The sequence below is a fragment of the Limanda limanda genome, chromosome 11 (genome assembly GCF_963576545.1).
Source record: "Limanda limanda chromosome 11, fLimLim1.1, whole genome shotgun sequence".
NCBI classification, from domain to species: domain Eukaryota; kingdom Metazoa; phylum Chordata; class Actinopteri; order Pleuronectiformes; family Pleuronectidae; genus Limanda; species Limanda limanda.
The window spans coordinates 26,051,550-26,273,277 of NC_083646.1; the positions used below are offsets into that span (position 1 = coordinate 26,051,550).

General features: G+C 41.2%; 7 protein-coding genes and 28 non-coding genes across 36 annotated transcripts; 29 read left to right on the forward strand and 6 right to left on the reverse strand.

The window, feature by feature from the left end:
* Nucleotides 1-5,339: 5,339 nt before the first annotated feature.
* tent5aa (terminal nucleotidyltransferase 5Aa) lies at nucleotides 5,340-10,293 on the reverse strand. The gene is made up of 2 exons (XM_061081190.1): nucleotides 9,146-10,293; nucleotides 5,340-8,616 (listed from the first exon to the last, which is right to left on the reverse strand). Exons 1-2 carry the CDS (start codon nucleotides 9,569-9,571, stop codon nucleotides 7,837-7,839), a joined length of 1,206 nt encoding a protein of 401 aa, XP_060937173.1. The 5' UTR covers nucleotides 9,572-10,293; the 3' UTR covers nucleotides 5,340-7,836.
* A 10,134-nt stretch (nucleotides 10,294-20,427) lies between these two features.
* Nucleotides 20,428-42,375, reverse strand: ibtk (inhibitor of Bruton agammaglobulinemia tyrosine kinase). 2 transcript variants are annotated; one of them, XM_061080673.1, is made up of 29 exons: nucleotides 42,247-42,375; nucleotides 40,698-41,555; nucleotides 40,333-40,429; nucleotides 39,822-39,946; nucleotides 38,247-38,357; nucleotides 36,952-37,122; nucleotides 36,594-36,711; nucleotides 35,717-35,897; nucleotides 34,761-34,884; nucleotides 34,307-34,484; nucleotides 33,903-34,056; nucleotides 33,243-33,627; nucleotides 32,817-33,073; nucleotides 32,650-32,736; nucleotides 32,478-32,560; nucleotides 32,086-32,123; nucleotides 31,404-31,500; nucleotides 31,165-31,266; nucleotides 30,547-30,664; nucleotides 29,571-29,631; nucleotides 28,860-28,987; nucleotides 27,862-27,974; nucleotides 27,591-27,736; nucleotides 27,251-27,369; nucleotides 26,665-26,763; nucleotides 26,333-26,488; nucleotides 25,391-25,588; nucleotides 21,947-22,079; nucleotides 20,428-21,609 (listed from the first exon to the last, which is right to left on the reverse strand). In XM_061080673.1, exons 2-29 carry the CDS (start codon nucleotides 41,019-41,021, stop codon nucleotides 21,484-21,486), a joined length of 4,029 nt encoding a protein of 1,342 aa, XP_060936656.1. In that variant the 5' UTR covers nucleotides 41,022-41,555; nucleotides 42,247-42,375; the 3' UTR covers nucleotides 20,428-21,483. The 2 variants fall into 2 exon arrangements, with proteins under 2 accessions (XP_060936656.1, XP_060936657.1); XM_061080674.1 differs by lacking the exon at nucleotides 32,650-32,736.
* Nucleotides 42,376-45,357: 2,982 nt separating this feature from the next.
* Nucleotides 45,358-46,628, forward strand: tpbgb (trophoblast glycoprotein b). The gene has a single exon (XM_061081981.1). It carries the CDS (start codon nucleotides 45,479-45,481, stop codon nucleotides 46,601-46,603), a length of 1,125 nt encoding a protein of 374 aa, XP_060937964.1. The 5' UTR covers nucleotides 45,358-45,478; the 3' UTR covers nucleotides 46,604-46,628.
* Nucleotides 46,629-68,802: 22,174 nt separating this feature from the next.
* ube3d (ubiquitin protein ligase E3D) lies at nucleotides 68,803-97,819 on the reverse strand. Its single transcript, XM_061081351.1, has 10 exons — nucleotides 97,580-97,819; nucleotides 94,911-95,122; nucleotides 94,284-94,374; nucleotides 92,205-92,427; nucleotides 86,165-86,237; nucleotides 86,005-86,083; nucleotides 85,349-85,457; nucleotides 81,210-81,352; nucleotides 76,491-76,629; nucleotides 68,803-69,350 (listed from the first exon to the last, which is right to left on the reverse strand). The coding sequence occupies exons 1-10, from the start codon at nucleotides 97,669-97,671 to the stop codon at nucleotides 69,330-69,332; spliced, it is 1,182 nt and encodes a 393-aa protein (XP_060937334.1). The 5' UTR covers nucleotides 97,672-97,819; the 3' UTR covers nucleotides 68,803-69,329.
* A 1,486-nt stretch (nucleotides 97,820-99,305) lies between these two features.
* Nucleotides 99,306-128,710, forward strand: dop1a (DOP1 leucine zipper like protein A). Its single transcript, XM_061081447.1, has 37 exons — nucleotides 99,306-99,589; nucleotides 101,602-101,797; nucleotides 102,693-102,874; nucleotides 102,990-103,160; nucleotides 104,168-104,357; nucleotides 104,824-104,922; nucleotides 105,125-105,224; nucleotides 106,635-106,744; nucleotides 107,503-107,617; nucleotides 107,769-107,889; nucleotides 108,407-108,526; nucleotides 108,866-108,983; nucleotides 110,791-111,060; nucleotides 113,244-113,769; nucleotides 113,953-114,236; nucleotides 114,824-114,976; nucleotides 115,056-115,156; nucleotides 115,288-115,547; nucleotides 115,634-117,764; nucleotides 118,029-118,140; nucleotides 118,322-118,504; nucleotides 119,009-119,134; nucleotides 120,041-120,175; nucleotides 120,383-120,438; nucleotides 120,596-120,700; nucleotides 120,871-120,937; nucleotides 121,281-121,425; nucleotides 122,361-122,440; nucleotides 123,008-123,117; nucleotides 123,330-123,479; nucleotides 125,158-125,219; nucleotides 125,393-125,545; nucleotides 126,325-126,461; nucleotides 126,552-126,607; nucleotides 126,703-126,867; nucleotides 127,156-127,285; nucleotides 128,084-128,710. Exons 2-37 carry the CDS (start codon nucleotides 101,660-101,662, stop codon nucleotides 128,390-128,392), a joined length of 7,470 nt encoding a protein of 2,489 aa, XP_060937430.1. The 5' UTR covers nucleotides 99,306-99,589; nucleotides 101,602-101,659; the 3' UTR covers nucleotides 128,393-128,710.
* Nucleotides 128,711-131,936: 3,226 nt separating this feature from the next.
* trnag-gcc (transfer RNA glycine (anticodon GCC)) lies at nucleotides 131,937-132,007 on the reverse strand. The gene has a single exon. It is a non-coding gene; the product is annotated as a tRNA-Gly (tRNA).
* A 476-nt stretch (nucleotides 132,008-132,483) lies between these two features.
* On the reverse strand, nucleotides 132,484-132,556 carry trnam-cau (transfer RNA methionine (anticodon CAU)). The gene has a single exon. It is a non-coding gene; the product is annotated as a tRNA-Met (tRNA).
* Nucleotides 132,557-136,384: 3,828 nt separating this feature from the next.
* snap91a (synaptosome associated protein 91a) lies at nucleotides 136,385-197,360 on the forward strand. Its single transcript, XM_061081595.1, has 28 exons — nucleotides 136,385-136,514; nucleotides 171,570-171,712; nucleotides 173,600-173,675; nucleotides 174,831-174,933; nucleotides 175,707-175,800; nucleotides 176,221-176,332; nucleotides 177,302-177,408; nucleotides 177,502-177,543; nucleotides 181,772-181,833; nucleotides 182,673-182,685; nucleotides 182,959-183,146; nucleotides 183,272-183,366; nucleotides 184,119-184,133; nucleotides 184,437-184,643; nucleotides 186,546-186,623; nucleotides 188,380-188,628; nucleotides 189,805-189,888; nucleotides 190,186-190,254; nucleotides 190,603-190,719; nucleotides 192,118-192,189; nucleotides 193,568-193,774; nucleotides 193,805-193,879; nucleotides 195,768-195,965; nucleotides 196,056-196,074; nucleotides 196,251-196,338; nucleotides 196,719-196,814; nucleotides 196,963-197,097; nucleotides 197,280-197,360. Exons 1-28 carry the CDS (start codon nucleotides 136,385-136,387, stop codon nucleotides 197,358-197,360), a joined length of 2,955 nt encoding a protein of 984 aa, XP_060937578.1.
* trnam-cau (transfer RNA methionine (anticodon CAU)) lies at nucleotides 149,736-149,808 on the forward strand. The gene has a single exon. It is a non-coding gene; the product is annotated as a tRNA-Met (tRNA).
* On the forward strand, nucleotides 150,286-150,356 carry trnag-gcc (transfer RNA glycine (anticodon GCC)). Its single transcript has one exon. It is a non-coding gene; the product is annotated as a tRNA-Gly (tRNA).
* trnam-cau (transfer RNA methionine (anticodon CAU)) lies at nucleotides 151,216-151,288 on the forward strand. The gene has a single exon. It is a non-coding gene; the product is annotated as a tRNA-Met (tRNA).
* Nucleotides 151,765-151,835, forward strand: trnag-gcc (transfer RNA glycine (anticodon GCC)). Its single transcript has one exon. It is a non-coding gene; the product is annotated as a tRNA-Gly (tRNA).
* trnam-cau (transfer RNA methionine (anticodon CAU)) lies at nucleotides 152,694-152,766 on the forward strand. The gene has a single exon. It is a non-coding gene; the product is annotated as a tRNA-Met (tRNA).
* trnag-gcc (transfer RNA glycine (anticodon GCC)) lies at nucleotides 153,244-153,314 on the forward strand. Its single transcript has one exon. It is a non-coding gene; the product is annotated as a tRNA-Gly (tRNA).
* trnam-cau (transfer RNA methionine (anticodon CAU)) lies at nucleotides 154,370-154,442 on the forward strand. Its single transcript has one exon. It is a non-coding gene; the product is annotated as a tRNA-Met (tRNA).
* On the forward strand, nucleotides 154,920-154,990 carry trnag-gcc (transfer RNA glycine (anticodon GCC)). The gene has a single exon. It is a non-coding gene; the product is annotated as a tRNA-Gly (tRNA).
* Nucleotides 156,046-156,118, forward strand: trnam-cau (transfer RNA methionine (anticodon CAU)). Its single transcript has one exon. It is a non-coding gene; the product is annotated as a tRNA-Met (tRNA).
* On the forward strand, nucleotides 156,596-156,666 carry trnag-gcc (transfer RNA glycine (anticodon GCC)). Its single transcript has one exon. It is a non-coding gene; the product is annotated as a tRNA-Gly (tRNA).
* Nucleotides 157,331-157,403, forward strand: trnam-cau (transfer RNA methionine (anticodon CAU)). The gene has a single exon. It is a non-coding gene; the product is annotated as a tRNA-Met (tRNA).
* trnag-gcc (transfer RNA glycine (anticodon GCC)) lies at nucleotides 157,881-157,951 on the forward strand. Its single transcript has one exon. It is a non-coding gene; the product is annotated as a tRNA-Gly (tRNA).
* Nucleotides 158,616-158,688, forward strand: trnam-cau (transfer RNA methionine (anticodon CAU)). Its single transcript has one exon. It is a non-coding gene; the product is annotated as a tRNA-Met (tRNA).
* On the forward strand, nucleotides 159,166-159,236 carry trnag-gcc (transfer RNA glycine (anticodon GCC)). The gene has a single exon. It is a non-coding gene; the product is annotated as a tRNA-Gly (tRNA).
* trnam-cau (transfer RNA methionine (anticodon CAU)) lies at nucleotides 159,901-159,973 on the forward strand. Its single transcript has one exon. It is a non-coding gene; the product is annotated as a tRNA-Met (tRNA).
* Nucleotides 160,452-160,522, forward strand: trnag-gcc (transfer RNA glycine (anticodon GCC)). The gene has a single exon. It is a non-coding gene; the product is annotated as a tRNA-Gly (tRNA).
* trnam-cau (transfer RNA methionine (anticodon CAU)) lies at nucleotides 161,201-161,273 on the forward strand. Its single transcript has one exon. It is a non-coding gene; the product is annotated as a tRNA-Met (tRNA).
* On the forward strand, nucleotides 161,750-161,820 carry trnag-gcc (transfer RNA glycine (anticodon GCC)). The gene has a single exon. It is a non-coding gene; the product is annotated as a tRNA-Gly (tRNA).
* Nucleotides 162,680-162,752, forward strand: trnam-cau (transfer RNA methionine (anticodon CAU)). The gene has a single exon. It is a non-coding gene; the product is annotated as a tRNA-Met (tRNA).
* On the forward strand, nucleotides 163,230-163,300 carry trnag-gcc (transfer RNA glycine (anticodon GCC)). The gene has a single exon. It is a non-coding gene; the product is annotated as a tRNA-Gly (tRNA).
* trnam-cau (transfer RNA methionine (anticodon CAU)) lies at nucleotides 164,160-164,232 on the forward strand. The gene has a single exon. It is a non-coding gene; the product is annotated as a tRNA-Met (tRNA).
* Nucleotides 164,710-164,780, forward strand: trnag-gcc (transfer RNA glycine (anticodon GCC)). The gene has a single exon. It is a non-coding gene; the product is annotated as a tRNA-Gly (tRNA).
* trnam-cau (transfer RNA methionine (anticodon CAU)) lies at nucleotides 165,236-165,308 on the forward strand. The gene has a single exon. It is a non-coding gene; the product is annotated as a tRNA-Met (tRNA).
* trnag-gcc (transfer RNA glycine (anticodon GCC)) lies at nucleotides 165,786-165,856 on the forward strand. The gene has a single exon. It is a non-coding gene; the product is annotated as a tRNA-Gly (tRNA).
* On the forward strand, nucleotides 166,861-166,931 carry trnar-ucu (transfer RNA arginine (anticodon UCU)). The gene has a single exon. It is a non-coding gene; the product is annotated as a tRNA-Arg (tRNA).
* Nucleotides 167,791-167,863, forward strand: trnam-cau (transfer RNA methionine (anticodon CAU)). The gene has a single exon. It is a non-coding gene; the product is annotated as a tRNA-Met (tRNA).
* A 4,732-nt stretch (nucleotides 197,361-202,092) lies between the features above and the next one.
* On the reverse strand, nucleotides 202,093-206,837 carry prss35 (serine protease 35). Its single transcript, XM_061081879.1, has 2 exons — nucleotides 206,733-206,837; nucleotides 202,093-203,527 (listed from the first exon to the last, which is right to left on the reverse strand). Exon 2 carries the CDS (start codon nucleotides 203,506-203,508, stop codon nucleotides 202,237-202,239), a length of 1,272 nt encoding a protein of 423 aa, XP_060937862.1. The 5' UTR covers nucleotides 203,509-203,527; nucleotides 206,733-206,837; the 3' UTR covers nucleotides 202,093-202,236.
* Nucleotides 206,838-221,728: the final 14,891 nt, after the last annotated feature.

Sequence of the window (221,728 nt, forward strand, 5' to 3'; positions counted from 1 at the left end):
ATAATAATTATCATATCTTTCCCTGTTTGATCAGATTCTCAGTTTCACCAATGAATACATGACATCATCAGATCCAATTTACATATTACAAAAATGCAAAGGTGCAAAAAATGATATTAACAACACATGTCTGTCTGCCTGTCTCTCTGTCTCTGTCCCAGTTACTGACAGACACTCATCTGTCCTGCAGGTTCTGAGACTTATATAAGATAAACCAGCTAACCTCAATGACACTAATCTCTGAGACGGAGAGGATCACCTTCCCTGCCTGCACTCCCTCACACACACACACACACCTCTCGTGTGACCAGCTTCTCTTTGTGTCTATACTTGCTCCAATTTGTTTCCTATTCCATCTCATTGCTGCTCCATTACTCCCGCCCAACCAATAACCTCATCTAGGATCAACGGATCACTTTGTATTTCCTCCTGTTGATACTGACATCTGAGTCGACAAGTCTCCAAACATTAACAACAACAGCCATCGGTCACTGCGGACTTCTGGGTCTGTTCTCTCCCAGTGTCTGGTTTCTTTTGTGTTTTCCTGTAAGTGGTTGATACAGGTCAAGCGTGACACTCTGTAACACTCCGGCAGAGTTGTCTTGCATTACCTTTTGTTTGAGACACCTTTAGCTCCAAACAGTTCCCAGCTCGGCTCAAATTTGCTCCAAATCTTCTGATAAACATCATGTTGTCACTACAACAAAGTGGGAAACTGATATCATACCTGACATTGTTGCTCAATGTTGCTAGGTACTCTTTTCGAAAAGCAATTTTTCAATTCCTCTCGTAATTGTAATCAAGTTTTTTCTGTTTATGGCCTGCTATTGAATATTGCAAATGTCTGTTAATGCTCTAATCAGTCTTTCATTTAAAAAATTTCTAATTTTCATTTTCAAACCATTGTTTGCTTTAACCACGTAAGGACAATTAAACAAAGTTTAATTAAAACTTAAATGGATTCTGATTCAATTTTATAGCTGATCAAAAGGGACAAGAAATTTTGCTCTGGTTAAATTAAGCAGCTTTTTGCAAATGTGCTTTTCTGGATGATAACATATATAATACACTAGTTATATAACTCTTTTCTTACAACATGCTTTAAGGAAGTGAAATAGAACAATAAAATAGATACAATCATACTTATTGTAAGAGCCAATTACATTTGTAAAAGCTTTGACCCTGAAGGAAAACTTAATAAAATCCAGAGAACTGGCTAAAGACTTTATACGCAATTAGCCTTTCACACATGTACATCACAGTAGAAGGTTCTCTGCACAGACGGGTTCACAACATCAACAAATCCTCCACAGTATTCTGGCGAGCGGTGGAACAGACAGGTGCAGCAAACAGAATGGGAATAGAACTTTATCCACCTGGCCTCATTGTATAAAGTCCGTAGAAACTGTGGAGCGTCTCACAACATTTGCATTCACACATGCACCTCCTCCGGAGAGAGTGGGGAGGATCAGTGGAGTCCAGTGCTGGTCTGAAAGCGACTATAGTCCAGCAATGTCTGCTTAGTAAATCCCATATATCAGGTCTTACTAGGGTGTTAAACTTTAAAATGTTAAATGTGCTGCATTTATATAGAGCTTTTCTCATCTTGTCTTATCTTATGATTACAAGTTTATGATTATTATTCATTCGCACATACATTCATACAGAGCTTCAATACAAAGCACTTTTTCTGTCACATATCATCCACAAACTGACAGAGCAGCCGGCAGGGGCAGTTTGGGGGTCTTACTCAAAGGATCGAACCATCGAACTTCTATTCAGTGGACGACCCACTCTATCCGAGTCTTAAATGTCCAGTTTGTAGGATTGAGGTGAACGGGATCTATTGTCATAAATTGAATATAATATAATCATTGTGATGTTTTCACCAGTGTGTAATCACCTAAACTGTATGAATAGTTTTTTTCTTTACCCTAGAATGAGCTTTTTATATTTTAAATCAGGAGCGGGTCTTCTCTATGGAGGCCGCCATGTTTTTTACAGTAGCTGAGACTTGACAAACGAAACTCTTTTTGAGTTTGTATGATAACTGAAGGCTACCACAGGCTCTCCTTAATGCTTGGAAGTAGAGGGTATGAGGGGTATTCAGCTCCAACATGCAACTTCCCCACTAGATGTCACTAAATCCCACACACTGAACCTTTAAAAGCCTGACGTGTCTGCTGAGGTGAGAGGTGTGTGAGGCAGGTTGCTGGTTCGAGGTGTGGTGTGACTAAGGGCCCCAATCTCTTCAGATGATGCTGTTTTATTAAAAGCAGTAGTGCGCTGTTGATGCAGCTGTCTGTGACCTGCAGCTGACTTTCACTCCGTCTTTTGAAAGAGTTTTCTCTTGACATAGTGAAAGTCCCCCATGGCTGTTAACTTGCATGATGAATGGTTCCTTACAGCTTGAACAAACTCACTCCTCTGGAATTTGTTTACAAGCCTGGGGGTTCTGCTCTCTCGCTGTCTGCTCAGTGTTATCCCACACTACTTCAATATGGTAAAAAAAGATAATGTTAATATGTTCTTATTCTGTGGATTTCTGAGACTAAGCCGCACAGTTAAATGAAACAACACGTTAGGCTTGGCTGCAGTCGCATTCCCCACCAGTCTGGACTGGTGTCGTAACCGGGCCGACTCGGCAGCCAGTTCGGTCAAGCCCTCCAAATGGTTCTGGCTTATTCCATAAAAACCTTCATTTGGAAAAAAGGTCTTTACTACAACAAGGAAGAAAAAAGGACAGAATCCCAAGAAGCCGGCCAATCTCCAATAGTTGCAGTGGAAAAGCCATCAGAGAGCATCTGAGAGCTCAGACGAGCAGGAGGGACGAGGAGCTAGGGGATGAATGACAAGCGTCTAAGCTCATATTCAAAGGTAAACAGGTAATTATGAAGACATTCACTGGCTCCAACTGTGTGAATTCCCTCTGCGGTTGGCTTTAGCTATCACCCTCTGCCAGCTCACTACTGGGAGTCTTTCACAAGTGAAAGCTCCCTCAAATTAAGAAGGCTGTTTGGTTTGATGCTGCATCTCAAATTAAGGAGCAAAGATTTAGGTCCCTCTGCGCTGTTGTTACATCAATCTGACTTCTTAAGAGCAAACCCCCAAATGAGAGGGTTCTTAGGGAGAGATAAAGTAAAGCCATGCTTGAAATTAAGAGTGAGACTAGCAGCGTGTCATACACTCAGACAAATTCAAAGATGTGGTTGAAAAAAGATGAAACACGGCAAACAAAAAATGCAACATCAGGTGATAATTTACTTTGGGTTCATCATTCGAGTGACACATTAAAAAATGTGTTGTAAAAATGTAAATAAGTTGTTTTAATTTCTATTATTTAGAATCAAATGTTAGTTTAGATTTAAGGTATAAAGTTGTGTCAGATCGTTAAAATTATGAACCCAACGAGGTTGAAGAAAACCAGGACTGATGGAGTAAGTGTTACTTTCATAAAGCTGAACGCAGTTCACACAAAATCCAATGAGACGTCTTTCAAATGACATCAAATCAAATATTATTTGTATAGCCCTTATACACAAATTACAATTTGCCTCATGAGACATAACAAGGTGTGACATCAACTGTCCATTTCCCTTGACTAGAGTGAGGAAAAATGACCACCCCCCCAAAAAAACCTTAAACAGGAGAAAAAAAAACTTAAAACCCTTTGGAAGAGCCTCAAGTCAGGGATCCCTCTCTCAGAAAAGACAGAATGTAGATGACGCACTTGAAGGCTTGACAGCAGCATTCTGCTCAGTCCACTGAGGGATGGAAACTATATCACAATGACACAGACAGTAAATCTGGTCCTATGTGGATATTTCATCCCATTTAAATCATTGTAATATAATAAAAAAGCTACTTTAGTTTCACAAACCTGTATTAGGGCTGTGTTGTGGTAATAATATGAAGATTTTAAAGGTTGGATTCCATTCTTTCTTAAAACAGTTCTCCATGTCCATATCATAAATGTTGCCTATGTTGGGTTTCTCTATAATATTGTAAGGTCTCCACTTGACTATGTAAAGTTCCTTGAGAAAATGGATGTTGTGATTTGGTGCTGTAGAAATAAAACTGAATTGACTAGCAAGTGCTACAGGTTGCAGCAGTTGCTCCTCCTGTTCCACGGATGAATCCCTTCCAAATGTGATTTCAGTGCAAGTCAAGGGGGACCAAATCCCCAGTTCTGCTTCTGTGCAAGAATCATATTCAATTCAATTATGGATTATTTACACAAAGCCAGATCACAACATGCACTATCTCAAGGCCCTTTCCACAGTAAGGTCGGGACCTTACGATATTTTAGTAGGAAACTCATCAGCTCTGACCATGAGCAAGTGCTTGGCAGCAAGGCAGAGGAACGCCCGTTTCACAGGGACCTCAGGGAGCGCTGCAGATTAGATCAAATCAAGTGGCTGTCCTCCAAAGTTTGTGTTTTCAATATTAAATTCACACTTTTTGTCCATAAGGGGGAGGCTCATATTATCTTAAGGCAGACTTGGAAAAAAATGGTAAACTAACCCTTTCATTTTGATATCAGGGATAAAAAGGGCCCATTAAAGTGTTGAATATAGAATGTATACAGCAAGTATTGTGTCTGTACTTCTCTGTGCATGCATCACTGCTCAGCCTCCACCTGTCAATCATACCTTTCATGGCTCAGATTAATGCGCTTATGTGAAAGTGTTAATGTCCTTATCATGTGTGCCATATATAGCTCTGTGTCATACAGTACAGCAAGTCTCTTACTCATTCTGTGTTTTCTTCTCCACACCCTTCTGTATCTAGGACAAGTTTGTCATGTGACCTGTGTGACACTCTGTTGTGGTGAGTTTCGTTTCAGCCCTGACGGCCAACAGTTGCACTGTGGGCTCGGCAGGCCTCAGCACTGATTATCTGCATGGCTGTGTGTGTGTTTGGGGATTCTGTTAACAGAGAGAATTTGATGAGTAGGCAAAGATATTCACTGTACAAAAGCGTTAAAGTCTCTTTTTCGGACTGGATGCAAATCCCCTCACATCCCCCACAGCTCTCTCTGGCAGCATGCGGGCCAGTTCTGGACGGGTTCCTGGCTGTTGGGTCTGTCGGGCCCAGCAGGCCACGGCAGGGGTTTTCCTCTCCGAGCGAGTGAGCAGGGGAAGCTGTGTGAAAGCCACAGAATGGCTTGTATCAGTGTAAAGAGAATCCTCTTTGGAAAAAAGAAAATGTAATCTAAAAGTCAAAATGAGAAGTTCTTCTTTCTGGAACAATCCAGTGCAGTAAACATGATTCAAACTCAGGTGAACAATAAGAGACATAGAAATCTGGTTTTCAGATATTTTATTGATGAAAGCATCTTTAACCTTTTGACCCATTGGACACATGACAAAATATAGCAAAACAGCTATAGAGAACATATCCCCTGAAGCCTGATCACTGATTCCAAAGCACTGCCACATCTGCAGTGTCTGATACATTTATAAAAATAACAATCATAAAAAATATACATACAAGACAAAAATCTTTTTCTTTTTTTTCAAAGGGTGATTTGTAAAAGACAGCATGGACAGAAATGGGTAACTGAGACAACATGTACAAGACGAAGCAGTAATCCACAATCTCTAACCAAGAGGCACAATCACTATTTGACAGAGCTATAGCTAGCTAGTCGGCTTTTCACCGAGTATCAAATGACAACACATTGCCTGCGCAATCCGGAGGTTACCGTCGACGTGGACAGTCACTGATAGGAGGAAACAACTGGACAGAGCAGATATGGATTACCTGAATTATGCGAGACAGAGGACAAGAAAATACACGCTTTTTTTCTTCAGTGAGAGAATTTATCTTTTTGTCGCAGGACTGGGTCGATCCTGGTTTTAGGGCCTAGCCTTCGTCTTTATGCTTAAAAATCCCCTTTGGGGAAGGCTGCAGTAAAGTTTGCAAAAGATTAAGTGTGTCGGCAAAGCTGTGGCATGTAATCATATACATATATATACGGTTCTTTAAAATGGGTTTGGATTGAAGCATAAAAACCATTAATAGGCATCATCAAAGCAACATTAGAAATGGAATATAAGTTGCAACTTAAAGTATGTTGAACCTGGTGTGAACGCAGTTTTATTCACTCTTTTTAAACAACAGGTGATCAAAACAGAAAGCAAATGCTGAAACGGTTGTTTTGGTGCCCCCTGGAAAAAGGGGCGAGCTGCAGCACTGTGCATTAACTTGCAACCTGACCTGAACAGAGACTGTTTGTACAGTAAAGCATGGTAGCCCTCAAGAGATAGACCCCATCACCAGCTGCACCCATCTCTCCAGGCATACTCACTCTGCCTCCTGCCTTTCAACGACTGCATGTCCCCTTCTCTCTATTTGTCTTTTTCCTCGTCTTCTCTAAAGATGTTTGGCACGACATTTCATTGTCTGAACCCTGAACGGAGCGACTGCAGGCTCCGAATCTACAGCTAAGTTCAAGCTCTTCAGCAGAAGCTGAGGAATTCCCTGCCAGGGTGCTACAGCAAATAGTGTCTCATCGTCATCTGAGGTGTCTCAGCAAATATCCTTCAGCTGCAGGAGGAAGCGTAGGAACACACACACAGCAGCTCTCTGTCTGACTCTGACTGGAGCCTGTGCTCTCACTCTGTCTCTTATCTATCAACCTGTGAACTTTTTTCCCTTCTCCGATGAGAAAGGGAGAAGCACCGCTGTACAAAATACACAGAAAATAGTGGGTGTGTGTGAGCGTGAATCTTTTGCTGATGGTCTATAAGCAGCTGAACAACGCCTGTATTTGTTAATTGGGTCATTTTATCTTCACTCAGAGGAGATAAAATCTGGATTTTCCACATTGACCATGACTCTACTGGAAACACCATGCTGATGCATGGCTGCTTATCTGCATCGAAACGTACACAAACAGTGACTGTGCATGATCTCACGTATACATTCACAAGCCTCTGAGCTGCTGATGTCTGTGTGCCTGACTTCGAAATAGAGTGGGACTAATTCAAAAAAGTCATATGGCAAATAGGCACTTATAAACACACACATATATATATATATTCACATATACAAATAGACATAGATTTATTTTTTATCTTTTATTTTTTTACCCCATCAAAATCGGGTTTTAAGGTTAGAGACAATCAAAAAGAAAAATCTTTGGTCTGTAAACAACCATAATTATATCCAGATGCAAGTTGGAGATGCCGGTTTGTTATCCAAACTAATTTAGCAGCATCCCAGTTCATCTCTAGAGTATCCTGGGTGTTGGGCTGTAGCCCTCAAGATGCCTGTGATGGCATCACATTGTGTGTAGGTGTGTGTGTGGGATTGTATGTGTTTGTGTGTTTGTGTGTGTGAGTGTGTGTGTGTTGGGGACTGAGAAACAAACCCCTGAATGCTGGGCTGCAGTAGCTGTCATCTTCAGGACACTGCTGCAGCCGTTTGCCCTGATGCTGGAATGTGCTGGCTAATCCATTCTTGACAGATTTGATCAGTCTTGTTGATGATCGCGTTTAAGAGACTGTCACATATTTGCATTCAGCCTTTACCTCCAAGCTCTACCCAAATGAAGCCTTCCCCAAACCTTTAGTTGGCCTGTGCAGGATCAGGAGACGTTGAGGAGATGTTCTCATCGGAATAGTATTGGAATTGAAAGCCAACTGGATTGGATTCAGCATTCATCCTCAGCTTATAAACAAAAACACAAGCTTGAAGCTTTGACATTAAAAAGAAGACTCCTTTTTCTGTCGGCTGTCAAACACTGGGCAGGTGTAAGGCGGCAACTCTGCCGCTTGATCCTGTTTAAACAAATTACACTCTCTCCATCCTCCTCCCCTCGGGGCGGTCTCAGTTACAGGGAAGCCAGGTGGAGTACGCAGGATGCTGGCAAGCAAACACTGGCTGAACCTGTGCTATGTAGTAGTTACTGAAGTTGCCATCTGCCACATAAGGAGCAGGTTGATAGTAACATGTGACATTGGCCACGTTGGGAATGACGTTCTGCTCGGCAAGCACTCGCACCGCCAGCATGGCTATCAGCCCTAGAGTCTGCCGCCTCTCGTGTCCCATCAGACACACCGTGCTCTCGTTGACCACTCCGTGCAGGGTCATCAGGTAGTCGTACTTGCGGTCCTCCAGGCCCACAAAGTGGTTCTGAAGGTATGACTCCAGCTTTCGCTGCTGTTCACCAATGTCAGGGAAGTCAATGAAGAACCGTGAGCACATGTAGCGCTGCAGGGATTTCATCTCTGACTCGGAGTCAGCTATAAAGTCCCTCACCAGCAGGTGACAGTACTTCAGCAGACCCCCGCCTCGGATCTCCTCCGGGTTGCGGGTGCAGATGACCTTGTGACGTAGGTGGTCCAGGGCCTCGACAAAGTCCCCATATACGCTCTCTCCCATGATGGTGGGGTGGAAGGTCTCAGCCATGGGGTTTTCTGAGCACTCGTAGAACAGCAGCAGGGAGTCCAGCTTGATCTGAAATGAGTCCACACTGAACTCAAACTGCCGCCGGAGAGAGTCCACAAACTTCAGCTCCACATTCTTCCCCCGGTTGTTGGAGAGCGAGATGAGACTCCAACGGTCTGAGTCGTTACACACCTTCACCATCTTCTGCACATAGGCTTCCTGTGATTGTGTGAGAGAGTGTGTGTGTGTGTGTGTGTGTGTGTGTGTGTGTGTGTGTGTGTGTGTGTGTGGCATAAATATATGAAGAGAAGGGAGAGAGAAAACATACACATTAAGTAGATAGCCTTAAAGAAACAATAATTAAGTCACTTACAACCCCATTTTTACCTAATTTTGTATTGTGCTACTACATTTATATATAACAATCTTTTCTATATCCATACATTTTATAATTAAGTTTGTGTTATGATTTTGTGTTATTATTCCAATTGACCCTGATATTACAGACCATAGAATGTACTTGGATATGGGATCTAGCTGGCTGGCTCAGGATCCTTTCCAAATTGGATTACCTCAATCCTCTTAACTACAGAAAACCAAAGTTTTACTATCACTTAACTAATCTAATTGCACATTAAGCAGCGCGTAATGGTCGTTAAGCCGAATTGTCACAAATGCAATCAAATCTTATCACTTATCTAAAAGTAAACAAGTATAGTATAGGGGTAAAATCTGCGGGTGCGTGTACCTTTAACGTTAACGGCGATATTTTCTCTTTATTCACACAGTCTGGCAGAAAGTCCAGGAGACAGTCCAGCACTATGTCCTTCACGGTCTGGAAGTCGCTTTCTCCTTTCATGTCTGCGCAGAAGATGAGGTCCAGGTCCTTGTAGCCCAGTCCGCTGTCCTCGTGCAGCACGTGACTGGCCGCGGACCCGTTCAGCCTCACGTCCCGCACGTGGATGTGCTTCTCCTCCATCCGCCTGCGTACCACCTTCACGATCTGCCGCGGCTGCATCGCCAGGGTCGGGAAGTTCCCGCGGCCGTGGATCGGGATGGTCTCCGTCAGGATGGAGTCCAGCCGCCGCACTTGCTCCCAGCTCAGCACGCTGACGCTGCTCCCCTCGGGGTCGGACCTGCAGCTCACCGTGGAGCTGCTGTCGTCCTCGGACATGGCGCGGCGAGAAAAGTCCAAATAAAAATAAGAATAAAAACCTTTTCGTCAAAACGGGAACGAATCGGCGGTGGCGTCTTTACGCGCAGACTCTGGCGTAGCTCGGCTGTAAGTTCATCCGCATCGGTGTTCCCGGGAATTGAAACGACTGTGACACATAAAATAAACAAAAGTACAAATAAAAAAAATAAAATAAGAAACAAAAAATAATTAAAGAGCCAGGGCGGATAGGGATAGTTGTGGCCGTGCGTAACGGTTGGCACAAGGCGCTGGCTGCGGGTGGAGGTCCAGTGGCGCAGCGGTCCGTGGTGCTGGTGGTTCTGGGAGAGGAGGACGAGGTGCAGCCAGTCAGCAGGAGGAGGAAAGACAGACGAGCCCTTACTTTCTCCTGTGCGTCTCTGAGCTCTTCTAGTAGTCGCCCCGGTGCCGCCGTCAGTGCGTCCGAGCTCAGCGCATCACAGTCTGTGAAGCTCACTGAGCGTCCAGGAGGGGGTTTGTTTTTCCGGCCGTGACTCCATCGTCCAAAGGCACGCCTATGATTTCATGAATTTGCATGAATAAGCTGCTCCTCTAGTCGCACTTTTTGGTACAATCCTCCTTTCCCGACGATCAACCACCCCCCTCACAAGAAAGCTTGAGGACTTTATACGCGCGCAGCTCCCATCAAGCTGCTGCGGAAGGATCCCGGTTCATGAAGTGAATCCAGCTGCCTTCCCCCTAGAAGTCTGCTTCAGTTCAACATGTGTGGAAGTTAGTGTGGAAGTCACTTGCCCACTTGACCTGCGCCAGCCTTATGAGAGAGTCTGGAGTCTGAAGCTGTGCGTCACCCCCCTCCCCCCCTCTGTCTGCTGCTCTCTGAAACCCTGATCAGCACACTGACCCATGTACCAGCCCCGCTATATATATATATCCTTTACATCTATTCTCTATAGTTCATCTTTCGTGGTGCTTTATAAATATATACACATAAAATATTTCTCTTTGAAGTCATTTCCAATCAAAACCTTTTCACTTGCACACAAATTTACAGTGCCTACATGTCCCCTTTGATTATGATCTATAACCAAATTAAAATGAGAAAATATACACAAAATAATAAGATTAAATACAAACGTATTTTCTAATCACTACAGCTGTACGGATCTGATGGGCTCCTCCGCTCACTTCACGTTGGCATGTCGCCCTCTGTGGGCCGATTCAGGTCTTAGAAGTCCACGCACTGTAGATGTGTCGCATTGGAGCACCATCATAATAAACATTAAACTTGCCCAGCTCAGTTAAAGAGGAGGAGATGGCAGATTTTTGCTCTTTAAAACAGACAGAAAATATTTTCTCTCTAATCTCATAAGCCTGTTAGACCACTGACCACTGCAGATCAGGGTCTACAGCCTCCTTCTGATGACAGTTCCCTTCTAAAACTGAAAAAACACTTGTTGCACACACTTTAAGAAACTTTGATTCACTTGTTGTTCAACGTGAACTGCTATAGCTTTGGGGGTTTAAGTTTTTTTATTCTATTCAGAAAGATCAAATCAGCAACTTGTTCTTTCTAATGGGTCAGGGGGTCAGACGAAAGCTGTGGTGAGGCCCAGGTCGGAGGGACTGGAGAGGTCAGGGACCCCGGGAGGGTGGGGCAGGTGTCACTGACGCCCCATTAGGCAGCGTAAAGCCTTGCGTCACTACAGCCACCCAGATCTGTAAGCCCTGTTTATCCCATTTACTCCATTGCACTTGCAGTCTTAATCCAGATAGACCCACACAAGAGCTCGGCCTCGGCACGTCGTCACTTCCTTCTGCAGGGACCAGACATGGACAGGTTTAGCAGTGGTTCACATAGTCGGGGTCAGGACCCTATGGGCTGTGTTACTCCTCCAGAGCTACTTCAGAAGGATTCCTTGTCAAACTGTTCTACAATATACTGTCACTTTCTATTGTTTGTGTGCAGAGCTTTTTATTTTTTATAAACACTCTATGCAGAGTGGCCTTAGAAAACGTTGTGTTCATCCCACCTGTTTCATCTGGAATGAAGATTTTTTTATAGTCAATGTTTTGACTGAATTTGCTTTATTACTGTTCATTTGTGTGGTTCATATGAAAGTTTGAATGATTTAGTTATATGCTGTTATTTTTTCATACATCACATGTCGGCTGTTGCAGAGGTTCGTTAAGAAAACGACACAATCTTTAGACCCAAGTTCACAACTTTGGAAAAGTGAAGCTCTGTAATTCTGCTCAGTAGCCTATAAAGCATTGCGGCAACAAAACTGACATTGTGCTTTTAATATGAAAACAACTTGCCAAAGAGGAAGTGATTCTATGAGTGTAATTGCAATGATCAGCACCTGTGCTGTGTCAGTGTGACATGCGGAAATAAAAATAGTCAAATCATCGAAACGAACAGGAAGCAATTTTGACGTGTGGTTTAGCCCAGTTGATTACAACTGATATAGTTTATCTATATCCCCGATCCCCACTGACTGCAAGAGAGCAGTCTATACAATTGAAGAAAGATTAAAGAAAACTGAAAATGTTTTCATGAAAGAAATTGCGAATAGTTTTGAAGAATGGACCTTCAGTCCCTTTATAAATAGCCTATAACTTTTGTTTGGATACTTTTCTTTGGGGTGTGTCAGACTGTATCCCCTGGCCAGTGGGAAACCTGAGATTAACATGAAATTGACTCCCCTCTTTGATCTGTGAAATTGAATTCCACATCTGGAAATGTACATGGAACTCTCTGTCAGTTACAATGAGCCGAGAGCAGCCTCGCCTCTATGTGTTTTCCAGGTGTGGACTGAGTCCCTCAGCTGCTGCGACCACACGGTCCATAACTGAAACCGAGCTGCTGACAGAGACCGACCACAGCTTCACACACACTGCGATGCCTCAACACATCAGAACCCTGCTGATGAGTTGTTTGTTGTAAATACTTGGCACTTCAGTTAATCACCAGTAGAGTGGATGGCTCATTGGATCAGATACTGAAGGACATGAATGGTGTCATGTCAGAAAATTCCATAGAAGCAAGATTTCTGGAAAACATTCACACTCTGGTGACATTATTGTCTCTTTCAATCCAATAAGTGTGATTAGTTCAGTTTAAAAATGAAAAAGTGTCTTTTCTCTAAGGGTTCTAATGTATATAAAATATACGTTTTCTTCTTCTATTCCTCATAAATTGTTTACAGTCACACAGAGCTCACCCCTCGGGTCTATGAAACATTTTCTGAACAGTTCAACCCAATAAAAAGTAAAGAGAAAAAGAGAGACCTGTTTTGTTTTCCTGTGCCATTTTCACCACTGCATGATTTGAGTTTATCGACCATGGAGGCAAGGGCAATATTACTGATGCCTTTGCTGATTTTTCAGTTCACTTTAGGACTATATGCTGCTTTAAATCATCTTAAAAATATGTTGTCTTAATTGTTTTTTCCCAGTGACAGAATATTTGGATAGATATGAAATATCAAACTAAAAGTGGTGTTTTTACTGGACAACTGGACAATATTGAATGTTTAAACACCAAACTTGACCTTTAAGACATTCAATGACACAAGGGATTTTTATTTTATTTTGTATCACAAACTTCTTGAACGTGTAATTTTGAGCAACAAGTTTAATAGAAGGAATGAGCTGCTGAAGTGAGACTGTAAAATATCATTAATGTGGGAATCAGGTCATCACTATGAGCAGGGAGAAAAGCAAGTATATCAGTTGATATAAAAGTAATTCTGAAACAATACGTGAAAATATGAAACCTTTGTTATGAAAACTCAACAGAAAGCTTAATAGAGCTTTATAGTGAGTTTCACATCATTGTTCAGCTACAGCTTTGATATTCTCAATGCATTGATTTTCTCATGAGTCGAAAATCCACAAATGCAGGAAAATGTCTTTCTTTAACATCGTCTAACATTTTCTTTGATTTCTCTGAATTCAAGTATCTTGATTAAAAAAACAGGATTTCTTAAAGGACTGATATTTATGAGTGTGCGTAATTTGGTGCAGCTCCCTTTCAAGAAAAGACATGTATCTAGTGTTTGGCCGGGCGGAGGTATGTGCTCTACTGAGTGTCACTGTGGTTTCATCATGAGACTTTTCATGACGCTGGAGTTGTCCCCACTTACTGTCTCCCCACTGTTTAACACATGACTTAGAGCAACAACCACAATGCTGAAGTAACTCTTAAATAGCCTACTAGAGGCTAATGATGATTTATTATGCTATGACATCATTTGTTTGTGTATTTTACATGTATTTTTTTAATGTTTTTCCCCGATTAAAATAATGTTTGACAAGCCAGAGTCTCAGTCGCCTCCTCCTTTACAACAATCGCATTTCTGAGGAGTCACTTCACTCTTGCAACATCTAAAGTATCATTGACTACAGTTTACATCATAAGGATTAGCTTCTGTTAAAAAAACATCAAGTCTGGGCCATTTGGATGTTCCACATATCGTCCTGTTAAAGCACTTTTTAAGGGACAAGTTGGAATTTAGCTTTTTTCTCTCAGGATCAGCCAGAACAGACCATGAGCTTCAAGTTTCTGCAATTATTAATATTTCTGTCAAAATGGTAAAACAAAATGGAAGAAGCCATTAATCAGCGATGAGTGATTAAACAGTACACATCAGAAAAAGGATTGGTTCACTTGGTGTGTGTGGGTGCAGTCTGCTGTGGTGACAGAGAGGATTTCCAACGCAGCATCAAACAGACGTTTCATTTTAAACTGTCGACAGAAGGGGAAGTCTCTCTTTTTGTTGCTGTGAGTAAAGAAGATGAAATAACTGGGGTCAGATTTGATCAGCAGCACTCACATCTGGACGAGCAGTTTCTAAGGCAACCGGGGGGGGGGGGCAATGACGTGACTACAAACAAAACAAAGACCCTCTCATAGGCAGCCCATCTGTGTCTCCTCTCTCCTCCCTCACCCTCATCCTCACTTCACAGAGATAACTGGATTTCCAGGATGGTCACATTAGTGTCGGAGAGATATTCCCCTGGCTGATGATGGAGTTAGTTTTGGTTGTGGATCAAAGGCGAACAGACAGAAATGGGATTTCCAGTCTTTTTCAGTCCAACTGCCTCTGACCCCCAGTGACAAAAAGCTGGAGAATCATTCAGTTGACAAGAAAGTGTAGCGTGGGGTTAAACGGGGTCTGTGGCGTGCAGAGGCAGCAGCAGTCACTTCCGCACTGAGGATCAATTTTTTTCAGCCCTGTTTTGGTTCCAAATTTGTGGCGTGTGTGTGTTTGTGTGTGTGTGTGTTTGTGCGTGTGAGTGTGTGTGTGTGTGTGTGTGTGTGTGTGTGTGTGTGCTTTACAGGCAGAAAGAGAGGCACATCTCACCTAATCTTCCTCATAGGGTCTCTGTGAGACAGCGACAGTAAAAGAGGTCAATGTTGCTGCCAAAGCACTTGAGAGACTAATAGATGCTACAGACGTGCTGTGATCTCAGTACTGTACATACTGTTTTTGGCTAACTTGCGTTCACCTTCACAGTTTGAAGGCCTCTCCCCTCAACCGGGATGTCCAAACCACTCTGAAGATGTGCTGGAAAACATCCATATCAAACAGCCACACCTTCCACTCATCAAGGCCTTGATTTTCCCTTCTGCTGCGCTGTTATTGCTTCTTTAATTGTTTAATTGCACGAGTGCATCTTTTGCAAGTGCGTCCAATCAGAGACAATGGGCCTCTGTGGTCGTTCGAAACAGAGTGATGAAAATAAAGGAGGATCAGTGACATTTCATCCGAGCAAACGTAAATTGCCATTTTGGCGATTACGGTAATTTCCCTTCTTAGTTAGGAACATGAAAAGATTGATATTTCCAGTCTGAAAGAGCTTAGATATGATGGGCAACTGTCCCAGTCTCTGTGCTGATCATTCAAGAGAGTACAGGTTTCAGTCCATTTTTATATAAAGTCTATGAGAAAGACCCAGGTTGACTATTTCCCATCTTCATGCTAAGCTAAACTAGCCAGTTTCTGGTGGTAGCTTTTTACTTTAAAACATAACAGCGGTATCAGACTTCTAATGTAACTCATTGAGAACAATTTCCTAAAATCTTAAATTGTGACTCTTGGTAGAGATGAAGAAGGAGAAAGAGAAGAAGAGAAGGGTAAGACAAAAAGAGAAATGGACCATGGACCATTTGAGATCTGCATTCCTGACAATGATAAATGATCCATGAACCCCAAACAATCACGTGTGCAAATGTATTTTTTATGGAATAAAGGTTATTACGTGGAGTTGCAGTTAGTGTCAGGGCGGCTGTGGCTGAGGGGTAGAGTGGTCGTCCTCCAACCTGAAGGTCGGTGGTTCGATCCCCAGTCTGAACCATCTGCATGCCGAAGTGTCCTTGGGCAAGATGCTGAACCCTGAATGGCCCCCCATAGAATAACTAAGTGCTGCAAATAGATGCACTGTATGAATGTGTGTATGAATGGGTGAATGTGAAACTGTACTGTAAAGCGCTTTGAGTGGTCTTCATCAGACTAGAAAAGCGCTATATAAATACAAATCCATTTACCATAAGTCTTCCATTTGTCTTATATAAAAATGAATAGTGCAGACAGGAGAAAAGACACTATAATAATTACAGTGGACGTGTCAGCAAAAATGACTTGGAGATCGTTCACATTCCTTCACATTCAGAACAACTGTCATCACGGCTGCTGGCTTGGCACCTGCTCTGTTACAAAGCTCTGCAGACGTCACAGGACCATGCTCTCTGCCAGCAGACACGTGGCCACGAGGCTGTCAGCAAAGTCCAAGTGGACGTCACCTGAACGCCAAGAGACAGCAGGAGGGCCATCACGTTCTGGCCACACTCTCAGAGTAAGACACTTCCTGAAGCCCTGATGATCTTTGTCAAGCTGCCAGCAGAATGACGGCGGCGGAGAGGTCAGGTAATCCAGGGCTAACTGGCTCCATGTCCACTAAATAGGATTGAAAGGGCCAGTCAACCCAATGCGACTGAGGCTATGAAGGGAAACTAAGCAGCCGGAAGACTCTTTGAGCTACAGGTCAGCATTCAAGCTCAAGCAGAGTATGAATAACTCTTAAGTAACTCTTAAGGTATTATGGATGACGGGTCCTGCATTTGCCATCACTGCTGCTGAATGACCTACTACCCAAACTCTGCTCCGTCTGAGTCTTCTTATAAACGTTAGCTAAACACATCTTTAAAAAGTATTATTACATTTGAAAAATATGAATTCATTATCATGCTTATTATTGCTAAAACAAAATAATGCATCTCATAATAAACATGTATCAAATAATTTCCAGTGATAGTTGTTTTCCAGAAGCCCTTTATGGGGCTGTTAGCTGCTGGTCACTTGGGGAGGTCACCTTATCAAGTATGTAAATACATGTTCCAGACTAAACTACAGCACTTCCAGTACCTTCTGCCAATATTAGCACACCCTACACCCAGCCGTGACCCGTCAGTAACCAAGAGGTTAGGTTTATTCCAAATTGAATGGAGAGTCCAGAATTTCCAGAGATACCAAATACTGCATGTGTGGGGGAATGTTGCATAAGAGAGACATGTAAAATATTCCTATTTGCTGCAGCTCTTACAGTCAGTTAAACATCATAAAGCTGAAATGAACATAATACACAATACACTGCATATGTACAGTGTGATGTGTGGAGTTTAGGAGTGTCATGGGGAATTAACAAACTAATTTCATTCCACAATTCATATTTGTGAAAACATTTTAAATGCATAAATTATTAATTAGGAAATATTAATTTCTGACCAAATATAATCAAATCTGCACATTCATTTGTATTTTCCCCTTCAAAGACATCCATGGCTGTCCAGAATAAAATAAAGGGGAAATGATCCATCTTCCAGTGTTTTGTCATTTAACTACTGTGAAATGTACTTAAAACTTAGTTGAATTTTGAAACGGAAAAGTCATAGAAACTGTACATGTCGACAAATGTAATTCAATGTCCAGATCATACTCAGACATGATTCTATTTGATCTATTACCAAATTAAAAATAATTGTATCTTATGAGAGTATATTAGGAGAGGACATTTGTTTGCCATAATTAACTTTCACCAAAAACTGAATTCTAATTGCATTCAGATACTTACACTCAGGGTTACTGTAAGAACTAAAGGTCAGCAAAAGTAACACTTTCTTTTTGTCCCTCGTGTCCTATTTGTTAACTTCCTCACAATTTATATCTTGATTTGACTCAAACTTTCTCTTCCTATAAAGGAGGTTACAACATGAACTAAAATGACTTTAACTTTGAATCAGCAGGTTTCAGGGTGCTAGTTCCCATTTTTGGAAACTAAATAACCCACAGAGATGCTGTGTATTTACCACACAGTATATAAAGAAATAAAAAATCTTTTTGCAGTTCTTAAGTTGCTCTCAAAGTGCAGTGTTTCCATCCTGATGTTTCCAGACATACTGGATCGGTCCAGCGTATACAAGGTTGGAGTTTCGACTCCTTTACAGTCATTAGATCCTAACAGAAGAAACTGACAAGCCGCATGATGAGTGATGACATCAGACTGCATAACTGTTGGTTCGACCTTGCTCATCGTGATTTGGCACTCTCCAGTTGGAGCAGATTGGGAATGTAGGAGGTATTCCAGGGAGCGTAGAAGCAGAGCCCCTTTTCTCCATAAACAAATGAATCCTGAAGTGATCCTTGCCGGTCGGCTGGACGACGGCCCTATGACTTTCCCATCTGCCTGGCAGGAAGGCTCGACGGCCAGGGCCCTGTCCTCCACCATCTCTCCACAGGAAGAGTGCACCTTCCTTAAGTATTCCTTCACTGCTTTACAGTGTCACAACCATCTCTGCAAAACTATGTAAGGGAGGGATTTCCAACCACAGGCATATATATTTTTGCATTTTCGAGAAGATTGTGGAGCAGATCAGTTTAAAAAAAGATTGAAAATTATTCAATTTTCAACAATATTTAGTTTTATTTGTATAGCACCTAAACAAAGCTTATATTACCTCAAGGCACCAGTTAAAATAGTTAGGCTGAGATCTTACAATATTATAGAGAAACCCAACAGTTCCCACCATAAGACCACAAAAAACAGGAAGAAACATTAAGGATAACCAGAGTCAGAGTCAGAGACAATCTTCCCCCGACTGATTAGGATGAGATGATAGGAATGACGGAAAAGGCACGGGAGAGAAGATAATGACAAAAAGATGGAGAGACAAGACAACCATTATATTATTACTGGCGCCCCATACCGAGGCTTCAAGCCTGTCTGCAGCGGCCTGGGTGTTGATTCCAGCTGTGCTGCTTGTCAATCCCCGATGTCTCCTTGTCCCCCTTTCAGACTTAGCTCTCTGTCCAAAATTAATACCAGTTATAGGATGATAATAATGGTGATGATAATGATAATAGTAAAGTTGCAGTTAGTGTCAGATCTGGATCCTACAGCTCTGAAGTCAGCGACACCTGCAGAATAAGAACCAACAACAGAGACAAGACTCAAAGTTGATGACGTGTTGTATAAAAACATGAAGGAAGAGAAGGAGGGACAGAGAGAAGGGCTCAGGGCATCATGGGAGTTGCCCCAGAAGCCTTAGCCTATAGTAAAAAATCCAAGAGGATTCTCCCTACCCTGTCTAGTGCCCCTGAGCAAGGCACCTTACTCCCCCAACATCTGCTCCCCGGGCGCTGTACACGGCTGCCCACTGCTCTGTGTGTTTCTGGCACCAGATGGATTAAAAGCAGAGGTTAAATTTCCCCTTGCATGAGTGTGCCTGTGCATGTCTGTGCATGTGTGTGGGATAAATAAATGTATCTTATCTAGTAGCATGATGGTTAAGGGCTCGTCTGGGTCAGCCGATTATATACGCTTTATCAAAGTAGAACATTTTAAGACTGACCATGGTGTTAGTTATTTAAAACTAATGTATAAATGCTTGAAATAGATAATAAAGAGATACATTATCAAAAGAGGTCAAAATATTGGTTATGGGTAGATGGTCAATGGTGCACACAAGCTAAAAGTTGGAGAAGAAAATATTCAAAAATTCTTACAATACATAGCTCAAGTGATCAATAGATTCTGCTCTAAGTCATAATAAATAGTATTGTATCGGCTCCATCTCCCCAATGGCCCTCAAAGGATAAGCGTTGCAGATGATGGATGGACATTTGGAACATGACAGTTCCTCTGACAGGTCTGTGGGTAATGTCTGGGAACCTCTGCTCGCCAGCCATCACTTAGATGTATATGAACATGGCATATTCAGTAGTGCATTATGGAGGCTGCTTTTTCTTGCTTCAAAGTCTTATTCTAAAACATGTCATGTGTCACTGCACTCCCCACAAAACCACTACATTGTCATTCAGGGCACAGTCGCTCAGGTTGAGCAGTCCTTCTCAAGTGGTCCACACTGGTTTCGAGGCTCGTGGTGTGACGTAAAGAGGGATCTTTTTTTTTATTCATGTGTCGTCTCTGCTCCAGCTAATGGAGCCTAATCGCTAATTAATATTTCCCCCACGAGCCATCTCTCCTTGACTTCCGATGTGATGCTCTACCTGTAATTACATCCAATAAAATCTCTAAATCGCCACACTCTCTGTTAAGTTCGGGGTCATCATAGTTAATCAGAGGCCGAGACTCGATAATGGTCATTTGCTCATGCCGGGCAGATGAAGTGTTAGGAGACGGGGAGATTAAATGCTATCTTTATTAGATGTGGCGAGAGCCACCTTTTCTGTAAAGGACTGAGTTTCTGTTCTAAAAACACAGGGGTGAAAAAAACAATATAATTGAGAATTATATGTGCCTCTTTTCATTCCACCCACTGCAATCGAAACTGAAACACAGACAGGAGACCGTGGTCATTTGACATGTTAGACATTTTAATGCATGCCTTTTTCGCTTCACATCCGTGTCTCACCCACACATACAAACAAATGGCAAGTCAAGACAACATAACATGGTCAAGAACCAAGTGACCTACTCAGCTTACACCGGCTCCAGGCCAAAAAAAACAACAACCAGGAGACTAGAACAACTAATGAAGGAAAGAAAAGGTTGAACAAAATGTTATATTCTATAGCTGCTGTATCTGTGTTGTCATCATTTAAGGCAGACCACCTCCTTTAAAACACTCTTGTAGTAACTTTAAAGGCTAGACAGACAGTTCCACAAAATAAACCCTACTGAGCATTGACAATGGTGCACTGCAACTGCATCACTTAGCATATATTAAATATGCATTTTAAACATCAGTTTACATTACATTTCAATGTCACTGCAAATCAGCATATGCAAAAAAAACAATGTATAAGAAAGGCAAAAGGACCATGAAAAGAAACTGAAGGTACAGCCTTAGTAAACACTTCACTTTACTTAAGCACAGCTGATCTGCTCTGCCAAGGTTGATCATTGGCACTGTTATTTCCTTAATTAGCATTGAGAGCTTTCACTGATTTAAAACAAAAATGCTCAAAGGGATGTAGTTTGGACCCATTTTGGGGCTTCAACATTCCTACTACTTTTTCTTTGGCAGCCTCATCTTCATATAACTAGCAATGTTTTTGGTGAAATGTGTTTTTAACATAATTTAACTCTTAACTTAAAAATGTGCATAAGTAATCCCTGGCTCAAAAACAACTCTTCAGGACCACATTCAGTCATGAACAACACTCACTCTGTCGTGCGCAAACAAACACAAAATGTTGAGCAGCAATAAAACAGAAGTTAAAGTAACACTGCACAAAGAAGCAAAGATTTGCCTCAGTCTCATATCTCCAACTGGACTTAACACAGACTGATGGATCTGATGATATGTGAGGGTTGGATGAAGCTGCAGCAGGAACCCTGCCAACATTACAATGACAACTCCAAGGGATGTTTTCACTTTGATGGTATGTGGTCTGTGCTGTTATATATCAGTGTTTGTTCCAGGTTGGGGCTGCAATGGGACCCCTGGAAGACCTCTCCACCACTATCAGCTCATCAGGGTTGTCACGAGCCTTATAATGGAGCAGGAGGTCTTGGATGGCGCACTCTTCAATCTACAAGGACACAAAAATACAGGGAAAAAGAGATTGAGTCTGAGATACAGAGGGAACTAAAGCCACCCTTCAATGAGGGAAAAAAGACAAAATGCTGACACAGAGTGAATAATGATAATAAGAGCGTTTTACATAATGGCAAAAGAAGCCGCAAGAAAATAAGTATGTTCTGTGAAGCTGCTGACAGAAGCCTGGCAACAGCTGGAGCAGAGGAAAACACAGAATGTGATGTCTGCCACATAGGATAAAGAGGAGCCATGTATTACTATACATTCAGTCATGTAGGAGTGTGCATGTGAAGGTGCGAGCACTAACGCACACAGACAAGACGCCTTACCTGGATTAGTGCCAGCGGCTTCTCTCGGCTGCGGATCAGAGCGGCTTCCTGTTCCTTCTCCTCCTCTACGATGGAGGCAAAGGCCACCTGGGAGTAGACAGGAGGGCTGCCCGCTGCACCAAGCACCCAGGGCCTGGGGGATGAAACAGGTGACACGCAGAGAGAGACGGTGTGAGGATGGGTATCAGTGACTCTGCTGTGATAGTGAAAGCAACAAGACCCTGAAGTGCGTGGACAAAGGTTGAATCAACGACTACTGACAAGGTTCTGTGTCCGTGAGCAGGCCGCCTATCCCTCATATGGCTGTGTAACTGGACTGAAGTAAAAATTCATCTCTAGTATACTGTCTGGATTCTATAAGAATCACAGAACTGAGACTGCTGTTTAACTTTCAAAAGATCTTCACAAATGCTTATACAGTGGATGACAAATTATTATCAGTGTCTATGAATAGGACTGAGGAGACCAATCCCGATGTGGTCGAAAAATAATAGGGTGAGGAAAAACTATGAAATGAAAAAAATATTTTAGGAAGGGGCAAAACATTTTTAGAATCTCAAAAAAAAACACAGACAAAGATGTCAAAGGTTTGTGGTGACAAGAGCCGGCGCTGTTTTCGATGTGCTGTAAACAAAAACAGATGAATTCAGCAGCAGAAATGTTTGCCTTAAATCCTGTCTCTGTCTGTTGCACCACCACTTGCCTGAAACCTCAGGAGAATTTGTTGTTGTTGTAAACGTGTCTGAGTGGAGTATCAGGCTGGTCATGTGTGAAAGGAAACCTCTGGAGGAAGTCCGGACCCAATTCTCCAGAGTTCCTCCAGATCTAATGTCTGAAAACGACTAGGGAGAGTCCCAAGTGAGGGATCCCTCTCCCAGGACAGACAGTGCGATAGATGTCAGAGAGTCCAGCGGTGATGAAGAGCTGCCTCAGGATGAGAAAGAGCAGCCGAGAAGAGGAGCTGCCTCAGACCGAGGAAGAGTGCAGTTGAGAGGTGTAAGAGTTAGAAACGATGAGAAATGTAGAAGTGGAAGACGAGACAGAGGGCAGTGAACACAAACCTTTGAACAAGAAAAGAAATAAGAAGAAGAAGAAGCAGAAGAAGTAGAGTCGAAAAAGAAGGCGTCATGGTTTCTACTTAAACCTCGTGCCTGAAGGCCAGGTGGAAAGTCAGCAGAAACTGCAGTAGCTTTCATTGGACGTTTGCATTCACACATACACCTCCTCCGGGGGAAATACGTAAGATCTTTGGACTTCAGTGCACGCACTGTACATGTCTTTCTAAATATGGATAAAGGATTCATGGCTCTGATCAATACTACATTACAGTATTGGTTTCCAAATATATCACTTTTTTTCCACAATTAATGTTAACATAGAAATGTGAAACACAGTTTCCCTGATCTCAGCTGCTCAGTGATCAGCGCCGCTGCGTCATGATCAGAGCAGAAGCTGGTTTGTACCGAGCTAGAGTTTCTGTGTCCTCCTCCAGTCTGCTCTCACTTGATAAACACTCATCACTAGTTATCAGGACCTGATCACTACATGAAGTAACTCAGTGTATGTTTGATCCGCTCCAGAGTTTTTGAGGCTGCATTTAAACATCATGAAAATGACTCGTCAACATGTTGTGCTCAGTACAACACGAGACGAGGACTCAGTGTCAAAGTGAGCAGAGCAACACGCAAACATGATCCGACACCATTGATTCATAACCAAACACATGAGCCTAAATAACATCATCCTATATTTGCTCAGAGGCATAGCAAAGATACAGCCACATTGAATTATGGTGCTGTATGTTTTAGATGGATTCTATTCTATTTTCAATCTTAAAAAATCTTTTAGAAAAATTTGTACAATTAAAGCTAATGTTAAATGTATATATCTGCCTTCTGTCAGTTATCTTTCCGTTCCCACAACAATATACAGAGAAAATGGGGATTTTTCCAGGCATTTAGAAATGGTGATTAATCGTGATCAACGACAGCTAGACTGTGATTAATCTGATTAAAAAATGTTACCGTTTGACAGCACTACTTTTTAGTTTTCAAACCTATATATTGAAGTCTGTTTCCCTAATACCATGCAGCCCTATTATTTATGTAATAATATTAATAATAAGTATTACTATAAATTTTGTCATTACAACAAGTCTTTTTTTCCCTGTTCCATGAGATCCTTACCATCTATTCAATATGACACATGCAAAATATGTCGTGTCACATTGAAGAGGTCCCCACAGTCTGATTTGCGCACGCTTAGATTGATTTCTCAGTTAATAGTTGCTACGTGCGAGTTGGCGACGAAAACATTTCTAATCAATCACAATGACGCTTGTTAAAGTCATAGAAATAAGACTCTGTACATGTGCATGTTAATCTGGCCAAGAGATACCTCTGGAAATGATTGAGGGAGACTAAAAAAGAAGGAAAAAAAAGTCTGGAGCTCAATCAAAGTGCTTAGATTAGAAAGGTATTGCTATTAAACCTGACTTAAATCTCTGGAAACAGTGTCTCCGAAGCCTGACATGAGCATGGACGAGGCTGCTGCAGCTTCCTATGCCTTGAACTCGTCAATCTTATCCAAATATCAGGAGGAACCTGAAACCTGCTCTGTTCTGAATAATTCGTTTTGACATGAGGTCTGCCCTTATCAATTCTGATTACCATCACCGCTTTCACTATAGTGACTCACACAGTTTAATATTTAGAAGTCTGCTCGGAAGATTGCAGGATGAAGCTTGGAGCAAACAAAACAGAGAAAATAGGATATCAGGCATAAAAAAGAGATGTACTTAACATGCAAGACCTGAAATGACAATTCAAGTATTTGATTTCTTTTCGTCTAAATAGACATCACATAAATATCCAAGCTATTACTACAGCTGGGAATATACTGTATTTTTATGGACTAGAGTAACTGTGTGTGTGTGTGTGTGTACTGTTTGTCCAGCTGGGGTCGTTGTAAAGGTCAGTTTGACCTCGTGTTTGCGTCAGGTCGGCTCAGCTGTACTGGGTCATTTAGAGCTGTTCACCTCAGTCTGACCAGGGACTCATGACTCTGAATCAGAGCATCAGTGTGACATAAGCACTTGTTGTTGCTCCCATTTTCATGTTTATTGCCATTTTTAATCTCCAAATTTATGTTTAATTTTGTATCTAATGAGAAATAAATAAAAAAGGACATACATGAAGCGTTTTAAATCAAGGCCTAGATCAGGTTAGAACGGAGGTCATACACTTAATGGGTTTTCATGGAATATAAAGTGTGTGTGTGTGTTTTTGCTTTGCTGATATTAAACGACATTAGAACAGCTTCATGAAGACACCTCAACAGTGTCACCAAGTGGTAAGCAACAGTATTGGACAGTCAGTTTTGGCAGTGACCTCCATCGTGTGCGTTTATGCTGCACAGTGTATTGTGCGTCGGTGATACACTCACCCAGGGGCTCGCTCTGACTCGTTGCTTTCAGATTTAAACGTGACCCTCCTGGCAGCAGGTGTAGGGGTGACAGGTGACACCGGAACGCCTTGAGCCCGCTGTATTCCAGTTTGTCCCACTTTGATTAGACGGTTCTCCTCCTCCTCCAGCAGAGCCCGAAATGAGCATGAGGAGGGAGGGGACTGAGGTGCTGTAGCCCTACAGACAGAAACGTATGACTCAAAGAGGGAAAAATATATATGACAAATAATTTTGCAGCAAAAGAGTGTTGCTCTTTTGCTGCCACTTCTTCTGAAGTCAAGTCAAAGTTGATCTATATCACACATTTAAAAAAAACACCACTGAACAAAGCACTGAAAAGGCTTTCAATATTAAATTTTAATATTGGTATTGGTATTCCAATATTGGTATAAAAAAACTGAGGATAAAATACAAAAGCAATAAAACATTAAACATCATAAATAATTGCAAGTTAAAATATTGCTCAGTAACTCAGGCCTCAAACTCCACTCGAATTGAAAGTCAGTGAGAACAAGTGGGTCTTAAGGAATGACTGAAATGTGTCTAGGGTCTGAGCGCCTCTGGTATGAAAAGGTAAGATGTTTCTAGAGATTAGCAGAAGCCACTTCAAAAGATTCAACCACCTCTGCTCTTGAGCATAGATCTCGGGACATCTCTAAGCATCAGGTTGGTCGACCTCAGTGAAGTAGCGCAGAGGTAATCACAAAGAGCAGGACGAGCCAGAACAACATCTCGTCCCTGTTTTTTTTTCTTGTCAACATAGAAAATTGCTATACAATTATTATTATCGTCATCATCATCTTATTTTCTCTATGTTTATTTGGAGCTGTTCAGCCAGTGAGTGAGAGACTGTAAATCCATCCACAGACTCCAGGAAGTGATTTTACGACAACAGTAGTCTTCCTATTTGGCCTCACTCACCAGGCCTTCCCACTGCTTTTGGATGGGGTAACTGTGGGGGTTGGTTTGGAAGCTGTGGACTCCACACTGGCCTCCTTGTTGGCCATGGCCAGCATCTTCCTCTGCTTCTGGGACAGTTTAGTTGGAACGGGGGACAGCTTCATGATGGTGCTGACACTGCAGGCGGGAGGGAAAATTATGCTCAGTTAGCCAAAGTGAACAAAGAAAATAAATAATTCATATGCAACAGTACAGCTTTCCATCTTTCTTCTGATTATATGGCCTCATACCAACTAGTCTAACTGGTTACTGTAAACAGCAGTTAGTTGGTAAATGATGCAAACCTCCCATACCTTCCAGGACTTTTAGGAGTTGCTCCAAGTGTCGGCAGAGAGTTGGCTTCCATGTCCATGATGGTTCTCAGATCCAAGACTGGAGGTGGATGAGCAGGGCTGCATGTCGTAACACAGTCACACATACTAAGTAAGCTAGTATACATATTGCACAACTTTCAATAGTTATTGATAATCTAGGCATAAAAATGTCCCTTCTCTCTGCAAAAGTGGGAAGAAAGAAGATCTGTTGTTAAATTTACTTGTATCTAGTGTCAAATCTCAAAGCTTTTTTTCTTGGGCCGCTATTGCTCAGAGGGTTGACCTCTAACCAGAGAGTCGGTTCAATCCCAGTCTTCCCCATTCTCATAGAAAAATCAGGTGCTACCTATAGATGCACTGAATGCTTATGTGCATGGGTGAATGCCAAAAATCTGTACTGTAAAGTGCTTTGAGTGGTCATCAAGACGAGAAAAGTGTTATAAAATTACAGACAATTTACCAAAGCATGTCAAATAACTCATCTTTGCATTGTGGACTTTCTGTCAATGGCTTTTTTGGAGAAACAGAAGAAAAGAAAAAAGATGCCTGATCAATTCCATCTTACCTGGGACGGACCTTGGGGATGAGTTGTGATGCAGAGTTGGGGGAAGTTGAGAGGCCATTTCTCAGTGACGTTGGGGTGCTGGGTGGAGTCTTCAGCTTTTGACTGAGAGCCTTCTCGTCCTGCACACGATAAATAACTTATGATCTGTTATATATTTGAGTATCATATCCACCAGTCTATGTTGTTTAGCCACTTTTCTATTACTCTAACTTGGTCATACAATGGAAAAAGGATAACTTTATCAAAAGTGTCTGTATGAAATTGTTTACACTTTGCACACTGCATATAAGATGAAACTGATTCGACTGTGCTTATATGGCTGTAGTGGTCAGATATTAACCTCAGCTCTGTCATGGAAGACAGGTGACTGCACGTCCCTGGGACTGCCTAGCCCCATGTAGCTGCCCTCAGAATCTGATGTGAGCAGCTCCTGCAGAGACTCAGTGGAGTTTGCCTTGCCTGTCTTCACCAGGCTCTGGGGGACCACTGAGGAGAAAACAGTGTTTGAAGGTAAGATATAAAAATCTAACATACAATCAACATGTTTCCTTTAAAGAGGTGAGCTGATGACAGTAAGGTGGTTTGTAATGAGGTGTGAATATGTGTTATACCTGCAACAGGTGGGCTTTGGATGATATGAGAGAGAGTGTAGCCCCCTGAGCTGTCAGACCGACGCCTTGGTTTCTTTTTAGCCTTCATCTTTGCCTTCTTTAACAGGATATCCCTGGGGGTCAATGATGTACAATCAGGAGCAGATTTTGAGGTACCACCTTTTAAATATTTAAAGGTAATGCAAGATCTTTCCAGTTAAGATAATTTCAGACATGCGCTGAAGTCTTTCAGTTAATCTCCTGAAATTATTTTTGAGGGACCGTATCTGAGTCAGAGGGACCAGACATTCTTTGGAGTTTTTCCTGCCAGCTCCCTAGTAAAAACTCTGGATAATGTCCAAGTGAGCAAATGTGAGGAAACAGCGGGAGAATATATGTTGACATTTCTAAGATGTGGCAGACACAGTTCTGAGTAATGAAAAACCGAATACAAATAAATCAGGATTTAAAAAAAGCTGTCATTCATGTAGAAGAAGAAGGAGAAGAAGATGTCAAATTGGAAAGACAACATTTTAGAGCTTTGCTGATACGGGACAATGCCAGAGTTGTTTTTCAAAACACAGCAGTGGCATTTTTACGTTATGTCCTGTTTCATGAGTGCTGTGCCATGCCTCAAATGAACACTCAGGAGATATTTCTGTTGTTGTGAATGGGTCTGATCGGAGAATCTCCTTCTGCATTATTCAATGTAAAACGCAAAAATCTAGACAATGAGGACACGATTCTCCGGACATATTCTGGAGTTTGTGTCTGAAAACAACTTAAGTTCCTGCCTGTCTCATATTTAGGTTTATAAACTAAAGACTTCGTGCTCTTAACCCACATGAAAAGAGTAATATTGTGTTTTACAAAAGTTAGGCTTGATAGACAAAATGCTAAATAAATTTGTATATATTGAAATGGAGTATTACGCCATTAATGACAATATGAAACTCAACACAGCAGCCCAATTAAAATAACAATTAACAAAGATATAACAAACAGTTCTGCCTGCATACCTGGTGGAGTGATCAAGTTCTTCCTCTGGTTTATGGCTTAAGGCTGAGTCCAAATTTTCATCTCCATACACACTGAGGTCTGGAGCTCCACTGAACGGAGTGATCACTCTCCTTTGCATGGCTGGAATCTGGAAAAAACAAACAAACAAATAATTAAGAAGTCTTAACAGACGGCATAACTGCTCCCAGTCAGTGACGCATTTCCAGTAATAGATATTTGTCATTAATATTGTGATCCTGAACACCTTTATCTAAAGATATGATAACCATCCAACAATAAGTTGCAGCAATACCTTTTGCAGCAGTACCTTATGCAGTATATTAAAAAACATTGCACCCCTGTTGGTCTTTTGATTTGCTTTTATGGAGCTCATGTACTTCTGTATAAATCTCAGAAGACCAATAGTGTGGGTCAGAAGTTTCTTCATTCTGCTCCAAGTTATATAAGAAAGAAAAACATCAGTAACACTATTCCCCTGCTGCAGTTTACTAAATCAGCTTCTGCTGGAAAGCTGGATCAGTGGAGTCTAGAGGCTCTTACTCTTTACGACTGAGAACACAATCTGACAGTTACTGTTCCAGTGTTAGACTCTGTTGAACTTCCAAGAAGCTGTTGTACATAAATAAATAAATAAAATCCAAGTAACAAACAATGAGCAAATACCAAAGTCATGGGAAGAATCATGCAGATCAGGATAGGGAGTGACTCACCATCTGAATGTAAGCTGCAGAGAGATCCACAAGCACCTCATCACTAAGAATATCCAGAGCTCTGAGGGCAACACAAAAACAATTGTAGGAGACAGATGAAAAAGCATGTTTTTATATCTCTCCTAGTTGCACATGTATTTCTCCTGCTGCATTGATTGGATTTCCCATGTCCTCAAATATAATTATAACAGATTATTGTTGTTCTGCTATTGCAAATGTGGCTTACTGTGTTCAAATTGATTTCCCTGTATAATAACACCACCCAGTGGTCGTCTAGGTTCATGGTTGATTATTAATTTCCTGTGTTTGTCAGATGCTACTAACCAGATGAGAAGAGGTAAACTCCGGTGATACCCAAGGTTAGTAGTAACCAGTTTCAATGCTGTCGTTCATTTTCCTGCCAGTTAAAGCAACGTCTGTATATTCATCTGGTAACATGTATACATTTAAATAACCAGCAGATTATTTTGTATCCCTATGAAAGTCAGAACAATCTAGTTGTTCAATCTGATCAGACTATACTTTATTATTATACGAAGAAGAAGAAGAAGAATTAATGATTTAGGGTACTGATATTAATCAGTGTGTCTAATTTTGGTGCAAAATAAAATCCAGACATTGTGAATTTAAATGTTGTTTCATAAGAGGACTTTTGGGCTTTGTGGAGGTATATACACTGAGTGCCCATAAAAGTTGTTTGTTATTTAGCTGGATTACGGAAAAGCTATTCATCAGGGGACTAATATGAATTTAGTGTGAATCTAAATAAAAATATTTTTCAAAAATTAAATGTATAAAATAATTGAAATTGCTGATTTTCCACGTAACACTTCAGGGAGCTTAATGAAAAATATGGCCATGTTAAGGGGACAGATTTCTGCAATCTGGTTTAGCTGGATTGAATTTAAGTGGACTATTGGGCTTTGGCTGAGGTATGCCCTGCGAGTACTGTTCAAAATCCACACTTGATTCTCACTTTGACTCGAGCAGGGCGGCCATGTTGAGCACAATGAACTGGAGACAGGAGAGTTTGAGCTGCTCTGCGTTGTACACGGCGGCAAACTCCAGCAGCTCTGCAGCGTTCTTCAGAGTCACTGAGGAGAGGAAAGTACGCAGCTTAATTAACAACTCAGGGCAATTTAACCAAAATAATGTAATTGTGTCAACAATGTATTTTCCAAAGTTGTAATTTGTGAAGTCAAACTGGATTTATATCATGTGATGAAAACTATCTTAGTCACAAACAAAATAAAAAAAACAAAACAGTATATGGAAAGATTTGCTGCGTTACAGCTCAATCCATTCATCATTTTGAGCCAAGATAGTTTATATTCATATGAACAACAAACCTATTTGTTACACTATCAGCAAAATATTTTTTTTACCCTCCCTTATTTCTACCTCTTTATTCATTCACATCGAGTACAAATCGGCTTTGTAATGATCGCATTCAGCCTGTGCTTATAACCTTCAAAACAATCACAACTATTGTTTCTACCAGTGCAGCATTTTGTCCAAATGAATAGAGCTAGTGAGAGATAAGATTACAGGAAAAGACGGTGGGTGAACGGGCAGGGGTCGAAATAGAACATACATTTCTCAGTGATGACGACCTCGCACATTTCCTTCAGTCGTGTGATGAGCAGCTGGTCGGCCACAACCAGTACGCTGCAGACAAACTCTACATTCAGACACTCTGTCGGGCAAAGCAAGAAAACAACAAGCACTGGTTTACTTTCCCCTTTTACGATTCTTGTATATTTAGTAAGAAATTGACATTTTAACCAGTGCACGATCATAAAAACTTTCAGTCCACAAAACTTGAGGATCTACCTTTGATGGTGGGAGACTCATCTGTATAAATATACTCGAGAATGACCTGCAGGGTCTCTGAGCTGATCGGCATCTCCAGTGCATTACAGGATGTGGCCTGAGGGGGTGCAAGACTTCTGTTATTAACAGCCCTGAAAATAACTATATTGACAAAAGTATTGGGAAACAACTTTTAAATCATCCAATTCAGGTGTTTTATATAATCCCATTGGCATTGGTTGGACTAGGCCCCTTAGTTCAAGTGAAAGGAAATCTTAATGCTTCAGTTTACCAGGACATTTTGGGCAATCCTATGCTTCAAACTTTGTAGAAACAGTTTGGGGAAGGCAAGAGCCGGATCTCAACTCCAAAAAAACACCTTTGGGATGAATTAGAATGGAGATTGCGACCCAGGCCTTCTCTTCCAACATCAGTGTCTGACCTCACAAATGCTCTCCTGGATGAATGGGCAAAAATGTTCACTAACACAGTACAACATCTTGTAGAAAGCCTTCCCAGAAGAGTGCAAGCTGTTATAGCGGCAACTCCATATTAATGCCAATGGATTTAGAATGGGATGTCATAAAAGCTCCTGAAGGTGTAATGTGTTGGGTGTTCCAATACCTTTGTACATACAGTGCAGTTCTACATGGAAATTACACAGGTTTGTACCAGTTAGTCATAAGTGAAAAACATTCCATACCTCAATCCAGGGGTTTCCAAGCATACTGTTGAAATATTCTGTTGAAAAATACAGAACATCATTACTCGTTCATTTTCTTAAACTTAAAACATCCAGCATCTAATTTGTGATGGCAACAAAACACAAGCAGCTAATAATTCCACAAACTGAAAATGTCCTGCGAACTAACAGGCGTACAGAATCAGATAAAATAAAAGTATTAAAATAATGATGCAAAAGGCAACAGGTTTTGTTTAACAAGCAAGAGTTCAGCACAACACTTTTTGTAATTGTCTGCACATATGCTAATTTGTTTCATTAGATTATGCAAAATAATAATCTGCAGTTATATTTCATTTGAATGTGAATGATTATATAAATCTATGGATGCATTTCGTCATTTATCATCTTACCCAGTCTTGCACAGAGGATACTTTTGTGACAAGGAAATTCTTTGCCGTCTTCAGATTTAAGAGTAACATCACAGAGGTAGGAGCTGCGCAGAACCAAAATGATAGAAATGTATCAGATAATCTACATTATTTATCAATTGCTTTTATTATAATTAAGTGCTGGTGTACACACCATTTCCTCTGGTAGAATTTGGATTTGTTGCAAGTTTTCTTGTGATTGACAACAATTTTTCCATTTTCATATTTGACTCCATCCAGTCTGTCAAGAAAACACGATTAATGAGAAATTACATAAAATCTGATTTGGCCTCATAGTCAAAGCACACGTGGGTCACTCACCGTGCAGACAGGCTGCCCAGGCCGAGCTTCTTTGCAACGCCCTGCAAGGTTTTAACAGGGTTGGCCCCTCCTTCATTGGCTCTCGCCTTGTCACCTCTGCCTCCTTTCGCCTTCTTGCCAGACTTGGAGCCCTTGCTCTTGGCCTTGTTGCCATCTTCTTTGGTAGCAGGGGGAAGGGAGCGGTACACCTCCAGGGCTGAACCGCCTCTCAGGCCCAGGTCCTGCAGGCTGCTGATAAGCCTCTCCTGCTCTGAATCCTGGCCAAGGCAATAGAGACAGTGGGGCACACTGTTCAGACATAACACCTCTCTTTCACCGCTAAAGCAATATTTTTTTATAGTGACACCAAATATATCAGACTTCTGTTGCTGAGGCTGTGTTACATAAATATTAAACATTAACACCTCACAATCCCCTCCCGCTAACCTGATTTTGCCCAATCAGGGCAGCTGAGACCCTTGGCCGGGCTCCTTGCACCAGCAGCTCACAGGAGTCTGTGTAGATGAAGTGGAGGGCGTATTCGAGCATGTCTGGTGGGATTTTTTCCAAAATGAGTAAGTCGCAGCCCACAGCATCTTCGCTCTTCCTCACTTCCTGATCGAGATCATCACCAACTTCACTGTGCTCGGATATGAACAGCTTCCGGAAGAACTCGGACCTCATTGACAAGATGTACTTGTGAGCAGGGAAGGTGCGATTGCCGGCCTGAAGAGTCACGTCGTGGATGCTGTCCATTTCATCTGCCTCATCCAGAAGGCTCCGGAAGTGTTGGGAGAGGGAGGATGGAGAAATGCTGGGAATCTCATACAGGCTAGATCAAAGACAAAGTGGATGTTGAACGATTATCAAAATGATCAAAGAGGACTTCTACATCAATATCAGATAGAAAACCCATATAATCTGTGAGTGCTGAGTAATAACTGGACAAAAACAATCTGTCTTTCAGAGATCAGGTGCACAATGAAAAATTTAGTTCAACTGCTCCGAAAGCACCTTTTTAGGCTTTAAGTCTATTTTATACAGACTAAATAAACAAAATAAATAATTGTGAACAACTTTTTCTATGCTTTAGGAATGATCTCCCACCTTGTTTTGGGGTCTGCCTGAAGCACTCCAAAATTTCGACCTTTTGAGTCCATGGTGATGGTGACAGCTCTGTGGACATATGGGAGTTTCTCCAAGCGGATTCGCTCATACAGTGTCCCAGCATCTGAATGGCCACAAACCTCCACACTGACTTCTGGATGAACACAAGTACATCAGATAAGGCAATATTATAAATCAATTCTGAAAACCTGCATTTTAAAACTGCTTTAACGATGCCTTTTTATTTTGTTTGCCATCACTATTTCCATCTCTTTTGAATTATGCTGCCAAGTATATTATGAGATTAATAAAAGGCATCATTAAAATCATTTTCAAATCATCAACTAACTTTTGCAAAGTAATAGAAAACTTTATGATAACTTAACCCTATTGAAATTCCTCACCTTTCTTCTCACCATACTTCTTATATTCTCCAGCCCACACGCCACTGAAACCCTCCCCGTCCTGAGTCACAAACATCATGCTGTTCTTGCTGAGCGCTATGTCCGACATGAAAACCTGACGTCCGTACGCCCACCGGCACTGTCTCACCGAGCTGCCGGAAGAACGCCAGCAGAACACCTGACAGAGAGGGGAACAACACAGAAAGGAGGATATTTAAGTCTTAGTCACCGACTCCATATAGGTCCAACTCTGCTTTGTGTAACTGTGTGAACCATAGGTTAGATAACAGTACAGAAAGTTAAGACACTTTCTATATCGAAGAGGTATTCTCTAACTGTGTCAACGTTTTATAACTGAAGTAAAACTCAAATTACCTACAGTTTTATTGTTTCACAGTTGCGTTAACAATTATAAGAAAAAGCATTCTCTCTTCTACCTGATGAACAAACTTACCCTCCCAGCTTCATCTAATGCCAAGATGACCACCTTTTCCCCTCCTCCCTCATTCAGCAGCTGTGGATCGACACGGTGGTCCAGACTGCCGCCACTGACAAGAACCTTCTTAATGTTGAGTTGCCTGAACAGGACAAAGCACAAATAATAATTAGAAAGAAATAATGTCAGGGTCATGTCAAACTTACTATTATAATAAATCACATAATCACATCTGTCATTTAATTATCACTTTTGATAACTCGACTGTTCAGTTATTGGTAATTAGCAGGCAGACATGCATTAAGCTCGTCTTCCCTTTCAAGCCAACGAATGCTCAGAGAACTGCACTATGCAAAGCAGAGAAAACTATAACCCAACCGTTTCCAGTTAAGTGACTGGTTTACAATCGGCTGTCATTCAAATGAGACCTGATTCGAATAATGGATGTGATGCAGAGTGGTCAGTGCCTCTGCTGGATCTCTGTGTGACATCACAAGATGCAGTCTTTTGTTTATTATGAATGCAGACAGTACTGCAAAAGGAGATGTGGCCTCAATTACTGTGATGGGAAGCAGGATTTTGGAAAAAAATTATAATAATGGAAAATAATGTAGTATGTGTTTTTTTAATGTGTGTGGTAATATGAGTCAATTTGCTCAATCAATTGCTGTAAGACATTTGCGATAGGTTGATCTTTTGATTTCCCCCTTACAAAAAGAAACAGCCTAACATTTGTGACTTTTCTCTCCTAATATCAAGTATTTTTCCTAATAATATTTCCACTTTTTTCTTGAAATCTGCGATTCTTTTCTATTTCAACATGTCCTTTATACTCTTATCATATAAAACAGAGTAGGAGTGACTGTAAATTATTTTAATGAGATGGAAGAAGAGGGGTTCTTTCCCCTTTTTGCAGTACAAGGAGCGATGGTTAAAGTCCAAGTGTTTTATTTTGTTTTGTTTTATTTATTCACCTTGATGCAATTTTCTTGCACTGGTAGTCGGCCAACAGGTAGACATCCCCCTTCTCAGTAACGACTACTGTTGCTCCCTGACTCGCTGCTGCCATGGCTATGGTAACATCTTTATGGTGCAAGGCTGATACCTGCCGGGGGGCTGTCACACACTTCTCTCCATTAGGATCCAGGAGGTAACCTAGAGATAAAATCGCTCTACATGAACATACCAAGTACTTCACACTCACACACAGTGTGTTAAAGAAAAGTGCTAATCTCAGGTCTGAATGGACCCAAATAGACCCTGAGAGTAAAGGATTCAGGCAATATTCTGCAGTGGTCTGGAACACATGTGGCTTCTTTTGAGTGAACACATAACTACTCTAACCGCCTACTAAGCTGACTTCCTCTGACCATTTACAGTTTAGATAGATTTCTACACTTCTCGGTGTCCATACATCGATTTGTTTGTTGCCACCAATACAATATCAAACACGTTATTTGTGTAGCCTATATTCACACAGCAAAATGTGTTTGATAGGGGTTAACAAGGTGTTACAACCTCTGCCTTTAACCCTCAGTATTGACTGTTAACACACTTAAATTCATGACTGCGCTGACACAAAGACATACACAAGCACTGCAATCAGACCCATCTGTAAACTCACTAATATAGAGCAGGGAAGTGAGATCCAATCACAAGTTGTCACAGGTGACACAATCAGGATGCATTTTAATGCCAGGTGTGAACTGGCAAACTGAGCGCTGTCCACTTGAGATCAATTTCTCAGGACGGATGTTAATAGCATGTCTGAACAGGCCTTAAGTGTCTTAAAAGCAGTACAATCATCTCTCCTAACACGGGCTTTGCTGACATTTCAGCGTTGACACTTACCCAACTGGCCTCCATTTAGTCCCATTGTATAGACAGCCTCCCTGGTCCACAGCACTGTATGGAATCTCCCTGCTGCAACTCCAATCACTGTCCTCCCTCTAAGCGTCTTGGAGAACACCTACACAAGAGATTAAAGGGACATTAATAATATAAAATATACACTGACGGATTGTACTTTCCGAAGTACACTAGTAGATGTTAAAGAGATATTAATTTATTAAACAGATAGTTCAATTAATATCTCTTAACAGTATTATGTATAATAATGTGTATAATGTACTTTTTGGCACAAATACATCCAAATCAAATTAAGAATACAAACACTGCTTGATACATTCACAGTCATGCTACCTCCTACCTGTTTAGGGACGTGCGCTGAGGTGGGAGGTGGAGCTAGGCCAAGCTGGTGAAAGGTGTTGAGGCCAAAAGTGTAAACGTATCCCTCCTCTGTAAGAACCACCGTGTGGTCTTTCGCTGCTGCCACCTGGGAGCAGTGGTGGGACATCAGACCCTCCACCATCCGAGGAACCTGAGGCGGGCAAAGAGAAGATGGTTATAAATATTTTTTTTAGACCTTGCATGCACAGTATCAAGATTATTCCCTAATTGCACATAGTCACAGTGACAGCATTGACACAGCCCTGTTGATTTATGCTCACTTATGCAACCAGGTTATTGTAAGTTTTTTATTTTTCCGCCTAAAAGATTTTAGCTTGTTTTTCAATTGAATTGTCCACGTTATAGGTCACATTAAAGGTGGAAAAAGTTTGGACAGGATTTATCTTTGTCTCATTTGTTAACATCACACACAAAGTCTAGGGGTGTGTAGACTTTTTATATCCACTGTATATGGGCGCCGACTTTGTCTGTGACCTATATTAAAGGAGATATGATGTAAACGCATTAAATTTTGCTTCCACTCGTTTCTCATATGAATGCCAAATTGCATTAAGATCTGTGATGGTGCAGCCCATTAGTGTGATGATTACAGGGAATGACCCACCTATTTATCAAAGAGTAAAAACTTAAGAGAAATTTAATACATAGTCCTATCTTTAGAAACACCACTTCTTCATCTGACAAAATACGTTTCCAGTGTCAGTGTCATAAAATATTTCCAATCTGAAATGTGTGCTTATGTAGCTGTCGTCAGGGAGGAGCCAGCGTCTTTATCAGTTCACAACATGAGTGCCTGAAAATGTATCATTCATATTTACTTATAGTTATTTTAAGACATGATAAGAGATAAATACAGCCGAACCATAATTCCATTTTAGTCCAATAGACTGACATGAAAAACATTCTGGAAACAGAGCGTCTGTTTATACATAGTTTAGAAAGAGGCAGAAGTATCAATTAATGAAAAAGCAGGTATATCGTGTATGAATCAGTCCCTTTATCTGATAATAGACAGAATAATTACATAATTACATAATTTCATCTAATTATCCAAAAATTGACACCAAAACCTCCAATCCTGTTTTACATCACTTTCATTTCTAGTTTATTTGGCAATTTATGCCCCTCTGGAGGATCTCCTGCTGTATACTCTAATGTTCTAGATTCCAGAGACTCGAAGTTCAGTGCATGTCTGTGAGCAACTTTACTGTAATACAAGGTTGTACCAAAATAATGCCCAATGACAAGTCTCACCAGATAAGTCTGTTCATCTCCATGGCCAAGTCGTCCTCCTTGTCCATGGCCACAGGTGAACACCTGGCCTTTCTGAGACAGGAACACAGAGTGGAATTTACACAGAACCACCTGAAAAGGGAGGAGAGGAGATTAAACATGAACACCATTTTTTTGTTGTGACAATGCATTTTAAATAATATAAGTCGTATTTTTGGGGAAGAAACCATCCAAGGTATTGGTTTGTGCAGATTAGGCTCTTGTCATCATAATTTTGACCTCATAGCAGAGGCTGTGATGCATCTCTTTCCATGACCTTCAGCCAAACCCTCTTGTAGTGATAGTAAAACACTATGCCAATAAAGGACTGGGCACAAGTGGAAAAGCAAACATCATTACTTATACATTGGTCCCCTCAAGTCTTCAATAGAGCACAGGGATGTTTCCCAAAGTATCACATTGATGTGGACATTCACACACATGCACACACATCAGTGTAGCTTCATTTAATTAAAAACATGTCATTGTGGAATGAATATTTAACCTCTTGCACCTGCTGGATTAGACTGGGAGGACAAAGACTATACACTGTACCACTGGGTCATTGTGTGGTCATGAAATCTGATCCACCTGTCCCCCACTAGGCTTTATGAAATTACTCTGCATGACAACTTTTGCAAGTCAGAAAACACCTGAAACACGGAGTCTGTTCTGTAAACAGCGATAATAAAACATCACAAAGACTCAGATTAATTATTTCTTACCAAATAGCAAACCTGCTTGAATGCCAACAGTCAAGATGGATTAAAATGACAATTTATCTAACACAATCACACTGCATTACTTAATCAACTATAACCAGCACCTGATGTGTACCCACACAGCTGTGTGGCTGCACTGATGCCAGCAGCTATATTAATCACACTAAGAGCATCTAAATGACAAACCCATGAAATTGTAGCCTCGCTGGCGTAGTCTGACCACGCTTACACTGGCTCAAGCGTGTCACAAATTGACTTTACAGGAGAAGGCAAAACTGATTGCTCCCTACCTGAAACACCAATTATGACCTCTATTTGACTCAGTCAATATTACTGCTAGTTTCTTTTTGTGTGCCTATACCCCCAGCTACCAAATTTATAGTTATTAAAGAACGATGTCTGTGGTTTGCTAAAGCATGCCTAAATATATTATTTGCCTTGGTTCTACCACCACCAACAATTAAAAACTCAAGTATATCAAATATTATTATAGCCATAGAACCACCGAGTTAAGTACGATCCAAGCTTCGAAAAAACATTTTTTCAAATGCAGATGTACCCAGAGGAGAACATTGTGTAATTCATGACTATCGGGAGGGACTGTTTTGCTGGTTTTCCCATGTGGTGTGCTTCATCTGGAGTACCCATGAGCATTCGCTAGTTATTTTCTTTTTTTTATGATTAAACACATGCTGGCACAGAGATGAAGCATGAGGCTATTACTGGCATGACGCATGCAAGTGGGGTCATCAGGTTGGGGGAAGCCTTTTGCTCTAGAAAAGCACTTTCTAATTTCCCTAGTGAGCTATGACAACGCCACTGTTACGAAGCCTACCTGCTTTATGCAAACTGCAGTCCTTGCAAAAACATCCACAAGCTCCGGGTGCTGCCGGCTCTCCTGATTACCATGGCCAAGACTGAAATTAGTGTTGTTTCCCCATGTGTATACTTCAGTTGGGTCTGTAGTTAAGGAGAAAACACAGTCACAACACTGCTTCCACATGAAGATGTACGTAAACCACTGCCATTAAAAGGAGGAATATCCAATTATTACTTTCACCGAGGAGGTTATGTTTTCACCCATGTACATTTGTATTTTTGTTGCTTTGTTTGTAGGAAAAATAACACCCAAACTCCCAGACAGATTACCACGGGACTTGGCGAAAAGATGCTGTATTTGTCAGGGAAATGCCCTATAAATTTGTATCAAGAACTAGGGGTGGATCCAGGATTTATTTTACGCTTTTATAGAATCACAAGCCTTTTGACTCTTCACTAAAACAAACTCAAAAGAAGAATCAGTTTCATTATCAGGTGTAATATTCATTTATAACAACTTTTCTTACCAGTGTTTTTGAACACAACATGTGTTGGTCGGTCCTTCATCGTCAGGTCCAGGACAGAGAATCCCTCCTTGTCCTGGGTGGACAGAAGTCCACCATGCTGAAACACAACATCTGGGTCAAGTTTCTGAAAATGACTTTGACTGTATAAAACACTGATCCAAACAAAAGTAATTATGCATGTTAAAAATAATGCATTGGAATTTTAAAAATAAAACATTGGAAGGAAAATTATCTCATGATATTGGACAAATTTAACTTATGTAATAAATGGGAACTTTTCATGACCCTGTTAATAATGCTATTAAACTCCTTTACTGACTCTAGACAGGACATTTCTTGAAGGATCTACCGTGAAAGAAAAATACCTTGACCAGCGATATGAGACAGTGGATATGTCCGTAGAAGGCGCTGCGATGCAGAGCGGTCCAGCCTGATTCCTTATCCTTCAGCATCAGGTCAGCACTCTTACTCTCCAGGAGCCACTCTAGCACGGCCTTCTTTCCCACTGAGGCCGCCATGTGCAGGGCTGTGCGGCCAAAGTCATCCCGCAGGGTGGCCACATTCTGGCAGTGTGAAGACAAGAATCCCCGCAGCGGCGCCTCGGAGCGACACGTCAGTGCCGCTACTACATCCTCTGCGTGCTGCAGTGAGCGGCATTTGGGGGTGCAGTTCTGCAGTGCAAGACTCATCCTGACCTTCACTGATTTTTCACAGTGACCTCTCCTCCTTTATGTTCTGCAAAAGTCTTTCTCACAGCCAACCACTAACAAATAAACTCAATGAAAAATTGCAAACTATAGCTGCTCTCCAAGAGGCTAAAGGTACATAGACAAAAAAAATGTATCAATAAGAGGTCGAGATGGCTTGGAGTGCTAGAATTGTGCTTGTGTTGAGTTTCCACCGCACCCTAGCGACCCCAGAGCGACTTGTTTCAGTCCACCATTTCGACCAAGAATTGAACACAAACTAAGGTGCTTGTAGCATACATTGGCATTAAGAATTCAATACATAGAAAAATTCTACTCAGTTTTATACAAAATCTTACATTTAAGTGTTTGCAAAAATAGATATTCCTCTACTGATTTACAAAAGGTAACGATTATTTTCATCAACCCCTCTGACCATCCTGTCCAGCAGTCCAACCATCAAACTTGAGGGGAAAGGGCCCCTTTCCCCCCAAACTCTCACTTTCCTTTTCAAAACTCCATAATTGTAGCGTGCACCTGAGGAGGAAACATTTGAGAATTAGCAACGAAAAACTAAATATATTCACATTTGTTCCCATGCAAAACTGCAAGAGCAGTTTGGCCTAATTTCAGTGTTAAGTAGCTCAGATCAGCTGAGTTGTCATGTTTGCCATACGTTTATTTGACAATTGTTTGCAAATCAATACAAATATTAGAATATTACTCCCCTAATAGTAAGAATATGGATAATATTTTTGTAAACAGCCATTTTTTTCTATTAAAACTGTGGATTTAACAGCAGGATTGTTTCACAGGCTGATTTATCCAAGAAGTATAAGCGTGTTAGTTGTCTGTGTTAGCTTCTTTTCTGTCCAAACCCTCATGGATATCTGGGTAAAACAATTAAGGTGTTCAGCCACTGTGACACAAAGTAAGCGTTAGTTCATTAAGGTCTGGAAGGTAATGCTATGTGGCTAGAATGCTAAACAACTGTACCAAAGCAGGACAACGTTACACGTAGAGCAATGAAAGATTGTGTTATGCATTTCCAAGCCTGTCCGCAGACTCTTCACCCAACGTGGGCAAATGTAAATATAGAAAGGTTCAGGTTTGAACATTCAGCAAAGTGTTGCTAGCCAGGGTTAGCTAATTCTCAACTAGCAGCTAGCTTAACTGACACATCATCGCATGCTAGCGTTAGCATTCTGAAAAGTGTCGTGTTTCCTACCTTTCGCTAGATAAAGAGAGAAGAAGACATGGAGCAAGCTGCATCAACGAAGTAAATCCACGGTGTCATTACTACAAACAGAGGCCAATTCTCCACTGGTGCAGATTGAGACAGGACTGACGCCTTCAAAACTGCAGGCTGGGTAAGAAACCCCTCACTAGTGTCGAGACTTCTGATTCGTCAGGGCTTGTACATTCCACTATCCTATTGGCTGGTTTTGTGGGCACATTGTAGGCGTGCCGCTGTTGCTGAATATGTGATGTAACCTAGAGTCTGTGTATGCAACACATTTTCTATTTTATTTATACAAATTACTATACAACATTTTTTAGCAGACAACAGCATGAAAAAAAATGAAATATATTAAAATCAAACTTATTTATACATTCTGAATTCATCTTAAATGATACAAAAAGAAGGTTCCTGCATCATTTAAGGTTTATGTTACCCCTAATGTCTCAAGTGATTTTTTTACAAAGTGTCAATGCTTTTCGCTCTTAAATAAACACATTTTTTATCATGCTCAATTTTTGAATAATTTTTTTTATGTTAGAATCAAATTAACAGGTATAATGGCATAGATTGGACATTAAATTAAATTTTTAACATTTTGATATTATCTTAAAAGCTGCTCTTAAATAAATAGTGGACATGCAAGCCAATAATCCTGGTTGGCTGTTTTTAAGAGGGCATTATTGATGTGATATTCCACACCAATCGTTTTGAGCAGCCCACACTCAAGGTGTCATGAAAAACGGTTGTAAAATCCTCTGTAGATCCTCCACAAGAACATCATGTCGGCTATCAATTTTGAGTCATACTCTTTCAGTGCAGTATCACTTTCAGCCTCGATCCAGGTGTCATGGAGTTACATAGATGATTCTCACATTGACCCTGGCTAAGAATAGGAAAGGGTCAAGGCAGCTAAGGTTACACTGGGATCCACACAGGGACTTCCAAATATGACATATTGATGAGCATGCCGTCACTCACCGTTCAAGCTTGAACACATCCACAGTTTTTTCTTCTTCTGAGCTGTATAATTCTGCATAATCCAGCAGACAATGCTGTCATCACAATGTCACCACTCAAATCTTCTCTGAGAAGGAGACATGAAGACCGTCTGAAAGATAAACAAAGTAATCAGACTATTCCATTGTTTAATGAAATCATGTTACATGTGTTTATTTCATCATTATCTCTGTAGGGGATGGGGTTGTTTACTGCAGCTTAAAAAAAAATCAATATACATTATGCATGGAGGGCAAATGTCTCACACTGATAAGACCGAGGAGTTGCTTAAGTTTTATCTGCACCAGAAACAGCCTGATCAATTCTGATTATATCACAGAAATTAGATAAAGTTTCTTCCTATCCCACAGTGCAAAACCGGCAGAGATAAAAGCAAAGATAATGCGTTCATTAATATTTACACCAAAAATTGTTTTAACTCATTGTGTAGACTCTTATGGTGTAGGTAATTATTGTTTTCAATATACTGCATATGCAGTGCATCCTTCTGTACTGTACAATCGGGACCATCCACCACTATGATTTTAGTATTTTTGCACAATTCTTTAAATTATTTGTTCAGTTTTTTCTATGTGAGTACAGTGAAAGCTATGTAAAATCACGGTCAAATATTGTACATATGTGTACAAATACTTGGCCATTAAGGCTGATTCTGATGTGGATAAAAAGGTGAAATAATTAATTCCCACTTGTTAAACTTTCCAAGAACTCATTGAGGTGAGTGGATCCAAGTTTGAGGAATAAATATTTAATGATGTTCACCCACACATTTTCAAAATCACATATGAAAAAGAATTGTCAATATTTATAAAAGTATATTCCTGAAAAATATTCCTGTATATCAATTGACTTGTAAAATTATAATTACCTTTAAAAAGACACACTATCACAGGTCATGCTTTCTTTGCCTAATGGCAACAATTTACCAACTGCCCCAGACTTAAAATTGTTATATTTCCATTTGTTAAGCACCTTTATGTTATAAAAACATTTAGTATTGAAGTAATAATTCAAGATTCAAGAGGGTTCAAGATGATATAACCCCCATGTAGGAATTGTGGCTTTTCTACATAAAAGTTGGCTAGTAGTTGTAAAGATATAATCAGTGGATCAGACGTTTTAATGTGATTTATTTAACAGTTTCCTTTTAGGCCTCTCAGTTTCAGTCTTCTTGTGTTTTTCCTAAGAATATAAATGTCACATTTAGTGTTGAAATGGGCTAAATATCAGATCTAATAATAGGCATATTCATTAGTCTGCTTCACCCACAGGAATCCCCTTTTTTTTTCATAGCCCAACATGAGGGGTCACTTCCCTACCAAGTATCCCTGAAGATATTCTTTTCCAAGAACTTGTAAATAAATTCGTGTTCCCTGATGATGTAGTAGGAGCTTCTGAAACTGAGAAGTGCTCTTCTGTAAAGCGTCTGATCAGATGATGTGTGTTTTACTGCATAGTGTAATGTGTTGAGAGGCTGGGTGAAACGTCACTGGAGCTCCCTCAGGGGCCACCAGAGGTCCCCGGGCCCCGAGTCACCGTGTGCTCCCATACTCCAAGTCCCTTTAAGAAAGAATTGTCCCGATGGATGTTTGACAACAAAGCTGAGACGAGTATTTTCTTTCAAAAACACGTGTCAGGATTCATGGAAAATTTCAGTGAGACTTAAAGAAACTTGTGTGCCTCTCTGTGCTCCCCCCTCTTTCTGCCGCGCGATGGTATGCTCCCTGTTACCGCTGCTGTGTTTGGTCTCTCCAGGCTCACACAGACATGGAGAGACGCAGGCTGCTGGTCCGTGTGTAACAAAAGGCACCTTTGGGAGACAGGGAGCATTGTCCGTGTCGGGAACAGAAGTCATCTGCAGCGGACCTGGTGGTTTAACCTCGGCCGGAGGAAGATCGTGTAGCTGCTGCATCCTTAAAGAAACCCAGAGGTGAGGAAAAGGGACGGAGAGGATTCCTGAAAGTTTGCGTGCTCCGCCCTCACCACCTTCATCCTCGTGGAAATGTAGACGTACCCCGAGGCAAGAATGGTGTGGGGGTAGTTTTTATGGAGTCCGTGCTGCGATCGGCTGCAAGTTTTCAGGAAGGAGAAAAAGTGGCCGACCCATTGTGGAAAACTTTCCCCTGCGGAGGATCGAAGCGGCGACTGAGCTGGATCTTTACTCACCGCGCTGCGCACACAGATTTGTAAGATTCCAAAGATGCGCCCGTTGAGCACGTCGCGGGGATGTACCCGAGGAGGAGCGTCCAAGTCCGGGATGATGCATCTGCTCGTCCTCCTCCTCGCACTGTCCTGTCACTGCTGTCCGGACAGATGCCTGTGCTCCTCACAAACTGTGAAATGCCAAAACCAGGACTTGGACGCGATTCCGAGTTCTTTTCCCACTAATACCAAAATTATTTTTGTGACGGGAAACAACATCTACAACATCAGCATGGACTCTTTCCCCAGCCGTCTGGACATGGTAACAGAACTCTATCTCAGTGGGAATGAGATGGAGTCAGTGGGTGCTATGGTGTTTGACAACTTGCCAAACCTTGTACAACTGGACCTGAGCAACAACAACATCCAGACTTTCAGTGAAAGAGCTTTACCTGTTGGGAATAACCTGCAGGTCCTGAACCTCAGCAGGTCTTTTCACAATCATTCCTGCATGGATGCGGTCCTGAGTGTCCTGCAGAGTGGGAATCTCCTCATGCTCAAAGTCTTGGACCTGTCCAACAATGACCTTGTGATTCTTCCGGACGACGCATTCAGCAGCCTCTCCAGCCTGGTCAACATCAGCCTGCAGAACAGCTTCATCATCTCCGTCCTGAACGGGACCCTGAAGGTGCCCCCACTGCGTGACCTTGACCTGAGAGACAACAGCCTGAGGCTTCTGCCCCCCACCACCCTGGCAGAGTTCAGCCTCAAGCCTGATCTCAGCCTCTGGTTGGCGGGGAACCCCTGGCGCTGCGACTGCTTCATTGAGGAGATGTTGCTGTGGTTGAAAAACTCCACTCAGGTAATGGACGTGCAGAACCTCACCTGCGCCGACCCTGAGGCCCTGCGGCACCAGCCCCTCCTTCAGGTAGAGCTGTCGCAGCTGAAATGTTTGGGCGAAATGGAGGGTGTGCTGGAGACCTCTTATGTTTTCTTGGGGTTGGTGCTAGCACTGATCGGCGTCATATTCCTGCTGGTGCTCTACCTGAACCGAAAGGGTATCAAGCGTTGGATTTACAACATCCGGGATGCCTGTAGGGACCATATGGAGGGGTACCACTACAGGTATGAGATAAACTCTGACCCACGTTTGGCCAACCTGAGCATCAATTCAGATGTGTGATCCAGGATGGGACAGTGTCTGGGACCCCGCAGTGAGATATGAAATGACATAAAATCTTAAGATCTGCATGAAAGTCTTCCTCCCCTTCTCCTTTCCCCCTCATGATGCTATCCAGATTTTACATCTGCCATCTAACTTATCTCACAACCTCCATTCAGCCACTGCCGCATGTCCCCTACAAGACAAGGAAGCTGTGACATTTACTGCGTCTCTTCTGCGTAACATTGCATGGACAATGAATCGTGACAACGTCTTTTTTTTGGAGAGTTGCGAAACATGTTCTTTTTTTACTTTTCCTTAAGGACATACGGATGGAGTACATTGACTTTTAAGTGAACTAACACCTGGCAAAAACACACACTGCCGGTCATCGCCTCCCTCTCATTATGCCTCTGCTGCAGAGAAATGCTATGCTGCTTGTTTATAAGTTTGCTCTTTTAATATGTGAATTTGTGATATAGAGTATGATTTTTTTTTTTGGAATGATTATAGTGCACATTGCATAGTTTTTTGGATTTAGTAGGTGGATGTGATTGCTCTCTTTTTTCCTGTGAAGATATTCAGCTAAATAAAACGCCTCTGGATTGATGGGACACATTTTCGACTGAGGGCCTTTAATTTTAAGACTTGGAGACCACACACACACACACACACACACACACAACCTTATACTTCTGTCTTAGTGAGGAAACTCATTGCCATAGTGCATTCCCTAGCCCCTTACCCTAACTTGAACCATCACAACTAAATGCCTAACCTGTAAACCAAGTCTTTAAAACCTTCAAACAGTCCTCACAAAGATATAAGTGCCTACAAACACTCATTCCTGAGGTTGTGCCAAAGCCATCATGAACCATATGACAACTACTAAATCTTACCCAGGTTGTCAACAAGTTCATCAGTGTGTGAAACGTCTTCACATCTGCCATTTTGCAGACGTTTCAACAGCTGCTGCAACAGAAAGTAAAGTCAGACTGAGAAGTTAAATGAAGGACATGCTGTCTTAATTTAAACAAGTCGGTAGGTGATCATCGTAGCCAGCTGTTATCGCTTCTTGCTGCCAATCTGATAAAAACAAATCCTTGGCTGTGCTGGAAATTCCCTTAAAAATGTCTGTGAGCCGGTGAGCAGGCCTGACACGCTCCAGGAGACTCCTGTGAATATACTGTGAGCATTTCAAAGTAACCCAGCTACAAAAACCTGAAGAGATGGTACACGCGGTTTGGTGGCAGATGCAAATGAAGGCAAACTGAACCCAAGATTCTCTAGGGGCACACAGAGGTTTTATGGAAATGAGCTTAAGCGACTTTGCTTTTCATGTAAGCCTGTTTTAGGGGAACTTGCATCCTTGGAAAATAAAGTGGGCTCTATTAGTTTATACTCACTTGTCAATTGCTATTTTTTTTATAGCGGATGGTATGGATTAATAATTAATGAGTGGTATTTCTTTGTAGAGCATGCATGTTGATGTCTAGCAGTCTAAATTAATGAAGTCTGCACACAGGAATGAGTGTGACCTCCCTTGGCCGTGCATCCAGAGATAACAATTTCCCCCACTCTGCATCTCTCGCTCTCTCTCACACACACACAAACACAACACCCCTAACAACTGGTCCCAGCAGCCTGCAGCTGCATGTAATATGTAGTACAACAGCATGGCTCCTGCCCTGGTTGTGTCTCAGCAGCAGTTTGATCTTTCTTCATATCCAACCTTATCTCTGGATTTCAATAAGACTTTTGTTTTTCGCCGTCAGAAGCTGCCATAATTCTGCCATAATCAGACACATTTCTGGATGTGTCTGATTGCGCTCAGAAGAGGGAAGCAATGTGTAACACCATCTGTTCTGGTCTGGTGCTCTGGCTGGTGTTAATGCTCCGTGTGTGTGTGTGTGTGTGTGTGTGTGTGTGTGTGTGTGTGTGTGTGTGTGTGTGTGTGTGTGTGTGTGTGTGTGTGTGTGTGTGTGTGTGTGTGTGTGTGTGTGTGTGTGTGTGTGTGTGTGTGTGTGTGTGTGTGTGTGTGTGTGTGTGTGTGTGTCCTCACAAACACAGCAGCCGCGCAACCGCCTCTGCGGGCTGAAGCCGTGTCGTCACACCTTTAGCTTCACACTTCCCGCCTGAAAAAATCTCCTTGTCTGCAAGGTGTTTGTTCCAAAACAGCTTTGCAGGTCTCAGAGATAAGAAGGAAAGATGTGGAGTCATCTGTTATACGCTGCACACCTAATAGGTTTATATTTCCCATTGGCTTTAATGTGTGTGGCTCAGGTTTTTATTCTGATGATCACACCTTCATCTCTGGCCCTATGATCTCTGAGGGCCAGAGATGAAGGTGTGATCATCAGAATAAAAATACAGTGTATAGTATAGTGAGTATAAGTGGTATATAGTGAGTTTGCAGGCTGGTGTCTGCTGGTCCTTCAATCTGAGTTAACAAGCTGTTGGTTACAAGTGCTTGTTCCCTGACTATGGATTTGTAATTGTTGCAGGTTGATTTTAAAAATGGATGAGCTCCCTTCACACATTCACACACACACAAACAGACACGCAATTCACCAGGGGGAGGCTTCCTTACCTCTTTGTCCCGGGAGGGACATGCAGGTGCAGGCTGCTTCAACCTAATGTTTCCACAGAGACCATCAGTGAATAGTCATCTTCCTCACACACACACAAACGCTCTACAGATTCATATTAATGATCCCTTTTGCCCAGCCACGCCTCAAGCTGTGCTTGGCAGAGAAAGTGTAATTACACTGGAGAAAAAAAACAAGAGCGAGTGAGTGTTGGAAGAGGAATCAAATAATGAGAGAGGAGAATGCTCTCTTTTTTTGACCACACCTTCTCTGGTTCACTCAGTGGCCATTTTGTGCTTGTTAACACTGGTCTCTGAGCAGCTCCCACGTCTAAATAGCCGGTCATTGACTTGAATGATGTTGATGGTAGTCCAGAGAGGCAGCAGTGTGTCTGTAGCATCTTCCTGGACCCCCCACCCCCCCGGCTGCTTGCCAGAGTCCTCACCTATACAGCTCATTCCACAGGAGCACAGCGGATATTTGTTATTATTAGTAAACACAGGCTTTGTTGCAGATACTGGGAGCTCTGGGATTCAGATAGTCAACAGTGTTTGGTCTCTTTCCACTGTTTTGTTTTATCTGTCCCACTGAAGCCCGACTATTACTGACAGAGTACAGACAAATTCAATGTTTTTGTTGCGCAGATATGCCTCTTGTGTGAATGGCCCTTCACTTACAGGTTAAGAAGTGTGTAAATTATTTCTGGGAAGACAGATTTGACTCACTGAGGCTTTTTTAAAAACTGAATAATCAATACATTTTTGAACTGGATTTTACAGAATATTTAATCACTAGGGTTCACTGGATATGTTCAGACTTTTAGAACTGTAGCTTAAAGGTAGGTTTTTTTTTCCCTTTTTTCTTCATCCTTGATGTATTTGTTGCATCTTTTGACAGTGTAGCCTGCTCTTGCTTGCGTTTGCAGGATTAGCAACCCCAGCTTTAATATAATACTTATGTGGACATTGGAAGAGTTACAGCTCACTATATCCCTTCTGAGATTCATTCAGTGTAAGAGACCAGGGTCAAAATCCACAGCCCACCTCTTCATCCAGAATGTAATTGAAGTTCGATCAGATTAAATACGAGGGTTCAGCCGACCTAGTTGAATGAATCTTTTTAAAATTTCAGTCTTAATAATAAAGATTTTCATCTTTTCGTTATTTTCCTCCTGAACAAAATGATTTAACCTGCTATTGAAAATAATTTTAAGATATGCTGACTTTATTTGGCTGAAGACATACATCTGAAACCTTATCAGCTTCTGCCAGATACATAACAAAGTTCATCTAGGAAAGCTGCAGCCAATCGTAGTACAATCTTTTTTTGTGGAATGACCTTAACTGCACTTGGGAGACTTTTGTTCCCTGTCTTTAACCTTTAAGGCCGTGCCAGGACGTTCCACCCTGAGGAGAAGCGTTGCCTTCAGGATAAACTCAAGAAACAAAACCCTGTGCCTTTGCAGCCATATCATAACCTGTGAGCTACTTGGACAGATATGACATCGATTGTAAAGAACAGTTAGAAGCTAATGGGTCATACACATGCACAACTGCAGATTGAAAGATAACACATTAAAGTGTCTGAACTGTGTGATAATGACGCTGCAAGCTGCACTTCCAAACCTCTACCCTACGACCAAGACACCACTGGCTCCAGCTGAACTTTCAAATGGATTCTTCTGCTCAGAGCTAGAACTGTGGTCTCTTTACTATAGACTAAAGTGGCCTCCACAACCTGCCCCCCATTATATACTGCACACTCACACAAACGGCCACTGCTCCTTGCTCACGACCATGTTTTTGAGTTTCATTCAATATGCCAGTGCACTTTCCCAGTGCTGAGAGACAGACTGGCAGGTTATCAGATTGCCAGAGTGCCGTAATTACATTCACCGCAGCGCGCTGGTCGGCTGCTCTACAACACCTGGCAAGTTGCCCCAGCCACTGACCTTTCCCTTAGAAAGAAACTATGTAAATTGCAGTCATATGGGGCACGCTTCGTAGACTGGAACTGTGATGAAAGATTTTTAACAAAGTGACAAACATTCCTTCAATCTACCTGGTACTCCACAACTGAACTGGTACTGACAATACATTGGCAATGCCATCTTTTGTCCTCCTGTGTTGATGGCCCGGACAAATTGTTGTCACCACCACAGCAACCTACCTCCACATGAGGTGCCTCCTCCTCTCTAATGTGGATTTATGATGTGTGATGTGATAGCCTGCCTCCTGTTGAGCCGCGTTGGACTTAATGAACAGGCGCCCGCCGCAACGAAGACGAATCTGAGCTGACAGCGCTGCGGCCTCTCTGAGCGAGCTCGGTCATGCAGAATCTGCCACATGTGCTTGAGGGACAGATACTGGGGGAAATTCAGAGATGGGAGAGATGAGGAGGCGAATGCAGCTCAGGACTAAGAAGATATCTGATTTTACTTGCTGAAATGGTCAAACGCAAAAAAAGAAGAAAAAACTCAATGTGATATGTGTAAAATGTCAAAATACATAAAGAGAATGTCCTTTATTTGTAGAGGGGTCAGCTGATGCTACGAGTTTGTTTTTACAGAATGGTAACTAACTAAATGAAAGCTGAGGATGCAACATGTTAATAATATACTGACCTTTCCTGGGTGACCTTCACTGCTGAAAGATTTAAGGGAATGATTTAATAATTAATTAAATAATTCAAAATATTATTTGTCATTTGCATGAGATTTCCCTAAAAAAGGAATCCCTTATGTCCCACATTTCTTGATATTGTGTCAGATTTCTTAGATATTAGATAGATCAAATCTCATAGTGAGGAAATGTTACATTTATTGCAGCTTCAAAGCAGGACCTCATGTGGTATATTAGAAGTTTGCACAAAATACAAAAATGTCATCCTTTAAAAACATCACTGACAGCATATACATATGTTTTTGATCACAATGAAAGCAACCCTGGTTACATGTTCAGGTAGTTAGTCATGTCTTAGTTTTATGATTCCAGAGATCAGACTCCCCCACAATCATTTCATGACTTAAAAGTCAGCCTTTATTCACACAAAGTAGATGCTGTAGTGTTACCTCTGCAGCTCACAATCTACGTGGCACACATGGTTGGATGTTTGATTTCTCAGTAGTCAATATCATATCTGATGAATGAGCCAGTATCAAAAGGAGCCAGTCTATACATTTTCTGTGAACCCAGACTTGAGGTCTACAACACAAGAGACAAGGATAGCCCTTCTGGAGCATTTATAAACCACCAGAGACTCATTTGTGGAGTCAAGCTTCTTCCTCTGTGAGTGTGAGACATTCAACTCCATTTATACCACTTGGTGATTTTCAAAGTTAAAAGTAAAGTAAAAACTCAGCAGAGTTCATATCTCTGCCATCGCCCAATCCTGTTAAACTCAATCAAGCGGCACCAAATTTCGTACACTCATATATCAGTTCTCTAAAAATGCCATATTTTCAATCAAGACTCAGGAATTATACCCTGAGAAATGAGTGAAATTGTAAAACAACAACCACTCTTCTTGCAATGTTAAAGAAAGTGGGAAATAGTCTAACATTTGCCCCCTGAACCAGATCCACACCAAAATTGAATGGCATCTTCCCGGATCCCTATCCCATACTTCCACTAAGATTTGTGATACTCTGTCTTTTCTTTTTCTTGTCAACGAACAAATGGATGCCTGAAAACATAACGTCCCTGACAGATATAAAGATGAGAAGACAGTGGCGGTCTGATAATCATCAGTATGATCACAGCGATGCTGGATCAACATGATATGAGTGGAAGAGAGAGTGTCAAGTCATTAGAGTAACTGTTACTCTCTGTTTGGGTTGAATAATCTAGGAATCTGATCTGGACCAGAAAATACCTTCAACCCTGAGCTCATGGAAACATGTCTCTCCTCTGGTATCGTTTGTGTTTATACTGGGTCATAACTACATCCACACAGCTGTGAGTGAGCATGCTGAAAGGCAGACTATTCATATGACCTGAACACAGATGACTTTAATCATTTTCAATACTCCATCTCAATCTAAGACAGGATGTCTACAACTCATCAATCAACCACAAGTAATGGCTGTATTTTCAACACAGTAGCTGTATTCAGGGGGGACAGGCCCCAGCTTAAATCTAAAGTAGTCTTTAAAATACTGACACTTACAGTAAATATGACAATTTGTTAAGAATGTTTTATTTCTAAGCATGTTTTAGAAAAAGGGACAATTTTATAACTATATTGTGTATATACAGTATGTGTCGCTTTTCTCAAAGCTATAGTGCTAACATTAATGTGTAAATTAAATGTGCAACTAACTGAATCAGGAATTGTGCATGGATGTTCCCTCTGTGTAAATTGGGGCCCCTTTATGGCCCCCGTTTGGAAAAAATACTAGATTGGATACTGACCTAAGTGTAACACAATGTGGGGATCAAACAGTGTTAAACCAACATGTATTTCTTTCTTTCAAAGTTATTTTTATTGAATTTCACAATTTACACACACAAACCAATAGGAACATCATTCCCACCCCACAACACACTTCTCCTGCCCCCAGCCGTCACTCAGTTGGCCACCCCGGCTCCCTTTGCTACCACATGATATGCACATATCTGAAGTGTACCAACCTATATTTTATAATTTTTTTATCATTACTATTCAGAGTTTATGTATGATCAAAATGCATTTGGGCTTTTTTCTACCTCTTTTTATATACTCATATTCAAATCCCTCTATTCTCTAATGTCTTTACTCAGAATTGTTAAATGCAGTTTGTTGTGTGAAGTGTGAAGATAAAAAAAAGACATGATGAATTTTCTGTTTGCTGGTTTATTATACCCCTGTTTTTAAGTCCTTGCAAGCATATTGCAGATTTAGTGTTATTTGACCTGAGGCTCCGAGGCCAATCTTGACCCAGGAAATCAGAGTTCAGAGGATATTCTGGAGACCACAAGGTCGTCTCAGTAAGCGATTCTGAACTTTTGGTCCCGTCACATGATCTTCATGTGCAGATGGAATTTCCCTTATTGTCTCTGAATTGGACTAATTTCAAATTCGTTTTTTTTCTGAGCACTTTCACTATGTAAATGGGGTAAATTTTGAATTAATATTATTTGATTTCATTTACCATCTGATTTAATCATTTTTAATGGTATTGCTGTTGCTTTTTTAAAGAAAGTAAAGATGATTATTATTGAAATAATAATGTAAACAACAATAATAATCATCATCACCATAATAATAATAACAACATTAATAATCATCATAATAATAATAAAAGCAGAGGCTCAAAAATAATTGTGAGCTTGAGAAACACTCTCACCACAGGTACTGTTTAGCACATCCTAGGTGCACTGTATGAATGTGTGTGTGAATGGCAAATTGTACTGTAAAGCGCTTTGAGTGGTCATCAAGACTAGAAAAGCCCTATATAAATTCAAACCATTACCATATCACACATTAAGCTTATCAGGCTAATTAAGTTCAGAAATCCTAAAAGCATTTGTGCTTCCACGAAAACTTGACTAACTTCATCTGCTGATACAATCAAACACTTTATAATAGCCAATAAAGGGTGAATTGTTTTGTCAACTTTTTTACTTTCTTGCATATGACTTTGACTGATTGGTTAAATCATTTAAAGAAAAGTTTGACTGTTAGCTGGGAAGATTGATACCTATCCCAAGATTGACTGGTCAATCAATCAATCGATCCATTTATAAAGCGCATATCCACAAATCACAAGATCCTCTCCCTTAACCCTCAACAAGAACAAAAACATAGAAACCTCAGGGAGAGAGTGAAATGTCAATGGAATTACTTTCTTAAATGTATCTACAGTACTGTCAGATAGACATCTATAAATCAAGTTTTTAATTAAAGGCATGTAGACCGACAACAGGTCATTCAAGGTTAATAAATCATGTTCTGATAGAATGGGAACTATTAAATGTTCAATTTTGATGGCAGTATAAAACAAGGTCAAGAGTGTGGTTAAACAATGAGTGGGTTAATGTTCACAGTGTGATTGAAATAAACAAAGCACTTAATAATTATAAATGTCTATAACTTGATCTTACTTTATCTGTTCTAAGGACAAGACTTGATATAAACTCAGAAAATTAGTAAGCCCTTGAAGCACTGTAAACTACAACACATAGAATGGGCTGTTGTGCTTTCAGGATGGGTGTGACAGACTCTGAGCAGGATGGGATTAAGTGATAAACTGGTGATTGTACAGTAATGACAGGACTGAAGGAAGATGTTTGCACTTTGTTTTATTTTTGAATTATCGAGATAGAATGTGTAAATAGTGACCTCTCAAGGTCATGGTAGCCCTCTGTTTTCAGTCTTTATGCACAGCCAAGATAACTGTCTTCAAGCTGTAGCTTTATATTTAAACACGGACTTGTGGTACTAATCTTCTCATCAAACTGTCAAGATAGCCATTTAGCTTATTCCCTAAAATGTCAAACTGTATCTTTAACTTCAGTGTTTATGATACTCTCTTAATCCTCTCCCTTTAAGGAAGACAACAGGGGCTGATGTTCTAAAAATAAAACTTGGCCTATGTGGTAAAGAAAAGCATGTAAATAACGGGCCACTGTTGTAGTTTCTCTTTTGGTAAATGCGCCCCTCTTCTGCAATAGGCACTTCCTACTTACATGAATATTTCCAAGAGGACACAAAGAACACACTCCTAAACACTTGAGGTGTGTGTGTGTGCCTGCATGTGTGTGTACATTTATTATCTAAGCAATTAATGAAGAGCCACCATCAAGAGCAAGTTTTATTTCCCTGCCATGTTGAAATAAAGGGTTCCTAGAATGATTATACAATCTGAGGTTCACCCAAAAGAGAGAAATGGACCTAATTTAGTGAGTCACAGAGAAATACAGTAATCTCAGGCCTGTAGGAAAAACCATCATGGTTGTGCTCTGTCTTGTTAAATGTTGTTGTGCAGAGTGTAAGAAAAATAAAAGACAACAGAAGTGGAAGGCAGTAATGATATACAGAAGCCCAGTATTTCTTGTTTTTATTTAACACAGCGAGTTCTTACACCTCAGGAGGTAAAATCTAAAAAGATTTTGACTGTGCACTGTGTGCATTTTCTCAATGTACCTCAGAGACGATGATCAATAACTAATCAAGCGCAATGTCAAACCAAAGCTGCAAAGCAAAATAAAAAGTTTCCCAGAAGAAGCACAGCACAGCAGTGAGTCTGCTGATTTTCAGAGGGAGGTACTTTAACAATGTTGACATTGCATTTAATACAGCCTGGTGGTCCTCTTGGTGGATGTTTTGTGTGACCATCAGTCAGCAGGGAACAATATTAAACACTTGGTAATATGATGTAGATCAACGGAGGGTGTCATGGTGAGTAATGAGCTCAGCAGCGCAGCAGCAAGGCACCAGGAGCAGAGATGGCCAGGGGAGGCTCCATCACGCAACTGCTGCTTTACAAGGTCATAGGGTGTAAAACTCCTTTTTTCAAACCCATTGTTTTTTTCCCTCTGAGTGAGAATGCTCAGCAGGCCTTGTAACAAGGTCCGCACGGAATATGAAACCCAACATCCTGCCATTAATCTGATGGTACAAGAGGTGTAAAAGTGGACACTGGTTCATCTCCTCAGGGTACAGCGCTTAGAGAGGAAGTAGGAATTTATGTTGCCTAAAATGATCCAATTTATCACAGATCCTCCATGTTGGATGACCTGCATCTCCCTGGTCTTTTCCGTGTATGTTTAGAAATAAAGATAACAATTATTTTTTCTTTCTCTCTTTTCGACGAAGTTACAGCTATATTTACTCTGGATTACTTGTTATGGGGTTCCCGTCTGATAAAATGTATCTAATAGAATAAACGTCTTATATATATATTTTAAATCATTAAGGGTGTGTGAAGAGGAATACAATACTGTTTAATTGGTAAAGATCAATCCGTTACAATTTTACTTATTGGTACCCCTTTGTTTTTCTTTTATTTATTTTCACTTATTCGTTAGACTCGGCGCACATTTATTCTTTTATCAATTTCCCTTTTTCCTGAAGCAAATATCAACACACGTGGTTCACAGTATCACCTTTAAAATTCTAATTTGGTGGTGATACTGTGAACCACATTCTGCATTCTGCATAGACTAGATTGTATAGACTATTTAACAGTAGCCAAAGCGATCTAGCATGCAAGCAAACAATAACTATAGCGTACTGTATATGGTATTCAAATGAGCATTACCTAACATTAGATAATGTTAGATATGTCGGAGACAAAATTAATAGTGAGGGTTAGGGATATTATACAGCAGTTTGCAGTACTGTGAATGTAGAACAGCAACTGCATTGCTTTCAGAAATAAATTATCTATCAGTTGTGTTAGCCTCTGATAAATACTACTGTAGTTAACTGAAAGCTAACAAGTCAAACACACACACACAAGCACACACACACACACACACACACACACACACACACACACACACACATACACACACACACACACACACACACACACACAAACACACACACACACACACACACACACACACACACACACACACACACACACACACACACACACACACACACACACACACACAGGCATTAAATTGATTATTTTCATTTCCTGGACTCCAATGCTAAATCTTAGACAACAGCAAACAGAACCTTACCCTAACCTAGGTTTAATGATTATGGAGATACATCTCATTGTCAAACACAAATAATAAAATGCCGGAAATCTGCGGAAGAAATTGGGAAATATCCTGGAAATTAAATGAGTAGGTCTTCAAAAATAGGAAAAATACTGAGTTGAATGGAATGAGCAACAATAATTGTTAATTTAACCTAAGAAATATAAGCTTTTTGAATTTTTTACTGATTCCACGTTTATTTTGACCCCTAATGTTAATCATTTAATGAACAGTATAATTTATCAATGTGTATTAATGGATTTTTCTGATAACTTTTCCTGCATCGTGTCAGTTTCAGTAATCCATTCTTTGTTAGCCTTCCTTGTGTGTTTAACAACCGAGACCTCAAATGGAGCCCTTTCTCCTGGGAGCCCCGGGGAACGTGGAAATACTTACATTCACTTTTCTCAAGTTACAATCTCGGCCCCCAGTTGTCAAGTACGTCGTTCTGCCCCTTTACGCTCCGTCTTGTCATTTTCTATTCTGCTTGTTAAATGAGACGAGACTCCATGCCAGCAAAGCAGTCTAACAGCAGCGCTGGAGAATAATGAAATAGGTTTCAGGCACAGGCTCAGACAGCCCCTCGACAGATGAAATGCAATATTCTGAGAGTGCTGTGTAACATGATCTTCATAAGTAGATATCGGATAGTTCTTCATGATACCTATATTACCATCCACAAGCCAACGCTTTGGGCAATTAGGATCTCTCTGGTTGCAGTGCATGAGCCAATCCGAGATGAGAAGGATAAAAACTCAATTAGCTTTTGTGTGGTGCTGCCCACTCTACGGACAGGCTCACATATTACATAATTTCTTTTCTTAATGGTTTATCCAATTTGGCTGTTGATTTGAAAGTCCAATTTCTCCTGGTAAAACCAAATTCTTGCAAGTCACTGAAGTAGAAAAAGTTCAGCTCAAGAAGGATTAATAGATCATGCTCTCTCGCAAATCCCTTAAACAATGTGGGGATAAACATGAACAGAAACCTTGATCAGACAACCGGCCCTGTGAGTTAGGTTTCCATGATTGGAAACCAAAGGCATGTTCCGAACATTATTGCATTTGTAGTCTTCATAGTGGATAAACTGACACCAAATGTACAATTTCTCCTGATACGTTCCCTTTTATCTTTTTCTCATTTTCTATTTTTGTCAGCCCTCAGAGACGCCCTTTGTCAAAGCATAATTTATTTCACACGAATCCTCGTAAATCAGAAGAATCTCGATTACAAAGTACAGAAAGTGAGACAATATCTGTAGGGCATTGTTCCTACACAAATATCTCTTTGATTGGATGGAGAACAAGCAGATTAAAGAAAAGAGGCAAACCAGCTGCATTAAATACAATTATACTCAATTCCAGCTAGGTCTTTTTCAGTTTGCTGCTACGACGTGACCCATTAGATCCAAGGTCATCAGATACAGATCTCCTCTCTCATAACTAATTTTGTGTGTCAGGCCTTTGTATTTGTATTCAGTGAATGTACTGTAATGGCATGCTTGGTTACTGAAGTGACTCAAGATCACTTTTCTCAGAATATTGAGATACAAAACTGTCATTGACACATTATTCTAAACAATCAAATGTAGGTAAGTTTGTGTTGCCTTTAAGCCTTTGGATGAGCATGACTGCATATGCTAGCTCCCTCGTGACCAAGGTACCTGAATTGACGGCTAATGTTAATGTTAGTAAATGTGATTGAGGGGCAGTTTATTACACCACAGTCATGAAAAGTGACATGAGGAAATAAAATGTGTCACAATGAAATGTGACATTGTGAAATAACAAGTGTAATTGGGAAAAATGCTTAAAAGAAAATCAGGCTTTAAAAAAGGGAAGTTTGAGCTACAAACCACAGAACTACAAAACTCTGTATTTATATAGTTTCAATAAGAATAATAACATTTCATAATAGCAAATTTATATTTTCATATTTGCGTTTCAATTTCCCTTACTTTTTCACACTTTATTAAAATAACTTTTTATCTTATTTCTATTTATAGGTAATTGTCTTTTCAAATTAATATTTTACATACAGTGAGTCAACCTTTATGCTATGACATGACGTACTGCTGTAGAAGAATACCCAATAATATATTAAGCTCCTCCATGACCAACAAAAATATTAAAATGGTACTGTAATTTTAATAGGTCAGTATGATCCAATTATATAATACTTGTTATAATTAAACAGTTTTAAGCAATCCATTTCCCACAGTTTTTTAATGTTATTGACATAGAGAGTAAGTTAGAGAGTGATATGACATGCAGCAACGATCCATGCAAGATCTTTAAAGTTCACTTCCGTCATATTGTTTGTGTCCCAACCGCTAAATAACAAGATTCTTCACATGTTAAGTCTCAAGATAATTTGGTTAAAAACTCTTAAGCTTCTGCATATCCACGATTGATGTTGGAATAAATTACCCGACCTAATATATCCAATGTGCTGTAATAAATGTCTGTGTTTGTATGTGTGTGAATATGTGCATTCAAGCATGTGTTTCAAAACTGTTCGTTCCTTTGAAATATGCCTCATCACTAATCTTTTAGAAAATGAAGAACTGCAGATTGCGAGTTAATTTACCTTCACAGACATCAGGTATGCTCCAGGTTTAATTAATGAGGAAGACACAATCGGAAGGTGTGTATCAGTACGTGTGAGAGAGTGTACAAAGTCAAGTAGACAGCTGCTGTGGAAAAATGAAATGCTTCCTCTTCGTTGTGCCCATTAGCAGAGTTTTCAAACATCCCTCTCTCATCAGCAGCGATCCTAAACAAGGTTGGCAGGGTTGCAGGCAATAATACTGTGCTACACTGATATTAAAAAGAGCAATGTAAAATGTTAATGACAACTTATCGGCTGTGCATGCACATACACTGTAATCACATCGTCGTCTCTACTGGCCAGTTAGTCACCATCCCTCAGTAATAACTGCAATTTCACAACAAGTGTCGATGATAAGTTTAATACTGCATCCTGTAAGCGCTGCAACCTCCTGACGCACAATAACATCGGCGAACACAAGCTGAGTCTTCAGGGCCTGCAACGCATTCCTCCAGCAACTTTGTACTACGATGATGGATCTGCTCAAGTCATAAAGAAGCTATTGGATAACAAGCAGAGACAGAGGGAGATCAAAGCAGAGAGGCTGCTGTAATAACATCCCCTGCTTGAGAAGCTGACAGGCCTGAGAGGCATCATTTAGTGGTATGAAAACAACAGAGAGCTGTAAGGCTCAAACACAGAAGCTGCACTATACAATTGATTTCTACTGAAATGCTTTGTGGAATTAAACTCTTAAAAAACAGCTGATTGTTTGTTACGTTTCTACAATGAAATCATTATGCGACAATATTGTGAAGTAAATACTAAATAAAGAAGTACCAAGAATAAGAAAGATCAGTAATGTCACTTGCACAACAATGTCTAAACTTAGCTGCCATAGGGGATGGGTAAAACCCGACCAGTCAGGCAGCAGCAGCCAACCCCTTTAGTTTAGAAGTTACTTAGAGCCATATTCACGGTTAAGTTTGGACAAGTCAAAAATCTTTAGTCATTGTTGAGCTGTGCGCAAACACAGGCGGAATTTCCCATGTGTTTTCCCGTCACCTGTCTCACGTGCGTCTGATGGAACAGATACACTTCTATTTTGTTCAGTCCAGTTGTTTCCATTGAGCTTCCAACAGTGTAAATGTGATAAGAAGCATTTTTCCTCCATTTCATGCACATAACAAGAGTGATAGTCTATTCGGCTCTGAGCACAAATGTGGGTATCTTATACTCAGTACTGCATCATATATGTGGAAACATGAAGGGGTTGCTGATGCTTTGTGCTGTTTGGTAACATTTTACGTTTGGTTTAAATTTCATTGTCTTCAATGTCACACCGGCAGTTTGTAAAACTGGCTTTAGCTTCCAAAGCCGAACCAAGAAACATTAATAGATGGGGTCTTAAAGGTGGGCTAAGCGATTCTTGGGAATGACCAAACCAAAACAAATTCACCCATCCTTCCCTGCTCTTTCAGTACCTCCGCCCCCCACATCCATGCACATGTGCATATTGCCAAGCCAAACCACTACCACAAACGAATAACCATTAGTAAATGGTACAACACAATAATGACCAAACTTACCCACCTGTCAAGCAGAAAGAGAACAACCTCTTCATCCCTTTCCATCCCTTTAACGCTCGGTGGTCTCTCCATCATTGAAACACATCACCGATGCTCTTGCAGGTCTTCACCCTTTCCTCATTTTGCTATTTTCTTACTTTCTCTAGTCTAGGGGCATTCAGTACACTGTATTTTTCAGATAACCTCAGTGGTACCATAAAAACCCTGCTGACATCATCTGGGTAACTCTTTAAAACACGGACATTATAAACTGTTTTCATAGGTTGAGTAGGTAGTCTCCACATTGAGTAAAATGATTGAATTGTGGGAGTGCCTCTTTTGGACTGAACAAGATTAGATGTTTTTTTTTTAATATTGCATGTTAATCTTGGTCATCAGAGTCAAATCTCTATATGAAATGAATCTCTGTTTCTACTTCACATAAATCTTAGTGGGTGAGGCAAACACCTTTTTTATGGGTATAGTAGTTTTGTCATTGTGTTAAAATTATCATTTCATGCAAAGATATGCAAATACAGGATGGTAATTATAAAGATGTCACTGGTGAAAACGTCTTTGTCCTGCAGATAATGACGTGTACAGCAATTAAAGCGAGGAAAAAACCTGTGCGCGTGTGTCACCCCCGCAAACCAGTCTTTCCTCTGCAAAAATTACATTAAATACTTTTCATATCGTGAGCATGGATCAGTCTCCATGTACAGCACAGCGTAGTGCAGCACAGTACAACAAAAGTAGCCTTTGGCAAATTGGAGTGAATCATTTCTTAACTTTGTTACACAAGCCATTAAAGTCAATACAATGCCAGAGCCAGAGGCAACACAAGGACAGGCTCTGTTACAGATGAGAGGCAGTGGACACAAGCACGTCAAATATTGAGTTCCAAGTTTTGAACATTTGAATATCACAGCTTGGTAGACTCTTTGGGAAAGTCCGCAAAAACAATAGACATGCATCGTCCACAAAATTTGACAGGAATAGTTTATTTAGCCTGATTAAGGAGGCGAAACAAGAAGCTAAGAGCTGAGAAATAGTCTAAACATCCTCCCCCTCCTCCTCCACCTGTCGACTGTGGGACAGCGGGGGTCTTTTTTTGTCTCAGCAACAAACCCTCCACTGAATAAAGGCTTCTTTTGAACAGAGCGAGCTGCCTGGGAGACCATCGTGCAGAGGGAACTATAATTTGGAAGCGACTGCGGGAAATAGGACTCTCACACCTCAAAACATTAATGCCTCAGAGACTCATAATGTGCACAGGCCTGGAACCATTCAGAAAACTGGACGCTGTCTCATCACAATGAATCCCATCTAAAGATAGATCCATAGAAATATATTGGAACTGACAAAAGGACCTCTTTGGCAAGACGCAATGGGTAACACAAAAACTGGCACACGGACACTGTGGACACCTTCCTGGTTGGCCAGTGGGAATGTGTCTCTGCCTATTATTCACTTTGGTTCCAGGTTTCTACTTTTCTTGGGTTTATCATGTGAAGGATGTGTTGCTGCAGGGTTCTGGAGGTCAGGTCTGCTCCACTAACAGAAGGCCTCTTTATCCTGAGGCTGCAATCAGCTGAAACTCCTGGAGAAAGTGAGGGGGAGGACAGTCGAAAAATGTGCTGACCAATTTTGAGCCCTCTTCTCATATCTCTCCCTAGATACAGTGTCTTTGGGTTCTATAAATGCTAGAAAGATGGATTCTCCAATTTTATCTACTGGTTTTCACATTTGTGGGAAAAATGTCTATGCCATTGTGGTTTATCTACCACACAAGCAGCCTGGCTGTCAGGCCACCACTCTGAGTCAGACTGATCATTTATTTTATCATTAACTGAAACTGCTTTTTTTTTTACAGATATTCATGTACTCCTCAGGAGAAGGTTCCTTCTGATTTCAATGATACTCGATGAGCTTCTCTTAGTCAGACAACTATTGACTGGATTGCTATTTGCCTCACCTTTAATGTAACTGTAATAGATTTGCTGTTCCTAGAACCATTACCAGGTAGAAAAAATGTAATTCAATGAATGACCAGATCTATGGAAAACTAACGACATTCACTTCAGAGTCAGCTACACTTTGTGTCTTTATTCCCAAATATTAACAGGCCAACCTGCTGAAATGCTAAATTATGTTTGCACGTTAGCACTTCCAATGGGAGCATTACAGCAAAGGGGAGTAGTGAACATTTACCTCATTACACTGCTGTACCTAAAAGTAGACTCTTACCATGTGTTCAGACAGAATGCCGGGCCACTTTTAGAAGCAGCAATAATTTCAATGTTAACAGAAAACATGAGTGGGTGCAATATTGACAACTAGCAGCATGAACAGAGGCATAGAGACACCCCAGGATGTGATGAATCTGCTTCATAAATGTACAGGATAGTGAGGAAAAATAGAAAAGACCGGTATAAAATAACAGAAAGATCAGGGTTTGTGACACAACCAAGCACACTCCAAAACAGGTTTGTCCCTTTCTAGCTTACTCAGCTTCTTGAGGAAAACAAACTCAACATCCCTCTGTCCGGACAAACCTTGAATCTTGTTGCAATCTGCGCATTTTGAACACATTGCTCAGGTTAATGTAGATGTTTTCTTCCTAAATACCTAGGAAGAGATTTCTTATAATGTGCCTTTGTCAAGATCTAGGCTATTTCACATCCACCACAATACAAGGAAGAATCTGATATCTGATATTACTACAAAAACGGCAATAGTAACGCCAAGAGCTACACCCATGAGATGAGCAGAGAAGACATGAATCTGTGTAGATTGGACCATTTGTCTTGGCCATGAGTGCTGACAGATTGCCCCCTTGTTAGCGTCCCTCAGCTCCATCTCATCCTGTTCCCAATTCCATCCCATCCCTCATTTAGATCCTCCCTGTCCTACAGCAGTACCAGACGTGCACGGCTGTCATCTCATTCATGGGAGACGACTGAAGGATCAGTCTTTGCTAAATAGTTAATAAGAACTTTAGTTAGATCTGACTGTAATCTAATTAAACTGTAATCTGACAAATACTGTGTGTTGCGTTACCTCTTCATAGGTCGTATTTAATTTCTTCATCATTAGATATTTTTGGTCAACTTCAACTTGTAGGAAATTTTGTTCAGTTTGAATCACAGTCTTACAGAAGGCAAACCCACAAACGATTTATTTCCCGAGTGTGGATTAGCAACAACAAGAAACCTAACTGCTTCTTTTCTTGTAAATAATACTTGGCCAGCCTATCTGATAAGCAGTTTGATACGAATTTTGCCCCGCTGACAGCAGGGCAAAAGCTTATCTGTCTCCAGGCTCAGAAGTAGCAGTCAATACAATTTACCGTGGGCTGTAGGAGATATCAAACTGCAGCAGTGGCAGAAACAGCATCCTGTCACCCCACTTCCAGCAGGGCTTCCATCTCCTCTGTCAGCTGTCAGCTCAAAGTGTGTCATACCTGTCAGACCAGAGCTTTCTACTCAGTCTGTCTCTGTCCGCCTTACTACCAACGACATAGAAATGAGGTTTTGCATCATGAGTGAAAATCACGAGCGGATGTTTATTCTATAACCTAAACAAGAGAAATACTGCTGACGTATTTGACAAGTTTCATTCCCACATACTGTATTTTCACATTGGACTAGTCCCCTCAATGACAGTAAGCAGTTTTCTGTCTGACATTGCGCTGTCATAAGCATTATAAACTCTGAACATGTTTTCTGAATGTCTCTTTTGAGATTTTTTCTTTTTGCCTTGTGCTCTCTAAGGCATCTCTGTCATTTTACCCTGGGAGAAGATTGACTCCGTGGTCTGTACCTGCTTGAAGGCTTGACATGGGTTTGCTCTGAGTTTGCCACTGAGATTTGCTGGGACCAATGGACAAACTAATGAGCCCCTGTAGGCCCCACTGATATGCCCCATGGCCTTGTTAGAATGCCAAGATGGGAGAGTTCAAGAGGGGGAGAAGGACTGAGGTGTAGGGTGTAGGCTGTAGGGGCTTGGGTAGTTGCTGGAGTTAAAGGAGAGAAGTGAGGGAAGCTAGAGGGGGAGAAAGCATGTCTCTGGAACTGAGAAAACAGTGAAACAGGACAGCCTTTTGAGCATAATGCCAACACCAGCAAATGAACTAGCTCACAGCTAACACGCTGATATCATAACGTGTTGCTAAGATTCACCAAAGTAGAGCTGCAGCTGATAATAATGGTCAGAATCCAAAGTGTTTGACAAATTAAACATTTTTGAATCACAAAAATTATCAGGTCTTATCTTTTGGGAGCAGTAAATATCCTAATTTAATTTTGTTTCTTCATCTATGTTGAGATATTGGACAGGACAATGAAAAGTTTCACAAGTATTCAAGTATTTGTCCTATGGGCACCATGTATATCTGGTTTGGGAACAAATAAAGAGTCGGGACTTAAAGCAGTACTCCTATGACTCCTATGCAATCCTATGAAAACTACAGATATTACCATGTTTATCGTGATGTTTTTGTGTTTATTTTTCAAATTCAGAGTGACTCATTTAAAAGAGCAAAGATTCTGTGATCCCTGTCTCGACAGAACTCCCAGGACTCTCAGGATAGATGACCCATTAGGATTGGGTGACTAAAACGGCAACTCAATCTAATGCCTCATTTCCTCTCAGAGATGAGACAAGCTTTATGGCTTGACCTCTCGCAAAAGGATCTTATTCTTTCTACAGTGGCCACGTTGTAATCTCACACATCACTGTCCCGCTTAATATGAAAATAATATGAAACACATTAGTGAAGTTATAGGCCTGGAAAATCCAATTTGAAATTCATACTGTGGCATTCGTAGACTTGATCACTAAATGTGTTACGTCACGGGTGGTTTTAAGGGACATTTATCTTGAATAGGACGAAAGACATAGGGAGTTCTGTGTTGAGAGATGCATTAAGTTTCCCAGTTTACGACCAGTCGGAGTACTGGTGTCTGCGTACAGCATTCTTTCAAATCATGCCGAATACAACATATAGTAACACTATAACATATACTTGCTGTCAGGAGAAAACAAAATATCCAAGATGATTGATGACAGTAGCAGGTTTCATTTTTTCAGTGCGAGATTTGTATCCACAGTAGCCTCATTTCTCCATTACCAAATATCTCAAAGAATAGGCAATTGCATGGATTCCAATGACAGTTTTTTGCTGACATTCATAGTCCTTATACAGTATTTCCTGCATGCTAGCAACACACGAGCAAGCAAAATCTCTCCTCCACCATGGACAAGTAATTACTAAAGCTCAAGATGAAGTAGACCTTTGTTCAGACTGATATTTTTCACGAGATAAGAGTCTGAAAATTCTAATGAGCTTCACAGTGTCAACAGACCAGGGTGATCTGGCCAAAAAAACTTTTAATTTGACACTTCCATCGTCTATCATCAAGGGTAGAAAGACAAAGAATGCATATAGCTCCTCTAGGCTAGTGGGTGACTGTGTCTGTCGGTGTGTTCAAAACAGCAGCGGCAGCCAGAAATGTGGAGAAGCTCCTTCTGCTCAGCGGTCTTGAAACAAATGGGTTATTTAGAGCCTACTTCATTTGCACTTGTGGAGAAAGGGCAGAAAGGAAATGAGAACCCCTTGACGGTTCAGTGTTAGACGTATTTAATTAGCCAATTCACTCTCTGCTTTGCCGCCTCAGCAGGCACAATACTTCTTTGTATTTTTAAAAGTAATTGTCACTTGCAGCATCAGCATTCGGCAGATCCAGGCATGTACTCAAAAAAAAATTGCCTTGGCCTTACTAAGAGCTTGTAAAAATAGACACAGTCCAGCGTTATGCTGCCTTGCTGGTCAGATAAACTATGGAAACGGTGCCATGTTCAGCAGGCATGAATAGAGGTGAGAGCATCATGAGCTCCAGTGATCAGTCATGGATTTTGGTTTACTCCACTGACTGAGCTCTGCAGGCAGCTTTGATGGTTAATAGATTTGACTTGTTACACCTTTCTCATCTGATCCAAACAGCATTTATGTAAAAATATTAAACTGTTATTTTTTTATATAGATCTCACAGTATCAAGACTTAGTGTCTTAAATCTACGAGGCTACACGCAGCCGCGCTTTGATTTAAAAACTTAATGCTAACACAACGCTCATGCTCTCAATGATGTTAATATGCTAATGTAAAGCAGGTTTAAATAGCGTAAAGTGAAACCCCAATTCAGAAAACCTTCAAAACCCTACTCACATCCAGCCTTAAGGCAGAGCCTTTCTATATTAATGGAAAGACAGTTTTTTGCAGCCTTTAACAAACATTATTTCCCAGACCAGAAATGTCAATTTCATTTTGTTTCATCATCTAGGGAACACGAATAAAATTAATGGCAGAAAATCCAAGAGATTTAAGAAAGATATTTTAGAGTGAAGTATCAAAAAGGACTGATAAAATGATGAATAAATATTTTACAAACCCTAAATTAACACTGCAGGCTGTAATAACTTTTTGCCCGTCTAGAAATTGACGAGTGACTGACATTTCAAATTAAAAGGCCCGTTTTCAGAGTTTAACCATACCATTTCACAACGATCCATGCTACCACGGATGTTACATAAATACCATCAAGCATTGACATGCTCTCCCAGATAAACCCACAATGAGACAAAAATCACCTAGCTCCACAAGCTGTAATTACACTGGAGTGGAGGATGCACTGCTGTACCCTGGGGCTGAAGTGTCTCTATAATAAGCTTTCATCAAGAGCCAAGTCAAGAACAATGTCCCACATATCAACAAGCAGTGCTCTCCAGTAGAGAGTAAAAAGAATGAAAGAGGCGATAATTTCAAAAGACAACAGTTTATTATGTTTTAGTTGCTCATGGTAAGAAATATACAAAGCAAGAGTTTTGAAATGGACAAACTGTTTGAACTGTACAAATACAGGCATTAGTCATTACACTTATAAAAGGGTAATAACACATTTGGATCAAAAAATTACTAAGACGTGCATCTATAAAAAAAAAAGTTTGATGACATTCTTATTTCAAGTTTTGCATTTACTGGATGTCTGCTAACAAAGCGGCTAGGCAACAACCTGTGCATGAATCTGCTTGCAGGTGATGATGCTTTGCTGAACATGTGAACAGAACCTGGAACCACAACTAGACAAGGCCAGACAAGCCAATCCAAGCTTGCTGCATTTTCTTCTTCTGTTATCTCCATTCTTATTCATTACTGGAAATCTGTGCAGGATATCACCTTGACATATACGAACATATGTACATGAGTTTCTACTTTGAGCTTCCACTTGAATTCTCCATCCTGAGTGACGAGTAGAGTCATAACGTCATGGTTTCTTAGCTTTCACTTCAGAGTCTCAGGTATGCCACCTAAAAACAGATTAAGAATTTGTTAAATGTTTGTGGACACTTGCATGAGAATAAACTGAAAACAAAAAAATTAACTTTTTACTGTAAAAATAAGGATTTTGGTTCCACGAAGCACAGATGTAATGGATCTCAATGGTCTGCTGATTGGCACAGCAACACATTATCTGCGGTTAACGTCTTCCAACAATACAAAACCACAGGTGGTAGAGTTTTAATCAATTTCAAAAACACACATTCAGATAAACAAAGCCCAGAAAACAAATCAGCTCAGCTCGGTGCTCTGTCCTCGCTCCCTCCCTCTCTCTTCCTCCATCTGCTATTCCTGGGTGTTTGCCTGCTGCAGACAATGGCTGCGCTCCACTGAGGGCTCTATATTGGGATGATGGAAGAGGGCATTTGCCTCACTCAAGGCCCTGTCTTCTCCATTCCCATGCCAATGCCTGCTCGCCACTCAAGCGCATCAATGGTAATTCATACAAATGATAACAAACGGCAACTAGAGGGGAGCCACTGCTAAAACAACTCAAAGTCCCACAAAAAGAAGACAAAGGGTGATAAGGAAAGAGTGCAGGGTAGGTGTAGATGGAGGAGAGTGGCTGGCTTGTGATGGTTTGAGCTGAGAAAATGAATGAGGACATAGTGTGTATTGCTCTTTTTTACTTTGAAAAGACGCTGTTTAACAAGGAACAAAACCAAACCTTGTTCTGTGGAGCTGTACAGCAGCAGACACAAAAAAAGCCTTTCTGGACGTGTCAAGACTGAATGTATAAAACCTCGGCAGAAAGACAGGAATACTGGAGTTGTTCCTGATCTAAGCACTGAAAATCTTATTTTAAAACTGAATTATTTTATTTTAATATCAACTGTGCATTCACATGGTGTCATTTCCCAAGTTGTGATGTTATTGTGCCAACTTACGTGTATTTATGTGTTTTTAAGTCGATATGTGGAAAAAATATGTGTTGGGTTAGGGTGTTATATATTTAGACAGAGTGTTTAGACAACACAGTGACACCTCTTTACAGTATTTCCATTTTTATTTAGAGCAAACGAAAAAGGATCCGGTGTGACAGGCATACAGGTAAATTAAAACATATGCACATTAAATATAAAAAAAAGGTGTGTATTGGCATAAAAGTTTACAGTTGGGTAGTTGTGAGAGTGTTTACAAGAGACATCAGAGAAACATTTGATAAGTTGTCATTTGGTTTATAAGTGATGACATCAGCAACTTAGGTACCAAATCTTTTGAGGATTATCCAAATTGTTGGTCTGACTTGAGATGGCGCTCGTGTGAATTTTCGGGAATTCGAGAATCAGAGTATTCTGACACACAACGACTACACATTACAATAAAAGTAAAAGTCTAACTTATAGGTCTGAATAGATTTGTTAGATATTTATTAGGAGTTCAACACTCAAAAACCCAGGTAAGCAAAGACTCCATGACGGTCATCACATCCATTCATACTCTGATTGGAGCAGATCACCTTTTCCTAGCTGAGCCTTGCCATCTTTAAACCAGTAAGTGATTAACGACAACAAATGTCTTCAGTCAAATAAGCAAAACGCTTTTAAATATTAAAATCGTGGGGCAAAAACTGGTATTGCTAGGACCTTGCTGGACATCCTTTGTATGTACACTTCAAACAAAGAAACAAATCTAGCACATCTGTCGAATTCAGTCAAATGAGTAATCTCTGTTACTGCCAATGTGTGGATATGATGGTAAGTTGCCAGCGAAGCTAATTTTGGAACACTACAGGTGGTTCCTCTACTGTGCCACATTACCTGTCAACTCTGAGCTCTGCTACCAGCTGGCAAAAGGCTTTAAGGACAAACCATGAAAACAAGCCAGCGTTTGATCAGAGGACTCAGTACTTCCTACCTGCTCTGGGGCACTACTATATTTTTGACCCACATAAAATAAGGCCCTCGGTTTGTATTCAGCAGTCAAAATTACATGAAGGTCTTTAAACAGGCAAGGCTCCTGACGGTCCGCCCGCCCAGTAGACTTGATGATAATGTTCTTAAGCATGTAACAGCTTTTTGATGTCAATGAAAATCTTTTGAGCCACACACCCACACCCACACAAAATAAAATCACTGTAGCAAGAGATCACCTTTGGTAGTTTTATTTTCCATCTCTACAAAAGAGCTCTTTAGGTGAAGGGACTTTACAGATGTCTCGGCATTTAGAGGTACTGAGACAATGACACAGGGCTGGTGTTAAGGAAGTCCTTTGAGCAAACACACACAGTCTTTGATGGTTGGTGCCCGCGACTCTGTTTTCATAACACTCCAAATTTGGCAAGCAGAACAGAGAATATTTCATCCCAAGTTCCCACATGAAGGGAGGGACAGAAAGATGTGTGCAAGTGTAATGGAGTGATGAAAGAAATATGTTGCTGCTCCACAGAAAATTAAACTCAGAGCATCCTGCAGTTCAATCAGATACATGAAACAGCCAAGGGAATAAATGAACAAAGCCACTGATCTCTATATAATGATGCATTTTATTATTGTCCTTTGGCATGTGTCCACCCTACCCCATGAATGTGATCCAGTTTCGAGAAAAGGAATGGCAAGAATTGGTTCCGAATTGGGGACACATGAACTGATAAGTGCCTTAAAAGAGCATCCCATTACCTGCCAAACAACATGTTTTAACATGGTAGCTAAGGAGAAGATAAAAAATACAGAAAAGCCAGCTTAATGAAAGTTCCTTTCCTCAGTTGTCCCTAAAGCCTGACTGATCTGGACTTGTCCCCCACAAATGACCACAAGGTCAAAACTGATAGTAGGGAGATAAAACAATAAATTATCAAATATAAATATACATCTAAAATAACTGATCATTATCAAACCTTTATGACATGTAATGTAATTGAGGCTTGCTATGTTACACTGTGAACATTGTTATGAACAATTAAACATTTAAAGTAAACACAATTACAACCATATAAGAATTTATTTAATCTAAAATGTAAACATAAATACACATCTTTTCATTAGCACTGATTTTGTAAACTAAAGTTTTTCACATGAGTTTGTATCAGCGAACATTAATGCTGATACGAATGTCTGTTTGACGATTTGTTATCAGCCAACCATCAGTCAGGCTTTAGTCATCTCATATGAAATCTCAACCGATTAGAAAACCAAATTTTTATTTGATACAAATACAGATCCAACATATTTGTGTTGGATTTGATCTTTTGCAAATGTATTGTCACAATTTACAGTATACTGCACAGTATTTACCTCCACAAAACTGAGTTCAAAACCTTAAAGCCATAAACTGCCACAGTAGTAACACAATTGAGCAAGCAAGCATGCAAGTTGAAATAGATAGCTAAAGTAATAGATCAACTGTTTAATTTCCTAAGAAAGAATGAACTGTTAGTAATGCATCAACAGGTGAAAGGTCCTGCCTCCACTCAAAGTCAGTAGGGGCAAACTTGACCAAACCAACCAAACTTCATACTCACTACATCCAACTGAATGAAAACATCTGGTGACATTACTCACTGTTTCTAGTGCAAAGTAACATCCACTTTAAAATCAGTTGACAAGAGCACAATAGGAACAAGAACAATCCATGTCCATGTTTCCCTTCATGGACACTAACTGAACTCCCATCAGATGGATCTATGTTGATATAGTTGACTAAAAAAGCTCCAAAAAAGGCACTGGTTTAGATCAATATTTGTATTGTACAAATGCCAAAGCAACTTCAGGCTCAGGGCATCCTACACACCATTAGTACAGTATTACTTCTTCATACACTAACAACTAATTCAGCAAATCTCTTACATCACACTGGTGATAAACAACATGACATGCCAGAAGTACAACATTTTCTTTTATCGTCAGGATAACAGAACATCGCAAGCACATTATATCGTCAAGCAGATATCCTGCTGTAAACAGGAATGGAGAACATCACAGACCACCAGCTCTGCTGATAAATTCCCCCTCTGATCCATTTGTCCACGAGCAATGAATCGCGACGCAAGCATCTTGGCGGAAGTAATTTATTTCGACAAAGTGCAGTCCCTCCTAGTGCGATGCTGTGCGATGCTGTGAGGGCTACAGAAAGACTGAGACGATGTAATGATCGATTGCAGCTCCTCCGTTCGTCTTTGTAAAACACAGGATCATATTTTAAATGGTTCCCTGTCTAACCTCCATGCCGTCTCTGTGGAAGTGAGGAGGAGATTAATGAGGGAGGGGGGTGGTGTCTGCACACACGGACACGACAAGGACGGACGGATGGACCTCCATATAAATATGAATTCCGCATGTTTTTTATAAAGATCACTTGTAAGTGTTTGATGATTAGAAAACATCAGAGTCAGTTGTTGACCAGTCAGCCTCAGTGCAGATAAAACTTTATTTATCAACAAACTAGGGAAATTCTGTTTTACAGCTTCAGGCAGTCAGAACGAGGTAGACAAGAAAATAAAGAAATATAAAAAGGCAATGGAATAGGATTCAATTTTAAATAATAAATAAAATGCTAGTATGTTTATTATATACACCTTTTAACTGTAGTGGTTTGTATGAAATGTTCTAAGTAAAGTGCAGTGGCAAAGGATGATTGTACGAGCAAGTAAAATCTGTTTTGTGCATAAGCAAATTTTTTGGTGAATAAGAAAAAACATGGCCAATGTCCCATCCTTGCACCAAGTTCTGTGGAAATCCATTCAGGACTTTTTGCGTAATTGTGCTGATAAACCAGCCAATCAAGAAAACAGCCAATCAAACAATCAACCAACCAATAAGCACAGACAGGGGCAAAAACATAACCTTGCATAAGAGGTATTTATAATATTATGGATGGCCTTATTTCATTGAATCATCCCAGTAATCCATACAAGCGTGACAGTGAGCCAACATGCACACTACTAGGACCATAAGAGTAAAGGAGCTGAATGGAACTTAAACATATATTCTATCATTTCATATTTAGACTGCAAACAGGCTGAGCTTGATTGACATTCCTCCTCACTCTCCTCTGAGAGTTTTGTTTCACATGAAAAGTTCCACCTTCATCATCATCATTCAAATAGGACCCTTTCACATCAGACATGTTGACTTGTCATAGCAACAAAGGCACATGTGTAATTAATAACATAAATGATGGTTCAACTCTATTAAGTGTGACAATAAAGCAGTGAGGCAGAATGTACTATGCAATAGGCCAAGGTACATCTGGAAGTAACTGTACAGCTATTACATGTCACAGTGCTGTGGAAAAGTTGAATTAGTGCAGAGGGTCTCTCAGCAGAGCCCCACTTTACTTCAACCTGAGCTGAGATCTAATCAGCCAGAATAATGTGCAAACATCTGTGTGGTAGAGCAGCATCTTTAATGTGACCATTACATTTCAAGTGATGTAAAAAGCCGAGTTAAATTTACCATATCCTGCCTCAGCCCATTTCTTGTATTGCATTCTCTAATGGACAAAAATAAGTTAGTGATAAAGAATCTTATCATAGGTTTTATATGTACACTATATATAAGCTTTACAATAATGGAAGTGAGTGTGTATGGTATACCATTTCCTCTCACATATCTTCATGTCATCATCTCCAGCCAATGTAACTCTCATTTTAAGCTTCCACAGTGCCAGGGCCTTTAATCAGCGTTATAAACACAAACTCTCAGAAGCTCTCAGACCATCTCCGGTAACTCTAGATGGCCAGAAGATCACATTACCTTCCCGTCGTCTGCCGCCTATAGCACACTACTATCAGGAAGTGTTCAACTGTGTCCATTTATCACACTCTTTTTTTCTGCTCTAACCGCCAGACAGATACTATGTCCGATGTCTGGGTCGCTTTATCTGCAGCCTTCTCCATTTCAACTTAGCCTAATTTCCCCTCCTTGCACTTGTCATGTTGTTACCTCAGAAAACAACAAAGCTGCTCATCATATGACCACAATGTATCAGAGAAGGAAGTGAAAAAAGCTCAGAAATGTTCATTAGGTTGTCATCCCCTGGGCTTGTGGGGTGAGTTTGAAACTAGGCATTTTAAAGCTTGAGGTACAGTGGCCTTAAAACAAGACAGTAGAGTAATGTAGGTGAAATTAAAATAGCAGTCTGGTGGAAGTGAACCCTGTGTTCCAAACTCCACATCCTCTAAGAGGTCGACAAAATCAGGCCAATTTCTCGTTGATGACTGGTGGTTTTGCTGGCTGGAATTGCAGATTTTATTAAACAATGTTAGTCAATGAAATCAGCAGGCGAAGGTTGTCAAACATACCGGAGTAAAGTTATTAAAGGATTGAATTTGGACTATTTAATGATTATTTTAAGTACTTAACAATTATTTAAAATTGTTCCAATACTCATACTTAGGGTTGGTTCCGGACTTCTCTAATACTTCATATTTTTCATTTTTTTAGTGTGCCATCTCCACTGCTATCTGTCAGACCTTTACCTGAACACCCGCTAGCTGCCTGGGATGAAATGAAAGCAGCTTCACATGCACAACAGTAGGAGTCTTGCTGTTCTACAAGATTAGCTTGCTGTACATTTTTTCAGCTCTGGTTTTTCTTTTTTTCAGCAGATGAAAAACTTGTTTAAGTGCTGGCAGACGCTTTCTAAACTTTCTGAGCAGGAGGTGAAGGATAATTGTGCTAATTGCCCCCATCACTATGTTTAAAACAGCTCAAAGAATAGAGTTGTCAGCAAACGCACACCTCCTATTTTCTAGTCAAAGGGCTTTCCTTTGCAACTACGGCTAAATATACCCATTTTGCACAATTACAGGTGAATAAGGCTGACAAAAGTAAAACCTCACATTTGACCTGCATACTAAATCCCTAAAGAGAAGCTGGCAACTGAAAGCTCTGAATCATGAAATTAATTAAGGCAGGATTAAAAACACTGTCAAGCACTAGTGGATAATGGAAGAGAGAGGTGCTGTAAGTAAGAAGTATATGAAATAAGTGATTGTTGTCAGCTAAAAGTGTTACTGCTAATACAGCTTTTAATAAAGGATAAGGATGAATTAGAGCATCTCTCTGCTTGTAATACACAGTATCAGGGTACGCATTTAAGAAAAATCTTAAATATGCATACATCATACATCTTCTGTTCTCACTTACAGTACATGACAACTGTCTCACCTCATAGGACCTCATGTGGCGCATCGACGCAGGAAGTGTAGAATTGCTGTCATCTATCACTTGCTGTAGCTCCTCGCACACCTTCTGCGGCAGCACCACAGGATGTCCGATGACATTGACCTCCCAACTAGTTACAACCCTGAAAAAACACACACATACACACAGCAGGGGTGATTTACAGCGACTGTCAAGGCATTATATAATCAGAATGGAACCTAGAAATAGCTGCTGTAAATACCCACATTGGAGCACTCTCCCTGCCATTTTAATTAAGCAGTTTTAAATTGTTAACTAAAATGGATAAGTAGGGATACATAAGCGTGGATTGATGGTGAGTGTATAAGTCAAATCAATCTGTGTGTGTGTGTGTATAGCTAGATGTTGGGACTGAAAAGAGCGGAGGAAGAGTGATTGATGCTCTGTCAGAGTGTGGAGCTGATCCAGTTTGTTTGGGTGACATTTAGCCATCTGCACAGCTCCTGAGAGGAGAAACTATTTTCAAAGTTTTGAGAGTTCTACTTAAGACATCACTGCTGGTTTAACATTGTTCACACGGGTCTAGTGCCTGGGGGCAGTATGGTTGTGCACTGGTTAGCACTGTTGCCTCATTGCGATTTGAATCCCGGTTCAGCTGGGGTCTTTCTGTGTGGAGTTTGCATGTTCTCCTCGTGTCTGCGTGGGTTTCCTCTGGGAACCCTAGTTTCCTTAAACAGTCCAAAGTCATGCAGATTGGGGTTTATTAGAAACTCAACCTTTTTAGTAGGTGTCAATGTGAGTCTGTCTCTAGAGCAGTACAAATAATGGATGGACGTTTGCATGGATGTTTGATGGTCTGTGGTAGGGACGGGAATCGGCAGGGACCTCACGATACGATACTATCACGATACTTAGGTGGCGATACGATATGTATTGCGATTTCTGTGGGTATTGCGATTCTGTAAGTATTGCGATTCGATATTACGATTTCCTGGGATTTCTTTTGGTTATAATTTTTTTTTAAATACTGGACCATGGAAAAATGTTGAATCATTCCTTCAAATACAACACAGTCAAATTCACTTAGAGCTTTACCAGTTTTATTTCAAATATTAACATTAACTTAATGACTGCCGGGCAGCCAATAGAGAAAATAAATAAAAATGTGCCCTATTATTGTATAGCCCCTGTCAACTGCACACAAACTGACAGATTAAGAAATGTATGCCACTTAGGCTACTTTTAAACAATAAATAAAAGGTAAATTTAATAGAATGAATAAAAGTTTACTTAAAATATAAACTTTGAAATAAACAAAAAGTAGGCTATTGTTGTTTGCATGTAGCCGATGCAAAGCTAGTGCTTGGGTATGTTTAGATTCTTGTGCAAAAACAAGAGCTGGTCAACTTGCTCTGGGGTGATGTCGCTCCCCCCATATATCCCCCCCGTATAAACCAATAAATATGTTTTTAAAAAAAAAAAGGCAGCATATCGATTTAAAATCGTCATTCACAAGAATCGCGATTTGTAACTGAATCGATTTTTCCCCCCATCCCTAGTCTGTGGTAATACTGGTTACTGCTCTCTTTCTGTAACTGTAAAAGTAAAGAGCAGCTGCAGGCCTCCACAGAACCCTGAAGCTGCACCGCCACTGCTGCACAAAGAGTTGTTTATTCAAATTTCAGTGTAGCTCGACTCGGTACAGAATGGAGATCGGTGGAGAATAGGTTGTTGGTGACGTTATCGTGAACACACTGTTGTCATGATCAACAATGTCTGTTATGTAGATGAGTCCAAGGCGCCGCTGCTACAAAGCACGGGTTACCTATTTATTAAAACATTATTAATATTGAATGCATAGATCAAAAATACAAAAAAAGTAAACATATTTGTTCCACATACAGAGATTTCTGTAGATCTCTTTACGAACTATCAGCCACTCAACAACTAGGGTCTTAATCAGGTTAGGGCATTTGAAGTCTACATATTGATCCAGTCTACATCATGACTCTGTGCAATGTCATGGAGTTAATGTAGGATTTGATCAATCAATTAACTAGAATTAATTCAATGGGAAAAAAAGTTGCATGTATAATTTCCATTAGATTCAATTTCTATATCTATGAGGGCTTCTTGTTCCCCCATTGTACCAGCCTGTGGTGGTGCCTGCGACTTTCACTCAACTCATAATCAAGTCACTGCCATTAGTGACAAGCTTAATCCACTTTGGCATTGGCTCTCTGATTCTCCAGCCAATTATTGGCAGTTTTAACCACACACACTGCAACCTCTGGCTGCAGCTGACTGTAACCGACTGTATACCCTGAATAAGAGGGTCATCATCCTGGGAATTCAGCTCCCCAGGCATAACAATTAATTTAAAAATGTCAGAGATGAGTGATGAAGGATGAATGGTAAATTATGTAGCAGGGAAATGTGAAGTGTGGGTAACATTTAGCATTGCGAAACTCCAAAAGTCGGTGAAATAAAAAGATACCATACGCCTTTTTCATGGATGATGATTAAACGGGGATATTTTCTTATTGCACATACAGAATATTGATACTTAAAAGATGTGATTGAGAAAGCTAAAAAAAACAGTGAGCCTCATGCAAGAACATGTATATAATCGTATTGTTAATTTCTGCTGCATTTGTTCGTAGGGTGAGTTGGCAGGAACATGCCACGTCAGATTCAACACTTCTATCTTCAGAAAAGTGTGTAAATGACACTTCTACAAAGCTTGAACAAAGATTTCATATTATCTAAATGACCACCCCAATTACTCCATTTAAGGCTACATAGATTGCCCCATCTTAGAAGTGTTTATTCATTGAAAAAGGTATCAAAGAGTAAAAAGAATAATTTTACGATTTGGGAATTTGTGGTCCTGATTTAAGAGCGCATGTCAGAAGTGGAGTTAAGAGACAGACTAAAGCAGTTATACAGTCACTAAAATGGTGATTGTCATAGCAAGAGGTCACGGAGAAGTCTCCATCACTGATATGGATGAAAAAATAGGTGCAATTACAGACACATGCACATTGCATTATTTGACAGCACATTAAGAGTTGTGCTGCCCCCTGGACATTGTGACATTTAGAAGGTTCGTGAATAAATTTAGAAAAATATCGTACTTATGAGGTGTAGTTTAGGTTTGTATTTATATATTACTTCAAACTTATTAAATATATGATCCATTACTGAACTAGAATTACTGCACTGCGGTTCTATTCATCTGCCAACCAGTGCAATTTCAGAGTACATATTTCTACAAGCTTTTGTTCCCCCAGTCACTGTGCCGTTGACCACTGAAATCGAATCAGTTGATCAGTGATTCCAAGTGAATTGTAACAGATGTAATGAAATTCCCTACAAGCAGTCCTAATATATATCACATTCACAGGAACATGAGGTCGCTGTGACCTTGACCTGTGAACTCCAGACCCCAAAATCAAATCAGAGCATCTTGAAGTCCAAGTGAACATTTGTAGCAAATTTGAAGACATTCCCTCAAGATGTAAAAAAAAACAAAAACGTGACCTTGACCTTTGGATACCAATTTGAAATCCAAGGTCTAAACTCTAGAGAATGTTTTATGCCAAATTTGCAGAAATGACCTCAAGGGATTCTTGAGATATCACGTTCATGGGTTCGCGTTGATGGGACGGATGGACGGACAACCCGAAAACATAAAGCCTCTGGCCACTGGTTGTCGCTGGCCCTGAGGCATAAAAGCTTCACCTGACTAACGGCACGCGCCTTGTATAAAAAGTTTGGACCAGAAGTACATTCTGTTCACACCTGGAAGAAAACTAGCCAAGTTCTCCTAAATCACTCGTACCCACAACTTAACAAAAAATCGGTTCGTACTAACAGATCTTGCATAAGGCCCAGTGTCTCCATTACATAATTTGTCAACTAGAGAGCAACAACAGGAGACACTTTGTATTTTTCGGATCTAGCAATGGGTAATGTTGGATCAGCGATTTCATACTCCCGGCCATCACTCAGCTCAAAGAGTTTATCATGTAATTTAAATGGAGTCTTCCTGCTTTGACTGGGAAGACAAGCCTTTCTCCTTTCATGCGAGCTTTGCCTCTAATTACCGTTTCTCCCTCAGATAGTCAGTGGGCTTGTCAAAATGCTAGAAACAACAAAACTTCCCTGTTCTGCCTTCACTCTCTCTGGCTGCAGGGAGGAGGAGGAGGAGGAGGAGGAGGAGGAGGAGGAGGAGGAGGAGGAGGAGGAGGAGGAGGAGGAGGAGGAGGAGGGTAAAAAAACGCTGAGTGCGGATTCAGATGAAAATAATGAGGGTGGAAGGCTCTTCCAGTGGGGTGCTGCTGTACTGAGCATGGAGAACCACATGCAGCACATCCACCCACACCTCTCTGATGCATCACAGCAAGGTACACAGAGCTTCACTCCAGTCAAAACAACATCCCCTGTATGTGCAACAAACACGAGCGTGGCTTATGCAACTGACAACTTTTGAGATGATAAACACCTTTGATGGCAATCTCATTTGCAAAATTACAGGCAATTACATCTGAGCGGGGACCCTTAGCGTAGAACCTGCTCGCCAACAGTCCTCTTTCATCCCATGCAGACAGCTTGTGATTGAGTGGGTGCGTTGGAAAGATGAAAGGATGCGATCAAGAAGATGAAAACAATGCTTGAAAAAAACTAAAAGGGGGCTGGGGAGTTGATGTGGTGGACGATGCAGGAAGTGTCCTTGCTTACTCTCGCTGCGTGATGCCTGGGTTGGAGCAGGCTACGTAGAGCAGTTTCAGGGCTCTGGCAGCTCTGGGTGATGGACTGTGAAGAGTCCCGTCACACGTCTCCGGGACTGACGCTATGATGGAATCGCTGTTCAGCAGCCAGAGCTGCGGGAGGAGCAGACAGGTCACTTAACACTTTGAGACACATACTTGACGTCACACAGGGAAGAAATCACACTCCATCACATTAGCTCAACATGTCTGCGCATGCTGACTAGGGTCAGAGTAACACTTTGGGCCAATGATGTGCTTTCAGTGATCCTCATGTTCTGCTCTCTGAAGCTCATCAACATTTTTTACAGTGTTTAATCACTTAAATATTTCATGATTCATGTTACTTTAATCTGCTATATCAGCTTCATGTGTAGCCCATATAAGATATAGAATATGCTGAAACATCCTTTCTCTCAACATGGACATATTGTGGCAAACTGTTCCTACCTCAATAATTTTTTTACATACTGGGTATTAATAAGGCAAAAAGAAGAAAGATATATTCAGTATCAGAGGTCACTGTGACCTTTGACCACTGAAATGTAATCAGTTCATCTTTAAGTCCAACTGGTCAAAATCTGAAGAACTTTCTTGAAGGCAGATCAAAAGACCAAAAAAGGTTCACTCATATGCAATGCTCAAATGTAAGTAGTTAATCTGTGAGTATATTAGAGGTGGGAATTGGCAAAAATGTGACGATTCAATAGTATTGCGATATTTGGGCTACGATTCAATAGTATTGCGATTCTGCAATATTGCAAGTATTGCGATTCGATTCTGCGATATGTTGCGATACTGCAAGTATTGCGATTCGATTCTGCGATATGTTGCGATACTGCAAGTATTGCGATTCGATTCTGCGATATATTGTGATTCATGTCCCCCAAAGGCATTACAAAAAATTAGGAAAATAAGACTGCTCACCTCACTTCAAATGTCACATTTAATTCTGTGAACAACATTGTCTTCTACACATTAACTGAAGTGCAAAAACTAAGAAAGGGTAGTGAAAAAACTTTGTCCTTGAACATTCAGGACACAGAACCTTTGTAATTATTTTCTGAATAGGAGACCTCTCACATGAACGCTGCGCTCCCAGCACATAACTTACAATTATTTAAACACAATACAGTAACATAAAGCAGACATAATAGAGTAACAGAAACCTGAGAATAATCATATTAATAAGAGTAACCTAGAGCTTCAATCAAATTGAGAAAAATAAACAAATGTGTACTACTAGAGTCCAGTCCAGTTGGATGAATGTTAAATTCATTTGGGAATATTGGCATTTTTCTTCAGAAAAAGGAGTTGGTCAACATGCTCAGATATTAAAGTGCTCCTCTGGGCTGTTACTATATCTCCTGCAGTGGAGAACATACTTTCCGCATACACACTAGGTATCTTTTAAACTCTGAAAATCTCCTTGTCATGGTTTGCCAGCCAGGGGCTGTTACATGTATAATTGTAAAAAAAAAAAAAATTAAAAAAAAAAAAAAAAAATTTAAAGGGCCCATCGTATGAAAATTCCACTTTTGTAGTGCTTCTACACGTTAATTTGGGTATCTGGCATGTCTACCGTCCCAAAAAGTGTGGAAAAACACAACTCCCGCGATCTGGTGTGGTTCCTCTATGTCAGGAAGTATGCGCTAGCGAGCGTCCAATGAGGTTATGGGCATTCTTTACGTCATTGGCAGTTTTACGTCAGCCCCACCAACACTCGACCCACCAATGGATGGAACCACAACAGATTTAGGAACCACCCACTTTATTGACCGTCCATCGGTTTGTGCCGCGATTGCATTCTTGCGAGCCTTGTAAACACTTGGATAAGCTATCTAGCAGCATGAAACGAATTCGACCACCGAGAGCCACCGCGTAGCCCATAGCCCGTAGCCTGGAGCCCGGGAGGCGAGAGCCCGGAGCCGGGAGAGTGAGCTGTTGGTGTTTTTTCCAGGTAGGAGCTCAGAGCTGCTTCACTGTGTTGATGCTGTGGTTATGCTGCCTCAACTGGATGTGACTTTGTTGTTGTTAGCAGCAGCAGCTAACGCTGGCTTCTGTGTGTGTGTTTTGCCCCGGTGGAAGCAGGATGTATGAATACAAAACTGCTTTTTGTCGGGAGCTAACGTTAGCTTGCTACTAGCGACGCTAACGCTAACCTAGCGTTAGCTGCGGCACCGGCACCTCCGTGCACCGCCGCTGTCGGGTCCGGGACCTCCCGGTGAAGGCTCCTTGGAGGTGCCGCTGTTAGCTCCGGGGACGTCCCGGTGAGGGCTCCGGGGACGTCCCGGTGAGGGATCCTCGGAGGTGCCGCTGTTAGCTCTCGGAGTCTAGCTTGTGTGTGTGTATGTTTGTGGCGTCCCGGGCATGCAGCACGTTTACATAGAAAACAATGCACTCGGAGGCTAACCCGACTCGTAGCTTCTGTGTGTGTCTGTCTTTGTTAGAAACTAGCATTGGAACGTGTTCAAGGAACCCCCCCGGTCTCCGGTTGCATTGTACCGGTGCCGGTGGGCTCGCTCAGCGCGGAGCGGAGGAGGAGGGGGGGAGAGAGCTGTGCATTATAACTTTTGTGGCTCTTACAGATTTGCTCCACGCAGCCCGAGCTGCAGGAACCGGTGCCGGTCACCAGCAGCTCGCTGCCGCCTCCGTCGCTCGCTTTAAAATAGACTCATACCCGGGGTTTTAAGTGCATTTCGCCGCAGAAGTTGCAGCAGTGTTAGCTTCCAAAGCTAGCCCCCACATCCCTTTGTCTGTGTGTGTGTGTGTGTCTGTGTCTATCTGTGTGTGTGCGTGTGTCTGTGTGTGCGTGTGTCTGTGTGTGTGTGTGTGTGTGTGTGTGTGCGAGCCCTCAGATACAATTATATACTGTATACACACATATCTAATGCATGTATTTAAATAAATGTACATCCTTATCTGAGGGTGTAGTAGTTTTAAAATTGAAGCTTCAATGAAGAAACACAACAAACAAATACAGAAATATGTGCAGAACAGTGACTTAAAATTATTTTAACAACCTTACATATGCTAAGGAGAGATTTAAGACGTGAAAGTGGATGTGTGTGTGTGATTGACAGGGGGGCGGGGCGGTGAGGGGGGGGGGGGGGGGGGCTCAAAAGAGGTCAATCTGAAGAGGGCTGTTTTAGACAGGGTAAAAAGGCTGTTGTTTTAAATGATCCTTGTGGTGTTTTGACCAAAAAATGTTACAGACATTTCATTAAGACCCCAAGGAACCATATCAACTGTGGTAAAATGGGCATACGATGGGACCTTTAAATAAAAAAAAAAAAAAAAAAATTGCAATACTTTGTGCTAGAGTATCGATAGTATCGCGGGCGCAAAATATCGCGATACTGAACAGAATCGATTTTTTCTATATTGAATCTATATTCTTTATATTGTGCCAAATTTGAAAGGATTCTCTTAATTCGTTCTTAGAACGTTCATGAACAAAAAAAAGGGATTTGTGACGTCACTGAGACCTTGACTTTTGACACTCGACTACCAAAACATAATCAGGTCATCTTTCAGTCCAAGAGAACATTCGTACCAAAGTTGAAGAGATTCCCTCGTGGTGAGTTACAACAATGGGACATATAGACAGACGCACAGCCCCTGGCTCTCGCAGAGGTTTAAAAAACCTGATTATTATACATTTTCTCATAAAACTGTGGAGTCTGCAGCACTTACAAAATACAGGTGCTAAATAGTGAATCACCCTCCCCTGATATAATGCAGGTTCTTTGAATTTATATGCATCAGATAATTTCCTCTATTTTGGTCTAATTTCACACGATTAATCTTATGTACAGTTTAAAGACATTCTGTATAAAATGTCTAATGTATAAAACATACTACTATAATACAACACAATCCAGGTTTTATTGCTACAGTGTGTTACTAATTCATGTGTAGCTTATTTGAAAGTAGCGTACGACCTGGCAGGATTCTAGACTAGAACCAATCAAAGTCAATCAGCTTGTTATATCACTTGAGGAACCTGCAGTATCACTCCTTCCCATTTCTCAAATAACCGAGTGGTCTATTTTTAATAAACCGTCATGCGTGTTTCCTGATTATCTGATTACAAGCGCTTCTTCTTACCAATAAGAAGGGTTTTTCATCAGGAGTCTGGACAGTGAAGTGGAAGGTGCTCAGTGAGTTGGACAGCTCCGACAGCCTGGCTGCTATTGTCCTCTCCACAAAGACAGATCTGTTCAAAAGAGAGAACATTTGTTAATTTACAAGTTTTGTCTTGGAAACCATATCAACAGTCAGACATTACACCAAAACAACACTGAGGAATCAATAACTTTTCGCAGTATGACGTGACTTTCTTGCTTTGCTCTGAGACAGAGTTTCGGAAAATTATTTGACTCTTTATGGTCATGCACATGCAGAGGATTGATCATGGAGCGGAAAGCAAAATTGGGAGGGAATTAGCAGCATGTTTTTTTTGTTCACTTTGGTTTAAAGGGTATTGCATCCCTCCTCATCCCCAAACAAATTGCCTAACTGCTTGTGCATTATCAATAAATCATTAAAACTTGCACAATGACCGACATTAAATGTTTAATTCGGAACTAAATTTGTAACAGTGTCATTATTATTTTTAACCGCCTGAACACAGAGGGCATTATGCATTACTCCCCCCAGAAAACGTTCAGCAGAATACAATACAATTTATTTCCCTATGAAACAGCCTTTTTTGGCTACAGTTCTCTATTTATCACCACTCAGAGCTTGGATTAAAAACCTGCCTTTTAATTGAGGCTTCTGTCTTCCTGTCTCCCACTGCAGGCTCCACCAACACTTGTGTGAAGTACAATTTCAGGGTCCCTGTAAGATACAATGGAAAAATCTCATGCACACAGCTGAAAATGATGATTATGTATGAAAAACAAATAGAACAATATGTACCTGGTGCAACGGCCTCTCCCAGTTCTGCAGAACAGCTCTTACAGGAGATGAGTACCAGTCGGCGGCAGGGTTTCTATAAGGAATAAATGTAAAACCCAGAAATATAATCAGGGTGGAGGAGAGACGAGGAGAGATAGAGACAGATATAAGGTCGGCAGATTGTCATTTCTTCCCTTTCTATTTCTCTCTGTTACAGTCAAGCACAGAGTCACTCATGCAGAGAATGACTAATAGAAAAACAGGGAGCTCAATCCTCGTCTATAGTGTTAAAGAGTTTAACTTCACTGATGCGGCCGTGTGGGGATTGAGTGTCAGTGGGTGAGTATACTTTATGTGGTACCACTATAAATCCAATTTTTGTGTTTTATTACAAAATCTTTTGACCATTTTGTGCTTCCATCACTTCCTCCGTCACTGTAGCAAATAAGTACAAATTTTTATGCTTTTACTTTTTCACTCTTGCTCAGACATAGTCTCTTTAAAACATATTTTAGACTTTTTAGAAATTCCCTAAACTATGGGGTTAGGCATAAGACAATTTTTTTGGAAGAAATGTCAAACTAAATCAGAGGAAGAATTCTTTTCATATCCTGTGAATAATGTTGAAATGTCTCATCTTTTTTCTTGTCTTATTCTTATGCCTCTTCCACAATACACAGTGAAGATCCTGAAATTATGTTCTCTTTCTTAGCATTCGTTTCGATGTCTCACTATGGGATACGCCCCTCGCGCGTATTCACAGAAGCACTATAACAAAATCGCCAGCCCTGATAGGCTGGCAGTCGTGACGTCCGCGTCAAGGTGCCGCACCTTAAATACGGTGGACGCGGCGTCACACGTCATTCAAACACCTCTTCTCGCTTCACGAACAAGCATTTTTCTACTCAACGTCGATGCTAACTAGCTGCTGTCCATAGACCGGAGCTAACACCTCCTACGCCGGACGCTAGTAGTAGCAACGTCGACCCGACTGCCTTCACCATAGGTAGTTTTTAAAAATTTAAATAGCTAAACGGCACCGGGAGCCTGCGGTCACCGCGCTGCCTGCTACCGGAGCTAGCTAGCTAACAGGGATTATCACTCCAGATAATTCGTTACCCTTTAGCACACCAAGCTAAATGGAGCAAGCTGCAAAGCTTCATTCCACCCCGCACCTAGGCGATGACAATCGCCTGTGCACCTGTGGAAATAAAATGTCGAGCACGGACACTCACCTGGTCTGCTCCGCGTGTCTCGGGCTGGAACATGCCCGCGCCGCCATCAGCAACCCGGGCTCGTGCGCCGACTGCTCCCGCTTCACAGCGAAGAGCCTCCGTCGACGGCTAGCGCGCCAAGCTAGCCTCGCTGAGGGAGACCCGATCCTTTCAATGGCCGCCACCGAGGAACCCCAACCCGGTGTGGCCGAGGATGACGCTCCCGAACCAGAGATTCGGCGCTGGGGCTTCACGCTGGATTTGCTGGACCCGCTAACGGAGCCACCTCTCATGTTGGACTATGAGGAGGAGGATGAGTCCGACTGCGAAGATTGTCTGGTGTCGGATGGTGACGATGAGGATTTTGAATCCTGCTTCGTTCCACCGGCACAGGCTCTCAGCTCTCCAAGCCCTGCAAAGGGCTCGGCCGGGGTAATCACGCCCCAGCCTAGCGGCGACATGCACGATGTGTGTAGACGCGCTGCAGAGAGACTGAATATTCCATGGCCCGCGGTCGTGGCGGAGGCCCCAAGGTCCTTAGGAAATTACCCCAGGCGAAGAGGGCTGCGAGACAACTTCTCCCGGTGTTCCCGGAACTCCTGGAGGAAGTTACCGCCTCATGGAAACAAAACCCTTACTCCAGCAAAGCCACCATTCAAGGTGCGTCTTCCCTGGATGTTGAAGGGATGGAGAAACATGCCATGGCCCGCATGCCTCCCATGGAGCCCCTGGACGCAGCTCACCTCCATCCGAGGCTGTCAGCTACCTCGTCCAGGGCCCTCACACTCCCCACTAAAGCCGATCGCCTCCAGTCTGCCATGACTGAGCGAGCTTATAAAGCAGCGGCTTTGACAGTGAGGGCTCTCAACGTCACCTCCATGTTGTCAGCTTACCAAGCGGAGCTTTTTGACGACATAGCCGATGTGCCTGAATGTTCCGCGTGGGATGAGATCACCACAATTGCGGATATCTGCCTGCGCGTACAGCGATGCGCTGTACAGGCGGCGGGGAAATGCATGTCGATGTTGGTGTTACAGGAGAGGACGAGATGGCTCAATCTGACCAATCTGTCCGATAGAGAGAAGGAGGACATCCTGGACATGCCTATTGTCCCCGAGGGTGTTTTCGGCTCCGCTCTCACCTCAATGCAAAAGCGCTGCGAGGCGAAGAAAAAGGAGGATGAGGCTCTGCAGCTGTGCCTTCCGAGGAAAGCACCTGCCGCAGCGCACCCGCCCCCCCGGCAGACTTTTGCTCAGGTGGCCTCTAGGAGCGCTCCCCCTGCTTTCCGCATCCCGAAGCGCCCCAGGGCTCAACCGGGTGCGAGCGCCAACGGCCGCCCGGACGCCAAGCCCGCTTGGCCGAGGAAGCCTTTCTATTCCCCGTCGACCCAGGCTGCTCAACCGGGCCCATCACCCAGTCAGCAGGCCAGGTGATACTCGGAGGCGTGCAGCTGGGGCAGGCCCCCAGAGATCGTCTGTGTCAGACAGAGCTTCACTCACCCCTAACTTTGAGGTTAGAGAGTTGGAAAGCATGCACAGCGTCAGAGTGGATATTGAAAACACTGGCCAAAGGCTACAGGCTTCAATTCGCCACGATGCCCCCCCGTTTCCGCGGCCTCATCGCTTCCCGTGCGCAGGGAGAGTCGGCCCGGGTGTTACGGGAGGAAATATCAGTTCTATTAAACAAAAGTGCCATACGAATAGTGCCACTCCAGCAGAGACTGGAAGGTTTTTATTCGAGGTATTTCCTGGTCCCAAAGAAAGGGGGGAGTTGCTTACGTCCCATCCTGGACCTTCGCATTTTGAACTCGTATCTCAGGAGATACAAGTTTCGCATGCTGACACATTCAACGCTGATACGTTTGATATGGCCGGGGGACTGGTTCACATCAATCGATCTGAAAGACGCATATTTTCAAATTCCCATTTATCCTCCGCACAGGAGATATCTGAGGTTCGCTTTTCAGGACACAGTGTACGAGTACCTGGTACTCCCATTCGGCATGTCACTGAGCCCGAGGGTGTTTGTGAAATGTGTCGACGCCGCTATAGCCCCCCTCAGGGAGCGGGGCATACGCGTGGCCACTTATCTGGACGACTGGCTGCTGCTGGCGCGCTCAGAGCAAGAGGCGGCGGTGCACACAGGCATCGTGCTGGCACACCTGGCCGATCTGGGGTTTGTGGTGAACAGGGAAAAGAGCGTGTTGACACCGAGGCAGGACATTGCCTTTCTGGGTCTCACGTTAAATTCACTGACCTACACGGCTCGCCTGTCAGCCGAGAGAGTAAACACCTTCAGGTCCACTCTCTCTCATTTTGCCGTAACACGTCGGGTCACGTACGGACTGTGTCACCGGTTACTGGGACTAATGGCCTCAACCATATTGGTGGTGAGGCTGGGCAGGCTGTACATGAGAGATTTCCAGCGTTGGGTGGCCTCTCTCAGACTGGATCCTGTGCGCCGCAGTGTCACGGTTTGCGCGTCCTGCGTCAGCGCGCTGAGACCATGGCAACGGCCGTCTCTGTTGACAGCGGGTGTGCGCATGGGCGCGGTATCTGCCAGAAAGGTGGTGACGACAGACAACAGCCTGTCAGGCTGGGGCGGTGTGTTCGAGGGCAGATCCGCGAATGGGATGTGGAGCACAGATCTCAAACATGCCCATATCAATTATCTGGAGTTGATGGCAGTGTTTCTGACGATGAAACATTTTCTGCCGTTCCTCCGGGGACATCATATGTTAGTGAGGACGGACAATACGACCACAGTGGCGTATATCAATCGCCAGGGGGGTCTACGTTCTCTACAGTTACACACTCTTGCACGCAGACTGATATTATGGGGCGAGGTGCATCTCCTCTCAGTGAGAGCGACCCACGTTCCCGGAATTCAGAATGTGGGTGCGGACCTCTTGTCCAGGGGAAATCCTCTCTACGCGGAGTGGAAGCTTCACCCGTCTGTAATAGAGCAGATTTGGTCACTTTTCGGCCGCGCAACAGTGGATCTGTTTGCGTCGAGGGCGAACACACAGTGCCCACTGTTCTTCTCCCTGCACGACCGGAGCGCACCGCTGGGGCTGGATGCGTTCGCTCACGAGTGGCCGTGCGTCCCGCTTTATGCGTTTCCGCCTCTGGCTTTGATTCCCCCGACACTGCTCAGGGTGCGGGAGAATCGTCTGTCACTGATTTTGATCGCTCCTCACTGGCCGTCCATGCACTGGCTGGCGGAAGTGAGGCAGCTCCTCCACGGTCACCCGTGGCCTCTCCCGCTGCGCAGGGACCTGCTCTCTCAGGCGCGCGGGCAGATATTTCACCCTCATCCGGAGCGCCTCGCCCTGTGGGCTTGGCCCGTGAGTGGTTTAATCTGAGCCTGACTGGGTTATCACAGAATGATGTTAACACGATTCAGAATGCCAGAGCATCATCCACTAGGTCTCTCTATGACTGTAAGTGGAGATTGTTTGAGGATTGGTGTGCTTCGGCACAGGAAATCCCTTTTCAGTGTCCAGTTGGTACAATCCTGTCCTTCATACAGGACTTGATTGATCAAAAGAGGGCATTTTCTACTGTCAAAGTTTACTTGGCAGCTATTTCCGCTTGCCATGTTGGATTTGATGGAAAACCAGTGGGCCAACACCCCCTGGTTTGTCGTTTTATGAAGGGTGCACGGAGGTTGCTTCCCATCTCTAAAACTATGTCACCATCTTGGGATCTAGCAGTGGTGCTTGGTGCCCTCTCTAGTCATCCTTTTGAACCACTGGATAACGTCGACATGATAACGTTATCCCTGAAGGTAGCTCTGTTATTGGCTTTGGCTACAGCTAAACGAGTGAGTGATATTCACGCTTTATCTGTACATCCGGCATGTATGCGGTTCACCCCGGGAAACCTTGGGGTGACCCTGAGGCCGAATCCTGCTTTTGTTCCTAAGGTTGCTAAACCATGCTCCCCAGTGGAACTGGCAGCTTTTCAGCCGCCTCCCTATGGTTCTGCGGAACAGCAGCGGTTGCACATGCTGTGCCCTGTCCGTGCCTTACACACTTATGTGGAAAGGACAAGGAACTTTAGGAAAGGGGATCAGTTGTTTGTGTCCTGGGCTAAGCCCCACTGGGGCAAACCAATCACCAAACAAAGACTTTCTCACTGGATAGTGGATGTCATAGCATTGGCCTACTCCAGCTCGGGCCTTCAGGTTCCGACTGGTTTACGGGCACATTCTACTAGAGGTCTCGCTACCTCTTGGGCCCTGTTCAAGGGAGTCTCTATCCAAGACATCTGCGCTGCAGCTAGCTGGTCTTCTCCCCTCACATTTGCGAGGTACTACAGGTTGGATGTCACATCCCCTGGCCTGACCCACGCTGTCTTGAGCGTGGGCTCTAATGTGGATCTCATTCCTGAGTGAGGGGGGGGCTGGTGGTCAGTCACCGAGATAAGCTTGTCTGGCAATACGGGAGTCTCCATATCCCATAGTGAGACATCGAAACGAATGCTAAGAAAGAGAACTTTAGGTTACTTTCGTAACCCCGGTTCTCTGAGTAGCATGAGTGAGATGTCTCACCAGACCGCCCTTCTTGCTGCTGGGGTGAAGCGAGAAGAGGTGTGCTTGTTTCGAATGACGTGTGACGCCGCGTCCGCCGTATTTAAGGTGCGGCACCTTGACGCGGACGTCACGACTGCCAGCCTATCAGGGCTGGCGATTTGTTATAGTGCTTCTGTGAATACGCGCGAGGGGCGTATCCCATAGTGAGACATCTCACTCATGCTACTCAGAGAACCGGGGTTACGAAAGTAACCTAAAGTTTTCAGTGTTTGTCTTCCAACTAAAGCAACAAACCATCACATGTCTCTCACCTTTGAATCTTGACCGTCCTCTGTGCTGACTCGGCTCACTTCCTCTGTGAGACTCTGATCACAGCTGTCATCTCTGGCTAAGAGGAGGAAAGTGTCGCCCAGTAAACAGTCCTCTGGTCTCGGCTGCAACTTCTCCTTGGCAAACGGATCTGAGTGGCAACACCAGTCGTCCACAAGGGCGTTCCAGTTGCCGTTAGGGAGAGGAAGCACTCTCTTAAACACTCTGAAGGAGAGGAAAAAAGGGTTAGGGGTTTTCTCTCTTTTACTGTCCATGTGGAAACTGTAGTAATTGGTTCGTGCTGCAGTGGGAGCTGTTATTGCTCAATAAGCAGCGATTTTTCCGAGGATCAGCGAAGGTCAGAAACCAAAAAGGAGAAATTAATGTAAAAATTATTTCAAGGTCTGTGGCTGCTAAATACTCCTATGTGCTCCACCAGCCAGCTGCTAACCTTGTGTTCAGCCATTTGCTGCTAGTAAGTTATCAAAGCTTCTTTGGAGGAAACTACTTCCTGCAGCTGGAAATGAGGCAGATATGATCAGTGCCAAAGAAACAAACCAATGGGCTGAAAACTTAGAAGTAAATAAAGCTAAAGAGATGATTGATCATTTCATGTGAGAACATTGCACGTTGTCATTTGATACATTGTTACGATAAATATTGAGTAGTTCAGCTCTTTACAGCACTTTTTGTAATTCCTTCCAGTAAAGCACTTGCTTACACAGTCAAATACAACACTCGTGTAATAACTCCTTTATGAAGGTGATAATATTTCAGTTTCAACTTTATGATCACTTTGAAGGCTTTAGTTACCGGAGGTTATGTTTTCACCCGAGTCTATTTGTTAGTTTGTTGGTTTGTTTGTTAGCAGGATTAAACAAAAACTACAAAACCAATTTACAGAAGATGGGATCTGGTTCCAGGAGGAACCCATTCAATTTAAGTGCAGATGTGAATTAAGGGGCTGATCATATACTGTATGGACAAATGTATGGACAAAAAGACAGGGAAAGGGATGCCAAATACACTTGATGGATGGTGGCTGGCTGCTGTTTAGTCATAAATCCTGCCTCTTCCATGTTAGCAAATGGGACTAAAAAGTAAAAGCATACATTTTTTTATTTCTTCTCAAAGATGGTTTCTGTAATTAAAGGTTGTTCTTTACAAACTGATGAAAAGAACTTACTCAACTAACTTGATTTGACCTTTGGACATTTGATATGTTGTTATGTCTTGTTTTTTAAGGTTGTAAAGTCATGTTATTTACTAAAATTTTGATAATCTTGATTTCTCTAATTGTTTTATTTAACGTTACACGTTAAATGTTACACAACACAACATTACAAACTGCAGTCTCCAGAGCAATCATACAGTCAAATCAACTCCTAAATCATTTTAACCCAAACCAAGCATTAAAACCTGCTGCAGGATTGTTGTGTTAGACTGTTTCAGGCTGCACAAAGACCATTTGTAAAGGGGACCTTGTGATGGCTGCCCTCGATGCTAGCATTAATACCTCAGAGCAGCCCAAAAAAATAGTGTTATAAAGCATTATTTTGCAATATGTTGTTGAAATTATAACTTTTCAATTCAATCCTGACATATTTAACTTCCCTAGACCAAGTTGAAAGCAAAAAAAAAAATTCTTGGCAACTTTTAGTGGGTTATTGCCGAGAAACAGAGCTGGAGGGCAAGGGTTTCTGTAATGCAGCTATTGCAATTTTCAGCATGTCACATTGCTGACCAGCGAAAGCTACAAGCTGAAGGCAATAAGAACAATACCCCTGTCCAGCTGAACCACCTCGAGGTAAGAAAAACAATTGTTTTTTGGTGTTGTTGTTTTTTTCTTTTTAATAGGTAGTGCAGACCTTTACGTCACACTGACTCTATAACTCTAGCCCAGTCAGGCTGACAACTGTGGACTCCAGCTCCAGCTCCATCCATCACTTCTTCTTTCTCAGACTATCGCTTCCACTGCTGGGTCACACCATCAATAAACTCTTTGCTCCTCTTCCTGCGGAGGAGGGTGTGAATAAAAAACCCATTTCCGCTGATGACCCCCCCTTCCGTCTGTTCCTCACCTGTCCTCCAGCAGCCTGGTCATGCAGCCCTGGCAGTGGAAGCAATAACTCTCTTTTGCCCGGAGTGTCTCCATCACACTGTCAGAAGCCTCTGTGGAGGGCCAAAGGCAAACAAAAAAATGAGGCAGATTAGGTGAAAGGGTGGTAACCTTGTACTAAAAAAATCGATAGAATGCTGGGTGTCGGCGGTGGCTTGGCCGGAGAGGGGGCAATAAATCTCATTTGGATTGGACTCGTCAGTGACTGTCCTTTGCTATAGATCACATCTCACACTAGTAGTCAGACAATAATCTCAGGAAATGCTTAAAGATGGAGTTTGGGGGATATCATTATTATACAATTACTCTGGAGACAACTTTGATGATACGAGATAAATTCAAAAACTTAAAAAGGAGTATTCTCATGACTTCAATGATCAGTTGCATGTGGGCCGCTAAGTATCCTGAGAGTAAAATCTACAGCTGCACTGTCTCAGATGACCAAGTGACTCCAATTAATTTAGAATAGACAGCGAGCTCTAAATAGCAACCAAAAGACTTTGTTCTCGTCTTGGCACAAAGGAGTTTAGCAAAGCAGAGGGACTTCACACGTGTCTGGATACATTTCCATTCTCATCCCAGAACTTACCTTCATCTGAGCTCTCTGCAACATTGATGCGCAGTCTGTAATGTAGCTCCTCTCCGCAGGATTTTCCCGCGGATGTCGGAATGCAGGATCCCAGCTCCAAGGTGACTCCTGATGGCAAACCCAGGCTGAGGTCGCCTTGCAGAGTCCGGACGCAGAGCGCTGCATCTCCACCTGTCACAACCACATCAGCAGGACTTCCGGCTCCGTCTTTCCTGGAGAGCAGACAGGAGCGGAGTTATGTAAGCACAGGTATATAGTTATCACCACAGAATTACTGCTTGGTTGCAAGATAAGTGGTTATGGAATGATGAACCCATGATTTCTCTCTGGGTTTAAGACTATTGCTTGAATAAAACAAGAAATCTGAAATTTTTTGAAAGTATAAAGTATTTCTTCACATTTTTAAAGGAAAAACGATTCACTGAGAAAATAATTTGACAGTCGTGAATACTGAAAATAATTGTTCAATGGTCAAAAATGTGTTTATCTAGCTTGGACTAAAACAACCATCAAGCTGATTCCCCAAAATGTGGCAAACTCAAAACCACAGTGGAAAATGCATTTGACCATTTTTCCTTGTTTAAGATGTCAGGATTCAGGACAGTCTGTAATGAGCACACAATGTGTTCCTTCATCGACAAGTTCTCTTGAATGGCAGCAGTTATTAAAAGGTAGAGAAGCTAAAAGTGAGAGTCCAGTGCCTGTTCCACTTTTTCCCCAAGAACTGAGCTTAATACAGTGAAGCACTGTTATAAATGATGCCACTACAATCATACATTCTGTCTCTACCTCCTGCTGGATGATGCTGTCTCAGCTAAAAGAAGAACTGAGTAATGACTGAACTCATGAGGGCCACACGCTGAGAGAAAAACTGTTTTAACTCAACAACAAACTGAATGCAGCCTGAGCAGATCCTCTGGTGACAGGGATGCACTTCAAGGAATGTTATTCCATTTACACCAACGCTCCTTTACAGTCCATCTCTGAGACGTCCGTGGTTTTTATTTAATTTCCTCGTCAGATAAATATTTCCCTTTGGCTCTTATAGTCTTCACATCATCTCCAGTCATATATTAGCTTCTCAAAATACATGTACATGTAGTAAGAATACGATTTGTACAGTGCCAGGCCTCCACTGTAAATTAAGCACAAAGGACATGGTTCACTTTCCTATATGACATATCTCCTTAGCACCATCTACTGTTGCCACGGGTTTACTACATCCACCTTCTGTCAGCAGAAATGTTAAAGACTGAGTAGGAACACACATCATTATGGCTCTGATCTTTGCCACCGTATATTAAACTGCACATGTTCATGAAGTTATTTAATAGCTTATAATAGTTTATTACAATAAATATTAAATACTGGTTTACAACAGGACTCAAACATATAAACAGAAGATACACATTCCAAGTACAGTATATAATACTATTCACTTTCTTGTTTTATGACATCATTCTATCACATACATTTTTATTAGTGTGCATTAAGTGATAGTTAGGCTACATTGTGTGATGCCGGGAGACACTGAGTGAGACTTTGGTTATTATGTGACCTTGGTAGAGATTATTTTGGCTGGATTTAATGTATAACTGACTCTAACTTCAGGATTAGAACAGGATCAGAATGAAATAATAAGAATTGCCACTTGTCAGTGTTACATCTGTGTTACCGCTGTCAAGTAGGTTATGTTTTCACTCCTGTCCGTTTGTTTGTAAGCAAGATTACGTGAAGCCAGCTGGAGCAATTACCACGAAGCTTGGTGGAAGGTGCAGTATGAGTCAGGGAAGAATCCATTACATTTTGGTGTGGATTCAGGACATGGGCGCCCCCCTTTCTTTATCAGTGTGAGATAGGGCATTTTTCACTTTCCCCGTGAGTAATTCATAAATCTTAATGAAGACTGATTTTTGTGAGTGTGTACAATTTGGTATAAAAAATCTGCATCGAGAGAATATGGTGGAGGTATATTCTCTACAGAGTTCCATTCTAGTTATACTACAGAATCGTTATATTGAAGTATAAATATGAAGTTGTACCTAAATGTTGCATTTAGTCAAGGGGAAGCAAATGAACTGTGGCATATTTTAATCTATAATAATATAATCATAATATTTTAATAATTTTTTTGATGTTTGGAATCTTTTGTCAAATGGTAAGCTGAAATGTATCTGGTGTCAAACAAAGGTTATGGAGTTAAAAAGTATATTTTACAGTTTTATTTGACGTGCACATAATTTCTGCAAATTGCTGATTTTTCTACATTTCTTAAGATACAATAAGCAGACACCACAGACTTCTGGGGGAAAACTGATCTGAATAATGATGAATTGTGCATTGACTCGTCCATTAGTTCGAGTTTTTACAGTTACATTAGTGTTTTTATGTTGTTGTACATTCTAGAGTAAATAACCAATGCTGAAGCTTCTGCAGGTGGAACAGTGAAATGAGGCCAAGTGTTAAAATCAAAACAACAGTGAACTAAAGCTAGAGTTTGGAAGATGTTACTGAAACCAGTTAGTTTGCTAGTTAGCTGTTAGCTTTGTAGTTAGTTGGCTGAGTTCGAACACAGAGTCTATGCTACTGAGCTTAGCTAGCATAGCTGCCTTATCAGGTTAACCAACACATACCACAGTCACCAGACTGTTGTGCTGGTTCATAATTACCTGATGATGAGGAGTCCTGTGTGAAGCCTCCTCCTCAGCTCTAAGAAAACTCCGACCTCATGTGTTTTTCTTTGCACCTCTAAACCGGCCATTCTGCTCCCGCGACACTTGGGAAGAAGCTACTAAAAGAAATACTTCACTAATAAACGCTCAGTTCGCTGTGTGACTTTGTAAAGTAAAACTAATCCACAGGAAATAAACACAACGGTATATCCCACTGATCAGGTTGAATTCAGAGGATGTTACTCGTCTGCAGCGTGACGGCCGCATCGGGGTCAAGTTTACCTTAGAGAGAGAGAAGCATCCGGTCAGATGTTTCAAAATAAAAACGTCTCAACCCCTCTTTCACATTTTAGTGACACATATCTGATAAAGGTGTGACCGTTTAAGCTTTTGCACACAAATCCTCCATGATTAACACATTTTCTTCGAAAATGTTAATTTCAGAGTGTAATCGTCAATTTATGATGTGATCAGATACCTATTTAAAAAAAAACACCTATCAGTAGTGTTTGGAACGATTGTAAATTGTGGCATGATTTTGTCTTTTATATTCTGGCACATGGAACTACAACCCTTTGCCTGGGGGGCTTTTTACCAAGTGATATGTACAACTAACTTTAAAGATGTGTCAGGGACCATACAGGACCACAAGATTTTACTGTAGTGGTGAAAATGTTACCAAGAATTTTTACGAACAAAAAATCTACTTACAATCTGTAAACCTAAGATTTGCATTTAATAATGACGAAGGTTTTTATTATTACTTATTATGACAACTTGTCTTTTCCTAAATTTATATATTACCATGTGTCTTTGAAACCTTGGTGTCAGTAGTTTTTCGATCAATCAAATAAAATGTGTGTAGCCTATATTCACAAATCACAATTTGTCTAATAGGGCTTGGACAAGGTCTGTCCTCAAACCTCAACAGGAGTAAGGAACAATTACAAAAAAAACGTAGAAACCTCAGAGACAGCCATCTTTAAGGGATCCCTCTCCCAAGACGGACAGGTGTGCAATAGATGCCACATGCAACTGAGAACATCAACAAACAGTATTTACAACATTTATATACTTTTATAGTTTTTAATATATATATTTTTGTACTATCCACTTCAGCAGCACAATAACACTTTTATACTGGACACTGACACAATCATTGCATTCTGTACCATAGGGTCAGACCCATTCATGTATCTGTAATATGTTGTCCCTATGTTTCTGTGATTTATGTATGTATGTCGGTGAGGTGTATAAGTGTATAAATGTATAAGCTACTTGATGACCTAAATTTCCCACGGGATTAATAGAGTATCCATCTATCTATCTATCTATCTACATAAAAAAAACATAAAATGCCTCCATAGTGCTTGTGTGGTGTTATCCAAGTGTCCTGAACCCCCCGGCATTCAAATTCAACTCGACATGAGATAGTTTACACTGTGTTTTAAGCCTCGATGTCCTTAATGTGGAGGAGTTGGTTTTTCTACGTTTGAAAAAGTGGTTACCTCAATTGGATTGGATTTAGCTGCAATGCTGTTTACCCTTGTAACATTTATGTTTTATTTTGAAAGACAAGTTACGCGACTTCCGGGTTTCTCCAGCCTGACTTCTCGGTTTTGGGGGGCGGAAAAACGTGCATGCGGAACTGATGCGGAAGAGCTCCGGCTGACCCGCAATGCAGTCTGGGAGCTGACAGCCGCCTCTCTTCGCTTCAAGCTAATGACGCCCATCGCTGTTTATTTACACACAGCGGCACACCGGAATATGTAGCATATGGTCACCTGTCGTCTGCGGACAAAGCTGCTTCCTGTCACCGGGACGCGACTCGTGTGAGCGGGCGACACCAGAGCTTCCGGGGCCCTGGCTCCATCTCCATCACTGTAACAACCTGCTGCTAGCGTTAGCACAGCTCGCTGTCTACATCGAGGAAGCTGCTAGTCTCTGTCTTCCTCAACCAGCCGGACTCACGAATGAATGACAGCCGCTGGCCTGTGTCGGATCACGGTGAGATTCCCTATCAGCCTGAGTCCATGACGTGACAAGTGTCATGCAGGTTGACGTTAGCTGAAAACAAGCACCTCACTCAGCTAGGGACCAGGTAGCTGTTAGCCTGTTAGCTCCGATCCACTCAAACCACACTGGCAGTGACGCGCATTACCTTCTGAGAATATTCTTCAACCATGGTGTGTTTTTGTGATATCATTGTGTCATATGTAGCAACATGTATTCACTATTCGGTGATGACACAACGTACGCTGCAGTGTGGGCGGCAGGTGTGTGTACCGGTGTTAAAATTTAACTGGGGATCATGGCAACTGGTGATTTGTTGTCTTTAATCCAGATGTTGTCGCCCAGATTCGTCATTTTCACAAAGCACCTGTGTCTGAAGTGCGGTTATACGCTGAAGGCCTCGTTGAAATAAACATCGAACAAAAACCCATCAGGAGTTAATGTAATGTGTCCTTATCAACATCAGGTTGAGACATCACTATCAATCATATGGGCAAAAGGGTGTTCAAGGAAACGCCCATGTTATCTGGTGATAGTTAGAATAAACGCTGCATACTTAATAACAGGCTTCACAAACTGATGCTCATCCTTCATATGAGACACATGGAGTTATGAAGAATACACACACGTGGCCAGCTCCACGCAAGTCCTTTTGTGTTATTGTTATTACAATGCACACACACCAAGCACGTGTCGTATGAAAACATCCCTCACATCATGAAAATTTGAAAATGATGAATCTGCAACCGAACGACAACATCTGGAATAAAGACAACAAATCACCAATTGCCATGATCCCCAGTTAAACTGGAACACCTGCTCCCTGTTGTAGGTCTGTCATCAACACACAACAGAACACAAAAGAAAGGGAACGCTCTGTGACTAACTTCTTTTATGTATGAATGAGTCTCTAGATATGATGATCAGATCCTCATCTATTATGACTAATTCCACAAAAGTCATTGTCTTGTTGATGTTTAACCGAATGTATCATTAAACCTCTATCTTGTCCCAAGTCCCCTCATGAATCCACATTAAAGTCACTAGATCCAGATTTAGATTCATATCTGTACCAGATTTCACACACCCTTAAACATCCCAGGTTTTTTGTCATCAAGAACTATTGTCTGCGAAATCAACAAATATGTCCAAAGAAAAGCTCTATCTCACAGGGTTATAAAAAGTGGAAAAAAAAAAGGTCTGGATCTGCACCAAAATGTTACATGTTCTTCCCTGAACCATACCACACCCTTCCAGTAAGTTTTGTGAAATCGGTTCAGCCTTTTTTTGTGTAATCCTTGCACAACTTGACTAATAATCACACAAAGCATTCGAAAACATAACCTCCTTGGCAGGGGTACATTTCAAAGGTGAATACTTATATTCACATTGTAGGTTGGAAATGGTATGTGCATCAGTAGATTATCACAAGAACTTAACAGCATTACTTCATGCCAACAAGAGCTTGTTTCATGGTGAGGCTGTGGTGACTGCATGTCATGGGAAACCCCAACCAAACTCAGTCCTGTCACTGTTCATCAGCTGTTTTCAGGAATAAGTCTTTGTTATTAGAGAAGACAGAAGTGACATTGTGTTAATTACCACTCTTCTTCAAACTTATTGTTTTTGGAGGTCATAATCTGACTCAGCCTGCATTTGCTGTCAAACATAAAAGTTAGTATTGGCTGCTGCTCCTGTCAGATGTAGCTCCCTGCTGATTTAGATGACTCAGTCGTTAGAGCACATACTACTAAATGATAGGCTCAGGCGTTTTGCTTCATGGTCAAGCATGAAGATAACTTAACTTAAAGCCACCACAGATTCTCTCTCATGTTTGGAAGCGGAGGGTGAGGTGAGGGGTATTCAGCTGCAACATGCAACTTCACCACTAGATGTCACTAAATTGTACACACTGAACCTTTAAAGTTCCGATCTTGTTTTATTCATGTGATCTCCTTGGTCTCATCTTCCTCTCGTTGTCTTTCTGCTTCTTTCTTTTTCTTTAGGTGTGATGTATATATGTGTCCCCGGTGTTTTACAATAGCATAAAAAACACCCAGGAGAATGAATGCAGAGGAAGTGGAGCTGCTCAGTGACTCCAAGTACAGGAACTATGTGGCAGCAGTGGACAAAGCCCTCAAGAACTTTGAGTACTCCAGTGAGTGGGCAGATCTCATCTCTGCACTGGGTAAACTCAACAAGGTAAGGATCAGAGAGGCTGCAGCTGGGTTTACACTGCACAGTTTCAGGTAGTAGAGGAGGAAAAGCCCCTTTCCACTGATCAAAAAACCCCTCTAACATCTGGCTTTTGTCTGCAATGGGAATGGATAGAATCATAATCCCAGGAGACATGGGTGTTTAGTTTTGCATGCTCCAATCGACAGTGATAGAAACATGACACCCAGGTGAACACTCTTTTTGGCAAGACAGAGAGAGAGAGCCCCTCAGTTTCCGTAACTCATCAGTGAAAAAAAAACACAGAAATAATAACTCTTCTGGCATTTTGAAAGAGGTCTTTATTTGTTATTTCGCGATTTTACCAGTTAAAAAAAAAAAATCTATTTGATAATTTTGATGTGCAACAGACTTATCAGCTCTATAGATTCATCAAAATTTGGGATCTCATTGGTTTGGTGTAGCAGCGACCCTCACTGATTTATTTTATTCAATCAAAATCAAATTTTATTGCCATTTGATGGTTTAAGGAACTGTATAAATTCACTGCATAAATTCAAATCACAGAATTGCAATATTGTAATCAGTTTGTTGCTTCTGGTGTAGACAGTGGATACCAGGGCCAAGGCTCTGTCTTCTGTTCGCTGTTCACTGTTTACAGTCCGACTTGTTTCTTTTATCACACAAGTCAAATGTTTCTCCACACAAAACAGAGATACTTTTTTCCCGTTCCACAGCTACAGATTCTGCATATTCACATGCAGAATCTGTTTACTGAGATTATATTGCACACGGATACCACATAATTATTAAGTCAACATAAGTCTTAAGTGTGCTCTTGTGTGAGATGCAGAGTGGTTGTCACACTGCTTGTTTGCATGGCTTTTTAAACCATGTTCTTTTTACATCCGGTGCATCTCAGGTTTTGCAGAACAATGCAAAATATCAAGTTGTTCCCAAGAAGTTGACGATAGGCAAACGGCTGGCCCAATGCCTCCACCCCGCCCTGCCCAGCGGGGTCCACCGCAAGGCCTTGGAGACATATGAGATCATCTTCAAGATCATTGGCCCCAAGAGGCTAGCCAAAGACCTCTTTCTTTACAGGTAATAATGTATGATCTACGTGGTAATCTGGGGGCCAATAAATTAACTCAACACAAGCTTTTTTCTGCTAGTATCTGATCTTGAACATGAGCTTTAACTTCTTCATCCCCTGCAGCTCTGGGCTGTTCCCTTTACTCTCCAACGCTGCCATGTCGGTGAAGCCTGTGCTGTTGGGGCTCTATGAGACCTACTACCTTCCCTTGGGGAAGACTCTGAAACCAGGCCTCCAGGGGCTACTGACCGGGGTCCTGCCTGGTCTGGAGGAGGGCTCTGAGTACTATGACAGGTAAGAAGAACAGAAACAGAAAGAAAACACTCGCAAAGTTTTATACGTGCACATGCAGGCATCGGAACAAGCCATTAGGAGAAGGCATTTTAGAACATTATTAGGAGAGGAATCAAAGATGTTTGTCTCTGTCTGAACTTTTCCATCTCTTTTCTTTAAGAAAAATAGCTGTCTGTTACTTGGGTAAAATTGCTAACTTAAGCATGCATGTTTTATTCATAATTTATTTTCACATGATGATATTGTATGTTCATGTCTTTATCTGGCTGTGTCACATATTACAAAATCTAGTCAGTGTTGACACAGGTATACTTCTAGTCAGAAGATTAACAACACATCCATTTCCAAAGTGCACTGAATAACCTGGAACAGTACAAAGGTCAGCAGTAAACTGCCTAAGGAAACAGTCAAGAAAAAGAAAAATATTGAAAAGTTCATAGAAAACAGGAAGAAGTAGGTGAACTTGCAGATCTCCTGCAGCAATTGAAGTAACTGAAGTAGTTATTCTGGGTCTTACACGATATATCCTTGTGTACTATTTTTGTTGTTTGTTACACACTGTACTGTTCAGCAGTTGCTGTAGCACTTTGCCCCATGACAAATGTCCCCATGGGGACAATAACGTTTATTTGTTTCATTTTGAAACCCCCGGCTTGATGCCCCTAAACAAATTACTCCCATGGCCCATACCCACATTTGTACATTAGCAGGTATGAAGCATAACATTGAAGTGAAGGCAGTGCTCTCTTATTTAAATGTGAGTGTGCAGTACAATATTTTGTCTTTAAAATCCATGAATATTCATCATAAATACTTGTGATGTTAATATTGATCAAAAAAACCTTTATTCCAATTTTGATCTGTATTGTTCAGCCCTACTTTTATATTATTTTGTCACAACAAAGCTGTCTCACTGTCTCAACCTGAACAGATCAGAAACACACTCTCTAGCACACAGTGTGTATTTTCACCCCTGAGTACCACCATGTCCTCCTTGTTTGTCATAGAACCAATACCCTGTTGGAGAAGGTGGCTGCAGCAGTGGAGCAGTCGGCCTGCTACAGTGCCTTGTGGGGCAGCATCCTGACCAGCCCAGCTGTGCGTCTCCCCGGGGTCTCCTTCGTTCTGCTGCACCTCAATCGCAAACTCTCCATGGAAGACCAGCTCTATGTGATAGGCAGTGACATCGAGCTCATGGTACTTGAGAGGCTGTTTGACAAAAAAGGGATTTGCACACGTGACAGTTCTAGTGAGAGTGCTGAGGGACAAAACATACTGCCTCTAGCAAAATATAAATTTATTATTACTGATGTTACAGTGAATTGGTTTATTGAACAGCAGTGCAGTGTTTTCATTTGGTTTATTTTATTAGTGTCTGGAGGCGGATTTGGAATAAAACTCAACTTATATTCCGTTACACAGAAGAGAATTTGGAGTAGTTTGACTGGAAAGTGCCCGATGAATGTAATAAGACAAGAAAAAAGATCATAGATGTTTATGATGGTAGATGCTTACTCAGTTTGTAAAATGTATGATGAAAGAAATGTTATGAGCGATGAACCAACAAGGCAGGTTTATCTTTGGTTACTGTGTCAGTCTGAATAGTGTAAGGTTGTGTATTTTGTACAAAGGTTGACTCACAGTTCTTTTCTGCTCTCACCAGGTGGAGGCGGTCAGCACCTCAGTCCAGGACTCCAGTGTGTTGGTGCAGAGGAGCACCCTGGACCTGATCCTCTTCTGCTTCCCTTTCCACATGAGCCAGGTGAGCTCTGATCTAAAGGCCGGTGTATCATACCTGAAGTATGATAATGACCTGTGTGCGTCTTTGACTGAAGTTAGGATTGATTTTGAGACGTGTAATTGACATATTAGCCGGTAACCATAATCTGCTTTCTTGTTAGCATGTGTGTGAAAGATATATTGGAGCAGTCAAAAAACATTCTCTTGTGTTATGTTGTGTTCAGGCGACTCGCCCTGACATGATCCGGATCCTGTCAGCAGCCTTACATGTGGTTTTGAGAAGAGACATGTCCCTCAATCGCAGACTCTATGCCTGGCTGCTGGGTACGACTCACACGCACAAACACACCAGCACCCACAGATTTACAGTATCAGGGTTCCCACTCATGTCAATATAGATGAATATCGTAGAGGAAGTTCCCCTACAGGAGAAGTGTGAGCGTAAAAGGAGTTGGTTTGTTCATAAGAATACTGCATCAAATATATTCCCGATTAATTTATTACCCTGCTGTGGAATCGTAACTGTTCATCACTTTGGCAGAATCCAGTCGGAAAAAGCTTAAATATTTATAGCTCTGACTTATGAATACCTGCATTGTTAATGTTTTACATTACATTACCATTATGGGGACACATTGTTCTGTTTTGTCATTTGTGAACACTTCAGGTCTATGGATGTTTTTTTATGGATGTTTTTTTCTGTTCTGTGGAACATAAACCACGCTAATGTCTATTGTGGTCATTGTCTTACTGTATTTTCTCTTGTTTGCAACTCACTGTGATGATCATGTCGGTAAGTGTCTGCATGACTGAGGATGGACACTGAATGTATATAGCTGATTCTTATCTGGAGCTACTTGCAATGATTGTAGAGTTGGAATCTCAAGTTCCTGATAAGCAGAAATGATTAGAAACAAGGTTGATGTGAAGTGAAGGTCAGAGTCATAAGTGAAGATTTGCAGCACAGTGTGATTCTAATGGCAGCTTTAAACCAGATCACAATTCAGTTAGGGTTTTCCCCTCTATGAAAGGGATATATTATTGTATTATTCATCTGAAACTGGTTATGCTGCCACAGGGCTGTACGTTACCTTAATTTGCACCAGTGCTACAGAGGCTGCCTGTGTGAAAATAACGATGTGAAAATACTGCTACATTTTCCTTCATTTAAGTTCATTAACCAAGTCGTAACATTTCTGTCCTAACTCGCTTGCTAGGTGCGCTGAGAAAAAAGGGTGTTAATTGTGGGACTTGGTGTGTGATGTATAGACGGGGACATTGTTTTTGCTCACACGACAGAGTACAACTACCAAGTAGAATAGCAATGCATCATCAATTCACCTCACACACAAGCAAATACACAAACCCTCATTTCACCCACAAGCGACTGTGTTTCAAACACACGCACACACAACTGTATGACACGGGTGCTACAACAGTAAATTCTTTCATCACACCAAGGTGAGACATGTATGTCAAACTGTGCAGCCCTGTTCCATAGTGTGATGCAGCCCAAGACCTACACACTTTTGAATAGAAGTAGTGATTAGTGATTATCATTAGGAGTTTATTAAGAAGAACTGCAAGATATAAATAATTTATCTTAAGGAAGATGAAACATCCATTTTCTCTACTCTGTTAAGGTGCTTTATCTTTTGTCTGTGATTTAATATGCTGGATGTATGTCTAAGTGGTTAAGTTAATTCTAACTGCACATCTCTTTTTTTTTTTAAGGGTTTGATAACAATGGGGTGAAAACAGGCCCACGCAGCACGCGACAAAGCAACCCAGAGGAGCACGCTAGCCACTACTTCAACAACTTCTCTAAAGACATGCTAGTCCAGGTGAGGTTTCAAACATTTGTACAGAACAAGGTGTGTGTGTGTGTGTGTGTGTGTGTGTGTGTGTGTGTGTGTGTGTGTGTGTGTGTGTGTGTGTGTGTGTGTGTGTGTGTGTGTGTGTGTGTGTGTGTGTGTGTGTGTGTGTGTGTGTGTGTGTGTGTGTGTGTGTGTGTGTGTGTGTGCTCTACATTTGGTTGATCTGGCCTTTTATCCATTACTTATCATACCTCTCTTTTCACACCTGCCACATCCTCTCCGGGGTTACATATAAATAAATGTCCTGTTCTCTTCTCCTGTTCATCACAGTCAACTCTTTGAAGACAGCTCCCACAGATGTAACACACACACAATCAAGCTCAAACAGGGAGCACAGAGAGCGACAGGCAGGGGAAGTTTTGTTTTTGATAGTTGTTTTTTTGTTTTGTTTTTTTGTTTGCTCCTCTGCCATCTGCTCCGGCAATTATTGGAGCTCCCTCCATTGGGACAAGGCTGTTACTACAGAGACCGTCTGTTCCAGGCATCAGCCCATTACGTGACCAACGAAGCATGAAACACACACACCCAAAAAAAACAAAAAATAAAAGAGTTGAATGCAAATATGAGATTGATACTGCCAAATATTCCGAAAAGCTAAACAAACAAAAATCAAAAGCTTATAAATATTCCCTCAGCGGTGTGAAAAGTGGATTGGGAGTTTACAGATATTTCAGAATTTTTACTGTAACAGGTGTGTGTGTTCCTCCTTGTGTATGTATTTTCAGGCGATGGTAGGGATCTTGCAGGGCAAGGCCCGAGGTGGTGAAGAGGAGAGTATCCTCATGCACGACCTCAAGCCATTTCGCATCCTCATCAGTTTGCTGGACAAACCAGAGCTCGGTAAGTGACACTGTAGACACCATCAGTTTAGTTAATGTTGTAAGTCCATAACTCATGACATATAAAGCCTGTCACATTAACTGAATTTAATATTGTAAACATTCGTCAACTGTGGACATCATCCCTGCTGTCGTTATGTGTTTCTCTCCAGGTCCACAAATCCTAGAGGACGTTTTGATTGAGGTGTTTCGGACTCTGCACACACAGTGTCGAACAGAGCTGGACCTCCAAAACCAGAGTCCATTCAGCAAAGACCACACACACCTCAGCAGGTCAGCCCAGGCCAACACCTCCCTGTGTGAATAAAAAAAAAAAATGAAAGGAACCTTATAAATACAGGTCATATAGAACAACTCTGATATCTTAAAGTAGATAGCATCTAATCAACAGTGACAACATTGGAACATACAATGAGTGAGTAATACAATGCATTCATATAAAATAACAGTGTTACAAAATACAATTTTTTAAGTGACATTAAGTACAATTTCAAAACATTGCTGAAAATATGTGCAGTTAAAAAAAAAAGATTGATGACAAAATAATGACAAATTATCAAGTCAGATATTTTTTTTAAACATAAAATATACAACCTATGCAGTAATATGGAGTTAGACTCTTGCAGCAAATGTTACCCTGTAAATTGTGAAAATATTTGATACTCTACTCACAATTTATTCATTGTTAGTTATAATATATTACGAAATTGAGGCTTATTATCAACAGTTGCATATTATTAAGATTCAAGGATTGTTTTGACAATATTATAAATTTTGTTTTCATTCTTAGCAAATTACGAGAGAACAAGAAGACGGCCGAACTTATTAAAACAGCCAATCTCCTGTTCAACTCGTTTGAGCCGTACTACATGTGGGACTACATCGCTCGCTGGTTTGAGGAATGCTGCAGGTTTGTGTGTGAAAATAAATGTTGATTTACACAGAGGATGTCATTTTATTAGGTGCACTTAACTAGTATCTGGAATATTCTAAAAACAAGACAAACATTAAACAAAACTCTGTCATTTTTTTCTTTTGCTGATCCTGCTTCTCCACATAGAGCTACCTTCACAGCAGAACCCTAATCTTAACATCAAGCCGACTGGATGTGCACATTTTTTTCATTTGTAAATCAAAGTTTTTGTTTGCAACTCATTGACACTGCTGTCTTTATTTTTTATTCAAAAACACAGAAGTTAATAACTAGTTGTTGTACTTTACTCACAGTAAAATATTGCTTCTGATGCAGGAGGACGGTGAACAGCAGCACACGTGCAGAGCAGCATTCTGGTTGCGTAGATCCTCCTGAGCTCTCACTGGTAGAGTTCTGTCAGCTGGTCGACTTCCTGCTGGATATTGTTTCTTTGGTGAGACTTATTCTTTTCTGTCTGTCTGTCTTTTTCTTTCAGTCTTTCTTTCTATTTGTCTTTGTCTTCATTTTCATCCTTCCTGTCTTTGCTCTCACTCTCCCATGATTTTCTTTTACTATTTAACTTGTTTTTTATGTTCCTTCATTTTCTGTTTCACTCTTTTCCTTCTCTACGTTTTCTTTTCAGCATGTCATTATTGCAAAAATGTTAGTTTCTGTCTTTTTTTGTCATTATTCCTTTCTCATTACCTTTCCGTATTATTATTGTCTCTTTCTCTTTACACATTCTTTCTGTTACCTCCTCTTCACTCCCTTGTCTCCCACCTCAGCTCGTGCTTTCCACCTTATTTATTTGACTCTCCCTCCCTTGTGGCTCACACACTCCCTCCTTGAATCCAACATTTTTCCAACAAATAACTTTCATGTCTATTTGCCATTCGGCCTACATCTTGTCAGATTTGTCATCTAACTACAATTCTTGGATGTAATGACCACCATTATGGTGTATGTGTGTCAGCCCATCTGTTGTGTGTGAATATTTGCAGACCCTACACAGGTTAGAAAAGACCTGTGTGTTAGGTTTCCACACAAAATGTTGTTTGCATCCTCCAGAAATATGCTTGTCTATAACGTATTTCCAATCGAAATAGGTTGGAAATTCCTCTGTCTACTATTAACTTGTTTAAATGCTTCTGTGTGAGTGTGTGATGGAGAGAACCATGTGTTCTAGGAGATTGTGAATGAGAGATTAAGTGTGTGTGTGTGTGTGTTCGTGTGTGTGTTTCTGCAAACAAAGTGTTGTGGCCTGTGCTCCGCTTGCTCCTGTCTGTTCAAACTATCTGCTCTTTCTCCTTGAAGCCTACTAGAAGCATGAGGGTAATCTGCCAGGTAAAGTACTGCTCTTTCCTGCTTTTTCACCTCACCCTGCTTCACTGAGGCTATGATAACATTTCTGCAACGTCCTGCCAACATTCCTGAGAGCATCTTTCTTCCTGTCCTGAATGATTGGCTCACATGTCGTCATATTTCAATACTAAAAAATGAATATGATCCAAAGGTGGTAGTGGAATTCTAACAGTCATTTACATAGGGTGAAAAAACGTATCGGTGCTGTTTGGTATGGATTTTGTGAAAATGAAATCTCTGCCTTGTGTGTCTGTACGTTCTGCATGCCTGCAGTTATTTGCTCCCATATTTGTAAGAAATATGACTATTCTAATTTACTCCCATGATAAAACTATTTTTTTTTCATAAACTTTTTTTTTTTTTTAATAAAAATGTAATTTTTAAAGTTAAAATATCCAAACAATGTCATGAGAAGCACCCCACTCAAGACACAACGCTATTGTGCAATAACACCACAAATACACCAAATATGAAGAAAGTAAGTAAGTATCCTTACATGTATGTCCACAGGTCTAATATATAGTAAATGCTAAAGGTAACTTAACTAAATCTGAGTAGAGCCTTCACTTAAGAGAAGATTCAATTGTATTTAGTCAAGTGAATACTAAACCACCAAGTCATATTTTTTGGACTATAAATAAAAGTAGCAGAGGATATTTTGCCCTGATTATGTAGGTTCAGGATAAAACCAGAGGGAGCTCATCATAGATTTTAATGTGTATGAAAACACATTTATTCAAGCACACTGTGATACTTAGATCATTACAAAAATTCCAATGGTCCAACAACACTTTAATGAAGTTACCCGCAGTAATTACATCATATAAGCTTCACTTCCGTCCAGATTCCCGATAAGTGGACCTTTATTTCCTCACTTATGTTTTTTCTGAAACTTTCAGGAGACGTACATAGAGATCCAGACTGAGCATCTTCCTCAGCTGCTGTTGCGCATGGTGGCAGCTCTGACCTGTCATCTGCAGGCCCTGGGCCTCGGGGAGCTCACCCACTGTCTTCGCCTCTGCTCCAAGATCCTCAGCAAAGTGCAGCCCCCTCTGGTGTCCCCTCTGTCCCTGCCCTCGGGCTCGCAGGGGCCTCAGGGCCATTCTAACTCCACTGGCAACTCCTCAAGATCAGCAAAGGATAACAGCAGAGACAAGGAGGACAAACGGGTAAGGACAATATTTCAATAAAAAAATTAAGTGGCAATGCTGTTTTCTGGAAAAAATATAAATAAATTAGGACGTTTTTACTACTTTTACTTCACACCACTTCAACAAGCATCTTCCACAGTTTTTGGAAATCGCAGAGAAAGGGTCACGTCAGAGGCAAATTGTTGAGCGAACAACACTTTTAAAAGTGTTTAAAGACACAATTTGAGACACTTGCAGAAAGATGTATCGAGATAACTTAGATCATTTTGTAATGATCTAAGTTATCTCTCCAAATCAGTTATTGTGGCCCGGTTGTAATAATGAGCTATAGCCAATCAGACTAAGGGGGCTTTTACACATTGTTTAGTCCATTACCTAAATTGCAATATGAAACCAAAACTAACTGGATCAATTGTAAACAATGTGAAAATGCCCTGAAAGACAGTGAGGTGAAACCCATAGGAGGAGTAGTACAACATCTACAAGCATAGATAAATCCATTCTCTTACCTTTATCTTTCTTTTTGCTGCATATCAGCACGTTATTGGTTCTTGTTGACATCCCCCCAAAAAATCCAGTCTCAGAAATGTTATGTCATTTCTTCTGTCCTTTTTTCACACACACTTTTGTGAGGAAAAACATACTTTTGTATGTATCACCATGGTCTGCACTGACAGATCAATGTTGCTATTGAGAAATTAAGTGTGCAAAACACATTGATTTGATTGATTCAAGATTTGTTACTACAAGAAAAGTCATGTAGTGTTAATGTATAACAGCAATCTGATAACTTTAAAAGTTATGTTATGTGAAGATTGAATCATGGCACCAAAACAATGACAATGCCACTGCTGTGCCGCTGACTTTGAAAGAAACTTCCATGATTCTCATCTGTCTCTGATGCTTCAAAAAGTCATTTGATGAAAACATAAACCTTTTCCTGCCCTCTAGTCAGAGCAGTCCCAGTTCGACCTACTCGACCCACTTCCCCTACAAGCTAATGCCCAAAATCCCATCAGTTCAGGCTCTGATTGTGTTCCCTGGTCCCTGAACAGGGCCCCTCCGGCTTTTGTCCTTCTGCCAGCCTCCTGTCCTGGTCTGCAGTTGGCTGGGTGGCCCTGCCGTCCCATAATCCCATGACACATGGCATTTGAAGACTTGCTCAGAGCAAATGCTTGGTCGTCCTGGTCCCCGTCCAGCAACCTGGTTGATAAAGTGTTTGAGAGATCATTGAGTCGTGATTAAAAGTTTAGTCACCCAGTCCCATGTCAGGAGATGAGACAGGGTTTTACTGGATGGAGATAGACCCATGAGGGGCAGAAGAGAGCACAAGTAGAAAGACAGAAGATGGTTAAACCAACAGCTGAGCCCAAGCTCGCCTTTTCTCTCTGAGGAAGGAGAGGAGTAGATGAGCCTGTTATGCCTCCAGGTGTGTCATATCCATCAGAGTGGAAAACATCCCACATACATCCACTGAATACTATAACGCCCCCACCCCCACCCTGAGGGGCATATAGAGAACATGCAAGCTAACGTGCCATCTGAGTCCAGGCTCCAGAAGTGCAAGCTGCCTCAATCAAAATGTATCCCACAACTCTCTCAGGCCCTCAGAGCCTGACTGTGATGAAGAATTGTGTGAACTTTATTGGTCTGTCGGTCTCTCTGCAGCAGGATGTACATCTGGTGTACAGTTTACTCTCTGCTTAGTTCCTCAGGTCTGACCCCACAGGTTCATATACAGATGACCAGTGTACAGAACAGTGCAGTGAAAGGTTGTGGTTAATATTGTTGTTTTAATAATTTTCTATGTCTCCATCTATTGAGAGACATCTGTTATTATAACCAATAGTTTGGCACATGGTTATTACTGAAATGGTGTAAGTGTTTTGAACATTAACCAAGTCCTTTATCCAGGTATCTGTCATTTTATATTGGAGTATCAGTATATGTTGTTGTCAACTTTTTGAGGGTTTAGACCCTCTCTTTAGAGATGCAAACATGAGCATGGCTTAATATCAATATAAATGGTATTGCTTACTCGTATACCTCCTTCGAAAAATATATTGAAACAATGTAAAAAGTCGATATACCCCCTATACACCCTGAAATTACCTGGCTCTCTGTATTTTCACAGTAGCAAAACTCACCATTTTCATCACTCTTTCCTGAATGTCCTTTATCACTTGCCTCTCCTCCTGCAGCCTCTCCCAGCTACACTGGAGCAGCCTGGCAGTTCAGACGTATTTGAGGATGGGGAAAACCCTTCCAGCAGTCGCTCCTCAGAAAGTGGCTTCACAGACTTTGTCCAGTACCTGGGAGATGGCCCCCAGGAAACGGAAAGCATCCCCCATTCCCACTCAGCAGTCAAAGCAGGACGACGCTCCTCAGGCCCATCTCAGACCAAGCCTGTGGACAAACCAGTCATGCAGTGCTGCCTGGAGCACTTCCAGCAGTTTCTCTCCAGGCTCATCAGCCTGTATATCACCCCGGGACGGGTGGACAGACCTGAGGATGAAAGAACTGAAGTCATGCGTTCGGGGCCCCTGGTTTCTGAGGGCCCCCAGCACTGTGATTATACTGAGATGTGCTCAGAAGGCGGCTTGGTCCATAGGGAGTATGTGGCTGCCTTCACTGCTGCTTGCCAGCTCTTCCTAGAATGCTCCAGTTTCCCTGTCTACATCGCAGAGGGCAACCTGAAGTCCTCACCCACACAGGAGGAGCAGTTGGGTAAGAACCAAAAACATATAATTATAATAAGGCCATTTCTTCTTAAAATATGTATGATGATGCTTAAATTGGTGAAAAGGACTATCTGAATATTGTAATTGAATATTTGAGGGTAACTGTATTTTTCCAGCAATAAATATGTACTGCATTGGGTTAAAGTTTATCCCTAATGCATCCATACAGACAGCGAGCAGGTCCGTCTGCCAGTGTGGCTGCAGACACTGATGGATGCCTCCTGCCTGGCCAGTGACTTCAGCCTGCAGGGTGTCGCCATCTCCCTACTCATGGACCTCATAGGACTCACTCAGTCGGTTGCCATGGTGACAGCTGAGAGTGTGGCGTCTGGCGACAACACAGAGTCCTCCCAGCCCATGAGCCCCAGCCAGGGTCGCGTTGCTGTTGTCATCAGGCCACCGCTCACTCAGGGAATCCTCAAGTACATCGCTGATAAGACAGAATTCTTCAAGGTAAGATATCTTTTTTCAGGTTGAAGCCAAACTGTCGTTGGTCTTCATTGTTTGTTTATCTATCCCATTGAGACCTAAGGTGACAGAAGGACCATCCTTAACAAAAATAATTTCTAAGTCACTGAATCAGAAATTAAACAGAAAAACATTTGATAGCTTTAACATTTGGCTTTTATTGCAAATCATCCTTATTTTACTACACTTTATTAACATAAAAAAAAGCTGCCAAACTCATCGAGATCCACTTCTTCCTCAAACATGTCTCTTGCAGACTGAGCTTTTGGTCAGCTAGTCAGCAGGCATATTATCTGGGTCTTGATCTTCTTCATTGTTATATTACTTTTTTCAGAAATAAACCAATGCTTTTACCTGTTAATACTGCTCCCGTCACTTAAGTCGTCAGCCATTGTCGGAAATGCAACTTTTTTGAGTGCTAACAAACCAACTACATTTCCACTTTCTCACAAGTATTTTAGCGAATCCCAATGGTTTTCGTCCGTCACATATCTTGAACACGACATATCATATAAAAAGCACACATGTCTCATTTCTTGCATCAGGTCTAAATGTGTTATTCCTCATCTCAGAGTGTGGCCTTGATCTTGTGGGACCAGTTGAGCGAAGGAACACCTCAACACCATCAACGCAGTGTGGAGCTTTTTTACCAGCTCCACAACCTGGTGCCTTCCTCCAGCATCTGTGAGGACGTCATCAGTCAGCAACTCATGCACAGAGACAAGGTCAGCAGAGGGCACACAGCAACAGTAAAACAGAAGCGCATACACACACACATCATTAAATCCTTTTGTTTTCTTTCAGAGAATTAGGTTAGAGGCCCACGTGAAGTTTTCTGTGCTGTGGCATTTGACACGAGATTTGAACATCACCAAGTCCTCTCCTTTTAGTCGCACGTTTGACAGGTAGGATCTGTTGACAACATTGAAATTGTCATACATTTTTCTCTCTTGATGCAGTTGTATCTTTCAATTTTATCTAAATTTTTTTCCCTTATCCACTTTCTCTCTCCGTTCTATTTCACTTATTCCCGAAGATCGCTCTTCATCATGCTCGACAGTCTGAGTTATTGGGATCCATGTACTACTGCTGTTGGTCGGGCTTGGCTCAATCAGGTCCTTCAGAGACATGATATCGCTCGGGTCCTTGAGCCGCTTCTCCTCGTACTGCTCCACCCAAAGACCCACAGAGTGTCCATTCAGAAGGTACAAGCCCAGCGGCACTGGGCCCAGGTCTTTCCTGAGCCACCTGAACAGGAGACATCAGAACTTATCGACACTCCTGGCTTCTCCGACGGTGAGCAATAACCATTCAATTATTAAGTTTCTTTATGATATCTATATTTGTGTTCACAAATGTTTTATCTTTTTGTCTATCATTAGACTTCGGTCAGTTCCACGGGGAGAGGATTACACAAGATGAGCTCCGAAGCCTGGCGATGGGCGACATGGAGCCGTTCTGTCTGACTGTGAACCCGCTGAGTGACAGCCTGTCCTTACTGAGCCTAAGCAGTGAGAACTTGCAACTAGCTGGTGCATATCAGCCTGCTGACCAGCAGGGGGAGGCCCAGAGCTCAGAGTCCAGTGGTTCTCATTCGTCAACAGTGGAAAATGGCAGCTTTGAGGAACCAGAGGGTGTCAACAGCACAGTAAATGGTTCAGACCAGCAGCCTGGTTCCTCAGATGACTTGTCAGAGGACTCTGTGGAAGTTGTTGTGTCCTCTGTTATTAAAGAGCTTATCGACAGGGTTCAGACTTTAGTAGATGAGGGATCGCTTGAAGTCTCATATCCACCTGAGAACTGGCCGCAGACCGACACAGACAGCACTTCCTCAGATACCTCGACTGGTCTCCGTCTTGACGCCGGTCCTCCTTCCGTCTCCAACCGCCAGACTCTGCCGGAGATGCTGGCTGGAGGAACGCTCGAGTTCCTCTCTGTCACACAGGCTGATATATTGGCAGAGGAGCAACGTAAGGATGGTATTACCCGTCATAGTTCTTCTCCTTCCATTGTCACGTTGCAAGACAGCTCTGACCCAGCCACCCCAGACCACAACCTGCGGGTCGATGACCCTCAGGCCCGCAAACGTAGCCACAGCAGCACCCAGCTCAGTCTTAAAGGGAAAATCATGGAGAGGCTGGCAGACAAGTCTCCTGGGGCAAAGCCCAAAATCAAGAAGGCCAAGAGGAAAGAGGAGGAGAGGCAAAGAAAGGCAGCCAGTCAAGCCGAGAAACTGCGGCCGCCCAGTATTTTCTTTGGGGACAGCCTGGACCTAGAGAACTGGTACAGCTGTGGGGAAGGTGAGGTATCAGAGATTGAGAGTGACACTGGCTCACCCAGTGGCTGCCCTGGTGGAAGTGTTGGGGGTGTCAGTGTCACAGGACGCAGACCATCCTCTGCCCCGCCACGTTTTAACATCCACCCTCTCTACCAGCATGTTCTGCTCTACCTCCAGCTTTACGACTCCTCCCGGGCCCTGCACGCCCTGTCAGCCATCGCATCCATGCTAAAAGCAGCGCCCTCAAGGTTTGTAAGTGCCATCTCCACCACCAGCATCAACAACACCTACACTCCACAGCTCTCTCTGCTCCAAAACCTCCTATCACGTCACAGGGTCTCCGTAATGGGCAAAGACTTCTACTGCCCCATCCCCCAGGACTCCCACTCCCACTCATTCCGCAGCGCCATGTACCTGGAGATAATCATTTCGCTTTGTCTTTATTTCCTAAGAAGCTATTACTCTGCCCACTTGGCGGCAGGCCCTCAGGACTTGGCAGGAAACCGAGCTATGCAGCTGACCAGCGTGGAGGTCTTAGCTCTCCTCTTCAGCGAGCTTTCCAAAGTCACAGGTGGCTCTGCAAAGGGCTTTGCTAGTTTTATCAGTGATGTCCTCTTCAAGTGCAAAGTTCAAAAGGTGGTCCTCCATTGCCTGCTGTCCTCTATATTCAGCGCTCAGAAATGGCACGAGCAGCGAGTAGCAGGTGTTAATGTGGACACAGTGGAGGAGGGTCTGTCTGAGGATAGCGTGATCAACCTGTCAGAGGACCAGATTGACAGCTGTAGCGCTGTCCAGTCACAGTTGTTAAGACTGTTGCAGAGCCTTGTCGTACTTGAGCACAGAGTCCTGGTGCCAGCCGATGAAGGAGGAGAAGGAGGACCCGTGGGAGGAGGCGCAGGAGTTGGAGTGACGGGAGGCGGTGCCGGGGCAGGGTTTGAGATTTTCGGCGTGGAAGTGGAGCACGTCAACCCTCAGCAGCCCATGACATCCCTTCAATACTTGCATGGACAGCCAATCACATCGCAGGGAATGTTCCTGTGTGCAGTGATCAGGGCACTTCATCAGCACCATGCGTGTAAGATGCATCCACAGTGGATCGGGCTTATAACAGCCACACTGCCATACATGGGGAGGGTGCTGAAGAGGGTCGTGGCCTCCGTCACTCTCCAGCTTTGCAGGAACCTAGACAACCTTCTTCAGCAGTACCGCTACGAGACGGGGATAATTGATGCAAGGTATAAACATCCACATGGAGATGGTATTAATGTGACACCTATTATCAATACTAAAATCACAGCCAACAATCATACAGGAGGTACAAAGCAATAAAATAACATAGCAAGGGTTTGGACACCAGATGGCACTGTTGACCATCAATTACATCATCAATCTCTCTGAAGTGTCAATTCTACTTTATGTGGAACATTTTAAATGTCATAAAATAATATTAATTAAAAAATTCCATCGATTAACCTGCAAATTCTCCCTCTGTCTTCCAGACCGCAGTGGATCGCTCTCTGCATTCCCCCTGACCTGATTCTGACAGTACTGGAGGGAATAACGGCCATCATCCATTACTGCCTGCTGGATCCCACCTCCCAATATCACCAGGTGAGGGCGCTGTGCACCAAATTATTTCAGCAGACCAAGTTAAACATGTACATAGACTTGTTTTTGTAAAGCAATTCTGAATTCATGATGTTTATTTCCTTATTTGATAAATGTGTGAGTGAAATATGAATTACAATATTGAATGATTACAGAGGGTTTTGTTGCATTTTCTGCCTCACAGCTACAAGTGAGTGTTGACCAGAAGCACTTGGCTGAGGCTCGCTCAGGTATCCTGTCCATCCTGCACACCATCATGTCGTCTGTCACCCTGCTCTGGAGTGTCCTCCACCAGGCTGACAACTCAGACAAGCCAGCCACTGCCTCTGCTGCTTCTGCTTCCAACATCAACCTGGGCTCCACGAAGGTACCCCACTAAACACAAAACACAAAAACTCAATTAGCACATAGTCAAATTTAGTTCAAGGGCATAATTTAAAATGTCAGCAGCACTTCAGCAGAGGTCAGTCAGTTGTAGACTAGGTAACTGTTACTGTAGTAAATGGTGTACATCAGAAGACAAAACTATCCAAGAGCGTACACAAATAACTCCATACTTGCATTACTGGTCTCAACAGTAAAGACAGCAACTCATTCATCTCATTATTGAGAGTAACAGATTTTTTCCCAGCAGTTGGTGCTCTGTATCTGTGTCCTCAAACAGTGATTATCCTTGTCTTCACGGAGTTAGGTTGTTTTTGATATATTGAAATGTCTTCCTAGTAGTATGAGGATATTACACTGAGTTTGACATTTTACATTAATTTGATATTAACAAGTCATTGGTGGTGGCAAGGCCTGTTTTGTATTGTGACTGTTACTTATCAGCTGTTAAGGTCTAACCTCGTCCTCACTTGAATTTGCTCTACAGAACCTCCGTCAGCAAATTTTAGAGCTACTGGGTCCAATCTCAATGAACCACGGGGCTCACTTCATGGCAGCAATTGCCTACGTTTGGAACGAGAGGAAACAGGTCAAGACTCCAGTCAGAAATAAGGTGGGAGTTGTACCAATGAAAAAAAATATATCAATCCCTTTTAAAGTTGAAACTGTTTGAATCTAGTTCTTTTGATCTGTATTCAAGAGTTTGGTCTTTCAGTTTGAGAGCAGGACTTAATGTGATAAATATCATTTTGTAATGCTTTCACTCAAAATCCTGTATTCACACTCGCTTGTGCTTAGATTTGCTCCGCTTGTGGTCAAACTGTGGGCTTAAGTGTGGTATATTTTCTTCCTCACTTGGACTTTTTGGTGCAAGTCAATATTCCCCAACTAATGGAATGCCAGGTCTAGAGATGACAAATTAAATTGTCCCACCCTATTTGTGAGTATGTTTGCTTTACTTTGAGAGTCCCGTAACAGTGGTTACTTTAACCGGTTTCACACATTCCCCTATAGGATTATTAAAGATGTTACGCTAACACACCGATAACAGGGTCGGGACAGTTTTATTTCTCATAACCTTGCAAGCGCACAGTCAAAGCATGAGCAGCAGCTATTTGAGTGAGAGTGCAAGCTTTTGAGTGAGCGCTTTAAAAAAGTCCTGCTCTCAAACTATGCTCAAGAAGACAAAACAACATTATCCTGGCACTTGTTTATTTTCTTGTGTAGTCTTGTGTAGTGCACTTACAGTATAGAATGTTTTGCCAACATGTTAAAAAAATTCAACTCTCTTCATACCATCCTTATACAAGCTTGTTTTTGAGAGACAAAATGTTCCTTGAATGATAACAGTGATGGAATTGGATCTGTCTTGTCTCGGATGTAATCAGTAGTTATCATCAAAAATGCAGTACAAGTACTGTTCAACATGATATACAGATGTTATATTTGCGCCTTATTGTGTTTTAATTTGAGTGAAGTTAGTAAACTGCATTTGAACCATTCATACGACGTCTTTCAGGTGATCCCTGTAGCCAGTGAAGAGCAGCTGCTGCTGGTGGAGCTGGTTCGTTCAGTGAGTGCTATGCGCACGGAAACAGTCATGCAGACAGTCAAAGAGGTTCTGAAACAGCCACCTGCCATCGCAAAGGACAAGGTTTGTGTTTCTGTTTTTTGCTGCTGGTGTCATTTGTTCTGTGGCTCAAAAAGTGTTATCTTCATCAGTTTTTAAGTTTTAAATAAAGAATTAAATATATGTCAAGTTTAGGAACATTGTGTTTTTGTTTGTTTTCTTGAATCTCTTGAAGTCTATTTAATTTCACCTTGTTCTTGGTCAATTACTATGCCATTACTCTACCCACAGAAGCACCTCTCTTTAGAGGTCTGCATGCTGCAGTTCTTCTTTGCCTACGTCCAGAGGTGAGTCCAATGCTTCAGAACCTTAGACTATAACGGACTTATCCCTGTTATTTAACTGCTAATATTGTTCAAATCCATTTACCTTCATAAAGTCATATTTGTGTCGAGTTCTTTAACCTCTTCAGTTATCACCTTGTGTTCTTGCTTGTTTTTGTAGGATCCCTGTGTCCAGTTTAGTGGACAGCTGGCCGTCTCTGCTGGCCCTGCTGAAGGACTCTGTACAGTTGGGTCTTCCTGCCCCTGGACAGTTTCTTATACTGGGGTTTGTTTCTCCTATTTCACTCATTTGAGTTGTTCTAAAGGTGTTGTTAAATCCTCACAACCTCTGCGGAATCATCTGTACTATTGTGTGTCGTATTGTGAGTTCTGTGATTATTGTGTAGATCACACCTAGATTTAGCTTGTCTAACTTTTCTGTCTTTCTTTCTCTAGAGTTCTGAATGAGTTCATTTTGAAGAACCCCAATCTGGAGAACAAGAAGGACCAGAGGGAGCTGCAGGTAATTATTTTAACCACTTTAAAACCGGTTTACTTATATTTAATATATGTATATACTTCCCTTATCTGTAGAAAGTGTAGAAGAGGTGTTGGATGTTTCCATTAGATCATATAAAATGTCTGGCCAGTAGGGTGACTACGCTATGATGGTTAAAACCAATTTTATTCTTAATTGTTTACTTTATTGTCATAAGATGACACTTTTTTCCCCTCTAATGCCAAGTTGTAGGTCTGATTTAGTTTGACACTAGACAGTTGCGCAGGATTATATAGTTAATTACAGTAAGGAATACCGGTATGGACATGCTCCTTACTAACATACTGAATATTCTTTGTGTACTCAGGACGTGACCCATAAAGTTGTGGAGGCCATCGGGACGATTGCCGGCTCCTCTCTGGAGCAAACTACATGGTTGAGGAGAAACCTGGAGGTGAAGGCTTCTCCTCAGATCGTTGTGGACGGAACAAACCTGGAAGCTGATGTAGAAGGTGTGTTTCTTATGTTTACTAACTGCATGTAGAAAAGCAATATCTGTATAAGTGGATGTTGCTACAGTATACTGTGGGGTCCAAACGTTTGAAGATAGTTGTTCAGACTTTTGAACTCCACTGTATATTAGCAAGTTTCACACCTAACTTACTAAAACTAAACTAATATTGAACACATGCTAATGGAAATCTTAGTAAAAACCCAAATAAAAAATAAGAACAGATATAAACTCAGTTATAAAATGAGAAATAAGTCAAGAATCAGGAACAATCAAAAGCTCCTAGCCAGCGGATCTCAAAGTGGAGAAGGGTTGTATCAGGATAAAAGATCCACTATATATGGAGGAGTCAGATCCTTAAGTGCCTTGCAAGAAATGAAAAGAACTTTAAAAACAATTCTAAAACGTTGTGGAAGCCAGTTAAGAAAGAGGCTAAAACTGGGGTGATGGATTGATCTGTAAGCTTTAATAGTGTAATCAGATATAACTCAATCATGAAATTTGATTTTAAATGCCCCTTAAATAATAGTCTAGGTCAGCCATTAACATTCTTCCTGTTTCTGTCTGATTCCTCAAAGACACACTTACAGGCTAAGATTGTTTCATAGTTGTTGAGTTGTCAACAGGGTCTCTGTTCTGATATTCGATCAGTTTTTTAGTTTAGATGCTAGTTGAAGAAAGCTGGTTTTTGTTTTAAGGGCAGACTATTTTGGTAAGGGAGGGGTCATTTTCATGTTTATACCAGAGATGTCAGGGATTAATGTAATCCAGCTAAATCAAGTGCAGAAATTAATCTGAATAGGATGCAGTGAGGCATCATAAAAAGCATGTGGGATGTGTTTATACAATGCAGCAGGTCTGCATGTTTCAGCATGGCTGTATTAATACTTCTCCGCTGTGTTGCTGCTGTTAATGTTGGGTCTGTGTGTTTTGTAGATTTAATGCTCACAGTGATGGAGGCCTCAAGCTTCACTCCATCAGTGTACAGCGTTCATGCCCTCACGCTGTTGGCTGAGGTAAAACACTCACATCTCTGCGATTCAGCTCAACCCGTCCTTTGCTGCTGTTGTTTCTCAGGCCATCAATCAGCGGTTGTGTTTCTTGTTTCTATTGTTCATCTCGATTGTGTAACAAGACGCTCTCACTCACATTAAGCACCAGCATTTAGGCCTGTTGCTCCAGGCTCACCCAACGACACAAAGCACACTCCATTTTAACTCCTTACACTTGATGAACGACCACCTCCCCTCTTCTGGGAAAATCATTACAAGTAAACCTATGAATCAGTGTGTTTAGTGTGAGTGCTGTGAACGAGCTGAGCTGAACAATGGAAATAACTCACCACGTTCCTCCACCCTGGCTGGAGAAACTGCTGTTTGCAGCTTTATTGATTAATGGGCTTATTTGTGGTAATACATCCAAATGTTTCTGTGCAATTTCTCATGTATTTAGTTGGTGCAGTAATATGGTGATTAATGCCTTCTTTCTAATAATATTCTGTAGCGACATCAGTCAGTGTCACCATGGTTACTTAAAGCATATGTGTGAAGACCGACATAAGAATTGCTGAATATGTTTGCTAGGTGCTGGCTCATCTGTTGGACATGGTGTTCTACAGTGACGAGAAGGAGAGAGTGATCCCGCTGCTGGTTAATATCATGCACTATGTAGTGCCCTACCTCCGCAACCACAGGTGAGGATAAGCTTTGTTACAATCAAGATATCCTCTGACTTTAACTTACTTCTATTGATTTATTATTTCACTTAATAAAGATAATGTCAAGAAAAGAGAAAATATAATCTCATCAAGCTGCTAAGGAGGATTTAGTGTGAAAATGAGTTGGAGCTGATCACAAGCATTTGTTTTGGAGACGGAAGCGTAATGTTTCCTGTTTCTCCTGGCAGTGCTCACAACGCCCCCAGCTACCGGGCCTGCATCCAACTGTTAAGCAGCCTAAGTGGGTACCAATACACCCGCCGTGCTTGGAAGAAGGAGGCCTTCGACCTTTTCATGGACCACACCTTCTTCCAAATGGATTCATCCTGCGTCAGTCAGTGAGTAGGAGAGGGAACTGGACTGTGTGTGCCCGTGCTAGTGTGTGTGTGCGCATGTGTTAGTCTAGTTTATTATTAATTATGAAGAAGGAGCTGGATCTACCTTCCAGCCCTTATCTTTAGTCATGAGCTCTGGGTAGTTCAATTCAAAACAAGTTTATTCTGTGAGCTGGCTGCCCGACCACACGAGCAGCAACCTGGAACACCTGTTGTGACCAAAAGAATGAGGTCGTTCACACAAGCAGCAAAAATGAGTTTGGCAGGGCTCTGCCTTGAGGAGTTCAGACATGTCGAGGTTGCTCAGTGGAGAACCGCTACCCCTTCACATCTTCCCCCTCTGGGTAGACCCAGAACAGGATGGAGGGACCACAGGTCAGGACATGTTTTTTCAAAATAGTTGGGCCATATTTTTGCAACTTGGAATAAATATATATCTATTCAACCCTTCAAAAATTATTGTGATGTTTTTTGTGAAGAAAATATTTCACTATGGTTCTACAGTATAAGAAAGCCATATCACTTACTTTAATTAGATGACTTATCTAGGGTTGCAAAATTACGGGAATATACAAAGTTGAAAACTTTCCATGGGAATATACGGGAATTCGCGGGAATAAACTGGAAATGTTGTGGGTAATTTATACTAACTGTATTTACCTTGTCATATACAGACATGAATATAAAAATTTTGTTTTGTTATAGGCTGATTTGAGCCCTGAGGAAACTTTGGGCACTTGACTATATGCTTCTGCATCTTTGTGTCATTCTTAACATAGGTCTTTGCACAGTATTTGCAAATGTACACAGCCTTTCCTTCTACATTGGCTGGGGTAAAATGTCTCCACACATGAGATATTGCACATGGAATTGTTCTGTAGAATAAGATTTGTAAAAGCTTCTAAAAAAACACTAATGCAATGCCAAAGATGTAAATAGTAAGCCAAACAATTGGAATCGTCTGTAAAAATATTTTACAATTGATGGATAAATGAATAGAAATAGGCTAGATGAACAGATGAACACTCCTCAATCAGCATGCTAATATATATTTCCCCAGTTATATTATCGAAACTTACCTGACTAGTCCTGCACACTACAGCAGGCCTCAACAGCCCTGCTGTAGTGTGCAGGATGCTGGGAATTATCTGTGCATGTGATGGAGAAATGCACAGTGGAGGGTTGAAATTCAACGTGCAGCGTGTGCTGCATTCCAAACATCTTTAAAACAGAGTGTTGAATGATTTATTGCTCAGCGTTTAATTTGCGTAAAATTCCCCAAATTCCCGAGCTTAACTTCCCATGGAAAGTTTCCGGAAAAATTTACCGGAAATTGTCCGCCCCTTTGCAACCCTACTTGTCACCACATCAAATATCCTCAGAGAAAACATTTTCACCCATGGATGCAACTATAAAGCATTGTTACACAAAAAGCTCAGATATTTAAAAACAATATATTGTGAAAATATGTGCACAGAGGAAGAAGAAAGTCTATGTTTCCATTCAGTTTAAGGGACATAGATTGTACATGTACATGTTGTGTAAGTGTAGAAACATTTCACCCAAGTTTCTTATGAATGTAACTTTGTAATGGCATGTGTTAATGCCATAAAAGCTGGCTGTGTATTTTCCCATGTATATTTATAGAATATGATGCATCATCATTTCTCTTGTGTTTCAGCTGGAGAGCCATCATTGACCACCTGATGACTCATGACAAGACCACATTTAGAGACCTCATGAGTAAGCCTTATGATTCTTCACTAGTGTTTAATTTAGAAACAAGTGTAAGTGCATTTAGCAAATCATATTTTCCTGAGACGAGCGCTTGCATTTCAGATCCAAATAAATCTCTTGTCCATTTAGATGATAAAGACTGGCACACAGATTAATAAAGTGTGTGTTTCCCTCTCCAGCCCGTGTTGCTGTGGCCCAGAGCAGCTCTCTGAGTCTGTTCACCAACCGAGACGCAGAGCTGGAGCAGAGGGCCATGCTGCTCAAACGCCTCGCCTTCACCATCTACAGCAGCGAAGTGGACCAGTACCAGAAATACCTGCCAGACATTCAAGGTGAACAACCAAACACAGAGATATGGAGCAGTAGTTATCTGCTCTGCTTTATGAGAACATTTCCCACAACAAGCAGAATCAAAGTTAAGCAGAGACCACTTATAGACCTGGTATTAACATCCATCCAGTCTAAACGCACTCAAATGCTTCCTAAATGCATCTTGAGATCAGATCACTTAGATTGCATTCCTTTATCTAGCACACATCACTCACACACTGCCTGCACATCCATCAGGGGCAATTTGGGGTTATGGTGTCTGGAAAGTGGAACAGCAGAGCTGGGGATTGAACCAACAACCCTCTGGTTAGTGGAAGACCCATTCTAACTCCACAGCCTCCTTCAGTTGCAGATGTGTGAGAGGAAATGTGTACTGGGCCACCTACTCCACTGACACATATGTAAACTCAGACTGGCTAAAAACAACATGTGTTCGTTCTTTGTGAACAGAAATGACGCACCTGTTAATTTGCATTTAGACTGGGGAAGTGAGATCTGATCACAAGTGGTGACAGGAGACATATTTTATTACTAAGTGTGAACAGACAAACCTAGTGTTGTCCACCTGTGATTGGATATCTCAGGACATAGGTAAATACCAGGTCTGAGCAGAGCCAAGATGGACTGTGTTGAGTCCATTAAAGGATACATGCACATGTTGACAGTCTATACTGAGAGACAAAGCTTTTAGGTGCTTTTTAACCTTCACGTTTTACCACTTTCATTTTAGCAAGTGTGTCAATGTTTGTTGATTTGTGTGTGTGTTTGTGTGCGCATTCAGAGCGTCTGGTGGAGAGCCTGCGTCTTCCTCAGGTGCCCATCCTCCATGCTCAGGTGTTCCTGTTCTTCAGAGTGCTGCTGCTGCGCATTTCACCTCAACACCTCACCTCCCTGTGGCCCACCATGATCACTGAGCTGGTGAGCGCTACAAGTAACACGCTGTCTCCTACACTTATTGACCTACTCGCACATAAATCAACTCACATGCACAAAACTGTTTTTCTGTAGGTTCAGGTGTTTCTACTGATGGAGCAGGAGCTGACAGCGGATGAAGACATATCAAGGTATCTGCTGACACTGCAAACTAGCTGCAAATAAATATCCAAATCGCTACTATCTGTGCTCCTCTTATGATTTACCCTCTCCCGTCCATCTCTAGGACATCAGGTCCGACAGTGGCTGGGTTGGAGACCACGTACTCTGGTGGAAACGGCTTCTCCACCTCCTACAACAGCCAGCGCTGGCTCAACCTCTATCTGTCTGCCTGCAAGCTCCTGGACCTGGCCTTGGCTCTTCCTCCTGAGAGTCTGCCTCAGTTCCAGATGTCAGTACCAACAAACAAACATGGGTCGTAAAAGGCTTTGCATGTGATGGGCCCGGGTCAGAGAATCAGTAACGGACATAATCTGTCAAAAGTTAAGATTGTGTATGTGTTCATGTCATTATATGAGGTGGATGAAAAAATACTGGGATAATTTGTAAAAAATTCCCATTCTCGATATGTGGAGGGTATTTGAATGTACATGTGACTTTGTCGCTCCTTTAATGCTTTGGTAGTTCGTTGAATAGATCAAAATAAGGTCCTATCTGAGTGAGATCTGTCTCGTCACAGGTACCGCTGGGCCTTCATCCCGGAGGCCTCAGACGATTCAGGATTGGAAGTGAGACGTCAGGGGACTCATCAGAGGGAGTTTAAGCCCTACGTGGTCCGACTGGCCAAGCTGCTGAGGAAACGGGCCAAGGTATCTCATCCTCCCTCTGTCTACACAAGGTTATTAAGGGATAGAAACAAATGACTGCTTCTTCATAAGAGTGTTCAGGGAAAGGCTCTTTAAAGGATTTCAAGTTTTTATTTTGGAGCCCAGTTCATTCATGTAGGCCATATTGAAGAATAGAAATTCAGAGATTTCAAGAATAGAGTCGTAATATTACGAAATTAAGTAATAATTAAATGAGGCTAAAGTTGTCCTTGAGAGAAAAATGTTAATATTACAAGAATAACAGTGAAATATTATGAGAATAATGAAAGACATTTTAGAACCTGTGTTTGCCATAGCTTCACACCTTCTGGATCTAAAATGTTGAACCACTCTCATTGTAAAACTATGAAACCCCTTTAAATATCACATAGATATAACTAAAGATACACAGTTGATCACTACCACACATTTCCACAAAAGATGCACCATCCTTCAACTCAGAGTGTCATTCCTCTCAGAAATACACGCTTTCTTGCTCAATCTTTTCAAAGACTTAAAACTTGTGGTAATATGAAGCTGATGATACTTATGAAAAGATTAAGTATTTGGTTATTTGTGAAACATTTACTAAGGAAGTATAACTTAACAACATGCTCCACCTTCCTGTTTTTAACACAGGCAACAAGTTGATCTTCTGATAATCTCCCTGTAAAATTACACAAAGCCTAAAATTGTGACTCTAGCTCATAATGTTACGACTTTATTCTCGACAATGTATTTTCCACCTGCACACACATTTTTCTTCCTCAGTCATTCCTTATCTGATTCACTCTTCCTCAGAAAAACCCAGAGGAGGACTGCTCCACGCGAACCCTGTCCTGGGAGCCAGGTCACCTAATGCTGACCCTGTACGTGATCCGCAGCATGGAGCAGCTGCTGCCGTTCTTCAACCTACTCAGCCAAGTGTTCAACAGCAAGGCCAGCAGCCGCTCAGGTCCCGCCTTCCCTCACAACCCCGCAAACCCCTCCTTCCAAGGCCACAAGGAGGGCCACAAGCTGGAGAGCCAGAAAGTGTTCTGGAGTCGAGCGCGGCAGAACATCGAGGAGATGGTGGAAAAAGACTTTCTCGAGGGACTCATCAAGACGTGAGGACACGGCAAAGGACAGAGTAACATGGGGATTAACTCATAACTGATCAACACTCGTGAAAAACCTCAACCTGTACATTACAAAACAAGGGAATACAAGTGGAGAAAACATTGTTTGTAAATTTTTTTCTATTTATAATGATTATTTTACTTTTCAAAAGCTATTGTCTTTCATTTTAATTATTTGTATATATTGAGCAGCTTTGATGACTGACTTTTAACATTACATTCAAGTCCTTTGGGACAAAGTGAGGATGCTGTGCCATTCCATATCGATGTGACTTAATAAATAAAGATTTATAATAGGAGGGTTACTTGGGCTGTGTCGTTCTCCCCATAATATTTGAAATGCTTTTTTGCTCTGTAGCTGTTTCTTCAGTAAAATTGAGATTAATTATATGACACAAAATTACTTAGAAGTCTGTGTGTGTGCATGTCCATCTATAGTTATGAGGGTCAATTTTGGTTTAATACCATCAGTGTGAGGTCATTTTCCTCACAAATTCAAAGGGCTGTTTGAGGGTTAAGACTTGGTTTTAGGGTTAGGGTAAGAATTGGGTTTAGGTTAGGGTTAGGCTAAGGTACTTGGTTGTGATTGTTAAGGTTAGAGATTGTCCTCACAACTATAGAGAGTTGTGTATGTGTGCGCGCGAACACGCACAAATGAGCAGATGTGCAAGCTTATTACCACACACTCGGCTTAAGGTTATGGTAAATATTAAATGGGCTGTGCAGAAAGGAGCAACCGCCGACATTCTGATTTGTTGACGACCCTCTCTACCTTTAACATCTTGATAAACTCATTTTCTCAAGATTCACTTAAGATCCATCCATTATGAACCAATCCCAGCTGACATTGGGTGAGAGATGGGGTACTGCCAGGACAGGTCCCCAACATACACAGATAAACAACCATTCACACTCACATTCATGGTCAATTGAGAGTCTCCAATAAACTTAACCCCAATCTGCATGTCTTTGGGTGTCTGTGGGTTCCTGGAGAAAAAAGCGCAAACACAATCATTCAAACTCCATACTGAAAGACCTAAGCTGAACTGGGATTCGAACTGGTAACGTTCATGCTGTAACAACTGCACCAACTTTCTGCCCCCCCCCCTACAAAGTACAAGAAGCTACTACATTTTGAAGAAGTAGATAACCCCAAAGTGGAAAGTTTGTGAGGATCTCTGCTGTCTTTTTTAATAGTTTTGCAACTTGGAATAAAAAATTTAAATGTTTTGTTTAAGATTTAGCTGAAAAGGAACTATCGGCAGAAGTTGAGTATAAGATAATCCTAGTGATGTTTTTACAAGTGTGTTTCATCTAAATTGTAACTGTAATTGTTTTCTTTGCCTGAGAATGGGCCCATTATATGTCTATACTTTGTCTTTACTTCGGGAGTGGGTCCTCTCGACGGAGGCTGCCATGTTTTTTCGTCAAAACTGGACAGACTAAACATCTTTTGATTTTTAGGACAACCGAAGGCTACTACAGGTTCTCTTTCATGTTTGGAGATGGAGGATGAGGTGAGGGATATTCGTCTGCAACATGCAACTTCACCGCTACATTTCACTAAATTATACACACTGAACCTTTAAATCCCTTAAAAACAGCCACGACTACCCTAATCTAGCACATTGCTGTCCCGTACTGTGTCCAAATAGTCCAAATGTTATGTACCAAGCCATTAAGAAAAAAACAATGTTGCTTTCAAAACTTTGAGTAATCCAGAACAAGAGTCATAAGAAGATGACATTTCAGTGTTTGTAAAGTCATCCTGAACCAGTTAACAGTGAGCATTATAATCAATGATCTTAATCCAGTTGGAGCAGGGTGGGGCTAACAGCCCATGTGGACTGTAATGCTAACGACAGAACCAATACCATAGTGCTTTAGACTATGGAGGACCATACATGACATAAGTATAAATAAATAAATGTAGAAATAAATACAGAAATAAATAAATAAAAAAGGAAATAAATTAATTAATACATAAATAAATAAATACGTTACTAACAACAGAAATAAATAAATAAATGTCTTAAATATATTTGCACATTTATTTATTCCCTGATTTATATTTTTCACGTTTTCAATCACCTTATGCTAATGAGAAAGGCGGGCCTAACCGCAGTCTCATGCAGGATTGGTCACAGGAGTGTAATGATCCAGCCTTTCAATGCTGACTGGTGTCCAGTAGCTGTTTGCAGTGTTGTGCCAGTTCACGTCTCGTGTTCTCCTGAGCACAGGGAGCGAGCAGAGAGGAGGAGGAAGCAGAAACTCCTGCTCGGAAAGAAACAAGCCTGCAGCTTCTGCTCTGCCCATGAAGCAGCTGATCTCTGAGCAGATGTGACCAGAGACTGTTTTACAAAGTCACTGAGCGGCTGCATCGAGGTGACGAGCTCAAGTCTCAGTTTTTGTCTCTGTGCGAGTGTGTGGCACTGAGGGGTGCGGAGCCCGGGTGCCTGTGTGTGCGTGTGTGTATAGCTCAGTTGACCAATCCTGCTCGAGACTGAGTTTGGGACCGCCTACCTCATTTACATATGGACAATTAATTGTTGAAAAATAAAAATGTTGCAAAAAAAAAATGTGGAAATAGATAAAGAAATAAATGAATACATGTGGACATAAATACAGAAGTAAATTAATCAATGTGTTAAACTTATTCCCACAATTATTTCAACTTTTATGTATTTCAACATTTATTTAATTCCACATTTAATTGTCTCATATGTAAATGAGGTAGGAGGTCCCAAACTCAGTCTCGAGCAGGATTGGTCAACTGAGCTATACACACACGCACACACAGGCCCCGTGGCTCCGCACCCCTCAGTGCCACACACTTGCACAGAGACAAAAACTGAGACTTGAGCTCGTCACCTCGATGCAGCCGCTCAGTGACTTTGTAAAACAGTGAAAACACAGAGTTTCTCTGGTCACATCTGCTCAGAGATCAGCTGCTTCATGCGCAGAGCAGAAGCTGCAGGTGGTTTGTACCGAGCTGGAGTTTCTGCTTCCTCCTCCTCTCTGCGCTCTCCTTGTGCTCAGGAGAACACGAGACGTGGCGCTCACAGTCAGGATTACTGACACCTTAATCATCCCAATAAAAAATAACCTGAACTAACCCTCTGAACTTGAACTAGTTCATTTTAAGTGTGAACCGGCTCAACACTGCAAACAGCTACTGGACACCAGTCAGCATTGAAAGGCTGGATCATTACACTCCTGTGACCAATCCTGCATGAGACTGCAGTTAGGCCCGCCTTTCTCATTAGCATAAGGTGATTGAAAACGTGAAAAATATAAATCAGGGAATAAATAAATGTGCAAATATATTTAAGACATTTATTTATTTATTTCTGTATTAATTAATTTATTTCCTTTTTTATTTATTCATTTATTTATTTATTTCTGTATTTATTTCTACATGTATTTATTTATACTTATGTCATGTATGGTCCTCCATATTAGACTAGAAGGAGTGTATAGACATATCGATCAATACACCCACACTTGACATGCAAATCATTGGCTAAAAAAACTGTTGCATTGGCCGGGAATCGAACCCGGGCCTCCCGCGTGGCAGGCGAGAATTCTACCACTGAACCACCAATGCTTGTATCATTTGCTTTACGATTTTGATTTTTGCAAAAACGCACTCTTAAGGGACCCCTATGTCTCTCTAGAATAATTTATCTGATGTTTAGACCACTTCAAAGACCCCTGTGGGTTTTGGAATGACAATAAATCTTCCTGAATCTGAGATCTTGAATCTCAGAAAGTTCATCACTTGTCCAGGTTATGGCAGCTATGGGTGTGCAGAGGCTCTGTCTGCATTCCTGTCAATCTCGATTATCTACACATAGCAAAGAAGCACCACATGGTTTGGCCTAAAATTTGTCCAAATTGCAGCTGCTCTGCTTTTCACCAGAAATGCAAAACTACTCTTTTATTTCTACAGTGTGAACCAGAAACCTCATTCCTCTTTAATGTCTCAACAGTTTCCCGTTCTTTCCAACTGCACCCTCTATGGAATGCACAGTGTAAATGACTTGTTGCAAGGTCGCTCAAAACCTCATGTAAAAAGGCACATGCCCCGTGTGAGGGTTGAACTCACGACCTTCAGATTATGAGACTTACGCGCTGCCTACTGCGCCAACGAGGCCAATAGTGCAGTGAAAACATGTAAAAATAAAAATGATATTAAAAAATAGAGAAAATATGAAGGACTACTTGTCAGTCAAATAACCATACGCATCCAACTATGGGGTGCCGTTTGTCAAGCAGCTCACGCTGAAAATAACAGCAACATTTTGTCACATTTAGCTTCAAACCATGTTTAAAAAACTGGTGTGAATTTTTGAGAGTCACTTTTCTGCACATTTACAACAATATTTGTCAACTTAGAGATATTTTAAATATTTAAATCCATATGTTAAATGTTGCACTTAAATGTTAAATGTTAAATGTTAAATCTAAATGCTAAATCTAAATGTTAAATTTAAATCTAAATGTTAAATTTAAATCTAAATGTTAAATCTAAATTTAAATGTTACATTTAAATTTAAATCTAAATGTTTAATCTAAATGTTAAATTTAAATCTAATTGTTAAATATAAATCTAAATGTTAAATCTGAATCTAAATATAAATGTTAAATCTAAATGTTAAATCTAAATCTAAATGTTAAATCTAAATTTAAATCTAAATGTTTAATCTAAATGTTAAATTTAAATCTAAATGTTAAATTTAAATCTAAATGTTAAATTAAAATCTAAATGTTAAATCTAAATCTAAATGTTAAATCTAAATGTTTCAGGTGAAACTAAATATTTAGCTAATATGCAAATTCAAATGCCGGTTACAGGAAGTAGTAACAAAATAAAAGCTCGAGGAAGTCAGAGTGTGTTTATTACGGAGCCCCCCAGGGGACACGGGGGGAATGAGGACAGCAAAATGGCTTTTGCGAGATCCCGAGAAAGTTTAGGACAATGTACATCCGGGTATCTCATAATAATGACATATTAAGTCACTATTATGAGATACGGGTTGTGGGCAGGGCGCCACAGAGCAGGGAAGCGGAGGCTGAGCGGCTGCGGGGACAGTCGCCATACTCGCGGAAGTGGGCGACTGTGCATCGATACAGAGACATAACAGGATCGATCCATGTTTTCTGCTCCGTTCATTGTCTTAGCGAAGTCCTGTGTGTGTCTGTGTCTGCTTCCGCCTCACGTCCCTCTGTCCCGCGCTCGCTTTACACTTTAACAATAAACACCAGCGCTGATCACAAGTTATTAGGACACCTGCAGGACTGATGTTATGATCTCATACTATCTCATAATAATGAGATACTGACTGCAGGGTCTGTCATGGGAGACTGTGTGTGTGTTTGTGTGTGTGTGTGGGGGGGGGGGCTGTGTGCGTGTGTGTGTGTGTGTGTTGGGGGGGTGTATGCTTGACTCTGTTCCTCTTCACTAAAACTGATAATCACATGTATTTTTTAGTTATTATCCGATGATGACCGATCATGACTTCGGATCGCTCCGTCACTTTAACGCTGACGGTCCTGTACTGTGCGCGTCACGTTCTGCTCGTGTTGTGTGGAGCGGGGACTACGTGCACACGGTGTTTAAACATGTGTTTCATGAGCTCAAACAAACACAAAGTAAACATCAGTCCTGTACGTGTCCTAATAACTTGTGATCAGCGCTGGTGTTTATTGTTAAAGTGTAAAGCGAGCGCGGGACAGAGGGAAGTGAGGCGGAAGCAGACACAGACACACACAGGGCGACCGGACTTTTAATGAGCGTCTGTTCTGATGCTGGAGCAGCGCTGGTTATAATTATTCAGCGGCAGCACATCGCTAAGACAATGAACGGAGCAGAAAACATGGATCGATCCTGTTATGTCTCTGTATCGATGCACAGTCGCCCACTTCCGCGAGTATGGCGACTGTCCCCGCAGCCGCTCAGCCTCCGCTTCCCTGCTCTGTGGCGCCCTGCCCACAACCCGTATCTCATAATAGTGACTTAATATGTCATTATTATGAGATACCCGGATGTACATTGTCCTAAACTTTCTCGGGATCTCGCAAAAGCCATTTTGCTGTCCTCATTCCCCCCGTGTCCCCTGGGGGGCTCCGTAATAAACACACTCTGACTTCCTCGAGCTTTTATTTTGTTACTACTTCCTGTAACCGGCATTTGAATTTGCATATTAGCTAAATATTTAGTTTCACCTGAAACATTTAGATTTAACATTTATATTTAGATTTAACATTTAGATTTTAATTTAACATTTAACATTTAGATTTAAATTTAACATTTAGATTTTAATTTAACATTTAGATTAAACATTTAGATTTAGATTTAACATTTAGATTTAACATTTATATTTAGATTCAGATTTAACATTTATATTTAAATTTAACAATTAGATTTAAATTTAACATTTATATTTAACATTTATATTTAAATTTAACATTTATATTTATCATTTAGATTTAAATTTAACATTTATATTTAAATTTAACATTTAGATTTAGATTTAGATTTAGCATTTAGATTTAACATTTAAGTGTTACATTTAACATTTGGATTTAAATATTTAAAATATCTCCAAGTTGACAAATATTGTTGTAAATGTGCAAAAAAGTGACTCAAAAATTCACACCAGTTTTTTAAACATGGTTTGAAGCTAAATGTGACAATATGTTGCTGTTATTTTCAGCGTGAGCTGCTTGACAAACGGCACCCCATATCCAACGTCTGAAAATTCGGGATACATGTGTGTATTCTAGTTGTAGAGTTCTGGTCTGAACTGATACAGAAGTATTCAGATGTTAATCTTACAAATACTCAACTATCACAGATTTTACTTGATTGGATGTAGAGATGTACTTCCCCTATAAGAATACTGCAATACATGCCTTTAGATACCATGTTAATCTATTATTCATACTTATGCATTATCACTAAATCATTATCACAATCAGATGTTAATGATCGGAATGAACTACAGACCAATGAGTGATCTGAATCAGTAGTCCAATCACAAACACAGATCACATCAGCACCATGGACAGAGACAGACTCCTCCTGATTGGCTGTTTATTTCATGCATTAATCAATATGTCTGTCTCTTGCTGAAGAGAAAACTGTGTCATGTGAAGCAGTCTCCACATGACCTTCATATCATGGCAGCGGCATCACGAGCATCAAGCTTGGCTGCAGAGGAGCGTCCTTAACCCCTCACGTCCTCTCGCCCCCTCGCAGCTCTCGCGATGACAGGCCGCACCTCTGGTTGGTCACCACCGCGTCACCTGACACAGAGGCTGTGGAAGGTGGGCGGGGCGCTGCCAGTGATGTGAATAAATTAATAATTAAATAAACCAGTGGATGTCAATCCTGTGAAAACAGTGACGATACAGAGGGAAGCGTCCAGCTGAGGAGGAGGAGGAGGAAGACATTGAAAGAGAGCTGGTGATGAAGATGCTGATGATGCTAGCCAGGGCCTGAGGTTCCCCCCGCTGATACCCAGGGACAGGCGGACTGCTGCTGAGGATTATCCCGGAGACTAGAGAACGGAGGACAGGGAGGAGGAGCAGGAGGAGGCAGAGAGCATCATCCGGAGGCTGAGCCACAAAAGGAAAAGAAAGAGGGAACCTGGAAGAGGATTTCCGCAGTTGGATTAATTTCATTTGCTGCTTTAGGCTGAGATTTCTCAGAGGATACTGGCCTTCAGGAAGGAAGTCAGTTCAGGATTGATCAAGAAACACAGGCAGATGATATCCGGCCTAACTGAGTGAGAACCTGACGTTAAATAAGACGTGTTCATTTCCCCTGCTGTGTTAGTGTGCTAGGAATATTCATTTCTGTGTGTGTGTGCGTGTGTGTGTGTGTGTGTGTGTGTGTGTGTGTGTTTGTATATGCGCGTATGTGTGTGTGCAGCACCATATCGGACGCTTGATACTATCGGACCTGCTTGGAGAGAAGATGTCGGGTCAGACGTTGACAGACCGCATCGCCGCGGCGCAGTACAGCCTGACGGGATCCGAGGTGTCCCGAGCGGTGTGTAAATCCACCACACATGAGCAGACCGCTCCAAAGAAGAAGCACCTGGAATGTGAGTTGAAGAGAAAACACCCTCCATCTATCTATCTCTCTATCTAGCTCTCTATCTATCTAGCTCTCTATCTCTCTATCTATCTATCTATCTATCTATCTATCTATCTATCTATCTATCTATCTATCTATCTATCTATCTATCTATCTATCTATCTATCTATCTATCTATCTATCTATCTATCTATCTATACTGTAACCCTTCATCCATCCATCTTATGATCAATTACGCCATGCACCATGGTGGTTGCCTCCCCCCTCCCATCCATCCATTCATCCATTGTGAGTCAGACACATGCACACACGACCCCCCCCCCCCCCTCAACACACACACACACACACACACACATATGCACAACCTTGTACTTATATCTTAATGAGGACTCATAGGACACCCATTGTCATAGTCCATTCCCTACGCCTTTACCCTAACCTTAACCATCACAACTAAATATTTAACCCTAAATCCAACCTTTAACCTAATCATAACCCTAAACTAAGCCTCAACCCTCAAACAGCACATTGAAAGTGGGGACCAACCGTAATGTTCTCACTTTCTCAAGATGGCCTCACTCCTTTAGGTCTAGGCTCAAAAAGATCCCCACAATCTATTTCACACACCCACACACGTGTGTGAGTCATCCACTACTTAAAGCAACACAATGTAAGAGTAGCTCGCCCCAACATACTCTGGCTCCCTTTGGTAAATATGAGTTGTGGTCTTAGGCTGACTTCCCTGACATGTAACAAATCACATCCAAATGTTTGGCTAACTTATTTAGCTAAACCTCTTTTAAACTAGCCAATAGAAGATTTTAATTCCACATCCTAACTTCAAGCAAACCGAACAGCACACGACAAAGCAAACAAGGAAACGTCAGACTTTCTTGTCCATTAACAGCAACCCCAGCTCAGGATCTGTCCTGCAGCCTTTGGCCTGTTGTTGTTCCGATATTCACACTCGTTTGTTTCCTCACTCTCTCACTTTCCGTTTCCCTCTTCCTCCAACAATGTCCTCTTCGGTTCCCCTGTGGCTCTGCTGTGATGACCACACTGAGAATGGAGAGCTAGTTGTCTGTTAAAGCTAGCTTTAGCTCTTGTAGCTAGCTCTGGCTCTGCTGGTTGTTTTGTGACATATGCCGTGACTAGTCTTGCTTTAAACTTTGAACCTAAGTTAAACCAACTTATTTCAGAAAGGCTTCTTCACCCATTGTGCTGGTTGGTTGAGTGAAGCCACAGACCCCTCAAAGGGATACTTCACTTACCTGGATACAAACGCTGCCATCTTGCGCACCTGGAGCCAGATTCTGTGCATTTGTGAATCGTGATTGGGGATGGAGCTGCAGTAGGGAGGGCCCGTTGATACATGTGCTGGACCAATCCCGAGTCAGTATCAGCTGACAATCATGACATTTCACTCTGTTATTACAGCTTTACCTGAACAATTTGCACTTGGACATACGTCAGGGTGGTAAGAACTGTTAAAATGATAGAAATAATTTATGAGAAACATTTATTAACATGTACATAGAATTTTTATTTTGGACCATGTCCCATCCAACATTGAGGAGGTGGAATTTATGACCTACACCACCGCCAGGTGACATTTTGGCCTAAATATTTGGTAGAAGTCATGTTCATATACAGTCTATAGCTAGACCAGGGGAGTGTTGGGGTTGCCCCATTGGCTGTGACTCTTTCAAAATGAATTGGTGCAACAGTTTCTATTGGATCATCAGAGGAGCGTTTACAGACAGTGTTGCCATCTTCTAGCCTTTGTTGCTTGAGTCACTGACTTTTCAGTCCCAGCCAGCGACTTTTTTCAAGGAAAGATAGTGAAAGATCTAGCGATTCCTGTGGGAGTCACCGTTAAGAATTGTCCTGTGAACACAAGATCAGGCACACCTCACCTCTCATTCAGTGTCAGTTTCATACATGAATATAGCACATGTGTTATAAGAACAGCATTGGCTCTGAAGTTGCTTCTAAGTGAGTGCAGGTTACCATGTAGCTTTAGAGGGTGTTTCAATCAGTAATTTATCACAGTTTAATACTTGTTCTAGTGTCTGACAGCGAAACAGAAAAAACATTTAAACACAAGGATAAATTCAATACGGCATTGTAGCATTATGTATGTAATTTTTTGCGTTTAGCATCATCCAGCAACGTTTTCTGACTTTCCATTGAAATTAGTTGTTAACAGATGTTACACTACACAGCTTTTAACTGCGTCATCAATTTTGCACATGAACCCATTGCCTTCTAGAACAGGTTTTGTCTCGAGTCTTGTTTCTTGCTGCAGTTTGCTGATTTGTTGGCGTATTGATTTGTTCAAATAAGGGAGGGAAAAGATGGAGGCAGGGTGCCAGTTTTATTTAAAATGCAACGTGGGAAAAACCTATAAAGTTTTTGGAAACGGTTTAATGCAAACACTAACCACAGATATGCAGCTTGCACAGAGCATTTTGATGCTTTTTCATATTTTAGTGATTCTACCCAGTGAACGTCTACACACAGAATGATTCAAACATGAAAAAAGATAGGTAAACTCATAAATTGTATGAATGTGGACAGAGGAAAAGTGATGTATAGGAAGGTGAGCAGGAGAAGGGGACTCCATTTATTCGATTTAGATGACAACTAAAAGAGTGACAGCCACCTTTCACTAAGTAGACCAGTGGAAATGGAGGGAGGTGAAGAACACTAAGACATTAAGGAAGGGGGGACTTCCCATGAAAAATATGTTTTGACAAATTGTGTCTAATTCTATTATTGACAACTGTGCAATGACTCAGCTGCACCACAAATGCACTGTTGTGGTCACGTCACATGAGCCATCGTTGTCATCAACATTTCTGTCTGAGGAAAGAGCATCAAGTCCAAGTTAGCAAACTCATACCCAGTTTGTGTCCAGACTAAAAAGATAAAACTGAATGATGAGCTGCATTCAATCCAATCACAACAAAGTGGAACATTTACCCACTCGCCAAAGTGTGTGTCAGCACTTTGCAGGTCGATGCTGAATCACTTCTCTGCCACATATCGTTTCCTCCTCACCCACAGAAAGAGGAAAAAATATTGAAATAACAGATTGAGCATTCATTAAATTATTATTAAAATACAAACATGATAAACAATGTTTTGAGTCTCAGATTTTGCCTGGTTTTACCTGTATTCCCTAATCTAAATACATTTTAGTTTTTAAAAGAACGTCACATCACAAATCTGTCATTACTTTTAGAGACAATGTGAAACTTTCAAAGGAGGAATAACACAAATGTCCTCTGTTACAGACTTTTTAAATTCAGCGTAAAGATTTACTTCTACTTTACTGCTACAACCTTACTTGGTCTGGTATGACAAGTTGCTCAATGATAGATGGTAGCTAATATAAATCAACTGTTTCTCAACATCTCAGCATAATAAACACAAAGATCTTCTGAAAGCAACAATGCATTAGATAGATTCCCTCTCCTATTATCCTTGAAACTGTTCAACACAGGTTTTTGATTTTACAGACAAAGTGAAACCATGTTTTCATCATAAGTTAACGTGACTGATCGTGGGTTAATAGCTACAGTTGATCCATAATTTCCTGCACTTCTTGGGTTCGTTTAACTCTGACATTATATTCATTTTCATTCCAAACTGACATTTTCCCAGTCTGCTGCCCCGGGATACTAAAACATTTGCAGCTTCGGTGCCATTAGAACATTTGCATGTCGAATAAACCTGTTGATATTCACATTTCCCAGAGCAACATTAAAGAACCTTATTACATGAACATTCTTATTATATCTAATTATACAACATTACTAATCACAATCATCATACTTAACATGCAAATCATTTTTCTGAGATTTATTGTTGTACAGAATCAATTTCTATAAACAATGTAATGCATACAAGCTTGGATTACAAATGAGTTCACTGACTCAATCACTCATCCTCAAAATTAGCCTCTGATTCCACTTCAAGGATCCTCCCATCATGCTAATGCAGTCTGTCACAAATATTTCTGCTGTTTGCACTGAAATTGAATCAACCACACGGTATCATGGATTCAGTATGTTTCTTTGGCTCCTGGACATTGCAATTACTTTTAAAGCAATGTGTACCTTTACATTTTATTAAAATACTAGACAGGTAACTCTGTTTGCCATCTTAGATTATTGTTATATATCAAGTTTTCATGTTTTCTGGCTTTAATCTACAGAGCTGCTTATCAGTTTGACAGAAACTTGACAGTGGACCGAACAAGATGAAAAAATATCCCTTATCTTGCTTTTTTTTGTCAGTGTCGAGGCGGGCTCCATCGGTTGAATTTATTAAATAAGAAAGTTGTTTGATCTGAGCATCATCGTTAAAGCAATATCATGCATAAAACATGAACTAAGCTGTGTTTGACGTCACACTATCCAGATGTGACGAGTAGGAAAAGGTTGATCTGCTTTTGTTAGCAAATGACTGGGTTCTTGACAGATCAGTGTCCACAGTCAAACAATGATCTCTTATAGATTGTTCCACAGACAGACCGATCTAGTTCAGCAGCAGGACAGTAAGCTGCTCAGTCTGTGAACCCACAGCCCCAGACAGAGAGACAGAGAAAACCTGAGAAGATCAGAAATCCGATTCAGGTGCTTCAGCCTTTTTGTGGATCAAAAGCTTCCTAAATTGATTTTTAAATTGAGCAGAACGAACGAACGACGTCTTACTTTTCTCCCTTACTGTTGTTCAAGAAAAAGTAGCAGCTCCCCAACATCTATCAGCTGCAACTCCAACAAAATCTACTAGCCATTGTTCTGAAGTAAACAAAGACGCCAGAGAAGTTGTAAATAAGCGGAACAGAAACCGGAAGACACTCAACACTCAAGTTTTTTGCTTTTACTGAAGAGGTGTACAGACAAGTAAAGACTAAATAAATAATGCCACTAGTAGTAGTAATAGTAGAGTTGTGTCTCCAGAGGTTTGGCAAGAATATTGAGACACATTTGCCTGACAGATAACTGAGATACTGGTCGGTAGCAGAAGCACAGTTTACTCAGCACGCCTCATTGCCCGAGTGTCATAGAGAGGGATCCTGATAACAGTGGTCCATGTGTGTGCATATGCGTGCACGAAAACAGGCACGGATGCCACATGCCGTTGGCAACATCCCAATACCGGATTTTTGTGATGATCCAATTGAGTGTCTTTTTTTGGAGCAGTGAGGTGCAGAGGAGGAGGTGCAGCTGTGAGTCAGCTGCCTGAATGGGCTTAGGTTGTTGGCATTAGGAGAATGGATAATCAACAAAGAACATTGCTAAGACAAGATATGACCTAAAGTAGAAGCCATTTGTGCTGCAGATCTGAGTCCTGATCAGACAGGACACAGTTTGTACAGGGACTGTGTTTACATGGACACCAATATTCACCTTATTCAGAATGATGCATTATTTCTAAGATGGTTTTTACATGAGTTGCTGGTAGAATTCCATTCATAATCCCTTTTACATGTTACAAAGCATAGTCTGATTATAATTCATGTCATTACTCTCACTATGTTTGTTATTCAATTTTAAAACCCCAACCTGAAATAGTTTAATGTACATGTTTACCATTTTGGTGTTTCTTTCTAATTTTACAAAAGCTACAACTCTTTTTTCAACACTCCAGGGCAGGTGTCATCAAGCAGTTGGTAACTCCCGTTGGTCGATATCATAAAATGTGCTCCAGTAGGATGTTATAAAGCAATTATGATGTACACTTGATGTACATTACATAAAATGATTCTGAATACTGTCTTTATTTGATTATTGCTTATTCCAGGTATGATCTTTTTTGGTTAAGGTTATCAGAATCGGGTTGATATCAAAAATATTGTTGTCAATATAAATGTAATAAGTGAGAGCCGTCTTTTTTCAAGGTGTTTTCTATCAGCAGTAAACCTTTTGCACGCTGCTCATGTGCACTGAACACCTCAGGCTAAGAAAAAAACTACGCACTACTGTCTGCAACCTGCAAAAAAAAAGGCTTGTGTCTGATCTGGGTGTAAAGGTGCTCTGTGGAGTCTTGTACCATTGGAGTGATGGTCTTATCTGTGGGTCCCTGTGTTGTTTGTATCACACAGAACAAAGAATTTTGTAGGATATAAAAAAAATAAAAAATGAAGAAAATGTATTCAGCAACAATGTAAACATAACTTTTCTTTGTTTTGCATGTTTAATCCATCAGTCTTCATATACAGCAATGATCTGAAACTATCGCTTATTGCAACTCGATACAAATTAAATATGCATCTTAATTTTAGCAGTGCTTGCATTTGTCTTGTTGAAAAATCGATTGTGTCTACTAGAAGACAATCAAATATATATTTACGTTTAAAGTAAGTGCATAGGCAGTGTTGGGGAGTAACGGAATACATGTAACGGCGTTACGTATTTAGAATACAAATTATGAGTAACTGTATTCCGTTACAGTTACAAATTAAATAGATGGTATTCAGAATACAGTTACATTGTTGAAATCAGTGGATTACATGACGGTACTTCTCGAGTTTATTCACTCTCTCGTAAATCCACCGGCGGCAAAGCCCCCAGGAAGCAGCTGGAGACCAGGGCTGCCGTAAGAGCGCCCGGGCCCCCGGCGGCGTGAAGGAGTCTCACCGCTACCGGCTCGGGACCGTAACAGGCCCGGGACCGAGGCTCTGAGAGAGTTCCGTCGCTACCAGAAATCTACGGAGCTGCTGATCCGCAAGCTGCCCTTCCAGCACCTGGTGAGAGAAGACCGACCTGCGCTTCCAGAGCTCCGCTGTCATGGCTCTGCAGGAGGCCAGCGAGGCACGCCGGGTTCACACCGGACGCTGAAGCGCCGTGAAGCGCTGATAATATCACCCGTTGACCCAGTAGCATATGGTCACACGGCGCGAGGCAGCCTTGGCGCAGGGGGGGGGGGGTTCAGCCTCCGGTAGGACCCGCACAGAGATGGGAGAGGATGGGAGCCGGACATCCAGCTGCCCCGCCGCATCTTGCGGAGAGAGAGTTTAAACTGCTGCTGCTCCACTGACTATAACAACGCCGCAATCATACACTTTAAAAATGCAATACAAACCGGAAGTATTCCAAGTATTCAGAATACGTTACTCAGATTAGTTAATGTAATGGAATACGTTACAGATTACATTTTTGGGCATGTATTCTGTATTCTGTAACGGATTACGTTTTGAAAGTATCCTTCCCAACACTGTGCATAGGTCACTTTTAAAACGGTGCTTTTGAATATATTTGATCTTGGTAGAGTAGTGTGACCATCAAGCACAAGCAGGCACATGACTCAGGTCTGCAAGATGGAGTGAGTAATGACACTTGTAAATCCTATGATGTAGTGATGTGTGGGATGAGTGTCAGACAGTACTGTTAGAAATATCATACCGAAAATTATACCGTGATCGCGGAATAACACAACATAATGTACTGATGGAACAGTAGGCAATTCTATATCGTGGCACCTTGCTTGTTCAGTGTCTTATGGGAAAAACTCGAAGGCAGTGTTTTTATAGTTTGCTCGGTATAACAACTGAGCTACTTCTCAGTGTGAATCCAAAGTCCTGGTGTATAGATCAGACAACATGCAGGGTATCTGCTGCCCAGAGGAAGACAACTAGAGAACCAGGAAACAGGGTTTGAATGTCTGCCAAATGATGCTGGCTCTGTTTCCAAAAGCATGCCCGTCTGCTCCTGCTGCTCCTAATAGTCTCCATCTTTATCTACTCATGTTGCCCTCACCTCTTAATCCTCCTGCAGTGAAGATCCTTAAAACAAATATATAGCTCGAAGGTTCTGATTTCAAAAACGTGTGACACAATTTTTCCTCCCTCACTTTCCCCTTACTTTTTTCCTCTAGTCTTCACAGTCTTTACATCATTTAAACGCAATGCGCAGGATTTAGACTATTTCGGATGAGCTTCACGGCTGAGAATTTGTCTGTGTTTGCTGCAATAATTATCAACAGTGCTGCTGCTGCTGCTCTAAATCTAGTCACTCCAATTAACAGGTTTTTCAACACAGAGATGTCATTTAGCTCTGCCTAGAGCAAATGCAGAATATATAACCTGCAGTGTGTGTATTTGAGTATTTGGTGAGGGGGGTTTAAGGCAGGAGGGTAAGCGGGGAGAAGCATAAGCAGCGTGCTGAGTCCCCTTTGGCTGCTATGGAGCTGTTACCACAACATGAGTCACCATCAATATGTTGAGACATGTGAGAGGGAGACGGTTTTCTGGAACTAGGGAGAGGGGAGATGAGGGTGAGGTCTGGGGGCTGTAATCACAACCAAAGCCATTTCATTTTGAGTAGCATCATGTACTTGTTATATATTAGTACATATATATTACTACAGCTGCAAAATTTGCTCTTCAGGTACATTGACAATTTTGACAAATTTCCCCTGCTTCTAGTCTGTTGTTGTAATTGTGTCATGAATACAAATTTAATTAGATTCATTATGAAGCTACAACTAAGAGGCAGCCAGCTAATCTGATTGGAAACTGTGAAACCACTGCAGGTTTTGCATTTTATTTCTTTACATCATTAAACAGATACATTATAAAGTGTTATTTGTTGAGCTTTAGAGATGTAGATGCATCTTTCTAAGTTAGAAATATTCAGGTACGCAGCTCGTTTGTCACCTACTTGCTGTGAGATTATATTTTTCCAACAGGTATTAACCAGCCAAATGTACACAAAGGATTTAACTTCTCCAGCAGTAACACATTTTGCTGAGGCTGGAAGACGTTAGTCTGTGGAAGAAACGCTTGAACAGTATTTAGACAACCTGTCTTCACTAGAAACAAGGAAAATAATTGAAGGCAAAATATTGTTTTCACAGGAGTAGCAGCGGTGTGGCTTGTCTGAACAATGTCAGTGAAACTGACATGAATTTAAAAAATTAGGCACCTCCACTTCCTGACCCAACACTGTCAGTATGGATATCTTCACTGAAGCTGCTGAGCTGTTCATAGTTAATATCCAGGGTATTAGCTATATATTTTAGTGTTTTATCAGATATCAGTGGGGCATTTTCCCAACCTCTATAGCATAATTTATATAAGGATCAAAATTTCGATGCTGCCTTAAAGATAATAATATTAACATGTCACATATGCTTTGTACACAGGCATATCCCAAGCTTGATACACACATATTTCATTTGCAGATATCCTATTTCTAATGGCTGTCAATAGACACTGACTATTGGTGTTTTTTATAGGTGTTACTTGTGAATCAACCGCATAATGAGGAGGCTGTGTATGAAGCACATACAGCGAGTATAAAATTGAACCCAAATTTGAACCCTGTGGCACTCCAAAATTCACCAGGGAGGGGCATGAAACATAGTCACCTAGAAAAAGCATCTCACTTTAAAAAGCAGAGCCTAATGATAAGTAAGTTGGTGCTGGAGTCTAATAATTACTATGTTAGCAACAGTAAATATGATATATTTAAGAATTATTCCTGTATCTGTGTCTTTCATAGAATCACTGTATACTAAAAAACTGAAAATATAATCTGAGCTTTACTCAGAAAAATCTAAAAGTCAGTATATAGCTTGTGGCTGATTATTGTATAAGTACATCAAAGTGTCATCATTAAAGTGATTCAGTATAGTGCCTGCTCTATGGTGAGTTGCAGTCAACAGAGGAATGTAAAAGGAGCTGGGTCAGAGGGCTGAGCATGCACTGCGGTGCTGATCTCACAGCCTGTATCCTTGAGAGCCACAGAATGCATCTCTAATGTCACACTGTGTGGGAGGTGGATTGTCCTACTCACAGTGTGCGTTCAAATTAATGACCTGGAACTAGGAACCCCCATACATCTGCTGACAGACCAGTATCTCTTCAAAATCTGAGCAGCTGATTCAAATTGATTTGCTTCTCCTTTTTTGATACCACCCACTTCTCTCCATGGCTCTTTCTCCATTTTGTTATGTTCTCTGAAGGTTGTGATGCCTTTGAGCCTCTTAGTCTTTGGATAAAAACGTTAATTTACTGTGCAGCTTTATCACTGGAGTTTTTTGTCAGCTCAATTGGACAGAATGTAAAGGCAGAGGCTTGCTTTACCCAGAATAGGATGCAGGTTGACTGGGCTTTGTCCTGGTATGAAGGTACAGTAAGGAGCAGCAGTTTTAGGAGCTCAAACATTGATGTATACACCTGGCTGTATATCAATAATGCAAGGGGACTCGGGATTCCTGCCTCAGGACCTGACTTTGCAATTAAAAAAATGAATTGTCACAAAAAAGTCAAAGGACCAATTGGAAACTTGTAGAATGATAATTCGATGTTTGACTAATGATGTCCAGAAAGAAGATATAAAGGCTCTGATATGAGCATGTGAGAGAGCACTGGTAGTCAGTCTGTGGACAAGAGGGTGGTCGATTAGAGATATTAAGAAAATATTGAACAGTGAACACAACAGAATAAAGCAAATCTGTTCACCATGAGAAAATTCTGCCTTGAATTGGTTTGTTGAATGATGGGTAAGATGCCCGAGGATCGTCCACAGGCTAATGAACAGTATATTTGCTGCTCGGTCACTGAATGAGAGAACATCACAGTTAATCTACCTGTAGAGGGTTAATGAGACAGCTGTTCCTGTAAATGTCATCATTGTTGCTTTAACAGCTAGGCATTTACAGCAGTGATGTGAGCACTGAACAGACAAAATGTTAGCTACAGAAAAAAATATGTAGCTAAAAATATATCAAATCAAATGTTTATCCATTTGATTTGCTGTTTCACTATAATAGCTTTACCCAGAAAGCATCTCTCTCTCTGTGCTAACATCAATCTAACAGTAGTATCAGTGAAGCCAGGCAGAACAAGCACTATAGCCCTATGCTATTTATTCCTCATGTACTCATGTTTACTCTCCTATATATAAACTAAGTTTGTGTATTTACATGTGTCTTTGTATTCTTGCACCATAGCGTAGAATCACCGGCCCACCAACTGAGTGAAATCTTACTTTGTCAGGGTGTCTATATGAAGACAGTGACGCTGCTCTCTGTGTGCACCAGTTTTCTCATATGTCGATTTCAGCCTCTGCTTTTCCTGCAACCCATTGGTCTCCTCTTTTGTTTGGCTGCCACACAACATTGGTGTGATGCTACGTGGGTATACAGTGCATTCTGGGTAATTTTTCTCTCTCCCTGTGTGTTGCTTGAGGCTGAGAGGAGCTATAAATAAATGCTGCGCTTTCATGGTCCATTCATGTGTAGCTCAACAAGGCAACACTCGTTCAGCATGGCGTGCATCACGCTGCACTCTTAAAGATAAAACGCTCACTGAGCACACCGGTCCTCTTGTATCATGTGTCCTCTCCCATTCAACACTGATCTGATGAGAAAGGTTAATAAATAGAAGATATTCAGGACGGAAATAACATAAATATTCATCATAGAGGTTATATGAAGGACAGGTACTGTTTATGAATGCAGTGGTGGATGTATTGTTAATTCTTTCAGCAGCGTAAAGCCTGGTATGACTCATACAAATGTGGCTCTGTCTCGATGACCCCTATAAGCCTGGTACCGTGGGAGTTTTGCACCTGTGACGATAATTTCAGAAGAACTTTAGGGAATCGTTAATGCCATTGCAAATACGAGAGCTTGTTGCCAAGGAAACCACCTTGAAATGTTCCTAGTGGTATGTTCGTCCAAATTCATCTGTGAGAAAGATGAGGTGGATGTCGTGTGTGTGACGTGCAGGCTTACATATGCCTGAGAGTCCTGCGATGGATTCCTACTCTGTAGCTCAGTCGTAATCACACACAGGGACTTTGATATCAGTTGCATTTTTTAATGTGTTAAAGGGTTGCATTTGAAATTGAAGACCTGTCAGATATGTTTTGAGTGTGGCAGGCACTAAAGGCATTCTGATATGCTATTCAGTGACAGTTATCTGACACTGTGTTGGTCAATAGAGCACACAAAAGTCCAAAGTGTGAGAGAAGATCTCAATCAATTAAAGTCGGCTGCTGCAAATCAAGCCTGATAATATTCCGTAATTTTCCTTTTGTCCAAAAACTCAATTAAAATACCTAAAACCCCTTTTTTTTCCCACGTTCATTGCTTAAACAGGTCACACATATTTTTCTAAAAGTCTTGATCATAACTGATAACAGCTATGATCCATTTGTTGTTTGCATTTCTGCTGAAAAGCAGAGCAGCTGCAATTTGGACTTACTTTAGGCCAAACCATGTGGTGCTGCTTTGCTATGTAGAAAATCGAGATTGACAGGAATGCAGACAGAGCCTCTGCACACCCATAGCTGCCATAATCTGGACAAGTGATGAACTTTCTGAGATTCAAGATTTCCGATTTAGGAAGATTTAATGTCATTGCAAAACCCACAGGGGTCTTTGAAGTGGTTAAAGCATCAGATAAATTGCCTGGCAGGGCATAGGGGTCCCTTTAGAGTGCTTTTTCGAACAATCAGAATCTTGAAATAGGCATTTCCAAGCATTGGTGGTTCAGTGGTAGAATTTCCTGCCACACGGAAGGCCCGGGTTCGATTCCCGGCTAATGCAACAGAGTACCTTTAGCCAATGATTTACATCTCAAGTGTGGGTGTATTGATCGTTATGTCCATACCCTCCTTCTAGTCTAAAGCACTCTGATATTGGTTCTGTCATTTGCAGTCCACATGGGCTGTTAGCCACACCGTGTGTCAACTGGATTAAGATCATTCCATTATAATGCTCACTGTAAACTGGTTCAGAATGACTTTACAATCTTTAGCCAATGATTTACATCTCAATTGTGGGTCTATTGATCGTTATGTCCATACCCTCCTTCTAGTCTAAAGCACTCTGGTATTTGTTCTGTCGTTTGCAGTCCACATGGGCTGTTAGCCCCACCCTGCTCCAACTGGATTAAGATCATTGATTTATAATGCTCACTGTTAACTGGTTCAGAATGACTTTTCAAACACTCATATGTCTTCTTCTTATTACTCTTGTTCTGGATTATTCAAAGTTTCTAAAGCAACATTGGTCTGAAGGCCTTGGTACATAACATTTGGACTATTTGGACACAGTACGGGACAGCAATGTGCTAGAATACACACATGTATCCCGAATTTCTGACGTTGGATGCGTATGGTTATTTGACTGACAAGTAGTCCTTCATATTTCCTCTATTTTTAAATATTGCTTTTTTTTCTCACATATTTTCTCTGTGCCATTGGCCTCGTTGGCGCAGTAGGCAGCGCGTCAGTCTCATAATCTGAAGGTTGTGAGTTCAACCCTCACACGGGGCATGTGCCTTTTTACATGAGGTTTTGAGCGACCTTGCAACAAGTCATTTACACTGTGCATTCCATAGAGGGTGCAGTTAGAAAGAACGGGAAACTGTTGAGACATTAAAGAGGAATGAAGGTTTCTGGTTCACACTGTAGAAATGAAAGAGTAGTTTTGCATTTCTGGTGAAATGCAGAGCAGCTTCAATTTGGACAAATTTTAGGCCAAACCATGTGGTGCTTCTTTGCTATGTGTAGATAATCGAGATTGACAGAAATGCAGACAGAGCCTCTGCACACCCATAGCTGCCATAGCCTGGACAAGTGATGAACTTTCTGAGATTCAAGATCTCAGATTCAGGAAGAGTTATTGTCATTCCAAAACCCACAGGGGTCTTTGAAGTGGTTTAAACATCAGATAAATTGTCCTGGCAGGGCACAGGGGTCCCTTAAGACTGCGTTTTCGAACAATAAAAATCGTAAAAATGGCATTTTCAAGCATTGGTGGTTCAGTGGTAGAATTCTCGCCTGCCACGCGGGAGGCCCGGGTTCGATTCCCGGCTAATGCAACAGAGTATCTTTAGCCAATGATATACATCTCAAGTGTGGGTGTATTGATGGCTATGTCCATACCCTCCTTCTAGTCTAAAGCACTCTGGTATTGGTTCTGTCGTTTGCAGTCCACATGGGCTGTTAGCCACACCGTGTGTCAACTGGATTAAGATCATTGCATTATAATGCTCACTGTAAACTGGTTCAGAATGACTTTACAATCTTTAGCCAATGATTTACATATCAAGTGAGGGTCTATTGATCGTTATGTCCATACCCTCCTTCTAGTCTAAAGCACTCTGGTATTGGTTCTGTCGTTTGCAGTCCACATGGGCTGTTAGCCACACCGTGTGTCAACTGGATTAAGATCATTGCATTATAATGCTCACTGTAAACTGGTTCAGAATTACTTTACAATCTTTAGCCAATGATTTACATCTCAAGTGTGGGTCTATTGATCGTTATGTCCATACCCTCCTTCTAGTCTAAAGCACTCTGGTATCTGTTCTGTCGTTTGCAGTCCACATGGGCTGTTAGCCCCACCCTGCTCCAACTGGATTAAGATCATTGATTTATAATGCTCACTGTTAACTGGTTCAGAATGACTTTTCAAACACTCATATGTCTTCTTCTTATGACTCTTGTTCTGGATTATTCAAAGTTTCTAAAGCAACATTGGTTTTGTCTGAAGGCCTTGGTACATAACATTTGGACTATTTGGACACAGTACGGGACAGCAATGTGCTAGAATAAACACATGTATCCCGAATTTCTGACGTTGGATGCGTATGGTTATTTGACTGACAAGTAGTCCTTCATATTTGCTCTATTTTTAAATATCGCTTTTTTTTCTCACATATTTTCTCTGTACAATTGGCCTCGTTGGCGCAGTAGGCAGCGCGTCAGTCTCATAATCTGAAGGTCGTGAGTTCAACCCTCACACGGGGCATGTGCCTTTTTACATGAGGTTTTGAGCGACCTTGCAACAAGTCATTTACACTGTGCATTCCATAGAGGGTGCAGTTAGAAAGAACGGGAAACTGTTGAGACACTAAAGAGGAATGAAGGTTTCTGGTTCACACTGTAGAAATGAAAGAGTAGTTTTGCATTTCTGGTGAAATGCAGAGCAGCTTCAATTTGGACAAATTTTAGGCCAAACCATGTGGTGCTTCTTTGCTATGTGTAGATAATCGAGATTGACAGAAATGCAGACAGAGCCTCTGCACACCCATAGCTGCCATAGCCTGGACAAGTGATGAACTTTCTGAGATTCAAGATCTCAGATTCAGGAAGAGTTATTGTCATTCCAAAACCCACAGGGGTCTTTGAAGTGGTTTAAACATCAGATAAATTGTCCTGGCAGGGCACAGGGGTCCCTTAAGACTGCGTTTCGAACAATGAAAATCGTGAAATTGGCATTTTCAAGCATTGGTGGTTCAGTGGTAGAATTCTCGCCTGCCACGCGGGAGGCCCGGGTTCGATTCCCGGCTAATGCAACAGAGTATCTTTAGCCAATGATATACATCTCAAGTGTGGGTGAATTGATGGCTATGTCCATACCCTCCTTCTAGTCTAAAGCACTCTGGTATTGGTTCTGTCGTTTGCAGTCCAAATGGGCTGTTAGCCACACCGTGTGTAATCTGGATTAAGATCATTGCATTATAATGCTCACTGTAAACTGGTTCAGAATGACTTTACAATCTTTAGCCAATGATTTACATCTCAAGTGTGGGTCTATTGATCGTTATGTCCATACCCACCTTCTAGTCTAAAGCACTCTGGTATTGGTTCTGTCGTTTGCAGTCCACATGGGCTGTTAGCCACACCGTGTGTCAACTGGATTAAGATCATTGCATTATTATGCTCACTGTAAACTGGTTCAGAATTACTTTAAAATCTTTAGCCAATGATTTACATCTCAGGTGTGGGTCTATTGATCGTTATGTCCATACCCTCCTTCTAGTCTAAAGCACTCTGGTATCTGTTCTGTCGTTTGCAGTCCACATGGGCTGTTAGCCCCACCCTGCTCCAACTGGATTAAGATCATTGATTTATAATGCTCACTGTTAACTGGTTCAGAATGACTTTTCAAACACTCATATGTCTTCTTCTTATGACTCTTGTTCTGGATTATTCAAAGTTTCTAAAGCAACATTGGTTTTGTCTGAAGGCCTTGGTACATAACATTTGGACTAATGGACACAGTACGGGACAGCAATGTGCTAGAATAAACACATGTATCCCGAATTTCTGACGTTGGATGCGTATGGTTATTTGACTGACAAGTAGTCCTTCATATTTCCTCTATTTTTAAATATCGCTTTTTTTTCTCACATATTTTCTCTGTACAATTGGCCTCGTTGGCGCAGTAGGCAGCGCGTCAGTCTCATAATCTGAAGGTCGTGAGTTCAACCCTCACACGGGGCATGTGCCTTTTTACATGAGGTTTTGAGCGACCTTGCAACAAGTCATTTACACTGTGCATTCCATAGAGGGTGCAGTTAGAAAGAACGGGAAACTGTTGAGACACTAAAGAGGAATGAAGGTTTCTGGTTCACACTGTAAAAATGAAAGAGTAGTTTTGCATTTCTGGTGAAATGCAGAGCAGCTTCAATTTGGACAAATTTTAGGCCAAACCATGTGGTGCTTCTTTGCTATGTGTAGATAATCGAGATTGACAGAAATGCAGACAGAGCCTCTGCACACCCATAGCTGCCATAGCCTGGACAAGTGATGAACTTTCTGAGATTCAAGATCTCAGATTCAGGAAGAGTTATTGTCATTCCAAAACCCACAGGGGTCTTTGAAGTGGTTTAAACATCAGATAAATTGTCCTGGCAGGGCACAGGGGTCCCTTAAGACTGCGTTTTCGAACAATGAAAATCGTGAAATTGGCATTTTCAAGCATTGGTGGTTCAGTGGTAGAATTCTCGCCTGCCACGCGGGAGGCCCGGGTTCGATTCCCGGCTAATGCAACAGAGTATCTATAGCCAATGATATACATCTCAAGTGTGGGTGAATTGATGGCTATGTCCATACCCTCCTTCTAGTCTAAAGCACTCTGGTATTGGTTCTGTCGTTTGCAGTCCACATGGGCTGTTAGCCACACCGTGTGTCATCTGGATTAAGATCATTGCATTATAATGCTCACTGTAAACTGGTTCAGAATGACTTTACAATCTTTAGCCAATGATTTACATCTCAAGTGTGGGTCTATTGATCGTTATGTCCATACCTGCCTTCTAGTCTAAAGCACTCTGGTATTGGTTCTGTCGTTTGCAGTCCACATGGGCTGTTAGCCACACCGTGTGTCAACTGGATTAAGATCATTGCATTATAATGCTCACTGTAAACTGGTTCAGAATTACTTTACAATCTTTAGCCAATGATTTACATCTCAAGTGTGGGTCTATTGATCGTTATGTCCATACCCGCCTTCTAGTCTAAAGCACTCTGGTATTGGTTCTGTCGTTTGCAGTCCACATGGGCTGTTAGCCACACCGTGTGTCAACTGGATTAAGATCATTGCATTATTATGCTCACTGTAAACTGGTTCAGAATTACTTTAAAATCTTTAGCCAATGATTTACATCTCAGGTGTGGGTCTATTGATCGTTATGTCCATACCCTCCTTCTAGTCTAAAGCACTCTGGTATTTGTTCTGTCGTTTGCAGTCCACATGGGCTGTTAGCCCCACCCTGCTCCAACTGGATTAAGATCATTGATTTATAATGCTCACTGTTAACTGGTCCAGAATGCCTTTTGAAACACTCATATGTCTTCTTCTTATGACTCTTGTTCTGGATTATTCAAAGTTTCTAAAGCAACATTGGTTTTGTCTGAAGGCCTTGGTACATAACATTTGGACTATTTGGACACAGTACGGGACAGCAATGTGCTAGAATACACACATGTATCCCGAATTTCTGACGTTGGATGCGTATGGTTATTTGACTGACAAGTAGTCCTTCATATTTCCTCTATTTTTAGATATCGCTTTTTTTTCTCACATATTTTCTCTGTACCATTGGCCTCGTTGGCGCAGTAGGCAGCGCGTCAGTCTCATAATCTGAAGGTCGTGAGTTCAACCCTCACACGGGGCATGTGCCTTTTTACATGAGGTTTTGAGCGACCTTGCAACAAGTCATTTACACTGTGCATTCCATAGACGGTGCAGTTAGAAAGAATGGGAAACTGTTGAGACACTAAAGAGGAATGAAGGTTTCTGGTTCACACTGTAGAAATGAAAGAGTAGTTTTGCATTTCTGGTGAAAAGCAGAGCAGCTGCAATTTGGACAAATTTTAGGCCAAACCATGTGGTGCTTCTTTGCTATGTGTAGATAATCGAGATTGACAGAAATGCAGACAGAGCCTCTGCACACCCATAACTGCCATAACCTGGACGAGTGATGAACTTTCTGAGATTCAAGATCTCAGATTCAGGAAGATTTATTGTCATTCCAAAACCCACAGGGGTCTTTGAAGTGGTTTAAACATCAGATAAATTGTCCTGGCAGGGCATAGGGGTCCCTTAAGAGTGCGTTTTCGAACAATCAAAATCGTAAAAATGGCATTTTCATGTATTGGTGGTTCAGTGGTAGAATTCTCGCCTGCCACGCGGGAGGCCCGGGTTCGATTCCCGGCTAATGCAACAGAGTATCTTTAGCCAATAATATACATCTCAAGTGTGGGTGTATTGATGGCTATGTCCATACCCTCCTTCTAGTGTAAAGCACTCTGGTATTGGTTCTGTCGTTTGCAGTCCACATGGGCTGTTAGCCACACCGTGTGTCAACTGTATTAAGATCATTGCATTATAATGCTCACTGTAAACTGGTTCAGAATTACTTTACAATCTTTAGCCAATGATTTACATCTCAAGTGTGGGTCTATTGATCGTTATGTCCATACCCTCCTTCTAGTCTAAAGCACTCTGGTATTTGTTCTGTCGTTTGCAGTCCACATGGGCTGTTAGCCCCACCCTGCTCCAACTGGATTAAGATCATTGATTTATAATGCTCACTGTTAACTGGTTCAGAATGACTTTACAATCTTTAGCCAATGATTTACATCTCAAGTGTGGGTCTATTGATCGTTATGTCCATACCCACCTTCTAGTCTAAAGCACTCTGGTATTGGTTCTGTCGTTTGCAGTCCACATGGGCTGTTAGCCACACCGTGTGTCAACTGGATTAAGATCATTGCATTATTATGCTCACTGTAAACTGGTTCAGAATTACTTTAAAATCTTTAGCCAATGATTTACATCTCAGGTGTGGGTCTATTGATCGTTATGTCCATACCCTCCTTCTAGTCTAAAGCACTCTGGTATTTGTTCTGTCGTTTGCAGTCCACATGGGCTGTTAGCCCCACCCTGCTCCAACTGGATTAAGATCATTGATTTATAATGCTCACTGTTAACTGGTCCAGAATGCCTTTTGAAACACTCATATGTCTTCTTCTTATGACTCTTGTTCTGGATTATTCAAAGTTTCTAAAGCAACATTGGTTTTGTCTGAAGGCCTTGGTACATAACATTTGGACTATTTGGACACAGTACGGGACAGCAATGTGCTAGAATACACACATGTATCCCGAATTTCTGACGTTGGATGCGTATGGTTATTTGACTGACAAGTAGTCCTTCATATTTCCTCTATTTTTAGATATCGCTTTTTTTTCTCACATATTTTCTCTGTACCATTGGCCTCGTTGGCGCAGTAGGCAGCGCGTCAGTCTCATAATCTGAAGGTCGTGAGTTCAACCCTCACACGGGGCATGTGCCTTTTTACATGAGGTTTTGAGCGACCTTGCAACAAGTCATTTACACTGTGCATTCCATAGACGGTGCAGTTAGAAAGAATGGGAAACTGTTGAGACACTAAAGAGGAATGAAGGTTTCTGGTTCACACTGTAGAAATGAAAGAGTAGTTTTGCATTTCTGGTGAAAAGCAGAGCAGCTGCAATTTGGACAAATTTTAGGCCAAACCATGTTGTGCTTCTTTGCTATGTGTAGATAATCGAGATTGACAGAAATGCAGACAGAGCCTCTGCACACCCATAACTGCCATAACCTGGACGAGTGATGAACTTTCTGAGATTCAAGATCTCAGATTCAGGAAGATTTATTGTCATTCCAAAACCCACAGGGGTCTTTGAAGTGGTTTAAACATCAGATAAATTGTCCTGGCAGGGCATAGGGGTCCCTTAAGAGTGCGTTTTCGAACAATCAAAATCGTAAAAATGGCATTTTCAAGCATTGGTGGTTCAGTGGTAGAATTCTCGCCTGCCACGCGGGAGGCCCGGGTTCGATTCCCGGCTAATGCAACAGAGTATCTTTAGCCAATAATATACATCTCAAGTGTGGGTGTATTGATGGCTATGTCCATACCCTCCTTCTAGTGTAAAGCACTCTGGTATTGGTTCTGTCGTTTGCAGTCCACATGGGCTGTTAGCCACACCGTGTGTCAACTGTATTAAGATCATTGCATTATAATGCTCACTGTAAACTGGTTCAGAATTACTTTACAATCTTTAGCCAATGATTTACATCTCAAGTGTGGGTCTATTGATCGTTATGTCCATACCCTCCTTCTAGTCTAAAGCACTCTGGTATTTGTTCTGTCGTTTGCAGTCCACATGGGCTGTTAGCCCCACCCTGCTCCAACTGGATTAAGATCATTGATTTATAATGCTCACTGTTAACTGGTTCAGAATGACTTTTCAAACACTCATATGTCTTCTTCTTATTACTCTTGTTCTGGATTATTCAAAGTTTCTAAAGCAACATTGGTTTTGTCTGAAGGCCTTGGTACATAACATTTGGACTATTTGGACACAGTACGGGACAGCAATGTGCTAGAATACACACATGTATCCCGAATTTCTGACGTTGGATGCGTATGGTTATTTGACTGACAAGTAGTCCTTCATATTTCCTCTATTTTTAAATATCGCTTTTTTTTTCTCACATATTTTCTCTGTACCATTGGCCTCGTTGGCGCAGTAGGCAGCACGTCAGTCTCATAATCTGAAGGTCGTGAGTTCAACCCTCACACGGGGCATGTGCCTTTTTACATGAGGTTTTGAGCGACCTTGCAACAAGTCATTTACACTGTGCATTCCATAGAGGGTGCAGTTAGAAAGAACGGGAAACTGTTGAGACACTAAAGAGGAATGAAGGTTTCTGGTTCACACTGTAGAAATGAAAGAGTAGTTTTGCATTTCTGGTGAAAAGCAGAGCAGCTGCAATTTGGACAAATTTTAGGCCAAACCATGTGGTGCTTCTTTGCTATGTGTAGATAATCGAGATTGACAGAAATGCAGACAGAGCCTCTGCACACCCATAGCTGCCATAACCTGGACAAGTGATGAACTTTCTGAGATTCAAGATCTCAGATTCAGGAAGATTTATTGTCATTCCAAAACCCACAGGGGTCTTTGAAGTGGTTTAAACATCAGATAAATTGTCCTGGCAGGGCATAGGGGTCCCTTAAGAGTGCGTTTTCGAACAATGAAAATCGTAAAATTGGCATTTTCAAGCATTGGTGGTTCAGTGGTAGAATTCTTGCCTGCCACGCGGGAGGCCCGGGTTCGATTCCCGGCTAATGCAACAGAGTATCTTTAGCCAATGATATACATCTCAAGTGTGGGTGAATTGATGGCTATGTCCATACCCTCCTTCTAGTCTAAAGCACTCTGGTATTGGTTCTGTCGTTTGCAGTCCACATGGGCTGTTAGCCACACCGTGTGTCAACTGGATTAAGATCATTGCATTATAATGCTCACTGTAAACTGGTTCAGAATGACTTTACAATCTTTAGCCAATGATTTACATCTCAAGTGTGGGTCTATTGATCGTTGTGTCCATACCTGCCTTCTAGTCTAAAGCACTCTGGTATTTGTTCTGTCGTTTGCAGTCCACATGGGCTGTTAGCCCCACCCTGCTCCAACTGGATTAAGATCATTGATTTATAATGCTCACTGTTAACTGGTCCAGAATGCCTATTGAAACACTCATATGTCTTCTTCTTATGACTCTTGTTCTGGATTATTCAAAGTTTCTAAAGCAACATTGGTTTTGTCTGAAGGCCTTGGTACATAACATTTGGACTATTTGGACACAGTACGGGACAGCAATGTGCTAGAATACACACATGTATCCCGAATTTCTGACGTTGGATGCGTATGGTTATTTGACTGACAAGTAGTCCTTCATATTTCCTCTATTTTTAAATATCGCTTTTTTTTTCTCACATATTTTCTCTGTACCATTGGCCTCGTTGGCGCAGTAGGCAGCGCGTCAGTCTCATAATCTGAAGGTCGTGAGTTCAACCCTCACACGGGGCATGTGCCTTTTTACGAGGTTTTGAGCGACCTTGCAACAAGTCATTTACACTGTGCATTCCATAGACGGTGTGCAGTTAGAAAGAACGGGAAACTGTTGAGACACTAAAGAGGAATGAAGGTTTCTGGTTCACACTATAGAAATGAAAGAGTAGTTTTGCATTTCTGGTGAAAAGCAGAGCAGCTGCAATTTGGACAAATTTTAGGCCAAACCATGTGGTGCTTCTTTGCTATGTGTAGATAATCGAGATTGACAGAAATGCAGACAGAGCCTCTGCACACCCATAACTGCCATAACCTGGACAAGTGATGAACTTTCTGAGATTCAAGATCTCAGATTCAGGAAGATTTATTGTCATTCCAAAACCCACAGGGGTCTTTGAAGTGGTTTAAACATCAGATAAATTGTCCTGGCAGGGCATAGGGGTCCCTTAAGAGTGCGTTTTCAAACAATGAAAATCGTAAAAATGGCATTTTCAAGCATTGGTGGTTCAGTGGTAGAGTTCTCGCCTGCCACGCGGGAGGCCCGGGTTCGACTCCCGGCTAATGCAACAGAGTATCTTTAGCCAATAATATACATCTCAAGTGTGGGTGTATTGATGGCTATGTCCATACCCTCCTTCTAGTGTAAAGCACTCTGGTATTGGTTCTGTCGTTCGCAGTCCACATGGGCTGTTATCCACACCGTGTGTCAACTGGATTAAGATCATTGCATTATAATGCTCACTGTAAACTGGTTCAGAATTACTTTACAATCTTTAGCCAATGATTTACATCTCAAGTGTGGGTCTATTGATCGTTATGTCCATACCCTCCTTCTAGTCTAAAGCACTCTGGTATTTGTTCTGTCGTTTGCAGTCCACATGGGCTGTTAGCCCCACCCTGCTCCAACTGGATTAAGATCATTGATTTATAATGCTCACTGTTAACTGGTTCAGAATGACTTTTCAAACACTCATATGTCTTCTTCTTATTACTCTTGTTCTGGATTATTCAAAGTTTCTAAAGCAACATTGGTTTTGTCTGAAGGCCTTGGTACATAACATTTGGACTATTTGGACACAGTACGGGACAGCAATGTGCTAGAATACACACATGTATCCCGAATTTCTGACGTTGGATGCGTATGGTTATTTGACTGACAAGTAGTCCTTCATATTTCCTCTATTTTTAAATATCGCTTTTTTTTTCTCACATATTTTCTCTGTACCATTGGCCTCGTTGGCGCAGTAGGCAGCGCGTCAGTCTCATAATCTGAAGGTCGTGAGTTCAACCCTCACACGGGGCATGTGCCTTTTTACATGAGGTTTTGAGCGACCTTGCAACAAGTCATTTACACTGTGCATTCCATAGAGGGTGCAGTTAGAAAGAACGGGAAACTGTTGAGACACTAAAGAGGAATGAAGGTTTCTGGTTCACACTGTAAAAATGAAAGAGTAGTTTTGCATTTCTGGTGAAATGCAGAGCAGCTTCAATTTGGACAAATTTTAGGCCAAACCATGTGGTGCTTCTTTGCTATGTGTAGATAATCGAGATTGACAGAAATGCAGACAGAGCCTCTGCACACCCATAACTGCCATAACCTGGACAAGTGATGAACTTTCTGAGATTCAAGATCTCAGATTCAGGAAGATTTATTGTCATTCCAAAACCCACAGGGGTCTTTGAAGTGGTTTAAACATCAGATAAATTGTCCTGGCAGGGCATAGGGGTCCCTTAAGAGTGCGTTTTCGAACAATGAAAATCGTAAATATTGGCATTTTCAAGCATTGGTGGTTCAGTGGTAGAATTCTCGCCTGCCACGCGGGAGGCCCAGGTTCGATTCCTGGCTAATGCAACAGAGTATCTTTAGCCAATGATATACATCTCAAGTGTGGGTGTATTGATGGCTATGTCCATACCCTCCTTCTAGTCTAAAGCACTCTGGTATTGGTTCTGTCGTTTGCAGTCCACATGGGCTGTTTGCAGTCCACATGGGCTGTTAGCCACACCGTGTGTCAACTGGATTAAGATCATTGCATTACAATGCTCACTGTAAAGTGGTTCAGAATGACTTTACAATCTTTAGCCAATGATTTACATCTCAAGTGTGGGTCTATTGATCGTTATGTCCATACCTGCCTTCTAGTCTAAAGCACTCTGGTATTGGTTCTGTCGTTTGCAGTCCACATGGGCTGTTAGCCACACCGTGTGTCAACTGGATTAAGATCATTGCATTATAATGCTCACTGTTAACTGGTTCAGAATGACTTTTCAAACACTCATATGTCTTCTTCTTATTACTCTTGTTCTGGATTATTCAAAGTTTCTAAAGCAACATTGGTCTGAAGGCCTTGGTACATAACATTTGGACTATTTGGACACAGTACGGGACAGCAATGTGCTAGAATACACACATGTATCCCGAATTTCTGACGTTGGATGCGTATGGTTATTTGACTGACAAGTAGACCTTCATATTTCCTCTATTTTTAAATATTGCTTTTTTTTCTCACATATTTTCTCTGTGCCATTGGCCTCGTTGGCGCAGTAGGCAGCGCGTCAGTCTCATAATCTGAAGGTTGTGAGTTCAACCCTCACACGGGGCATGTGCCTTTTTACATGAGGTTTTGAGCGACCTTGCAACAAGTCATTTACACTGTGCATTCCATAGAGGGTGCAGTTAGAAAGAACGGGAAACTGTTGAGACATTAAAGAGGAATGAAGGTTTCTGGTTCACACTGTAGAAATGAAAGAGTAGTTTTGCATTTCTGGTGAAATGCAGAGCAGCTGCAATTTGGACAAATTTTAGGCCAAACCATGTGGTGCTTCTTTGCTATGTGTAGATAATCGAGATTGACAGAAATGCAGACAGAGCCTCTGCACACCCATAGCTGCCATAGCCTGGACAAGTGATGAACTTTCTGAGATTCAAGATCTCAGATTCAGGAAGAGTTATTGTCATTCCAAAACCCACAGGGGTCTTTGAAGTGGTTTAAACATCAGATAAATTGTCCTGGCAGGGCATAGGGGTCCCTTAAGAGTGCGTTTTCGAACAATGAAAATCGTAAACTTGGCATTTCAAGCATTGGTGGTTCGGTGGTAGAATTCTCGCCTGCCACGCGGGAGGCCCGAGTTCGATTCCCGGCTAATGCAACAGAGTATCTTTAGCCAATGATATACATCTCAAGTGTGGGTGTATTGATGGCTATGTCCATACCCTTCTTCTAGTCTAAAGCACTCTGGTACTGGTTCTGTCGTTTGCAGTCCACATGGGCTGTTAGCCACACCGTGTGTCAACTGGATTAAGATCATTGCATTATAATGCTCACTGTAAACTGGTTCAGAATGACTTTACAATCTTTAGCCAATGATTTACATCTCAAGTGTGGGTCTATTGATCGTTATGTCCATACCCGCCTTCTAGTCTAAAGCACTCTGGTATTGGTTCTGTCGTTTGCAGTCCACATGGGCTGTTAGCCACACCGTGTGTCAACTGGATTAAGATCATTGCATTATTATGCTCACTGTAAACTGGTTCAGAATTACTTTAAAATCTTTAGCCAATGATTTACATCTCAGGTGTGGGTCTATTGATCGTTATGTCCATATCCTCCTTCTAGTCTAAAGCACTCTGGTATTTGTTCTGTCGTTTGCAGTCCACATGGGCTGTTAGCCCCACCCTGCTCCAACTGGATTAAGATCATTGATTTATAATGCTCACTGTTAACTGGTCCAGAATGCCTTTTGAAACACTCATATGTCTTCTTCTTATGACTCTTGTTCTGGATTATTCAAAGTTTCTAAAGCAACATTGGTTTTGTCTGAAGGCCTTGGTACATAACATTTGGACTATTTGGACACAGTACGGGACAGCAATGTGCTAGAATACACACATGTATCCCGAATTTCTGACGTTGGATGCGTATGGTTATTTGACTGACAAGTAGTCCTTCATATTTCCTCTATTTTTAGATATCGCTTTTTTTTCTCACATATTTTCTCTGTACCATTGGCCTCGTTGGCGCAGTAGGCAGCGCGTCAGTCTCATAATCTGAAGGTCGTGAGTTCAACCCTCACACGGGGCATGTGCCTTTTTACATGAGGTTTTGAGCGACCTTGCAACAAGTCATTTACACTGTGCATTCCATAGACGGTGCAGTTAGAAAGAATGGGAAACTGTTGAGACACTAAAGAGGAATGAAGGTTTCTGGTTCACACTGTAGAAATGAAAGAGTAGTTTTGCATTTCTGGTGAAAAGCAGAGCAGCTGCAATTTGGACAAATTTTAGGCCAAACCATGTGGTGCTTCTTTGCTATGTGTAGATAATCGAGATTGACAGAAATGCAGACAGAGCCTCTGCACACCCATAACTGCCATAACCTGGACAAGTGATGAACTTTCTGAGATTCAAGATCTCAGATTCAGGAAGATTTATTGTCATTCCAAAACCCACAGGGGTCTTTGAAGTGGTTTAAACATCAGATAAATTGTCCTGGCAGGGCATAGGGGTCCCTTAAGAGTGCGTTTTCGAACAATCAAAATCGTAAAAATGGCATTTTCAAGCATTGGTGGTTCAGTGGTAGAATTCTCGCCTGCCACGCGGGAGGCCCGGGTTCGATTCCCGGCTAATGCAACAGAGTATCTTTAGCCAATAATATACATCTCAAGTGTGGGTGTATTGATGGCTATGTCCATACCCTCCTTCTAGTGTAAAGCACTCTGGTATTGGTTCTGTCGTTTGCAGTCCACATGGGCTGTTAGCCACACCGTGTGTCAACTGGATTAAGATCATTGCATTATAATGCTCACTGTAAACTGGTTCAGAATGACTTTACAATCTTTAGCCAATGATTTACATCTCAAGTGTGGGTCTATTGATCGTTATGTCCATACCCGCCTTCTAGTCTAAAGCACTCTGGTATTGGTTCTGTCGTTTGCAGTCCACATGGGCTGTTAGCCACACCGTGTGTCAACTGGATTAAGATCATTGCATTATTATGCTCACTGTAAACTGGTTCAGAATTACTTTAAAATCTTTAGCCAATGATTTACATCTCAGGTGTGGGTCTATTGATCGTTATGTCCATATCCTCCTTCTAGTCTAAAGCACTCTGGTATTTGTTCTGTCGTTTGCAGTCCACATGGGCTGTTAGCCCCACCCTGCTCCAACTGGATTAAGATCATTGATTTATAATGCTCACTGTTAACTGGTCCAGAATGCCTTTTGAAACACTCATATGTCTTCTTCTTATGACTCTTGTTCTGGATTATTCAAAGTTTCTAAAGCAACATTGGTTTTGTCTGAAGGCCTTGGTACATAACATTTGGACTATTTGGACACAGTACGGGACAGCAATGTGCTAGAATACACACATGTATCCCGAATTTCTGACGTTGGATGCGTATGGTTATTTGACTGACAAGTAGTCCTTCATATTTCCTCTATTTTTAAATATCGCTTTTTTTTCTCACATATTTTCTTTGTACCATTGGCCTCGTTGGCGCAGTAGGCAGCGCGTCAGTCTCATAATCTGAAGGTCGTGAGTTCAACCCTCACACGGGGCATGTGCCTTTTTACATGAGGTTTTGAGCGACCTTGCAACAAGTCATTTACACTGTGCATTCCATAGAGGGTGCAGTTAGAAAGAACGGGAAACTGTTGAGACACTAAAGAGGAATGAAGGTTTCTGGTTCACACTGTAGAAATGAAAGAGTAGTTTTGCATTTCTGGTGAAAAGCAGAGCAGCTGCAATTTGGACAAATTTTAGGCCAAACCATGTGGTGGTTCTTTGCTATGTGTAGATAATCGAGATTGACAGAAATGCAGACAGAGCCTCTGCACACCCATAGCTGCCATAACCTGGACAAGTGATGAACTTTCTGAGATTCAAGATCTCAGATTCAGGAAGATTTATTGTCATTCCAAAACCCACAGGGGTCTTTGAAGTGGTTTAAACATCAGATAAATTGTCCTGGCAGGGCATAGGGGTCCCTTAAGAGTGCGTTTTCGAACAATGAAAATCGTAAAATTGGCATTTTCAAGCATTGGTGGTTCAGTGGTAGAATTCTCGCCTGCCACGCGGGAGGCCCGGGTTCGATTCCCGGCTAATGCAACAGAGTATTTTTAGCCAATGATATACATCTCAAGTGTGGGTGAATTGATGGCTATGTCCATACCCTCCTTCTAGTCTAAAGCACTCTGGTATTGGTTCTGTCGTTTGCAGTCCACATGGGCTTTTAGCCACACCGTGTGTCAACCGGATTAAGATCATTGCATTATAATGCTCACTGTTAACTGGTTCAGAATGACTTTTCAAACACTCCTTATGACTCTTGTTCTGGATTATTCAAAGTTTCTAAAGCAACATTGGTTTTGTCTGAAGGCCTTGGTACATAACATTTGGACTATTTGGACACAGTACGGGACAGCAATGTGCTAGAATACACACATGTATCCCGAATTTCTGACGTTGGATGCGTATGGTTATTTGACTGACAAGTAGTCCTTCATATTTCCTCTATTTTTAAATATCGCTTTTTTTTCTCACATATTTTCTTTGTACCATTGGCCTCGTTGGCGCAGTAGGCAGCGCGTCAGTCTCATAATCTGAAGGTCGTGAGTTCAACCCTCACACGGGGCATGTGCCTTTTTACATGAGGTTTTGAGCGACCTTGCAACAAGTCATTTACACTGTGCATTCCATAGAGGGTGCAGTTAGAAAGAACGGGAAACTGTTGAGACACTAAAGAGGAATGAAGGTTTCTGGTTCACACTGTAGAAATGAAAGAGTAGTTTTGCATTTCTGGTGAAAAGCAGAGCAGCTGCAATTTGGACAAATTTTAGGCCAAACCATGTGGTGGTTCTTTGCTATGTGTAGATAATCGAGATTGACAGAAATGCAGACAGAGCCTCTGCACACCCATAGCTGCCATAACCTGGACAAGTGATGAACTTTCTGAGATTCAAGATCTCAGATTCAGGAAGATTTATTGTCATTCCAAAACCCACAGGGGTCTTTGAAGTGGTTTAAACATCAGATAAATTGTCCTGGCAGGGCATAGGGGTCCCTTAAGAGTGCGTTTTCGAACAATGAAAATCGTAAAATTGGCATTTTCAAGCATTGGTGGTTCAGTGGTAGAATTCTCGCCTGCCACGCGGGAGGCCCGGGTTCGATTCCCGGCTAATGCAACAGAGTATTTTTAGCCAATGATATACATCTCAAGTGTGGGTGAATTGATGGCTATGTCCATACCCTCCTTCTAGTCTAAAGCACTCTGGTATTGGTTCTGTCGTTTGCAGTCCACATGGGCTTTTAGCCACACCGTGTGTCAACCGGATTAAGATCATTGCATTATAATGCTCACTGTTAACTGGTTCAGAATGACTTTTCAAACACTCCTTATGACTCTTGTTCTGGATTATTCAAAGTTTCTAAAGCAACATTGGTTTTGTCTGAAGGCCTTGGTACATAACATTTGGACTATTTGGACACAGTACGGGACAGCAATGTGCTAGAATACACACATGTATCCCGAATTTCTGACGTTGGATGCGTATGGTTATTTGACTGACAAGTAGTCCTTCATATTTCCTCTATTTTTAAATATCGCTTTTTTTTCTCACATATTTTCTCTGTACCATTGGCCTCGTTGGCGCAGTAGGCAGTGCGTCAGTCTCATAATCTGAAGGTCGTGAGTTCACCCTCACACGGGGCATGTGCCTTTTTACATGAGGTTTTGAGCGACCTTGCAACAAGTCATTTACACTGTGCATTCCATAGAGGGTGCAGTTAGAAAGAATGGGAAACTGTTGAGACACTAAAGAGGAATGAAGGTTCCTGGTTCACACTGTAGAAATGAAAGAGTAGTTTTGCATTTCTGGTGAAAAGCAGAGCAGCTGCAATTTGGACAAATTTTAGGCCAAACCATGTGGTGCTTCTTTGCTATGTGTAGATAATCGAGATTGACAGAAATGCAGACAGAGCCTCTGCACACCCATAGCTGCCATAACCTGGACAAGTGATGAACTTTCTGAGATTCAAGATCTCAGATTCAGGAAGATTTATTGTCATTCCAAAACCCACAGGGGTCTTTGAAGTGGTTTAAACATCAGATAAATTGTCCTGGCAGGGCATAGGGGTCCCTTAAGAGTGCGTTTTCGAACAATGAAAATCGTAAAAATGGCATTTTCAAGCATTGGTGGTTCAGTGGTAGAATTCTCGCCTTCTACGTGGGAGGCCCGGGTTCGATTCCCGGCTAATGCAACAGAGTATCTTTAGCCAATGATATACATCTCAAGTGTGGGTGTATTGATGGCTATGTCCATACCCTTCTTCTAGTCTAAAGCACTCTGGTACTGGTTCTGTCGTTTGCAGTCCACATGGGCTGTTAGCCACACCGTGTGTCAACTGGATTAAGATCATTGCATTATAATGCTCACTGTAAACTGGTTCAGAATGACTTTACAATCTTTAGCCAATGATTTACATCTCAAGTGTGGGTCTATTGATCGTTATGTCCATACCTGCCTTCTAGTCTAAAGCACTCTGGTATTGGTTCTGTCGTTTGCAGTCCACATGGGCTGTTAGCCACACCGTGTGTCAACTGGATTAAGATCATTGCATTATAATGCTCACTGTAAACTGGTTCAGAATTACTTTACAATCTTTAGCCAATGATTTACATCTCAAGTGTGGGTCTATTGATCGTTATGTCCATACCCTCCTTCTAGTCTAAAGCACTCTGGTATCTGTTCTGTCGTTTGCAGTCCACATGGGCTGTTAGCCCCACCCTGCTCCAACTGGATTAAGATCATTGATTTATAATGCTCACTGTTAACTGGTTCAGAATGACTTTTCAAACACTCATATGTCTTCTTCTTATTACTCTTGTTCTGGATTATTCAAAGTTTCTAAAGCAACATTGGTTTTGTCTGAAGGCCTTGGTACATAACATTTGGACTATTTGGACACAGTACGGGACAGCAATGTGCTAGAATACACACATGTATCCCGAATTTCAGACGTTGGATGCGTATGGTTATTTGACTGACAAGTAGTCCTTCATATTTCCTCTATTTTTAGATATCGCTTTTTTTTCTCACATATTTTCTCTGTACCATTGGCCTCGTTGGCGCAGTAGGCAGCGCGTCAGTCTCATAATCTGAAGGTCGTGAGTTCAACCCTCACACGGGGCATGTGCCTTTTTACATGAGGTTTTGAGCGACCTTGCAACAAGTCATTTACACTGTGCATTCCATAGAGGGTGCAGTTGGAAAGAACGGGAAACTGTTGAGACACTAAAGAGGAATGAAGGTTTCTGGTTCACACTGTAGAAATGAAAGAGTAGTTTTGCATTTCTGGTGAAAAGCAGAGCAGCTGCAATTTGGACAAATTTTAGGCCAAACCATGTGGTGCTTCTTTGCTATGTGTAGATAATCGAGATTGACAGGAATGCAGACAGAGCCTCTGCACACCCATAGTTGCCATAACCTGGACAAGTGATGAACTTTCTGAAATTCAAGATCTAAGATTCAGGAAGAATTATTGTCATTCAAAAACATGAGTTACATGAAAGGGACTGAAACGAAGAAGTGAGGTCCAGGTAAGCAGCAAAGAAGACCATCATTTGAATACTAATAAATAGATGAAATTAAAACAATAAAACAATAGGTGAGGCGATTTGCAGTGTAAAACCTAATGTATTTGTTTGTTACTTAGGGTTGGATTTTATTTGATCAGAACTTGTCTGCTCATTGTGTTGGTCAACGGCATCAGAGAGCACATGTTTTTATAGAAGAGTTTGCACATGTTCAGACCTTCTCTTCATAGTCTTTCACTTGGTTGTTCACATGAAAGTAACGTTGATAAGAAAAGGGTCAAATCTTTTTATCCTGATCATGTGCAGGATGACATCCAGAAGACTTCGTTGAGGGAATAAGGATGAAAAAACAAAACAGTAATACATAGTAACTTTTCAAAAATTTTACATTAGCAGAATGTATCATAAATGAAAACATTTTGGGGGCAGTGTGACATCTCAGATGAGAGGCTGGTCTGAGTGTCTGTGGGGAAACAACAACAGATGGATAAGCTATGATGAAAGTATTTCACCACAAACTTCAGCTCAGGAGGATTAGTTAAAGGTCTCCTCACTGTAGGTGTGGGGCAAGCCAACACAAAAAAGAAATTATTACACTCTAATTGTACACATTTGATACTGAATTATGATCTTCTTTTGAGTTTGTCTTTATATATGACAAAATATACTTTAAATTATTCATTGTGCTGTGTGTTGCTTTATACCGTACATGGAAAGGATCCAAGCATAGTGAGCCTTTGTGCTAGCACTTGTCAAGGGCCACATACATGGCCGCCTTACACCCTATCTGTGTCTCTCTCTCACTCACAAATATTTAGTTGAGTAGGAACGTGGGGGTGGGAGGTGAGTTCAGAGATCCCGCTGATTGTTGCTCAGTATTTCAATCAGAACTTAGACTCTCTATCTGCTTCTCTCCCTCTCTCTCTCTCTCTCTCTCTCTCTCTCTCTCTCTCTCTCTCTCTCTCTCTCTGCAGGATTATGATTTTATTCTACTGCATGTATCCAACACATTTTCAAATAAACTAATGCCAGTTCACAGTTGGACACATGAGTGATCTATTGAAAAGTGGTTTTATTAAATAGTTGATTCACATCACACAGTGTTCGGCTGCTGTTTCCTTGTGTTTGAAATCTTCTTCAATTACAGCTGTAATTTGCTGCATATTATTATTTTTTCATTTTCCTGCTGCACTCTTATTTGGAGATTTTGTCTCACAGTCTGGCCAAAGCACAGACCATTACCGTGGGAGAGAGAGAGAGAGAGAGAGAGAGAGAGAGAGAGAGAGAGAGAGAGAGGGGCCAACAGACGGAGACTGAGAGATGAAAAGCGTAGGATGATGAAGGCTGCTGACTCATCAGCCCTGTAGGGATTATCCTTCACATTTTGTGCGTGCATGTATGTGTTTGGCCACTGCCTTACTACTGAAGAGGACATGCACAGCAGTCATTACTGCACGATGAGGATGAGCATGATAGAGGAAGCAAATGAGCCAGCAGGCTAGTAGCATGACTGACAAAGCAAAGTGACCTTGAACGCCTCTCTTCCCATAACTACTATGGGGCATTTTACTTTATTATCATGTAAAGAGAAAGCTTTATTTTAAACAAAAATAATAATTTACCATCTACATGTCCTTTGTCAGATCATAACTGGATCTGACAAAGATTCTTCAAGAACTAAGTTTAAATCTCAAGAAAATTCAGCACTTACAGGGGTTAAATATAATATAATAAATAATGGATATAATAATCCCTCAAATGCATAACAATGTTTCTGAAATTGATTTAAATGCATTTTTTTGCATGTTGAGCAAAGATCTTTGGGTTTCTGGTTAAAATGTTGTCAAATCATAATAAGTGGCATAAAGCTCCATGTGTGAGGTGTATATGCCAGAAAGAGACAAATTCAATTAACACCTGTCAGGAGGATCCCAAACTGCTGGCAGTAAATGGGTAGACATGGAAATTACACTATTAGTGAATCAATGGACTCAATGGTGGTTGCTCTGAGTCTTCCATGCTCTGCTGAATCAAGTCTTTTAAAATAGTGCTGGCCATGTTTTCTCTCCTTCTCCCTCCATCATTCTGTGTACACGCATACTTATCTTATTTCAGTCTCTGAGGACATGCCCCAAACATTTGCCATGGACGACTCTGACCTCAGTGGTCTGCCCTGAATACATACATTCAGTGGATATTAGCTAAGTATTTGGTAGCTTGTCTTCTTGGTAAACTTATCACATTAACGCAAAAGAGGCACATGCAGCATCTGTTGCTACAATTTACACAATTGTGGGATTGGTATCTTCACCTGCCTTTTGTGTGATGCAAACCTATCAACATTTTTGAAATTTTAAAGGTCATACCCATCGCCTTGGAAACTCTTCTGTTTTCACTGGGTAGCCAGCATTATTACCTATAATGTAAGTAGATGATATATAAATTATTTTGTTAAAACAGGAGGTCTTAGTACTGAACCAGTGTGTTGGTCAAGAGAACCCTCTCCCAAAAACGTGTCTGTCTGTCGTGTTGACTGAGATCTGTATGGCTTAAAGTTTGCCTCTCATCACAGTCAAGTCCTCTGTTGCAGTTTCTCCCTCTCTCTTCTGTGGAATATACCACTCTTGTTCTGCCTGTGCTCGCATAAATGACTGGCTGCAGAAAGAAACAAAGCAGCAGCAACTGTGACTTATACCAGGCATTGGTGGCATAATGTGAAGTATACATTTAAAAATGATTTCATTAAGGTGGAACATGGCAGCTTCCAATTCTCCTTTTGGTTGCACGGATAGGACTGCTGCATAGTAATGGCCATATGATTGACAACATAAGAACTGACACTTCTAAACACATATCAGAAATCAATTGCAAAATAATTTAAGTTGTCTAACACTGACAAATAACATCTGGTTATAGTTTATAAGAGATGCCTCAGGTCTTTACACAAAGAATAGCCAAGAGCATTTCTTCACACAACTGACAATATCACAAAATGAAGCTGAAACTTCTTCTATTATCAGTCTTAAAACGGGTTGATGAACATATGTAAAAATACCTAATTTAAATTGCTTGCTTGATGAAACACTGACACTTACAAGTGAAAGGTGTGTGGCTGCAAATTGCAGGGATTCATTTACTCTATTACGCGTCTTTTTGCCATTTAAAACCCACTTGTCTACCCTTTCCATCATCACTACAGTTGTTGACTTAGGGCTCTTTTCACAGTGTGTACCTGTACTGAGTCTCTCCCATGCTAATATCCACCATCTGACAATGTTCCTTCTCTTCTCTGTGCTTATCAGACCTGATCCAGGCCACCTCAGAGACCACTGTGAACGTCCCCCAGATGGCCGATACACTGATGGAGAGGGCCGGCAACGCCAGCTGGGTGGTGGTTTTCAAAGCCCTGATCACCACACACCACCTCATGGTGCAAGGCAACGAGGTGAGCTGATAACAAAAATTATATACAACCCAATATTTATGGATGAATGAAGTTTTTCCCTGAGCTGTTCTGCCTCATAATTTTCCTCAATGGCCTCCATGGAATTAACAAAAGGACTGACCTTCTGTTTCCGACCTCCTGACCCATTTTATGTCCTCAAGGCTGAAGAAAGGCAAAAGCTCTGAATCGTCAGCCAGGGATAACTCAGAGAGATAAACAGATAGTGTTTTACTGCCCATTAAATTATCCAGGCTGCAACTGAAATGTAGATAACAAAGGCGTGGGGGAAGCTATTGATACAGCAATGTAAGAGAGAAGAGACTGTATATTGAAATATTCAATAAGAGAGTGCAAGAGAATGACCAATGGAGAATAAGAAGACAAAGTGAGATACTGTGAGATCAAGTTATCATCTCATTTAGTCATTCATTCACGTTCCATATCTACTATTCCCTATTCCTTTTTCCTTCCGGTTCGCCTTTATGCCAGTACATAGAGCAGGAAAGATGGCTAGTAGAGGTTTAATGGTATGAAGATAATAGCATTAACCTTTGCATTCGTTACAGCAGGTATCTGGGTAAAAGGGCAAGTGTGCTTATATTTCCATGGGCCACAGTGGGATACTCTGGCCCTTCACACGCACACTGATAAGAGTGAAAATGTGTTAATGTATTCATTTATATTTGACAAGGTGATATTATCTTTACATGGTACGTACATTAACCAGGACTACTGTAGTGTTCTTGGTGATAATAGATGTAAAACTGAATTGGCTTGTTGAAAGAAAGAGAACGAGAGAATGAAAGCGAGAAAGAAATTTGATGAGCGGAATGTAGCTCACTGGTTCTCAAGGGAGGAATTTTATTCCTCACATCCCCTCGTTTGATTGTGTTCTGCTTTGTTTACATGGAGCCACAAAATAGGATACAGTGTATGTGTGTGTGTGTTGTTTATTTGTGTGTTGGAGGGATATTTTTACCACTGCAGTAAGCTTTTTTTCTTGTAGGGATGCTGAACCTATTTGTCTTTATTATTTATTTGTCTTTTATCATAATGCCATATTTCCTATTTCTCTCCATATTCCTAAATCATATTCACATCTTTCCACTCGTGAAGGTGTAACATTGCTCCTTTAAAATCGGAATTTCTCTCTAATCAATAAAGAAAAATCACAAATTCAATAACCTTCCAGCCAAACAGTGCTGAAAGTGCTGAACAGCTCCTTTGAGATTCAAATGGAAATGAATCCCTCAAACGAGCACACAGAACCCTGTTGTTCAATGAATTCTTAAATTCCTTCATTTTATGTTTTGTTGATGGTAGTGAGCAGTTTTGAGGAGAAATTCACAACCCTTGATAACCTGCCAATTACTCTGCCATCTCCTCTCCCACATCCATTATGAGAGAGTGTGCTGCATGTGCAGATGTGGAATTAGTGTGCGCCGGTGAGCATCCTATACTTTAGTGATACAAACTTGAATTTGAAAGTCAAAGCAACCTGCTCCTGAGATTTGTTTTGGTGGGAACCAAAGCGATAGAGCAGGAGATCAAGAAACAAAGTAAATATCAGCCAGATATTCACACCATGTTACAGCCCTATGAGACAAATTGTGATTTGTGAATATGAGCTATACAAATAAAATTGGATTGATTTGATTGAGAATGGCATCGACAACAACAGAAGAACAGCACTCTTTGCTTCACTGTCACTCTGGGGGAGTCGGACCATCGAAAGAAACATACTCCTGCAGAGCTGGAGAACCCTCTCTGTTCCAGACATACACATGTGCTAATCCCCCAGCTGCTGTTTCAGACGTACTCATGAGTGAGTCATGGAAACACCGTTTTAGACCTATGTAAACACTGTGTTTCTATCCTCTCCCACAGAAATTCCTGCAGTTCCTGGCTTCTAGAAACACCTTGTTCAACCTCAGCAACTTCTTGGACAAAACTGGCTCCCATGGTGGGTGATGCCTCTGTACTTCTTATGTAGACAAAACTAACTTCCAGCTTTAACTTAGCTTCAAACCCTGTTGTCATTCATATGTTGTCGACTAGGGTCTGTCTTGTTATTTTTGTAGAAAATATTTTTTAAAGGTTATTATACTATACAGCACATACATAAAGTTGGGGGAGAAAAAATAATTTCACAGCAGCAACTGTTACTTTTCTCTCTATGTAATATTCATATTTATATGTATAAACCATTTTACTAGTCTTTGCAAATTCATATAGTCAACCTTTTATGAGAGTTTGTATAATCAATAAATCAGGTGTACATAAAACAGTCACCTATACATTGAATCAAATCTCTTAGAACCTTTTACTCCATGTGCTTATTAAAGTCACCTTTTTTGTTATCAGTTGGACATAATGTTGCTCCAATCCATGCAGACAGTCAGACCTCCTAGTTTCAGCTGCAGTTCTTTCTCTCACAGGATATCACAGCTCAGGGTATGGTAATGGATTTGTTTTTATATAGCGCTTTTCTAGTCTGATGAAGACCACTCAAAGCGCTTTACAGTACAGTTTCACATTCACCCATTCACACACACATTCATACAGTGCATCTACTTGCAGCACTTTGTTATTCTATGGGGGGCCATTCAGGGTTCAGCATCTTGCCCAAGGACACTTCGGCATGCAGATGGTTCAGACTGGGGATCGAACCGCCGACCTTCAGGTTGGAGGACGACCGCTCTACCCCTCAGCCACAGCCGCCCTGTATAGCTCTGCCCATAGCGCTGCACTCACAGAAATCTTTTTATTATGAGAAGTGAAAATTTGTTTGGTTACTATGAAACTGTTGGGGTACAAATTAGAATAATTTATAATAATAAATATTAATAATTTATAATTAATTGGAAAGACTAAATTACAGTATTTCCTGCTCGTTTAAGGCACAGTTACTGAATATGCACTTTATACATTTTTACATTTGAGTTTTTATACTTTTACCTAATTTATATTCAGTAACACCTACACTTGCATTATTAACAAGACAGACATCTCACTGTTTTGGAGCCATTACACATTTTCAATGCTTACTAATACTCTGCGCTAAGTTGACATTGAAGAGTTTGCATGTTTACATGTGTATTGTGTGCGTCTTCCTCAGGCTATGACATGTCCACATTTATCAGACGCTACAGCCGTTATCTCAACGAGAAGGCCTTCGCCTACAGACAGATGTCTTTTGACTTTGGACGAGTCAAGAAAGGGTACTGGTTTTCATTTCTCACAACACCACCCTTCTGAATGATCATTTCAACTTTGTTGTCTCATAAGAAAGCTGGGTCTAGAAAATGCTCGCTTTTTAATTGCCCTTGATATTCATCAGAATATTTGTCTCATAGGGCTTAACAAGGTGTGACATCCTCTGCCCTTAACCCTCAGCAAGAGTCAAGAAAAACTACAAAAAAAAACATTAACAGTGGAACAAAGCATAGGAACCTCAGAGAGAGCCACACGTGAGGATCCATCTTCCAGGACAGACAGAAGTGCAATAGATGCCATGTGTAACTGAGGAAGACACAAAATAACAGTATTTACAAGCTTGTTTAGAAAAAACTATTTGTAACATAATTGAAATATTTGTTCATTTTTAAAGTATTCATACATAACATCACAAACTCTGATTCGCAATCCACCATCATGATCTATGATCCATGATGACAGTCTGCGATCCACAATCATAATCCACCATGTTGCCGCAGCAGCGATCCTGGATCTGCAAACTGTAAAGCACAAGGAATCAGGCTACATAACCTGACACTGAAAAATGTAGACAAAGACTAAAGAAATCAATGATCACACTATGTGAGTCTAAATGTCTCAGCTCTTGATTCATTACAATGGATACTAGACCATGCAGCCCAGGCTGTTCCCAATTAGGAAAGGGGGTTTAATATTTCAGTTCTTTGCAGGTGTAAAAATCTTTCAGCTTCTTTCTCACTCTTTCTCTTTTCCCTTTTCGGTTCCTCCTCTGTCTCAGAGCTGAGGGAGCGATGAGGACTATGTCTGTAGAGAAGCTGTTGAAAGGAATGCCGACCCTGCAGAGCCAGATCGACGCACTGCTGGATTTTGATGTGAGTGACACTCGCTAATAGGGAACAGAGTCACTTTGGAAAGTTACTGAATTTGCTGAGGGATAAACACAGTCAAGACAGAAAGGTGGCAACTGGGTTTAAACAGGCTTAGTGTTGTAGTCACAGCCTCATATATATATATATACTGTGTATATAGGAGTATTGTCAGAGTGTTGAAATTCAATGAACATAAAGAAACTTAAACATATCGGTGTAACATGAAATTATCTATGTAGTATACCTGCAATTTTGAGGATGGGATACATACAGTACCACTGATACAGAGACTAAGAAATGTTGTTGTCTTTGTCATTTAATTCTCCTCGTAAGTTTCTGACTCAAAATACGTATTTGGTCCCCTCTATTCATCTTCAAAATCCTAACTACACTGTGCCTCTTGGGTCTTATTTGTGTCCACAGGTGCATCCTCCGGACCTGGACAATCCAGTGATAAAATCCTGCTTCCTCCTGCTCTTCAAAGATCTGATCAAGTTATATGCCTGCTACAATGATGGCGTCATTAACCTGCTCGGTAAATAGTCACTCCATCTTCACCTCATCACATGATCTACTAAATAATCAATGAAAAAAAGTCAAGTACTCTGGAAGGCATAGTACAGAGGAAGCCATTAAGTGGGTATGTAGATCATGTTACCATTTTATGGCGAACCTGTGGAGATCACTGGATCAGAATGATCGAGTGTGGTAACTGAGGGGAAATGCTTCTCAATCGTGCTGTGCACAGCAACATGAGGTTGTAAATTCAATCAGCAAGACACAATAAAGCCCCTTGTTCTAAAAGACATACACACAATCACACACTACAGCTATTCAGGTTAAAACCATACAGCTACAACATGACAAGCTTTGTCTCTCATCATCTGAAGAATAACACATAGCAACGGATGCATACACATAGCTAAAGATGTACCCATTTAAAGTTCACAATTGTTTGGATATTAACAGTGCTACGGTATGTTGCTATAATGATTAGACTGTTAGCCGAGTAGGTGAAACACAGACTAGTGCTTCAGTGAGGCCTCTGATATCCTCCTCTAGATGGATATTTTCTGACCTCCATTACTACCTCTTACTGACCTTCAAAATGGGTCAATCGAGCACTGTAAAAGCATAAGTTACTTAAACCTGTTAGGGTTGCATTTGTTGGGGACTATTTCTGTTTTGCAGATTTGGTCCTTTAGTGAGTATTTACAGCAACAGAGCTGATGCAGTGCCTGCGTTCACAGTGTTGAAGTGCCATATCACCCAGTGCAATGGTTTGCCAAAGTGATGAACAGGTTTTGGACACAGGGGATGTCCGTGGCAAGGACAAATAAGATAACATTTTTGGCTACACACAATACTTAATAGCAGGATTGATTCATTTTTGGTTTGATCTTTTAATGCAGCTTAACAACAAGGAAAACATAGAATGATCTCATGACTTCTTTTTGAACTATGTGGGAATAAGTGAGTCACATTGTACTATCTCTTTATCCAGAAAAGTTTTTCCTGATGAAGAGGAGCCAGTGTAAAGACGGGCTGGAGATCTACAAGAGATTCCTTACACGAATGACTCGGGTTTCCGAGTTCTTCAAAATCGCTGAGGTAGCATACACAGCACAATATATCTCTGAATATCAGTTACATATTGTACTACTTATTTACTATTTCATTAAATGTCATTGTATTCTTTTACAGGAAGTGGGAATAGACAAAAATGACATCCCCGAACTCACTCAGGTAAGAAGCTTCCTCCCCCCACTATTTTTCTGGCTATGAACTAAAAGAGAATGTCGGTACTCTGTTTTTTATCTACTGTCTAATATGTCATGCGAATGTCTAAGGCAACCGCTTATTTTTCCTTCCGGGTTCCCTGTGGTTTTCTGTTGGTTGTAATCAGACGTTCACAGACAGCTACAATCTGTCCCTTTGTTGAAGAGGAGGCATATCTCACTGTACCCCCTTATCACCTCCAACCGTCATGCAACCAATAAGCTGTGTTTGTTTGGCCTTTGACTTTCAGAGATGCAGAATGATCATTCAGGCTGAGAGTGTGAGGAGTGCAAAGAGCTAGCTTTGGGGAGCAAACAGCTTGGTGAAGGTCAACAATAAAACTCTCTTTGAGTGCACAGAATTGAGGCACAGAACAAGTGAATTGCACAGCGAGTGAAAAAACCACCCAACAGATGAAGTTCGATGATCTGACTGAATGAGCTGATTGGATAAGCTGTGATATGCTGAGTAATTTTGCTGATCAGGTGGCTGTTTCCGATTACATAGTTTTAGTTTAACAACTGTATAAAGGAACAGCAGACTGTCCTTGAATTGTGCTGCAGAGTTTCCATGACAGCTTCACTGTATTACCATTTATAGTCATTTCCATGATGAGAAACCTGATTTCTCCTGTATGTTCTCCCTTCGAAACTACGTTTTCGTTTGTAAAAAGGATACACTTGGCGTCTAAACTATTCCACAGTTGTATAGCCACTAACACAGAGAAGTTTGAGCCGCTGCTGGCCCCATTTTAGTTTGAAACCTGAGGTAGGACAGGCACAAACAAAGATGTTTGGAAATGATGACGTAGACACTCACAACTGCTTGTGTTAAGGCGTGTTTGTTTATCCTATATAATGAGAGAAGCCGATCCAAGATTTTGGTTCAATCAAATGTTTTATTTAAAGATACAATGAAAAGTTATTCATAGCTATGGACAATTATCACAGCCTATGCTAATTAAGTTAGCAGTAGGAAGATGAAAATGGCCCCGAACAGCAGGAGTCGTGTATAGTTATAACAGTAGAATTGATGTGATTGGTTATGAATATTTGGAGGGGACTCACCGCAAATCACTTTGGATCTCCCTTATTGGTCCAGCCGCAGTCCCACGCCTCTTGTCACCGAATCCAGGAAGTGACAGGGAGCAGCTCTCCGTCATGCACCTACGCTACTCTACCGGTTGCTAGGGCAACTCTATCTACCCTGACAGTCTGATGTTGTCTCGTAATTCAGCCTTGAGTAGAAAGTGTCTTGGTCCAGCCATCTTGGCTGCACCAACTTAACCATAACAAAACTCTCTTCGACTCTCCTATCAGGACAGCTGTTAGACTGGCCATCCTTGTGACGTACAAACATTATTAGCAAATTCCAAATATTAAATATGTTAAGCGAAAGGTTGAAAATAATGATTTGTATAAGGTAATGTTATTGACCCACTGCTCCTACCTCCCCTTCCGCCTTTATGAAAAGAGTCTGTGCCATTATGGTTTGAGAACCTATTATTGTGTGTGTCTGCTCCATCAAAACAATCTTGACTGTGAATGTGTAAACATTCGCATCCTCGAAACTAAACAATGTCATACTGACTTTGCCCCAGAAAGGACAGCTCCTTGAATTCTGTCTGATATTGAATACAGCTAATGAAAATATGCTTTAATATCCAAGAAGTTAATTATGAGGACAACTAAAAGATACATTATTGGCACTAAACAGCAACGGTTATTAAATTAATTTGTATGTGCATTATATCTAGCTAAAACTACCTCTAGCTTTATTATTAAGAGTTCTTTCAGACATAACCTATAGTTAAAAGTTTGAAATTCCTAACACTTGCTGATTTGGTCTTTCGGTCACAATGTAGCCTTTTGCTGATTCGTCAGGCTCCGATCACATGACCCCGTTCTGGAATAAAACAACCAGCATTAGCCTTGACTACCAGTGCAGAACAGAACATGGACAAACAAAAGTGTTGCTGACCCTGTCTTGTCTTTGTTAACAGCTGTCGTGCAGTTAAATTGTACATTTAACAATGATACAACTGCTGACATGTTTAGGAGACAAGCTGTTATTCGAGCATGCCTTCCTATTTACACGGGTACGCACATGCCCAGTGTAAGGGAGCGCTCATATGATAGGCATTTTCAGGTACGTTAGTATGGACGAGGATTAAAAGTTATACAGAGATAACAATATCACAACACAACGCTAGCTATTTCCAGCTTAATGATATCAATCTTCAAGTGTTTTCCTAAAATAGTGTCTCTACCCAAATTGTATTAAGTCCATGTTATGGACAGCATACAAACAACTCAATCCCCCATATGGCATTTAAACTTTAATATTACACCTGAGTGAGACTGTAATACAGCAGCAAAATATTTTTTCCCCCAAAGGCTTCTCAAATTTGAATGTCTGGTATTATTTTTTGTGGGGAAATGTTATATGTGCCTCTTTATGAATACACTTATTTCCATTTCAAATTAAGTCTTATTATCATCATCAGTTCGAACCGACTTTTATTCATTTTTCTTCTGCTCATACTTTAGGCAAATGTTTCCGTTGAAATATTTGAAGCTATAAAAAAATTTAAAAGCTTTTAACATGGTCTGGAGTTCATCATTAAATGAAACCTCAACAATAAGTACATTTTAGATTATTGAGCCTATTTAAAATATACCACCACTTTTCTCACTATAAAAATTATAATGTTATATAAATAAGCTGAATCGCATGATTAATCTTTACGGCCAAAGCCTACAGACTAGAGAGGCCACCATAAATAATTAGTTAATTAACTGTACGGGTGATAACATTTGCCACCACTTTCTGCGCTCATCCTCTCCAGAATGTATCACATTACAGCAGCACAAACAAGAAAGTGTAGTTTTAACATCTTACTGATTCTCTTGCCCTGTTGTTATGTCCTTATCCGTGCTATTTTTTTAGAACTGTGTCTGTATGTTGAATGTTTCTGCAAATGATGGCAGTGTCAGTTATGTGACATAATCTGTCAAGCATCTGCCTGGAGGCTCGTTTCTGTCACGTCCACAGGGAGATGATCCAGCACATTTTACACTGGCCTCCTCGGATGAGAACTACAACTGTGTGTGTGTCTAAATATTACAGTGACAGAGCTGTTAAAGGTGCCCTTTGTCTCTTTGTTGTCAGTGGAGTCCCTGGTTGATAAATGGTCTACTCATCCCTCTCATAGCCAAGACAAACAATATCAGTCTGTCTATTTTGTTGACCTTTCACGCTTTCATGAATAATATACTAGGCAGATTTAAATGGAAATATCCAGGAAATGGATCAAGGGATTAAGTGAATTAGTGAAATTAGCTTTGACCTCGCTTAATAAGCCTGGTGGATATTATTGTGCTATCCATTTACTTGCATGTTGGGAGGTTATAATCTCCCATTTGGCCTGGTTGAGCATTCAGCTTTTCATAATGGCTGACTGGCTGACTGGTACACTTCTCACTCGATTGCCATCAATACTTAACCTTTTCTGTTTTTGTCCTTTTGTGCCCTTCTTTATCCTCTTCCTTCATTTTTCATTTCCTGTGTAAGAGCAGAGTCCCCTTCGGTCTGTCGACAGTGATTCATCACTAATCAGGATACTTTGACATAAGCTGAGGAAAACAATGAATTTAGGCCTGAACCTTGTGCCAAACTCAAGTTAGCTTTTGAGCAGTGGATTCAGAGATGGATGGATCTGAGAATAGAGCGCTGTTGAGTCTGCACAAGGAAGATAAACTCAGGATCAGGATATGAGACAGCTTCACTAGCATGGGCTTTATAATGATTATCTTGTGAAACAAAATTATACTTCAAACCATTTTTCTTCTTTTCTGATCTTTAGTTTGAGATATTTGACACAAGTTTATTCTTGTGCAAAACAGGTATAAAAAGCTGCATTTATCAAAGTTCCACTGTCTTTGCAAAAGCTCTACTTGTGTACAGTAATACAGTAATCTCATAGTGACTCCATGTGTCTGCCCTCTTAGTGACTCCCTGTATCTGTGTAACTGGTTTAAAGGTTTATTATCTTGTAACTTCCCCTAGTGTTTCGTATGGTACTGTATAATAAGAATGAAATTACAGGAAATAACATGTTGAAGTTCATGATCAGGCTTTCTTTTTAACCGTGTCGTCCTCTGTCTTCCCCTGTGGTGCCCTGTGGTGTGATCAGGCCCCAGAAAGTCTTCTAGAGTCCCTGGAGACCCACCTCAACACCCTTGAGGGGAAGAAGCCGTAAGTAGTCAGGTGTATCTGTGCCTTTGTTTTTGTATTTTAACATTTACCAAATTGAGCACTGGGCCAAAGTTTGGTTTGTAACAGTTTGTGCCTTGCTGAAAGCCCTGTGAGAAGTGGTTAGTTGAACATGTGGGTGTCCAACATCCCCCTGAATATATTTGGTAATCTTAGAAGTGGTTCTGCTCCTTCCCTGGGGCCTGTTTGATATTAAATTTGCGACAGTATCTTCTCTATCTGCTTATTACTCTCACTTATTTCACTAACATGTTGTTTCTTCTTTCTTTGCCTAACTCAGAGAGGATAAGTAAGTATTCTCTCTCAATGAGAACTGTACTTTGAAATACTAATTTACCATCATTTGTAGTAACTGTGTTGTTTGATTCATGTGATTGATTCTATAGAACAAAATCTGAACAAGTCATTAATGTTGCACACTAACAACTTGTTCAAGATGAACTTCTATGGAAAAAACTATATTAATTTTTCTGTGCAAGTTCATTTCCTATTTTGTGACACTTGTGTCATCATCTGACACTCAGCTCCAACTTTTACAGAGCTTGCCCTTCAAAGACAACAATTTCTTTTTGTGCTTATGTGAACATGAAAAGCTACGTAGAAGTTGAGCTGGGGCCAAGATGCTATTACTCAGCTGTGCAACGTGGATCCTATAATTGCAGATGTTTGCTAAATGGAATTGCTTTGAAATGCTGCCTGCCTGAAAAACACCAAAGTGATACTAATGCTGCCACTTTGTCTTCCATCACATTAACAGCTATTATGTTTCAGCAAGTACACCATTAAACTCTTTAACTCATGTCATATCATTGTTTTTGCAGGTCACCCACTAAGGTAAGCTTTGTTTCATGATAATCACAATGTTGTTGTAATAATTATAGTCTTTGCTTATACATAGACTTTTTCACTGTCAAAACAGATTTAGAGCTTCACAGCAGTACCAGAACATGTTAAAAAATGTAAATGCTGAATTTGACCTTTAACGTCACTCTTAACAGTTTCAAGTACAGACATATGGTGATTCATTGTGAATTCATGTGTTAAACAGCTGTTTACATAACTGTGTTTGTCAGCACATTAACTGGGGTCTCTCTCTCTCTGCAGCAGGAAGATACGGCCAACAACTCCATGCCAGCGGCTGCTGCTGCTGCTGCTCCTGCTGCTGCTACTGCCGCACCACCGGCCAAGGCACCGCATCGGGCTCCCCCTGCTCGCCCTGGGCCACCTACCAAACCTCCTCCGCCTGCCGTCACCCCCTCTGCACAAGCCCCCATCACCACCACCATAACTAGCAAGTAGGAGTCACTCAACAATATTACAAAGTGTTTGAGATGCATCAATATCCTGGCATCAATATACCATCAGAAATTGATTCCAATCTATCAACACTTACTCTCTCACTTTCGTCCTCTGTGTTTAGTGCCCTTGATGATGGGTTCTTGTTGGATTTGGACCCAATTTCCTCCTTGTCAACAGGGGGCGCTGCAGCTGCTTGTTCTATGACTGGATGGGGAGGTGAGAACTTTCTGCTCTGTCAGTAGCGGATCTTTCATCTTTTCATCTTACTGTCGGGGGGGACGATAAACAGAGACATTTCTCAAGAGCAATTACTCAATTAACATGTATAAAATATATTATGTGTGTGTGTTCCCTGTATATTCCCCTCAAAAATTCCACAAGGGAATGAAAAATGTTGTTGAAAGGACGCATTGAACAAATTGTCAATTTAGACTAAAACATATCTCAAATGTCCTAAACTTGAATCAATTTACAGAAACACATTTTAAAATAGTCCATGCATGTTTCAAACCATAAATTCTAAACCGGTTTACTTAACTGATGACCATTTTGCAAAGCATAAAAGGAGCTGACATCACTGCAGATAAATAAATGGAAACCATTTTCTGAGATGAGAAAGGAGAGAAGTAATTTATAAACCGAGAGTATGCTTTGGATAATAGTTGGCAGTAACGTTGAGGATACACTATTTGTTGTAAATGAGATGAATTAAACAAACTTAGGTCTTTTAGAGTCACTCCCTGAAGTTGAATAAATAAGTGTTACCCTCATTAATGTTTTTATTGGATTATGTGGAATCGCATTTCCATTGTGAAGCTGTCGCTGCTCTTTCCCACATGTTGGGAACTTGCGAATGACAAATTTCTAAATTTCAGCAGAGCAGCTATATATTTTATAGTTATATTGATTGTGTTCATGCTATCATAAATCCTCTCTCATCTCTGTCTCTTTCTGATCATCTCTTACAGATCTTTTGGCTGAGGGTGAGTATTCCGTTGACGGACTGAATATAAGAAATGCTTGCAGATTTTTCATCGTCCATCTGGGCTTTCTACCTTAAGTTAACTGTTGTCTCAGTGTCAGGTTGCTTTGCATTGAAAACAAATGTAGTTATTATCTTTCACACCCTTCCTGTTAATCTCTCACAACACACATCTGCTCTTTAAATTTTTTAGTCACTTTGACACTGCCATCTTCCACCTATCTTACTTTTTTTATCTTGCTATTCCTCTCTTCTCTCTTGTAACGGGGTCGTGGCATTTGGATTATGGGGTAAACCTGCTTAGCAGCTCCATCTGCCTCTGATGGAGCTTCTGAAGCTCTCCTGGCCGAGGGAGAATCTGCTGAGGCTGATGCTGATGCTGCAGCTACCCCTGCAGCTGTCGCACCCAAAGCCACCGCTACCACTGCTGCTGCAGCTCGACCAGTCCCCGCCTCTCTGCCCATCTCCGCCCCTGCCACCACCTCAGCCACAGAAATCGACCTTTTCGGAGGTCAGTGTGGTTCGACAGTTGGATGTAGGGCCATATTCATGGCATGGCTGCCTGTCTGCTACAATCATTTTGTCATTAAGTTATTAACTGATATAGATTTTGTAAATAAATCCCTGGGAGAGTTTGAGAGAAACACTTCCTAAACTTTCCATTGCAGCCACTAGTAAATTCATTGAGAGTGCTTCTTTTGAAAACCACATAAATATACGTTTGTTCTATTAGATACATTTTGGATGTGATGTATGTTTCTGTGATATCTAAAGAATGAAGAAAATGTAACTCTCATTTTTTGATGTAACATGAAGACTTAATAACAAATATTTAAATGTATATTGTATACAAGCAGTTGGCACCAGAACCCCAGTTTGTGTCTTGTGCCATATATTACCATCAACATTTGAGTCACAGAGCTAAAAATCTGATGAAAAAACCAAACAATTTCCACTGTTATGTATATATTTCCACAATCCTCAAATATTCTACTTGATATCTGGATTAAAAATGATTTTGTCAGTAAAATGAAAAATTATACATCGCTCATCAACATGTAGAGTTTCCATCCCACGAGCACTCAGTAATTATTACCATATTATGACATGCATACTCAGTAATCATGGGACCACACCCATCATTAAAATCATCCTTCAAATACACACCTGTAAAGTTTTTGTGACTGCACTTGGCAGTGTTGTGATGAAACATGTCCGCAGACAAAATCCACCTCTGTGATTGTATCTGCTACAGTAGGTGTCTCCAGAACCATACTTTTTAATGATGACTCACGCAAGCACTCACACACATGGTGACATCAGCCAGCAGTCAATTAGCTGGTTAATGCAACCGATTATACAATTCTTCATTTAGGTGTACACACTGAACAAGGAGAATTGTCATGTCCATCTGCCATATTTGTTTGGATATTTAAAAAATATTTTCCTCCATGTAGTTAGTGGTAGTCCGTGATGATCCTGGAAATACCTAGAGAAAAAAAACAATTTTAAAATCATCAGATTTATATTTTTTATAAATTAGATGCTTAATGGTGTAACTCAAATGTAATGGTAATCTACCTGTTACTAATATTCTTGCTCCCTCATTTGTTACGAGCATGCACACTTATGTGCTTTCACAAACCCTGTTTTGCACTGAGCACAGAGCAAAACGTTTATCATTTCTGGCATATCTCAAAAATACCAGGCACTGCAGAGGATTACTTGTTTTTCTCTGGGTTTATTCGAAGCTGCACAGTTGTCACAGAATACGAATATGCTTAGACATTGACATGTTTTAAAGAGTGTTTCATTATGTACATGTGCACCTCAGTAAACCCACTGCAATGTAATTAATCTCCTATCAGTTGCTTTTTGTTCTTTTGGTTTATCACCCATGTTTCCCTAATGGCTTACCAACAGTTTCATACATTTGCCACAGTGGTGAATAGCTGGATGATATTTTGGCTTTCTAAAAATAACCCCAGCCCCAACATTTGTATCTGCTGAAAAGAATTTGAACTGAATTTCTTCGTCAAAGAGATACTCTTCCTAGTCCATCCCTGAACCTGACATGTTCCTTCTTGTCACAGAGCAAAATGAACTTGTGACAACCTCATTTCACACATCTGCACAAACTGTGCAGTCACTGAATTCAGCATTATGCAGCCTTCCAAAACTCATCATATGACTAATGGTGGTACAATCTGATCAGTCGTCACAGTAACCAGGCTGCATATTTCTTGTATTCTCTGCTTTTCCCTGATGCTGACCTCTCATTTTTGTTTCCTGTCCACTCCATCTCTTTACTCATCCTATGTTCTTTACATCCATGTGTCTGTCGATGTGTTGGCCCTGGGGGTTATGTTTTGTGTGTGTTGCGTTCCGGCTGTATTCGTCTACAATACCCTAGATGCGTTTGCACCTTCCCCAGGAGATGGTCCTGCTGCCGTGGCCGCGGGCCCTGCTTCTGATGCTTTTGGTGGATCTGGTGGGTGACAAGACAGCTTTTTGTGCAAGTGTGTGTGTGTGTGCGTGTGTGTGTGTGTGTGTGTGTGTGTGTGTGTGTGTGAGATATGTGTGATTGCAAAAGCTGTTTGCTTTTATTATATTGAAGCTGCTTCTGCAATCATAGGAGACAGTAGAACAAACGTTTACTGTTTCACCCCAAATCCTGCTGTAATGCCCCAGTCATGGACCCTCTCCTCCCTCATCTTGACTCCTCATCTCCTTCTAATATTCACCCAGTGAATAGTACAGTAAAAAGCAGCTATTTATTACACTGTAGGAATAAATACCATTTGTTTTAATACCACTTACTCTAAATAATGATGGTAATATTTGTGCTATCATCGTTGAGCCTTTTTTTCCTTTTACTTTGAATATAACTAACTCCATTCAGTTTCTTTCTTCGACCTACTATTTACAGCAAATCAGTGGCTGGAGCAGTGCATGTAATGACTGTGCTTTCTCACAAATGATATTCTTCAAACACTGGAAATCAAATGTTTTCCTTTATATTACATTTTGGGTGCTCTAGTTTGGGCATTTATTAGTAACTGCAGCAGTCACAGAAGCAGTGGCACGGACCAATTACACATGCTGATCTGCTTAGCTTTTCAATGATCAGAATATAGGCTCTTAGATGATCCATAACTTATCTCTGGAAAATTGATTTAACACACATTAAAAGTTCTTGTATAAGAATGTATAAGAAAAGAAAAAGTTTATACAGAAAGTAGAAATCGCTGCTATATTAAAATTTTCAGCATATGATTAACTAGCTAATGTTTACACAGAAATAAATGATATCTCTTTGATGTTTTCCGAGCCATGTAACAACGTGCTGCCTTGTAAGGACTGGATAGATTAAAGATAGGGTTGGTAATTTCTCTCTGAAACACGTTTCATCTTATTTGTTGAAATCCTCTGTCCTGTCAGCCATCAATAAAAAAAGAATCAGAAAAAACGAAAACTCTTGCAGAACATTAATAAACACTAACCAAACGAAATGATTAGCTGGCTACCTGTCTGTCACTAACCGACCTGCCTGCTCACATCCTGCCCGTGCTCTCACTGCACATGACCGAGTCTTCACAAGCCAGACACAGAGATGATATAGCCAGAAGTAAGCAAGCTAGTCAAGGAAAAGTCGGCTCGTAGCAGTTGTCAGTCATTGCACGTTTATGTGTTTTGGGGGTGTAGCTTTGACAAGAGGGCTAATGGCAGGGGGTTGGATGTATCGGTCACATTTTTGAAAAGTGTACCCTGGTCTTGCTAGCTTTTCAAGGATTACCAACCCTAGCTTTAAATAGCCAGTTTCTGTTTATATCGATGTCTGGGTGAATAATATTTAGCTTACACTAAATTTGATTAATTTGATTCTCACAGATGAAGACAAGTCACTGTTAGTCCTTGGGTTGTTAAGTAGAAAATAGTTTATTAAAACGCTCTTAGTTCCATTATAGTTTTCAAGCTTTTATGTAATAACCTTTTGCATGCAAACGTGTTATCTTAAGTTAATTTTTGTACAGTCAGTGATGAGTTAGTGAAGAATTGGTCAACATTGTCAGTTGTAGCTTGTTTTGGAGCTCCAGAGGCATTCTGGCCTCAAGATGCTTTTTACCGTGATTGCTGTTCTAACAAACCCTCAATCCCCCTCCCCTTCCCCTTCCATCCACCACCCCCTTCCCCTCTTCTCTAATCATACCCCCGCCCACCACCAACCCTTGCTGCTCCTCATGAAGACCCCTTTGCCACGACGGAAGGGAGTGCAGAAATTGCTCCAGAGCTGGACCTGTTCGCCATGAGGCCCGCCGCCACGGAGGCCATCGCCACCACCCCTGCCGTCATCATCCCTCCCACCTCTAGTGAGGCGCCGACCATCGTCGCCCCAATCGCTGCCCCCGCTGCTCCCACCCCTTCTTCCACCACCACAACCACCACCGACACCACCACAGAGTCTGCAGCCGCTCCGACTCTAGATATCTTTGGTGGTAAAGTCCTCTCGCTCTCATTCTGCCTCTAACTACATTGCCCTGCATTATGACACTGACGATGACAATGGTGAAGGTTTTGATGATGAATGTGTTGCTCCTGCTAGTGATGATGATGATGATGATGCTGATGATGAATTAGTGACAATGATAACAACTTGCCCAGACCCTACATTTCAAATTTGGTTTTCTATTTTCCATGATGCTTTTTCTTCAGAAACAGATAATTTAAACAAGCTAATCAAACATCTTGACCTCCTCTGCTTAACAGAAAACATTTTTGATATACAAAAATTACAGTGACTGCCATTTAGTCTGTTGCTTTCAAAGGTAATCCCTTAATTATGCACTGTACCAAAACCCTGAAAGCTGTTTCTCTCCTTTTCTTATCAGAGGTGGCTCAACTTGTTTTGATTATTAACCTAATACTAACACATATGAAACCATAGAGGGAAGAAATGTATTTTCTTCTCCTGCTTGTGATCAGTGTTTTAGATAGTGACAGCTGAGAATGCTTTATTGTAGCTTATGCACTTTAGTTGAAGGGGAATATTGCTTAATTTTTAAATACAGGTATACTGCAATTTTGGTTGATCAGGTTCACTCCCACTGACCAGAAGAGAGGTTATGGGTTATGAATATTGGTAGAAAAGTGTATGGCTATTCATGTGATTTGGAAAAGGTGTATGCAGAACTTGCCACTTGCTGCAGTCAGCAGCTAATGGATTGCCATACATGGTCCCCAGAGGATGAATCTTACTCACCTCTCCTGTGGGGTCTTAAATAATATCATATTTATTAGACCAAATGAATACAAAATCAAGATATTCATGGTTTCCTGATGATGTATTCAGCTGACTTTGGTGATTCGGACTTTTCAAGTAGCTATACAAGGCAGAGTACACAGACTTAAATCTGTGATAATCACATAACCATAACAACTAAAGTCATTTCTGGAAATGAAACAAAGAAAAAGCATTTTAGAGTCCTCCTGGTGAAATTTTGCAATATTCCTTCTTTGAACTGTTTTATTTTGCATTGCATTGAGCAGACACACAACAACTCACCTGATTGATAATATAAATCTATCTTGCTGCATCTCTTCTTAACTCATCATTCTGTATGCACTGAACTAAAACTCTGAATGTCCATATGATTGTGTGTCCTTGTTCTTAGATATGTTTGATTCAATGCCTGAGCAAAGCCCCACCACAGAATCCAAAGCTGCTACCACTCCTAGCGTAGACCTTTTTGGTGCAGGTACAGGAGCTGATATCCATTTCTCTGTGTGGAACCTCTTTCATCTCCTCTGGTTTCCATACGTCCACTTGTCTGTCATGTCTTTTTTTTTCACCCCACACGTCTTGGTTTGTCCCCCATAGTGATATGATGACTGTGCATGTACCCACTCGTTCAGTCTTGGATTGTCGTTGTGGCTGCTTTTTTATCTACGCTGTATCTTTTTACCTGCCACGCTAATACTTTTCTTTGCTCCCCCGACCTCCACGTTTTTTCTTCTTTCTCGTATTCTGCCTCTCGCTTGCTTTGGTAAATTAGACCTTCCTGCTGTCTCACGTGGGCCCTCTCCTTTGCCCGAGCTGGCTCTGGCTGGAGACATTGTAACGGGTGAGTTCAGCTGCTTTACCTTTACTGCATCACAGTCTCCCTTCCTTTTTTCGACAAAGTGAGCAGCAAGACACCAGACCTGACTTAAGATGAAGTCTTTTGCATGGAGCTTGTGTCTGCATGCACAAGCACACAAGTCAAATACCAAATCGTGCAAACTTCAAGGATGTGGATACATTAAAATGCAGGGATGCTTGCTTACTTATCCTGCTTCCTCTCTGCATGCCAGGCATAATAACAGTGCATGAGCAGAGCATTCTCTGCTAAGAAATAAAGCCTTCACTGACTTATGCAGGCGTTCAGATTGAGAGTAATTGAATCCCTTCCTGCTTCTTCTTCTCTGCTTAGACTTTACATCTCCAGCTCTTGCTGCTGCTTCGCCTTCCCTTGCTCCTGCTGAAACTCCAGGCTCAGAAGCCTCGACTCCGCCCCAGGCAGAGTCGGTGCCAGTTATTGACCTGCTGGGTACTGTGCTGCACTAATTCACTATCACACAAATACACAGACATATACATCCTTTGAAACAACATATGCTGTGTACAATATGTAAATATGTATAGATATATATCCATACATATATACAGAATATTTCTCCATTCTGTATGTTTGTACATTTTTTACTTAATGTTTCTCTTTCTTCTTGGTGTTTAAAAAAAAATCATCACTGAGTTGTTACAGTAAGTTCTGAGGTCATTGTTTGTAGCTTAGAGGCTAATAGAGTAAAGTGATAGACTGTAGGTGTGGAACAAATTCCAGCCCTTTTTAAATAAGGCTATAGACTGATTCTAGATACAAAACAGAAAGTAGTTTGCAGTAGACTCCACTTACGTTACCAAAATAATTTTAAAACTCTGTGTTGTGTGTTGCCATTGTGTTTTTATTTCTGTTCTGTTCATGCAATGCTCAGAATTTTGCTGACTTACTGAACTAAAACACGGGATGTGAACCTTTTCTTATGGACCGGCACTTTGTTTGCATAGCTCAATAATTACTGAATGGATTGTTTTGAAATGTGTGATGATGAAACAGATGTTTTTTGTACTGATGTAGCTTGAGTAAAGTAGTAATTATAAAGTATTATAATATTCAATTTTTTTACAACGAACAAACATGGAAGCTCCAAAAATAATTTTGCACAGATTTTATGCATTTTATTAACATATTAAATGTCCATCTATCTTTATAATATAAGTTAAATATAAAGGGTCACATTTGTTTTCTATCATGTTCAGTTAGTGTGAATGCGTTTTATGTCTTTTTTTATGTAACATGTAAAATATGCAAATATACAGCTTGGCCAGTCTTTTAATTGAACATAATCTCGTGATTTTACAGGTACAGGTACACCCTTCTACCACAAAGACAAGTGGTATAGATAATGGATGGTTGGATGGATGGATGGATAGCAAAACTGAGAAGGGTTCACACATTCCAGCTTCTCTCTTTTGATTTGTTGTCTGTGAGCTGGTGCAAAGCCGGCTAGCTCCCATTGTAAAAACTGTTCACCTTGATCTGTGTTTCGAATATGAAAAATATATTCAACACATACACAATATACAGTCTAGGCTCTCAAACTAAACCATGTCCGACCTTGAATTTGAGGACATTTGAGCCTGGGAAGTCCTAGAAAAGCCCTCGAATTTGGTGTTTGAAAACTCTGGTTCCATCATAACCTGACATATTCTCAGTTTTTAGTTTTTCTGTATGACCATATTCTGGGCATGTGCATTTATCGAGGTAGTCAGGGTGATCTGTCTCCCTGTCTCCCACCTCCCTACCGTGTCTCAGTGTGTGGTCCAGGGCTGACCTCTCACCCCTTTCTGCCCTCCATGCTGCATTGTTAATAATTGGACGGCCATGCAGACTCCTTCAGCAGTTCTGTGGAGGAGACGCAGAGCTCTGCTCCTGGAGGGCCCGGAGACGACCTGCTGGGAGGTGAGACACCTTTTAGAGTTCCTTCAAAGCATCTCATGAAAATTATGGTTAAATTACTGCAGCAAATCTGGATGAAATAATGACAGCCTTGAAGAAAGTTGTAAAGTTGGCAAACAACTGCTGGAAATATCTTATGCTGCTAAATGTTATGCAGTAAGTAATGTGGGTGATGCATCAGTCAAATGGATGTTGACACAGACTTGGCACAGGACTGGTTGATTTAATTAGAAAGTTCTAAAATGGATTTAGTCTCATTTGTGAAATGTTTCCTCCACGACCTCAGAGTGATGCCAAATCTTCTATCTGTCATTGGTGTATGGCCAAATGTTGATTAATATCGCATAGGTCTCTCTGTTTTGACCTTTTTTGTTTTCAACTGTTTACCTTAAAGAATATTAAATTTTCAACACAAACATTGTATGCTTTCAGTATGACAAATCTGAATGGTGCAAGTCTTTGAGTCATACACTGTGTGTAGCATTAATGGCAGTAAAACTATAATCCCTTTTAGGCGTACATTAACAGACCTAGACACTGTATTTTAATGGGCTTCACATGTAGTGCCTAAGAAGAAAAACAGTGTACATTTTGCTCCTTAATCATATATAGTGATCTGTGGTGGAAGAAGAGTATTTTATTGAAGAACAAGTAAAACTACAACAGTGGGAAAATAGTCATTTGAAGTTAAACCCCTAATGAGGTAAAGTACAAGTTTTTATCACCAAAATGTGCTGAAAGTGTCAAACCTAAAAGAGCTTTTGTTGCAGGAACAGGTCCTTTGGGTCCGACACGTTATGTTTTATTATTAGATTATTAAGACTGTATTTGATCACTGCAGCTGTGTAACATGGTGTTAGGTTTAACTACTCTACACAGATCACAAGATAAATGTGAGAGCAAATAAGATGATTAATGGTTTAAGAGAAAATGTCCTGTTACAGAATTATAAGTAAATTTGTCTGAATTTTCTGTACTTATCAGGATATTTGATTTCTGTGTGCCTTGTGTGGTTATTGAACTGAATCTGAAAAGTGACAAGGTAAAAAAAATGTGCAGAGCCACAACTTTTTTTGTCACAAATGTCACAAACACTTAATAATGCATTTTTATGTCATAAACTCATTATAAACTTTTACTAGTAACTAGAAAAGTAACCAGTAGCTATGGCTGTCAAATACTGTAGAGGTATACAAATATGAACCCCCACTTGAAACTAATGAAGTAGCAGCGTAAAGTAGCATAAAATGCAATGAAGTACTTATAAGAATTATACTTATAAGAAGTGTAGTAATGTAGCAAATGTATTTAGTAACCAATGTGTTTGGTCCTGGAGTAACGGTGACAGGAACCTCATGATTGTCTCTTCTATGTCCCTCAGGCCTGATGTCTCCCACCCTGGCCCCCACTGCTGCTCCAACTTTGGCTCCTTTGGGTTCCTTGGCTCCTTTAGCTCCTTTGGCTCCCTTGGCTCCCTTGGCTCCTTTGGCCCCCTTGGCTCCCTTGGCTCCAGCTCCGGTGCAGAATAACCTCTTGGATTCAGGCTTTGACGCCCTGGGCTCGCTGGTGTCTCCAACACGACCAGTCCGTGGAGCAGCTGCAGCAGCTGCAGCAGCAGCAGCAGCAGCAACAGCAACAGCAGCAGAACCTGCAACCACTACGTTGGCGCCCTCTGGTGGCTTTGATGCTTCAAGTAAGTGGATCATAATTAGTTATGTTTGGAGGAATCGTTTTCCTTCGCCTAATTTCATTTTAATAAATTGTGTGATTTTGGTGCCTTGTTCAATATAAGAAAATGAAAAAATGTCTCCTATTCACATTTGCACAGGTCTCTTGCTTCATGCTTTGATCTGCTTCATTAAAACTGTTGTATGTTAACAATGGAGCGAGTCATCTTTTCCTGCTCACAGCTTGATTTCTGCATGAATGAGACTAACCTGATCTTCTCTTGCTGTCACTGTCCTCCGGATATGAATCTGTTGTTTCAGCAGCTTTACTCCTCAGCACTACTCCCCCCCTGCTACACTGATTTCTCTTTCTCTTTGTTCTCTTGTACTCTCACAAATGCTTTGCTTTTCTCCACCTCCTAATCATTCACATCTGCCCTCTCACAATCTTTTTTTGTGTTCCACATCTTTACTGTATTGCCTCATTTTTTTAAATGTTCCTTTCACCCCTTTTCACACCCCCTCCGCTATGCTGGGTCATCATTGTTTGCTTCTTCTAATCTGTAATTGGTGAGTTGAACACTGCAGTTCATTGCAGCATGTGCAGTTCGGATGGTTCTTCCCTTCAGCGTCTTCTAACCATGTTTCTATTTTGCATGTTGCAAAACTGGCCCTGTTTGACTCCTGCATGAGACAACTTACTGTTGTTTGCGTTTGTACACTGCATCTTTATCTCCCTCTGTATAGCAGTGGCTATTATTGTGACCACATGCCATCAAGCTCTGAGTCTGCTTGAACTAGAGTATGTCTGAAGGTTTTCATTCCAGTCCTGAAGGGTTACAGCAACACTTTTTTGGTTATTTACTCATCCATGTGATCCATTGAACAGCATGACATTGTGGGTGAGGCTCTTACTCTTTGGTCAGAGATCCGAATCAAGAAAGCTAGATAATGAAAATACAATGATTCTTAGTGCAGGTGATTATAGACTTATAAAAACATAGTTATTCTGAGAATTCAAAAATGAGGTTGAAATATTAGCAGAGTAAAGTCATTATATTATCAGAATAAAGTCATAATAATATGAGAATAGAGAAAGAATATTTGAGGAAAGGAGAACCTGTGTTTGCTGGACTTACACTCCTTCTGGATTCAAATGTTTGAATCATTCTCATCGTTTTTTTTTTAAACGACAGTCGACCACCACCAAACATTTCCTCCGTCACAGAGGCAATTTCCTCTAAGTCTGATAATGGAGTGCTGATTAAGAAGGATCTTGTTATTTGTGCAACCTATTTTCAAATCTTAACAGGATGTTCTACATTTCCATTTTAACGTGAGCAACAGGCTGTTTTTCTGATATTTTATTGATTCATTTATTTATTCTTTCTCTAGAATAGGACAGAAAGAAAGTTCTGTTATTCTTGTAATAGTGTATAGTTTTAACGTTTAACATTTTTTATCAGTTTTGGAAACTATTTAATTTGCCACTGTGAAGCCTCTTGAACAATTACAATTGATATTTGCACTTCTCTCTGAGTGCAGAGATTCATAGCCAGTTGGAATGAAAACCTGCTAAATATTTGGCCTTGATGACATCTGGTTCAAAGCACTGCTTTATTGTAGAAGCAGCCAATAGTTAAGTTCCTGAACATGTAAAATGGCGAAGCAACGAGCCAAGAGAGTGCAGTTGCTGTAATTGTTTTCCTCTGAATGCTTAAACATATTGACAGTCCTGTATTGTGCATGTGAGGCACAGATAACGACCAATGCTGTCACAACTCGATTGCACCCCCACCGTACTGTCTGTTCTCACATCTGTCTGCTGCCCGTGTTGTAGCAAGATTAGGGATTTGCAGGTTGGTAATCTGTGTTGTTTCTCTGATGTCCCGCCATTCCCATCCTCTCCCAAAGTGTTTGGTGGATTAGGCGACTTGCTGATGCCTGCCGTCACGCCCCAGAGCACCGGGGGCAGCACTGCTGGAAGCACAGCTGGAAGCATGGGTACTCCCGTCGCACCAGGAGGCATGGCGGCTGCTCCCCCGGCCACCCCGCCTCCCACCAAAACCATTGGAGGGGATCTGGACTCGTCACTGGCCAACCTGATTGGAGGTAAACAGCAGCTTTTCATTCCTGAGCTAAGTCTTTAGAATCATTGACTCATGTCAAGTTAACTTTCTTTGATTTCCTTTTTCTCTTCAGACCTCGGAGTGAAGAAAAAGTAAGTGTGTTTAAATATGTGTATTCCGTGTATGCATGATGCTTGTGAAGGCTCAAACACATGTTCCTCTGGTACAACAGCAGTTAGATTTTTTTTAGACATAAAAATGTATTCTTATTTAATTCCTGGAATTTGAACAAACTTCTCATGTCTCTCCTGTGTTAAATCTCTTTCAGGGACCCACAGAGTGAGAAGAAGCTGACAGGAGGTGCCAACTGGACGCCACATGTAGCCCCCACAAGCTGGGCTACAGGAGTCCCCATGGTAAGAACGATATGGACTCTCTCGCCAAGAGATCACACTTCATTCTAGAGTAGATAAAATTCTGCTTGTTGAGTTAAAAATTGTGTCTGCTGCCTCAGACACATAGGATGTAGCTGTTTGAAATGAAAGCAACAAGTCCCAAACAAATGTTGTTCATTGATGCAGAAAAGATGCAAACAAGATGGGAACATCCAAACTCCCACAAGCTGTGTGAGCTGTGATTAAGGTTTTAAGAACATACCAGTTGTGCTGATGTTATGTACAGTCTACGTATATGTTTACACTGGGGAGCAGCGAGAGATGGCATTTCAATCCCGACCTGTACATAATAGAATTGACAATAAAGTTGACTTTGACTTGACCTCTGTCTGTGTCTTAAGGCTGGTGCCACCCCTGGAGCTCCTGGAGCACCAGGAGCTGGTCCACCTAGTGGAGCCATGGTGCCACCAATGAGTGCACAGCCTTGCTTTGCCATAGTGAGACTCATTTCATTCACAGTGAAATCTCTCATGTACAATACTGCATTTCAGTTCCATAATATCTAGATAATCCTATAGGCTTTTAGTGAAGAATCTTTTTTGCCTTGACAAATCCCAGTCTACTGTGCTCTCCCTGTCTCACCAGCCTCCAGCAGCAGGGCCTGGTGCTCCCCTGATGCAACCCATGATGGGGCAGCCAATGATGGGACAGCCCATGATGAGACCTGCCTTCACAAGTGTGGCTGGAGCTGTACCTGGAGCTGCTGCACCAGGAGCACCGGTAACAGACCACAAACACGCTCACACAGAAGCCTACATTAAATCAGGCCTATTGTTTACACACACAGTAAAGCATTTATACTTTTCTGCATGATGAAAGCATTCATGATGTTGTAAAAACATGGATATCGTGGATATCTTTGACATTGATTAATATCTGCTTTCCTTTTCCCTGTTTCTCAGATTTCTTCAGGACCTGCAAGCCAGAGTCCCAAGAAGCCCAAGGACCCTCTGGCAGACCTCGACCTCAAGGACTTCTTATAATGCCCCAGGTGGGTGCACAGAGCTGTTCATATATTATTTACAACACAGCACTATAGCAGATTCTGACTGACTTCCATTTGTTCACTTTGGGTTGTCACCACAGTACGTATGAAGCTTCTACATGGCTTATGATAAATTTGATGTAAAGACGGAACAAATTTCTCCACTGCTATGTCAGACATTTAGGGTTTTTGGTATACTACTTACATTTTTTTGACATGACATTGTTAATAATCTTTATTTATATAATGTTCTTCTCGTCATGTTGACCACTCAAAGTATTCTACTGTACATTCACCCATTCAAACAGTGCATATATGTGCAGCAATTTCTCTATGAGAACTGCACAGAAATCAGGGGCAATTTTGGGGTTCAGTTTCTTACCCATGACACTTTAGAATGCGGAATTAGGAAGACTAAGATTCAACGCTCGCCCTTCTGGTTACAGATACAGAAACTTTTTTCCAATAACTAAGGTGTATTTTACAAAATCTTTTAGACTTTAGAAATCACTTCAATGTAATATTTTAAAAATAGTCAATTCTTTTATATAAATATGCCTTTAATGTAGTGGAGCTTTTTCAGCATTAAAAGACTGTAAACTTTGCAAATGTTTGTCACTCCTTCATAGCTGCTCTGCTACTACGTACATTACCTGCAGGTTGTACCAATGATATCTATTTCGAATTTGTATTTTTTGTGTGCTTTTAACATTTGAGACATTTATGCTGAAAGCGCTTTTCTTTAGAATAACAGTGAAGAAGCATGAGCTTCTTTCTGTTCTTACATATAAGTAAAATGAGTCTTGCACCCAGCAAGTGGTTTCCTACCTACACGCCATAGCTTTGTAAGACTGTTTGGAGTGTACCATTTAGTGATCATTCTGTCATTCTGTATTGTAATCAAGAGAAAAATGACAGCACAGCACAGAAATTTTGTAAAAAAAATTCACTACAACCACTTGACACTTATGTTGAAAATATTTTCTGTTTCCTGTCCTCCAGCTGCTTTCTTCTGTGGAGCAGGGACCTGGTGTCCATCAACATCTCAGGATGCCAGCGATGTTCAGCTTCTCAACCTTGGAGCGTCTTTTCCTCCATCCTCGCCCATCAACACCCCACCCCTCTCCTGTGTGATGTCGTAGCACAACTGTGAAAGTGAACCTTAGCGGATTATATAAATAAATATGAGAGAAAAAAAATACAAGCTTGTGCTTATCTAGATGTACCAATCTTTTGTTTAAACAAAACCACACAAAACCCTGAAAAAAAGTCCACAAATGTATGTGAGAGGAAGTGAAGATGTATGTGTTTAGACTTCTTTCTAGTGTTGAGTTGAATGATGGATGTGCTTTAGTGTCCTAAGCTCCTCCCACCTCCCCATACTTTTGTCCTCGCCTCCTTCTGAAGGGGGAGGGGCTCGTCTTTGACCCACTCTGACTCAATGGGAGTGGTAAACAAAGCCCCCATAGATTTTCAGAGAAACATGTGGTGTGTTGTTTACAGAAGGGTCCTCTTCGATGTACATAAATTTCTCTGGCGAGGATTCTGTCTCTATTCTGTATGTCTGTGGAAGAGAAATATAAATGTGAATCTGACATGAAGTTGTAAGAAGTTGTGTGAGTATCCTTAAATTTCTCGTCATCATACGAAAGTATTTGGAAAACAAATATGAATTCTGCTCTATGATTAATATTCTGTATATTAAGAAACAACCTCTGCAGGCTTCTGAATCTTACTGGACCAACGAGTGATCCTTTCAGTTTGTTTCTTTTTTTAAACTTGTCTCTTTTTTGTCTTTCCTGTCTTATTTATATCTTCTGTTTCTTTTAGAATAATCCTCCGGTCTAATGTTGATATTTGCTGGCACTGCTCCTAAGATCAAACAAAGCGTTCAACTTAGTTCCAGAGAAAATGTTGATTAATTCATAAAGATGGAAGTAAACTGCCCTTCAATGTAACTGTACAACTTTCGATATAAGTGTCTACCTATGATATTGACACTTCTCATGTGGGTATGTCTTCTGCTTGTGTTTACATTATAACTTATAAAAACATGTCAGTATATGGTTATTTTGTATCTCATGGAATATCCCATTGTCATACCAAACTCTATGTTCAGACAGTTCAAATTAAAATATGATATGATAGAAAATGTAATCACAGAAGTTAAAAGAACAGATTAAAGGTACCTGTGGATTATTTTTTTCTCAACGAACAAAAGTGAAGTTTGCATTCAAAGCTCTGTGTGTGCCACCGAGGAATAACAAATATGTTGAGTGCATTTACTTCCTCATAAAACTTGTGGAATGCCTTTTTTGGGAAACCTGACACCTATGTTGTTTGCAAACTGGGGTCGGCTCATCAAAAATGATTATATAGTGCCTCTAGTGGTCAAACAAGCCACAGGGTTCCTTCAAGATCCACGTTGCACCCAGTGCTGTTGGGCCAAATGACAGTTTGGGTGTCGAAAAGTGTGATTTTACGAAAAAGGAAAAACTATAATTTGACAGATGTCTGAACATAATGTTTTTTCAAGTTGCTACTTTGATCACTGTTGACCTTTATCCCATCAGTGTAACTCCTGTGATACTGTATGTGGCCATATGGGAGCAGTGTGTAAAAACGCCCAGAGATCATCATTAAGCCATGATCTTGTTTCCCACTGATTTAAATTGGACTAAATATGTTGTAGTGTTGACCTGTATTTGGACATATGTATGACCTCATGCCCCTGTCCTGTGCTGTAACCTGCTGACCTTGTTCATCATTTCACTGAACTGTGTAAGGAATTGATTGTGAGAATCTGGAGAGAATCTGAGAAAACAATGGGAGATTATTGACATTTTTCATGACTGAATTATAAAAATATGTATTTTTGTTTAGTTGTAAAATTATTTTATTTACGATGACCTTACCCAGTGCATGTAAGCCCTTTGAGATGCAATAAATTCAATGACGGATTGAACTGCCTGTGAAGGACTTTAATTTTCTCTATATGGCTATTATGTCCTATTTAATGATATTATAATCTGCTTTAGTTCCACCCCATCAACAGCATCTGTAAACGTTTTTTTTGATTATTGTGTGTGCAATATCAACTGTGAAATCAAGTCTCAGTGACACAGGCCCATGACCGCAGGTTATCCTTTAGTTCCTTTTTTTTTAGAAGGATCTCTGAGTTAGAGTCTACTTTTGATACATTATAATTAGTGTCAAAGTTATTTGAAACTATTGCAGTCTAAAGTAATTAACACATAGAAAACCAGAAGTTATGTTGTACAGGCTCCAGCAGTAGAACACTGGTTGTTTTCCGAGTGTCTGTGTGTTTGATAAATCTGCCATGTACAATCTGGTGTACAGGCTGTAATTAAAGCAATTTGTTTTCTGGCCACTTGGGGGAAATGGCATTGGAGTGGAGACTGGGGCCCCAAAAAAATTCTGCACTGGGGTCCCATGATAATAATTAGGTCTTAGATGTAGTGTTCAGTTGCGTGACTTGTGGTGAAACAGACAGAGGTCATATGAGGTACAGTAACCATTACTGGCTGAGGTCTCATAGAGATTGTTACCCACAAACCAGTTAAAGTAGTTGAAATGGTTTTTGTAATCTGGATAATCACAAACACACACAAGTATTAAGCTTAGTTTAATGGGTGGTAGTCTTCAATCTGCATCATTAATTTCAGGTATTTGGTTTTCAAAAAGATTCTCGTATGAATTTTTGGAACATAAACTACATGAAAAACATTACATCCTGGATTGAGATTTGTTATTTTATAACAATATCACTCTTGTAATCGTATTTAGCACTTAGAACGACAGAAATCTAAACAGCTCAAATAATGTGTTTAATGGTTCAGTCCCATCTGAACGTAACCTAAATATGTAGCCTCACATTAAATACATAGTTACAGTACTAGGCTATCAAAATATATTCTGAGAAGCCCCCGCCACCCCATTCGAATAGAAAGAAACACACAAAAGTTTACAATTCCATAAATTAGCACCACGTATTCTGGATAAGCACCGATATAATTATGTGCACAACAATGAAACCACATTTCACTGTGTTGCAAGAACAGAGAAAATATGATGGGAGACACACAAATCTGGGAAAAAAAAAATCTTCTATCCATGATCAATAAGAACCCTTGCTCTATTGTGACAGAAAAGAAAAATTGTCTTATTTAGAAATATAGCTGTAAAAAAACGTCTACATATACACAATGCAAAACACCAGCTCATTATTAATCTCAATATTTCTATATAGTTCATTTGTAAAAAAAAAAAAAGTTAACATTTATTTTTCCTGGGTCTTTTGTCAAAGCCAATGCATGCAAACTCCTTTACAGTGGTGGAGAACTATTGATCTTCATAAAAATCATAGGTGGAATATACCATGAATGTGAGTTGGCTTCACTCACAATCAATTGAAAAAACACGCTTCCCAAACTTATATGTGAAATTGTCAAATCCTTTTTAAAAAGAAACAAAAACAAAGCAAAACTTCAGATCGGATCAACCTGTAAATACATACAATACATATTTTTCTCTGTTGTTTATTTAGCAAATAAATAAGAAAAGTTAAAGAGCCAGTTTAATTTTAGGAGTTTGCATGGGTGTGTGTTTTTGTGTGTGTGTGTGTCTGTACGTGTGTGTGTGTGTGTGTGTGTGTGTGTGTGTGTGTGTGTGTGTGTGTGTGTGTGTGTGTGTGTGTCAGTGGAGGAGGTGTTGTTGGAGGCAGGAAGACATGAGGCAGTCATTGGGCCCCTGTTTGGTAAAGGAGGTTGGGGGGCTTAGAAAAGGTCAAATGTCTCTTAGGTAGTCTGATGGTATGGAGTGGGGAGGTGGTTGAGGGGGGATCCTGTGTTGTCTTAGGCCCCCCGGCACTCACTTGAGTCCCCGTGGACCCAGTAGCAGATCTGAGCATATTTGACGGGTGTTATCCTCACTGCCACGTTGTAATCCTGTTGCATCCCGTTTCCGCTTACGTCCACCCACTGGTGACCGGTGAAAACCCCAATGATCTTCCTCGTCCACTTTTTCTTGCCGGGCTCTTTCAGGCGGATGTAGACTCCAGAGCCACTGGAGCCAGGTTTGGCATCACAGTGCTGATAAAGTAAATCATTGGACTCTTCAGACACTGAGCAGAACCGGTAGACCAGGTTGCCAGGCCTGTCATCATCAAAGCCAGAGAAGTGGATCCTCCCAGCGGGGAGCTTCTTAACTGAGGGGATAACACCAATATCCATGTATTTGACTTTTGGGGCTTTCTTCAGCTCGAGAACAGCATAGTCATAATCTGCAGCCAGTCCATCAGACACACCTTTGAACCAGCCCTTTGGAATCTGGGTCTGCTTGACCCTGGTCCACCGGAAAGAAGGTTTCTCTGATTCTGCACTTCGCCGACTCCGGCTCTTCCTACCTTTCCCCTTCCCTTTTTGATCCCCTTTCCCAACGCTCTCTTCCTTTTCTTCGACGTCTTCTTTATCTTTGTCGCCCTTTCTCCTTTTTCCCTTTCCTCGCCCTCCTTTCCCTTTGCCTCCTTTCCCTCGTCTGGACTTCTCCTTCAGAATACCAACACGTAACTTCTGCGCTCCGTTTAGGTAATCCTTCCCATCATGAAGGCAGTGGGCAGCCGTCAGTACATGTTTCGGTGAAACCAGAACCCCAGAACATCCTGTGGAGAGCTTCACAGAGGTGGAGAAGGGATATTTGGTAGAGAACTGCTTATCAGAGATAGTAAAGCGGCTGTCTGTGCCGTAAACCTCCCGTTTATGGCGTGAGCCAGTTGATGAATTTTTGGACAAGGCAGTCACCTCATTGACACCTTGCACAGAGACTGAGGTAAACGTGCGTGTACCATTTTCGTAGACCGTCTCATAGGACAGGAACTGCTCCAGGTCTTGCAGAGATGGTTTAGGGAGGCGACGCTGACACTCGATCCCACAGGTCCCACTTAACTCCGGTTGTGGATGTGCTGAGAAGTTGGGGCTGCTGAGATGCACAGTACGTCTTTTTCTTACTAGAGGCACCTTCCAATGTGGCCAGGTATACTCATCATCGACTGCGTTCTCCTCAGCAGCTGCAGCCAACGTCACAGCCAGAACAACCGGTAGCAGGACACACAGGGGAATGGGGCCCATTGTTAAGTTGGGCCTGGCTCTGAAACATAAAGGACAGTGAGGAAGACTTAGGAGAACGTTTTAATATGGGTTGACATCATAAGTTACTTTCATGAGATCTTCACTTCTGTACAAGATTCAGTTTGTTTTGTTCTAACATTGCCACAAAGGAACATTTTCACCATGTGTGGCACTAGAGACAACAGTGTCAGTCAGTCGTCCACCACTTTGGTCCACACTGAAATATGTTCACACTATTACGATGGATTGCCTAGAAATTATGAAAATGTATGTATAACTATGGTCATATGTTAACCCTTATGCTGGTACCACCATTCAGTTGCAGCATCACCACGAGGTTCACGTTTGGGGTTTAATGAAAGGCCTTGATAACTTTCAAGTGACCTTCAGGATGAATTGAGATAACCTATGTTATACCTATAAGTATAACATAGGTTATCTCATAGGTATAGCATCATGGTAGACGGTTAAATGAACATTCAAATAGCTTAGTAAGATATTACCTCACCTTGTGTAATGACATAATGTTAAATGTTGAATTTGCCAACCTTTTTAAAAGGACACTGGTTGTGGGGAGGTAAAACTTGGCAATTCATCTCACACAGGTCCTCAGTTTGAATTGAACATTGCAATTATGTGGCATGCAGTGTGGCTACTAAGAGGTTCCAGTGCAGTGTAATCTCTAATTGAAATCTAGCTGTAGCTTCATTGTTTGCTCCAATGAAGTAAATACGATATATATAATGGCACCATGGTAATGGCTCAGAAATCACACCAGTTTGACATCAGTGAGGTGGGTTCATATGGTTTGATCCACTTCTGAAGATTCACTTGTTTCAGCACTGAACACATCTACTTAATAACAGAGATGATGTTAAGAACTGTATGACAATCAAATGAATGAAACAAGAATACTCATCTTTGAGCCCCTTAAGAAACATAGGACAACATTTCCCTGAATTGAGAAGGTGCTATATCCATGTTGATGAGTGAAGAAAAGCTATACAATTCCATTTACAGCCACAGGGAGGCAGTGTAGCCCAGAATATTAGAGAGTCTAATTGTGGGAGGTAAAAATAATTTCAAATGCTAAAGTTTGCAGGAAAATGATTGGATTCATTATTCAATAGGGGGAAAAATACATCTACATATAACATTGTCAAGCTCTAACGACATTTTTCTAGAGTTCTGCGTGTGGTTTCAAGGAGATTTATGGCCAGTGAGTCTGCGGGCCAGGAGAAGCAGAGGATGAACCCCGATCCTCTGAATGGGCTGAGACAGTGGCTTGGAGGTTTGCCACAATGGTTAACCTTCCCTCCCAGTAATTACCATATCTGGTTTCCTGCAGCGCTCCACTCCTTGTCTATGCACAGAAATGACATCAATCACGGAGACTGTGCAGGCAGACAGGCTGCCGATTAGTGCATCTACAGAGTGTGAGGCTGCCAATAATCCTGATAACCCTATAAAGAAAGTTACAATTTGGGTGCGTTTTAATAGACTCAGCAGACCATCACTTAACTAGAGAGTAGGAGAGCATCAATACGTCAGCGCGGCTGCGGTGATGAAGTCACGCAGGGCGATCCCAAACACAGGGAGAGAAAAAAAAAATGTGAAAAAATTTCTGTTCACAGGGGAGCATGGGTGGGGTTTAAATGTATCCAGACAGGCTGACATCTGGTGGGTTATAGAGAAATTATGTTTTTGGGGAGCAGCGGCTGCCTCAATTGGCCAGAGACTCCACTGAGACACATTCCCTTTCAATTAGATGTTAGTGCAGCATGAAAATCAGACATCATCTGGTTGGGCAAAGCTCCCAGGAGACTCATTGCCTCATACAGTATCACCTGAGGACCATATCTGTGCTTTTTCATCTATTGTGGGGATTCAACCCAAATTCAACGTTCTAGTTGAGACGACACATTTTTCAATTCCAGGTTTTGCTTGCAAGTTTGTGGCTCAGGTGATGGATAGAGCGGGTCGTCAAGGAACCAGAAGGTCAATGGTTCCATCCCAGTCTCCAATCTCTTCAATTCCGGCTGAAATGTCCTTGGGCAAGATAATGAAGACCAAATTGTCCCGGACTGAGAGTGTATGGGTAATGTGTGATAGAGAAGGGGCTGCACATAGATGCATTGTATGAATGGGCAAATAACTGTATTGTAAAGCACATTGAGAGGTCTCAGACAATTTACCATTCAGTTAGTGCCCTGCCATCCAGCTGAGTGTGCCACACTGTCTCCAATAAAACATAACCCAGTGCTCAACATCTAACCAGTCCGAAACAGACGGTAATAAAACACAAGCCCACAAGAGCTGTAAAACAGTCTCTATAAATGAGAATACAAAAAGTGACCCTGAGTTTCTGCTCAGCTTCACACTCTCACCAACCAGACATAGACGTAATACAAATCCAGAGGAGAGGCTGCAATTATTCAGCATCGAGTGGAAACTGATATGCTGCCATGATGGCTCTCGGTCACAGAGGCCGCTAGTTTCAACTCGACTATTTTCCACTGCTGTCAGCTGAACGAGAAGCTGCATGTGCACTCTCCATCCCTGGGTGGAGGGAGTCACAATAAGCTGCCTAACAGGGCACCCAGGAGACAAAGTGGCCAAAGGGTGGCGCTATGGTGCAACTCTCCATATCCACCACAGCAAACATGGGCATGGATATTGTCTAGTTCAATACCACGTTTATCACTTGAGATTATTTTCATTTATTTTGACCAATTTTCACAGTTTTGAATAAACTTTGTTTCACGGGCACCTTTTACTGAGTATGTTGAAATCCACAGACCCATCCAACAACACACACTGTTGTGCCCATGAAGTCAGATTTCACATTTAAATGCAAATGATTATGAAAGATATATCCAAATCTTTCAGCTATAGAGTGAAATGAGGAAAAAGGTAGGGAATGAATATTTCAATTGCAGAACATCCATACCTATATGAGTTTTCATGCCTTCAATAAATAACCTCATCCAAAAGTAACATCAACCAATTCAATAATAAACACTAACATTACAAAAGATTATGTAAATAATTAATATTGGGCACTACTAAGAAGTTTAAGTTGTGGGTAATCCCCACAAAGAAAAGATGCGATAATGTAAACTGAGAGAGATCAATGAAAAACGAAAACATGAAATAAGGTTAAGTTTTTACCCCAAGGCTCCAACAAGAAGTCAGTAATAACTGTGCGCCATGACGCGTCCTACCTGCTTGCATCCGATTGATGGATAAGTCAAATCCGCAGTGTATTGTTTGTTTTGTTTCCCTAAGATACACACAAATATGATCCCAGTAGAAAACACAGTGCGGTGTTAGAGCATCCCAGACGTCCCGGCATCAGCAGCGCTCCCTTCTCCTCATGACTTCTTCAAAGAGGAAGAGAGAGAGAAAGTCTCAGCCGGGACGTTGCGCTCAGGCTGCACTTGATGCTGAGGAGGGAGGGAGGGAGGGAGGAGGGAGGAGGAGGGGGGAGGAATGAAAAGGACTGTTCTTTTTTTCCACTTGTCACAAAAGCTTCACGTTCACGAATGGGTGGGACTGGAGAGAGAGAGAGAGAGAGAGAGAGAGAGAGAGAGAGAGAGAGAGAGAGAGAGAGAGAGAGAGAGAGAGAGAGAGAGAGAGAGAGAGAGAGAGAATGAAGTAAACGGGCCTGTCTGAGTGGACTGAGAAGGAATTAGCCAACAAAGGCTTGTGAGGGGTTTCCACTCTGAACAATGAGAGCTTCCACATCTGCTGCACCTTTTTTCAACATGTCCACTCAAGTGTGAAAAACCAAACTCTCCCAAATTCAGTTAGTAAAAAGTGAATTCTTTGCACAATGAACAGACATGAAGGTCCATTTATATAGAAAACAACCTTTTATTGTTGACAATGTGCACAACTTTGCTAGGCCCAACAGTCCCCTTGAATTCAATCAAGCTGCACCATTATTTTTTTCTGATAAGATATATGATTTACTCCAAGGGAATCTGGACTAACACTTGCTGGGTTTATCCTTGACCCATACGTCATCCTTCCACCAAGTGTCATGGTAATCCATTTGGTAATTGTTGTGTTATCTTTCTTACAAACCAAACCAAAACAAACAAACATTCAGGGGTGAAATCCCAACTCTCACGGTGGAGGTAAAGAAGCATTGCAAAATCTGGTCAAAGTAAAAGTTCTGTTTTCCAATGTTTACTGAAATCAAAGTCTTAAAGGGTTACTCTACCGAAAGATGAAAATCCACCTATTATCTACTCGCCACTATGCCGATGGATGTGGGTGGGGGAAGTGTTTGAGTCTCAGGGGCAAACAGTGTTGCAGCCAAATCCAATACAATTAAAGTAACTGGTGATACATTTTTGAAACATAAGTAAACAACAGAAAAAAATTATAAAATATCCTGTGTCTGCAGGCACCGGCATTCATATACAACTTTACACAGTGTCATTTACACCATTTATTAAGCCTGGTGAGAAAATAAATCAATGTTTTTCTGTAAATCTTATTTTTAATATAGAAATATTTCCAAAATACTGTTCCTCTGAACTTTTAAAGACAGTGGCTCCAGGTCTGTTTTAGAATAGATTTTAAGAGTTTACTGATTACTTTTAGTACCATATGCATCAGAAGCTGGAGCACTTTGAGATCCTTCCCCCAGAAGTCTTCTGTCCGTTCCAGCAAGGCTTTTGCAGTCAGGAACCTGAGGCTCGAGAACAGCCTGCCCAAGGTGATCAGGTCATCAGACTCAGTGATGTATTCTAAGTCCCTTCTTCAGACACAGTTTTATCGGAACACCTTCCATGATGTTCCTTTAGTTTTAATTTATCTATCTCTGCTTTTACATGAAGCATTGTTTTTATGCAATTGTTTTGACCAATTCCATTTGAAGATCGTTGATTTTATGACTTGTCTATTTTATTTTGGTGCTATTGCCAAGCACTTTGAACTGTGGATTTTGAAAAGTGCCGTATATAGAAAATGTATCATAATAAATATTATTATGAAACATTTTATACATTTCAAAGGAGAACCATGTTAGACTAACAGAACCATAACATCAATGTTCCAGCTTTATAGTATGGATGGATGGACACGTTCTGACAACGTTAGTCCTATGGTTGGAGCAGTGTCTGAGAGCACTTGAACGCCCCACTGCGTCCACAGAGCAACACGACAGGAGAAACAGTGAGAGGGGCCGCTGGCTGCTGGAGTAATAATGCCATAGTGACCAATTGAAGTCTCAATGAGGCAAGAAAAGACACGGAAAATATGTGTGTAATGAGGGAGAGAGAGAGAGAGAGAGAGAGAGAGAGAGAGAGAGAGAGAGAGAGAGAGAGAGAGAGAGAGAGAGACGGGAGTGATGATACACATCTGGTGCAGGAGGGAACAAGGAGTGCAGCCTGTGATTTGAAAGAATAGAAACTGATCTGTGTGTGATCACTGTTGCTGACTCTGATGTGCAGCGGGCTTCTACTGATTTAAACAATATGGTTATGAAATTACACCTGTTCCTGAGACCGTGCAAGTGTGTATGTGAGAGAGAGAGAGAGAGAGAGAGAGAGAGAGAGAGAGAGAGAGAGAGAGAGAGAGAGAGAGAGAGAGAGAGAGAGAGAGAGAGAGAGAGGACTTGGGTGGCCTGCATGTGAAAGCTCATGACGGATGCTCATCTATGTGGGTGTTGGTCATCACATCCCACATGCACGTTGTACACACTTTTACGAGGCCTGAGGTTTTCTAAGCAAGAAGATTTAGCATGAGAGCTACATGTTCTCTCTGCGTGTTAATTAAAAACATACACTACCTACATGTTGGGTGATTGACCCATTGGTCAATGAAAAAAAATATTAGATTATTAGGCACTAGGTGTGGAGCTGAGACAACGCTTGTTGATATGTGAGGATAGCATAAGAAGAGAAGGCAGAGGAAATTTTAATGAGGTAATTTTGTGAAAATTATTATTAAAACAGTCAGATTTATGTCTTGTTTCTTTGGAATAGCATATTGTTACCATTAAGTAAGGAATTATGACCACAGCTCTGCACATTAAATTATGATTATGATATCAGTACAAAATCAGTACACACATATATAGGGCATATCAGAGCTGGGCTCAGGTGCACCACAGAACTCTGAGAGTGCATTTGGACTAAAGCGAAGCAAATTTTTTGTGTAATGAATTGATTACATACAAAGTCAATTCAGGACACAAATTGATGCATCGCCACAGATAGTTCACCCTTACGAGCTAAACATTTTTAACCAGAGCAGAAGACTTGCATGACACACTGTTTAAACACCAATAAGCTTTGAGAATGAAACTCAACAGAGACAGGTCCTGGTAATCCTGGTAATCTGAGCTAGTTGGTCATTAACTGGCCATTGGTCAGTCTCAGGCAGCGATGGAAAGACTGTATCCAAAGCTGTATGTGGCTCAGGATGATCTTGTGGACCCACACACAATGGCACTGGCTTCTTCAGTGTTCCCACAAGCAGCTTGTTGTTCATGGTCTGATGATCCACTGAGTTCGCTGATTAAGAGACATTCTATGCAAAAAATGTGGTGTGTTGTTGTTTACTCCCCCCAGAGGCTACTGAACACAACAACAACCTGGGACCAGTAATGCACATGCATACAAAGAATCAAAGCAAATGTCCCTGTTTCCTGTTAAGTTCAAGGTCAAAGGGCAGAGAAGAGGAATGAGGCAACAGAGAGAGAGAGGGAGAGAGAGAGAGAGAGAGAGAGAGAGAGAGAGAGAGAGAGAGAGAGAGAGAGAGAGAGAGAGAGAGAGAGAGAGAGAGAGAGAGAGATTGTCTATGTTCCCAGCTCAGTTGCTTCCAAATAGAAAAGCAGTGAGTGATATTTTCTGGTTGGGGTCGGGCCCTTGTGGATAGAAGGGCTTTTGTGCCGGGCGTCACACCCTCACGGGAAGTGCTCCCTATGCACTCTGCTGTGGTGGATGGATGCTTATTGGTGGGGGAGCGAAGTTTCAGGAATTTCATTAGTTGTGTTTGGGTGCACTGGGTGAGACTTTTCCAGCAGCACAGAAGGAGTACACCACTTTCTGGGGGGATAGGCTGCATTTTGGTTAACCTTGAACTCAGACTCAGGTCTTCTGATGTGTCTCTGAGTGACTAACTGTCTGAACACCACTGAATAACCATGAGGTCCCTGATTTGTGTTTATACAAATTTAATAGAGCACAAAACTTTGTTTTTCTATTAAATCTGCAACTAAGAGGACCTCATTGCCCTCTCGTCTGTAGCCGTATACATTAAAGGCTGCCTAGTCCTCTGCACAGACCACACTAATAAAACAGCTCAGGGGCTGCACTGACCCCAGCTCACTTCCACAGTCTTTATTTTGGAAACTGAATGGTCTTTTAGCTCTGCTCAGTGTGACACAGACCACCATTGATATGATGGGACTCTCTACTTCACCACCTCTCTCTCTCACACACACATACAAACATTAATACAGTATAGTAAATATATATATATATATAAACAGTAATGGGACAGTTAGTTAAAGGTCTTGCTTGGATCCACATACAGTTTAACCTCTATTAATAGTAAATATTTGGGTAAATGGTTAACATGCCAGTTGTCAGAGAGGAGACTGTACGTGATGAAAGGCTGACTGAAGTGACACGTGCGCCTTTGAATTTCATGTGCAAACGAACAGGCAACCACAGTCCCGCTGCAAAGACGCACTTGTTAAGGAAGGTCACAGCACTGTCATCAGTTGAAAACCTACTTTCAAGAGAGTCAACTTTTCAGGAATGCACAAGAAACTGGAAGGAAGTATGGACTGCTCCCCATGGGACCGGAGTGAGTTGCTGACCCAAGAAAATCAGTTCAAGTTTCTCAGGGCCCTAAGTAAGATGAAGCACCTGATTGACAGCCGGGCTGGTGCAGCATCAACACAGATTTGACAAATACACTGTATAAGTCTGTCGGCGAGGAAGAGGGGGCTGAGGCAGAGGGTGTTCAGATGCCTTTAATCTACATTCAAACCCTTACCTTTGGTCATGAACTTTTCTAATGAGCCAAACATTTTAAATAGCTTGATGTTTAGAGAAAGACACTCAAGAAAAACCAGTGATTCTGTAAAAGTTTGGTGTACTTCAGGCATCTGATTGTAATATCCTGTGGACACCTCCCTGTGTAGATATATTCCAGGACCATGTGAAGATGCTGCAGACCCAGAACATCTTGGAGGGATTCCGTATCTCATCTGACCTGATGAGCTTCTCAGACAAAAGCTGGGAGATATGGCATGACAGAAAATAGATGGATTTTGAGAACCTCTTTGTTTTTTAACTTCATCCAAAAGATAAAACAAGCAAAAACAACTCTAGCAGATCCTTATTTTCTTTTTAGTGTTTAATACGATTAGTTTTCCTCCTGACATGTATAATTTTTTTCTTGTTAATGTGTAAAGGTCCACACTAGCCAGCCAACCAACAAGCATACCAACCAATCAGTCAGCCAGCCTACATACCTACCTATCACACTATGTAACTGGGATTTGATTTCCTGTCCTTTCAAACATATCAGCAATTTTGTATCCTCATTTATGTGGCCTTGGGTGGCATAATCCCATAATCCCCTAATGCAATAAACACATAAATATATCACGCCACATAACGTGCCTGCGTGCACCTGAAACATCCACTGTAGACCTTGTTAATCCTCTCCTGACAGAAAAACTGCCCTAAAGGTAAGAAACAGAGTGTCTGTTGCTCATTTCTTGACTGGTTATACTATTTGGACACTTGAAGTTTTAGAGCCATGATTGATGGTCTTGTAATTTATGCTCCAGGACACTAATGGTTAGTTCAGTGGCTGAAAATGCATGAGGGAAATTGAATTTAGGAGTTATTTCCTTTGAAAAGTAGAAATTTAAATAGCAGCGGCCCTCAGTGCTCTTGTCACATACAGACATCTTCTTATGCTGCTAGTGTACATGCATGGCAGTGTCTAACCGTTGCCTTCTCGTGTGAATCGGCTCTGAACTAATTCCTGCTTACAAAACAACTCTTTAGAAAATGTCTTTCCTCCTTATCCATCTCACGACTGTCAAAACATTTAGCACAGCTGAGAAATCTGGACTTGAAAATAGGATGCAAAACAAACACAACCAAGACCAACCCCATCTCTTATCTTGATAATAATGTGTACACACCAGGCAACGATATGTTTTAAACAGACATTTGCACAAGACGATAGTGCACATGAAATTTCGACTTTCGACTTTGCAATAACTTTAACACCAAACATATATTTAGCAGATTATACAGTAGAAGCAACCTTGGTGAGGCTCGTTTGGCAACAAGGGGGAAAGTGGAGCCAACAATTCATCCCTGTTATTGAGTTGGTGGTAAAAGATCTGCAGTGTGTCCATACCGAGGTGAAACTGTTTAGACACGCAGAGACAAACACAAGGTAATGTGACATTTATCGCTGACAGGCCTCTTGTTTACAGTGTGGATTTGGACAGAGGAGGTGTTTTCATTTCACAATGAGCTGCCAGGAATTGAGACATGTGAGCGGGAGGGCGGATACACTGAGAAAAGGTATTTGTTGAGCTCAGATGTTGATAATATTTCCTCGAAGAAAGGATTTAATCCACCGAAGTCTCCCTTACAAAAAATGTCAAATAACACAAAGTTGCATTTATTTACTAAAAGCAAAATTTGCATGATAACATGTGTTTCAAGTGTTTTTGTAAAGAAAAGCACACATTCATTGTTGACAGCATAACCAAAACCTTATACCTAACCTTAACACATAAAACACACACACACACATACACAAACATACACACACAGACTGGTACTTTATTACCAGAGAGGGCACTCATTGGCATAATGCATTCCCTACCCCCTTACCCTAAACCACCCTGAACATGAAAAGTGAAAACTTCACAAATAACGAATGATTTTATACAATATGAGTGATGCGAGGAAACTAGAATAGAGTCTGTGTGTTGGCGTGTTGAAAGACTCATAGGATTGTGTGGGGTCAGGAAGGTTACATAAACACACAGTGTTACTAGGTTAACACACTAATCTATGTCCCCTCTCCTGGAGAAGAAAGGAGGTTTTGTTGAAGTGCAGTGATGACGTCTTTTAGCTCATTCTGCCAAATGCCATTTCATAGTTCGACTGGAGGAGCTTTGCTGTCTATCTCGGGCTGAATCTTCACTGCCTCCATCGTTCTCCTCTGTCAGGCAAACCTTGACCTGTCAGCTTTTTTCATTCTGCAGTCACACTGAGTCAACTGGCGCCCTTGTTTTGTGGGTACAGTTATTCTGAAAAGGGCCAAAATACTCCCACTCTTTCAGAAGTAAACACACACAAACACACACACACAGACACATTCCTATCTTTCTATCTTTGTGAGGACCCTTACCTTAACCATCACAACTAGATGCGTAATCCTAACCCCAATGTAATCTTAGCTTCCCTTACCTACCCTAACCTTGACCATATTCTAAAATTAAAGCTGGAATTTCTTAACCCTTAAACAACCCTCACTTTACCAACATGTCCATAAGAAAATTTTAACTATGACAAAACTGCTGCTTCTGAACTTTAAACAAATGACCATGGAATTCGTGAATGAATGTACATCTTGACCCAAGACTGTTGTTTATTAGAAGTTTGGTGCATCGTGATATACAGTTGCCGCTAATTCGCCAAAAAGATTTTTGTCAATAAAATTCTGTCACTATCAATTACCAAATGAAGTAATACAGTGGTGACAAGTGGTGACCGCCCCTGTTGTGAACTTTTAAAAGACGTTATAAAAATACTTTTGATTTATCTGTTTGGATCTTTTGTTGGACGCTATGGATTAGTACCTTGTTTTCCTTTGGTTTCTCTGGTTTCACCTGCGTCTCGTTGTTGGTACCTTTTCTTTTTATCTTTCCTCCCCTTGTCTGCACCTGTCCTTATGTGCTTTAACCATATTCAATTATTCCTGCCTCCCTTGTGTGTTTAGTCTCAGTGTTTCTCTTTTGTCTTTGTCAGTTCGTCTATTCATTCTCCTTTGATGTCTCCTGCTCTGTTCAATATCTGTGTTTCAGCTCCTGGTTCTACAGCTGTACTTTGCATTACTATGACTCATATTAAAGACTTTAGTTAACCAAGTCCTTGTGTCATATGCATTTGGTTCCTCCCCAGATTGAAACATAACACGTGGCCCACTGATGAAAGCACTCCGGGTTTTTATATTTATATGTATATATTGTATATATGTGTCTCTGGTGACATTATTGGAAAAATAGCTACATGGTATGCAAACCAAATATCTCCTCCTGCTATTGCTTTACATTAAAAGCATTTAACTGGAGCAACATGAGTTTACTTTCATTATGAAGTTTATTTGAATAGCACCACATCACAACACAAAGTAAGTTAAGACCAAACAATACTAGAGAAACCCAACCATTCTCTCAATGTGCAAGCACTTGCTGACAGTGGGTTGGAAAAAAATTCAGCAGCTAAGCACTTACTCCTAGCACTCATCAAAACACGTCTGCAAAACAAAACTAATTTTTTGCACTTTTTGACAGCAGTCAGTTGGAAATCAAGCAGGAAGTAATGGAGCAAGAAGGAGCTCTGACACTTCTTATCCAGGTAACTAACTCCTAGTCTTCTCTGCTGCTTGCACTTGTTGTGCTGCATAAAATCAGATCAATGCTTCCCACAGGTCAGTTATTTCCTGACTCCTTCATTGAAACGACAATAGTTTGTTTTGCTGCTCCCAGCGTTCTGCGACCAGATTTCCTGTTGCCAACTTATGGTTACAAGTGTTGCCAAATCAACAGGGAAATTACAGAAGAAACAAACAAACAAAAAATATATGGAAAATGTGTGGAAAGTTACGGAAAAATTGCTTTGTTGCCAAATTGTCTCTTAATTTTCGCATCAAACCCAGCCTGCACTTCCGTGGGCTAGTGAAGTGTGAAGCCGATTAGGTAAACGGCTGGCAAGATATGTGTTCCACATACAGACAGACTGACAGATGTTTGTCGAATTAGTAGGTAGATGTTGCAAAGATACATTTCATAAGTGATGCAATGGATTGGTGGAGGATTTTAGCTATAACTGCATGATTTAATGGGGAATAAAACTCTAAATGGTACATTTTATTTTAGTTGGACGTAAAATATTTCATTTATTTTGTGCTCTGAGTTACTTTTATATAGATATAAAGGTTTTTCATAGCCTGGAGTTGCAGAGATACACTGTATATGCTATTCATTTGGGCATGTCATTTTCAACCAGGGGCCTGAAAAACAGACACATTTTTAAAGGTTTAGCTATTGGTTGCATGAAAAACTAGTCTGTGGGCAGGGCCATTGCCACACTGGACATATGCATCCAGTAGTGCCTTTTAAAACCAAGGCTCAGCGGTACCTGCCTCAGGATATGTTCAGGGTTTCCTTAAACCCAACCCAGCCTATTATGATCAAGCTCCCTCTTGCAGAACACACATGTAAACTCAGCTTTCTCTATTAACGTGAGACAGAAAGGCTTCAGCTTAAAGCTCTCTCTTTTTCCACTTCTACCCAAATATCCATGGGCTCAAACAGTGGGCCATTATGAAGACTGATCAGTGAAAGGCCCCATTGATTTGGGGGCTGGGGGAAGGTCACGTATGGAGAGAGAGAAAAAGCAAAGGGGGTGAGAGAAGTCATGTATGCATGTATGTATGGCAACAGCAGACTTGGAATTGCAGCGCTCCTCAGGAATCCCTCCAAAACATCCACCCATTTCCTCTACTGGTACTGAAGGTGCTCAGCAGACCTGAGCACTTTTGTGTGTGTTCTGTTCTGCCTCCAAACAACAACAGTTATGGCTTTATAAAAGTACGTAATGAGAGGAAATGTGGTTCTCGATCACATTTTCCTCTGCCAGTCATCAAACTCTGATGCTGCCTGTTCTTGTGAGTATAATGGCTTTGGAAAAACCACGGGGACTGTTTAACTGTGGGAAAAGGTTGTTCTGTAAGCCTGTAGAATGAAACCACACACAGTTTATTGTAGGAAGAGTTTAATGATCCAAGGTAGTGATGATAACATAAGCTAAAAGGTCAAAGTGCTGCGGAGGCCGTGACAGGTGAGCTCACCCTCGTACACGTCACAGGGGCTGTTTCACCTTACTCACTCCTGTTCCCTTGTGTTTTGACCTTTGTGCCTTTTCAGCTATTGGTTTATTTCCAAATGTTCAAAATCCATGATTTTCATAGTCTCATAAAACATGTTGAAAGTTCAAGTTTTCTTTGCTGTATTCTCCTGTCTATTTTAACTCAGTATATCAGACTTAAAAAACATGGCTTAAACTCAAACCCAAAATAATGTGAACTTTCTGCCCCATAGTTTCAACAGACAGGTGCCAATGCAATCAGTAGGTATGGTTTCCCCGCTCCATAGACTCTGACTGTAATTACATTTAACGACCACGTTCATGGATCCTTTACCATCAGCTAGAGTTCAGGAAGCACGGCCAGGTGTGTGAATGGAGGTGAGAGAGAAACCATGTGATTGTGGCCGATTTGATTCTCGGTAATTGTGTTTGTCTTTGTCTGCTGCCTCCTCCTCTTCCTGACCAGAAAAGCCCTGCAGGGATAAACAGGAGTCAAAACACAGATGACAGGGGAAGGGAAAAAACGGCTGCATGATGCAGGCGGCACAGATCCAGATTGTACATTAAGGAGGCTGCTGTGTGTGTGTGTGTGTGTGTGTGTGTGTGTGAGTCAGCATGTGCCTGTTATTAAGATGTAATAATGGTAGATTACAGCTGCAAAGCACCTGGTTCCACAGGGTCATGGAAAGTTGATTAGGATAGAGGAAGTGCGCACATATAATGGCAAATATACTTTTGCCTTATGCAAAATGCTGCTCCTGTATGATTATGACTGGTTCAAGAAAAAAATTACCAGACATCACAGACTCACTCCTGTTTGTTTTCACATTAATTTTTAAGAGTTTATTGATCACTATGAAGGTGTTTCATAAAACGCTATGTCAGAGTTTTCAAACTAGAGCAGGGCCAGGAGTGTTTCCAAACATTTCCACTTAAGTGACTTAAAAAACTCTGGAATAGTGTGGATGATGGTGTATCTGTAGCAGAGTTACTCTGCGTTTTCAAACATAAACTAGTAATGTGATTGAGGCCTTAGATCAGCTGATAGTGGGCTTCCCAAGAGCCTCATAGGTGACTTAAGAGTATTTTGCTTTTGTAAAAAACTCTGGAACAACTTTTCAGTTGAGGTTAGACTTTCTACATCTGCTACTGCTTTTAATACATTTTTTAAATGTAATATCTTTAAATTTTGAATCACAGTGTAAATTATCTATTTTTTAATTTAAATGGTGTTTAATCCTTTTGAGAGGTACTTCATAACTTTAAAAAAAAGAATGCCATACAAATTATCCTTATCATTATGATAATGTTAAAGCAAAGTATGGCTCGAGGACTTTTTCTTTTATGAAAATACATCATCAGCAAAGTTTTATGTTGTCATCATGTCAGCTCAGCAGAATCCTTGACTGGCCTTGACCGTTGCCCATCATTCACCTAAACCTCAGAGTGCTTCATTACTGAAGGGGCAATTTAAACCTCTGCTATTCCTATGCTGCAGCCTTTCTTTTCTTGTTATGCTTTTTTTTTATTTGGCCTCTAACTGTAGACTCTTGCCAGATGCTTCCTATATCAGATTCATGAAAGCCTTTAATATACATATGTTGTCCTACACCTGCTCTCTGCTAACATGGTCCTGGGGCACAGGAAGTGATGTTTAAAAAAGACACAAAACAAGTGGCAGCACCTGAACTTACAGAGAAGAAGGAGAAGAAGCTGGCATATTTTAATCAAACTGCAAAAAGTAAATGTTTGATCTTAGGAGCTAAGAAGAAGAAGAAGAAGAAGCCACAATTATTTCATGTTACTCCTACTTACAAACTTCACAATAAAAGGTCTTTAGCAAACACTTAAAATACTAAAGTTTCAACATTTTAATGATCTTAAAGTTGTTTAAGAGCAGTCTGCAGACAGCAGTACACACCCACTGAGAAATCATAGCATTATTCTACAAACTATCATCGTCATAATTGTTTAAGCAATGTATGTGGTTATAAATAAGGTTGGTTTTACCTGTTTTCTATCTTTTTACTTTGGCCGGGGAAGAAAACAGCAAGAATGAAACTGGTCTATCATTGAAATAGAAATAGAAAATAGAAAGTGTTTATTTTCATTGTTTTATCCAAATACAACAAAATTATGAGTGATACTTCTTCTTGGTGCATATAATTGAAATACTAGATAAAGTCAAAAAAGAACCTGTTGCACAAAATATATCACAGTCAAAAAAGAACAATTTAGATTTAAAAACAAAATTAGATACAAAGGGCAATAGTCAGCAGATTACAGTTGATAGTAAAGGAAAGGTAGTGGAACGGGATTAATTCAACTTTTTTAATCTTAAAATCCAAATTTATTGACATGTCTGTGGGAAGCAAATTTTAATTTCCGTCTCTTCTGGGAGACAATAAAAGCATTTGAAAATTTTCCCTGTTAATTTTTTAATGTAGACATTACAACCAGACAACTTCCTTAACAGTACTTGGCTGTTCTTGGACTGCGATCACTATCGGTGGGTGGGCCAATGGTCTTTCCCAAACTCGCCTGCATTGCATTCCTAATGCCCTTCCACCGCCAATTGGCATCATGCCCGAACCTCAGAAATAACTTCCAGACTTCCTCCCTGGTACAGATGGTAGATGTTTGTCATCCAGATTACTCATTCAAACAGGGGATGAAAGCCTGATAAACAGGGTGATCAGGAGGGGCCAAGGATTCATGCTGCTATAAAAGGACCTGCTTTGGCTGGAGACATTGATCAATATCAAACACTGACCGGGACAAAGCAGCTGCTGTTGGACCTTTCTGCATTCACATAGTTTGCCAACCTTTCCTTATGCAGTCTGTGATACTCCACCACTGTCTGGTGAAACTAAAGTTTCACAATTAAAAGATCCTTTATGGGATGTAAAATATCCAAACACCTTTGCCTTTTCCAAAACCCATTGGATTGTATCAAAAACTTACTGTCACCAAGCCTAAGACCAGGTTGTTTCCTAGTTTCTGAGAGATTGATAGTTTGGAGACATCACATCTACTAATGACTTGCATTTAGTGATATAAGCGACAAACTGAAAATCCAACTCAGCTTTTTTCTCTGCACAACATCTTTATGTCAAAGTGTTTTCATTTCATTTTTGTTGAAACTTGGAGGAGGGCTGGAACATGAACCAGGAGAGAACCCAGTAGATTTAGGTGGGGATCTGGACAAGGGGAAAATCCAGGAATTTTTCATCACTTTCTTTAACATTGTATGATATTGCATTTTTTGACATTTTCCCATATTTCTCAAGGAATCGTTTATGAATCTTGATGATCTTTGGTGCAAAGCATAAAAGCTTGATTGGATTCTAGGGTGCTGTTGGGTCTTGGCTGAGGTATGTGCTCTACCAATGCTATTGTAGTTTTTAATGAACTCTTCTTACTTGTTTAAAAGTGGGCACGGCCCATTGGAAAGGGTGATATCACTTCTGTGCACCAAAGAGAACCTATCAATATTTGAACAACAAGTTAGTGGGTAGTTTGCTAATGTATGTCCCAGGATCAAATCAACAAGCAGATACAATACGTTTTTCAGAGTCTAACTCATGTATACTTGATGTATCTGCATGAGTATAGCTGCTGATCACACTGTGAGTCTCACAGAGCTTAGCCAGGTCTGTCCATTTGGCAGGAGTCTGATGTTGACTCTGAGCCTTAAGGACAAAGAAGCTTGCCACTGAGTCTGTTGCCACAGAGAAGCATGCAGCAAAAAATACTCTGACCCCATGTGAACCTCCATGGCCTGTTGGTGCTTCATTGGTTGTTAGACAAGTATGCAAATATGTATGAGATAAAACTGTATTTCTAGTTCATCTGAGATGGAAAACATCAAGAGAAATGTTTCCAACAACCCAAAACACCAAGAAACATATCAAGCCTCTTTGTATATCTGCCAATTTACACGTTCAACAGCACATGGGGATGTCAAAGAAGGAACAGATGTATCAATCGCTTCACTAATAACAGGATAACAACACTTAATTACAGCACCAGCGTGGTCTGATTTATGTGAGGAAATGGTGTCTGTCTGCAACGAGTGCAGGCATGCTCATTACTCTGACAATTGTTGGCACATTCCATTTAGTTTAAGGCTTATTTATCTTCTAATTCCAGAAATGTCTCGGCCTGTCTGTCAGTCAAACTGATAAAACTGGTCAAAAATGTATATTGTCTTCAACCAGCATAACCACAGGCCAAGAAAACAGTAAGTTCCAAACAGGCATGTTTAGACTGCATTAGTAAAGTGGATGAGGGAGGAATCCACAACAGTTCGAAAACCTTTCAAGTCATTATAAGCCTACCCGTGTATGAGGACTTAGCCTCCATTCATACTGAGTCTTGGTTCTTGCACTCTGTTCTGCAGATGCACTGTCAGATAACGTTATCAGTGCAACTGTCTTCACACTCTTGGCACAAGCTCATGTGCAAGAAATCAGACTTCAGATGTTCTCACCCAGGTTCCAACCTCCCTTTATCTCAGTGACACACAGTTCTAAGGATACCTTGGTAGTGGAGTCAGACATGAAGGAGCAAGAAAGATACTACAGCATGGACCTTATTAAATCCTTAAGGGGAAAAAAACAATAAAAGTAGTAATAAACATCTCTGTAAATACCTGTGCTTCTAAACAGACAATAATAAATAAGCTAGAACACATTGCTGCCTGCTGACCAGAGACTATGATGCAGCATGACTACTTGACATATAGTAGTGAAGTTATCCTTCAAAATGTTTACCCTCATCGATGCTGCTAAAAACTTTAATCCCGATGATGTTTTCCTACACTTGACATCTATTGCACTTCTGTCCGTCCTGAGAGAGGGATCCCTCACATGTGGCTCTCTCTGAGGTTTCTACGTATTTTTACCTGTTAAAAGGGTTTTAAGTAGTTTTTCCTTACTCTTGCTGAGGGTTAAGGACAGAGGATGTCACACCATGTTAAAGCCCTATGAGACGAATTGTGATTTGTGAATATGGGCTATACAAATAAAATTTGATTGATTGATTGATAACTCAGCTGGTTT

Bases quoted from the DNA above. Each gene is read 5' to 3' on its own strand.
- tent5aa (XM_061081190.1), bottom strand. From the start codon at position 9,571: ATGTCCGAGGACGACAGCAGCTCCACGGTGAGCTGCAGGTCCGACCCC. The intron at 8,617-9,145 runs GTACACGCACCC...ACACAATCACAG, and splicing joins TATCGCCGTTAACGTTAAAG to GAAGCCTATGTGCAGAAGAT.
- prss35 (XM_061081879.1), bottom strand. From the start codon at position 203,508: ATGGGCCCCATTCCCCTGTGTGTCCTGCTACCGGTTGTTCTGGCTGTG.
- snap91a (XM_061081595.1), top strand. From the start codon at position 136,385: ATGTCGGGTCAGACGTTGACAGACCGCATCGCCGCGGCGCAGTACAGC. The intron at 171,713-173,599 runs GTGAGCTGATAA...CCTCTCCCACAG, and splicing joins TCATGGTGCAAGGCAACGAG to AAATTCCTGCAGTTCCTGGC. The intron at 193,775-193,804 runs GTGGAGCAGCTG...CTGCAGCAGCAG, and splicing joins GTCTCCAACACGACCAGTCC to CAGCAGCAGCAACAGCAACA.
- ube3d (XM_061081351.1), bottom strand. From the start codon at position 97,671: ATGGCCGGTTTAGAGGTGCAAAGAAAAACACATGAGGTCGGAGTTTTC. The intron at 86,238-92,204 runs GTGAGAGACATG...TATTCCTTATAG, and splicing joins AGGACGGTCAAGATTCAAAG to AAACCCTGCCGCCGACTGGT. The intron at 85,458-86,004 runs GCAGGTTTTTAA...TCTTTTGAACAG, and splicing joins ACAGAAGCCTCAATTAAAAG to ATCTGTCTTTGTGGAGAGGA.
- dop1a (XM_061081447.1), top strand. From the start codon at position 101,660: ATGAATGCAGAGGAAGTGGAGCTGCTCAGTGACTCCAAGTACAGGAAC. The intron at 120,176-120,382 runs GTTTGTGTTTCT...CTCTACCCACAG, and splicing joins CTGCCATCGCAAAGGACAAG to AAGCACCTCTCTTTAGAGGT. The intron at 125,220-125,392 runs GTAAGCCTTATG...TTCCCTCTCCAG, and splicing joins CACATTTAGAGACCTCATGA to CCCGTGTTGCTGTGGCCCAG.
- ibtk (XM_061080673.1), bottom strand. From the start codon at position 41,021: ATGAGTCTTGCACTGCAGAACTGCACCCCCAAATGCCGCTCACTGCAG. The intron at 31,501-32,085 runs GTATGGAATGTT...GCACCCCCTCAG, and splicing joins TTGGAAACCCCTGGATTGAG to GCCACATCCTGTAATGCACT. The intron at 29,632-30,546 runs GTGAGAATCAAG...TGTTGCCCTCAG, and splicing joins GCCGCCCTGCTCGAGTCAAA to AGCTCTGGATATTCTTAGTG.
- tpbgb (XM_061081981.1), top strand. From the start codon at position 45,479: ATGCGCCCGTTGAGCACGTCGCGGGGATGTACCCGAGGAGGAGCGTCC.